Source organism: Salminus brasiliensis, chromosome 22 (genome assembly GCF_030463535.1).
Source record: "Salminus brasiliensis chromosome 22, fSalBra1.hap2, whole genome shotgun sequence".
Lineage (NCBI taxonomy): Eukaryota > Metazoa > Chordata > Actinopteri > Characiformes > Bryconidae > Salminus > Salminus brasiliensis.
Window position 1 is genome coordinate 12,247,664 of NC_132899.1, and position 288,358 is coordinate 12,536,021.

The 288,358-nt window shown below is 41.5% G+C and overlaps 1 protein-coding gene across 19 annotated transcripts; it reads right to left on the reverse strand.

The window, feature by feature from the left end:
* Window positions 1-28,810: 28,810 nt before the first annotated feature.
* On the reverse strand, window positions 28,811-221,411 carry nrxn1a (neurexin 1a). 19 transcript variants are annotated; one of them, XM_072667159.1, is made up of 22 exons: window positions 220,904-221,410; window positions 218,130-219,472; window positions 211,648-211,662; window positions 210,121-210,150; window positions 142,094-142,395; window positions 141,055-141,078; window positions 139,567-139,728; window positions 132,588-133,032; window positions 126,081-126,464; window positions 115,927-116,130; window positions 112,519-112,545; window positions 101,164-101,286; window positions 100,323-100,704; window positions 99,499-99,689; window positions 99,144-99,317; window positions 96,047-96,166; window positions 72,428-72,609; window positions 58,325-58,496; window positions 52,316-52,405; window positions 50,726-51,045; window positions 33,712-33,793; window positions 28,811-30,800 (listed from the first exon to the last, which is right to left on the reverse strand). In XM_072667159.1, exons 2-22 carry the CDS (start codon window positions 218,839-218,841, stop codon window positions 30,496-30,498), a joined length of 4,446 nt encoding a protein of 1,481 aa, XP_072523260.1. In that variant the 5' UTR covers window positions 218,842-219,472; window positions 220,904-221,410; the 3' UTR covers window positions 28,811-30,495. The 19 variants fall into 19 exon arrangements, with proteins under 19 accessions (XP_072523260.1, XP_072523261.1, XP_072523259.1 ...); XM_072667160.1 differs by having other exon boundaries at window positions 33,721-33,793; window positions 211,648-211,665; XM_072667158.1 differs by having other exon boundaries at window positions 211,648-211,665.
* Between the last annotated feature and the right edge of the window lie 66,947 nt (window positions 221,412-288,358).

Consider the following 288,358-nt stretch of genomic DNA (forward strand, 5'->3'; position numbering starts at 1 on the left):
TTAGCTGTTTTTTCTACTCACACACCCCAATGCTATAAATCCCATCTTTGCATCGGTAGTTTTCTTCTCAACTCAGCACTCTCCACTGCATCCATGAATCCAGGTGTGTTTCCTGTTGTATGTAGATTAAAATAAGGTTAAGGAGCTGATTATTTGTTATTGAGCCCTGTATTGTTTAAATTTGCACCGTTGTTCCTCTTCCATGCCGCTCTTCCCCCACAGGACTGAAGGGATGTGTTTTTCTGTGATGCATCAGCAAATCTGGCTGTTATTTTGTGCAATCTTACAAGACCTGTACATTCGGCCGGACTAGATGTTCATAAACTCCCCTGACGGCTATTTATGCCTGAGGTGTTTGAGTTGTCACAATGACTTTGGGAAGGTTTCTTGCTGAATTTATGGTCTGTCATGTCAGACTCTTACTCTGAATTTCCCCCTTGGAGTTTTATTAAAGGTTCGGTTCTTTTCTCATTTTTTCTCCCCAAGTAAACTTATTTTCTCTTGTTGTTGCTTTGCCTGCTGACGCTATTCTCTGAAACATCAGGAGGATGCGTAGATGCATCAAAACATAGATCACAATACAGAAGTTTGAGTTTAGTCCAAGTTGAATTTGAAAAGGAATAAATAGCTTTGCTGATCAGTTATTTATCTACTACTACTCTACTAAAGCATGAGTTGACTGCTAAACTGATCGGCACAGTGATTTATCCGTCTATTCATGTTTTAGCAGAGCTCAGTAACACTGAGATAAATAACTGTTCAGCACAGTGATTTATCAGTCTACTCAGGCTTTAGTAGAGCTCAGTTACACTGAAATAAATAACTGATCAGCACAGTGATTTATCAGTCTACTCAGGCTTTAGTAGAGCTCAGTAACACTGAGATAAATAACTGATCAGCACAGTGATTTATCAGTCTACTCATGCTTTAGTAAAGCTCAGTAACACTGAGATAAATAACTGATCAGCACAGTGATTTGTCAGTCTACTCAGGCTTTAGTAAAGCTCAGTAACACTGAGATAAATAACTGATCAGCACAGTGATTTATCAGTCTACTCATGCTTTAGTAAAGTGCAGTAACACACTGAGATTAATAACGGATCAGCAAAGTGATTTATCAGTCTACTTATGCTTTAGTAAAGTGCAGTAACACACAGATTAATAACTGATCAGCACAGTGATTTATCAGTCTACTCAGGCTGAGTTCAGTAACACTGAGATAATCGTAAAAGTTTTCTCAGTGTTATTGAAGATACTAAAGCAAGGAAACAGCTGATAACTAACTGGCAGCTCATTCATACATTATTACGACATTGTTTCTACATTACAAAACAGAGAAGTACCCCCTTAACATAACATTAAACAGCACATATTACATATTCAGTGAACGATGCTGGAGGAGATCATTTAATACACACTTTTTGAGCCAATTGGCAGAACAAAGCATATACAAAGCACAAATTAAAGGACTCTGGAAAATACTTATTTCACACTAGTTACCGCTTAATACTATAGTCATTAGCAGCCAGTTAATTACCAACCACAGGCCAGTCTTTTTAAAACAGAATGGAGAAATTGCAAGAGCTTTATTTTATAGAAGTGGCCAAGGCAAGGTTAAGACTGAAACTGAATTGTGGAGTTTCGTTGATAATTTTGTTTCGAACCAGGGGGATGCAAAACAAGAAGCTTTTGAATGTGAACTGCTCTTTGTTTTCTGCAGGTTAACCCAGTTGTTTGTGGAACTGCTCATTTGTTCCTTGGCCCTGAGGGAGAAAATGAAGTCCTCAGATCTCCCGGGCAGGTAGGCACTGAAATATGTGTTTATTTTCCCAATGACCTTGTTACCACCAGCTGGGCCAAATGACCCAGAGATAACCAGACACAGCCAAACAAGGTGTGATATGGCTGTAAATGAGAATTACACAATGTTGAATGTCTGATTAAATGGTAACAAAATAGCCATATCTACACAGTCAGGGCTGATTTCCCAAATGTGCTGCAGAATAAAGCATTGAATAGACTCCATTGAAGTATAAAGCACTGAATAGCTAACAGTCACAAGTGATCTTAACACTAAAAAAAACCTTTGGGGGAAATTCAGTCGAGATAAGTAAAATCGATCAGGCTAGAATAGATTATCTACAGAAAATCACTGAAAGCATGTATCTCTCAGGATTAAATAAAGGCACTGGAGATATGGCTCAGAGAATTCAGCAGCGTAGAACAAATGAAGGAGAGATTCTGTCTCTTCCCTCCAGCTTTAAGGGTGTTTAGAGACTGTGCAGTGTTTGATAAGGACTAAATCTTTCCTGACAGCTGTCCATGCTCAGAGCAGCAGGAGAATCTCCAACTCTTCACACGTTACAGGTGCTAATTCATTCTCTCACACAAATCTCTGCTTTCACCCACCTCTTTTTGCCCCTTCTGCCCTTCATCCTGTCCTTTTTCTTTACACTATAGACACGTTCATCTTTTTTTTGCTGGTGTAACTTATGTTTTGTTCAGGGAGCTTATTTAAATGTAGATGATAGCACTCAGGTCATCCTAAGAGAGCTTTTTAAAATGTAAATATGAAGAACTTTCTGAGCTGTTTCTATTTCACATTAGTGAGAATACTTGTCAGGGATGAATGTTAGTCATTCCAGATCATACATGATATGGGGGAAAAGGTTCTTTAAATAGACCTGCGTATTGTACTTATTCATGCATGAGTGAAAACATTTCATATCCTCAAATATAAAACTGCACGGATGTGTAAGTGGAGATGTGCAGAATTATAATGCCATACGTTTTCTTTCATTTATAATCAGTGCATCAGAATATATATGTACGGGTTTGCAAGCCTAGGGGAGGAGAATATATACTTGTTAGCTGAAGTGCAATACTGTACCTAGCTCTGTCTTCACTGAGCTTTTCTTCCAGTGTTCCTTGTACATTTCAGACTCGAGGCAGTTTTATCCCAACAAACAACTTCAGAACAACCCCGAGGAGACACCCTCCCTCCACAAAAGTGTAAGGGACTTCAAAGCACCTCTGCCAGCCACCAGATTCAAAGTACCTTACCTCACTAAATGATTCATTCTTTTACCCTAATCTACATGAGCTTTGACTTCTCAATGGACTATTAGTAGAATTGTACTGTGCCACTATGAGAAGTCCAGCCCTCAACTCTTTAGGCTGACTTTTCTTCAGTTAATTGCAATACGTCGCTGGGTATGGATAGCCGAGCTAGATGGAAAAAGTGTGCAATTGATTGAATTGTTAGTACTTATTGGGTAAACTTAGTTCAGGTCTACACAAGTGGAATCTGTTTTGTGATATACAGAACTATTTTGCTAAATAAGCAATCAGAAAATCCCTTTAACCAGCCACTGAATTAGGTAAGCATTCAGTTCTTTAATTTGCCATGGTTCAATATAGAGTGTAAGTTTAGAGATTTATTATTCAAAGTAAAATCTAGTCCATGATTAGGCTGAAACACTTAATACTTAATGTGAATTTCCCCACTGCGGGACTAATAAAGGACTATCTTATCTTATCTTACTCCAATTACACGCCTATTACACACTAAGGTGTATTATTCAGTAACTACGGGTACTTCTGTACAAACTGGTGGGGCTATTCTTTGGTAATAAGTTTAGTTTTTTAGGGGTTAATCTTTTCTTTAATAGTATTTTTTTTTTCATTTCAGTTACATTTTTTATATTATAGTATTTCTTTTTCATATTTTAGACTTTTTATTATAAATAAAATGAAATTAAATAAAATACAGAATATAGAAATATAACAAAAAATATTTATTTAAGCAAAACAAGGAATATAAGTCGCTTGCATTTCATTGTTACTGGGCAATAATAAAAGCTTGTTGATTCACGTTGCGTTCTGAATAAGCTCACACGCTAACAGGAGAAAAAACATGTATCCCTACTCCCTCATTTAGTATAGTGCCATGTAGGGAGGAACTATTAGTTTACTAAGCAGTGGTAGAAACACAAGTGAATTTGGGCTCTTCCTCATCATCAACATACGTCAGTACCGGTCACATAAACAAACTCGTGAGTGGCTGAGTTGTGTTTAAAGCTCCGTACACACACACTTGAACTGAATTATGAATCAGTAAAAGCATTGCACTGTTCATGAAGTAATATTTAACCGTTATGTTGCTTAGCAATGAGAAGTAAGAAATTGGGAAAATATGTGAAGTTCATGGTGTGCAGTTGCTTGTAACTTCTCACTAATGTTTGCAAACATCGTCGGCTCCCGTTTGTTCTGCTGTCTGTTGCTTAGTAACAAGAGACATGCAATGCATTTTGGTCCACATTTAACTAATGTAGTGAGCTATACTGTTCACTAAAATTATGAGCTCACAGTGGGAGATTATAGTGCCCGCGAATACACATTCAAATTCCCCTTCACGATTCAGACACACAAAGAAAAATGGCTGAGCAAAAGATATGGATCATTTTGGAATGACAACTAGGCACATTTAATCTGGTGTCAATGACGTAAACATGCATTTAGACGGTTCTTTGAGATCACATGGTTCTGTATAGATTGTAAAAATGGGGATTTTCCATTTAAAAGGAAAATATAGTCCATGACTAAGCTTTCTTATTGTCTGGTAAACTAGACTAAAATGACTTACCTAATAGTTTTTTAGATTTTTTATATTTCAATTCTATTTTTATTTGTTTTATTATTATATATTTTTTACAATCTCAATAAAAAATATTAAAAATGACTTTACTACATTTTAAAGTTATTCCCTGCCATTCTCCTGAAAGGATACCATTCTGGGGACTGCACTCTGTTCTCATAGCCATGATTTATATCACTATGCGTTGCTGTCTTACTGTGCTGACACTATTTGTAATTGAAGAGAGCCTAATAAACTCTGACCTGTCCAGGTCATAAATACATAGGAAGACGCTCAATATCTCACTGCAGCCTATGTGGTGCACATATACTGTACATAAACACCTGTCACTAGTTGTCTTCTGCTTCCACTACTTCTGTCCTTGTGCGTGTGTCACACTTGTAGCTGGCATGAGGTAGGCGGGGCTGCAGTGATTGATGGGACGAGGATAATGCATGATTGGCTTTGTGACTAATGATCACGGAGAGTGAGAGTGACACAGCGGGAGAAACATGGAGTCAGGATGTGATTATGGCAGGCAAAAACAAATGACAGCTGCTCTGACATCTCTCCCAGTGCCCGGCGACATGAGACAGAGTGATGAGTAGAGCCACTGAGGTAAAGTCTCGCTGCCAGAATGAGCTATGTGGTCCTTACTCAGGCCTTTTCACAACCAGCACATGATAGCATTACAGATAAGTTTAAAATGTCTCACTCTGTATGTACACAAATAAAGGTTCCTAAATGGTTCTTGGCATTGACATACAGTTAAGGGTTAAAGCTTTAACTTGACACTTTTCAGCCTCATTTAGTCCAGTTATGATTGTGTCATCTTATTAAACAGACTTGTGTTTTTCCTGTGCCATTAAGACTGATATATATGAACGTCCACTGTTCTGATTGGCTGGCTGCATTGTGCTTCATTAAGAAAACAGACCAATCTGAAACACTCCTTATAACTTTAGTGTGAATGGGTGAGTTTAACTGCTGTAGGCTGAATGGGTAGATTTACAGTGGAGGCCATCAGCCTGGGACCAAGCAAATTTTTTTTCATTCAAAACAAAAAATAAACAGAATTTTTTATATTCTTGACAAAAAATGAGTGGAAACAGAATATAGAAATTTTGAAAAAAGTTTAAAGTTTCTTTAAAATAAAGAAAATGTAAAAAAGTATTTCCACATAAATCAAATGAAGTAAAAATAGGCATAGAAATGATCATTATTCTGTCGGGAAAACAATAATAACACTTACCAATCAAAACTGCTTTCTGAATAAGCTTGTAAACTCACTTGAAAGTGAATCCAACAAGAACAAATACCTTTTATTACTGTATCTTTGATACAGTAATAAAAACAAGCTAGCACACAGAGAGCGCAACTTTTACAGGCTAATCTATGTCACTTATTGGGCAGCAGATTGAAATTTGCAAAAATATATAAAAATAAGCCATTTCATTTTCATTTTGCTGGTGGAAAGACAACTAGGGGGTCTAAGGAAAGAGGTTACATTACGAAATTGCATGAAAATAATTTCCTCTAGTGGTTTTAGGTGCCCCGCTGTAGATAAGTGCATTGGTTTTTGTGACATCAAAAGAACACTAAATACACATAAATCATTTTGAAGCAATAATGTACATTTAAGAAGCACATGTGAATTTATCACTACACAATATAACAGTGTTTACACACTACATAACTTTTCTCACAATAATTAGTTTTAATGGGCCCTTTATTAAGGGTGTGTTGCTTCAGATATAATGCATGGAGGGTTATGCTGGACATTCCTGCATCATTCCTACATACTTTATGCACCGCTACACCTGTCCGTCCACAATAATTATTGCCAAATACTTTCATGGACAGTGGCATGCACTGATCAAAAGGTCTACAGCTGATGTGAAGGCCAATTTATTCTGTGACGTTTGCTGAAAGACACCCTTGACTTCTCATCTGTCAAGCTGTTTTCAAAATGTCAGTCTAGTTCTTCAATCACCGCCAACAGGAAAGGTGTCTCACGCGCCAGACTGGCAGGCATGCTTTGTGAATAAGAACGGCTTGGTGGCTGTTTGACTCAGTAACCTCTCACTGCCTGATGGGAGAGCGCTTATTGAAATCTAGCACAGAGATATGCATTGTGTGCAGAACTGAGTGGAGGACATGATGGCTGCTTCAGATATTTGACAGATTTGGCACCTCTCCTGGATCCACTCCCAGAGATCTGTAGCGTAACACACATTCAGAATACAATCAAACGCTGAGGCATTTTCCTCAGCCAATAGTCTCACACGTTCAGAGCTTTAATTTTCCTCCCGTGTATTTCCATTTCGCAACTGATTTCCATTTTCTGTGTGATAACAGATTTTGACTTTCTGCTGCACGCTACCACACGACTCCTCATCTGTTCTGAAGTGTGCGGCTATTATCAGACACGACAGCTTCTCCAGATCCTGCATTCATATTCCGTCCAGGGAAATGTCACAGGGTGGCAGAGTCCATTGGGGTTAGCACACAGGTGGACAGATGGCCCAGGGACCTCAGCTGGGTCAGCAGTGCCGGAAATAGGAGTGGTCATGCAGTGACCTCTGGGGTGATATTCAGAAAAGAAATCAATAAATGTCATTATTTTGAAATGGCATCTACACAAGGGGATCGCAAATCTTTAAATGTTTTCTTCTTTTCTAGGGGCATTATTGGAGGAAAATAATAGTTATATAATGATGTTGCTGACCTGTGTGAAATTCGTGGAAGAAGTTTAAAATGTGAAATGTGATAAAAGGTTGGGTTATAAAATGCTTCATTACTTCCTGTTAGTTCAAAACGGGTTAGTATGTTAATGTTTAGTATACTCATTTGTTAAACCCACACTGTTAAGTTTAGTATATAGTCTATACATTTTAGTATTAGTGGGGGATGCAGCCAGTGGGGGGATACAGTGGCTTCTGGACATGTTATGACAGCAAGTGAAAAGTCACTTCTTGGAGGTGTTAAAAGCAGGAAAAATGGACAAGCATAAGAATCTAAACCACAAAAATGACAAAAATGGTCCAAAGAAATGAATCCAGAGAACTGGTGACAGGGTCACAGGTGCCCAGGGGTCACTGAAGCGTGCCTGGATGGGTCAGAGCTGTATTGTCTGAAACCTATACAATATATAATTATATATGTCAACTGTGTAACCTTTTCATTTGAATGTTGAACTGCTGTGTGTTAAACATTTTGTACACTGAAATGTACTATATAAAATTTAATCATTTCAATAATTTCAGGGTCTTCTGAGTGGAATCACTGTCTAAACATCAGCTGGAGATCCTGAGTTGTAACCTTAGTGGTGCCATCACCGTCAACAACTCAGCCCAAAAGAGGTAAGAAACGTGTACTCGCCATTTCTCCTTGAGCCTTACTACAAATGTCTAGAAGATTGTCTATAAATTGATAAGAAGAATGTTAAATGAAGCGAGTCCTTACCTTCAAATCCTCCTGCTGTGGTAGCTCAAAAAAGTTGTGAAATATAGTATAATAAAGTGCTATTATATAGTATATAGTTTTATTTACAGTAGGCCTACATGGATTGTATTTATGTATTCAGCATTGTACTTGTGTTTAAAATTATATCTGAATAATCATAAAAATATTCATTGCTAAAAACATAATAAGGGACATAATAAGGTTCTAAAATGGAAATATGTATGATATATAGAATATGCTGAACATCATTTTACACCATATTACTTTCACCAGAGAAACCACATATATACATCCATACCTTGCATGAGCTACGAGTAGACAGCGTCTGAGGCAATATTCCCCCGTTTTCCTACATAGACAGTAGGAGACATGGGGAGATAAAAGGAGTATATTGGATATAAAACAGCAGCTAATGACAAAGATGGAACGCAAACGAGGGAGAAAGAGGCAGGCAATAAGAAGAAGATGGAATTGTGTGCTTGTGTGCCAGTGCAATGAGCTCTTTCATGCACATACAGTAGAAGCTTCCCAATAACCAACTTTTTCTTACCCTGCAGATAAAAGAAGAGAAAGAAATGTCTGTTTTCTGAAACACAGGCACCTCTGAGATTTCTGTTTGCAATTAGAAGCGTAGAATGGCACAGTGGCGCTGCTGGATCATTAACGTGTTATAACACTGAAACCAATGAAGATTTATTGTTAAATTATGTATATCTGCGAGCGCACCATTGGCTGTGATTGTTTTGCTGTAAATGCTTTTACTGCAAGGATAAGTATTTTGTATACCAGTAATTATAGCACTACACTCACAATACACTTTAACCACCGCCTCATCTGCTCACAGCTGGATGCCTGTTCACATTTTCCACAACAAAATGTTATGAAACATTGGTTTTTATAAAAGTACATGTCATTCTCTCACACAGTTTGGTATTGTGTCCACTCTCAGTTCAGAATGGCGTATTTGCACAGGGAGCAATGTCACTGAAATGAAACAACAGCAGATCTCCTGCTGAAAACCGATCAAATCGCAGTGCACTCAGTGCCTTTATTTTAGACCCAGTTCTGATGTGTCCATCTTAACCTGCTTTAGAGATGGAGATTCATATACAGACAGAAATGGACATCCTGCAGGGTCTGCTGATTGTATTGGCACTCCTAACATATAAAGACCATTCAGGATGAAACTGGTAACTAACATTTGAAATTGAATAGCTTACTTTATATCTGTTTCCATTAGAAAACATAAAAATAATAACTCTATACTATATATATATATACACACACACTATTTGTTGAAATGTTTGTGGACACCCCCTCTTATTAAGCTGTATTAAGTACATATACAGCTGGTCTAGTCTCTGGAGATAAATACTGCCATTACAATAGGGGCAGTGAGGTCCTATGATGGTACTCCATCCAGTACTTTTGGGATGTAGGGATGAGCGATGGTGGTTATCCTGACCTCACTAAGACTCTTCTTACTCATCAAATCATCACAGCAATGCTCCAAAATGTAGTGAAAGCCTCTCAAGGACAGTTACTCCAACAAAATCCAGGATAAGCTCTTAATAGAAGAAAGAAAAAGAAAGATGTCTTTAAATACAACACACATACACACACACATATATGTCAAATGTATTTGTATAACGCTTTTTACAACTGTTGTCTCAAAGCAGCTTTACAATCAGTAATTAGTTAAAGACAGAAAAAAAAGAAGAAAAAAACATGCAGGTCTGATGCAGGTAGAGGGGACCCCAGTGGGCAGTCTTCCAGCAGGTCGGCCTGGGTTACCATTTACTCTGAGAAGGTAAAGAGACAGAGTTAGTTCTGAATGGATTTATAGAGAGCAGAGAATGTTGAGGAGTGTCAGAGTGTGTCTGACGACTCCGGCAGGTCTGACTAAAACAGCCTAATTAAAAGGAGAGAGCCAGAAGGTAACACAGACACGGGAGCATCCTGAAACGCTGGCGTCCATCTGCTCCACCGTCCACAAACCTGAGCGATCATGTGCAAGCAGCGAGACGACAGCTCCAGCATCTCAGTGTATTACAATTCCCTGTGTCCTGGACCTACATCCTTTATCTAAGGGGAAACATTAATTGCCAAAAGGTAAACTAAACAGATGAGTTTTCAGCCTAGATTTAAAGATCCAGAGTCCCAAACATTATCTAGAAGGTTATTTCAGAGTTGGGGGGCTTCAAGAAAAGGCTCCTCCCCCTGCTGAGTTTTTTTTAAATTTGGGAACATTTGTTGTATTTTGTGTGTATTTATGTGTGTGTTAAACATTTATAGCATCTTGACAAACACAGCGCAATCTTAAATACATACAGGCCCCTTTTGGGGGAGCTTGGAGTTCTGTATGCTGCATTATCTAAAAACTGATTTGGGTCTGCAAAACACACATATTGTAGTGTTAATTAACCTTTTCTTAATGGGTATGTTTGTTGTCTTTGTTCTTGCTGGCCACAGCAACAGCAACTTCTCCCTGCTGAGGGGTAGCAGAGCTAACCCAATGTGCTACAGTAACTGAACTGAAATGTAATTTACGTTACTGCTAGATTATGGAACAGTCCACAAGCTAACAAACCAAAGCTACTTATCCTTCCAAAGTAGAATCAGCAGCAGGGTTTGTGGATAGTGATCCAGCAGCTGGATATCAGTAGCTGAAGGAATAGGGGGGCATTGTCTTCAATGTCACTGAGACTGAACTAGTCACTTGCAACCTAAAAATTTTTTTTTCAAGCCTTTAATTCATCTTCTCATTAATAGCCATTTCAGTTGAAGATCATCTTCTGTAATGCCCTGCAAAAGTTTCTCCAGTCAGTTCTACCATTTTAGAATAAGAGATATACCACTGAGACCAGAGCTTTCAAAATCAAGGCCAATGGTGGGAATGGAAAATGGACTAGTAATTTCACTCTCAATCTGTATGATCTAGTATTCAGATTGTAAGCAGTAAAGCACACTGCTGTTTAGTTTACTACTTTAGTTCATCAACAGTTACATGCATAACTGGAGCAGAGAGCTCCCACTAATAATTGTGAGAACAAATGCTTATAAATAACAAATAGAGCAAATATGTAATTACATGTGGTGGTTTATGTTATTACAGCTTCACAGTTTTGTGTGTGATGTTCAAATATTGCTTAATGAATTCATTATTTATTAATTACACTTAATTGGGGACCACTTTTGATTCCCTGACAAATCTTTTTTGTTAAAGAAATGTGAGTGTAAAGAGTCTTTAAACTGGAAAATAACCTTTACATCATCTGTTCAACCTAAAAAAACAAAGAATTCATGTGTTTACAAATATTTTGCCAAATTTTCCTCCCCGGCCCACTCGTTAAAACAGTAATGCTTTCGATACTGGGAGGGTGTGTACTGACATGTCTCCTCACACACATACGCAACCAGCCACCACCTTTTTCTGAACTGTCGCCAATGGACACTGGGCAACCAACTGGGTTGCATCACACCATGTGATGTGGGGGGCAAGACAGCCATCTACCCACTTGGAAAGAGTGAGGGAGGCCAATTGTGCTCCCTCTGGCTCCGGCTGCTGATGGCTTTGAACCAGTGATCCTCAGGTCATAGTGGCAGTGCCTTAGTCTGCTTCTTTTATGGCAACACTCAAACCTTTCGTAGCACCTTTATTTTTGTGTGTACACTGACTGCAACACCGTAAGGAAAGAAAATAAAGGTGCTTTAAATGGTTCTTTGAGTGACGCCGTAGGAAAGCTCATAGAACCACCTTATTACAATTTTTGAAAACGTAGTTATGTAAGACAAAGAGTTTATCATCTTATTTATGATACACAAATTCTTACACATTCATGGTAAAAGCATAATCCCAGCTAGAATGTTTCTATTTATTTATATAGTTAATTTTTTACGTTTTCATATTTGTTTATTTTTACAACAATGGAATTTGAGCTTTTTACATTCGATAAGCCTGTTTCAAGTAAACTATTCAATTCTGTGTTTAAATGAATGCTTCAGTTCTTACATTTGAGATAGTACAGATGTTTCCATAATGTGTATAATTAGTGTTTGTCTAAAGGGAATGTTGTTCTGATAACATGTTGATGAAAACCATCCCTGGAACATCATCTCTGTAACCTAACAAGCTAATCTTCCTAGAACGTTTTCAAAACATTGAAAAAAGTTCACTGATTAGATATCTCTTGTCTGTTAAAGATTCTGATCATTAAATGGTATGATATCACACCATTGCATAGACGATTTGCATTGTCTACAAAACATGTTGTGTTCTCAATATCAGCCTGGAAAGTGCATTTGGAAGATGGACTCACATTCAGGTTTTCCTGCATAAAGAGATCCATCCCATCAGACCAATATATTGTTATCTTTAGGCAGTTTTGGAAAGGGTCAGTGTTATCTGACTGATTTCTCGCTATGGGAATTCTAAAGTAGGTCTGTGCACAGCTGGTCCTCATGAGTAATTTTAGCAATGTTTCTAAAGTAAGGAAGCTGACAGCTTGCAGGGGCACTAACCACTTTCCAATTACTCTCAGACTTGCAGCCACAGAAGGAATAAGATTTTTTTAAAGAAGGACATTTTATGTGCATATTATTTTCCCTTTTTCTGCACTCTAGTCAAGGACATAAAAGCGGCGGAATTTAGACATTACAAGGCAACACGCTTCATGCAATTATCATTGTGTGAAAAACACACTTGTGAAGGTGCAGAAAAAGGCCTTGGGCTGTGTGCACGGATGAGAGGCAAGCCCAAACAGAAAATGTATTAGCATGGCCTTCTGCAGCTGAGAAGCTGGAGGAGAACAGGAAGGACTGTTCTTCTGCCGGTGCTGTTGATATGCAGGTTCTGCAAGAGAATCGAAACGTCTTATGTCCTCTGTCGAAGACCCGTAGTCACGGTTCCAGTCAATGGAGCCACTCAGATAAGGACGTCAACTCCACTCAAGTGCGTCCGCTTGCAGCCATGTCTGAAATATGACTCTGCAGCCTGTAATAACACAATACAGAGAGCATTCAATTACAACACTGCCTTTGCCAAGGTCCTTCTCCAGGGGGCAGGGGTGCAGTATATACAGCATGCTGCCTATATCTGTTCCTCCTGGGGTGAGTTATGGCCCCCCACCCAGAACACTGCAGCACAGATGAGCTTTGTGCTTGTTCTTGCGCACCCCCTCAACCACCCACCCCCTCCAGTGTACACAACTGCAGTGGCCGTGCCCAAATGCACAGATAGCGGCCATCTCACATTTAATTAAAAATACACAATTATTTCATAATGATTTATAGAGCTGTCATCAAGCAGGGGAAGATATAGAGGGAAGGAAGAAAACTTCTCATTCACCCCCCCTGTTGTTTTGACAGGTAAGGCAAAGCCAAAGTCAATTGTTTTTTTTTCTCCAGCCCCTCCTTGTAATCTGCAAAGGCTCTTGAAGACTTCAACAAAGTGGTGCACCACATCACTACACGACCTGTTATTTGCAGTCATTGAGTTATAGAAGGGGGAAAAAAAGCTTTCCGTGCTCAGAGCTGGGGAGGAGAGATAAGACAAGCTTGTCAGAGTGCCCCTGAGCAGATGGCAAGTCAAAGAACATAATTATACAGAAACAGGAGTTAGTGCAGTTAATTAGAGTCAGCGCTCTGTGTGGAAAAATGTTTGTATGGGTGCTCGGCTACATTCAGCACTCAGGCTTGCCTGACTGCTCATTTCATTCTCACTCCAATGGTATCCGCTGACAGATGTGATGTGTTGGCCCAGGGACTTGGAGGATTGGAGCTGAACGTGGGTATTCAGGACTTTGTGCCCAAGGCCTTCATGAATGATCGCCTTGACAATAAACCCTCTCCCCTGCCTGTCCCTCAGCATGAGCAGCAATGACTCAGAGACTGAAACACCTGTAAGTAGTAGAAATATGGGTGTAGTAGTGCAAATGGAAAAGCGGGAGGTTTATGGATGCAGCTGACTAAGAGGTGTGACATGTGGCTGTGATGTGTGTGCACTACATATTCACACACACACACATCAACAGTAACCCATTCCTCAATGTATTTGACATGACTGCGTTTTATATATCAGTTCTTTGACTTTAGGGCCTTATAACTCACTTGGAATTACATGTCGCCGCTGTCACAGAAAAACCTTGCGTCGCCATTTTTGTTGCTTTTCACTTTTTGACATATACTAAATCTGCCAGTTGTTGTTTTTTTTATTTCATAATGAATGGGCCAATATAAATGCTCCATTATAACTTGGAATACAATCTTTTTACATTTACATTTACATGGCCAAGCAGACTTTAACCCAGTTAAGCAGCTTTTTACTCACTAAAGACCAAATTAAAGACCTGCCAAAGCATCTCAAGGGAGGAAACTTGGAATCTAGAAACTGTCCTTGCATCCAAGTATTAAATATACTCCTTGTATTTAGAATTATAGTAGTTTGTCCAGTTACTTTTGAGCCTGTGCAAATGCAGTGGGGCAGTGGAATGTGAAATGGGACTGCACTATGTGAGCAAAAGTATTGGGACACCTGATCATTCATTGTTTGTTTTGAAATCAATGGTATTTAAATAAAAAAGCTGTCTCTACTGTCCATGAAATGCTTTCTACTAGATTTCATTGCATTCTAGAGGATTTCATTGCAATTCAGTGACAAGAGCCTTAGTGAGGTAAGGGTGTTGGATGATCACCAATCCACTTCATCTCCAACTCCCCAACTCATTCTACTAAAAGTATTGGATGATGCACCATCAGTCCAGAGAACACAAGTCCACTGCTCCACAGCTCAATGCTGGATGACTTTATACCTCAATATCCCATGCCTGGCATTAGGCATGATGCCAACAGGTTCTTGTTTATCTGCTTCAGAGAGTCCTATTCTATTGACAGTTCTTTTCTACAAGCACAGTATGAGCTGTGTGTGTGTTTGTGTGTGCATTTGAAAAGCAATGGGTGCAACTTAAAGTAGCTGAATGCAATTATCAGAAGGGGGTGTCCACAAACATGTGGACATATAATGTATGTCAAAAAAGATATAAACCCTTTTAATTAATGTCTACACTTCAATCCCATCTTCAAACCTATTGTATCTCATGCTTCATTAATGAACTCATTAATTAAACTCATTAATGTGATGTACACAGGCAAAAATACAAACATTTTGTCACTGTCCAAATACTTATGGACATAACTGTATTTTGCATATTTTAGTTTTTAGGGTGCAATTTTACAAAGTGAATCACAATTGATCTTGATGACAATTGTTTTACTTTCGCATCTTTCAGTAATTAGCATTCGTTTAGGTATGAATGAATGTCCGTTTACAAAAGACTTTATGACAATTTATATAAAATGTGGAGACAGTTTTTAAGTAATTAATAAATTACATTCAATAACTAATTAGTACTTTTTTTCATTTACATATAGTGTGCACATGAAACATTATTTAACTGTAACATGTTTACCCTCTTGGTGGTGAGAAATGCAAGCTGATTCTTTTGCTTAATTTGAATGAAACATTCTTCAGTTAACTCCCATGACATTTTCCACTGAGTTACTGAAAGCTGTATTTTCAGAAATGTGAATTGATAACTGCAGTAACTGGGTAACTGGCAGGGGATGGTGAAGTGTTGGAGTGTGAAGACTCCAACACTTTTCTGCAGGAACAGGAAGGCAGAGATAGAAACATATAGGCTGGTAGATTCTCTTTCACTCTTTGTAGAAGTTAAGCTCTGTATGTGGAGTGTTGGTTCCTACCATCTTTGTTTCCAATGAGAAAAAAACAGACTAAATTCAGTTTTCTGAAAGTCAGTTCACACACATGCATTAGCTAAAGATCCATACATTTCCTAGTTTACTATGGACGAAACAGTGACCACTTTGACTATTTTCTTTCAATAAGCTGGTTCACATTTACCCTCTATGGCATAAAAAAATATTTTACCCCACTTTTTAGGAGCTCAAACCTGATTCTGGGGTTCACTCTTCCTCACTGTCACTCCAATCAAGTTCACTGTCCTCACTGTCAGAAGGAATGACCATAACTGCACGACCACATTCCTTCTTTCCATAAAACGTCGTCATAATTATACATCCTATCACTCACTGCTCTTAAAATCTTTAAATCCTGGTCCCAGGGACCCTCATATCTGCTTTAACACACCTATATCACATGTAAAAGACTAACTTGTTATCAAGCAGCTGCAGCAGTTAAAACACAGTTGATCATGTGATTAACTGTGTTTTAACTGCGGCAGTTGCTTGATAACAAGTTGATCTTTAACATTCCAATGGTATTGAAGCAGGGAAGCAACTAAAACATTCAGCTCAAGAGGTTCTTAGCATGGCACATGCATACCATGTGGCTTTGGTTGTCGAAAGAATTGCTCCAACCCCCAATTAAATGTCCACCCCACTTTTACCTCCTCATTTTATTGTACAGAGACATGTCTAATAACCTTGTGTAATAACCTTGTGTAATAACCAAAAAAGTTTCTTCTGGACATTTTTACAATGTAGGGGTGGAACCAAGGGCAATGTGACCAGGGGCGCCATTGCATGTATGAGGATCTCAAAAATGTCTGTGTGTAACAAATATGCTAAAACAGGAAATCAGGAAGGGGCTATACTTTTTCACAGCACTCTGTGTATTAAAAATTATGTCTTATGTCATGAGAAAGAAATCCAGATAAACATCTCCGGGTTTGCTGCCTGGGTGCTGGTGATTCTGTGCTTCAGACTGACTATTTCTACAACAGAGACTGTAAACAGTTATCTGTGCTGGCATCTAGCATTGCTGTTGTCCCACAGCAGATGCAGAATTTGATAAATGGAGGTCAGATTCAGTGTAGAGCTTATCAAAATGTATGAGCAAGATCAAATCAGGTTATCATCCTCAAAACTGTAGTCGGCATACTGTTTTACACATGAAAGAGAAAAAAGGTTACACAGCTTTCTGTGAAAAGGTTTATTATGACTACACCTTTTTATCAGCTGCTACAACTGCCTCAGTGCGCAGTCATCAGCACTGCCGCCATTACTGAGTCCTTTTGTTCTTGGATCATTTTTAAACATGTAAAAACAGTCCTATTTGTCAAATCAGCTCATTTTTAAATTCCCAGATGAGTCTGGGAAGGGGATGGAAAAAGATTTAAGAACAATTGGAATTGAATCATTTACAAATTGAAACAACTGCCAACATAGCCATATCAGACCACAAGATGCGTAAAGAAGACGTTTCCAACAATCCTAGAAAGTCATTACTGGATCTACAAGTAGCTCATGCCACAGTTTATGTCAAAGTACAGCATCTACCATCAGAAATAAACTGCACAAGTTTGATTTTTTTTTAAGATGTTCTCTGGCAAACGTTAGTTTCTCTGATGTTTATTTGTTTAGTTTTATTAAATCTATCTCTTAATATTGTCCAAATGAAGTTCAAATGTCTTTATGTTTAAATATGTTAAAAAGGGTGTCCTACTTTTTCACATGACTGCAGATACTTATTTGCAGATACTACAGATACGTATTTCTCCTTACACAAGAGGATGTCTTTTATGGTAGTGCATACAGGATAAGCGTAGTTTAGACTCTTTTGTATTCAAACCATGGCAGCTTTCTCTACCCAGAAACAACAGTGTGAGGAAAAAAGGGGGAATAATCAGTACTGCTGCTTTGTGAACACCTGAGTGCAGTGTGTAGACAGCCTTTCTCCTCTGAACAGACAGCAACCTCCAGATAACCCAGGTTTGTAGTTCTCTTTTGCTGTATGATATTTGTTTAGTCCATCTGGTATGTTCTAGGTCCCCCACTGGCTTAACTGATGCTTCAGTGATTCAACAAGGCTTTGCAGTTTCTTGTTGGTATTCACAGACAGACCTCTTCCACATCTAGAGTCTTTCAATTGTTTACAATGTTCATTTTTGTCTTTTTAAATGTTTTTATAAACATGGTTTTATACTAAATACAGTTCATTAATACTAAATCTGTCTCACATTCAGCAGTTGACCCCCTTAGGTGGGTTAGAATTAGCCCTGCTAAATTTATCATGCAGGTCCATTTGATGTTCTTCCTGACCCAGTAATACAGATTATGCACAGATCTATTCATAGATTTGTAAACAGATAACAACTGTTCTGGACTTTCTAGCACTCTGAATTCACCCCTCACAGGGTCGTTTAGAAAGTGTTCAACTGTAGAGACTGACTCCAATATATACTCTAGTGATATTTCCAGCTATGAAGTTATGTTTCCAGTAATACCAAAGCATTCATGTGAAGAAATGTGCATAAACTGTAAACCTTATGTTATTTAGGGCTTAGACTTATACTCTTAACTTAAAAGCTTCCTTTTTTAGTAAAACCTGCACACCAACCTATCCATGCGATTATCTAATCAGCCAATCATGTGGCAGTAGTGCAATGCATTAAATCATGCAGAATCGGGCCTGCAGCTCCATATAATGTTCACATCACCATCAGAATGGGGAATAAATGTGATCTCAGTGATTGTGGAGTATGGCATGATTGTTGGTGTCAAATGGGCTTAACTATTTCTATAACTGCTGATCTCCTGGGATTGTCATGCAAAATAGCCTCTAGTTTACCCAGAATGGTGTAATAACAAAACATTGAGTGAGTGGCAGTTCTGTGGACAGAAACACCTTGTTAAGGTCACCAGAAAAGCACCTCAGAATGCACAAGGCGGATGGGCTACAACTGCAACAATGGCTCCCCTCCTGGCCTCAGCGGGTACTGCACAGGGAAAGGCCATTTGCTTTGGTTAAGCCCCACCCCACACCTGTATTCACTCATCAGCCTCAGCTGAGACTTATGAGGACTTCAGCAATTCAGTTGTGCTACGCTGTGTGTAGTGTGTCTGTGGTTTATGCTGTGAGTACTACATTTCTGTGTTATAACCTTTGCTTTGTTTCCTGGAATTTAAGTATGGAGCTGTCTGTGATTTATCTGCCCACTATTTTTTTATTACCTGTCCTGACTGTAAGTTTGGTAAAACCGTTAACAGATCCATTCTGCCTGTGCAGCGTGTATCTACCCCTTTGTTACAACAACAGTGGAAGACCACGCCGGGTTTCCCTTCTATCAGCCAAGAACAGAAAGCTGAAGATGCAGGTTTACATAGTCCAGATTAGACTGTAAACAAGTGTGTGTATTTAGTAGTTGGGTGACAAAGAGCTGGAAAGGTGTTTCTGATTGGTGGGCAAGTGACCTTTGACCTTGATGTCAGACAGCAGAGGATTATGGGAGTAGTGATTGGACTCGCTGGAGGCAGAAAGAGGGCATGGAAGCAAGCCGATGATGATGATGATGATAATACAGTGGGGAAAAAAAGTATTTAGTCAGTCACCAATTGTGCAAGTTCTCCCACTTAAAAAGATGAGAGATTTCTGTAATTGACATCATAGGTAGACCTCAACTATGAGAGACAAAATAAGAAAAAAAAATCAGAAAATCACAGTCTGATTTTTAAAGAATTTATTTGCAAATAATGGTGGAAAATAAGTATTTGGTCAATAACAAAAGTTCATCTCAATACTTTGTTATATGTCCGTTGTTGGCAATGACAGAAGTCAGTTTTCTGTAAGTCTTCACACGGTTGGCACACACCGTTGCTGGTATTGTTGGCCCATTCCTCCATGCAGATCTCCTCTAGAGCAGTGATGTTTTGCGGCTGTCGGCGGGCAACACAGGCTTTCAAGTCCCTCAAGGTTTTCTATAGGGTTGAGATCTGGAGACTGGCTAGGCCACTCAAGGACCTTGAAATGCTTCTTACGAAGCCACTCCTTTGTTGCCCTGGCAGTGTGCTTGGGATCATTGTCATGCTGAAAGACCCAGCCACTTTTCATCTTCAATGCCCTTGCTGATGGAAGGAGGATTGCACTCAAAATTTTACAATACATGGCCCCATTCATTCTTTCATGTACACGGACCAGTCGTCCTAGTCCCTTTGCAGAAAAACAGCCCCAAAGCATGATGTTGCCACCCCCATAGTTGGTATGGTGTTCTTTGGATGCAACTCAGCATTCACTCTCCTCCAAACACAACGAGTTGTGTTTGTACCAAACACCAAGTTCTACTTTGGTTTCATCTGACCATAAGACATTCTCCCAATACTCTTCCGGAACATCCAAATGCTCTCTAGCAAACTTCAGACGCACCCGGATATGTACTGGCTTAAGCAGGGGAACACGTCTGGCACTGCAAGATCTGAGTCCCTGGCGGCGTAGTGTGTTACTGACGGTAGCCTTTGTAACGTTGGTCCCAGCTTTCTGCAGGTCATTCACTAGGTCCCCACATGTGGTTCTGGGATTTTTGCTCACCGTTCTTGTGATCATTTTGACCCCACGGGCTGAGATCTTGCGTGGAGCCCCTGATCGAGGGATATTAGCAGTGGTCTTGTAGGTCTCCCATTTTCTGATTATTGCTCCCACAGTAGATTTCTTCACACCAAGCTGCTTGCCTATTGCAGATTCAGTCTTCCCAGCCTGGTGCAGGTCTACAATTTTGTGTCTGGTGTCCTTCGACAGCTCTTTGGTCTTCACCATAGTGGAGTTTGGAGTGTGACTGTTTGAGGTTGTGGGCAGGTGTCTTTTATACTGTTAACGAGTTCAAACAGGTGCCATTAATACAGGTAATGAGTGGAGGACAGCGAAGCCTCTTAAAGAAGTTACAGGTCTGTGACAGCCAGAAATCTTGTTTGTTTGTAGGTGACCAAATACTTATTTTCCACCATTATTTGTAAACAAATTCTTTAAAAATCAGACAATGTGATTTTCAGATTTTTTTTCTCATTTTGTCTCTCATAGTTGAGGTCTACCAATGATGTCAATTACAGGCCTCTCTCATTTTTTAATGACTAAATACTTTTTTCCCCACTGTAGATGGAATGAAGTTTGTTGGTTTTCAGTATTCAGTTGACATTATGTGGTGACTTCTGAGCTTTACAGAAGAACAGACTCTGAATGATTACCTTTATTGCTTTCAAAAGTTACATTTCCTTAGTTTAACTAAGACTATACTACTGATAAATAAGTTATTATAATGAATAAATAATAGTTTTAGGTCATATACAATTTTGTTTTATTCTACGGACAAGATGAGATATGATTAAAAAAATCATGCTAAAAGTCTTGTTTTTTACTAGTAGCCTTGACTACAGCGCTAATTGTTGCTGACCATATTCATCTGTTAATGGCCACAATTTAGTAGCCAATGTTTACTTCCAGCATGATACTGGTCACAAAGAAAGTCATCCCAATCTGGTCTCATGAACATGACAGTGAGTTCAGTGTTCTTTGAAGCAAAATCTGATTTGGAAGCCATTCCATGAGGAATTAATGCTGTTTTGAGAGCAAAGGAAGGCCTTTCCCAGTTCCTCATAAAGTGCTCGCTAGGTGCATGTACTGTATGTATTTAATTTTTAGAGTTAGAACAGCTGCATGTGTGCTTTCAGTGTGATCACAGTGCTAAAATTTGTACACAGTGCCATATTTAGACTTTGTTCCAAGCATTCAGACAGAATGTGAATAACCCTAAATGGCCTTTGATCCCACTGGGGTTTGTGCTGTCACTATTCCCACTGCTTTGAGTCATGTTTAGCTTTAGGCACTCTTACATCATTGACCTGCTAATTGAAATCTCATCAAATTAGAAAGTTGCAGAAAGTATTTTTCTGTTCTTTATTCTCTGGGTATTGTCTGGGTTGTTCTCACGAACTATATAAATATACAGTAGATTACAGAACATCAGAGTTCCTTCCTCTTTAAGTGTCTTCTGATTTATTGATTCATTTGATACTGCTGGGCTGCTCAAATTTCATGTGGAACATTTGCTTATTTATTTATCTATTATTTATCAGTGGTTCTGAGCAAGGGAATGTGGTCCATCCCTAAAGGTTTGGCTGCCAGGGTAACCAAAGCCTATAATCTTTTTTTCTGGTAGTCTTGTACTCTTCCATCTGCCCTGTGGAAAAACTCCACTCAGTATACTCTACAGAAATGAACGCTGCCTAAATGGTATAAAGGTTGTGCATAAATTGTTTGCTGTTATTCTTTGTTACGGTTATAGCTTAGATATTCCATTTAGCTTAATTCTGAGCTAAATATTAAAGCAAACGTTGCTTATTACTGCAGGGTTGACTAAGGAGCTAGATTATGTTTTTGGTGCTACTGCTATTATTATTATTATTATTGCTACTATCAATTGCCTGTGGACATGGATGGGAAGGCAGGATTCCTTTATAAATGTATTGTTACGGGTTACTACCTGTTCAAAAATGTAATTGTAACATAATAAAGTATTGCTATATTAAAGTAACTGAATTACTTTTTGGATTATTTCTGTTTTAAAATCCACATATTCAAATAAAGACATGAGGAAAAACGTAAGAAGTAACTATGTGTAAATTGACATGAAACCATCCTGTGTCATCATGAACCCAAATCCACTAAATGATATAGGTTATTGCTGCTGGAACAAAACCTTATCTCCAACATAGAAACTTCACAAGGAAAATGTGAAAATCTTATCTTTTCCAAGTTCATGTAAAAAGTGAATTGATCATTACATTATTAAACATCTGGCTGAATCAGATTGGACTAGCATGAATTCTATGTTCATCTAAAATGGTTTATGCTGGGCAGTGTAAAGAGCTGCTGTTTTCTTTTAAGATTATGTAAGACTCTAATAGTCAAATTGATTATTTGAGTTTCATGTCAGCAAGTATTTATAAGGTCTAGCTACTAATACTATTATTACTAAAATATTACACAAACACACCTGCACACTCGATTAGCAACAAAAAGAGGTCCAGCAGTCAGCTAATCCTACAGCAGTGCTAACTGGTCTACCTGGATTCAATGGCGATTTTCTTACCTTCAAATATTTCTCTAGAGTATTTATTGCTTAAAGGCAGAATTTACATTGAGCAGTGATGTTCTTTTTTTTTTTTTACAGTGATGTTTCTTTTTTTTACTTAAAAAAAGCTTACTTTCAAGCACACCAGAGAACGCAAGCTCAACATTTTCCACAGGGGGGCAAAAAAACAATTAACAATGAAAAGCAGCATGTTACAAACACTCGCTCACTGGATTAGAATCAGACATGGTAGGAGCAACTGTCTCTTTAAATACACCTGTAATCTAATTAATTAATTACTTTTTTAATGTAACTTTTTTTGCATCCTGATTCTGTAATGTTGTTACATGTATTCTGCTACTGCTCGACCTTGGCTGTACATACCATACATGTCCTTATGTTGTATTGTAAAACATATGGTAATAAAAAGTACGGTAGCATCTGGGCATAATTAGGAACATGAAAAAAAAAATCTAAAATACTAGCTATTAGGACATAGGGTGCCCTAACTTTGTTTACTCAAATTGCATTTCTATTTATGACATTTTGCAAATGATTTTAAAATACATTTCTTCAGTTTCTTGGTTTAGTTATAGTCCTCTTCTTGAGAGTATTGAAATTAAAATCAAATGTTGTTATGTTTAAATATATTTAAAAAGACAATGGTTTTTATGGGGTGTCCTAACTTTTTCACATGACTGCATGCTAATCATTGCTCAAGCATTAGTTTTAAAGAATTCAGATAAAGTGTTACCATAGTCACATTTCTTAAAATACCTAAACATCATTTGTTAGGCTAATTAAAGCTGAAGGTTCCTGCTGTTAATACTGTTTGCAGAGCTGAATTATAATCGCAACCCAACCAGCCAGTTCTAAATATATGGATACATGTAGATTTTCTTTGTATTTTGGAGTCTGATTAAGTCATTAATGTTATGCAATAAAGCTTCCCCACCCTTTTTTCTGTTGTTGGTTTAAGTAAGTAAGGCTGTGTTCCACTGGCACAGCAACGGTGCAGTCAGATACTCTGTGTAAGTAAGATATATTAGAAGCATGTAAGCCTAACTTCTTGTTTAAGGATTATTGTTCATTGTTTTAATACCCTAATATTATAATCCTGTCTGAGAATAGATGTATGGAAATCCCCAGTTATCCTGTATTAACACTGGGAGAGCAATTTATAAACAGAATAGCAGGACATTATTTGGGACTGGAAACAGAGGAGTGAATTGATGTATTTATGCTGATTCTGAGATGATGCCAGCCGTGTGGGTGGGTTTGGACTGGGAGACTGAAAATGTGATGTAATTGGCATTTGTGTCACATGTCCATTACACTGCCTTCAGTCTGCTTCTGAAATGGTCCTCATCAATGTTCTTGGTTGTCATAAATTCTGTGGTACAGTAAAGCAGTATTGCAATCACTTTAAACTACTACAGATATGTATTGTGGCATATGGATTTGTCTGTGCACAGATATTTTTGGTGCTGCAGAAAATCCACATTAAAACATTCAGTGCTATCTTTATTTTGTCCTAAAGAAAGTAGCAGCTATTTTGTAAGATGACAGAGTGCTACTCTCTTTTTCCCCCTAAATGTGTGGAGAAATGGAGAAATGTCTATTATATAAAGCCATTATCTGCCCTGTTAAATATAGATGTGTGTGTTCTGCCCTGCAGCTCTTTGCCTGTGGAAATGAAACTACCTTAAGAAGCTCTTTTTTCCCCCTTTTGTCTTTAATTCTGAGACCCATGAGGCATTTTCTTTTGCGACTGCAATTTATTGTTCTTTAAACAGTTTTTCTCACTCTGACAAACATGTTATTGCTCCACACAATACAAAATGTCCTCTTCTAGCCCAAACATGTCAAAATGCTGAGCATGCCCATGTTACAGAATCAAGCTAAATTGACTAAATCATCTCATTTTGTAATGCAGACTGAGTCATTCTCAGGCAGATTTACAAAATGAGATGATTTAGTCGTAATGTGGAGAGCACTAGACCTGCTGATGTTAATACATTTTGGCCAGCATCTTTTGTTATCACTGCATGTGCAAGACTGAAGATGACACCACAGTACATTAGATAAAGGCTATTAAAATTCACTTCAGTCTGATGGTCATTCGCATTTCATCATTTCAATGTAACTTGCCAATTATTAAAGAAGAAAGGAAATCTAACAATTTACAACCTTGTACAGGTTAATCTCACTTGAGGAACTTCAACCTTGAATAAAATAAAGAGCACATTAAATTTTAATGTTCCCATGAATAAAAGGAAGGGTGTGTAGTGAGTAATTCCTTTTATCACAGGATGCTAGCCTTCAGGAACAAAGTGGAAATGAGACAATCCCCGCCCTGCTCATTAAAGACGAATATTACAAAGGATTTATTCAGCACTTTTTATTTATTTGACATCTTCATGGTAACTCACTACACACTATTTTTTGCCATTTTTTAAGTTGGTTAGGATTAAGTGTCTTTGATGATACTGTGGGCCTGATAAAAGTTCCATGCACTGTGATAATTAAACTAGACTAAAGTTCTTTAAGCAATGCCGTAGGAAAACCACTGGTTTCCTGAGGAACCGTGTTTGTAAGAGAGTTCATGCGTTGATGCTAATCTGCTAATGAACTGCAAAATAAAGTACTGTTAATGAAGCAGGTAAGGTGGTCTGAATCCATTGTTTTTGTTTCTACATCTTTTTGATGTATCTTACATCTTACAATTTGTCTGAACAGTTTATGCTCCTAAACTGAGGTGCATGCGCAAAAGAGCTCCAGAGTTCCAGAGTTCCAGTGGCTTATTACCGAGAATGTGTCCATGATTGCTATAAAAAGGTCTATATGACCATGGCCATTTCTTTAGTTTGCATCCTTGCAATATAAACTTTGCTTTCAAGCTTTTTTTTTTTTTTGATGCTACAGCTGCATCCTCCTGTGGTGATGTCCAGTCATTTCTTTAGAAATGTCTTTAGCGGTTGTAATATTTATTTCAAAATATTACTAAAAAATCATAGACAGTGGAAGTTTTGCTGCACCAATAAATAGATTTAAAAAAAACATGAAGTGTATTTTTCAAACCACACACATTTTCCAACTGATCTTTAGAGTTTATTTGTTAAAATCAAATAAATCACACATGAAGATAGAGCCTTATGAACAGTCTGCTGAAGCATTGCACATACAAATAAATGGGAAAAATCACCTTGCATTTTTACTCCAAATTTAAATAAATGACATAAGGCTAAAGCATTACCTTCATGCATGGTTTTAGACTGTTTTGAAATCCTTGATTTTGACAAATAAACTCTGAAATCAATTGGAAAATGTCTCTAAATGGTTTAGTTATGTTGTGATTTTAGTTGAAAATTTAATTTATTGGTGTAGCAAAAATTCCACTGTGTATGATTTTTTAACAATATTTCTTAATTTACAATTTTATTTTCATTCATTTTACTGTAAACTTTCATGGAACAGTCTGCTGAAGCATTGTACATACAAATAAATGGGAAAAATCACCTTGCATTTTTACTCAAAATTTCAAAAATACATAAGGCTATAGCATTACCTTAATGTGTGATTTTGGACTGTTTTTTGAATTCCTTGATTTTGACATATAAACCCTTAAAGACTTTTGAAATTGTGTCCACATGGGTTAAAAAAAGAAATGTGTTGCAATTGTTGATAGAAATTGAATTTTATTGGTGCAGAAAAACATCCACTGTCTATTATTTTTGAACAATATTTCTTAATTTACAGTTTTATTTTCATTCATTTCACTGGAAACTGTCATGGAACAGTCTGCTGAAGCATTGTACATACAAATAAATGGGAAAAATCACCTTGCATTTTTACTAAAAATTTCAAAAATACATAAGGCTATAGCATTACCTAAATGTACGATTTTGGACTGTTTTTTTAATTCTTTGATTTTGACAAATAAACTCTGAAATCAATTGGAAAATGTCTCTAAATGGGTTAGAAACTGAGTTATGTTGTGATCTTAGTTGAGAATTCAATTTATTGGTAGCAAAATTTCCACTGTGTATGATTTTTGAACAATATTTCTTAATTCACAGTTTAATATTCATTCATTTCATGGTAAAAAGTCATGGAACAGTCTGGAACTGTTTGCAAAATTCCTGGAAAATGGAATGTGTTGCAATTTTTGTTGGAATTTGAATTTTATTGTTGTGGCCATATCATTACTTTCATGACTTAAGACTTTTTAAATTAACTTTTGCTGGTCCCTACACTATAAGTACATTACACCAATCTGGAAGCAGCAGGTGATGAAAACAGTATATTACAAAAAATAAATAAAAAATACATAACCTTTTAGTTTATTTGCCACTATTCATTCAAAAATGCACTAAATTGCATGAATTCTTTTTTTCACTGCCATCTGTTTCTAAAAAACACCCAACATATAAATGTCTACCCTTGACCCTTCACCCAAGAAAAAAATATAAGCAAGTAAGCTCTCTCTTACTCTTCTTAACAAAATAAAAATAAAAAATAGGAAAGAAGTAATATTATTATTTTAAATTGTAAAATATAACCATTGAATCATAGATACCTGCTAGCAGGTATCACGTATAACAATGTTTGAAATTGCTTCTACTGTGATTTGCAGTGTTATTTTGCTGCCAAACTAACATTGTTACTCTACACACTGGATTAAACTTAATTAAATAGAGGCGTTAAATTACGTTTTTGAGATTTTTAATCTAAAACCTATCTATCCAACTGCTTTTCAATGGTAATATGTTTCCGAAATGGATTGTAACACTAGCATATCTGAACGTGACCTTCAGTCACACACTGCAAATTATAATTCCTCCATTTACAGAAAGTCACTGGAAAATACAGTTGATTAACCTTTATTGGGAATTTGAACCAAATGCTCTATGTGGCAGCAAGTTTCCCCAAAAGGCTATCTTGAGACCCTCATTGCCCACGCACCTGCATCACCATCTCTCCCTCGGCAAAGTGTGCTGAAATGAGGCCTGACGAACAGTCTATGGCTGGTGTGAATAATTCATGATCCATAAATCGCCAAGCATTCCTCCCTAAAGGGGTAGTTATTTTACGCCAGTTGTTCCCAGGCCTCCTCCTGTGCGGAAAATGAAAGACCTGCAGGTCCAGCATCGTGACCACATGCCCAGACCAGCCACTACTCAGAGAGAGAGAGCACCACTGCTCTCGTTCATCCACGTATGGGGTATGTGTGATGTTCATTATCGTTCAGGATCAATGGCCTCCTCCAGTATGAAGACACAGTATGAGTGGTGCAGCCTGAAAGGACTTTCAATACACAACGAGACTCTAAAGTATTTTGTGCTTTGAATAACAAACTAATTCATATTCAGTCTGGAACATTTTCTCATGTCACTTTCTATCTTTGACTCCACACACCAAAAAAAATGTGTATTCAAACAAATGTACATGAGTCTACATGCTGAGCTAGACTGTTGAAAAACACATTGTCACAGTCACTGCAAAACCTTGAATCTCCAAACAAACAATTTTACAGGAAAAGGAAAAAACATTTGACACAATGTGAATCTGTCGTTCTTTACATTGTTTTGTAATTAAATGATGAATTAACTAATAGAAATGTTACAAATGACTTGGAATTAACTAATTGTATCTTGACTTGCATTTAAAGTATGGATAAAATTAGTTTTAATTACATTTAATTTTGAGACAATGTAAAGAACGACAGATTCATGTTGTCAAAAAGGGCATGCCGCATGACCGCAACAATTTATTGGCATGCTTTTGGACCACACACTGTTACTATGAAAAATAAAGAACAAATACCTTCAAGTAGTATTAATATTTTATTTAGTCATTTGATTTTTCAAAACTATTTTTTTTTCATAATAAATCTTCACTTTGAGGTCATCAAAGAATTTTCACAATAAAAACAAAAGAATCATAGAAAAATTGTACACAAATAAAAAACACAAAAAACAAAAAACAAACCTTTTATTCTGAAGTTTTTGTATTTCATACCTCTTGTACATTCAGTGTAGTACAAGATAGTAAAGAGCAGTGTGTTCACAAACAATATGTTCTCAATTTCAGGTGTCTTTGAGATTGGCGTTTTCCAGTCGTGATGTTTCAATACACATATTTTGGGATCCAGTTCATTGTCTTTTTTTATTTATTTATTTTTTTTAATCTCTTTTTTTGTGGGTTTTATGGTGTCATTGTTTATTAGAGCCTTGTCCTAATGACCATGCATAATTAGTTTGGTCACTGAGAAGAGCAAAAGGATATTGCTTCAACAATTCATGAACAATTCATATAATTTCACCTCCCACGTGGTGGTTTGCTTTCCCAAACCCAAACTTTTGATCTTGTTCTTGTATTCGTATGTCGACACACAAGGAAGAATCGCTAAAAAAACAAAGTACAATGGGAAAAATAAAATAGACACTGAAGATGCACATAAAAGGAGGAAAATTAAAAATACAGGAACCCAAATGTTCATAGCTAATGGCAGAAACGGTTCTATCGCTATAGCAACACATTAACATTTATTTTTTTCTGTTTTTAGTTGTTTTCCCGTTGGATTTTACTAGAAAATGTTTGAAGAGCAGGTATACTGTAGTTGGCATCATCTATATAACAGGCTATAAAACACCACTTCAGCCACAGTCCAGAGAGCACACATAGATAGTCTTTGCACCGTATATAAACATATGTAATAAGATACTTCACGTGCATGGAGTTTTTCTCAAACTATCCCAAACGGCCCCGGTACGCTTTACCATTCTTTACCGTTCTTAAGCATCACCGCTGTTGTCGTCAGCTTGTGACAAACATACAGACAAAAGAAAACGACCGTAGATTTACACTTGAATTGTTAATAAGGCCTCCATAGTCCTCTTTGACACCAAGGCATTGGTCCTCCATATTTTCTTATGTTTGGATCCTTCATTGTTCCCTCATCATCTTCACCTTGTATATGTCTCCAACTGGCCAACACTGCCATTAGAAAAGGGGTGGTGGGGAAGGGGGGGGGCGCGAATACTTTGGCTGATTTAACAATCATACAGTAGGTAGCTTCTCATAGTGATAAGTCTCTTGTTCCTTTTCATCTCTTTTAGTTGAATGTCTTTGTACTTTTCCAGATGTTCATGAGTTTTTCTGGATGAAGAGGACATGTCCAGCAACACATACACAGGCAACATAATATGAAACACAATAGAAGCTCAGTTCTGAGCAGTGGCCTTGTCTTTGAGTGCTTCACCCTAACGTATGGGGTTTTACTGGCTCCTGCCTTTTTCCCAAGGATTAACTCTGAGGGTTCCCTCCATTCGGCTTTTGTATAGTTCTTGTGTGCTTGAGTATAAAGTATATTTTCTTATTGTTAGTAACAGTATATTTCGTCTCAGTTCAAACTAAGACTGTGTTTTTTTTCTCTTAATTACTATACACAGGTTGGCATCTCCTCCCCCTTGTCCCGCAAGTGTCTGAACACAGGGAGGGAGAATGTCTGTGGGATCAGACATAGTACTCTTTGTCCTTGTTCTTTTTATTCTTGCTGGAGATCTTGGCCACGCCGATGGGTTTCTCTTTGACGGCAGCTCCATTGGGCTGCGTGGCGGAGTTGCTGATGTAGTTGCGACTCTCGTCTACGTGGTATGAGCCCTCGTCGCGGTTGCGGTATTTGTACATGGCGTAGAGGAGGATGAGGATGCAGAGGGCGGCGGCTGCTACGATGCCTACCACCATACCTGTGGTGCTGCTGGACTCCCGGATCACCTCTGGGCTCGGGTAGCCCTTCGCCTCGGTCAGGGGTGGGTGTGCTGTAGTGTGACCGAAAGAGAGAGGCAAAAAGAGAGGGAAAGAAAGAGAGAGACATGCTTCATTAAAGCCATAATTCCAGCTGCAGTCTATCTAGCAAAGCAACCTCTAAAGCACGGCTGTAATCTATCTCATTGATTAGTTCGGCATGTTTCCCAGCTCGCTAATGAGTAATTAGGTCATATTTACTGTGCGCAGTGTTGTGCTTATGGTCAAGGGCTTATTACAACCTTAATTAGTTCACCTTAATTAATTTACATACAGTATCTATAGTACTTGTAGTCAGGGGTCTATTGCATCCTGTGTGTGTGTACTTTAATGAACATACAGTGAGTTTAATTTAATATAACTGTACCAAATGTACTTATTTATGTATTTATTTATATACTTGCTTGCTTAATCCTTTCACAAGTACAGTCGCACCCATGGGATCCGAACATTCTGGTTTAATTTTACTGGTTCATCAAATCCATCCCCTGATTAATCTTCCAACAACATACAGCGCATCTCTAAAAATGCAGGACCTTTCCATTCCACCTTAAATGTTACATAACTGCAGCAGCGCTCATGCTATAAGAACTCACTCTGAAAGTACCGGTACAGTTCGCCAGAACTTACAGATGTAAACACTTGCGAAAGTGTTAAAACACACAGAAACTGCTGAACAGACTGAAAAACGAGGCTGAGCATAGGGAAAATCGATATTCCCTCAGGAAATGGATTTGACTGCTCATAGCAGTTTGACTTTAGATTGATAACTCCCTACGTAGCAGCTCAGGAAATCCATGATAACAGCAACCCATCACATCTGTTACACTTAATGTACCTGCGAGGCCCTGGCCTCTGGGCAACTTGCAGCCTCCATTTTGCAGCCTTAATAATATCTACTCATCATATTGAATCTAGCTGGGCATAAAGTGCATGCTTTTATTGGCTGATAGACTCAACACAGAGTGATCAAATTGGACACGCCACAACATTTTTTTTTATCCGCTGTGACCAGTGGGTGAACTTCATTTAGGAGCTGCTTATTTCCGAGTTGAGAGATTCCGAGTTATCTGCTCGCTGATTTATGCTGCTTTAAGTCTCAGTTAGAGAAGAGGAGTAGCTCAGCTTCTGCATGGCCGCGGGCAGGACATAAAACCCGGGGTGAAATGACACCTGAAACAAGCAATTTAAAGCCCCTTCACTGACGCAGAGTCAACTGTAGCCCGCAGGTGCGGAAAATGAGATGATGATAAATGCGGCTAAAGAACAGAGCAGGCTTTCAGCCCACACGTTGGTTAATAGAGCGATCTCATTGCAGAGCAGGGAAAAAATGGCACTCAATAATACTGTTCCTGCCAACATTATTGGTTATTGCATTATAATAGCCTCTTTTTGGGCTTATTCACATTATTCTGTAGTCTAGTCTGCAGTTATGTTTTGGAATTGGCCATTCTCCTAAAATCAGTGATTAAAATCTGAAAATGCTTCTTGCCTTAGGAGGAGATTTTCATTATTTCGCAGGCGTGCTTACAAAGCCGGTGTAAATGGGTCCATTGCATGGGTCACTTGCAGCCTGCAAGGAGCTGGCTAGGGAAAGCTGGTCTCGGTTAACCTTTGTTTTTTTAATTCCTTGTCGAAAGCGGTTTGTGCAGTTGAGTGTGTGAGCATGTGGCTATGCCGCTGGGAGATATGGGAAAAGGTGCTCGTACCAGGCAGTCGTGCTCACTGGCCTTTTCCACATCTTTATTCTCCACATCAAAAACAATCAGCCTCACCTCACAGCACACTCACATGTACATTGTGTACACAAACATATATATATATATATATTTGTGAGTTTACATATTAGGCCTGTGTATTGCAAGAACCTGGTGATATATGTGTATAAGGGGTTACGAATTCAATATATCATAATATATTGTGATACTGTAAGCAAGGCCATATATTAGAGCACATTTTAGGAAAAATGTCATAGTATAAAAAAAGATATGCATTATATCTCAATAAAGGAAAGTTTGACTTTCATCCAAACTGAACAATGGGATCTAAAGCCACGATACAACACTGCTATCTAGCTGTCTGCTACGAATCTATGATGAGGTGTTGCGCAATACAATTGATACAATACAATTGATACAGTATTGCACAACATATTACGATACTTAGATATATCAGTATTGTCTTACACCCCTTTTATTTATAAATACATGTATATACATACATCATACTAAATCTGGTCAAACAAAATCTTAGTGGAAACTGCCTGGGAAATTTAAATCAAACTGAATGAAGAAAAAGAAACATTTAACATTAAAGCTGGCTGTACAAAATCTGCACAGACGTTTAAGCAAGCAAGCAAACAACCAATCTATCAAAACAAAACCATGACTTTCAGCCATAACAGAATGTGTCACTGGGTTAAATAACATATAACATGCCTGGCCGCCCCTTTCACTATCAAATGCATATTCCTTTTGTCCTATAATCATTATCTAGTAAATGTAATGTGGTCTGACTGTGTGGCTCGTCTCCACTGAAACTGAACAGGTCAAGCGTGTTAAATAAGGGCTTTTAAATGGCAGCTTTAGTGAAAGTGGTTATTTCTTTCTGAAAGTGCTCTTTATTTATCAGCCTGTCTCTCTGCTCACACCCAGGCCTTAGTAAGACCATTTAGCAGTCAAAACGCTTGACTAATTCATGAGTCAAACACACTTACTCAAATGTCAAATCATTTCATCACATTGCCAAAAGGAGTCTGCAATCAAATGATTGATGATTAAGCACTTTCGACAACTCTTTTTCTGTCAAAATAACGCTGTTAGAGTGTTCAAAAACAACAGGATAAACCTGTATAAACAAAAAACATGAGCGGGAGTAAAATAAAGGCACATGGACAGCAGTAATAAAAAAAGAAAGATGACTAACCTAACCCACCTGAGGTTGGGTCACATGGGTCAATGTCCTCATCATCACTGGGGCATTCAGCAGAGGCTACCAACAGATCATCCTGCAGCAGAGAGAGAGAGAGAGAAAGAGAAAGAGAGAGAAAGAGAGAGAGAGAGAGAGAGAGAGAGAGAGAGAGAAATAGAAAGAAAGACAATAGGAATATTAGGATCACTGAACAATTCATTAAATTCCATTATGAAACATTTGTGAGGCTGCCGTCTCATCAGAGGCCTCCTGTTCTGTGTGAGAGAGACATATACACACACAAAGAGAGAGAAAAATATAGATAGAGATTCAGACTATGTTAGCTATTTAAGGAGAATTCAGATAAAGCACAGAAAAGAGAAACAGAGCTGTTGTGTATTCTCTGTCCATCCTCATGGGCCTGTGCCTAAGACAGTGCCTCACAGGTTCACACACACATCAGCCTCAGAGGCGAAAACGCTTAACAATGACCACCAAGTAGCTTGTCCCCTTTTTTTATTGCTAAAGACCAGAGCTCCTCTAGCTAATGCTAATTCCACTGGATGGATATTGATCCACCTCAGTACCTCAGTAAAACATGAAAAGAACAGCACATTAAGGCTGTACCACATCTGAACAGGCAGACAGACAAAAATACACACATCACATCACACACACTTCCCTCCCGGACTGAAAAGCATTCAAGGAACATCAAATCCCATCGTCTGTTCCTGAACAAGCCTCATCAAAAGAGGCTTTTTAATCTGGAAGTAGACCATGTACAACAAATCCTCAGAGACACTCACTCTCTCTCTCGCTCTCTTACAAAAACAGCATCGCGAACAAACACACACAGTGACAAAAACACACTCCGAGAAAGCTTGCCTCTGTTCCAGTAATAGTTCCAAAAGGGAAGAACGCCATGCTGCGATTTCTCTCTGCCTAAACTTAAAGCACGGAATCCAACGGTGGATTAGCAGCACGAGGAGAAAGCGAAAAAAAGGATCAACTTTGATGATCTCTCCTCATTGGAGCCCTCGGTCCGCCGTGTGTGTGTGTGTGTGTGTGAAGAATGCCAGCGCTACGTTCTTCTCAGCTCTCCGGCGAGAATCTGACGATGCAAAGTGGTGGCATCCATTCTGCGCCAGCGTTCACACTTCCCAGCCTCTGATTAGCTGTGTGTATTTGAACGCCAGTTGGCGGGTTGCGTGCGTGGTGTGTCGTCAGAAAGGCAGGGCTGGGTGTGTGTGTGTGTGTCAGCGGGGGGGGGGGGAAGAGACATCGATTTGCCTCTGTGTGCTCTCTCGCTCTCTCTCACTCACACAAACACACTGCCCACGGGCATCAGGGCAGTGCCCACGCTGAATCAGGACGTTTAACCGGCATCAGTGACTGACTTCCTCCACACACCAACAGCAGGCATAGAATGAGAAAGACAGAGAGGGAGCAGGTGAGAGAGAGAGAGAGAGAGAGAGAGAGAGAGAGAGAGAGTGGGAGTGGGAGGGCTCTCTGCACAGGCGTGTCATAAGCACGCGCCTGCCATTTCCCTCGCAGCCGTATCTTTTGGACTCTCAACTCTCAAACGCCCTGCAAGTAGGTCAGCATGGGTGAATAATTTAGGTCCCTGGTGCTGGAGTGAGCACTGGGCTGGGGGAGAGGGAGAGAGACAAGAAGACAGGAGGAGGGAGAGAGAGAGAGAGGCCAAAGCTGCACTACAGAGCAAAAACTGCAGGCAAACTGGCCAGTCTATCTGGCCTCCTGAGAGAGAGGGAGGGGGAGAGAGACAAAGAGAACTTGAGAAATAGTGGGGAAGAGGGTACCACCGAGATAGCTATAGAGAAAGAGATATAGGGGCATAGGTAAGCAGAGAGAGAGAGAGAGGGAGAGAGAGAGAGAGAGAGCGCGAGACAGACAGATGAAGAAAGGAAGAATCAGAGAGTGAGAGAGTGCGTGAGAGAGAGATAGGTAGCAGAAAGAGAAACAGAGTGAAGACAAAGGAAGAGAGAGAGAGAAAGTGCGTGACAGGGAGTGTGTGTGAGAGCGAGGTAAACAGTAGACAGACAAAAGAAGGAAAGAGTGTAAGAGACAAGTGAAGAGAAAGCGAGAGGGAGAGAGAGGGGGAGATATGTAGGTAGTACAGAGACAAAGGAAGAAGATAGAAAATTAGTTAGGTTAGAGAAGAGGAGAAGAGACAGAAAGACCAAAGCTGCACTACTGAGCAAAACTAAGTGCTCCTGTAAGAATGAGAGAGTGAAAGAGTGAAAGAGTGAGAGAGAGAGAAAGCGAGAAAGAGTACAAAAGACAACCGAGAGACAGAGCTAAAGGGAAAGAGATATAGAGGGAGAGAAAGAGTTAGAGTAGGACGAAGGGAATAGAATGAAAAAGACGAATGAGGAAAGGAATATATATATTTATATATGAATATGAGAGAGAGAGAGAGAGAGAGAGATACGTAGGGGGTAGTAAAGAGACAACTGAAGAGAAAGAGTGGGGGGGTAGGTAGTGGAAAGAAACACAAGTAAAAGTGAAAATACAGAGAGTGAGAGACACAACGGAAAAAAGAAAGCGAGAGAGAAAAAGAGACAATTTAAGAGAGAAAGACAGATGTAGGAAGAGATCCTGGGGTCACTCAGTGAAGTCAGCCATGCCACTCCAACTTTCATTTGAGTTCTTTGCACACAGCTGCATTCTACTGTGTGTCTGTCTGTGTGTCTGAGTGGAGTGTCAGGAACTGAAATGAAAGTCCTGAGATGTGGTGTTACACAAGCAGTGAGCATGAGGCTGTTCTCTGCATCCATAAAAGTCAGATATATGACTAAGACGGCGCTCTCTCAGCCTCCATCTGCCGCAGTTCTCTACTCTCCTCTGCCTACTCAACAGCTGTGCCGAGATGGACATGGGGACAGGGAGGCAGGAAATAGGCTAAAGAGGGGGCAGAGAAAAGAGTTTACTCCAACTGAGTAACTGAAGAACTACAGCAGACCTCAATACCACTGGGTCTCTGCTGACAGACAATCATCTGTGGAGGATCAGATCCACTCCCTCCCTCTCTCTCGGTTTTTCACTCTCTCTCTCTCTCTCTGTTTCACTTGTTCTTAATTATTGTGCTGCCAGCAGGCACGATGAGGGCCTGACATTCTGCCAAATGAGTGGGAAAACGAGCCATAGGAGAGAGAGAGAGAGAGACTGAATATGATAAACAGCAAAAGCTCAGCTCACCTATGAGCGTACCAGAGAAACCAGCTGTGCGCTAATGAGAGAGGAGTAAGATAGCAGTTATATTATCCCAACACACACAAACACACACAAACACAACCCCCCCCCCAGCACACTTACAAAGCTCCACCTCTGTTCAACCCCCTCCAATTAGCCTACAGCTGCCACAGAGCCCCACAGTTAAAAAGACTGAGTGCAGATCCAGCTTGAGCCTCCTGCTCACACAGCTGAGGGGAACAAGGCTGACACCAGTTCAGCGAGTTCATGCACCAATATTCCCCTCAGAGTCTAGGATGCTGCTACATTGCTAATCAGGTAATCTATGTAATTAATTATATGAATACCATGACAATGAATAATTAATTGAGTATGATCAGAGTGTTGAAAAATGCCAAATGAAAAGCCATTCACAGCCTTTTATTGATTCCAAAACATTTCTATGGAGTCTGGAGCTCCTTTTAAAAACACCAGCTTCTTCTTTACAGTGTGTGAACATGACATGATGAATGAATCAACAGAAATGCTCCAAAAGTTCTTGTAAAATCATATCTTTACACTAAATGCAGAAGATTTCTCCTCAGCAAGGATTTGGATTCCTATCTTTTCTGTTAGCTGATTACACGCCTCCTGTTAGATAAGGCTTATCCAGTCTCTTCAGAGTCTATTTAGTTCCTGTCTATTTTAGTCTAGTCTTCAATGAACTTGGTGCACAATTCAGTTAGAGTTTGTGTGCAGGTGCCTACTTTAGCATTTAGCATTTTTTACCTTCTGTACCAGACTGAGAATTGAGACTGAGATGTGGAGGGCCTGCTGGTCAGTCAAAGTATGCCAGTGATAGTGCTGGGCGATATGACTTCAAATCAACATCATGATAATAGAGGATCATATAAGCTGCTCAGTTGGGGTGGAGTCATGTGACTACACATGAGGTAGTATGTTTTAAAGGGGACAATACATGAACACAGTGGGGAAAGTACTAACATTTTTTTTTCAACTATAAATAATTTCTATGGGCAAGATAAAGTCAACATGAGGTCTGAATGTTGATTTTTGTATTATTTTCAATGAATTGTCCAGCCCTACCCAGTGATACCAGCATGTCTGCTGAACGGATTTGGACCTTCAGTTGTCATTCTTGAATATAGGAGAGTCAGTGTTGCGTTCTGCTTAGACATGAGCCACAGAGTGAGTGGAGCAGTATATCCACATCGTATTACTCATGTATAACCATAAGAGAGACTATGCTGTTACAGCTACTGAGATACACTTATGAAATTACAGGAGTCAAAAGGTGATACACATGCAATTATGTAAGCTCTACTACTATAATCCAATTGTAACAGTGAAGATCACCAGTACTTGCACTGTTTCTGCCTGGATTATTAATGTGTAACTTCACAGTTATTAGAGAGGACTAATATAAAGAGACACCAGTTATTAGAGTTTTTTTTGGACAGTGGTGACATGTAATGACGTTAACTTTTCAAGTCAATATCAAAGTTCATGAACTTCTAAGACAGTGTATGTGCTGAACCAAGTATTGTCGGTTTGAATCCCAGGTCATGCTGCACAATTGCCTTTCTCTCTCTCTATGGTGGGTAGATGACTTGTTGGGTAGCCGTTTTTTTTTTTTTTCTTTACTCCAAGAACTTTGGTTGTATGTGACACTGCATTACCGGCAGTTCAAAGAGGGGCAGTGGCTGGTTTCACTATAGATTTTGTCAATTTCTATTCTTTTTGTTCAATTATTTGTTGTGCTATTCAGTGTTGTCCAGAAGAGGATGAGTTCCCCTTTTGGTTCCTCTCAATCTGAGGAAGGGATCTCAAAAGAGGCTTAGAGACGGATCTCTTTATAACTCCTTTCTGACAACATTTGTTGTGACAAGCGCCATATAAATAAAATTGAACTGAACTGAATTGGTTGCGCATGTGTCAGAGGAGGTATGTTTGAGGGAAGATTTCTTTAGACCTTTAAAAGGTTCTTCACACACACACACATCTCCATTGCAAACATGGTTCTTTATGGAATCGAAAGTGGGTCTTCTATGGTTTCGTCTATTTGAAGCACCTTTATTTTTAAGAGCATACATCCCATCCCTTTAACTCTAACATTCACTGCCTACCCAACCAGCCAAAAAGAGCACTAATGTGACCCATCCCCATCCATTTGCGGCTAACAGACATCACACCTTCATGTCTTTTTTCATACACTCTGTTTCTGCTCCATAATAATCCCAACTCCAAAAGCCAATCTATATTTTACAGCCTGCTCATGTGAGTAGCTCATATTCAGAGCTCATCCTTGACTGTCTCTCTCTCTCTCGCTCTCTCTCTCTCTCTCGCTCTCTCTCTCTTTTTCCCTCCTCAGGAGCCTAACGTTCTAATGTTCCACCTCCGATATGCGCTACCTTCACACACACAACCGTCTGTTTCTGTTGCCATGGAGACGCAGAAATTCAGGCCATTACAAATGGTGGAAAATAAGAAAAAACAGTCTGTGGCGCTCAGCTTCGGCTCAGTTGGGACCTGCAAAAGCAAAGCATTGATTTCTGTCTCTCTTTGCTTACTGCTGGGGTTCAACAGCAAGACAAAAAGAGAAAGATATACTATACTGACAAAAGTATTGGGACATCTGCTCATTCATTGCTTTTTCTGAAATAAATGGCATTAAAATATTTTATCCTGCTTTTGTTGGAGTAACTGTCTATACTCTTCAGGGAAGGCTTTCTACCAGATTGTGGACCATTGCTCCAAGGATTTGATTTCATTCAGTGACAAGAGCATTAGTGAGGCCAGGATTCTGGATGATCACCACCCCACCTTGTCCCCAACTTATCCCAAAAGTATTGGATGGAGCACCATCATTCCACTGAACACTGGAGGGAGAGGCTTTATGCTCTTCCAGCATATACCTAGGCTCCAGAGAGTCCTATTCTATTGGCAGTAGTTCTCTACAGGGACTAGACAAGCTCTGTGTGTGCACATTTACACATTTGTGTCAGCCATGGGTGCTTAAACTTAAAGTGTCTGAAGGCAATCATAAGAAGGGGTGTCTACAATCATATGGACATATAGTGTAGAGAAAGAGAGAGCTAGAGAGAGAAACAGGAAGAACATCAAAGTCCTTTGCTAAGCTCCATACTAATGACACGTGAATATTCATGTGGCGGCCCCGGTGCTAAATGCAGCCGGGCGCTGCTCTCAGCGCAGAGAGCTAGCGGCGTGTGTTTAAAAATACTGAAAAGCTCACACACATTGAATAAGAAATATGCTCTGAGGCACTGCAGTGTTTCTTCCTCTTCTGTCTCACTCCAGCCTGTTTCTCATATAGAAAAGACAACAGAGGAGAGGAGAGCTTCTACGATATCAGCAAAGACAACGCACATGTAAAGAAAGCCCCCGCAGACATCGCTAGGCACTCTCTCCGCTTTGAATTATGAAGGAGCCGGAGAGCTCAAGAACAGCGAGAGATGGAAACTCAGCTTCAAGAGGGGAGCTGACGTCTTCATACTAAAAACAAGAGGGATGAAAACAGAGGATGTGTTGACTTTGTTTTGGGCCTCTCCTTCTCCCCCTCCAGGCAAGATGGGATTCAGAACTTCAGTAATGGAGGATCTGGACCTCTTGCTAAGCAGTAAGAGTCAAGATGGCTGCCAGAGAGAGGAGATGGAGCAGCGAGTTCGCGCATGCTCACAGCCGCTGGTGTACACATAGCCAATGATAAGTGAGTAGTTACACACATTCCCACCCCCTCACTTTATAAATAATACACATGCTGACTATTGATGATGTTCTTTGCAGGTTGTTAGAGTGATGCGGTCAAGACCAAACTGATTTATTTGTGTTCAAATGTAAAGTACAAAGCCATTAGTGAGGATGTTCAACAAAATATTTTAACTGACCTGAGATCAGTGCAAGTAACACACCCTGGCATACCCTTTTCACCTTTTGAGACTCCCAAGTGGTATTACTCAGTAAATACAAGCAGAACAATGCTGACTGGTTGAGTCATTCTGTAGCTATTACAGTGAGGAATGCAAGTCTGGTACCACTGGCAGTTCCATGGGGTTTATGGAAGAGATTATGTAAGAGAGACACTCTAATGGACACATACATTAATAAAGAACATACTCTATTAAAAATAAAGGGGTTCTTCAGAGTGATGTAATAGAAGAATAGCTAAGTAAAGAACTATGTTTTATGTTTTTAAACATATCTTGGCTCTGCGCTGTTTAAAAAACGATACACAGGTTCTAAATATAAGTAAATCTAAAGTAAATACACTACCCTTTAAAGGTACAACATGGTCTTTAAAGTCTTTAATGTGCTTTGTGAAGGTACACTACATGAACTTTCTCAGGAGAAAATGAAAACTCCAGTGCAAACTGCTGCAATGGAACGGGATGGAATATGGTACAGTTATGCTCCCTAACTAAAGGTACTGGAGATGTTGACCCTCAAGGGTATCACCTTAGTGATATGAGAGGTCCCACTCTAGTGTGAGTTTGGTACCTTTTTTCTTAGAGTCTAACGCACTCTTCTTGGCATCTTTGTTTTTAAGAGTGTAACTGGAGAAACCTCAGAGCCTCCACCCTGCACCAAAAGCTCACAATGCTTCTCTCCTTAACTCAAGCTTTGCTTCTTTGACAAAAGCGGCGAGCTGCAGCTGGAGGAGAAGTTGGAATTCATGAGTGCAGGATGTGCAGGCACGTCCACACTGAATCCCGACGGGACAAACTCCTGTTGCCATGAGGACAGCGCCAAGCTCCTTGCCAAGCGTACTTTGCATGAGCGTATAGAGTGTACAAAGACGGCTCTAAGCTGCACAAACGGGCGCTTTAGCGTAGCGATACAGCTGTCTGGAGCAGAATGGGGGAGCTTTTTTTTTTTCAAAAGGAAGGAGTGGTGGATTGGACTGCAGGCGGTGGCATGCGGTGGAAGAAGCTGGATGTAGTGCACAGCGGTGGGCAGAGAGCAACACAAGCTTTCAGGAGGAGCAACACCAGCACGGATGCGGTTTGGAAATAAAAAAAATGAGAGATCGACGACTGTTCACTTTCAAAGCACTGCAACTTTTTCCCCTCTCTCTCTCTCTCTCTCTCTCTCTCTCTCTCTCTCTCTCGGCACAGTGCAAACAAAAGGTGCATGACTTTTTTTTCTACTGCATGAACATGAGAATAAGAAAGCCTCTGCATGCGAAGACGGCTAGATGGTGAAGGACTGTGAGAAAGAGAAACTACCTGGGACGAGGAACAATGCCATCTTGCATCCATGGCAGCCTGGCTACTCTGCCTGCTTCCTGTACACAGCTGGTGTCTTTGTTTTTGGTTTCTTTTTCCTTTTTTGTCTCTTTAGGTGAGTTTTTTTTTTTTTTTTTTTTTTTTTGCTGTTTCCCCCCCTTTCTCTTTCCCTCTCTTTCTGTCTCTTCCTCCTCTGCCCCTGCTCCTAAAGCAACACCAGTAAATTCAGTCCGCTCTGTGAGATCAATAGTGATGACTGGAGAAGTCCTACTCTGGTAGGGAGATGAGGAAGATAAATTGTCTGCGCATCAGGAGAGCCTATCAGTGCCTTCTACAGAAAGAGAGAGAGAGCAGGAGAGAGAGGGAGAGTGCCAGAGCGAGCGTGAGCAAGAGGGGGAAGTGGAGCAAGAGCGAAAACGAGAAAGAGAGTGATACACAGCGCGCGTGAGAGAGAGAGAGAGAGAGAGGCAGAAAGAGAGAGAGAGAGAGAGACGGGAAAAAGATGGTGAGACCGTGAGCAGACTGACTGAATCACCTGACTAGATTTGGCCAATCATGAACCCCGCTGAGCCTGAGGTTGCTAAGGGTTTGCTCGGTTGGAGACAGTATTTTATTAATATTTGTCTCCCCCCAACCCACCACCACCCCTCTTCGCAGAAGGAAGTGTGTACGCGAGGGGCGGCACAATTACTGCCCTGCCATCACACACCACAGGGACGCAGCCCTCCACAACCTGAGCATACACAGTCCAAATGTATGTTTTCCCAACAAAGGAATCAGCCTGGAAGGAATATTACACAACACAGTGAAGTACAGCAGAGCAACACGGTTGAACGAGGATGGGTTACTGCAGTTAAAACACTCTCTCTCTTGCTATCTCGCGCTTTCCCTTACTTTCTCTGTTGCTTCATCGGGAGTTCTTCCACTGGGACTTTTTATATCCCTCTGCAGCATTAGCTATCATAAAACAGAATGTGTTGCCTTTACCTGAGATTTCTCACACTATCAGGGGAATGTTCACACACACACACAGCTTTCCCTTTATCTGTGTTATTTTTCACCATGGCTAGCCTCGTGGGACGCAATTTGTCTGCTGCAACTGCAGAATCCACACATGGTGACAGACCGCGGCCATAAATTATGAATGTGAAAGAATTGATAAAAAGGAATAAAAGACCAAGCCCTGGTGCCATCTAGACAGCTAATGTAGGAAGGATGGGGGTACGCTGTAGGAGACATGACAAATGGGCCAATAAAAAAAAGAACAGAATTTAATTACATGATGTAACAGTGAGGAAGCATTTCAGTAGGCAACATGAAATAATTCTGCACAAAGAGGAACAAGCTGGATGACACTGCCCAGGAGGATGCAGTTCCAAATAGATGGAGACCATCACACTAATACACACCGAGAGGGAGAGGGAGAGAAAGATGTGCTCTCATAACCCATTTCATTAACCCACTTCCTGCCAGTTCAAACACTGGTATTGATTGTCTGATTTAAGCAATCGTTGAAAACCCAGCCTGTGACAGCACATTCAGGGAAATAAAAACAGGCTCCATTAAATGGACAAAACCCAAAGATGTGCTGGAGCCAGGGCCATTTAGCCAGCCCTGTTAAAGCAGTTATGCATAGGGTTGCGTTATTCTTGGCTCTCTTCTCATGATGCAATGTCAGGAAACTGTCTGGACTCATTGTGAGAGAAGGCGTGGAAATCTTGTAGCGCTAAACTGGCGTTAAATCCGGGGCCTGACGAGAGGCTGGCACACACAAACAACCAACATAAAGTCACAAAGTCTTGCACAAAGTCTTAAAAATAAAGGTGCTACATTCTTTAAACAATGCCACAGAAGAATCCATTCTGGTTCCATGAAAAACATTTTTGTAAAAGAGTGTGAAGAGTCTTATAATTAGTAAACCTTTATTTTTGTATTATTCTAATATTTTTGGAACTAAAAGTGGTTCTTCTATGGCATTGCTCATAGAAGAGCTTAAAATTGCATTATACACATGGAGACACAAAATCCTGCCATCCTCTTTCCTGCATTTTACTAATGACAATTGTGGTTTTTATTCACCAATAACAGTCATAACATTTATTTTGTGGCAATTTCCCAAACTTTTAAGATGAACAATGAAACTGCCAATGAACAATGAAACTGCCCCTGACCGCTAGATAGCAGTGTTGTTCTCTGACTTCAGATCTCACAGGTTTTGATTGGACAAAAAAAAAAAAATCATTTAGATTTTATGCTTATGATGGTGCCTTTCTATACTTTATAAAGTACTTTATAAATTTCCTATTTTATTTATTTATTTTTAAAATATACCCTTACTTAGAACAGTATATCACAATCTAGTGATTCGTAACCCCTGTAATGTGATACATATATTGTATCACTAGCTTCTTGCTAATACACAGCCCTAATGAGCCCATGTCTGATTGGTTGCTCTGTGCCTCATTCTAAAAGCAGTCTGGGCCGTGTGAATAGTGACCTAGCCTGCGCAAGGCTGAATAGGTGTTTGTATGGTAAAGTGTTTATTTTTGTAAGATCACATATTGAATATTTTTTTTTACATTTTAATCTAATGTCCAGGTTCATTCAAGAAAGTATATATCTGCTAGTGTGGACCAAGCCCTGAGATGGCATGGGAGGGTGGACTTTTTTAGTATAGTTTTGGCCTGGAATCGAAGTTTGGGAACAGAACAGATCTTCATCATCATAATCATCTCAATCTTAATACTTTTATTCCAGAACTGAAGTAAAATGACATACACATCTCCATAACACGTTCCCGCTTTTCCACAACACAGTCACAACATTCTATAAATAAATGAAAGCACACTGATTATATGCATACAGCAAGGATAAAAACAGCCTGCTTAGCATGCAGCGGAATAAACCCCACGTCTCTGCATCCCTGAGTGTGTATAGACGTGAGTGTCTCACGAGGCATGCGCCTACGCATCCATTTCTCTGGCAGAGCAGCAGCCATTCAACCACTTTCTGTCCATCTCTCAGATCTAAAACATATCCTGGTGTGTCTAATGACACGTATAGCTTGCACAAAGCGAGTTAATTCATTATTTAAAGCTTAGCACACAGCCCTGTGCCCCTCAAACAGCACGCAGTCCCATTAGATCAGAATAAACACACATCCTCAGTCTGCTAATTCCGACTGCACTGAAATCCACAGCCACAGCCTCAGAAACACCAGCAGCTCACGCTGAAAGAGAATGTGGGAGCCATAGCCATGAAGAAGATCATCCATTCGAATTGCAGGGGAGGGAGAGAGCAAGAGACAGGGTGTGTGTGTGTGTGTGTGTGTGAGAGAGAGTGAGAGAGAAAGAGAGAGATATTACAGTATAAAGGCAATAAGAAGCGTGAAGACAAAGGGGAAGAAATAGAAAAGACAACCATGATAAAGCGCAGCTGCCAACTTCCAAATCCCAGTTGCCCTCAGCTTTCCTCACAAAGGGAATCATCTTCTGATAGAAATATTCAACACATCATCTGCCACTCAAATGCAAACTCAGAGTCTGTGACTTTCTCTTTTTTTTTTATCTCTACAAGTGTTTTCTTCCTTTGAGAAACACTTCAGAGTTGTTTGTAGCTTTTCAAAAGGAGAGCAAAATACACCTTGACATTCCATGTCTTATGGAATTTCTTTCCATACTGCTTACAAAAAAACAACCAAACTCTTGGAAACTGAATCTAGCTCAAGCTAATCCAAATTACACTAACTGGAAGAGAGTGGGTGCTCAAAAGGTAGTCTGAATAAAGAGAAAAGCTTTCACATCATACTATTGCATCAATTTTAATGTTCTCCCTGAACAAGTTTCACTGTCAGCAAGAGGCTTTTAAACCGAAACCCATCACTGTATCTTATATTTAATATATTACTATGAAATATTATACATTCTCTTATTATATTTGGCTCAAGCTTTGAAGATTAGTGGTGATGAGTGGACTCCAATACCCAGAAGATGCCCTTCTGCATTCACATCAGCATTAACAGTGAACAACACAGAAGTTCTTTGGCAGTTAATGACTATTGTTCTAAACTCTACAATTTTGCCATGTTTGGATGGGAATTAAATGGGAATTCCAGGCAATGAAAGATGTAAAGAAAAACACATTCAGAGTAGTTTGAAGGGAAATGCTCCATTCAGGAAAAATTTAAAGAGCCTGAATTGTTCACAGTAGTGATGAATGGAACAAGGCGGCTAGGAAAGAGGAGTTAACTTAAATATATTAATAATCGTTTAACCCCCTGATTTTAGAAATTCTTCATATTTCTTGTGAAAACGTACCTTTACTCATGTGGATGCGTAACAGGTGGTCAGTCTTAGCTTCACAAATGTAGTGGAATGTATACAAGAGGCAGTAGACAAGTTTCTGATGTCCATTGGTCAGTTTCACACAAAACCATAGACAGACGCACAAATCCACCAGTTAGACACGTCGAGAGGCAGAAGCAAGTATCTCAACCCATCTTCATAGCCTCGTAACTTCAGATAGGAGTCACATACAATCTGGCCATGGGGATGTAACTGAAAGGGTGGAAATGTTTGAACTGCGTGTCTGCGCTGTATTATCGGAAAGGTATTAATAGAAACATTGAGAAATGAATTTGACTTCACAAGGCTAAATTGTGTCCCTGAGACACGGTGAAGAGATGGTGTTGAGATACATTTTGTACTTAATATTTTCGCTAAGAAATTCATTCATAGTGAATTAAGGTGTTATTCATAGTACAGTTAAAGTGTTATAAGGCAAATTAGTCTTTTTTTTAATGTACACATTTGAATGCATGCTAAAAAGCACTAATTCAGATCACAGATAAAACTAAAGAAATTAAGATTAAGATAAAAAGTACTCTGAACAATAAAATGCATAAGCAGATACTATTTATAGGCCCACTGATTTTTATGCTCATATACTATAATAAAGACAAAAAACTGGGTCTTCAGCCACTCCAGCTGATTTAAGTGCGTTTAATTCTGCCTGACAGCGACATCTCGCCGGCCGTGTGCTAAAGGGCTAAGAAGGGACAGAGGAGCGAGAGGAAGAGCTATTAGTAGTGATTACTGAGAGCTCTCTTACCTAATGGAAACTTCACACATGTGTAATCAACGCCTATCCACGAACACTCTGCTCACACATCACTCCCTCTCTACACACTCTCCACACTGATTAAACATTAAAGCACAATTACTGCATTCGATATTTCATAAATGAAGTGGTTGCTTTAGGACAGAGCAAGCAGCTGGGCAGAGAGAGAGAGAGACAGAAGAGAGTAGAGAGTAAAGATGGGGCGAGAGCTGAAAGCAGAGACACTGCAGCGTTAAGAAGAGGGGAGTCGCACATTTCCATGGCAACATTTCCCACCATCACATTCCTTTTTCTTTTCTTTTTTTTCTCTTTTTTTCTGCACAGCCCACCATTTTGTAGCACGGTCCGCACAGATGAGGCTACGATAAGCCAACGTTCGGGCTCGGCCTAACAATATCCTCCTTGATGTAACCGATGCTTCGTATGATGCGCTCTGGGGTGCCCTTGAGCGGAGAGGTAATTTAATACGCAGCCCCTGAATTAGTTTTAACCATATCAAATTATGATTTCATTGTCGTGGAAGCTGGATCACAGTGCGTGGCGTCACGCATGAGGACACAAGCCCATCAGCACGGGACTGGCCTCAGCAGGCCTGTCAATCAGCGCTCTCAGCCCCGCAGCACTGACATGTAATTACAGCGCTGCAATTAGAGTTCGCTGTCAGAGCCTGAGCGATGCCTCGTACACCACCCACTGCACTGCAGACGGAGACAGAGAAAAAGAGAGCAATAGAGAGGGGAGGAAAGCCAGCCAATGCAATACAGACAGGCAGCAGGTGAGATTGGAGAGACCGATTTGGCACTTATTTCTCTAAGAGTGCTAAAGAGAAAAGGCTTGTCCACCGCACAGCGTTCACCCCTGAACTGACAGCTCCCTCTTTGGAACCAGTTCCCATTTCCCTTTAACTTCTCTTTGATCACACATTCAGCGTCTGAACTCCTGCTGGCCCGAGCGTGCTCTGTGCCTTGGCGGAGGTGGCTGAACAGGAGAATCAAATCCAGTCACTCTACAGACAGGAGTGGGGGAGATCAGCTGGAGCTCAGCCGGAGCTCAGCCGTCCACTTGTTCCCCGACACATAATCTCGCTACAGCTTTTCAGTGTGGCGTGGTCTTAGTTTGGTCTGAAGACCCCTCCTGTTGGAGAGAGTGTTTTAAACTGGCCCTGCTGATGTCAGAATCAGAATCAGAATCTCTTTATTTCACCAAGTATGTTACACATACAAGGAATTTGTCTTGGTAAGAGCAACACGTATGACAAGTAACAATAATATTTATCATACAGATAAATATGTACATATGTATACATATATATATATATATATATATATATATATATATATACGTATATATATATATATATATATATATATATACACACACACACACACACACACACACACTATTTCATCTGTGTATATATATTTGTATTTTTTTTTTTTTGCTTATATTTCTATATTTCTATATTATCATATTTTTATATTTTATTTTTAACTTAAATGTAACTTATTCTATTTTTATTTTTTTTTTCTTTTGCACTTTTGCACTTTACTTCATTAAGTTAAGGTTTAGTTAAGTTTAAATGTAGATCTTTATTGTATAGCTTTGATGTGGGCAGACTGTCATAAAAGCATTTCACTGCAAGTTATACTGTGTATGACTATGTATGTGACAAATAAAATGATGAAAAATGAAATAAAAATGAAAATTGATTTGATTTGATTTGAAAAAACACAGAACACAGTCTTAAACTAAAGGAAAAAGACACTAAACAATAAATAGGGTAGGGGATAAATTAAAAAAGTCTGTCTGAGGCACTGATTAAGACCTCCAGAGGGAGGGAGAGAGAGAGAGAGAGAGTCTGCAATTATAAAGGGATCTGAGGCAATTCTTACTGTCCCACTCCACACCACAACAGGTAGTGCATAAATGAACAATGTACTCGATAATGCAATAGAACAATGTTTTATGCAATAGAATTTGACTACTGTTGCAGAGTGAAGAGGAATCTCATGCAACATTAAGCAGACAAAATCATTTACTTCAGCCACAAGTTCTGTCCCCTACAACAATGTTCTATACTATGGGTAACAACACTGCCCCTCCTCGTGGCAGACAATTCCCCAGATGGGCAAGCACACCACACTACAACAATGGGCAAGACTTCCAACAGTACATTCACCTACCTGTGCAGCACGGAAATATTTTTACTCTTCTACAGCCTCAAGACTGTGCCACGCTTATTCCACACTATCCAACAGATGCATCAATCTAATGTTTGAAGTGGACTTTATAGTGTTCCAGAACCAAAACTGACAAACCAAATGAGCCTGTATGAATAGCGAGAACCTTCTAGAACAGTATAAATGGAGAGAAGACCAGTGTGGACATGGGTGGGGTGCTAAAGAATAATGTAAATAAGCAGAGAACATTTAAGACCAATGTGATTGAAAGGAGAAAATTAAATAATATAGATGGGAAATAACATTCTAGATCAGTGTGAATAAGGGCATTCTAGATCAGTGTGAATGAGGACATTCTAGATCAGCATGAATGAACAGAGGACATCTTAGATCAGTGTGAATGAGGACATTCTAGATCAGCGTGAATGAACAGAGGACATCTTAGATCAGTGAATGAGGACATCTTGGATCAGCGTGAATGAGGACTCTCTAGATCAGCGTGAATGAGGACACTCTGGATCAGCGTGAGTGAACAGTGGACTCTCTAGATCAGCGTGAGTGAACAGAGGACTCTAGATCAGCGTGAGTGAACAGAGGACTCTCTAGATCAGCGTGAGTGAACAGAGGACTCTCTAGATCAGCGTGAATAAACAGAGGACTAGATCAGCGTGAATAAACAGAGGACATTCTAGATCAGTGTGAGTGAACAGAAGACATTCTAGATCGGCGTGAATGAACAGAAGACATTCTAGATCAGTGTGAGTTAACAGAGGACACTCTAAATCAGTGTGAATAAGGAGAGGACATTCTAGATCAGTGTGAATGAACAGAAGACATTCTAGATCAGTGTGAATAAGGAGAGGACATTCGAGATCAGTGTAAATGAACAGAAGACATTCTAGATCAGTGTGAATAAGGAGAGGACATTCGAGATCAGTGTGAATGAACAGAGGACATTCGAGATCAGTGTGAATAAGGAGAGGACATTCGAGATCAGTGTTGAATAAACAGAGGACACTAGATTAGTGGGAATTGGAAAATATATTAGAACAGTATGAAAAAAAATGGGGAGCACACACCCAAAAATCACAACCAAAGGTGTGTTGGTGAGCGGTCAGTTAAATAACCTAAAGCAGAAAATAAAGGCAGCTAATAACACCTTTCTACCTCTCAATCACCCACACAGAAAGCCTGCATAATCACTACCATGCCGTGCCGCGCCACTGACTGCACATCGACCCAAGAAAGCTCTAAAGTAAGGGAGTGACTACTGACCTGTGACGTCGTGGTCTGCTTGCCCTGACGATTGGATGCCGTAGTGGTAGTGATGTCGGTGAGCGAGGGGGACGTTTCGGAGCGGTTGCCCGTGGCCGAAGCACTGGAATGTGGGGTGATGGAGGAGGAGGAGGGCAGATCACCCACTAGCCGGGCGCTGCCCTCCACACGCACGTTGGGGTCGCCTTCGGCGGCCATGTTGAGAACTTTGAGGCCATTGTAGTAGAGGCCAGACAGCTGCCCCTGAAACGACCGGCTGCCCCGCTCCCATCCGCCAATCTTTATAGTAGTCTGGCTGTTGAAGATGGTGAGCTGTCGACCTGCCAATGGACAACGTTACACAGATACGAGAGTATTCAACAGCCCCGCTTACTCTGTGCACTCTCCCACACACACATACTCACAGTCGAGCAACACTCTCGCGCACACACACACACACACACACATGCACACAGAGGAATGATGGCGGTTCTGATGGTGAAAACACACAACAAAGTGTCCTTATTCTCCCTGAAGATCATGGAAGCAATAAATTACTCTAATGCAAACTGCAACACCAGTAATTTATCGGCTTTGATTTAATGTCTGCTGCTGACGATGCAAACAAATGAAGAGGATGGAGAAACTGGCTCCTGACTAATAAATGGAGCTTTGCTAAAAGGACAATCATACGTTTGGATCTGTAGGCTGCTAAAGCTTCTCACTCTCTCGGCCTGTGGAGGTGAGAGTCGGAAGCAGAAGAACTGCAGATGGCAGTGATCTTTAACACTTTGGTCATCAGTAAAACTTGTTTAGTTGCTGATGAGATTGCCTTTCAGCAAGGGCAGTGGCAATTGAAATTAATTCGACTGAAATAAGGCTTACGTGAGAGGATGGTTTTACAACTACATGACACATAAATCATTCATGATAAGAACTTCATTAAAACAAAAGGAGAACAAAACAGAAAGAACAAGCAAAGTTCAAAACCAATCACTCTGAACGTTTCAAGTTATTACATACATTACAGCATGCACTCAGAAGTCTTTTCCCTTCTCATGTGTTTAATCTGCTTGTTAAAGGGACTTCATATCTGATGCCAATAATCATTGAAGCTATTTAAGAGACATTTGCTTTGATGTTTAATCTGTGCACTTTAGCAGTTTCCAAAAGCAATATGTTTAGCATTAAAAGGTAAACATACATATATGCATTAAGCATCATTGTCTATGAATTGACAATAGGAAACAAATACTTTAATTAAATCATTTAGATGTTTACAGTTGTGACCATTATTTAAGTATTTTAATGACATATGCATACACATACTGTATATGTACATATATTTTAATGATTGAACTAACATTGAGATTTATCAGTATATTACCAGTCCCTTTAACCTGTGATCGTCAGGTAAAACTGATTACATATGCAGTAGAACAACACATTATTATACTGTACAATGCAAATATTACAAACTACATTTGTTTAAAGTTTTAAAATTTGTTATACAGGGGATTTATGTTTTAGATGGTTTAATCGTTTGTGCAGTAATATCACTTGCTTATGATCAAATTATCTTTTATTTAAAGTTTTAATCAATGTTTTTACCTTTGTCGAGTAGCCATTCGTCAACTACTCGACCAAGCCGATATGGGATTCGCTGTCTAGCAATCGCCAGGCGTTCGTTATCAATGTTGCCTTTAAAGTTTAAAGAGACATTTCATTGTTAAAATCTGAAAGGTCAAAGATTAAAACCTACAGTGACAAATCTGCCTCAGCTCTCTGATTTTTTTCCGAGTGTTTAAAAATTAGGTACAACCAAGATTACATACATAGCATCGAGAAAGCTTTTCAATCAGTCAGTTAACTTTTATTATTTAAGCCAACAAATTATCCCTATATTATGATGAAAATACCGTGATGCGTTAAATCTTCAGCTGCTCTCTTAAGGTTATGAGAAACAAACCAAAATCAAAGGTTTAAATACAAGCCACTCATTTACAAAATACATTTACAAAATGATAATCCTTTTAAATCTTTTTAGCAGATTTTTCATCTAGTTATATATATAAATATATATATAAAGAGAAAGATATATAGATATAAATATGTGTATATATATAAATAAATATATATATACTGCTCATTTTAACCTAAATATTGTCATTGCAGTACATTCAAGCTTTTGACAAGCCAATTTGATTTTAGCAACACAACTACTATCTAACTGAACAAGTTTTCATTCATTTATGTTAATCTACAATCTCACACTAATTATAAAAAAACAATACATTTAAAAAGACATCAAAAGATCAGCAAAACACTCAGTTCAGAATATAGGCAACAAGGAAGTAATCAGTTAAAAACAATAAAACATGTTAAATCAGTCAGTTAGCAGAACATAACATTTGCCCCATGCAAATTTAAGAAGGTGCTGACAAAAGCTTTGTCCTTAGAGATTCACTGTAGGAATAAATACCTATATTAACATTAACATTAACATTTATTTCTTCTTTCAATCCAATACGCTCTGACAATAGAGAGGATTGGCTGATTGGGAGCTGGGAGCAAGCTGCTCCACATGTGTAAATCTGTATTGCAACACCAAGCTGGGAGATTGGCACTTTGGCTCTTTCATATACAACAGGGCATTATCCACTGGCCAGCGTTTTGCTCTCTTGAATTCAGTGCAGTTGCAAACATTTACTCCACTTCCATTACAGCCTACGCATAATTGCTACTCCTATCTTCAGTCGGAAATGAAAGGTGAACCTGTCCAGCTGCGATTTCTAGAAAGTATAATTACGCCACACAGTTTTTACCCCCAGAGTCATTAACTTGTTATTTGTCAATCAACCCAACGTCTCCGCATGTGTTTCTCCTACTTCATGCAATTAATGTATGATTACAATAGAAGCTGTAAGAAATAATAATTCCTCGGTTTGACGACCAGAGAAATGGGAGAGTGGTGAAGAGAAGGGCTGTACAAGAAAATGCTTTCTGCTCATTTTCCCACACGTACATATTTGATTTTCAACACTCCCTCACAGCATCTGAGCACCAAACATGAGGCATGAATCATCCATCTCGTGGCGGTGCAATTTAAGCTAAACCTTACATTCTCCGACATAAGCATGTCTGCCTCCCCTTCTGGTGCGGTGCTCAGAATTCTATATCCGGCACTGAAATGCGAAGCATGACTTGCTGCTCAGACGTGGCTCAATAGCACGTTAGAGACGTGATTTAAGTGTGACGCCCTCCTACAGGGCAGAGGAACCAGGCATGGCTCATTGGCTAGGAGGAAACAGGAGGAGTGAGAAAAGAGAATTGAAAGACCAGGTTCTGTTAGACGGAGCGTAAGTGGATGGCTGAAACGTGAACTAAAGCCCCAGTATTACCATGGTTTCCTTCTTTTAACTTGTCCGTCAGTGGATTGGTGCTGGACCTGCTCATGCATTTCAATCCTGCAGTAATCATCCCATAAAAAGGGCAATTTCTACCAAATCATAGCTTTAAAAAAGGTCATTGGAGCTGTTAGAGCGGTAAAGAACTACTAGACTATTGATTGTGAATTGTACACACCAGCGGTGAAGCCGGAAATTTATTTCAAGGCACGCTCATTGCCGCACGCTTAAGCTTTCAAAAATGACTTGTGTGCACAAGTTGCTAGATCTATTGTTTATCATAATTATATCTGAGGTAGGCATAGCACGAGTCCTGGCCAATGGAAGCTGGATGATGGTCATTATTAATCTCATACTGGTCATAGTCCAAATATTATTTGACCATGAATCTTAATCTGATTCTCAGTTATCTTACTGTAACTTATCCATAAGCACACTATTGTGATTTTTTGGGTGATGTAACAGAGTTAGCATATCTTGTAGAGTCCAACACAGGTTCTATTTTAGGGCCTATTAAATTGATGTTAATTATGGAAATAATGCAGTTATGAAAGTGAACAAATGTTCTCATAGCAACCATTTGAAAAGGTTGGAAAAGCTCTACAATACTTTGGCCAAAAGCCCATTTAACATACCCTCACACAAAGGTGCTGCAACATTTTTTGTAAAAGAGCTCTATGTCTGAAGAACCTTTTGATGGTTTTAGACAATGTAGTGATTCTTAATTATTTAAAGGTTCTTTACACTCATAGCATTTCTACAGAAATGGTTCTTTAAGTAACCAAAACAGGTTCTCTATGGTATCACTCAGAGAACCCTTTGTCGAACCTGAGTACTGAGAAACTGTAGCACGTTTTCAAACTATAGAGCCTTTAACTCCAACATATCTCCAATTCAATGGATTTTTTGCCACTTCTGTAAATCATCAACAACAGCTTTGATTCAGCACATCTATTTGTGTGCAGAGCATGGAGCGGTCAATTACATGACTGAAATGTCAGTTAACACATGTAGCAGATCAGAATGATCCACTTTAATCGAGAATGATAAGCACTACAAAACTCTCCAGGACACTTCAGGGGTGATTGGCTACACTGGCTCACTCCCTCAGGCTATGTCCCTGCTACGCTCGGCTACACAAGAAGACATGTAGACATACACCTTCACACACTCACATGGAAATACACACACATATGCCGAGCCCACAAGTGCTCTGAAGAGGGAGCTAGCCTTGGGGCTTAATAATGAAAGCTGAGGTAGCTTGCTAACTCTCTCACTTTCTTTTTTTTTTTCTTTATGTTCTTTCATGTTCCACTTAAGTCAGCTAATAAAACATGATTAGTCTTAAATAAAAACTATAGCAGGTTAGACACTTAACGGCTACATGTTACATTGTGTGATAGGACAGTTTTGGTGCCTTGAAGGTATGCTAACATAAGGTTCATGTTAGGCTATTACTTCCCCAAAAGTATTGAATCAGCGAAAGGCAGCACATGATCGATACAGCAATCTAGTTGTTATTTAGGTCATCATTTATTTGGAGAATGAATAGAGGTGGTCTGGTCGGGGTAAAGTGAATTGAATGGAGCGCAGGCGGTCAGTAAACGTCTTGGTCTGCTGTGGCAGCTTACTGAACAATACAGTGCTATCAATAGATGCGACAGCAGAGCGGGCCAATCAATTCTTCCCTCTGGCTTCAAATAAGCGGTAAGTGTGTAACATGTCGGAATAAATGAGAGCACACAAATGCTGCGTCAGATAAAGACCTAATAGCAGACTGAGGAGGAAACTAATAGCGGACTGAGGGAAAAGCTGTCATTATCGGAATTGTAATTCAAATTCTGTTTGGTTTATCATCCCCTTTTCTGTAAAGCAGAGTCAATCAAGTTCTGATTAAATGGAATAGTCGTGTGCAATCTCTTTTTTTTCTAGTTTTGCTGGCTGAAGAAAGTTTCTCTCACGCCGTCTCAGACACTGCGTTAATTAGCATTCAGACACTGATTCATGGAGGCTAATTTTCGTTCTCCAGATCCGCCGACACAAATGGAGCTGTGCCACGGAGGGGAACCATCATGTTAGAATAGATGCATCTGAACGAGCGCTTGAGCGAGGAGAGACACGTCATGTCTGAACAGATCCATACCAGCACCGACCCATTGTTTTCTGCTCTGACTGACAGCTGCTCGGGGCATTTGCTTCGTGTAGTTCTATTAAAACAATGAGAAGATCCAGTAGAAACAAAAATAAAACCATCTCTGTCTTTTTTTTGTTTGCTTCTCTTCTACACTCGGCCTCCTCCTCCTCCTCTTTTTTGTACATTGCAGCGAGTGCTTTTCTGTGCAAGTCACTGACAAGTTCAGGTCTTAACAAAAGCGAACCTGCGCCAGTACACCACACACTGGATGATGTAAACAAGAGAAAACATGAGAAAACTCCTCTAGTTAGTGCGCCTGAGCCGCTGCAAATACAAAATGTCCGACCACGGATTAGAGTAATCCTGTTAGGTTCCTTTCATATGGACAACACTGAATCTCAGAATGGATTTCGGTGCTACCCCCTGACTAATGTGCGGAATGTGGATATAATGAGTGTGTGATTTATCTCTGGAGCCGCATTCAAAGAAGATGCCGTAGGATATGAAACGCTGACGGTCTGATTTCATGATAAGCTCTGTGGATTAAAATGTGGGATCATGCTGCCTTTAATCATTTTGCAGGTCTGATCTTCTGGGCTGCTTAAAAGTAAAGAGCAGAATTACTCTAGAACTATGTAAAAATAATAAAAAGTCAGGGCAATAACATGTTTACATGTTTATGGCATTTGGTTGAAGCACTTATCCAGAGTCACTTACCCAAGGACTTGCCTAAGGACTGTACCTGGGGAACTCTATCTAGCATGCATAGCACCAAATGGAAATTTGCCGTCGGAAAGGCGTTGGATGGAATTTCAGTTGAAAATTTTAAATCAGGGTGATATCAAAGCCCAAAGTTAGATCACACTCCATCATTGTACAGACCCTGACTTTTGGTTGGAAATTACAGTTAGATATCCATCAAAAAACAACATTGGGTTGAAAAGCACCAACACTGAATTTTGGTAACTTCACACCATAACAAAACCAACAACATTAGCTGAACATTAAGATGATGAGATTCAGCAGATGTTAGACTTTGTCTCATTGTCTCAAGACTAAATGTAAGTATTTTACGCTAATAAGTCACTGGCATGAGATGTTTAGAAGATGGGGTTTTGTTACCCAACACCACATTTTAAAACCAAGAAAATATCATCATATGTCTATGATGTTACAATATCACGTCAAGTAGATACTAAACTTATGACGTTTAACAGATGTTGGGTGTTGGTCACTATACCTCATGTCGAAATGTTGGTATTTCATGTCAATATGTAGTTGGCAAGTGATGCCCGGAAAATGCTGGATTTTGGTTACTTTAAAACCAACTATCAACGTCAGCTATCGTCACTATTCCACATCAAATTGACGTTGGCAGTAGAGTCACAACCTACTTTCACCCAAATAACAATGTCTATCAATGTTGGAGTTTAGTCGGGAGGTCTGCCACAGAGCAGGCAGTGATTGTAATCCACTACTCTACACCATCCGTTTGAAACAGGGCAATAACACTAAAAAGACTTTAGGCAAACAAGATTTCCTTCACCTCCAGTTCAGTTCTCCAACCCACACACAGAACACTTACAATATTTTACCAATACTCCCCTCTCCCTGGTCCTTACAAGAGACAGAAATAATTAAGGATGTGCTTGAAGCTGTGTTCCAATAATCTCTATAATGGAAGTGCTTGTTATAAACTGCGACTGAAAACAAATAGCTCCTCCTTTATCATTGTGATTGACAAACGAGAGCAATAGGATTATTCCTCATCTCTGATCTCTAGTCAAGCTTTTGTCAGGGCTTTTTCAGGCAGCTGTGAGGCTGTTGAATTGGATAACCCGTTCTTTGACATTTACAGCCTTATAAACCCTCCTGAGCCATCATCACTGCTGACATTTGAAAAGGATAGCAGGGTTACCTTTTTAGAACGGGGCACAAGCACAATCACAGACAAAAGGCATTTTTGGCTGTAACCCTGCGACTGAAACTCTGTTCCAGAGCTCCGCCAGCCTTTATAGTTACTGCTATTGTGCGCGCCTAACGCAAGGGTACAGTCGCAGGCGGAGGAGGGGGTCTTACCTGTGGGGTATCGCTCTATGACTGGCAGATCGTCCACCTGCAAGGTGGCATTACCGCCACTCCGTGTAAAGCGAACTATGTGGTACTTTCCATCATTTACAAACTTTGAGGTCTCTTCAATGTTTATGTCGTCGGTGCCCACATTGAACACCACTCTGATATTGCCTTTTTCCTGCAGAGAGTGAGAGAAAAAGAAGGAGGGATAGGGAGAGGGTGAGCGAAAGAGAGAAGAGAGTTGTGAAAAATGCATCACATTTCAAGCATTTCAGACTCTCACTCTGGTTTATTTAAGCCTGTAAATTGACTGTATATTAACACAAACGAGTATTAATGTCTTTTCAGATGACAGTTTTTGATGATTTCTTTCCTTCAACAGACCTCATAAACAACAAACATATACAACACCACTTCAACTCGGCATGCAAATACTCCCAAATGCACTACATTTATTCACTGAGGCCCAAACAAGGCAATATTTTATTGGCCGGTGTATAATTTTCTGACTATGCAATGCATCAGAAAGATCTACCACCGCTCTAATGGACTGGCAACATTCATATTTCATGAGTTAATATCTATCATTTCTATTTTAATGAGGCTATTACGCCAAAGAAATACATGACAACTGGGAAATTAACATGCATTTTTCTCAGTTTCATGAACACTTTGGGAAAATGCGTCCATTTGGTATTTGGTGCGAAACAGACAGTAGATGTAGGCGCATCATTTCCTAATTAAATAAGCATTTCACTTGAACAGGACAACACAGGACAGACATATGTGGTCTGTAAGCATTAAATTATGAATCATCTTAAAATGCACTCTAAGCACAGCATTCATTGGCTGCTGCTGTAGACGCCTGTAAAAGTAGAAAAGTGTTTAATAACTGAATGACGAGATGCTGAAGAAACCGTTTCTTAGTGTTCTGCTTTAGGTTTGCCGTACCGCTGCTGATCAACAAGTCAAGTCAAATTTATTTGTATAGCACTTTTTACAACCTGATGGTGTCACAAGGTAGAATTATGAAATATCAAAATGGGGAGGAGGAACATGTCTGAAGCCCCTCCTCCCAAACTAACAACCTGTAAATACCATCTCTACCTTTTTTACATGATTTTGACAACTCACAATTCTCCACCCCCTTACCCCCCTTTTGGCTCTGTCATCTCTCATTCCTGGCTCTACTTTCTAGAGAGGGGGGCGGGCTTCCCTCCACAAGCAGAAGCCGCTTGAACTCCACACTTTTTTCTCCTTCCAGATCATCATATCCTGATGGTATGGTCGGAACTAGTTAATCAGCTTTTATGAAAAAACTGAAATAGGATATAACCCCAACCCCGGAGCTCCCTCAAAGCTGGAGGAAACCTTAGGAGGAACTAAGACTCAGAGAGGGAACTCATCCTCCGCAGGTCAAAATCACTTCTAAACTACTAATAAATGGTATAAAATCACGTAAGTCATGTATGGCTGTTCTTATAAGCACTGACATGCTAAGTAGTAATAATAGTAATAATAGTAATAATGAAAGTAATGATAATCCTAATAATAAACACAATTTGAAGATTAATAGGTAAAGGAGTGATAAATGAGTGAGCACAAATGCACACAAACAAATCATTTGAAGCCAAAAATATAATATAAATATACAAGCCAGAAATGTCATATAAGTAAATCTCTGACAGCAGCGTGATCCCACAGAGTAATGCAAAGCTGTGTTAACTCGCGTAAAATATGATCTCCATCCTGATTGGCAGGTTGTCACTTTCTGTGCAGATTCCCATCAGTGCATTTTCCTACTGAAGTGAAATGGCAGCACTGACAGATCATGGCATGCAATACCCATGCACGCCACTAGATGGCCTCCAACTTTAATTATTGTTTTGTTAAACAGTGACAACGCAGTAGGTGGAATTTATTTCAATCACATATTACATGGAAGGGGGTAGAGCGACAAAGTGAGGGAGAGAGATAAAAAAAAAAATACATGTTTCTAATTACTTCACTTCAAGCACTAGGCTACATAATCCCCCACAGCCATCACACCTCAGGAGAGATGTGAGCATGCACAAACATGTTCACATACACAGAGCCACCCTCTTCACATAATTGCTCTATTTGCATGTGCATTGGACACTGTTTGTTTTCATAAATAAAGTGGCAGAAAGCATTTTTTTCCTGACCCCACTCAGAGCCCACATAGCGGACACGCACTTACCACAAACTACCACAACACAGAGAAAACATACTGGTTAGGACTGCATTGACATCACTGAACATTTTATTGATAGATGGAGGTAACAGAACTAACATAACTAAATACTTTAAACTAAAGAAATGTCTTTACAAATAATCTGTAAAATATAAATAACAGGAATGTGAGGAAAAGACTTAGGAAACCCCACATTTATTACTACTTAAAATGCCTAAAGTTAGTATCAGATGCAGCAAATCAGTTGACGATGACTAGATGATCATTAGAGAGGGTTTTGAAAGAGCCTGTCGTATTTAAACCTCACACATTTAAGCTGTGTACAAAACTGAGTCCATTCACCTACATCAATCACCTACATGTAAAAATCCAGATCACTGTATAAAGCACTATTATAGGACACAGAACTGGACAAGGTCATGAAGGATTTTGGACGTTAGGAAAGTCTCCAACAATCCAAAAATGAAGCATCTACCATCAGAAAGACTGAACAAGAGTGAAATTGATGGGAGGTGTGCAAGGAGGAAAGCATTGCAGTCAAATACTCTATAGTTCACTACTTTGGGGTTCTGCCATTTTGTAGTGGGGTCTGAAAACATTCAGTTTACTGTAACAGAATTTTCAGTTTACTGTAACGATCACATAATGCACGTAATATGTAGTGTCCAAATGATGTACACAAAATGGATGTGAAATACCCACAATCCTTTACATTGTTTGGTTTGAAGATCTGAATGCAGCTTCTCTTAGGAAGACTGACCATCAGACTGTCGCACAGCAGTGAGCTCACACCACACACACACACACACACACACACACACACACACACACACACACACACACACCGGAATTGTTCACTAACTTGCAGAATTATGTTCCTTATAGTAGTGCTCTATATATTATGATCTGGATTTTCCCCAAGTAGGGGACAGTGAATAGGGCACAGTCTTGGATACAGTTCTGGACCTCTGGACATACGTCTTGCCTGATATTTTTTCTGTCTCTAATTCTATAACGAACATGTAATGTAATGGTTACAATTATAAAAAATAAAAAAAAGCATAAAAATCTGAATCTGTTTCTGAATGAATGAAACAAACAGAACGTAGTAATGTATTCGAGGTGCCTACAGCACATTATCCTCAATACTTCCTGAGCAACGAAGAGTGTGAAAACCATCTGTGGAGTGAGTAAATAATCTGACGAGATGTGAGTGAAGGTGATGAGAGGAAATCCCTGCGTGAATACTACTCATTCACACCTTTTCTACAGGAGGAGCAAAGCCTGACCGTACTTCATTACCCTCCCCCAATAGAATTGGCTCGTCTGCCTGTCCTTGGCCGGATCCTCAGCATCTCCCAGCCAGAGCAGCGGCGCGCTCCAGCTGGGCCAGAGCAAGATGTTCCTGCAGCTTCTCACACCCCATAATGAAGACAGACAATGCCTGTTAGCCATATCCTCTGCCTATGACCAGGAACAATGAGACAATGTCTGTGCTTCGCCCTCTAACAACCTTTCCCCCTGGCCAATTTCTGTCTCCTTGCTCGTCTTTTTCTTTCTCTTTTTCAAATTTTTGGGCTGTGAAGTGAAGTGAGGTGGGCGAGAGGCCACACTCTGATGAGCCGTGACATGCCACGCCCTCTTCTAAATGAGAAACTGACCTCTCCCTCACCCTGCAGTTCTGACAGCCCAGTTCTGACAGTTGTCCTCAGCCCAGATGCTGGCAGCAGGGCCTGGTGTCACAACATAGGGTATGTATAGGAGGAAGGCGGGGCAGTCTTAAAAAAATAAAACTGCCAGAAAAAGGTTCTTCATAATGTCATGTAAGAAAAAATTTGGTTCCCTAAAGTATCAATGGATGTCATGAGAGTGCAGGATCAGCTGATTTACGTAACTTTTAAGCAGCCTTATTGTTTTCTAGCATAGTGCTTAGAACTAACACTAAGCAATTACGCTACTACCTAAAACTTGAGATATTAAAAAGGTACGCTTAACAGACCTTTACAATTGTGCAAGTTCTCATCTGACTAATATATAATACATATTATAATATATAACTTTTTCAACTTAGTCTTCAAAATTTGTTCATTCTTGTAGTGTTTTTACTATGGTTTCATGTGATTTCTGACATGTACATTCTCTGCTGTATGCAGAGTTAGATTTCACAGCAGGTAAGGCACCGTGCTTCTGCAGTACCATAATTTACTGTACATTTAAGGTTTAATGGGGAAACTGGAATTAGTCTTTAGTCAAGCCTTGAGTCACAGACTGACTAGAAAAGTGCTAGGACTCCCTGTCCAGTTGTCCAGTTACAACTGTGTTTTATATAAATGCATTTAGACTGCAAATGGAGAACTTTGAGGTAAAAATTAAATTTATATCTTTAAAAAGTCAATAAGCTCATAAACAGTGGCCAAGAAATCAGTAATTAGTGATTTTGGCTGTTAACATGCTGATGAGCCTTGACATACCACGCCCTCTTCTAAATGAGGCGCTGACCTTTCTCTCACCCTGCTGTCCAGACTACCCTGCTGACGAGATGTCCTCAGCCCAATTGCTGACTGCAGGACTTGGTGACACACACCGGTTCCACATAATTTCATAAAAGAAATGCTTTTGGGTCCCTAAAGTAACTTTTAGTAGATGGTTGCAGGTGTGCATGATTCAAACCTGGCAGAATGTGAATCAGCTGATTTATGTAACAATTTAACATAATCTACTGGACATTTAAGGTGGAATGGAGAATTCAAATTAGAAGCCAATGTCAGTCTTGTGTCAACAACTGACTACATGATTGGTCAGTTAGGTATGTGTTTCAGATCAGTGTGTTCATCTAGTCTGCAAAACAAGCTTGCTTGTTACAAAAAAGACAAAGCTAATAAAAATTGTCCCACAAAATGGCAAAAATGGCATTTTGGCTGTTAGGAAATTGAAATCAACCATAAGAAATAATAATCAGAGTATTATTATAAAGTTCTCTAAAAAATTCTTTTTAAAATAATATGAAATTAAAATACAATGTCCAGCAAGCGTACCTCCACCACACATTACAGCACTGGTTCACTGCCTCTCACACCACTTCGGCTTTCCGAGAGAATGATCAAATAGAGGCCCTGGACCATAACAGTGGACAGAACACAAGACTAATTGACTTCAAAGTGGATTTAATCACTGCAAACTTGTAAGAGGCCATAGTTTAAAAGGCACAAGCGCCACCAAGGTAATGAATGCCTGTCCTACATTCTGTCCCATGCGTGATGGAGACCCAGATTAGCTGACTCTCCACAAAAAAAAAAGCTCCAACATTATTACCTCAGGGCCAAAATATGCAAGAAAATGAGCCATAACACCAGACCCCAAATTACCATGACACAACAAATGCTTGGGGTTGAATGCTTAGCTACTTGGTGTAAAGGCATCCCTCAGGTAAATAACAAAATGAGCATCTTAACATGGATCCATCCCGGAGGCTTTCGGTCCTCACTACTGCCAACTCCCACCCCCCACCCCCCACCACACACACAAACACACACAGGCGTCCTCATCAGTCTTCCACAGCAGTGCTAAATATAAAAAAACTAACACAATGGCTTCTCACTGGATGTCATGGAGGTTGTTATATAGCACTGTAGCCTCCAGAGTTTTCTCTTTTCTTGTAGGCAATTAGGCGACAACCACAGTGCCGCCCTGATTGACAGAGAGCGTTTCAAGCGAATGGGAACAGCAACAATCTTCTCTTGCCAAGTACAAAATGAGCCAATTGTTCTCACCATGAAAATACAGAGATTAAAAAATGAGGCGGGTGAAAAACGAGGACGATAACATGGCTGCCTGCGAAACACTGCGCCATCCATTGTATCATTATTCCATGGCTGAATAGTGCATTTCGTGACATAATTGTGATGAGTGGATCATTCCTTTGGTAGTAGTATTTATACATTATTGGGATTATTATATCAGTATTACAGCCCAGACAGCAGCTACTGTCACCGTTAAGTGCAAACGTTTGGCATGTTCTCAGTGATGAGAGAGATTCTGTGGAGAGGGGAGGGAGAGAAGGGGGCATTCTTGAAAATAATGATACCATAAAAGAAACTTTTAGTTCTCTATATTTTTTTTCCAGTGGATGGTATAATTGGAATTGGGCAGAATCTGTCTTGCCTGATTATCTAACAATTTACTTATTGCTCATTTCAGCCAAACATTCCAATTATTAAAAGTATTTCATTTAGAAATACTTTTTAAAGGAATATTATACAAGAATTGGAATTTCTTGTATAATATTACAAGAATTGGAGATCTCCTGACATCTCCTACAGTCAAGAAGTGTAATTCAAGCTTTGAGTCATACTTAAAGGATAAGCTTTACACATGCATTTCAGGACATGATAAAAGATACAGAACTGTCACTGAAGGTGGAAGAAGCATGTGGACTGACACAGTAGAGTAATTTTACAGGACTGAAAACAAAAATAACTTTGGATTACGCAGTACACAACTGTTACACAGTTTTTACAAGCATTGCTCATTGCGAGCATTCTGCTCACTTTACCAGAGTTACATGGTGCAGAAACTGATATGCCAAGCCTGGAGTAGCAACGATAGAGACGTTTTTCTCACTGTTTTCTTGAGCAGCCTTTTTGCTCCCTGGCATAATGCTAAAATCTGGTAGCACTAATGATTTACACTCTGTTTATTATTAACTATAAAAGTTTTGGTATTTGAGGTGTGTAAAGATGTAAAAAAGCATTTAAAACTAATTAAAACTTCATTAAAACAGATTTTAGGGATCTGTTAGCTTCCAAACATCTTCCAAAATCTGAACGTTCATTCTTGCTGTACGTTTTTAATGGTTTATACATGCACTCTCTGCTTTACACTCAGCAAACAGACAAAACATTTAGACCTTATTGGAACTACAATATCAGTATTTCAGCACCGGACAGCAACTGCAGTCATTGTTAAATGCAAACGTTTGGCATGTTCTCAGTGTCAGGAGCACAGTGACCGTTGACTGATGAAAGTGATGCCAGGAGAGATTACACACATACGCACACACACACAGCTGCCACATCCTGAAGGGCTGTTATAGTGTTGGTTCTGGAGCCACTAATGATGTGTCTCATTTAGGAAAGGTGCAGGCTGTGGTTGCTGGAATGTGTCAGTGTTCGTGTGTGTGTGTGTGTGTTTTGCAGCAGACCTGCTGAAACACAGTGGCATTCATCCCAAATGAGCCAGTGTGCAACTGTGAAACCTCAGCCATTTTACATAAAGAGCCTCCCTGCAACACTCAGGCTAATGCCGGGGGGACGCACTTAATTGGACCGAACACAAAGACAAGCAATACATGCTTTCATAAACAAATAGTGGTTGATAGTAGAATAACACATTCATTTCTGACATGCTCCATAATGCATGTGCCATAACATATGGCCTCTGCAACTTTTAGGGGAGGTGATAAATGCACACTGTGCTCCTGTGTGTATGTGTTTATGTGTTTGTGTTGAATTTCTGCTATGTCAAGCAGAAATGGTTCACAGCACCCACTCAAACACACACACACACACACACACACACACACACACACACACACACACACACACACAAAAAGGTCTCTCTCACTCCTGTGAGGGCCAGATCTGGCGAGACCATGAATCTTTTTGGCAGTGTAAGGTTTCTGTTTCAGGTCTTCTGAGAATAGCTCTCTGCCCCAGTTCCTCTCGACCCCCAAAACCACATTTACTCCACAGACAGCGTCTCCGGAACCCATCCAGACGTGTTCTCATTGTTTCTCTCCCGCAGTGCTCAGCCCTCGCTGCTGAGAGGGAAGAAGCAGCAGCAGGGCTAAATGGAGATGAAATCTCGCCAAGACAAAGCGCCTTCATATTAGTCTCTGCCACAAATCCGCAGCCGGATTCAAAAGTGCTAGCGCAGCCTGCTATTTTTACCATTATCCCACTCAACCTGTCATTAGGCTTCAGTAGTGAGATCAGGTTGATGCATTACCTCTAATCTGACAACTTGTTAAATAACACAGTGCATACTGACATTTCCATCACAAAGCAAGGGGGAGAGTGGGCTTATTTCACCTTTTGTTTGCCTTCAAGTGAGATTTCCAGCAGCAGCAACAGCACAATGCTGCAAATGTTGAGCTTTTCCACAAACAGTAGTTAAAAGAACACCTGCCTCTTTTATTATGGTTGGATCTTCATGCTTGCTCCATTTTCACCCTCCTCACTCTGCTTATGGCTCAGCTATTAAAACTATAGTGAAGTTGTGGAGCTGTCCAATCTGGCCTGCAGTCCATCAAGACAAATTCATTCTTCACTTAAGTCATTTTATGCAGAAAAAATAACTTACAAGCTAATTCATCTTTACACTGAAAAAGACGATTACTTAATTCCTTGTCCAAAAATAAGTGAAAACATCTTGAGAAACATTACATACGTTGACTCCACTTTTTACTTAGACCATTTTACTTACCCATTAAACACAGGATGAGCTGGGTATAAATAGCTCAGCAGCCATATGGCCCTCGTCACCACTGCCCTTCCATTTGTGCAAATCTTAAGGCCAGCATGTGTGGACTGTCCTCTAGCTTCTGCTGAATTCAAAGACAGCCATAACAGTTGGCTGTTTAGACATTTCAGCTGCTAGATTTTATTGGCCAACAGTAATATGGGCGCCTGTGTAGTTTTTATATGAACACAAAACAACCATCAAAGAATCCATCAAAACAACCAACACCTGCCATGGTTAGTTCTTAACACCATTTGCTCACAGGGCAGGCAGTTATTTGAGACTGTACGCTGTGTAGTCTCAATAAATGGGTGTCCTTTTCTGGTTCCACATTAAAATAATGTGTCACATCAACATAAACTATGTAAATATGTATTATATGTATTAATTGAGTTCATATTTGTTTTTATTCATATATGTATAACTTATAAATGATATATGTATAATTTAACTTTCCATTTTTCCATCTCATATCCTACATTCATCATGTATTTATATCACAAACATCATTCATTTTACATGACCATTTCCCAACCTCTCTATATTCACTAGAACATTGGTTCCCAACCCTGGTCTTGGAGGATCCCCTGCTCTGCACATTTTAGCATTGCTCCTTCCTGAGAAAGAGAGCTGTAAACATCTTAAATGTGCAGGGCAGGGGGTGCTCCAGGATTGGGAGTTGGGAACCACTGCCTTAAAATGGAAAAAAAGTGGTGTTATAATTGTATCTTTAACACTTTTATATGTAAATGAGCTTGGCTCTGACTGGCTATGCTGTATTGTGCCTCTTTAAAATAATATCTAGCCTGAAACACTCCGCATAACTTGCATTTATGAATGGGCTGGGCAGAATATGTGACTATGAGTAAATGTGTTGGTTTTTGTGACATCACAAAATGAATTCCTTTAAAACTGCCTAAATGATCTGTGAGGACTGTGGGGAGTGAACAGAGTTTACATTTGACATAAACTGGGGGAACTGGAGATATCAAATTACAAAAAAAGAGCAAATTACAAAACTGAAGGCCCGAGGCCATTCACAGCTTGGCGACCTTTTGTTTGTTCGTTCTTTTTGTTTCGCCTCTTCAATTTCTCTTCATCCTTCATCTCTGCTTCTGTTTCTCATTTTTGTTCTCTGTTTTTCTTTTCCATCCATCCTCTTGCTAAGCTATTGTTTAAGTGCCACCAGTCCTCAGGCATACAGATGTGTCATTAAGTAGGGGGGGCTGTTTTCCTTCTCTACATGCAGCCTAAGTGTCACTCAGTCCTCCTCCTGTCTCACGGCTCTTGGTACAGTCCAGCGCAGTGGCACAGCTATCATAGTGGAGCTCAGAGACCATGGGGCTTTTGGCTATGGGTCAGAGAGGCTGGCTGGACTGGGTTTGGCAGGAGAGCCACACTTAATAGACCATTACCCTCACTGTCAACCCCAGGATATGTGACAAGTGTGTGTGTATGTGTGTGTGTGAGAGAGAAATAGAGAGAGAGAGACTGACTTTCTGCTTGCTTCTCGTATCACCCCACTGTGGATCATTTTACAAGTCACTCCATTTCTATGAATCTGTTTTCTTTCAAAATTGTTTTGTTGCGTCTCTATTCTTGGTCACTCTTCTTATACCTCACTTCTTCTTTATGTTTTAATATTTAATTTCAACATTCTCTTTTCATCCCTCTCTCTCTATCTCTTACTTCTCTTTCTCTCTGGGCCAGAGCAAAGAGATAAATGATTGGAAGTGAAGGATGACTAATGATAATGCCCCAGTGATGGTGATATGATGAGATTAAATTAACTCAATCACAAGCGTTTAGGGTCATGCACATCGCTGAACACGGGGTGACACTGTCTATTTGAAAAATCAGGACATCAGGGCCCCCTCGTTAACATGGTCAATGATCCTAGGTTAATTCACTTTCAGAGAGGCGCTCGGCGGATAATGATATCCTCCGTGCCTTCAGACAGGTTTATCAAAGCATCCAGCTACATTACCGCTGAGCCCTGCCATAAATGTCAATACTGACAGCCTTAATCTAGCCTGTGTCTAAACACAATTAATGGGAAGGGAGGGGAGAGTATTTTTCAGTTAATTACAGTAAAAAATGACACTGGTTGTTTGCGGTGATGTCAATAATAATGCAGGCCCACTTAATGATGCAGGTACAGCTAATTTCCCCTCCTACGCTTTGGTGATTCATTTAGCAAATGCCTTTATGATGGGTTAGCAGTCACCAACACAACCCTTTTATATATATATTAAAAAAAACAACATAACTCTACAGTATTCTCCACCCTTGACTGTGTATTACGGTTAGTACACTACTGCCTTTTTTACAGTATATTTGCTGTTCATCATGTTGATACCAGGAAGAAAATCGCTGATTAGCCATCATGCCAATCAGAGAAGGAGAGCTAAATCACAGTTACTTGCATTATATAAACTCTTACATATTTGAGTGTTATGTAAACCTGCACAGTATGTTCATTCTCCAAATTGCAAGCGCTTCCAATGGCATTAAATGCTTCTCCTCCTTGCATTTCAAAGTGAACAGCTAAAGTAGTCAAGAGACCAAATGGGGTCAGAAAAGCTTCATGCTCCTACAAGAAGACAGAAAAACCACTGCTATCTTCTAAACATGTCTTACATCACACCAACACGCTGGCCTCCTGTTATTTAATCGATCAATAACGCACGCACAAGCCGTGGAGCTGCCCTGAACATTTACATAGGGCAGCGGAACAGAATGGGGCGGTGAAGCAGCGTGGCCAACAAGCTTCTGGCAGGAAGATCTATTTGAATTGCATGTGTCTGAGAATAAGTACAGCTGGGAACTGAATACAAATACATAGCTTGGAGTAAACTAGTAAGAGTACAGTCTATACATATGAATAAAAATATAAAGAATATTCTTTAAGCAGGAAACAGAATATACCTTGCACTTGTTTAATCAAATGAATAAAAATGTAGAGGTTATAGGCTACATACACATAGCTAAATTCTCCACTCTGGGTCGAATACTTTTTGAATAGTGTTTAAAAAAACTTTGTGAACAATGCACAGTTTCTCAACGTTTATATTAATATTTATTAATATATGAATAAACTTTTCCTCTGTAGAGCCCACCATTTCAATTGCATCTCATTGCCAGAACAAACGTAACTCACACCCGGGGTTACAAGGCTGTGAAGACAAGGTGAGATACACATCTCGGACTCCTGCCGTGTCTAACGGGTGGATTTGTGTGTCCGTCGTCTGCCTCTCACCTGTAATTGGTGGATTTGTGTGTCTGTCAATGTTGTGTGAAACTGACCAATGGACACTTAGAAACTTGTCTTCTGCCCCTCGTTGTGTCTAACTGGTGGATTTGTGTCAGTCATTTGCCTCTTATCTGTAATTGGTAAATTCATGCGTCCGTCAATCGGTTTAGGTGAAAACGACCAATGGACACTCAGAAATTCTTCTGTCCTGTTTTTAGAAACTCTTCTCTTGTGTCTTCTGGTGATGTAAAAGAGAGAGAGCCATCTGGCCACCCAGAGAAAGCAAGGCCAATTGTGCTCTCTCTGGCTGCTAATGACCCGAGAATCCAACCAGCGAGTCTCTGGGCTATTTTTGCAGAACTATTCCTTTAATGTCTTAACTTATTCCATATAATTATGGAGCATTTCTATTGGTCCTTTCAAAATGTTGAAATGTTGACACAATGTAAAGAACATCTGCTGGATCCATATTATGTCAAAACGTGACAGAATGTGTACCTTAAACGCCGCACTATATTTCCACTCTCAGGACAGTGGCAATATTTTGCGGCATTTAATGTATTTGTTCTTTGTTTATATAGTATTACAAACTTTACCCCAGACCCAGATACAGACAGAGGTGTTGTGTTACACCCCTGGAACACAGTGGATCAAACAGGGATTTCTGACGCTGGGGTGTTGTACAGCCACCAGCGGCCAGCTACACACTCCAGCAGGCACAGGGGCTCAGCTGGAGAAATCATTACACTGCCAGCGTGTAGAGTGCAGTTACAGCAGCAACGACAGAGTGATGTCACCCCTGAGAGAGCGCGCTGATTGTGCTGAGGAGCGGGAGCGCGGTTTGTGATTACAGCAAGGGTGGGCTCCAAAAAAAAAAAAAAAAAAAAAAAAGAATGTAACAACCCACGCTTTAAACCTCCACACCAGCGCCACCTCTCCTCTCCCTCCTCCTCTTCCACCCGTCCTCTCATCCTCCTCTCATCATGATGCTGGCTTGGAGATGGAGAGGGGGAGCGGAATAAACGAGTGCGGCCCGGCGTCCCAGAGGAAGTACGCGGGCCTCCATCAATCCGTCGTGTGAAGGCGAGAGAAGCGAGCACCCTCTGTACTGCGCTGGATGCCATCATGTTTATTCATGCTAGCAGCACAAAGCTCCAGAGCTTTCTCACTCAGAGCCTCTCTCAGCGTGTAGGAGGAGACCAGGAACATCACCATTATCCTAACGACCAGCTGCAGACCTTTCTCATTGTCTGCCTGAAGAGTTTTCTGTATATATGTGTGTGTGTGTGTGTGTGTGTGTGTGTGTGCATGTTTGCATAGCGTGGCTTGTTTGAAATAAGGTTGCAAGACATCTTTCATAGCGCAAGCTTTTGGACATCCTAGTAAAGGCATTTACAACTATATAACAAGACAAATTTTACAACACAAGCCTTTTCCTGGAGAGACATCCTTCAGGTTTTAACTTCTACCCAAAACTGACATCCCATTCAGCCAATCAGGGCTTGGGAAGGCAGTAATTAGTTGGATCAGGTTGGGCAGATGAAGGTTAAAAGTCTGCAGGAATGGTAGATCTCCAAGAGCAGGGTGGAAGACCAGTCCTCTATACACTGATTGTTCTTGTTCAAAGGTTTTCTACAATTGGTCTAAATATTATGTAGTGATTTAGTGGTCTAGAGGTAGCATTAGGATTTATGAAAGAGACAATACACTGTTTTTCACTGAAGTGCTGTGTAGTAGAAACAGGGTCACATTTTTGCAGTTTCCACTTTTTGACATAAAATATGGAAATATTTTCATTTGTGTTGTAATCATATCTAAGGAAATTATAAGGACAATAAAAAATTACCTACTGCCAACCACTAAAACATCCTTCTTTCAGTAAATAAATAAGTAGTTTTTTGTATAAAGGACATGTAAAGCACTTTTAGGTTAGTAGCTTCCATAATAATTACCGTTATGGCACATGAAGACTGAATGTTATAATTTGATGCTGTCAAAAATGTTAATATATATATATATATATATATATATATATATATATATATATATATATATATATATATATTTTTTTTTTTTTTTTTTTTTTTTTTTTTGTGTGTGTTTGTATACATCCAGGACTCACTATCTGCAGTTGCAGGTAGTCTCCGAGGCCAGAGGAGCTGTCCACTCTGACTAGTACTGCATCCTTCTGCTGGGTGCTGAAGCCAACGGCCAGTCGGTCCGCCCGTGTGCTTGGCCTGTCGTTGGGAGGCCAGGTATACACGATCAGCCCGCCGTCACGGCCGAAGATGTACGTAGTTCCCGCTGTGGAGAGAGCAAGAGAAAGAGAAAGAGAGAGAGAGGAGTAATATATAAAGTATATACCTGAAGTAAAAAGGTTGTTGGCAAGTGTTCTTGATCTGTGCAACGAAGTGCATGAAATTCTAATGCGGTTACACTAAATGGACAAAAGTATTGGGACACCTGCTTATTCACTCATTCAGTAGCTGTCACTACTATATGTCAAATTTACATGGGATTTAGACTCACATAGAATTTTGGTCAATCAAATGTCACAAGCTGTTTAGACATTGGAGGCCAGCTAGGCTACATTAGATGAACATAGTTAGATAAAATTGATTGACAAGAATCTCCAGGTTCAAAAAAGTTAAGTTATCAAAAGTGTATAAGGGACACCACCAAGTCCTTATATTATATAAAAGGAAATCTGTATGTGTGTGTGTATGCCTCTGTGTGTGAGAGAGCACACATTTGCGTTTTTCAGCCCATTACGCACAGTGTGGGAGTATCTTGATGAATCCATCAGTGGGTCAGACAGCCCCTGCTGTCTCCTGATTGGTTTAATTACAGCCCTTGTGTGACCCTCACAGAGCTGATGTCGCTGAGAGCACCTGCATGTGCTAAACGACTGGAGCCGAGACAAGGGGGTGTTCCTGGCCCCCTCCTCCAATACACACACACACACACACACACACACCACCTGCATTACTGAGCTGATTGAACCTCTATGATTCTAATTACAGCCGCCCTCTGCACCCACCAACATGCTGGACAATCAATCCAGCCCGTGGCCCTGCTGTGGTCCAGTGCACAGCTTTAACATGCATTTTTGTCCGGGAGAGGTGAGGAAACACGCATTCTCCGATCAGGCAGCTATTTCTGCACGGTAAGAGGCAAGCTAATGGCCTGATGGAGTTAATTACAGTGTCACAGGTAGGCCGGCTAGAGAGAGAGAGAGAGAGAGAGAGAGAGAGAGAGAGAGAGAGAGAGCAAGCAAGCAAGCAAGCAAACAAACAACATGGATAGATAGCTGGACAGACTGACAGATAGCTAGATGGAGAAGAGACAGGAAGTCAGCTCATGAAAGAGAGGCAAAGAAAAAAAAAAAAAAGAGTACAGCAATGTAAGCATATGAGAGAGAGAGAGAGAAGGCTGTGCGTTGGAGAGTGATGTGTATTGGTGTTAATGGAGCTGATCTCATTAATTCACTGCCTGTGCAGATCTTTTTATCCAGCGTGACTCTCATAGTAAGTGTGTGTAGAAATCCTGCGGTCATGCCAGGTGCTGCGGGGAATGTACACACAGTAAACTGCTCATCAGGCCGCAGACACAGCAGTAGAGGATGTGAGGTGCATTCCAACACTGCTCTACTCTGCAGCACCGAGGAACCGCTGTGCAGCTCCACATCTACGCTGCCTGTCAAAAGTTTAGGAACGCCCACTGCCTGCTCATTGAATATGGACTTTCTCTCTGTTAGGTTTCAGTTAAGGAGCGGCAGAAAGGTTTTTCTAAGGTTTTATTACTATTTATGCATATACTTTTAGACACACAGGTTTATACTGTTCCCGCTGTCTCGCTATAAATATGGTTTGCCGGTTTTATTTCCCAAACTAGCTGAAACTATCACACGATTTACGGGTGTTGTTGGACAAATTTTCTTAACTGTGGTTCATCATTATAACACTCAGCATCCCATGGCTTATTGCTTTAGAACAGAACACCTTATGACTGAGAGCCATTTCAAATGGTTGTATATAGCACCAAAACGGTGTTCTGCTATTGTTAAAAACTAAAGAACCTTATAAATTTGACGACTATGTAAATAGTTGAATACATTATTAGTTATAATATTTAATTCTGATGAGCAATGTGGTTTGTTATCAGCAGGCTATGGTTGCCAAGCAACTTAATCAAAGTCAAAGACTATTCCATGCAGCGAACAGTACATTTTTAACAACTTGTCACCTCAATACAGAATTTACACCACGTTTTAATGCGGCTCAGCCAATCAGATTGTAGAGCCAGAACCATTAAAAACATTCCACCAAATCAAGGTGTTCCCATACTTGTGACGGGCAGTGCTATTTGTGAAAGCCAGAAGCTTCTGGAGCTCTCTAGGGACCCTGCAGTAGAGCGATTGTAGCAGATTTTAGGGCATTTAGATGGCATTATGTCCTGATGCGATTCTCTATTTGCTGATCCGCTCTCACCAGCTCCATCTCTGTTTGTTTTCAAAGGGCACCCTCAGCCCGCTGGAGTGTATCTCAATGAGACCCTTTCACACTGCGTCAGCATTCAGCCCATATCCCTGAGACAAAAACACCCTCAGGGCCTCTCTCGTGCGCAAAAAACACACTCGCGCACACATACACACAGAGCTGCATCTGCACAGTAGACCCCCAGAAAAAAAAGCTCTTAGATGCATTTATAAGAGGAACTAAGCTCTGCTCATTAAGCGTGGCTCAGATGTCAGATGCTCTCTCTCTCTCGCTCTCACACACATTTTGTATGTGAGGGAGAGTTGTGCAGATGTTTCTCAGAAGTTCTACCACTTTTTCAGAAGCTCATCCTAAGGTCTCACTGCAGCTATAGAGCCATAAGATGCTGGCAAAGCAATACGAGCCCCCAAGCTCAAGTATGTGGATCAAACAATAACGGGTGTATCGTTACTTATCCTACAGAAAAGTGGCAAGACATCAGTCTTGCAAAATGAAGATCACGTGTTTGAGCAGTTGGTATAGCAATATGGGTATCGGGTTAACACAGCAGAACACAGGGGTTCGATGCCTTGTCCAGGCAAGAACACCTGCTAGTGCTTGCTATTCAATCATGCAGTTGCTCAGGATCACTACACTAAATGTCCAAATGTTTGTGGACACCCCTTCTAATGAATGCATTCAGCTACTTTAAGTTGCACATATTGCTGACACAGGTATGCAAATGCACACACAGCTTGTCTAGTTCCTGTGGAGAAGCACTGCCAACAGAATAGGAATCTCTGGACCAGATAGATATGAACCTGATGCCACCATGCCTAATGCCAGGCATGGGTTACAGGGGAATAGAGCCAGTGGAACAGTCTTCTCTGGAATGATGGTGCTCCACCCAATACCTTTGGAATAAGTTGGGGATGAGGTAGGGTGATGATCATCAAACATCCTGACCTTGCAAACGCTCTTGTCACTGAATACAATCAAATCCTCACAGCAATGCTTTAAAACCTAAAAAAAGCCTTCCCTGCACAGTAGAGACAGTTTCATCCAATGAAAGCAGGATAAAGATAAGCTCTTTTTAATACCCTTGATTTCAGAAGAAACAATGAATGGGCAGGTGTCCCAACACTTTTGTCATATAGTGTACATTATGGAACTATTCATTATAAAAATGTTCAGACAATGAAAAGGACAGCTGGTCCTTAAATGGTGGATAAATAATAAAAAACATAATACAAATATAAAGAAAAAAAAAGTTTTTAGGTTTGTGAGGTCTTATAAATATGAGTAAATCAGGTGATGTGCATCTCTGTAATGAGAAGGGGTGTGGTCTAATGACATCAACACCCTATATACGGTGTGCTTAATTATTAGGCAACTTTCTTTCCTTTGGCAAAATTGGGTCAGAAGAGAGATTTGACGGACTCTGAAAAGTCAAAAATTGTGAGATGTCTTGCAGAGGGATGCAGCCGTCTTGAAACTGGCAAACTTTTGAAGCATGATCACCGAACAATCAAGCGTTTCATGGCAAATAGCCAACAGGGTCGCAAGAACAAAAAAAGGCGCAAAATAACTGCCCATGAATTGAGGAAAATCAAGCGTGAAGCTGCCAAGATGCCATTTGCCACCAGTTTTGCCATATTTCAGAGCTGCAACATTACTGGAGTATCAAAAAGCACAAGGTGTGCGATACTCAGGGACATGGCCAAGGTAAGGAAGGCTGAAAAACGACCACCTTTGAACAAGAAACATAAGATAAAACGTCAAGACTGGGCCAAGAAATATCTTAATTCTGATTTTTCTAAGGTTTTATGGACTGATGAAATGCGAGTGACTCTTGATGGGCCAGATGGATGGGCCCGAGGCTGGATCAGTAAAGGGCAGAGAGCTCCACTCCGACTCAGACGCCAGCAAGGTGGAGGTGGGGTACTGGTATGGGCTGGTATCATCAAAGATGAACTTGTAGGACCTTTTTGGGTTGAGGATGGAGTGAAGCTCAACTCCCAGACCTACTGCCAGTTTCTGGAAGACACCTTCAAGCAGTGGTACAGAAAGAAGTCCGTTCAAGAAAAAACATGATTTTCATGCAGGACAATGCTCCATCACATGCATCCAAATACTCCACAGCGTGGCTGGCCAGTAAGGGTCTAAAAGAAGAAAAAATGATGACATGGCCCCCTTGTTCACCTGATCTGAACCCCATAGAGAACCTGTGGCCCCTCATAAAATGTGAGATCTACAGAGAGGGAAAACAGTACACCTCTCTGAACAGTGTCCGGGAGGCTGTGGTGTCTGCTGCATGTAATGTTGATCGTAAACAGATCAAGCAACTAACAGAATCTATGGATGGAAGGCTTTTGAGTGTCATCGTAAAGAAAGGTGGCTATATTGGTCACTGATTTGTTTTTGGTTTTGTTTTTGAATGTCAGAAATGTTTATTTCTAAATTTTGTGTTATATTGGTTTACCTGATAAACCAATATAACACAAATTAGCCAAATAAAAAAAAAAAACACTCCAACTTCCAAAAATATTAAGCTTTGATATTTATGAATCTTTTGGGTTGATTGAGAACATAGTTGTTGTTCAATAATAAAAAGAATCCTCTCAAATACAACTTGCCTAATAATTCTGCACACTATTCTGCAATGTATTTTAATACATTTTTACACACATGAGGATGTGAACATGAACACCTTCAATGTACATCAGGTTTATTAATTGATTGATTGATTAAAGTATATACATACAGCTACAACAAATATCTGATCCAGCCAATCTTTCATTAATCTTTCATACTAATTTGCTATTGTATTTATGTGTTCACAGTCACTGTGTGTGTTTCACTGGTGTGTATGTGTGTGTGTTGTATGGATGTACGGATGGAATAAGCCAAATTCCATCTGTGTCCAACACAAAATGCTGAATATGGTTGTCTTCTATATCATCTACTATATAGTGCTTTTACAAGCAAACATTCCTGAGGTGATAAATAGTCTCAATATAGTTTGTAAGGGGGCATTCAGATGATATCTTTACAGGATCTATCAAAGGCCCCATTTTTTAAATGTACTCTATGGAGCAATGTCTCGATGCGTCAATCAATGGCCTTTAACCCGTCCCCTAAAATGCACATTCCATTTCTTTTTAAGCATAAGACATGCCTTTCGTCTGTGAAAAGGGGTCATCTGAATGTGCCCCTAAGACTTTTGCCCTCCATCGTGTGATATTCTAATATTCTTAATAGCTAGACCACTATACAGTCCAGCTTGAGCTTCAGAAAAAAGATTGCCGTGCACTGCATGGCCTGACAGATCAAATCCAAATAAAAGCTGAAGTCAGGCTTGTCCGGTCATTCCATCTGACAGGCCTAAGTATTTGTTTCTCTATAAATGTAATTTCCCCCGTCTCCATCTTCACCTTCTCCACCTCAGAGCAAACCCCCATCATGCTGTTTTTTTTTTAGCTCTCTCTTTCTCTCCTCCTCTCTGTTGTTTTCGCTCCTATCCTTGATGCAGTTAAGAAGCTTGCCGTCCTCCCTCTATTGGGGTTAAACCTCTTCTCTAAAGTCTATTTTCTGATTCCGTTAAATGAAGCATGCGCTCTGCGCAAGCCAGACCATTAGCCCCTTAAATATATCCCATCATCTCAGCTGGCTGGGCGGTTGGGACTAAGGCTTAAAGAAGACCCCCGTTCGTGGGTGAGAGTACCAGAATTTCTACCCTGCTGCCTCGGTAAGGTCAATTGGCACAATTGACGAAAGGAGCAGGAAGGTGTGGGGAAGGGGAAAGAAAGAAAGAAAGAAAGAAGGGAGCGAGAGATAGAAAGGGTAACAATGTGAGAGTGCCTCGGGGCCCCCCTCTAATGAGACAGATATTACCTGGCCCTCTGGAATCCCATCATAAGCCTAATCTTTTTTTATGTGTGAAAAAATTAAATTACGAAGCCTCTTTTTCTCCCCCCCACTGCCAGAGGCTTGGAAGCTTAACCACAGGGTCTGGAAAAGCTTGGGGCCCGCTCTCTATCCAGAACCCATCTCTATGGCGAAGGGCAGGAGTTAAATGTGCCAGAATGACCCAGAACTGCATTCTAGCGCCCTCTAGGAAGAAACACAATTCTACCATCTATCTTGTCTTGTCTTCCTGGTTTCTCCTGGAGCATGACTGTTTCATCATCCATATCTGCTGCTGTTACGTCACAGAAAAAAATGCATATTTTATCAAATGAAAAATTAGCAAAAGCTCGTAGAAGTTGTTTTTTGGTATATACATCACACAGCCATAGGTATTGGAACACACCTAATCATTGTATTCAAGTGGTTCATTCAATCTCATTGTCACAGGTGTATAAAATCAAGCACCTAGCCATGCAGTCTGCCTTTATACACAACAGTGAAAGAGTGGGTGGTTCTAAAGAGTTCACTGAATTCCAGCGTGGTTCTGTAAAAGGGTGCCACCATTGCAACAAGTCAGTTGGTAAAATTTCTTCCCTTCTAGCTACCAATTAGCTGTGAGTGGTATTATTAAAAAGTGGAAGCATTAAGGAACCATAGCAACTCAGCCATGAAGTGGTAGACCACGTAAAGTAACAGAGCATAAAAAAGCAAACAGAGGCTCATAGTGTATAGAAGTCACCAACGCTCTGCTGACTCAATAACTGCAAAGCTCCAAACCTGCTGTTAGATCTGTGAAGAGGAGATCAACGCCATATTAATGCCTATGGATTCCGTATGGAATGTCATAAAAGACTCTGTAGGTGTAATGTGTAGATGTCCCAATATTTTTGTCCATACAGTGCATCAATAATAGTTATTAATAAACTGTCAGTTTTAGGGCAAGTATAGAATGTCCCTATTCACATGGTTCTAGAATTAGATCTCCATTGTTATTGTTCTTTGATGTTTCTTTATAAGACTGTTCCAACATAATTCCTATTCACATGTTCTAGAATGTTATCCCCATTTACGCAGTTCTAGAACGCAATCCCCATTTATGCTGTTCTAGAATTTATCTTTTATCTTATTTTGTTAAGATAGTTCTAAGATCAAGCATTCCTCAAAGTGTTACTGGCTTAATAACAAAAAGGAATTTGTGATTTAACTGCACTCCCAGTGTTTTCCCCACTCTAACACTCCTACTTTCACTCAGAAAAGATCTGTTAATGAGCCGATTAGTTTGATTAGGTGTGCTGGGAGAAGAGAAAATGCTATACTGTGGAGGGAAGGAGGTGCTCCAGGGCCAGGGGTTGGGAACCACTGTTCTAGTGTATTGTCATGAGCACAAAATCCTGTCAGTGGGTGACGGAAATCACTTTGGCTAAATCTGAAGAAACATGAGCACACTCCACTACAGCACACCACCATGAGGAGCATCTAATCCAGCTGGCAAGCGATGAAAAGCAAATTGGTGATTACTGCACTACAGTCTGTTTGTGTGTGTGTGTGTGTGTGTGTGTGTGTAGTTGGGTGCAGCATTTTCCACGTGTTTTGTTTTTGTATGTGAACCAATTATATTGTTTATATGAAATATGAGTCTGTGACATGTATTTGTTTATTAAACATTCGCCACACAATGTGCAGCAACTACAAAACTGAGGCTTCTGCCATAATAAACAGGCAATTAAAAAGAGAATTACTGCAGCTCCAATTACCGCACTGACACCAGAGAGCTCTGAACCAACTGGGTAATTACAGACAGCAGCTCAAGCGGAACACCGGCCAACCTAGGCTTGTGTGTATGCATGCACGTGTGAGTGGACGGGTGTGTATGTCTCTGTGTGCAGCGTTGGGGTGTGTGTGTGTGGGGGGGTGTTGTTGGCCGTTATCATCAGCAGAAAAAGTTAGCTAGGTGCTCGTAAATCTGACCCCTGTCTCCTGCCGCCTGGCTGTACATCGACTCTAGGCTGAGGTTTTAAATGAGCCATCATGTTTACGGCGGGCGAGCACACAGCACACAGGCTTTTTCTTCCCCTTGCTGCAGGAATTCTGAACACAGACTGACAGAGACTCAATGCAAGCTGCTGACTCCAGCCTGCAGACGTTCTGCAGGCTTCTGTACACTGGCTTAGAAGTGGCCCAATGAAGCCCTAATTGAGGTGCCTATAAACCCTTTTATGACTATAGATTTAAACATTTATGAACAGTCCAAATTAGCCCAAATGACTCGTTTGCTTCTATACTCGCTTTCATTTGTTCTGTTACAAGCTAATAAGATGAGACAGATTCACTTATTGTTCAGGCATATTTAAATTTGCCCAAACCTTATAAAAACTTTCTTTTTGAATTTTTTTTGAAAATATTAAAACACATGGATATTTGATCTTGAAACACTATTGAAATATGCATAAATATGAAAACATTGAGCTACAATTAAATATCTGATTTTTACCTCAATTTGCCATTTACCTAAACCATACAGGGAAAGTAAATGCCGACACATGCCTCGTCCTACACGTGCACAGCCAGTCAGCACCGTTTCCGAACTGCTGTCAATCCAACGTCACCAGGCAACCAACACGTTCTGAGAAAAGCACTGTGTACCAGTCTCTGATACATCAGCCAGCAGAAGTCAGTGCCGGCCAGCATTGCACTGGAGTGATGTGGGAAGAAAGTGCCATTTACCCACTCTGGAGGGAGCAAAGCCAATTGTGCTCTCTTGGGGCCCCGGCTGCATCAACCATGTCTTCTGTTACTGAGCCCAAACAGCTCATCCTTGGAGTCATATTTCCAAAGCTGATTGTTTCCAGAAGTCCTAGTCTTTAGACTTATTGGTTTTTTTTTTTTTGACAGCAACGGTTTCCTCCTTGCACATCCCCCATGAAAATTTGTGCAGCCTCTTTCTGATGGTAGATGCTGCACTTTGACGTCACCCGCTGTAAGATCGACCTGCAGGTGCTGTGATGATATTTTAGGACTGTTGCAGACTTCTTTACACATCTTGTGGTCTGCTCTTGGACTGAACTTGCTAGGGTGACATTACCTGGTCATGTTGGATGATGTCTAATTGTTCTGAGATATTTGCCAGACTCATATGCATCTACAATCTTCTTTCTGAAAACCTCAGAGAGCTCTTTGGATCTTAGCCAGGGAGATCCTCACTTCAACAATCAAGAGCAAACCAGACTAAATGTTGGGGTTTTAAATACGACAGGCTCCTCCAAAATCCTGTCTAATGTTCTAAGCTGATTCTAATTTTAGACACTTTAAGAAGTAATACATGTGGGGTTGTCCTCACTTCCTCCTTTTTGCATTTCTAATAATTACATTGGACAGGTAATTTAAAAAGACATTACTTTAGATGTATGTGTTCACTAAAAAGACAAACATTTTCATGGGGTGTTCTGATTTTACACAACTGAAACTAGACTTGTTTGTTAGAATCAAGACCAGTGGACCCACAGTCTGATCATTACACCACCCAGAGTCTCACAGCACCACTGTATACACTGATACATTACACATCTCCAGGCTTATCTATAGACACAGGCAGGGCTCTGCCCCTGCAGTGGGCCTAATGCTTCACATGGGATGAAAGGAGCATTTCCCCAGTCTACACCTCCTCAGCAGTTAAGGCAGCCTGGGGGTGGGGGTTTGTGGTCAGGAGCCCTGCTCCGCTCTGTCTCTCTCTCCAGCTGACCTTTCTGGGGCCAATTAGGCCAGAGCTGTTAGCCAGCGTGTTATTCCAGGCTGCCTGATGCAGGGTCTGCAGTGACACTTTATAAAGGCTCCTGTTTTGCTTGCTTTGTGCTTTTTTTTTTTTTTTTTTTTTAAACAAGCCCTCAGATCTGGCAATCCTCACAGGGGCTCTGTAAAGACTGATGGAGGACTCTGGGCATGTGTGTGAAAAGAATGAAAGAAATAAAGAGCAGAAGAAAGAAGGAAAGGAAGGAGGAAAAAAGAGAAGGAAAGTGTATGGCTGGCTGTATGTGGAGAGCTGTAAGCTCGGAGCTCTGAGTGTGAGTTTCAGTGACAGGATGAGAAATCTCTCTGGGGTTTTGGCCTGGCTGAGTTTACATTACACACCACACACACACAGCTCCTCACAGCTAAAGATCTCGCTCACTTACACACTCTCTCTCTCTCTCTCTCTCTCTCAATCACACACACTTTTTCATTTTTCCACTCCCTCGCTCCTTCTGGGTCTGAGTACAGTGTTTAGGAGTCACCACCAGATCTTGGGTACACATCATGTGTCCCTCACACCCTCATTGCAAGGGTCCCACACACTCATACATACCCCATTGATATATTTGGCAAACAGACCATAAGATATAATGTAACCAACCTACCTATCTGCTAACATACTTATTAGCTATCTACCTATTCAACTACCCATCTACATAACTACCTACTTTCTACCTAAATACGCACATATATATCTACTTATAAACCTACTGACTTGCCTTCTTTCTTTCTGTGGGAGTTTACCTTTCACCAGACCACCCTCAAGTCCCCTCATTACTGGAGAGAGAGAGAGAGAGAGAGAGCGCGAGAGCAAGAGAGCGAGCTGACTCAACTCAGGCAGGGTTGAAGAAGAACTCTTCTACTCAAACTCTGCTCAGATCTGTGCGCTTTGGGGGAGAACAGAAAGCAATTCACCAGTACGCGCACACACACACACACACACACTACTCATTAAGAGGTGCAAAGGCCTGCACAAGCACATCCACTGTAACCTTTCATGAACAAATGATCCACAGCTTTGCAGAAAAAGGTGGGCTGTGGCTTCAGAAGGAGGATCTTACAGTCCTACTGCTTTTGTATGTGTGCGTTCTGAAAGCATGCTTTTGCAAAAAAGGTAATCTAATAATGCAGGGCGTAGAGGAATTGTGCAAAACTCTATATTGTCTCTGTGCATAGGGGACGTTTAATTGAGCGTCTGTATTATAAATAAAATGGGAATAATACAGAGGGAACAGCACCAAGGGCCAGCTCATTTGGGAGCAGTGAAGAGACAAAGGGAGCAAGAGGGAGGGAGAGAAAGAGAGAGAGAGAAAGAGAGAGAGAGAAAGAGAACAAGAAACGACCTCAACATCAAAACCCTGTGTTGGAGCTAACGGCTGATAATTTGTCTCGCTTTCTGCCTTCACATTCACTTTGCATCTAATCACTTCAGAGAGGGAGAGAGAGAGAGAGAGAGAGAGAGGCACACTTCCTGGCACACATAGAGGACTTTTTATGCACATGCACACGCGCACACACACACACTCAAAATCTTCCATGCTGCGCTCAACATCCAAGTAATAGCTTTTACGAGATCTGAGATCTCTTACCACACTTGCGTTCCTCATTACACTGTGTGACAGAGTGAGGAAGAAAAAACAACACACTCGCGACCGTGCTAAACTGAAAATATCCACCATTTAAACATCCCATCTTTATGTGAGATTGTGTGTGATTTGGTTTATATGGGATAGTCAGTGTGTGGAATCTGTTGCTGCTAGAAAAAGCCCTTAATTAGTGTAACCTTTATGTTATATGAAACCTGAAGAGTTCTGTTGGAAGAGTTCCTGTTTTATTTTTGTTGCTCTAAAGAACTTTAACCCATTTATTACAGGAAATCTGATCATGTGGCATTTGGCGGGGGTGGTGGTCCCAGGGTTGTGGTATATTTGGTGCTATAGGGTACTAACAAAGGGGCTCTTTAAAGATTGTTTAGTAATGGCAATTCTAATCATGTTTAAATGGTTTTCTGGTTGGTTAAAAATAAAATGGTTCTTCTCTATGATGTAATCTGTTTTATATATGCCAAGCATGTTTAAATGGTTCTTGGCCTGGTTAAATGGTTATTTTCTATGATGCACTCTTTACCAAAGAAGCTGCTCAAGAGTTTCAAAGAAAACATTTTTGGTTCTTTACAGACCATAACAATCATGTTTAAATGGTTCTTCTTTATTATGCACTCTTTAAAAAAGTGGTTCCTTAAGGATTCCTCAGAACAAGCGATGGTTCTATATAGAATCATGTTTTAATGGTTCTTTGCCTGGTTAAATGGTTCTCATCAGCGATACAGAACTTCTCGTATATGGTTCTTACATAGAGGTTCATACATCATCTGTAAAAAGGGCTGTATATATATATATATATATCATCATAAAGGGTTCCATTTCCACATCAAAGGAACCTCTGACAGTATTATACAGAACCCTGTTTTGCCAAGTGTAGAAGCTGCAGTGTGTGTTACTGTCTGGTTAGTACATTAAGGACAAAGAGGTGAGGAAGGCTCTCATGGGTGTGTTAGAGATATCTGACAGCAGCAGGCTGGAGTGTGTCCTGTGTGTTTAAATGTGTGTGTGAGTGTGTGATGTAATTGGTATTATATAGAGGGGGTACAGGCACTTGTGTGTGTGTGTGTAGTGGGTTTTTCGGGGTTGGGAGGTTGCATGTGTGTGTGTGCGCTGCCTCGCTGCCTGGGGTGATGCACATGAGCAGAGAGGCTCAGTGATCTCAGCACGCTGAACCATTAGAGACGCCAGCTGTGTCTCACACATATGCAGAATGGGCGAGAGAGAGAGAGCATTAAAGAAAGTGGAAGAGCTCTCTCTCTCTCTCTTTCTCAGAAAGTATGATAAATGACTCCTTTCACATCACAAAACTTCCACTCCCTCGCCTCTCTCCTGCCCGCTTTCAATTGTGTTTCTCTTTTTATCAGAGCGCAATCTGTGAAGATAATGGTGAGCGGCAGCCAGGTCCCGTTATATAAGCCCAGAGCATCGTACACATGCTGACAGCTACGGCTCCTCTGCACACAGCAGCGTGGAAATCGGCCTGATAGTCTTAAAGCGCAAGTCGCTACGAGACTCTCCGCGGCAGGCTGCAGGGGGGAGAGCCGGAGGGATGGTTGGGAAGGTGTTCATTTTGCACCGTGTGCACGGCAGCTCCTGTGAGGGCCAGCAAATGGGAAATAATAGCAATATGTAGGTAATGAGTTTCAAAGGAGAAGGGGAATAGCAGGCGTAGTGTAGAAATCAGTGCCAGGCCCTGGGGTCTAATGGCCTCTTAAAAGCCTGTCCTCCTTCCCTCATGAACCCAGTACATTCAATTTGGCCTGCTCACTGCATTACATAGTGAGGTATACACATAAACAGCCACACAGACACACACATTCTTTGTGAGTACTCCCACTGACTCGTTTAATATTGTCAATTTAATAATGCTATCCTTATATCTCAAAGCCTATACCTAAACCAGTCACAGTTTAATGTAGGGAACCATTCATAAAGCATAACTCTTTCATGACAAATATCTAAAAAGCTACAAACAACTACATACAGACCCTGTTTACACCTTGTTGTGTGACTAGTATCTGGATTGTATCCTAATAGGATTTTAACCACATGCATTTACACTGGGTAGTCAAATGCATCTCTGGTTAGTCAGACTGAAATCCGTTTGCTACGATGGACGGAATATGCAAATTTCAACACAAAGTATTTTGAGCTATCCGATTTGCATCTGGTTTACCTGAGTCTTCGGTGCACTTTTATATGGCTTGGCCCTATCCAGACATTATCCCGATAATCGACACACATGAAGTGACCAGGTGTAAATGAGGCTTATTCAAGGAAGTGTCCACGGTCATAAAGGCTGCTTCTGTCAGTTATTAGGTCACTGCACTACATTCCACACAGTTTTATGAGAACTGACGCTTGTTGGAATAAGCCTTTTAAATGTCAGTCATGAACGTCTTATACAATATTAGATACGCGCTTAAAGATAAAGGTGCTTCAAATGGTTCTTTGAGTGAACCACTTCTGGATCCAAAAACAATAATGCTTGGAATAGATAATAGAGATGTGTTGAGGGACCTTTTGAAGGTCCAAAGAACCACTGCTTGATGTGAAGGTTCTTTATCAATGGAAAGGTTTTTCACACTGCCTCACACGGCCATTATCTATTACTAACAGGTTCTGGTCTGATTCTTTATGGATCAAGAAGGGGTTCTTCTATGGAATTGCTCAAATAACCACTTGAGTGTTGCCTTTTGAATGGTGCCCTAGAGTCAAGTGTTACTCCTAACCCTAATTTCAGGAACCAAAATGTTGACTTATGCCTTTTTTTATATCTGTATTTCTATTAAACATGTTTTTATGACCACCTGCCAAAATGTCATGTGTTCCCTTCATGCTGTTCAGAAAAGGCTAAATACATACCCACACATCCCTCATTCTGCATGTGTGTGCACACTGCATGCTGACAACAGAGCAGACAGTAATTTGAATGTAATCTCATTAAATCACAGGTCAGCAGGTGTCACCTCGCAAGGATGACTCTTGACAAATGTTCAGGTCAAGGCCGGAACAAAAGGCCCCCCTTGCACAAACACAGTTGCCTCAATGGCCAGCTAGAAATCAAACAAGGCTGTTAAAGCAGGCAAGCGCATCCATGCAAAGCTAGCATCAGGGGCTCATGACAGAACATTTCACTTCCATCCCTACCGAACCATCACACACAGGCAGCCGGCGCTGCCAGCCTCTACCCATTCAGACCCAATCTGCATAATGTTCACCAACACCTCTTAAGCAGCTCATTTGCATCTCCACTTCATAATCATGGAGGCATCCTCTCTTCACTCTCAGTAAGCAGCACAACTATTGCAACAGGCAAGGGCTTGCTTTTTTCCCCTCCCAGCTCTCCTGGCTGATTTTCCCCTCTCTCAACCCTGCTCTCCCCCTCTCTTTGTCTCTCTGTGTCTCTATCTCCCTCCTCAACACAGCACATACTCTCTCGCCCCCTCTCTGTTTGACAGGTAATGGAATGAGACAGCATTAAGGCGGGTGAATATGGTGGGTGAACAGAGGAGGCTGTACGCACCATGGCCTGCCCGCAGGGAGGCGTGGGCTCTCTGGACGGCGGAGGAAGGCACGGGGTGAAGCGGCGTGTGGACGACTGTTGGATGGTCCCCAGAGCAGAGGACCGCCGAGGGCCCCCTGAGGACCAGGCACAGGGTGAGGGGGAGCAGGGTGGAGCCCAGCCGGAGAGGGGTGCCAGCGGAGGGCCGTAAACGCACCGCTCTACCGGGCATTCTTCCAGAGGATATGTACAGAGCTAGATCAGGGGGAAGGGGGGATTTCCTTAGAGGACCTGGCAACCCATGTCCTCTCTTGCACTTGCACTTCTCACCGTGTAAACAGCCAATCGTCAAAGAAACACAAGCTGTACAAACCGAATCCACTTCAGAAACTTCAAAATCCACTCCTGGAACTTCTGCAGACTTCTCAGAGATTATTTAAGTGTCGAAAGACTTTGTAAAATTTGCAGATCACATCACAAGAAGCTTAATGAAGGCAGAAGAGCTCTACATTCTCCAGAAAACAGGAAATCCATGAGAGAAAAAAAACCTGGTAAAAAGCCAGAATCCACAGCAATACTCCAGTAAAGCGAGGGATAGTAGGCGCATCAGCTGGAAGAACAGTAAGGGGAGTCTTCGTTAGAGCCTTTCTGATAGTCCTTGAGTTTACAGGCGTTTTCTAAAGCCTCGATCCGTATCCCATAGAGCCGAGGCTGCATCCCCCCAAGCCCCAGGGAGACAGTGGGACCGAGAGACTAGCAGAAGGGACGGCACACGCAAGACGAGCTCATTGCTGCAGCGTTTAACTCTATCCACACGCACATACACACACGCTCACACACACACCTCCACACACATGCTGGCTGCGAGTCTGACGCCTCTCAGCGGAAACATTAAGCTGACACGTCACAAAAAGAGCATGGAACAAGAGGAAAAGATACAGTTGTGTGGAGGACAAAACACAGCGAGGCGGTCTGACGGTCTTCGGAAAAGTAGGCTGTGCGGAAAGAGTGGTCCGCTAGCATGTGCATGCGCCAGTGTGTGAGCGTGAATGTGCGAGCAAGAAGGAAAAGGCAAGAAGCAGAGTGGCGATAAGAGGTATTGAACAAAAAAATCCTCCTCTCTCCTTGTCTCTTCTTATCTCTCCTTCAGTCTCTTCAGAGGAGAGCAGCCCCTTCGGTGCCGAGCCAAGCGGACCCCGCTGAATGAGTGGAGTGAAGAGAGAGAGAGAAAGGAGCGAAAGAGAACGGTGGAGCCTGGTTGGGTTTCTCTCCCCCTCCTCCTTCTCTCTCCCTCGCTCTCCCTCTCTATCCCTCCCCCTCTATCCTGAAAGAGTGCATGACTGTGTAAGGGTGCCTCTCTTCTTGTCCATCCTCCCTCCTCTCTCTCTCTCCCTCATTCTCTCCTGCCCTCCGATGGGTGAGCGAGGTGAGAGAAGGAGGTGGTTCAGGCAGGTGCAGTTCAGCTGAGACTCAGAGAGAAAAAGAGAGAGAGAGAGAGAGAGAGAGAGAGAGAGAGAGAGAGAGAGAGAGAGAAGGAGCAATCGCCTCTTTATTTAAGCTTACTAAACAATCAAAACCTACAAAATTGTTTCCTCCCACTTTCTTCAGATTTTAGTGGACAAATTGGGTGACTGTCCCTTCCAAGCCCTATCTATGCCCTTTAAGTCCCCTTCATGTCCTTTCTGAGTCATTTATGAGTCTTCTTTGTGTCTTTACAGTTTTAGCAATGCTTTTGCAACAGCGTAACTAAATATGGTCAACATCAATAAAACTTATATGCTAAAAGTAGAGAGAGAGAGAGAGAGAGACATTCCTCTGCCCAACATGCATGAGTCCCCATGCCGGGAGCACAGTCACTGGGGTGAACTTCAGCACCATGGACAGTGCCAAGCCAAAGTCAGTGAGGTGGAAATGGTGGCCTTGCCTTAGGGAGGGCTGCACAGGTACACAGGAAAGCACTGAATAAACAAGACGCAAGATGACACTACACTCCTCCACATGGAATTCAAAGGTGCCTTTCAATTATTTATCACACAATCACCAAAGTCCCAAGGCTTATCGTCATTTGCAGCCTGGGTCTGGGAAGACAGCTGGGATTATGATAGTGCCAACATATGTGATGACAAAACCCTGATGAGAGTGTGGCATAGGTTGGCATATGTGAGTGCTTGTGTGTATGAGCAAATGATTCTACAGGTATACAACTCAACAGTAAAGAGCGGTGGCTCATATTATTAACATAGAAAAGCTGAAAGTGTATCTCATGCCATTTCCTCCTGCACGTGGCACAATCCCGCTTAGCACTTAGGATCGTTAGCACTGCATAATTGTAGCTGACAAAGCCAAGCTATCAGATCCGCCGCGCCAGGGGCTCGAGAAACCACACTCAAACTTCAGAGGGGAATCGCACTACTTCGACTGGAAGACTGTGTTTGTCTTTGGGATTGCAGCAACCCACAAAACACGCAACATTTCAGCACTAGCGGTGTAAGGATTAGGAATCGACGTGGGAGCCAATCTGGTGCCTTCATAAACTAATTTCCCTCCTGTGAAAGAGTGCCATTTCAGGACGAGAAAAAAAAAATGACATAGATTTTGTACAGCTTACAAGGGCTCCACCTAGTGGTGGCATGCTACATCACATCCCAGCGTATACTGGATCTATTTGGAAGCACAGTCACATGTTCAAGTCATTCCATTCCAGCTGACCTCAAAAGCTGATTCAAAGGAAGTAGAGCATGTTTGAACATAAGCACTCGCATGCTGCATTCTGAACCAATTTCAACAGCAGGGGAACTGTATAGGTGGATACCTCGCTCTCTGCTGGTACTGCACATTGTATTGCATTTAATAACTGTTTAGATGCAGCTGGATGTTTGTGCTAGGTCTTCTCAAAGAAGGTAAAATGAGCTAGTCTTAAGAATAGAGGTGTTTCGAATGGTTCTTTGAGCAATTCCATACAAGAACCCTTTGGTTCCATAAAAAGATACACATAGATGTGTGAGAGTGAAAAATCATTTAAAGGTCTAAAGAACCTAGACTTAATGTAAAGGTTCTTCTCTATTACCAAAGAATTCTATTTTTAAGAATTTGAGGGCGAAAGATCTCCTATTCTCTTGAAGTCATGGCTCTGTCTCTTTTGCCCTCCTTCTTCGATTTCAGTAAAAAGTGCTATGGTACCAAAAAGGACCTTCCCCCGCCAACCCAATCCAACCCCCCGGCTAACTGGGGAATATTGACTTCTTTTTTTTTTTTTTTATTAAAACTGAGATTGCAGATAGCACAGAGCTAATTAAAAATGATGCATGGGCTTTGTAGAAACGATGTTCCATTTGAGAGTGGGACAGGGGGCTGTGTTTTTGTCGATGAATAGCATAAACATATCAGATTTAATTTCTCATACCGGGAGTGTGTTATCTGTTCATATTTCCATGTCAACGTGTCCATTTTTTTTAATCACACAACATATTACTCCCTTATCTACGGTCTCCCTCTTTAATTGTACACACACACACACACACACACACACACACACACACACACACACACACTCACACACTCACACACACACACAGCTAATCAGTTTCCAGTCGGCTCCTTGGCCTGTCCTCATCACTCCTCCCCCATTTGTTACAAAATTCAGTTCAGTGTTCTGTGATAACCCGCACAAATCACTCTCTGAACTCGCTGCGATGCGAGGGTGTGCGCGCAAGAATGAGTGAGAGTGTGTTGATGGAAAGCGATAAGGACCAGATTGACAATTTCAGATTTGGGAAAATTTACACATCAATCATGAGCAGTTTGGGTGCGGAGGTGTGTGCGTGTGTATATGGGCACATAACTCCCTCCTATAATCATAGTCATATATCATAAGATGCTTGCACTCAAAATATACTAGATGGACAAAAGTATTGGGACACACTCATTTATTGTTTCTTCCAAAAATAGAGTTCATCCTGCTTCTGTTGGAGTAAGCGCCTCAACTGTCCATGGAAGACTTGGCTACTAGCTTTCGGAGCATCTGCTTGTAAGGATTTGACACAGGGACTACACAAGTTGTGTGTGTGCATTTGCACATCTGTGTCAGCAATGGGTGCCACTTAAAGTAGCTGAATGATTTCATTCCCTTCAGCTGAAATTCATTTTTCCCTTTAAAGTCATACTATGCGAGAATTGGTATTTCTTGCTCCTGGGCTCCCCCTACAGTCGGAAAGGGAATTTGTGCTTTGAAACACAAAGAACAGATATGGTTTATACAGGCATTTTATAAGCTGAGAGATACAGAACCGTCACTGAAAGTAAAAGAAGCATGTGGACTGAGGTGGTAGAGTAATATTACAGGCCCACTTTACCAAAATTACGTGCAGTTTTTGGCATGTCAAGCTTGGAGTAGCAAGGATAACAGCACTACTCTCCCTATTACAGGTCAGTAGAGCTGCATAGCACTAGTAGAATGCTGCATAATGCTGCTTTAAATGTAGTTAATATCTCATATTTCTCTGTGTTTATGTGTTGTTGCCAGTAGCTTAAAATATTTTGAAATTACAGATTTGACAGCAATCTCATAATGAGAAATGTTGCATACGTAGTTACATTGCCTACACTGTTGATACTTTAATTTGCAGGGGTGTGCATGAATCAGCCATGCTTAAGACATGCAGCACGGCCCCCAGGCACAAACAGAGCCTAACACACTCCACTTAAAGCAGAGTGATGCATTATAAGAGAGGGGAGAGAAGACATTACTTCCATCTGACAGACAGATGTGCATGTGTGTGTGTATGTGTGTGTGTGTATATATATATGTGTGTGCATGTGTGCATATGGCTGCCACACACTCAGGATTCACTCTCTGTCATTGCGCTCAGGCCATGCCTCCTTCACTCAGCCGTGCTTTTACAGGCCACAGGTCACTGGGTAGGACGGATGCATCCATACATCTGAATGAGCGTATATATGCGTGCTCTGTGTGTGTGCGCATGTGTGTACGCATTAGTGTCTGTGTGCGTGGGCGAGTCTATGACACAGATCAGCGTTTTTATTTGTTTGTGCCAATCTCTCTCAGCGCATGAAGCTCATGTAGTGGCATGCACAGTAGATAATCCACATGACAGTTTAACAGAAGGCTGACACACACACACACACACACACACACACACACACACACACACACACACACACACACACAATGTGAAGCCAATAGCAGAGTAGGAGAGACCGAGTGAGTCACACACTTCTCTACGCTTCAATGACAAATCCTTGGGCTTATGGCTATGAATGACTGCCTAATATGTCTTCTGTTCAAATATGTGAATGTGACAGTAGGTGTGAGAGGAAAGAATGAAGAATTTGGCAAGTTAACAAAAAATGAGTGAGTGTGTGTGTGTGTGTGTGTGTGTGTGTGTGTGTATGTGACTCATCTGCTCTATTACATTGTGCTGGGTCCTTGCATTAACAACATGTAAGTACGGCTTGTCAATATTAGCTGCACAGTAATACTGGCCGATAGTGAATTCTGTCGTGTTGGAAGTTTTTTTATTATATATAATTATTAGTATAAATTTACTGATGTCATGCTATACATGTTATAGAGTGTGGTTTATAAGCTTAGCAAAACCTCAAATCTATTTTTGCCATTTTAACCAATAGAAATGCTCCAAAACGACTTGGAACACTGACATTCTACACTGACTTCTACAGAAAGATACACTACATGTCCAAATAAAGTGTTTGTGGACACCCTTCTAATGAATGCATTCAGCTACTTTAAGCTACACACATTGCTAACACAGATGTGCAAATGCATGCACACACACTCAGCTTGTCTAGTCCCTGTAGAGAAGTACTATCAATAGAATAGGACTCTTTGGAGCAGATAAACATAAATCTGTTGGCACCATGCCTAATGCCAGACATGGGCTAGAGGGGTACACAGCCCCCCAGCATTGAGCTGTGGAGCAGTGGAAGTAAAAGCAATACTTTTGGGATTAGTTGGTAATTGGGGATGAGGTGAGGTGCCGATCATCCAATGTCCTGACCTCACTAATGCTCTTGTCGCTAAGTGCAATCAAAACCCTCACAGAAATGTTCCAAAATGTAGAGGAATGCCTTCCCTGGACAGTAAAGACAGTTCATCCAACAAAAGCAGGATTGTTTTTAGAAGAAACAATTAATGAGCATGAATCTAAATACTTTTGTTCATATAGTGTAAGAAAGTGTTTTCCTAAAACTGTAAAGTGTAGCCACTGCCTTGCCTGTGAGTCTGCCTTGTCTTTATGTTTATGTTTATCATGTGTCAGAGGTGTGTTAAAGCAGGGAAACCACTAAAATGTGCAGAGGGGTTGATCACAGGGTTGTAGGTTCAATACCCGGCTCTGCTAAGCTGTCACGGTTTGGCCCTTGAGCAAGGCACTTAACCCTCTCTGCTCCAGGGGATGAAATGAAATTCACTGTACTGCACAGTGACAATGACAGCAAAGGTGCTTACATTAATGCATGGCTTACTGCTTTAGAACAAGACATCCAGAAAGCCTGGAGGCTCGGTTAAGCCACAAGGTGGTTCAGAAACTGACGGATATTATCCGTAGTTACTGCCAAATGTGTGCCAAAAAACAAACAGAACACACCCAAACAGTTGGCCTAAAAGCTGACAAACATTTGGTTTGATGCCAAACTAGTCAGTGTGAATGCTAACCTAATTACAGGTAGTATTAAAATAAAACAATGTGTTGGTGTGGCGCAACAGATAACGTTGGTGTGGCGCAACAGATAACACCACCACCTACCATTGCGTTACAACAACACCATGTGGGAGACCAGGGTTCGATTCCCGGTCTGGGTGACTGTGCTGCGCTACACCAATAAGAGTCCTTGGGCAAGACTCCTAACACTACATTGGCCCACCTCTGTAATACGAGTAACCTTGTAAGTCGCTCTGGATAAGAGCGTCTGTTAAATGCCATAAATGTAAATGTTACTTTCTGCTTTGGTATTAAGCATTATGACGGCTTACATACACAAAACCTCTTATTTTATAAGGAAAAATAAAGGCTATTTAACAAATCTCAAACAATTTTTCAAAGAATGCTGGGAAGCTCTGCAGCTACCGACTTCATATTATTGAAGATATTGAGAGGTTGTCATGTGACAAAAGTGTCAGTCATATTTACTGCAGTCTGAATCATTTGGGACTATATTCAATAATATCTGTCTTTAAATAATCAATATAATATAATCAGAATGTTGGCTTGCAGTAACTGCATTTGTTACACCGACCAGGTGCAAGCGTGCAAGTCCAGGCCTTAAAAACAGGAGGAGGAGACGGAGCAGTGCGGCAGCTGAGAGCGGAAAGAGTGGAGTAGAAGAAAGAACGATGGAGAGATGGAGGGAGGTTAGCTGAACCCTCTGAGTGAGATCCTCTCATCTCCATTGCAGGCAGGGGCACGGGGGACGCAAGGCGAGCTGTCTGTGTGGTTTCCCAGAACAAAGGCATGCTCTTATCAGGTTGGCAAAGCCCACAGTGTGGATTAGCTGTGCTGGGTCTCAGCCTGTAACAGATCCGCTCCTTATAAACCAGCTCAAGGACTCTGGGCCTCCTTCAGTTTTCTGGCACTCAGCACTTTCACAACACACAAGCACTCCCCAGCTCTCAAGCCAATTTGCATGCAAGAGTCTATTCTGCCTGTCTATTTTGTGAAGACAGTATTGTGCAGTATCACAAACATTTGCACACACATACACACACATTGAGAAACACACACCACTCTAAAATGAGTAATATAATTCATACCAGTGAGAAACTGTCTCATTATAAAGTCATTCTCCACTGCAGTGGAGTGAGACATATGACTCCATAAACTAATGTCACTCGCTGAGCTGCTGCATCAACAATGGTCCAATCATGCCCCCTAGTGGTGTAGCAGTGGGACGCCTCGAATGATGCGAGAATCGTATGAATAATATTTGATGTACGGACAGCCTGCAGTGAACAGAGGCTGTGTGATGGCTGCACGGAAAGGCAACAAGACATTTCCCTTTCAAAGAGAAGTAATCACAGCAGAATGGCCGCCTGAAGGGAGGATTTGCATGACTTCGCAAATGAGCTTTCCTCGGAGGGACGGCATGAAGACGTGGCCCCTTCCCCAATTCTTTTCTCCAAGAACAGCTGAATCAGTGTCATACCTACTGAGTGTGTGGGCCTATGTACTTACAAACAATGCTTATGACTGCATGTGGGCAGATTTGTTGGTACGTGTACGCATTTGTGAATTCAGAGACGGATTTGCAAAGTGTAAACCTCTTTCACAGACAAAGCTACTGTTGGTTGACCTGTTTAGAACAGAATCCTGCACAATTTTAAAACATCAAGAAGATTCTGGCTGTTTGATCTTAAAATGATGGTCAACCCATCGGAGTATCAGAGAACATGCTCACGTAGGGAAGAACACAGGAGCACTCACCATCATTGCAGAGTGGCCCTCCAAACGATGTCATGCTACAGTCACAAGTAAAGCCCTCCCACTGCTGCAGACACACACCCTGATTAGAGCACGAGTCTTCCTGACAGGTAGTGCTTGGACCTACATGGAGGGATGATAGACAGAGAGTGGGAGAGAGACAAACAGAAAGAAAAGAGGGTCATTTAAACATCTGATTAGTCTGAGTACACGGTCACTACTGTTATATATTTATATAAAAAAAACCCACAAAAACAAAACTCCTACACTCTTAAAAATAAAGGTTCCTTAACAGTTCCAGGCTTGGATCAAGGATCAAAAGTGGTTCTTCTATGGCAGTGGCTCCCAAACCAGGTCCTGGAAGACTCTCTTTACATGCCAGTGGTTTCCTGCTCTAACACATTGGATGTGTGCATAAGCTTTTGCTACTGCTTCTGTCCTCCCCCTCCTTTCCTACTGCTCCTCTCCAAAACAGAAGAACGCAGAGGAATCAAGAAGAGGAAAAGAGCAGGAGGAACAGGGAGAATGAGCAGTAACTGGGGAAATAGGACAGCGTATCCCTTTCAAATATGATGCTGACTACTGATGAACTGAGCCTATCACAACGTTTGCTTCTATCACACCCCTAATACAGCAAGCATGTGTATGGCAATTCCAGCCCTTTCACAGCATTCTTTGTGGATGTTTACACACCATTTACACCACATTGCAAAGATACAGTGGACAGTAGAATCTGACTATACTTCTAGCATATGTTTTAAAAGCAATTCATGCCATCACATACTCTCTGGGCATGCATGTTGTGATGTCACTCCAAAATCATTATGAAAAAGCAGTAAGGTTTAGGGTTTCTGGACGTACTGACTCCCTCAGCTCAGGAAGGGCTTGTTAATGAGCTGAATACCTGAATCATTTCCGAAAATAATGTGCAGATGACCAGAGTTGGGAACCACTGTTATATGGCATGGCTTCAAAGAACCCTTTGTGGCAACTTTATTGTTTTAAGAGTGTACAAGTAAGCTCTTACAAGTAAGTTCCACTCAGGTCAAGGCCTGAAGATCTGCATTCAACTGTTTATGTTTGCTGTTATGTGAGCCATTCTCTGCTTTCTTGGGATTGTAGTGGGAGTAAAGCTGAGTCCAGTAAGGTATGATAGACTATATGATATAGTGAATGATTTAAAATGACTCGGAAGACGTACAAAGGAAAAACATCAGTGTTAGGACTCTAACATTCGGGTTATTATTTTTAACATAAATCAACTTAAATGTAATAAAATAAAAGAAACCAGTTTTTTTCAGAGATCATATTTAGTGCTGTAAATTAACTAAAAGAAATGGGCGAGGACTGCTTTATTAAAAGGCCACTCATTAGCATGTGCTTTCCATTTGCATATTATTACCATGACCCTTGTTAAATAAGGATGGAGGTGCCATAAGTTCAGAATAAATTTATTGCTGCACTGTTTTATATATTGTGTAATGATCACATGGGTGTCTGCATTCTAAATTGTGATCCAGAAACCTATTAGTCGCCGCGTTGGAAACAGTCGTGAAGGCAATTTTAGTATTAGCGACAGCTTGGCTTCAGTGGCTGGGGTAATAATAACGGGCCTCTTTTGTGATAATGAAGTCTGCTCCCAATATTGTTGAGGTGGATCTAAAAAAGCACCGCTGCCCGGGGAAATGAAGCCCTAAGATAAATGGGGCTGTCTGGAATGGGGCTCATTTTCTGCTGGGGCGTCTAGTGGCGGAGCAGCGAGGCAATGGGCCGGGCGTATTTCAGCCTGCAGAAGCACTTCTGTTCCCATTACTCTTGCTACTCCAGAAGCCGTGTAAAGCAGGCTGTCGTCGCATAGACCCCCTCTGGTCTCCATCGCCCAGCTGCATGGCCAATCGGCTGTGCAGGCCGGCTGACAGAAAGAAAGGGGTGTGAAAGGAGCGCTGAGAATTCAGCTAATCTCATCCACATCATCTGACTTTTCCGTGTCTCTCCTCTCATCTGCGTGAGTGGAGACTACTTAAAGCTTTCATGCGCGAGAGCTACGGTACAACAAGGTGGCTTCTGAGGCAGAGCGCACGTAGGGCTATCTCAAGTGGATTCTTATCTGCCTACAAGTAATCTGGATTTGCATTCTTATGACTGGAGAGAGATCCATAACCGCATGGGGAAGCCCATCTCATTTTCATAAGATGGAGATGCTGGACTGCTTCCATCTCACTTCTATTAGAGGGGTCTAGACTACATGCAGTGGGTGGGAAGGGATCAAATTCAGGAAGGAAAAGGGTTAGAGCCAAACACATGCCTTCATTAACAACAGAACATAACAGATGTGAGCATCTAAGATTAAAAAAAAAAATTAAAAAAAAAATAAAAGAAAGAAAAAAAGAAAAACCAGTAGAGACGGGTAAGTGAAGGAAACCGACACAGGACACTTTTAAGACTCTGGGGCTGTAAATACAAGATATGCCTTTTTTTCGGTGCTTGTATTTACTGTGATGGATTAACTCCACTGGCAGCTAGGCAAAGAAGTGATCTACAACATTAGACTTTCACACTGGAAGGAAGGGTAGAGGGAGGCACTCGGTTTAAACACACATATATCTATCTACCTTGCAAGTCAGCTTTCATCAATGCAACTTTTGTCAGCCAAACAAAAAAGAAAAGCAAAATATATAAGATGTTAGTAAAGGCACTGAAAATGCTGTTTTTTTAGTGATTATAGAAAATTAATAGGCAAATGTGAGAGCAGGAAAGGGGGAAAAGGGAAAGAGAAAAAAGACTCGCGCAAATGATGCTCCGGAGAGATAGTGGGTAGAGTTAGAGCTAAGAACTGCAAAAAGAAAAGCCAGACAAGGTCCAGACATAGTGCTAAAATAGACACACACACAGTCTACAGTCAGTATAAAACAAAGCACAAGTAGACCATAGACTGGTAGTAAATGCTAAAAACACTGTCTGAGAATGAGAAAAGGTAGAAGTGCACAAGATGTGTATGTGAAATAGGTGTAGACTAAGCACAAGGCCTCAGTGTGTTGAGGACAGGTGACCCAGAACCCCCACTTGACCCCACTCAATCTTCCCATTCTCCTCTGCCCACCTTCACAGCCCCTGTCCACCTGGCCTATGGTGGTCAGCGCATCAGACAGCAGGTCGGGCAAACGGCCATTCAGGTCCACAGATGCCAGGCAGCCCTGGAAGCCCTCTTTAGAATGCACCAGCTTAGGCAGGTCCTTATACATTTCCTTAGACACCCCTCCAACAAACAGGTCACCTACAGAGAGAAATGAACAGCTGTTCATGTTGATGTAGCAAAAGTGAAATGATAAAAATGGAGGTGCTGCCCTCTGGTGGGCGTGAACAATACTGCACAAATATGCCTGTAAGCTGAAGTACCAAAAGTTCATTATTTCACTAGAGATCACTGAAAACAGTTCAATGGTTTCTATGTGTACCTTTCAGATCCAGATTCTTAGCGCCCATGGTGGTTTGGGTGGTGATCTTGGTGTCTATCTTGACTGTGTGGAGGTTGTTGGTGTCCCGTGAGATCATGACATTGTGCCAGTGGTTGTCATTGAGAGGCGTGTTGGAGTTGCCTTTGATTAGATGAGCACCGTTCCCCAGGTCTGACACATAGTGCAGGTAACTGTGGTACAAAGAGGAGTAGAACATCACTAAAGATTTTGGCTCACTAATATTACAGGCTTAATAAAATCAAAGGCATAATTATTTTCTGTATGATTATTTACAGAGGCCATATTCTGCAATTATATTGCATTGTTTTTGCCCCCTTAATCCATTCACACTATATGTCCAAATGTTTGTGGACACCCCTTTTAAAGAAAGCATTCAGCTACTTTAAGTTGCACCCATTGCTGACACAGATCCACAGATACACACAGCCTGTAGAGACATATTGCCAATAGATTAGGCCTCTCTGGAGCAAAGTGTATGTTGGATTATCATCCCACCTCATCCCAAACCTAAAAGTACTGGATGGACCACCATAATTCCAGAGAACACAGTTCTACTGCTCCACAGCTCAATGCTAGGGATCTTATACCCCTCTAGACAACACCTAGCAATAGGTATAGGGTGCAAATAGGTTCATGTGTATCTGCTCCAGAAAGTCCTATTCTATTGGCATTACTTCTTTACATGGACTAGACAAGCTGTGTGTGCACATTCATACATCTGTGTGTTGCACACGTATAGCTCCTGCTTTCCAACATATGGCCCCTCAAACACTACAATCATCAGTAGAGGAGATGGCTCTTACCCTTTGACCAGCTCCACCACTATGAAGTCATTGCCGTCTCCTCGGTTGTAGAGGATCAGTCCATCAGGCGAAGTGGTCTTAAACTGGAGGAACAGGTGCATGGAGTAGTAGGCCTGCAGAGTGGGCAGGGTCACGTAACTGGAGCGAGACTTGAAGGTCACGGGGTCTGCCACTATGCTCTTGTAGCCAATCATAGCATTCAGCTCGCAGTAGTCGATGTCCCCATTCTTGCACAGGTCGATGTAGGACATGCCATTGAAGGACAGACCCTGCAGGTGCCCGATGAAGTTGGACGGCACGGCGGGCATGTAGAGCTTCTCCGTGACGATGCCTGTCTCAATGTTATGGAACTCTAGCTGCGTGTGGTCACCTGTGATTTGACCTTCAGAAGGAGACCAATCAGATGAGACACTTAGAAAAGCTCAGCATATCAAGGGGTGTTACGTGATACACCGCTTTGCCTGAAGCTGCCTCCCTCAGACTCACACCTGGTGCACTCCACCATCATGTTACAACTATTTCAAAGAATGTGAACAACTGAAAGTTGCTTGATCTTTTTTTAAGATCAGTGGGAACGTAGGGAAAAGAAAACCTTTAACATTCTAAAGACGTCTTTTAAAGTCTCCCAGGAGGGACTGTTCTCACTCAGTTCAGGGAGGTTACGGGAGTATAGAGTATTCCCAGAGTTTCAGCTTTCAACGTGTATCAAAAACCTTCCACTCACATAGCAGTGCAATTAAACCAAACAGCAAAACAGCATTGGAACGCATGTAAAACAGTCACTTTCCAGATAGCGACTTGTCTGAGAAGCATGTCTGAGAAGTAAGGATGTCAGATGTACCTTCTGATGGCTGCAGGTCATCCACCATTAACTTCAGGCTTTTCCCTCTCCTGACCACACGGACTGTGTGCCATTCATTATCATTCAGGTTCTGGCCCGCAAAGATGGTCTCTGGGCCTTTACCTACAACATAGTCCCATACATCCGTTACCACAGGGCAGAGAAGGAGAGGTGGAGGGATGAGGGTAATGTAGGCAAAGGAGATATAAATTATGAGGGAGAAGAGATAGAGAGAAATAGAGAGAGAGAGAGAGAGAGAGAGAGAGAGAGAGAGAGAGAGAGAGAAAGAGTGAGAGATAGAGAGAGAGAGAGAGAGAAAGAAAAAAAGAGGCCCCACATTGTGGGTACAGAAGAAAGAAGACAGCGCAGAGTAAAAAATCTGACCACTTCATCGGACCACTCCTCAACTCTCTCCACCACATTCACACACTGCATCTTACCTCACGCAGTACGGCGAAATCTCAACTCCCTCAGCTCATCAGACATTTCCTGCTTGCTTTTTTTAATAAAACTGATCTAGTTTAGCTAGAATACCTTTGGGGGAACCCTGATTGTTGAGACATACCTATTATACTGTATATTTACAGTATGACTACAATATGCTGGAGGAACCAAGCAAAGTACTTTATTTGTTATAAATTAGAAACAAACAAAAAAAAACTTAAACGAAGTACCAGTCAAATGTTTAGATACAGCTGGTTGAATGCGTCCTGCGGTGGGTACCCATGTGTCCCCAGTCCTCTTTTTTGAAAAGAAAAATACAGTCATCCTAGTATCAAACGTTTAAGATAATGATCAGCACACATTCGACCAGGTGTGTCGACTTTTGACTGTTAGTGTAGATCATTTAGCCTTACCAGTACAACCACACAACGTAAACAGCAGTCTTCCCCATAACAGAAACCTGACACCAAACCAGAACACACCACTTCCACCAAACCTAACACTGTCCACCAGAGCCTCTTCTACTTCCGGCTTCAGCCACTAGATGGAGACACTCAACAATCCTTCTCCTCTGCTCTCCCAGAGGGAGCTGTCCAGTGCTGCTGGAGTCGAGAGATGCCATGCTGCATATTCGTCTCACGTCCTTTCAATCCCCGAGTGTTTTAGGAAGCATATTCAAAACCCACGGACTGTAAACTCCATTCGAGAAAGCAATTTCTCGCTTGTAGATTCTCCACCCTATCCCATGCACTTGTGCAGAGGCGGGTGTGTGGTATGGTATGGTGAGGTCGGGGGGTGTAGCACCTTGGTGCTCTGCTCTCAGGTTTCCGGGGGCTATCAGCGAGCGAGGTGCAGGGGCCCTGCAGGCTCTGTGATTTTCAGACGCTCACTCTTTGACATGTCGTCGTCTCCGCTCATCACTCGGCCGGCCGCTAAAAGGGCAGGGTGTCATTGTCAGAGCCGCCCGAAGCACGTCTCACTCGATAACAGGTAAAAAAGAGGCACCATTAAAGAACTGCCAGCCTCGCTATCGATTTCCCATCCCTCTCTGCTCTCAATTACTATGAATCCAGATCAGGCAACCATGAGTCAGCTGAGAACAGAGAAAGAGCGTGCTCGAGAGAGCGAGAGCGAGAAGACACAGGACGTGAGGCTGTATGACGCCTCGCAGCTCCCCCTAAAGGAGTCTTTGTGCTCTACATTACACCTCTCTAGGCAAAGGAAGAACGCAACACCATAGCAGGGTGTGCACAGAACAAGAAGTGGGCTAATGGCCTACTGTTTAAAGAGTCATTCAAATTTCTGTTTGTACATAATAAGCTCATATATGTCTGAGTCAGTGAGAAATACTGTTCAGCCCCCTATATCTCAAGCCAAAGAAACACATTGAGAGCTGATGTTAGTATTTTTGCCAATAGTACAGACCCACAGTGCACTTAGCAAGTATATTCAAGTTCATACCAATTCAGATAAGCTATACTAGACGGCTGTTTATTTTAAAAATGCTACTGTAAAATTGCTTCATTTTTTTACAGTGTACACAAAAGGTCTTTCTGGCTATTTGTTTTAATGACTGTTTGGTCACACTGTGCTGAAGGGCAGGGTTGAAAAGGCTATGTGACCCCTACTATTATTGTTTATAAATGTTTATTCCAACAAAAATATCAGTTGTCATAACATATTTTTGAGCTGAACTGACACATTTTGGCTTTTTCGTGACTAGTGACACACGTATGAAGGCTTCTGTAAGCATCCTGGAGTGTCACAACTACGGCTCTTTAGTATAGTGGTAAAGACTGGTTTATCCTGTGTTTAAAATTGATCCACTTGTTGTGCTACACAAAAAATGCTGTGTGTTGCAATTGGTTCTGTAAGTAATGCCATACAAGGACCATATTTCTTTATGGTCTTTATTCCATAAAGAACCAAGGTTGTAATAGAGATGTGTGAGTGTGAAGAAAATGAGGTGAAGGTTCTTCAGACCTTTAAAAGGTCACATCTTTAATACAAATATGGTTCTGTTTGGAACCAAAAGTGGTTCTTCTATGGCATCGTTCAAGGAACTACATGGTTTGGCAAGAAAATCCTTTCATTTTTTGTTTATGTCTGATCATTTGCTTTTTTGGACCATTTCTGTGAACTAACAAATTATTTGGTAGTGTTGTGATTTCAAATTGCTCTATGATATGGTTTTGGCAATGTATCCTTTCTCTGTTTAAAATGTACAACAGGCTGTAGATAATATCTCTGCCAAAATATACATTATAGGCCAATATATAAGAAATCATCAGGCTTAATATAGCCAGTTAAATAAAACAGGCTCTGATCTGATATGGGAATTTCTAACATTACAGATTTAAACTTTAAGGAAAAATATAATTTACCACTGCTGAACACTGTTAAAAGTATCAGAACCTTGAGGAACCTTTGGAGGTTCTTCAGAAACTGTGGATGAACCTTCAAGGAATCTTTTTCTTTTAAAAACCTTTTCTTCAGGGTCTTCCACATTTTCAAACTGAAAAACCTCCAAAAGTTGTGTAGTGTAGTGAGCACAATGCTAGGTCTCTTGGGCCTCCAATTGCTGGGTCTCTAAAGCTTTCCCCTATCCCACCCTCTTATGGGTAGTCATATGGGGGTATGAAATCACTAAATAATGGGGTATTTGTAGAATTAAGAGTTAAATCAATCTACATAATAAAACTATTATATATCAACAGTAAAACAAATTGTCAAAAAGCCTTTTAGGTTTAGATGTGCAGACAGCAACCAAACCAGCGCTAGTAAAAATTAAGAGTGGTCATGGAAGAAGTCTAACAGACAATAAACTATAATAAAAGACATCTATTTCAACTGAAAAAATGGTAGGATTGTGGGTCGTTATGGTCATTGCTGTTGTCCACACAGGGCAGCACAGACAGCTGGACCCAGTGGGATCCTCAAAGGGGTCTTTGGCCACATCGCCATCATTAGTGATTTATGTGCAGACATGCAGCAGAGACCAAAAGCTTCTTCTCTGTCTGAAAGAGCACCTCGTTGCCATGGAAGTGGGGCAGATGGCCATGTGTGTCCGGTCACTTTTAGTCCCATCTCCCTGGTTGGAGGAGGAGGGCAAAGTTAAATAAGCGAGAGAGGCTGGCACAAGCTGGCTGGAACATTCTGACAGGCCAGGGCCAGCGGGAGAGCGTGGAGCGGACACGCAGGCAGACACACACACACACACACAAATGTATATATACCAAAGTGCACAAGGTCTCAGGCAAGAGAAAGGAGCCTGCCTCATTTAAGAACAACCACACAGAGCAGGTAGGGTGGCCATTTTAAGTGAGGACATGATTCCACATCCAGCATAAAGGATGCAGTGACTCAGCACTACCACAACTCATTAGCCACATCTATTTAAGAGAGATTTGCACAGGTGGGGATTTGTGTCATTAAAAGGAGATTAACGCCTCTGATTTACAGCGAGTTCAGTGTTTTTTTTTCTCTACTGAGACTCAGCTTGGCTTGATGTCGTAAAGTAATAAATAACCAAACCATTAAATAAACTACAACCATAAACTAATAAAAAAAACAGCACTGCATTCAATCCTATTAAACAGACTTTAACAGAGATGAATTAAAAAAGCTGTGTAATAAACAAGACCTACCAGTTTTTCTGCCTCTACAGTAAATCTGGTAAATTCACTAAAAAAAAGACATTGGAAACTGGGAAACTGGGGAATGGGTGCCTGACATGGTAAGTATGTTGGGACTGGAGGGGATCAAGCAGCCCCAAATTGTTAGACCATGGCAGTGTGTGTGTGAGGGTGGGAGGAGGCAAATACATTTAAAAATCATTTAATCAGTTAATGAACACTATTTTAATGAATATGAATACATAAACATTTACTCATTTACCAAATCTAATAAACAGCCTTAATATCCTATATGGCCAAACATATCCTATTATTTAATTCATATGTATTACCAGTAAAATTAATAAAAGACAATAAATAAATACTGAGTTATTTATTGACATTTGAGTTCCGGCGTTTCTCTGGGAAGCAAATTGACCAATGGTTGATCTAGACGCAGGTACATGTAGACCAATAGTGATGGTGAGGAGGTGGGACTTAAACAGACGTGCTTAAAGCTGTAAAATGTGTGGCAACTGTAGAAACAAATGCTGATGTGAAATCATCGCAAAATCCTGGTAATTTTACACAATTTAGAAATCCAGGCTGAATGCATTTTTTGGATCTCAACACAAAGACATGTCTTGGAAAAAGAGAACGTATGGTCACCCTATATAAATACAGGCCCGATTCAGCTGAGAGCATGAAGTGACCCCAACAGTTTCTAAATATATAACTTTCATCCTTCTGTCACTCAGCACACATTAACAACCTATGAGCTGATGTGACAGCACTCTCTTAGTGCAACACACTGTCACCCTGGGGGGAGCCACAGCCCCTAATTGGCATCGGATTGCTCTACATGTCAGTAGAAGAATGGCACTCGTAAACACACACACACACACACACACACACACACACACACACACACACACACACACACACACACCCGCATACCCACGCGACTGAGTAGAGCTACGGCAGGCAGAGAAATTAATGAGGATACAAAAACGAAGCGAAGGGCCGCACAATAGCAGGCTGTTAAAACATGCAAAGCCTCTGCTTCTTTTCCTCCGAGGGACCTTAAATAAAGCATCCCCTTTTGCTCAGCACCAGAACTTCCCGAGCTTCACCTTTCCGACAGAGTGTCTGAAAAAGTTAAGCCTTGTCTGTGCAAATCTGGACATTCCTCAACGAACAAATAAGGGGGGAACAGTTATTTTAAAATGATCAGAAACGGCAAAATGGCTGCCGCTCCAGTGGAGCACTTCAAAATGGAGGGAACGGAAGTCACACTTTCCAGGGCAAAAAAGGCGAGCAGCAAATTACAAAAACCTTCCGCAACTCAACCAAATCATTCCAGACGATCCGCTTCCTGCATGACTTGCTAATGGGAACAGCCAAGAGTAAACAAGAAGCATGTGCTAGTGTCGACCTCTTTCTCGCGTGTGATGTTAAAAGGTAAAGCCTCAGCAGGGGGCGCATCAGCCAGAGCCTTTCCCATCACTGACGTGTTTATTAGATGGAGGCCTCATACCCAGTCTAGCGACAGGTGTGAACGCACTTGACGCGAGTGCTTGTGCTTCCCTACCTAGCGGCTGTTTTGCGGTATGAGAGTGTTCCCTGCAGTTCTCCTGAATGCTTGTGCAACCCCCCCCCCGCCGCTTCCCCATCCAGCCCCCTACTTCGACATCTCTCTCTCTTCACACACTGCACTCTTGTACAGTCCCGTGTAATTATCTCCCAAGGTGCTGTGCTTTGCAGGTGGGTGTCTGTGTGCAAGGGAGACGCAGAGGACCCTGACAACTCTCCCGTGGTTCTGCGTTTCACGCGTGCCTTGCGGCAGGAGCCTGGGACGTTCTGCAAAAGCTCAGACCCCCCAACGCTGCTCAATTCTCAGCTCCATGCTGTAGTATGGGCTCGCGGGCTAGCTGCCTTGCTCAACAATCCCTTGTACCCTACCAGAACTTTCCATGGGACAGCGGACCGGAGGACATGTTAGTAGTTCGGGAATTTAACGGACAGTCCCTAAGGCTAATATTTTGCAATGCGATATGATGTCACGCGAACATGGCTGCAAGTGGAGAGAAGCACACAGTCAATGGTAGAGGCTGACTCAAAGCTCTGTTGAATGAAACGATAACATAGGCTGTTTGCACTGACAGCTGTGTAAGGTGTGATACCACAGTGTTATTTCTATAGGATACCTTTATCTCTCGATATCTGGATTAAGCTTTGTTTGAAATGAAAGTGCACTACTTCCTTCCAAAATCCCTTTTTAATGATCCTAGGAAAATGGGTTTGGACAACTAACTTTTATAGATTTTCATACAGGCTAAAACATATGGGATTACATACTACATTAACTCTAATCAAGTCAAACTACCCAATTTGTTGCTTATCACAAATTCATATTTTGCTTTGCTACATTCCAAAAGAGCAATAATTCTGTTCTGGCCCACATCTACTGCTTTCATACGAATCGCAAACTGCTGTACAATGATGGCAATGACTTTGTCTGAAACTGGGTTCTTGAACACACCTGGCTACAATTGCCAAAAAAACAGAAATGCTGCACTCACTCATCACAGGATGGGTTGTATGTGGGGTAGAAATGTCTTGAAAAACCTTAAATGTGGTAGAGCTACAGCTGGGCTAGCATAGGCTAAAAAAGATAAGATAAGATAAGATGATCCTTTATTAGTCCCACAGTGGGGAAATTCTCGGTGTCACAGCAGAAAAGGGATAGCCAGACACTCAGATGCAAAAAGATAGATAATTTACCACTATATAAGTAATAGAGGTAAAAAAAAAAAAAGCAATAAAATTACTTACAGATTATTTACAGATAACTGACTTAATTGCACAAATAATTACTTACATCACTGTGCTGTAATGTGGCCATGTCAGGTCCAGAATCGTCTGCTATCTGATCTTTTGGCAGTTCATTATTATTTATAAGTAGTGATTAATAATTATAATTCTTTGTAGAATTCTCTAGAAATGTTATGCTTCTACAGTGTTATTGGAAAGGTTCTAGTTCTTAATAATAAAGAGGAAAAGGTTGAGGGTACTTCCAGACGTCTATGAATTTGTATTTTTGAGCATTCTGATTCTGAAAAGATGTGAAGCACCTCATGGACCAGGCCTGTATCCCACTCACATACACGCTGACAAATATTTAGCAGGCTTGTTCTCAAAACATAGCTTTTGGGGCTTCACGTCAATGACACGGTGTGCCTTTGTCACCACAAGCCTGTGGTGAAGAGCTATCCCTAGAGCCAAGAGCTATTCTAAGAGCTAACCAACCAAGAGATACACTTTAGCTTTTTAGATAACCACATATGATCATTTAGTCTGGAATAAGCTGATTCAGAGTGCCTTAAAATTAAAGTATAACCAGCTAATATCAACTAATTTTAGCGTACCTTATAATGACAGCAGAAAATTTCCCAAAGTCTGAAATACACATAATTTTAAAGGAAGTTTCCCATTTAAAAAGAGAAAGTCAGAAAACCCAGTTTTGCAACTTAGCAAAAATCTTCAAATCTCTAGGTCTTCAAATGTCATACACTTCCTTTAATAAACAGGCACTTGAGCGTGGAGGGAAGTCAATGAGAAAAAGACGAAGGCGAATCTGTGCCCCTTGCACACTTGTCAGTTTCTGAGACTCAGACTGTCCAAAATCTGCAGACTACGGCTGACCAGCACAAACTTCCCCAAACAAACTGTGAGTCATGGTTATACTTGGGGTAGAACTGGTGTAATACAGCCTTGTCTTAAGAAGCAGAGAGATTTAGACGCGAGAAGCCACACTGCGGATATCCTATTATAGGTGGAGCATCCTGTGAGCCCTCTGCATGGCTAGGTTGAAAGACAAACTAAGTCTTTGATTGGAAGGCAGGAGATCCGCTGAAGTGGCAGTGACTGGCAAGGGAGGTTTAGGGTTCAGTGCACAGTCGAGTGGTACATGAACAAAGTTAGCTATTCTGCCCAGAACTGAGCATCACTGAGACAAATTGGGTTAATGCCACGGTGATGGAGCAGCATCCTGTTGAGGGGACATAATTATATGACCATCTGTTCAAGCACTCCGAGATTAGGCCGGTCAGAGACTAGGAGCTGCGCTCGTGATATGTACCCTTCTAAATGGCCTTTTAATGCTTTCCTCCGAGGATCTGACGGTGAAATAAGCGCAATAACACCCTACATACAAATCAGCAAACACACACACACAGGAACATGTAAAGTGTGCTGGAACATGTAAAGCATGCAGAGACTCATTCACACACTCACACACACACACACACACACACACACACACACACACACACACACACACAAAGAACATATGAGACAAAATGGCCGTGGTTTCCGCCCGTTCCCCTGCGTGTGACTTGCTAGTCCTGTGAGTGCCAGCGCTCTCTCTCCTCTGTCCTCTGCACTATTTGCATTACAAATGAAACACAAGCGTCGCCGCTGCATATTTATGAGCGCGGCCATTCCGGTAAGTGGCAATGCTGCTGCATATTTATAGAGGAGGTTGTTTCGGCGAAATGAGGTTCTTTTGAATTCACATGAATCTCTCGTTTCAGGGGAAGGATGCTCCAAACACATCTAAATGTCTTCCACTTGTCAACTGTAAATGTGTCTCCATGAAGATTGAGCACAAGGTGTTATTAAATCAACAGCCGTGGCTTCGTTCAATAAGAGCTTCTCCTGTGTGTGTGTGTGTGTGTGTGTGTGTGAGTGATTGTGAACGTGTCTGCGTTTGTGTGTGCATGTTCTGTCCTTTATTTGCCAGTATTCCACATCGACAGCAGGAGCACATAAAAATGATAATAAAAAGAAAATTTGGTAGATTCAGATGAGTAAAAGATGAGCCCCCATTTGTTCAAAATCTGGCTTTATTTAAGCAAAAAATACCCAGAATGTTTCCTCCTGGATTTCTGAGGCTAATGTTAATGTGTTGTGAATAGAGAGACGCAGAAAAAATAACACTGAACTAAAGTAATACACTGTTCATCCTCATAATATCAGTGTTAGAAGACCATTGGTGGGCATATGTGTGGTTGGTATAGGTCTATTTTGTCAATGGCCTCTTTTCCACTGGAGGGCCGAATGGTTCTGAGCATGGCGACCATTGTCCAAGTTGACCAAGTCAACTTTTTAAGTGCACTGTGGCATAAAGTTTAGCATATCTGAGTCGGCTATGGACCTTGTGCAATATCTCTTTCATGGCATTAGCATGCCGGCTACGGGCCCTGTTGAACATAGTTACCACTGCGTTAGCATGCTGGCTATGGGCCTCGTCCAACATTGCCATCACAGCATTCGCATGATGAATTCCGCGATGTTAGCATGCCAGCTAGAGGCCTCATCCAGCAATGCTCCTGCTGCATTAACACGCAACTGAATGCCCAAGCCATCACACATCTGCGTCAAACCTCTCAGACTTCGTTTCAAACTTGTTTAAGTGGATTCCAACATTCGTAAACTTGAGACAGATCGACACAGTGCAGCCTTCGTAGCCATTTGGCCCTGCAGTCTATTAAACTGTGGGCATTTTTGTCATACACATGTGGGTATAAGATCTTTAGTTGCTTGTCACCTTAGATGCAAATGGATCTATCTAGAGCTTAAAGAAACATTAGATACTTACATGGCCTTTTCCAGGTGAAATGGCACTCTCCATCAAGAGAACCCTGCTATATATAGTTCTTTAAAAGAACCTTTAAAATGGTTCAATATAGCACCAAAAAGACAGACATCAATGAACCCTGTTTTAGTACAATATAGGGCCCTGTTTGCTAAGAGTGCAGTAGTAAACCTAAGCCCAGTGAAAGCATCTGTGAATATGTGTGTGTGTGTGTGTGTGTGTGTGTGTGTGTGTGTATGTGTGTGTGTATGTTCTCTCTCCCCTGCACAGGGAGGGAAGAGAAGGACACAGGCAGCCCCCTGAGAAAGCTCAGCTGCGCTCCTGTCTTGGGTATTCTCGTCAGGTTAACGCGGTTCACTGAATTATTGTCAAATTAGCCAATGCTCTTCGTCAGCGTGGGGTCACTAGCGCACTACTGAAATTACAGCGAAGCGAAACCCCTACCACATGCCTGCATGTGCTACATGATAGAACCCACGAGCAAAGAAAAGAAGCCTAATCAGAAAAGGTGATTTGGTAAAAAGGTTGAGTCCTTGAAACCCATGGAGGCTTCTGATTGGTAGAGAGAGACAAGCTTTGCCTATTAGAAAGAATAAATGAGAATGCGGTTGTTACTATGCAACACTGACAAGGAACATTTTTTTGAAGGCCGCATTCAGCTGGGGGAGTCACGGCTGTTGGTAAAGGAGGAGGGCAATCGCTTCTTTCACTTTGAATGTGAATGAGCTGCAGTAGTCTGAGTCACTCAAAGACAGGGACATGAAGCAACGTACAAGCGTGCGTCTTTAGTGAGAGACTTGTGAGGCGTCCACTAATTACCCAAAGGCCTTAAGAGAACGGACGCCAGCCTAAGCTACGCTGCGGCTTAGGAAACTTAAAAGCAGGGAAAAAACAGAGATGGTGTGCACCTGTCTCTCGCCTCACGTTCTTCATTCGCTCTCTCTTACTCAGTCTCTCTCTTCCCCTCAATCTCGCCTTGCAATCTCTCAGCCTGACATGTCCCTCTCTGCTGTGAGTTTAATGAGAAAACAAACAAGAAAACAACTCGCCGCAGCTTCTCCGCTTTGAAAGAGGGAGGGAAAAAAAGCCCCCTGTCCTCATCCCTATGAACGAGCGCAGTGGGAGAGAGTGGAGGAACAAAAAACAAAAAAAACAAAAAAAAAAAACAAAGCGAGGATAGAGCGTGAGAGAGAGAAAGGGTGGCTGCCTGGAAGCTGGAGGCTGACAGAAGGGATTTGAGAGAAGGCTCTCTGAGGAAATGATCAGCGCCGGGGTAGGATGGAAGCAGCGGGCCAGGCTGGAGTGTGATCTGTGAGGGAAAAACCTAATCACCATAGCTGGAGTCAGCTGCGTTTCTCTCCTCTGCTACTTTAAAATGGCTGCCGGAGAGGCTGCAGGCTCTGGCAAGCCTGCGGGGCTAAAAGCGAGGCGCACTACCTGGCCGCTCTGGTGGACGAAACAGCTATAGCACTGAGCTAGCTCCTGCAAATGCAGCAATAAGGCTTCCTGGACACTTCCTGTGGACATGCTCTCGCGCACACACACGCACACACACACACTTGCATCCACACCCGCATTCGTTCAGCATTACAGAGGCGGCTATTGGACAGAGGTAGAAGGTTGAAGAGGTGCACTTACTGGTAGTACAGTTAATCCTGATACAGTCTAGATGGGGGAGAACAGACAAGATGTAAATTCAGCCTTCAAGGTTAAGACTGCAGACATCCATTCAAAATCACACTGTCCACAAACTGGGGACGGACACACAAATGGCATGGACCGGCGAGGCTCTGTTACACTGATCAAGACACACGCTCGGTCTCTCTCTCTCTGTCGCTCTCGCGCTCATCTGCTCTACCTCCTGTGAGGAGGTAATGAAATCCAGGTGGAGGGAACACATTCTCGCATGCCGTCTCGCACGCCGGGCTCATGAATATTCATGCCTTCACTCGGCCTGTAATATATTTAGAATTAGGGAAATTTGGCGAGTATAGAAATGTGATTATAGCCCGATCCATATGAGCCTCAGCACTGCTTGAATATTCAGAGGTAATTGATTAATTTCTTTTCTGGGTTAGCTCAGCAAATGGCAACGGCAGAGGAATGAGAGAGCAAGAGCAAACGAGAGAGCGAGCGAGAGAGAGAGAGAGTATCTAGCCAGCGGAACAGCGTGTCCTCGCCACCGGCGCTTCTGCTGCTCCAGTATGCTCATTTTTTTCTTCTTCTTAAAGCCTTCCCTTTTAATGAGAAGAAATAGATGAATTAAAGAACGAGTGGAAACATTTCTCAAGACTTTAAGGCCTGGAATAAATGGTTGCTAAGATGAGGCAACGGAGAGGGAACTCTTTTGCACGCCAAGGCACACTGCAGCAGAGCGCCGGAGCATGTCCACTGTAAAGCTGGAGCCTCTTGGGAGCAGAGCTGAATTCGGAATGCTTTTTCTGGGTGAAAAAAAAGGGTGAAAAGAAAACACTCGCAAAACCCTTCAGTCCATGACTAGCAGACTGCCTCCCCCCGGTTACCTGTGAGGAGCACACCATGCTCCACGCATAAATATAATCAGATGTTGCACTGGAATGGAGTTGGCTCTCACAGTGCTGCGTGGGGGGCAGGATGACTGGCTGTTGTTTCTGGGACTGGACGCTTAGAGGCTCGCATGCATCTTTTTTTTTTTAACCCTTTCAGCTCTGAGGACCTCTTATTTCTTTCTGTTTAACACTGTTCTACTCTTAGCACTGTCCTATTTGGAGATTGTTTGTGATTTGATGAATTTATAAAAAACTAAGATTATCTCCAGTCCAATTCAACTATGTAGATGTAAACCTGAGCATATAGAATAAAGATCATATATAAATGAAATTCATTACATAACTATATAAGCAATTATGTAATATGTATTCAAACTCTACAATTCCAAGACCCCCCACAGATTTCACTGCGACCACTGTTAATGTTGCAGCGCTTTCTAATACAGCTGCCCCACCCATCTGAATTAGCCCTAGAAACCTAAACCTCCCATTCAAGGATAAAAGCGCTCCTGTAAGTATCACACTTTCATTACAAGTACTGTAATGAATAGCACCACTGAAACTCAGAGCAATATAGCTGCCTGCGTCCCAGCTACTGTAATGAATAATACCGCTCATTTTGGTTTGCACTGCAGAGCAGAAGGTACTTTTATTACTGTCTTTTGCAAAAGTGTATCTCTGGAATGTTGGGGAGACGGGGGGATCGATATTTTTTATGCAGCTGCTCTGTGGGCGTATGTGTTCTATGATGGAGTGGAGGGCTGCGAGAAATACCAGAGCAAATCACAAATCCAGCTCTTCTCTTTCTCTCCCATGAGGCTGCAGCCCATTGCGTGTCGTCAACCGCAGCAAAAATGTGGTCGCAAACAGCCAGAGAGCAATGTGTGCCCACCCTAACAGGGAGTGCAGTCCCCTCTGGGCTAGAGTGTTGTGTGTGTGTGTCTGTCTGTCAGCGGATATCTGCGTCTATGAATTCGCGCACACACCTCTACGTGTGTATGTGTGTGTGAGAGTATTAGGAGAATGTAGGAGTTGGAGGAGCCCTTGGAATCAGGGCCAGACAGACATGCTCTATCTAAGTGGACAGGTATAATGGCATGTCAGGAAGCCTGATGGCTATGCGTGACGATAGTAGGTACACGCACCTTGGTGTTTCTGCCTGCACACTAGGCTGTCACACCGGGCTCTAAAGCTTACATAACGCAGCACGACAGCATCACACTAAGCAATTTACTCTTATTTACTTCATAGAAACAACAAGTAGATATAATTGGACTACTACAGAGAATACTACAGCTCTTTGTGTAGGGGTCTGCAAATGGCAAACAAAGATAACCGAACTAGCCATGCTCCACCCATAGCTGTTGCAAGTTTGGACAAGCTTAACAGAGGGTTGAAAAACATCCTATTTAGCCTATTGAATTTATACTAGTGATTAGATTTGCTACACAACCTTGTGTTTCTTATTTAAATGCTACACTATGGTGCTATGGGCTACCGAGTGGTGCGACTGTCTAAATGTTGGGCCTATCATCAGGAGACTGCAGGTTTGATCCTTATCTATGCCACATCTGTCCATGGTTGGGAGTCTAGGAGAGAATGTTCAGATATTCTCCAAGGGCACTGTGCTCCCCAATGAACTTGCATTAGCGGCAGTTAGACAAACTGCAGCGGTGCTTAACATGACCTTCATCCTCCCAGCTTGGTAGTACATTGTGATGAGGGAGATGGTGATGGCTACAAAAGCTATACTACAGTGTTGAGCTTAGCATTGACAGAATGCTAGTCTGATCCCCTTATATGGTTGGGAATCAAACAGAACACAGTTGTATAACACCACTTATTAATTGATGTTTTAATAGCTTTATGTAAAGGTTTTATACTGTAGGCAAAAATGGGGAGTACAGCAAGTTTAAGAGCCTGTTTATATGTGTTTGTAACGGACTTCACAACTAAACAACGGACACAGATACAATGTGTGTAATAGCATGCTCCTTGTAGTAAGGTGGCATAACAGAATTGGATAGTTAGTGATCTCCTCCAAGCGTGTTGAGCTGTCTAATAGTGTGGCATCGGAATAGCACCCACTGGGTTCATTGTACTTCTAAAACTAATAAGAAAAGACAAATAGTAAGGCAGTAAATGTGCACTCCCTGGTGGGGCAGCTACAGCATGCTCATCTGGAAGTGTGCGCAGGGCCGCAGACTCTGGCCATTGAAGGGTGTACACCTTCCTTTCTCTTCACACAGAGACAGGAACAGCATATTCAGAATGTGTGAGTGTGCATAATTGTGAGAATAGCTGAATGAATAGGGTGGTAAAGGAAACATCATTCATTAAAAAGTAAACTGTGCATGTTTAATAGAAGACTAAAAAAGCCTTAATTTTCATGTACAATAATATGTGTGAAGTTCAGCGTGACTTGGGAACGCAAACATTAAGACAAATCAGATTGGAGTAAGTTCTGCATATAACTGCGTCTGTGGAGTGAAAAGCGTGATTTGACAGGCTGAGGTACCTAGATTGACAGTGAGTCGGACCCGCCCTCCATCCAGCTCCAGTCGGAGAGTGTCTGCGGAGTTCCGGGAGGTGGTTGCCATGAGAACACCATAGGCACGCTGGGAGCGGAATCGGAGAGACACGTCCTCTGCCTCGGTGTGCATCACCACTGGTAATTTGATCTTCATGAACTTACTGCCATCATAACTGAGGATGGTGGCATCTGAGAGAGGGAGAGAGAAAGAGAAAGAGTTAGAGTTAGATTAGGGGTCTGGTAGGAGTTTTCAAGGATTTTTAGGGAGCGTTTCAGGGATTTCAAGAGGGTTAATGGTTTCTATTGCACATGTTAACGTGTCAAAGATTCCTTTAAACAGACCAACAAACCAAACCCCAACAAAGTGAGGTCAGTATGTTTGTTTTGTGGTGCAACTGATTTTTCACATTATGAAAAGAAAATGGGCCCAGTCAAGGCCATGTTTTGCTTTATGGTTAAAAAAACCCTAAGGCTTACTGTACACACACACACAGACACAGACACACACACACACACACACACACACACACACACACACACACACACAATCCTTCGTACACTGTGGCTAAGAAAAAGAGCTCCAAGAGAATGGCTATCCATGGGATTGTGTGATCTCACAAAGAGACAGGCCTATTACAGCATAAAAATCACTGTAATACCTGGGCTTTCGTGGCTTTATCTTGATGAAAGGGTGATGCGAGGCATGCTGCGATGCAGAGTTAAACCCCTACTGCACTGCCTCAAGTGGTGACTGCTTTCATAAAACAGCGATAAACAATATAATACACAGTATGATGAAACACAATAACAAAAACAATGTGTTTTTAATAGATTTTTCAGTAGATTATTGGTGCTGCTGGAGTTTTACACTCATCAAGCCCTTAATTAGGATATTGATACTGGGTAGGACATCACTTTGCCTCAATTGTTTGTAGTATGAATTACACAAGATGTTGGAAACAATCTTTTAAGATTCTAGTCTATGTTGACAGGAATTACAGAATGTGTTTAGGAGCACTTCCATGCAGAGAAATCTGCCCTTCTAGCATAGCCCAAAAGTGTTCAAATCTGATGACTGGCAATGCCACTAAAGAACACATAAACTAACTGTGATGTTCATGAAATTGAGCAGTATGATGCTGGAAGTAGCCATTAGAAGATGGGTAAACTGGTGTCGTGAGTGGATACACATGGTGGTCAGCAACAATACTCAAAAAGGCTTTGACATTCAAGCAATGATTGGTATGAATAGGCCCAAAGTGTGCCAAGCAAATGGTCAAGGTTAATCAGACCAGGTGAACTGATCAACTGTGTCTGATGAAGTCCTCCTTTATAGTGCAGTAGTTTCATAAACCAGCTGATGCGCTATAAAACTACTACAAGGTAGTAGTACTTTTACCCCAGAGGGAAAAGACAGTTACCATCTAATCCCACCTCCTGAGGTCACACAGCCAGAGCAGCAGCACTATTGGTTGTGATGCAAATTTGTGTTTCAAAGTTCAGAAAGTATAGGGAGCAAAATGTATTTGCCTGGAAGTCGTGAACAGGAAATTCAGAGAAAATCTCGCAATGAGAAAATTCAAGGACAAAAGCCCAGTGTGACTGAGGCTGAATGCAGCCTCAGGTTTCTGTTCTTGATTACCAGAGGTGGATATTATGATGTAGGAGGAGTTTTAGGTTAAGGCTTACTTCTGAATGTGGCATATTTATATATAAAATGAAATGATTTTATGAGTTATTTGTGAACATCATTTGTTAATGCTTTAGAAAAATTTTTATTTCCTGTCTCAGATATCTCAGAAATATCTCAAATTTATACAAATCTGAACGACTGAGGCCAGTTTGAAGCTGTAAACTACTATAGATGTACTCACATATGACTGAACTAACTGCATTAATGCATTCAGTTGTTTAAATCCACAGCTCTGTTCATGGCATAAATCTGTCTTTTCTTTTGCTTGGAACCGCTGCATACTGCTAATGAAAAACATTGCTTGGTGGAGCACATGACGTGGCCTTAAATGTCCGTTGTGTGTGCTGCAGAGTTAGATGGTACAATAAACTGTTGTGAAGGGGAAATAAAGCTGAAGGCAGTGTGAGGGTTGAATGTGGGGACGGCAGCATTTTGCTGTTCATCGTAAACTGCAAGGTTCATGGAGACAGATGAATGACAGGTTACTACAGTCTTTTACAACCAGACACAGTGGTTCTCCACTGTACTGCACAACCACACACACACACACACACACACACACACACACACACACGACAGCGTGAGTTCCATTAGTTCCCGTCCATATGAAGCGTAATTTATGAACTCAATCACTGATAATGCATTCCAGCTGCTGCGTGGCAGGGCTTGGCTTTAGAGCCGCAGTTTACAGCCGCAGCCCGGCTCTATTTCTCTAATCTGTTTCTTCGTGTGGCAATCACTTTATTGGGCAATTCAATTTGGCGTCTGGATCTTAAGCCCCTGCGCTTCCTATGGAAGATAGTGGAGCGCTCAAAAGTGGCAGTCATAATCTTACTGGCCGACTGATAGAGAGCCATGGAGCACACAGAAAAGGCGAGGAAATGATACAGTGAGCTAAAGCCGTATCAGTGTACAGCCACATTCAAGAGAGCGACAGAGTCTGCAGGGGCCTAAGAAGCAAATCTGCACTCTTCACAAATCCACTGAACCCAATGGTTTTAGTGCATCTGTCCCAGTGCAGGCACTGGCCAGTGAGAACAGCTCAACGTCTGGCCCCAGAAAGACTATAAAGCTATTCTTCTCCAGTGGAGGAGTTCCAGTGGCTGCAGGCAAGCAGTAATTAGACTGTGCTTATTTAAACACACACAAACACAGCTCCTCAGCTACCATGATTCCTGTGACTGTCTCGTCTCGCCATCTCTGCTTCCTGTTAGGACGTAGCCAAGTCTGAGAGTAAATGAAAGGGAAGGTGGGGGTGAGGGGAGGATGGACGGCCTAGCCAGCGGAAAACAAGAGGAATACAGGAGAACAAGCATGGAGGCATGCATACTAATCAGCACAGAAGAGAGCATTCAGTCCCCGAGGAGAAGAGCGTTTACAGGGGTGTGCATGCATTTGTATGCATGTCCTTACCTGAGGCTCATATTATGCTAGACTTTCATGGCTTACTATGAACTGACTTGTTTGACAATCTCTGTGTTACAGCAGCAGGTACTTAGATTTTATTAAAGACAAATATCATGCATGCAATATAGCATACATGCATGTGTGTGAGTGTGTCCTCAATGTCTTACTTGACCTTATATGGCAACTCCGCAGGTTCCTGAAGATTTTTCTGAAGAGTGTGTGTTGTGCATGTGCATGTGCATTTGACAGTCCTGTATCTGTAAGAAGTAACGAGCGGTCATTCGTTTCACCACAGGGAAGCATAAATTAACATACGCTGTAAGACTGGTGTTAGGTGGCTAAAATATTCAACAGCACACTGAGGAATAAATGTGAAAGCATGTTCTATTATTTAAAGATAGCCGAGGGAAGTTTCATGTTGGATGAGAAACGGAGACTGCCTCGTCAGATGACTAATGAACTGACTTTTTTTTTGTCAGTGGACGACATGTCAAATTGGTTTGACCAGGTTTTGATCCTGGATAACATCAACTTGATTATCTACCCTAGGCAGCCAAAAAAAGCAACACCAGAGCCAGCCTACTACCTAAAGCTGTGCCAGCACCTAAATAGTGCTTTCAGGGTTTTGGATGCATGGTGTATATTGGATTAATTTTGAATGCTGTCAGCTTCTCGTGTCACAAAAAGACTGCTACTCCTAAAACAATAGATTACCATTACATGGTATTAAAATTGAAATAAAATAAAAACATAAATGCAATAGTGGTAGACGACTACAGTTTTAAAAAAAGAAGCTCAGATTCTCTTATGAGTAATGTTCTCAGTGCTGTTGTGGTCAGTGATGTTGCGGTCAGCGGTGATTGCGGCTTTTCTGACACTATTCAACACGTTTTTAGACCTGAATCATGTATTAACCTTCCAACTCTGTTTGCCAATGTTGGAATGACCCACATGCGCAGCTCACTTTGCATATCCGGCGTCTCACACTGTTACTCACTCCATCTGCGAGAATGTGACCTAAAATCCGCCTGAATGTGGGACTGCTTTGTCTGTCACAGGAGCTGCTATGTTGCCATGTTGTGTATGCGAGGGAACACAGTTCTGCTCTAGATCGCTCCCTCGTTTCAACCCCCACAGCGAGTTCCCTCTCCTCCGTCACACCTGAGCTTCCATGATGAAGAGAGTCAGAGCGCCGAGCCCCTGCTGCGTCCTTTAACCCCAAAAACCCAATCTCCAGCCCTCCCCACCAGGCATCGTTGTGGGACAGCCAAGCCCCGAAAAACACTGACAGCTTGACAAACGAGCCCCCCCCTCTCATCTACAGAAGAGTGGTCTCATGCCAGGAGAGGGGATAATGAAAGGAGTGAGATGGCCAGTGGTTCGAATAGACCCTCATTACATCCCCTCCCCTACCCTGCAACCCAAACTGCAGTGTGTGTGTAGTCACGCAGCAGGGTTGCGTAGTGCAGCGGCTCCTGAGCTGCCTGACAGCCAGCACATTACATCCAATCATGGCATGATGGAGCGGCAGCAGTCTGCACTACAGAGAGGCTACAGAGGGCTAGAATGAGACGAAACACTTGGAAAACAGAGCACGGAGACTGAGGGGGGAGTTTGTTGGTTGGTGAAGAAGTGGGATGTGTGATTTGGGAATTAGCACAGGCTCCGATTTGAACCTAGGCACTGACGCAAGTTTAATTTTCAGTTAAAAAAACAAAAACAAAACCGCCTTTACTAAATTAGAGACCGGTCTCGTCACAGTTACATCAAGTCCCGGGAAGAAAAATGAGAAGAAAGGAGAGAAGAAAAAAGGCTGGGAAACAGACGCTGTCCTAGTTGCTAACCCTTGAAAAAGAGAAGGAGCGACAGAAATGGAGGGCTGCAGGTAGAAAGGAGTGTACATAGCTGATCACTCTCTCCATCTGCCCCTCCATCTGTTCTTACTTTCATTTACCACTCGCTCTTGTCCAAGACTCCTCCTCTGAAAAGAAGGATCAACCACCCAACACATGCAATGGAGGCACACACACACATACACTCACAGACTTCCTCTCTGCTCTACTTCTTTCTCTCGCGCACACCTACATCTGAGATGGCGGTACTCAAGACTCTCAGAAAGGCTTTCATGGCACTTAGCATGGCTGCAAAGCGGTGTACGTGAGTGTGTGCGCGTGTGTATGTGTGGATGGTGACGCCACACACTGTCGCTACACTCCCCCACCCCTGCTGAGCCCAGCACAATCCACCAGCACACTGCAGCACTGAGCTGCGCTCGCCACGGGGATTAGGGAAATGTATGTTCAACAATCATGATAAACAGGATGAGTTAGCTCTGAGGCATCATACATAATTCAACTAACGCTCATGGTGCGTTCCACACATTCCACTGGAACCTTTTGCCGTAAATTAGTATTATGGTTCTTTTTTTTTTCTCCCCAGCACGCAATGCGATACCTTGTGAAGGCTAAGAGCGAGGCGACGAGAGTGATGAAACAAACACTGACTTGTGAATCAACACGAACGACCTGCCAATGGTGCACTCAACCAGGTGTTGCGGAAAGAAATAAAAGGAGCTCCTATTACTGCCTGGCTGCCTGACATCCCACCGTCAACTGACTGAGCGCGCTGGCTGCTCTAGGGGACATTTCTGCTAACTAGCACACACACTGAACAGAAACGAAGAGGGACGCAACAGCAGAGTTTGCTCATTTAACACTTATCAGTTACTGCGCTTAAAGCAGATTTTACAGGTCCTGTAAATTAGTAAACAGAGTTGCTCTGTTTAAGGGAACATAGGCTTCTACTACACTGCATTTCTTCCTCCAGAATACTGTGTAAGAGTATGGGAAAGTATAATATACGCACAAGATATTTTACAGATGTGCAGTTGAGACTTTTGTAAAGAGTTTCAAAGAAGTATTATGAGAGAATCACCATTTCTTGCTCCCGAGCTCCCTCAACAGTCAGAAAGTGTAATTCATGCTTTGAACAAGCACTAAAGGATGCATTTTACACATGCATTTTACAAGCTGAGAGATACAGAACCATCACTGTTAGTAAAAGAAGCATGTGGACTGAGGGGGTAGAATAAAACGACAGGATTATACACAAATATGACTGGTTTCGCAGTGTCTTGCAGTTCTCGTGAGTGTTGCCCCACCTACTTCACCAGAGTTACATTTTGAGTGCATTTAGCTGTGTGCTGAGCTCAGAGTAGCAGCGATAGTGACACTATTTCCATCACAGTTCAGTGGAGCAGCAATATCATTTTGAAGTTGCTATTTTAAATTATACTGCAAAATGCAACATAATACTGCTTTGAAGAGTCAATATCTTATACTTTCTTCTAGGTTAAATATTTCTCTCCTAGTTAAAATAAACCGTATTTGGACTATAAATAAAAAGTATTTGGACTGTTGACCAAGAACAGACCACAGTCAACCCATCTTTACATTTTTCCACAATTAAACAGCATGGTGTTTTTGTAACTGTGTCTTTAAGACTCATAGGGTAGGTCAATAAAGGTCTGATCTGACTGGCTGCCCTAAATTATACCAACTCTTAAAGCAGTCCATCGGACTCAGCGAAGTTTAGCGGTTTAATGCCACAATGGCACAGGGGTCCCAAATTTAAATCCTGAGCCATGCTGCTTTGCTATCAGCGGGTTGACTCAGAGAGCACAGCTAGCTGTTCTCTCTCCAGGTGGGTAGATGGCGCTCCCTCCCCTCATCACTCTTAAAGTGATGTTAGCCGGCACAGGCGTCTGTCAGCTGGTGTGGTGCTGGCGTGTGTCGGCTGTCCAGCCATGCCGCATTGGCAGCAGTTTGAAAAGATGCGGTGGCAGGCTTTACTTGTATCGGGGAGAAATATGTTAAGTCCTTAGCTACGAACTAGTGTGTTAGTCAGCAGTACCAAATTTTGGCGAAAAAAAGTTACAAAAATTCGGCACCAAAAAATAAAAATGAATTGTCCATGCTGAAACACTCCTTACTTCAGTGTAAATGGGTGGGCCTTCAGAAATACCACGTTTGATGTTGATCTATACAGTTCTGCTTATTCAGTCTATATTACTTAAGTCAGTGTAACAGTAAATAATTCTGCAGTCAAGTCTAGTAAAATTTCCCTGCCACTTTTATTCCAGTAGTTTTCCATTACGGCACGTCAACTTGGGCTTGTGTAAAGGTGCTCAGTGTTTTTACCGCAGCTGCCACATTGGGTGATTTTTTTTGTAAGGCTGATGAATCCCTCTCTCATCCACCCCCACTCATCCTCTTTCACTCCCTCTATTCGGCCAGAAACAAACAGCTCCATTTTGGCAGTCGAGCAGCAGCAGTGGTGTGTGCATGTGTGGAAGGAGCTGGCAGTACTCGCGGGAGCGACACCTCACCATCTCTTAACCCAACACCATCTCTCAAACCCACACCATCCAGCCCATTAAAGCCCATCTTCGTGCCATTGGCGGCAAAGCCACTGATCTTTGTGGAGCTAATTGGCCAGATCATTTCCATAATTCCTGTGTGTAGCTCCAACAATGCGAGCATAATTGATCGTGTTTTCCTGAAGCGGCCGAGGCTTTGCTGCAGGGGGATTACTGCGTCCAGACTACTGCCACATGCTTAAAGAAAACACACACCCATTAAACAATTAGCCGGAGTCCAAGCACTTGACAGACGTGGCTCTGATGGACGGCGGCGATATTTAGCTCTACACATGGAGAGATTGACAACAATGTTTCTTGACTCCTTCTTTTTCACTCTCCTTCTCTCTGTCTATATTTCTCACTCTGTGCTGTTTTGCATGGAGCACTGGCCAGGCAACAGTGGCTGCTGTCATTCATCTGGAAAAACAACGGCATTCAAATTCTTCCATGGAAAAAAAGACAAAGCATATAACGCACGCTCGAGTGCTTCTCTGTGAAGATAACATGGACTGGGAAGAAACACAATTACCGCAGTAGTAACGTCAGCTGTGCTGGCTGCCTCACTCACTGTCAAGGCCAGGATGACAGTGGAGAGGTTTGGCAGTGCTGGAACACTATTGAAAAACGCAAAAATTGAATAGAGACCCGCACCCTCCCTTCACACACTAGTCACCGTCCTTAGACATTCTCAAGTCTGGCCAATCACAGCGCGTCCCAACATTATCGTCACACATTTGAAGCTCCATGCAGCAGCTGTCCTCATACACCCAGCGAAGAGTCAGCACATGGATTGTAGCTGGAGAAATGATGGACTTCTTATCCAGAGTGTCCTTCATGCTGAATAAATCAAGATAATAGACAAAGTCATTTCCTGAATGAATAAAATGTCTTTGTCCACCAGGAGTTGCACGGAGGAGTGAGACTGACGGCTCATCGTTCACAAATCCGAAATAGCATCACTAGCTATGAGGCAGAAATCGCATTTGGAGATCATTTTGAAGATCAGACGTCACAATGGCTCATTTGTGTGGCAACTGGGTTTGAGGTCAGAAACTCAATTCTGGGATGTTTCGTGGCTTTATTGGTTTCTGATTGAATAAAGTCTCAGATGTCAGACTGTATCACCGTTCTAAAATTCAAACAATAAATGTCGGTTATGACACCAACATCCAAGAAATGTCCGTCTCTACCTTCTGTTTCCTGCAGTGAAGTTTTCATACCCAATCACCTTCCCATTCCTCCGTTCTACCTCTGTTCATCAAAAAGAGGACTTTGCTGTAATACTTAGGTTAATGTTATGTGTCATAGCCTACTGGAGTAAAAAAAAAAAAAAAAAAAAAAAAGCACAGTCACTTTCATACCAAGCTCTCGGGCCTAGGTCAACATTTGCTACTTTTGGAAGAAAGATGCTTTTAGCAACTAGCTAGTTGTCCTTTGGACGCCCTAAAGCTTCACTTTGTATATCTCCTTCCTTATCCATCCTCATCCCCTCCTCTTTTTCATAGACAGAATGAATAACTCAAAGATGCACACATGCGCACACACACAAACCAGCAGTAAAATTAGCATCACATGCCTAATACTGAGTCAGTCCCCTTTGTGCTGTTATAACACATGTGACCATTCAAGGCACGGACTCCACCAAGACACTGGCAGCAGATCCTTTATGTTTTGTAAGTTGTGAGGTACCCAATACACTGTAAGCAGTTCACAAGTCGTCCTTTCATGGACCACTTTAAGTAAGCACTGACGACTACAAGAACTGCCTGATGTTTTGGAGATGTTCTGACCCAGTCGTCTAGCCATCACAATTTGTCCCTTGTCAAAGTGACCCTTATGCTCGTACGCTTGCCCATTTATCCTGCCAAGAACTGACTGTTCACTTGCTGCCTAACATGTAGATCCCACCCCTTGACAGATGCCACTGTGGATGAAGATAAGCAATGTTTTTCACTTGTGTGTAAACTTATATAAGGTTTGATGATCTTTAGAATAATTACACCAAAATAACTGCTAATTGGTCTCATATTAAGCGTCTGTTTATACAGACATTAGTTGTGTTTATATGACCTGCTGCTTTTCTTGTTACATCTGTTGAGACAAAGCAAGTTGACACACATGTTTTGGCATAAGCTGTGCTACTATAATCCATCTGTAACAGTGAGTACAGTGGGTACATCACCAGTATTTACACTGTAATTACATTGGTAGTATCACCAACAGTTATATTGTTATTACATGGATTGATAATGTGTAATTACATAGCTTTAGAGATGCTTTCTAAAGTGGGACCAACTAATCTGCAGATCAATTATGCTCGCATTGTTGGAGCTACACACAGGAAAGAGAAAAAAGCCTTCTTAACCTTCAACAGAAAAAGTTATTTTGACAATTTCTATTGGTTGATAAATCATACATTTTCAAATTCTATTTATAAAAATCATAACATGTATTTTTGCATCATAGCAACAACATACTACGTGATATATGGAGCACATACATATATTGCATATACATATACATGTAACCAAAAAGGCTGAAACCTTCCTCTTTCCAGTGAGGTATAAAACTCAAGGTCTGCTGAGGAGATAATCAACATTTGAGCTGGTGGTGACTGACCTCTTTCACACGATCGTCCGAGGTAGCCTGTCCCAGAGCAGTCGCACACATATCGATTCCAGCCCTCTCTGCAGGAGCCGCTGTTCAGGCAGGGATTGCTCAGACACTGTTTGGGTTGCTCTTTGGAGCAGGAAGGCTTGACACCCACGGCCCTCTGCGCCTCAGCGATGCGGCGGATGTCTTTACTCTGGCCATCCATGAACAGGTCCCGCACACAGCCCACATAGCCATAATTCAGCAGAGCTGTCCACACCTCTGTGGGGAAGACCAGGCCAGCACGGTCCTCAGGCAGACCACCCAGGTAGAGAGTGTCATCCAGGTCCAGAATCTCACTCTCTCCAGGAGCATTATAGGGTGTGCGAACAGAGTTGACTGAGATGGTACCTGAAAGGAGATATGAACACCAGAGGGTATGAGTATTGCATGTAGGGAATGTCGTAGAAAGCATTATTTCTCATTTAAAGCTCATTAAAACTATGAGATTTTAAACAAAAGCTAATTTTATGTGTACAGTCTGCTGTGAAGATGCTTTAGTCAATTTTTGACATAAAAAGTCAGAAGTGAAAAAAGTCAGAAACCTAACCTGTTGATGCAGAATGCAAACTGAATGTAAATCTAATGTAAGTTAAATTGAACTTGCTATAATGATTTACCCAATTACATTTGAATGGTACAGCAAAATTGCAATAATCACTTTATTGCACTTCCATGCAATACTAAATTACTAAAATTTCATATGACATCTATTTGTGTCTGATTCAGCTTGGCCTACAAATACTCTTATAAAAATAAAGGTGCTTCAATATAGTCTCTGAGTGATGCCATAGAAGAAACACTTTTGACACCATGAAGATCCATGTCTATTCTATTGGTTCTTTATTGAGTGGATCCTCTATTGCACTGCTCAAAGAACTTTCTGAAACCTTTATTTACTTACAGTCACAGAACTCTTGGAAAATGTCCTGGAATTATTCCTGAGGCCACTGAGATTGTATGGCTTTTTGATTACGAGAACCACTCTATAAAGAACCATGGTTGTAACAGATATATTAATGTGTGAAGAACATTTACATCAGTAAATAATCTTTACATTATGTGAAGTTCTTTAGATGTTTGAAAAGTTACACCCTCACTACACCCTGACACATCTCTATTACAAACATGTTTCTTCATTCTTCACAACCAAAAGTGGTTCTTCTTTGGCATTTTTTATTTTTTAGGAGTACATCCTCCAGCCCTCCCTACTGTTCTGCTCTGCAGGTTGGCTTCAATTTCAGCTCGACACTTTAGTTTTTAAGACAACAGAGGTTAATACAACTGATTACAATCTGCCTTCAAGGAAGCGCCCTCCATTGACTCTAATGATATTTAAAGACTTTCATGGGCTCCAAATCAGCCTCATTGTTTTCTAGAAGACACCCCACAAACAACTGTTTAACTCCACAGAGCAATTCTGCATTTTCCCCTCTCATTTTCCTCCATTACATGCTGCCATTATTCACGCCTTTAAGGCAGTGACAAAGGAAAAGCTATTAGTCGCGTGATGAGACCACGCAGTCAGGGAGTGAGACACAAAGAGCCAGCCCACACTGAATCCTGTTTATTAGTGTCCGACAGCCCCAAACCCAATAAAAACACAATTCTAATCTAAAAGATGAGTGATATTGGCCGTTCGCAGCAGGGGTGCCTTGCTCTGCAGGCGGAGAGCAGCCTCCTTAACTGAGGCCAAATTAGTGTGGCAGTAAGCAAACGAGAAGCAGGCAGCAGGAGGGGAGGAGAGGAGAAACTGTTTTATCACTGTGTTTGTTGTGCGACATGCTAAGTCACATCTGAGAACAGTAATCCAAGCTTTACTGTTGGACCTGACATGCGGGGAAGACTTTAAATCTTTCCTCTCCGTTTACCCTAAGATTTATGCTTTTAATTTGATATAAATTCTGCGAGTCGAACACAATAAAAAGCAACAGACGGAAGAGGCTGATAAAATTGGCAGAGCTATCAAGAGAGTGTGTGTGTCTTTTTAGTGTGTGTTTGTGAGGCAAGGTCCAGTGGGTGATGGATTTGTGCATGGATCTGGGGTTTATTTTCGGCATCAATGGCCATAGCGGGCAATTAATGAATGGCCAGAGTTCGAGACCGTCACGTCCTCAAGCCTGTAGAGCAGGGCTCTGAGGTCTCCCTTAGCTTTTTAGCTTACATACACCACCAGCACTGAAAACCCTCTCCTGCAGATTAAATATGATTCCACAGGCTCATTAGGGCCATGCCGAGGGGAGTCATTATTCATAGCGCTCACACAGAAAGAGAGCAACACATCTGAACATCTGAACAGTCATACACGATAGCACAGAAAGTAGTAATTATACTCAAGGTAATTCAGGGTCTGTCAGCTGTCCCAACTTTTAGGAGAAGAAAAAAATGCAGAATAAAATGATTCTTAGCTGAACTTGGCTGGTTTAGATGAAACTCTCCAGACATGAATACATTTATGAGTCCAAAAGTTTCCAGACATCCCTCCTTTCAAGGGCATTTTCATGAAAATTAACACTACACGCTGTTTGCAAAATCTCCAGAGGAAAGCACTGCTAATAGAAGAGGATACTGGAGCTGCATGAGTCTAAGGTCACCATGTCAAATGCCAAGCTTCTGCCTGTTAACACTGGTTGCCAGTGGAGCAGTAGAACTGTGTTCTCTGGAATGATGGAGCTCCATCTGATGCCCTTGAGATGACCTGAAGTGGCATTTGTGATCCAGAATGACTTATTTAATATCAATATCTGACTTCACTGATATTGTGGCTATTCTTGTGGCTAAACACAATCAAATCCTCACAGCAAATTATCCAAAATCTAGTGTAAAGCCTTTCCAGAATAATAGAGGCTGGCTATGCAGCAAAAGGGGACGCATGTTTTATTAATACTCTTGGTTTTGGAAGAAAAAAAGAGATAAGCAGGTGTCTACAAACGTTTGGACATATAATTTAGATGTTTAGTAGTAACATGAGTTTAAAAGATGTTCAGCTGAATGTTGAAAACTAGTTTTGCATACACCGTCCAGCCATAACATTAGCACCACTAACATGAATATGAAATAAATAACATTGTTTATCTGGCACCGATCAAGGGGTAGGATCTAGTAGGGCTGGGGGCAGCAAAATCAATTGTCAGTTCTGACAAGAGCCAAATTGTAATGGCTGGAGAACTGGATTAGAACATCTCCAAAACATCAGGTAGGATTGTAGGGTGTTCCTGGTATGCAGTGGTTAGTATCTACCAAGAGTAAATATATTGAGCAGGTGGTATTAAAGTTATGGCTGATTGGTGTATGATATGTTTTAATAGCTTTGTTGACAAAATAATAACATTATTTTTCTGTATTTCTTATTGTTATAGACTTTTAGATAATTTTATTTGCTGAAGTATCTTACTTCATTGAAAAAAAATTAGCTTTTCTCCAGATATATCCTGGTCACCTGCCAACGGAAAAATGACTTAAAAAGTAAACAAGGTGTAAAAATTACACCTTTAATTAATGCTGCCTTCAAGTCATGTCAGAAGTATCGTAATTAAGCGATAGGCACACTTGAACACCACAACAAGGTCGTATTTACTGCTGAGAAACTCCAATGAGCCCAGACTTTCTGGGCGGAAAACAAATTATTTGAGATCGTTTTATTAAGCAGCAGCACCTGAACACTGCTTACTCTTATTTAAGTGTGGAAAAAAGGATAAATGCATGCCACAGATGCTTCATACTGGAAAACAACCAGTGCTAATGTAATACTCATACTCCTGATTTGTTTTGTTGCAGTAGTGCTAAATAAAAAAAGTGCTTTGGTTTCTGACCAAAACCACTTGAACAGAAATCAAGTCGTCCATACCAGCTCCAAAATTGTGAGTAGAGGCTTCCGAGGAGGATTTAAAGCCAGCATAATCTTTTAACATTCTGACAATAATCTCACAAGAGGACTTACTAGATATTTTGACAAAGAATAAGATGATATTTGTGAATATTTCGTTCTTTGTGCTGCAGACAGGGATACATTACGGGTTCTATTGGATCTATTGGTCCAATCATCATGAACTGCTAAAAAAAAACAAAAAAAAACAATATGAACAGTTCCTGATTGAGCAGCTGAGAAATCTCAGAATTTCAGAATCTCAGAGGCCTTACTGATGAAGTCAGCAATTTCCTTTTTTTTGCTTAATTAAAGCCGCCACACCTTATCTCTCTCCATCGCTTTCTCTCTGATGCGCACACAAGTGCCTACCATCTTGTCCGGTGTGCTGGACTTGGCGACTGTAGCCCTAAACAGCAGCCAAACACCTCCCCCGGGTCATCAGTAACGAGCAATGCTCCATCATCCTGCCGCCCATTCTCAGTGCTCACTGATTACACAGCACGCCACTACCTTATGGTGGGCCTGCCTCTATACTCCCTCTCCCTCTCTCTCTCTTTTCCTCACACACACATATGTGTATATGTACACACACACACACACACACACACACACACACACACACACACACACTATATGCCCATGTTTGTGAACACCACTACTAATTAATGCAACTACTTTACAGTTGGACCCATTGCTGACACAGATGTGCAAATGCACACACACAGCTTATGTAGTCCCTGTACAGATATATTGCCAGAACAACAGGGCTCTCTGGATCAGATAAACACAAACCTATTGGCACCATGCCTAATGCCAGGCATGGGCTAGAGAGAAATACAGCACCCCACCCCCACCCCCCGGAGCAGTGTTTCCTGGAATGATGGTGCTCCATCCAGTACTTTTGGGATGAGTCAGTGAGTTAAGGATAAGGCCTCACAACACTGCTCACAGAATGCACCCAAAATCTAGTAGTAAGCCTTCTGTGGACAGTAAAGCAGGATAAACTCTTTTTATTAGCCCTGACTTCAGAAGGAACAATGAAGAAGCAGATGTCCCAATACTTTTGTCCATATAACCAAGCCTACCCACCCCAGCACAAACACGTCACACAACATCCACACTGACATATTTCACAGATCACATCAACACCTAAACTGTACATGCCCACACCTTTACAAATGTTTCCATGCTGTCCCACACACACATACACAGGCTATAAGACCTCACACCCACACACACACACATATATATATGTACACTTACATGCTCACTCCCATGTGCATGTATGACCAAAACGGTCTCTGTGCATGTGTAGGCAGCCAGTTCACACAGGCTGCAGAGTGACGCATCACAGCTCATTCTGTTTGGCACTGAGGGAAGGTCCCATCTGTCAGTGGTGTTTCAGATTCCCTCGGCCTGCCAATATCACAACCGCTTTTTCCCTCTCGCTCTCTCCTCAGCCTCAGATTGTGTCCAAACTCACCATGGCAGCAATGCAACACTGTATTAGGGAGCTTATGGTAATCTCGTTTTAAAGATGTGCTAGAACAGGGCTTCGTAGATTGCATCTATGCAGCAGGCGCTGGAGGAAAAAATTCCATTTGAAACCATAGAGGGGAAAAAAAACTCTCTCGACCGAAGCGTATTAAATCCCAGTTGAATACTGCATTACAGCGAAACCAAAATACCACTCTTGCTTTAGAAATCTGATTTCATAATTGCTCTGTGAGCCATTTAATTTTCTCCACATAATTCTCCCTCGCTGTGCATGTCAGAGCTAATGTAGGTGACCTGCATTTCTATTTCCGGAGAAAAGGAAAGAGAGAGGGAAAGAGGAGAGTTTTGCACTGAGGCAATAACCACAGATCAATAGACACTTTTTTTTTGCTCTCTTCCAAACTTTGGCAGAAGGATGGAAAGAGCAGAGGCCACTCTCCAGACTCTCCAGACTTTAGGCGAAGCACCGCTGGTGGAGAGATGTGGAGGGAGAATTGGGGAGGGGGGGAGAGAGGAGTGAGGGATGAAATGTCTTTACTGGGCAGCACTGATCACTAACTCGCTCGCTCCTCTGGGAAACCGACTTCTGGTTTCCATGGCAACTCTGGCAGAGAAGACAGTGGAAGAAAGGAGGAGGAAGACAGGAAGGACTGGGGGCCCGTTCATATTTAAATCTCAACCTGACAGCGCACCCCTTTAGGCACAGTTATGACTGTGTTCAGGCAGGCGTAAAAGAACAGCACAGTCTATTTTATGTCAACATTACTGCAAACGTTAAATAGCACCCAAAAACCCAAGCGCTAAGCCACTAAATATGTATTTAAGGCAACAACTTGCAGCATTTTCCAATTTATTGTAGAGAAATGAATATTGCATAGCTATGAAATATTACGTGGAAATGGGAAATGAAGGCTGGGAGCCATCCAAGAGCTAGGAAAATGCCTCTCTTTCTTTTTCTTTTTTTTATTATTTTTTTTTTACAGTGTTCAGGCTCATGGTAATAGCACAGCCAAGCCACGTGACTACAATACATATTAGTTCATGTGTCTCCTATAAATGATCACTGAGACCTGAAACAATAGGAATAAGAAGAAAGCTCATTATTTTACCTGATCTTCCATCTCTCTGGAAATCCACATGGTACCATTCTCCGTCATTCACCTTCTTGTTGACAGCCCTGGTCTTGGTGGTGCCAGAGCCCATGTCCAGCAGGAGAAAGAGGTGGCCGTCCAGCATCTCAATGGCAAAGAAGTCCACCTTCATTGTCTTGGGGCTCTTGGGGTCTTTCTGCTGCTGCTGCTTGGGCTTGCCATGGCTAAAGAGAAGCAGCCCATTTGGCTCGGTGGTGCGGAAGTCGAAAGAGATGGAACCGGCTTTCTTTGCCGTCCACTTGCTGAGCGTGACAAAAGACTCAGGGGTCTCGAAGGTGACTGGGTCTAAGGTAGCCACGTTCTCACACTTGAAAGCCACCATTCCACTAACTTTCATCTTGGGGTCACCCTGTTTGGCCAGGCGAGACAGCTCCAGCCTCACATCGTTGTTCTTGTACACAACCTTGAGGTGCAGGAAGAAAACAAAGACATTCCAGATCAATGAGGACCCAGGAGAGGCCATAAAAGGCCATCAGCCTCTGACATCTAATATCAACCTGATGCTAGATGGATGGAGAATGACTGACTTGGTTGAAACCAAACTGTGTGATATCCACAGTTAGTATCCAAATTTAGTAGATGTCCCTGTATACGCATAATGTCTGTATTGATGATGTGCTGTGTTGTGCGTGACTGCATGAAAGCTGCTCTGCATGTTTTTATCTACCATTCATTTCAAAAAGACTCCACCCAGCAGTCACGCAGCGTTTTTGTCCAGCTTCTTGGCTATGGAACACTGAGCTGTTTTTTTTCCCCCGGACCTCCTCCACATGGCCGAAACGCTGTGATTTAGACCGGGCAACAGACTGTGAAGTGTTCAATATCACCCTCTTTTAATTCAGTTTCGATTTCATTTGAGCACTTGCCAGGAAAGAGATAATGGAATGCGGATGCAATAAAAGGATATTGATGATGCTTCAGAAATGCCAATCACACGGCCAGGCACTAGAGCTGTTCCAGCAATTAACGAGCCGCGGGAGTTTTTTTTTTTTCTCTCCCCCTCTCCCACCTGTTCACTTAGTTTGCTTCATAAACTCATGTGTGGAAAAACACAACCTATCTGTAATAAAGCACAGCGCGACATGGCCTCCAGAACACAGTGTATTACAGGCGAGGGATCAGGGCAGGGACAGCAGGTGGAGGACGCAGCATCTGTCTGTTTGACGTGGACCAGGTTATCAGCGCACTGGAATACGCTGACCAAAGGCCCCGAGGACAGGCAGATTAAAACAAACTCTCTAATGATAGATGAGCTTCTCATGAACTCTGCTCTAAATGCTTAAATTAATCAACTGTGGGCTAAATAGCAACACAGACACGTAAACACCTCTAATATGGTCCAAAAATACACCTGGTATGGAGTGCAACCCTGCTGAATGCTCAGCTTTAGAATACTGCACTCAGAGGCATGAATCAATTCATTTGGATTTGATTCAATTCACAATTAGAGGCTCACAATTAAAAAAACTAAATCACTATATTTTGAACAAATGTTAAATTAAATAAATGGTGACCTGAAAGCATAGGTGGAACTGCCCAATGTGTCCAAGGGATATTTAATAGTGTAGGCAGTAGTGCTGCAAGAACTCTGAAAGAACACATTTGGCAGCAAGGCAAGTCAGACCTGAGCCTGCATCAAACATGTTTCATTCACGCGGGGCCACAATCTTCACTGGCTCTGACCTTAGTGTACTTTATGACGGTGGGCAATTTGGTGGGGGGCCGGGGGGATGATGATATCACAACATAAAGTATATATTTGTATGATCTGTATAGATCACTAAACAGTGAATCAACATTTTTTTCCAAGGACGAATTTAAATACAACACGGATACAGTAGTGTGATTATCTGTGTTGCTGTATAATCTGCTAATGAGGAGTTTGCTCTGTTGAAGTAGGCTACTGATTGGTCAGATTTCATAATAAATAAAGCATTTTATATTTCCATGATGCACACTGTAGTGGCTACCAGTGGCTAATTTGACCAAAATTAATCATATTGTTGCTGTAGCAGCAAAACCTTTTATCTCCAAAACAGCAACTTTACAGGACAAGGAAAAAAGCTCCTTAACTAGCAGGAGAAGTCAATTTTTTTTTAACTATTTCTGGGGCACTTATACTGGTCAAGTCATCAAGTCATTTGGACACAATGTAAATAACAATTGTCAGATTCAGATTAGGTCATAAATAAATGAAAAACTTGGTTTGTTGGAGATTGTTGGAGAAGGTTCTTGTGTGTTGATAACCTGCTCAGGGGTCCTTTGTGGAGAGAGTGCATATGTGCTAGCCTACGGTCATTAGCAACACATTACATTAGTGCTAGGAGAAGTGCTAGTTGTGCTTCCACTAAAAATGTTCTGTGCTTTTTTGATGCATACTGGTCTTGCGGTCATTAAGAAACCCAGAAACTTAGGATGCATTTGAATACAACAACATGAATACAGTTACCATAGTAATGTGGCTGTGTCCATGGTGTTGTTTAATCTGCTAATGAGGCTAGAGCTAGAAGATGGGAGAAGTTTGGCATATCACATGATCGGTTCGATTTTTTGAATTCTCCACAATATAAACTTTTACACATTAGCTCTTCAATATCAGAAGTTTAAAAGATACCCATCCACCCCTAGCACCACAGAAACAAGAACACAATAGCCTTGAGAGAGACGAATCTGTTGTGGTCATGCTCATCACAATATTGATGTGATGTGAATAAGTAGAAAAGAGGATGAATTTAGGATCTTCTTAGTATGGCTTATTGGCAGAGCACACAGGATTAACATGTGCTTGTTTTCACAGGTCTAAGACCTTGGGTAGAGCTCGTAATCTGTGGAATTGATAGCATTACAGCCTGGCCAAGGGTAGGGATTACATATGAAGGTGGAGAAAAAGGGCTAGCCACCACCAGGGCACCAGACAATTGCTGGCACACGGACTGCACTTTCATGCTCTGACAAACAAACTGATTGATTTCTTGTGCGCTGCGTTTGAGATGAAGGCTTTAGCTTCAAAGAGCTTTTAGCAGGCCTGCGTCACCCAACGAAGAACACCTCAGCTCTGTCAATATGATGATACACAGCAGAGTTGTATCAAAAGCCACATGTTTGATCTCTGCAATGAGCCAACGAATGAACGTGGCTTGTTACATTCTGAAACCCTGAACACGTATGTATTTTCGTTCTCTTTTCCTTTCGGTTCTCCCTTTCAACTTGTTTCACATATTTAGAACCATTCAGCAATTCAACAAGGGATTATGTTCAACCCTCAGTCAATGTGACCATTTTGTCATTCAGTATTTTGTCACAATACAACTGTAGTAACTGTACAGGAAAAAGTAAAACATTATTAACTTTAAATGCGAGTTCATGTAAACAGTAATTTTCAATAGAGATGCACCGATCTGATATTAGGATTGGATATCGGTCCAGATATTAACAAAATTAGCTAGATCACTTTCATTTGTAGGTGTGAGACTACGCTAAAGATTTAGATGTTTGCAATTTTTGATTGCTGCTTCTATGTTTGACCAAGTTACTTATTTATTCTCAGGTTCAGCTGCTAGATTTAATTTTGAATTATGCTAACAATTTTAAAATAAGATTGATTACTGTTTGTGTGTTTGACAAAGTAAAGCTACTTATTAAAAAAAATAGTAATAGTTATAGTTTTGGCTGATATACTTTATGTATTTTAATATTTTTTAGGTATAATAATAATTAAAAGATATTTTAGGTTTGACTCCTTTTTATTTAGAATTTAAAAGCTGTGTCAATGTCCTGCATACGTGCACCTTTGCATAATTGTTTATTTTATTGACAAAGAAATAGCAATTTAGTACATTTATATCTGTGTGTTCATTTGTTATATTTTATTTCACAAAGTTAGTAAAGTAATGTTTACGTCAGTCCTGATGCCCTAAGTCTCTCCCACATGGTGAGATATACTTTTCATTATTTCAACAATGGTATCGGATCAGTATTGGGTATTGACTGATATGCAAAGTATATGTATCCATCGGTATCAGAACTTTTGAATGCCTTATCCAGCATAAAATGTTACTTAAGGCAATGTCATGTAGCAATTTTCCCCTTAAAAAAACAGTTTCAGCATCATTTGGAGGCTTCACTTGACCATGATCAGAAGCATCTCTAGTTCACTCATTCACTATATAGCATTTGCTACATAGTAAACAGACTACAGAACAACCAAAAGAGTTTTCGGACACTACATTTAGAAATACTGCTTTATGAAACTTTGTGTGATACGTTCATAATCTGTCACATAAACAAATCAAATGTGATTAGTATATGAACTGATAAACGGTAGCTAGGTTACTGATTTCGGAAAATGCATGCTGTAATTAGGATGTTTACACACATTGAGTTGTGCATATTGTGCATTATTTAACTGATGACTGAATTGTGTCTTTTATGGGGTAATAAGTAGGCACTGTGTAAAGCCAAAGCAAATTACACTTCACACCTGCATGGGGAGCCCAGGAGCAAAACAAAAAAACCCCCAAATTTCACATATTGCTTCTTTAATCTTAACAGATGCCGCGTTCGAAGAATGTAGAATGATTTTGGTTTTGGACAATATTTGAATCACATTGTTTAAACATTTATATATAGAACATTTTCTTTTAACCTCCTAGAAATGAATCCAGATGGATTTAGTCTGACTTTATACATTTAAAATTTGTTTTTAGATCAAAGCTTGTAACTTCCTGCCTCTATCACTCACTTTCTCACATTTACCACTACTAAAGGCTCCACAAGGAGGTGTTTTAAACAATTGAAAATCTTTCTGTGTTCATCAGTGACACTGTGGAAAAATATGAAAAATATCAGCCATATCTGTGCATGCTTACAATAATCAGCTTCTGTCTCCAAGTAAGATAGTGTTTGTTTTATAGTTAATGGCCTACAACCAGAAGAAGGTTATAACTGGTTGAACTTACTCCGTTACACACAATTAAGTACAATTTTTGAAAGGATAACACTTTCACCTCCACTCACGTCTGCATGTGAGGAAAGCAATATGTTTTTACTCCACTTTGGCCATTCACACACAGTTCTTTAATTCTCTTTTTGTGACTGGTTCAGCAGTTTGATTGCTTTGCTGTTTCCTAAAACGGTTCTTCTGAGGTTCTTGAAGAGAGTGTATTTTTTTTGACCCAATACTTTCTTACTTGTTTGTTTGTTTATGGACATGGATTCAGGTCACTCTGTTCACCCATGTCTATTATTTGAGTTCAACCATGTCCAGACTTGACTTAAAAGCTCTGCTATTAACAAACCACTTCAGTCATACAGAAACTGTAACTCTGAGGACTGACCGAGCCACTGGCTCTGATTAAGATGCTGGAAATGTTTGGTCGATTACTATAACAAGTAGAGTAGTCTTTTTCTATTTACAGGAAATGAAAATGGCTACGATCCCATTTGGAACGGAGCAGAATGTCCGTCTGTGTTGTTACTCTTCAGTTTGTGGAAAGCACAGCCCAGAGAGATTTTACCGCATAACATCAAACCCCCTTTGGATTCAGAACGAACAGCATTTAGGCACTCAGTAGAATGTCTAACAAAGCAGTCGGAAGGTTGTACTTTTTAAGACTGAGAGTACCAGATTGCTGCCTCCTAAGGGACCTAAAAGTAGCAAGAAATGAGAGAGAAATCGTGCATCTTCCCATCACAGGCCTAGCACAAAACCATGAGTGTTTTTCTCTTGCGAAACAGACCACAATCAAGCCAAGCCAGCAGCAACGGGTGTCTTCCCAAAGTGGATGCTTTTCCACTAATAGAAAGCTTATTTACCCTATTAGTCAGACCTTTCGCTTTCTCATAGTCTGAAAGGTTATTTATCCTATTTGTCATGCTCTTGTTTATTTGTTATTGCTGCTGCTGTTGACGATCTGTGACCTATTTTCAAATTAACAGTCTTCAGAAGTGAGGCAACCTCATCAGCAATATTAATTAGGGAACGCATTTCAGCTGTGCCGTGTGTCTGTTAGAGGCAGCTCGTGGGCCCGTGCTGAAAAAGCAACGCAGACTGATAAATAATTCTCTCAGTTGTTGATGCATGTGCTCTGAGTTTCACAGGCCAGAGAAAGCCACGTAACGACAATGTGTGCAGGGACACCTCCTGTGGGACACAGCTCAGAAGAAACAGCACAATGCTGATATAAGCCGAAGTATAAAAAGAATCGACAATACGAGGGACTCGACCAAAAACAGCAGCACACAAGTGTGAATCTCTTTTTATCTCTGCATCTGCGTTCGTAATGTGAAGGAGTTGGTTATAAGGAACCACATGCGTGATTAGCTGCACATTTAACGCCCCAATGTTTATCCAAGGTGATACAGACTACAAATTCCTGGCTTGTTTTTTTCGGATGATATTTGCAACTGCAAGGCTGACATTATCATTGTATCATGTATTGTATCATAAAAAAAAAAAATCAACAGAATCTATTAAAATCTAAGTTGCTTACCAGGAGATTTCAGGTCACCAAGGTTTATTTTTTAGACCCAAGTTAAAACATATCGTTACTGTGATGAAAACTTTGCATCTCCAAAAAGGCAACTTTACAAGAGATGGAAAAAAACTTCTTAACTTACAATGGAAGTCAATGTAAAAAGTTAATTTCAAGTCATGTTGAAGCATTTCTATTGGTCCATTAATCATGAAATCCTGAAACAATGTAAAGAACAACTTCCAGATTTTAAGTATGCCAAAAAGTGAAAAACAAATATGGAGATACAAGGTTTCTGCATGACAGTAATGATATGTGCAACATAACCTTTTGCAGATTCTCTGTAATTATAATAAGGCTGATAAAGTATTGGAATTTTGTTTTTTGTGTCCTTTGTTTTCCTGCGTAATGCTGGTCCATATACGCGTACAAAGGAAATGTGTAAGAAAGGCAGTTGTGTTTACCTCCTTCAGGCAGCCCATAAAGTTGTTGCTAACGGGGGATCCGGGCAGATCTGCAGTGCTGGGACTGCCCCCGACATAGAAAAAGTCATCAGAGCCTAGCATGGTGTAGTCCTCTTGTGTATATCCAGTGGTGGTGAGAATTCCATCCACGGATATTGTAACCTAGACAACAAAGCACAGGGAAAGGACACGCTATACTCACACATAACTCAAATGCTGATATAGGGCTTTGGTCCCCCTCGTAAGGATTTGGATACTCTGTTGTTTTGCATTATGCTTTGGAATATTTTGTAATATTAAGTGCTCTGTTTTCTGTTTTTGTTTTTTTTTGTCTTTTGTTTTTATTGATTTAGTATGAACCCATTTTCATGTCTGTTTCAGGATGTAGTTATTATGCTTTGTTTTGTCTTTTAGATTATGTCCGTTTTGGTGTTAGGTTCTAGTCTGCCAGACCCACAGTATGGGTTAGGTTAGTTCAGAGAGTGAGCGGCACAGAGGCCCACACTCGGTGTTAGTAAGTTGCCAGTACTGGAACACAGAGGTTAATCAGCAGACACAAAAATGGTGTTAGTAGAAATGTGTGTGCTTAGAGTTAGTACTGATTAGGTACAGTGCATGTGACTAGGTTGTTTTTTTTCCATGTCCTTATGTTTCCATAGGATGTAAAACAAAGAACACGGCATGCCACAGGGTTAGGGATGGAAGCACAGGCAATTAAAGCCCCACACATCTCACACAAATCCGGCTAAATGGACGCATGCTTCATGATCTCTCCCTCCTCGCATGCACAACAATGGAAGAGAAAAAGAACAATTATTTTTCTGGCAATAAATTGCACGGGAACAGAAAAAGAAAAGGAGTGAGGGAGAGAGAGAGAGGTCCACAAGCAAACGCAGCTAACGAAACCAATCACAGCAGAGAAAGTGTGTGAGTGCATGCAGGAGCTCGTTCACTGAGAAAGAGAGAACAAAAATCAAAACAAAAAAGGAAAAAAAAAAAAAGAAGAGAGAACAAAAGAAAGGGAAAGCGGCCACCCCGGTTAGTCTCGAATGGCCTGATGCAGCGGGGTGATGTTAGTAGAGGGGTGGCCACTACCCACGCCATGCTGAGTGAAGGCCCTCAGCGCTGGCTGGACCAATGAGACATACACACAGAGCCAGCCAGCCAGCCGAGACTGGCCAGTGAATCACGTTATAATGCGAGATAACAGAACAAAGGAAGGGAAAGCGCAAGAGGGGTTACAGTACTTTCAAATGTGGACGGGACATAAACAGCTGTGGAAATCAAAATGGATGAGAAGATAAAGAAAAAGGAGACTTGGGCAGGGAGGGGGAAGTAAGCGTAAAAGAGTACCAACCGCAGTTTCCCCCTTATTTTTTTTTGTTTAGTATTGATGTCTACGGTTCAAAAAAAGGAAAATAGACACACGGCAAACCCAAACTAAGAAACAATTAGAATGATATCTACCGAACAATGTAGTTTGTTTACCATAGCGTGTCCAATGCCTGAGTGCTTTGTGGAAAAGGGGGGAGAAAGGAAATTAAAAAACTGTGAACAGAACACCGTTCCTCAATCAAAAAAGATGGTCTCTTGCCAAGGTTAGTACATCAGCGTTGCACGTTAGTAAGAGGTAATCGGTTAGTAAATGACACATTCCATGGATGAGAGGTTAGTTTCTTTCCCCAAAAGCATGTTAGTAACATTTAAAAAGGGCAAAGGAAGAGAAAGAGAAGAGAAGCAGACTAGAGATTTGCACCAAAGTGCCCGCCAGGGCCAGATCTTCTGGAATTCAACCAGCCTACCCTGCTTTAGCCATTCTCGTGGCTAACGTTAGCTAGCACTGCTGATGACTGACAGACAGCTGGGCTTTTTTATGTTCTCTGCCTCTTAATTTAACTTCATGTCGTTTATGGAGCTTCACTAATACTTTACAGTCTTCAGAGCTATGCTTTGACACAACCAAGGTCTGACTGTAATGTCTGTGCTTATGTCCTACCTTGATATTGTGTTGTAATGTGGTGAGGATTAATGCTAGATATTGTGTCACACAAAATTGTAGCACATAACGCTATGCTCTCTATCCTCCGTAATAGCAGGACCAACAATAGTTTGTAGTACCTTCCAGGTTAGAAGCACACTCACTTGCCCAAACTGGTAAAACCTCAATATCACACTCATAATACACATCTCCTTAATGTTAGATGGCTTTTCTGGTAATAAGAGAGATCCTTTACAACCCCGTTAACATCATTACACTGTATTAGATTTAAATCTTCTTTTGCCAGGATAATACACTCCAAGAAGTCATTGAAAGCTTTAGGATTTAGAGTTTTAGTGAAAGTTAATGCAATGGATAATAAGGAAAAAATTATTTAAGTAAGAGAGGAGTTACAGTTAGAGAAGTTAGAGAAGAGCATTTGCTGTTAACAATATGGCGAGAGGTAACTTGCTGCTGGATTTTTAAATGGTAATCTGAGTGTTATGGAGTAATCCAATCTCGACCACCGCCTTTTGTGTTAGCGGTTACCTGACGGAGATTCCTGGTAACCTTCACATCATGCCAGGCATTGTCATTAAATTTCCCATTGACAGGCTCCACCAGGGCCTCGAAGGCCCCGGAGCCCAGGTTGATGACCAGAGAGACGGCGCCATTCTTCAGCGCCAGGTTGACATAGTCGGCAGATTTGCCCGTGTGGAGCATGAGGCCGTTGCGCTGCAGGGTCTTGAAGGAGAGCGTGATCTCATCGCTGCTGCTCTGGATAGGGTTCGGGGACAGGTCGTAGCAAAAGTACTCAGAGCCCTTGAAGGTCGCCACATACTCCTCCCTCACTGAAAGAAAAAAACAAAGGGGAGGGGGAGAATGGGACGGATTACATGAACTGAACTGCTATTATAGAGATTCATCTTCAAAACATAGCATGATTACTCCTCAGATGAAGAGGTACAGTGTCTATACATTAACATTCACCTATTTCTAAATAGATCACAAGCCACTCATCCAAAAGCAGTACAACAGAGACAACTTACTCTCATTGGCGGACACCTCTTTCGGTCAAGAGACTTTCTCAGCCAAAAATAAATGAATGGGATGCACAGCAACTTACCTTTTGTACTCCTGTAAGTGAAAGTCAGCCTTCAACAACACACACACACTCACCCATGAAGCAGAGGTCAGAGCCATCCTATTCTTAAAGATCCGCAGTGCTTGATAATGGTGATTATAAATGAGGCAAGAACATATACTATGCCAACCAGAGGCAACGCTACAGGGCAAGAAAACCAAATATTTGCTCGAACATCCTTCTGTAATGGTTCTCAGACTGAAAGGTCTGTCCATGAGTCACAGCCAGTGAATAAAGTAATGGGTTTATGGAGTACCTGCTATTTTTGAATGAACATCAAATATCATATCGTCATTGCTTGAACAGAACCTTGTAACTTTTTTCTTTGTTTTGTCAGATATGCTATTTTAACAGAAACAGTCCAAAATTGAAATCAACATGAAACTGTTACATTAACTTGTGTTAAACCTTGGTGTTTTTGCAGATGTCAGATTTTGCTCCAACAGCGACAAAATGGCCTTTTCTGATACTTCTGGCAGAAGAGCTGGTAATTGCACATTGCACACTGTATTACAATACTGTATGAACTTGAAAATAATAGAAAATAATAGAATAATAGAATAAAGTGAATATTTTAAATGTATGCAAAGCAAACCTGTAGACTGATGCTAATATATATATATATATATATATATATATATATATATATATATATATATATATATATATATATATATATATATATGTGTGTGTGTGTGTGTGTGTGTGGATGTGTGATTAAAAAAAGCTCATTTACAGAAATCAACAAGCACATCTCTAGCACCAGAAAAATGGCTGGCTGGCCAAGTCAAATAATTTCCTTACATACAAATGCATAGAATTGTTCAAAAATACTGATTAACAGCACAATGAGTCAGAAGGAAACAAAACATTACACCACCTGTACATGACTCCACTGCTGTAGGCTATTTCCCTCTGTCAGAGTGCCCAATAGGGTTTTTCACTTAGCATCTCTGAACATTCAGAATCACCACTGGCACCACTATTACCAAACCAATCACTGAGATCTATTAGCACAAACTGACCAAGATATACCCAGTTCCAAACGTGTACACACATACTATTTATTGTGTGAATGACTCTTCCCCTTAGAGGCCATTTTGACCCATTTACTTTGAAATGAACTCAATAGGACAACCATTATAACATTAGCATTAGATCTACGTCTCCACTAGTCGCTGTACACCAGTAAATACAATTACTGAGTTACAGTGCACTCAGCGCCTCCTTCATGTCAAGAATTTTAATGAGATGGGCTCATCTCTTTAATGGCCAATTCACAACAAGATTGAACCAAATTACCATAAATCCTGGAATTTACAACGCAGTTAGGTCAGCATAGAGGCTAATTTACAGCAGGATTATCTAGAAAACTCTCAAGTGGGGAATACTGAGGGGTATCATCAACAGCACAGGCTCTGCAGCCTCGAGAGACAGAGGGCTGAAGGGCGGGGCTTCTTCTGGCACTTCTCCACCTCCTCTCCATAAGAGCTGACTCGGCTGGAATGTGACACAGTGCAGGAAGCTGCCCACAGAGTCACACCAGCAGACAGGCACACGTGCAAGAGTGTGTGTATGTGTGGCTGACACGTACATACATACTCAAACATGTAGATCAACACCTCTTAACTGTAACTACAGTTACACTGTTTGACAGTGCCAGCTGTCTCAAATAAATGGACCAATACAAAAGGCCCAATGCTGGTGTGTTATGTTGCCATGTATAACTACGGTATAACAGTTTCTCCAAATGGGGGCAGTATTTCAAGACAAAAAGCTCATTTCCCTATGTGCACTAAGAGGGTCTTCGGGGGGGGGCAGCCCCAGTTAGTCCATAAGAAATGGAGAGCAAGCAAACCTGGATGTACCAACAGCTGCAGCCAGAGATGGAAACCCATCTAAAAATGAAGCACCTGCTATTCCTGCATGGATAGTACAGACGTGTTGTGCTCATTAAACTAGCACTAGTGCAGTGTGCCACGGGTCAGCAATGACCAGAACATGTTCAATATCAGTTGTTATGTTACTCATAACACTCCAACAGCTGACTTTATTCAACGTTGCACTCTCAGATATAAGGTTTAGGGAGTTTTATGGTCAATTAGCTGGAACATCTTCAAATGTGGGAATTAGACTGCTAGCTAACTTAGCTGGCCGGCTATAAGCCTAAGAACAACATTAAACTATAACATTATACCATTATACTCTAATAATAGTTTTTATGGTCAACAACTGTGTCAGAATAGCAGATATTCAGCAGACTAGTTAAGCTAAGGATAGATTCGACGACAGGCTACAGATACATCAAAAAAAAAACCCTAAACTTAAATTCTAGCTTTCTGTCCTTCCATCAAGTCTCTCTATCTGAGTCATTATTCATATCTCCTGATATGCAGCAGTTCAACATTTGTAATTGCTGTCGGACTGATGGTTTATTGAAATTGTGCTCAGTGTACAACTGAACGTTGTATTTGATCGTTTTCCAGTTTTGAACTGATGCAGGATAGATTGCATGAAAGGCACATAAACGTAGAACCACCTGCGCTACTTCTGCTACTTACACTGCTCCCCACCCCCGTAAAGCGGTATACTGCAGTAATATTCGAAGATGGTATGATGGTGTGAAAAAATAGGATACCGCCTAACCCTAATACAAGCACTGATGTACAGATACCCGAGGTATGTTCGTTTAGTTTGCGAAGGTGCAGCTGCTCCACAGTGTCAAATGCCTCACTCTAACGCCAAGTGTGGCGCAGCCATCTCGAGCGCTCTATCTGTGCTCCATCTGGATGTTCTCCAATGTGATTTCTTCACTATCCAATCTCTCATCTCTCCACTCCGTGCTTAAATCAGATTCCTCTCCACTCCACACACACTCAGGAAATCCAATCTCGCGTTCACGTGACACTCGTGGCAGCGGGCCCATTTACTCTGGGAACAGGCTCCTCATCAAACGACTCCATTTCGCATGTGACATTTTGACAAGAAAAATGGAGTGCAAATAACCAAGAGTGTGCGTCAGTCGAAGACAACATCAAACTGCATTTGTTACGTAATGCTAAACTCCCCAAACCCCCCTCTCTTGCTCCTCCTATCTCTCTGCTGGGACTGCATTCTGTCATATGGAGCCATGCTGACAACTTGTGCTTTCGCTTAAATAAAACGACTTCCACAGTAGTGGCTGGATGGCAAATCTCCCGAACGAACACAAAGCGTGGATCGCTTACCAAGCGAAGACTGTGCAATTACCTGTTAATCAAACCCAATTAGGGTGTGGAAACGCTGGGCCTGGCTTTTTCCAGCACCGCCCCAGCTCTCTTTAGTGCTTCGATGCTAGAGGCGACAGTTTCATCCCTCAGGACATGGAACAAGGAGAGAGTGCAGCATTGTGGACTCCCTCCCTACAGGGAGACAAGCTGTTCTAGCTCTTTTGGGCAATGCTGTATTTAAGCGTTTTCAGCACACATCCAGCTGCTGGGGTGATGTGAAGTGAATGTAAGCTCTTCCCGTCTCATCATGAAACTAAAAAAAAATGAGCGATACGCAAGCTGTTAGTCAACACCCCCTGGTAAGGCTGAGTAAAGATAGAGGGGGGTGGGGGGGGGAACATAATTACGTGTTAAAAAAAAATAACCTCACCAATGGTGTCACCATTAATTGACTGAACCATGGAGCATCTCACAAATGCAATATGACAGAATTTGTCTCATTAGCATGGCTGCAGGGGAGACTTGACAATTATTAATTCATTTATTCTTTATTCCCCACACTCTTATCTACATATATGCATGTGCTTACACACTGCTCTGTTTTAGATATAGACCACACACCCACACCCACACACACACACCACAGAACAATACTGTCCTGAACAAGAAAAAGAAGACCTGGTGATTGATTTCCATTCCTGAAATAAAAGTTGTTGATTGATGAGCCGCTTCATTTATTGAGAATTTTAATTCTGCAAACCAACACCTTTACCCATTACTTTACGTTTGGCTTAATCCGACACAGTGAAGGCAAGAAAGGCTTACAAATAGCCCCTGTTAATTCTGAATGCAAAAATGAGCCTCATTACATTTGAAATTTTAAATTATGCAGACAAAACTGTAATACTCACGACTGCGTTGTCAAGCAGTTCCAATGGGGAATCAAAATCAAAAGTGGTTGTAAACAGGACAGATTCTTACTACCACACACACATGATGATATGCAGATGATGCTAACTAACATGCTGCTATTATGACATTACAAGGCCTATGATCTACATCAATAGATAAGCACTCATTTACAAGTGCTGATGTTTTGTTGTAACTGATAACTGATAACCCTTACTAACGGCAAACAACAACAACAAAAGCATGCCATTTTATATAAATATATAAATATTCATCCGGACAGGGTCACAGTGGATTGGAAACCTAACCGGAATCATTAGGGCAAAGCAGGAATACCCCCTGGACAGGGTACACCACACACAAACACACATACACATGTCTAGGGTCAATATAGCGTAGCCAATTCTCCTGCAATGTGTGTTTTGGGGAGGTGGGATAGAGCACCTGGAGGAAACCCACACAAAGACAAGGAAAACATACCAAATCCTCACTGACAGTGACCATAGCAGTCGGATCAAACCTGCGGTACCACCATGCCACCTATAACATTATATGAATTCCATTTGATCACTTTAATAATAATTATTGTTATTATTATATAATTGTATCTCACTGAAAACGATCGGTTTGTACTTAATCTGCGAGAAGCCCATTCTTGCTACATCTTCACTACAAGTTAGCAGTTTCCAAGATGATACCACCCTTCGACCTGTACGCTATTATCATCCCCCTTTGGACATCAGTCAAATCGCAACCTTTGCACACGACAATCAATTTGCACTCTGCTACAATGGACTGCTGTGCTCGCGTATTTATATGTGCAAAAGAATCCTGTCACATGGCCTCTATGATGTCCCGGGCAGAGTTCATTCCAAACCAGGGGTGGTCATAATATTCTGATATGACTGCACAGTAGGTAAAGGGAGGTAGCATCTCAGAAACTGCAAATTACATGGGATGTTCTAGAGCCACTCTAGTGAAGGTGTATCGAGAAAGTACTTCACGCACACTGAGTGCAAACCAACGGCATAACAGTGGTGCCCCACGGCCATTAATGCCAGAAGGGAATGATGACTCCAACTGACACAGAGCAATTGACATGCCATAGTGGACCACATTAACAGCCCACAAAACGTACTGTTAACGTACTCCTTCACTGAACCAACTCTGAAGGCAGTGGAATTACTGTATTGTAAAAGAAGCACCTTGGCGTCTAAGGGTAAAGATACCCTTATGTTACAAACGGTGCATCCTTCAATGGTGTGCAGTCTTTAGGAAGGCTAGTACTTTGCTTTTTGTCACATTCTATATATCAGTGTTAAAGTGGCTGATGCTTGTGGTGTTAGTTCTTCTAGCCCCCAGTCCCTTATAGGCTCCTATAGTGATGTGTGGCATGAGTTTACTGTCAGTGAGCTCTGCTGGTGGAGCGAGTTTGGTGTGGGAGGGGTGAGATAAACGGTTGATGGGCTGCGGGCTAGCCCATAGCACAGGCCCCAGATAAATCTGGAGGGAGACTGCACACCCCCTGGCTACACCACAGGACAAAAATCACTTACCAGCCCATTCAAGTAGTAGATGTGCGCCTCCTATTTCATCCCTGCTTAAGAAAGAAGTATCAGCCCTCTATGCTGCCTTTTTGCAGCCCGTGATTGTCCTTTTATTTCACAGCACAGTCTCATAGGACCACAGCGGCTTGCTGTAGGAGCATGTCTTCTCCACACCGCATCAGAGGAGCAAATGGGCGAATGGGTGATTAAGTGGATAAAGAGAGAAATAAATAAAGATGGAGTGGCTCATGCTGTGTAAATCTCCATCTAGGAGAGAGTACAGAGAGAGACGTGGACATGCTTTAGTGAACAGGATTTCTCTCTCTCTCCTGAGTAAAGAGGATTGCTCCAGTTGTCAGTCACTTCATCACTAGCAGGTATGGATTTATAAAAGACATGTTCTGACCTACATGAAGAAGACATAAGAGCCCTTGTAAAAAGACCTTCCCTCAGATCTAAGTCTCTGATTCAGCTGCTCTTTTCGATACAGCAGGCCTTTCTTAAACAATTCTCTGTCCCATTTTGAAGTGAAAACCTTTCGTTCTGGTAGCCTGGCATTTTTTCCCCTGACATCATGCTGGCACACAACACTGGCATATACAGACGGGAAGCGAAAAGGCCATAAAACATGACGTGTAGAAGAACAGGAATAAGTTAGTCGTGGTTATATCCATTTGTGTTCACACTTCTCTCTCCTCCACAGCACACCCACCCTTCTCCACCATTTTCTCACCATCACTCTGCATCTCTGCAGTTTTCACACCTCCATCCCCGACACCTTCAGCCTAAAAATGTAGGCAAAACATTGTCCTCCATACAAATCGGTCACGAGCTGAGCAGATCCCCAAACAATTTGCACTCAATAAGCGCTCGTGTATATGAGTGCGGGAGAGCTATGCATGTGCGTGTGTGCGCGTTAATTGTGCGCAGATAGTCACCTCGCCTCCACATATTTAAATATAATCCTACTCTGACGGAGGCTGTATGAACATCGTGCCATGGGCTGTGTAGTACATATTTACATGTGCACACATTCAAGGGTCTGGAAAGAAAACGTGATTACATTGCTTGCGCACGATTAGCTTCTTTACAGTTTTCAGAAGATGAGTAAGCAGTAAGAGGACAGCACAAGTGTCCAAAAACTTTATAAAGTTGAACGGAAATTTTGAATAAGAATAGACAGGTGAATGAAAAAGCACCCAGCTTCACCCTCTTTTTTCACAATTGTCTGTGAAAAATATTATTTATTGTTTTTTTCGTTCCTAATATTGAAGAACCTTAGTTTCACTCATTGCAGGACTGGGAGAAATGGATTCTAGCTAGTCAAAGAACTGGCTCCCAACTTGGGAGGCCTGACTAGCATAAACCTGCTTATTCTTATACACTGTACAGACAAAAGTATTGGGACATCTGCTCGTTCATTTTTTTCCCCCGAAATCAAGGACATTTAAAACAATAGCATTAGTGAAGTCAGACTGTTGAATGATCACTGCTCCACCTCATCCCCAAATCCTGAAATCCTGAAATATAAGGCTAGATTGCTACAGGGTCTAAGCTGTGCTGTGACATTTGGTTTTGCTTTTCTACCAGTTGTTTGTGGTGGGGGAGAGTTAAACAACGCATCGACATAAGTTAGAGAATGCAATTATGAAGCTGAGGTGGAGAAAGTAATTCAGCACCTAGTCAAGCAATCTATACAGCAAGCTCTATATCTTACTGAAAGTTAAGGCTTTTTCCTTCTCCTGTAAAATTGCCATTTTAGAGATGCAAGGTTTTTTCTCAACAGTTATGATATATACATCATGTGTGGAGTTGGGAGAAGGTAGCAGTGGTAAGCCGTAACGGTTCACAGAGTACACCGCACCAGCTCTGCCTGCCTGTTTGTTGCTGGAGATGAGAGTACAGTGGTTAATGAGAGTTGCTCTGGACTTACAGCAGAGTCCCAATCTAACGACAGCAAGAAAAACAACAGGAGTGACAACAACAGCAGATAATAACACTGCAATTATCCAAGCTAAATATATACCAGAGGCTATGGACCACTGACAGCAACAACAATGCTATTAAACAGAGTGCGGACTGCTGAGCTGGTCATGCTGACACTAAGCTTATACAACTGTTAACGAGGCCCTCGTGTACTTAAAGTAAGACTTAATAAATGCTATGCAGCTCTAAATAAGAAAGAAATTAACATATAGGCATAGTTTCCGCTGGATGCAAAGGCATTTTTAGTTGATTACTGAGAATTCTGCATTATACATGAGACTATATTGTAGCTATTGTTTATTTCCAGTGCATTTTCATTAGACAGATTAGGGTAGTTTTAGTAATGCAATGCAATGATTTGAGAACATGCACGGCAAACAAGTTTTCTTTCAAATGTTGGCAATATGTCTAATATTTCTTATTATTGAAGCTAAAATTACATGATTCATACCAATAAAATGGCATTACTTTGCTTCATAATACTGATTAGGCCAATTGCCCAGACAGAAGTTTAGCCTTGTCCTAGACTACACAACATTTTGGAACATTTAGTCCAATATTAGCCTTAATACCTGTTCGGAAACTAACTCCATATATTCAAAAGTAGCCATGCCAGGTTTCTATTAAAATCAAGGGTATTAACAGGACATCTGTCTGCCCTCTACTGCAGTAACAGCCTGTACTCTTCTCTAGTAAAAGGCTTTACACTAGATGTTGGAATAGTGCTGTGATGATTTGATTGTATTTAACCCGAACAGCATTATAGTAAGGTCAGTTGGCCGATTAGTTCTCCTAACTCGTCCCACATCTATTGAATGCAGCACCATCACTCCAGAGAACACAGTTCCACTGCTTCACAGCCTAATGCTGGGGTTTTTATATCCATTTAGCTGACAACGCTGGGCATCAGGCATGTGGACATTGTCTCAGCAGCAACTTCACTTTAAACGTGTCATTATTGTCACATTGGCCTATATTTGTACAGTACAGGGAATTTCTTTCCTACTGCATATTCTAGCATAGAAGCCTGGGGTCAGAACAAAGGGTCAGCCATGCAACACCGCCAGAGGAGCAGATATGGTTATGGGCCTTGTTCAATGGCCCAACAGTGGCAGCTTTGTTGCCTCAAGTTTCTAACCTACAACCTTATGATCAATACCCCAGAGCTCCAATCACTCATCATAGCTAAAATCACCAGTTGAAAGTAAAAATATCCACTAATTGACACTTTTGGACGTATGGTACAAGTTAAAATGTCTAGAACCTTTTAGAATTTTATTTTAAAAAAAACATAACGGGAAGTTCAAAATATTACAACGGTGTGGTGTCACACATGACTGGCCACTGATCCACATTGTTCGATATTGATTTGTCAGTTAATTGATCATTCCCTACTTCATAAATCAATCTCCGAACAAGAGAGCAACACCGAAGACTGAAAAGAACAAAACACAGCCTGGCTCATTAATTCAGGGAGCATGACTAGCACATTAGAAAGAAGTCTAATTAATAGCACAGCGTATGGCAGGTATTGTCGCTTTTACAGAATGAATATCATCTAGACTTATTTCATTATTCATACAAGACGTTGACAAAAGGCAAACATGAGACAAAAAAGTGGCTTTCACACCACAGTTGTCATTATATGTGAGCCAATCAATGAGAAACTTTTAAGGAGCTTTTTCACACAGATATCAGCTGCTGCTGTGCACTTCGCTCCAGGTACTTTTAACACACTGCAGCAGACTGCTCAACACTGCACTGCCTTTAAAGATGAACATAGATGGGGAAAAAACCTGACAAGGACTGACATACATTCAGGACAGAGAAACGTCAGACGTACTAAACTGAAGAACTTAAAAAGATAAGCTGCTTTCCTTCTGGATTCTGGGCAAACAAGACCCCCATGTCGATCGGAAAACCGTAATGGCTTGTTTCATCATTTCCTGTAGCATCTTTGATACATCTACAAATGAAGCCAACAAATAGAGTGTATGGCGCTCAGGGGCCGTTTTAAAGCCATTGCGTTTGTAGTTATGGATTCATGGATGTGAACTTAAATATTAGCTAACGGCTTCGAACACACGCTCTAAACATTAGCAATAGCTGAAGGCTCTAAACACACATCTCTGGCAAGGCAGAAGTACAGAGATAAGCTGCTTTCTATCTGGATTCTGGGATGCATACAGATGTCTGTAGTTAAAAGACACCAGTGTTGATTGGGAAGCTATGAAGGTTCATGGTCTTATGTCTTGTAGCATCTTTGATACATCCACCACTGAGGGGTACAAACAACTGCTAGTGTGTGTGAGAGGCTAAGAGGCTGTTTTAATCCTTTCAGTTTGTGGTTATGGATCCATGGCTTTGACTTGAAGAGAAGGCTTCGGTAAATATATTCATGTCCACCCCTGTGACCTGGAAATATTAGCTAAAGGCTCTAAACACAAACACACATACACGCACATCTCTTGCATAGCAGAACTACAAAGATAAATGGTTGTCTGCCTGGATCCAGGGCATGCATACAGATATCTGTACAGACTCCAGTGTTCTGTAATCTGTAATGGTTCATGCTATTGTCTTTTGAAGCATCTCACCAGCTTTGCTTTGGCACTTTAAACACTACCCGTTACTGGAATACCTTTTTCTTCCATTTGCTGTTCTCACATATAGTGTTTAACTCTTTAAAAGCAGTGTTGGCTCAGTGGTTAGAGAACTGGGCTACTGATAACAGTGTTGTGGGTTCGACGCGCTGCCACTGTTGGGCCCTTGAGAATGGCCCCTGAACCCTCTTCGCTCCCCAGGCACCATAGCGATTGCTGCCCACCGCTCTGGGCATGTGTGCTAACTGTTCACTCATGTTTGTGTGTGTGTTCACTGCATGGATGGGTGGAGGCCAAATTCCAACACAAATGGTAAATATGGGTGTCTTTATCCTAGGATTTTACTTGTAATAATAGCACTGATGACATCAGTATGCTTAGAAATATATATAGATAACAGTCTATTGTTTATCATGATGATAATACAATATTATATTGCCCATCTCTAACTTTTTTCTCTCGCAGAACAAAAACTGAAAAACACTGGAAACCCTAAAAAGGGGTTTGCTGTGTCGCTTTTGTACAAAAAAGGGGACTAATGTGTGCAAGGTACATTTTTACTGCTTTTCTCTAGAACAAGGTAGAAAACAGTCCCAATGGGGTTTTCCCACCAAATTCAACAAAACAACTAAAAAAAAAACAGCCTTGCAGAAATAACTCTCTATTTTGGCGTTTGGAGTTATTCTACTCTAAAGTCTTCATGACACTGGAGTTTGTTTTTGTCCTATTTGTTATTGGACTATTTTCAATACAATGAGAAAGTAAGGTATCATCCATTGCTAGTGTCATTCTGACCTATTGGACCAAAATATAAATACAGATATAACAGGCAACAGTAGATTGCACACAGACAACAGAGCAAAGTAGGTAAGCCTAATAAACTGTCTGGAGGAATCTGGGTTAATTTATTAGATCATATTTCAGTGTACATTTACATTTACATTTAGCTGACACTCTTATCCAGAGCGACTTACAAGGTGACTTGTATTACACAGGTGGGCCAATGTTGTGTTAGGAGTCTTGCCCAGGGACTCTTATTGGTGTAGCGCAGCATACGGTCACCCAGACTGGGAATCGAACCCTGGTCTCCCACATGGTGTAATAGCTCACTGGCAGCTAGTGGTTTTATCTGTTGCGCCACACCAACCACCAGTGGGGATCCAGTTAGAACATTAGAACATTCCAAACTCTTGTTGAGACATAAACTTTATAACTTAGCTTACAACAACAGTTGAATTCAATCATAAAACAGTAACACTATGGATGCCTTGTTGATAGTCAGCTTATCCTTGACCAACACACACTTAAATATTTAATACAACTGAATTCTGAAACTAAAGATAATATATAATCTATTAACTCTAAACCTAATCCTAACCTTAGCTTCAACTCAAATTTCAAACTCTAAAAATCCCTGAACCCTAAACATCAGCTGCATTTTAACAACATACACTATATGTCCCAATGTTTGAGGACACTCCTTCTAATGAATGCTTCCAGCTACTTTAAGTTGAACTCATTACTGAGACAGATGTTCAAGGGCACATACACAGCTTGTCTAGTCTCTGTAGAGAAGTATTGGCAGTAGAATAGGACTCTCTGGCGCAGATAAACATTAAACTGTTGGCATTATGCCTAATGCCAGGCGTGGGCTAGAGGGGTATAAAGCCCCCTGGCATTGAGCTGTGGAGCAGTGGAACTGTGGAATGATGGTGCTCTATCCAAAACTACTGGGAAGAGTTGGGGATGGGGCGGTTTGGGGATAATCAAACATTCTGACTTCACTAACACTCTTGTTGCTAAATTATATCAAATTCTCATCAAATTGAAGGAGCAATACTCCTTCAAAACCTAGTAGAAAGTCTACCCTGGACAGCAGACACAGTTACGCCAACAAAAGCAGGATATACTTTTTTAAATACTTTTTTAAAAAGCTTGCAACAACTTTAGCATCTTGGTAATTGCCCAGGAACTGTACTCATCTGTCTAATTGAGATAAGCTGCTGTCTTAGCTTTACTTGGATTCTGACTCCAGCTCACATTCACCACCACCTACCATATAATCACCAGTAAATGCCCAGGTCAAAGTGCATGTGTAAACAGGGCTTTTGATGCCTCCACCACTATCAAAGGCCTACAGACAACTGCCAATATGTTCAGAGCTCAGGGGCCATTTGAAAGCTGTTCTCTTTGTGGTTATGGATCCATGGCTTGGAGTTGAAGAAAAGGCTCCATTAAATGTATTCATATCCACCCCTGTGACCTGGGAATATTCACTAAAGGCTCCACACACACAAACATCTTGTGTCCCCCAGTACTGCACAGTGCAGAACATAAAGCAGCGTGATGAGGCGCGCACACAGCCACAGCTGACTTCAAACCTTTCCATCCACCTCCTCACTCCCTCATTACAGCCTTTTTCATGCAAATACGAAGAGACAAACCAGCGTGTCGGCGCACACACACACACACACACACACACACACACACACACACACACACACAGACTCACACTACCTGCTGAACCGCAGGCATCTCCGTCTCGCTCTCCCATTCAACTCAACTTTTGAACCCACTTTACGGTGTGTTGGTTCGGTGTTTAATATGGCTCTGTACTGGCAAGAACCTGCAATATGATATGTTTACTGGTGTGACGTGTTGCGATACTGTAGGCAGGGGAATGTAATTTTTAAATAAAATTTTAGGAAAACTCAAATTTATGATGTGTTTTTTATTAAAATGAACACGCAGAAAATCTGACCCGTGGGATCTGAAGTACAACACTGCTCAGATGTATCCATATTTCTTTCACCTCTAGTGTTGAAACCTCTATGCCTTTTTTCATGTGAGCTTAGAAAACTCCTGCATAAATGTTCAGGAGCAGCAGAAAAATCTCCAGGCCTCATCTTACAATCTGGGAGAAGATTTAGCACAGCCTGGCTCTGGCATCCAGCCGAGGAGACGGGAGACGGGAGCGGGAGGGAAAAAAAGTCTATTTTTTGCCAACGTTATTTATTTCAAATCATTTTTTACTTCTTTTTCGAACGCCTTGCCTTGTTGCTTTTTTTGGAACGTCCTCCTTCACGCACAGGGCTGTCAGAGCGAGCTACCTCTCCAGAGCATCAAACCAGCAGCCTCCCCTCACACCCCTCACACACACAGGCCCTGCCATATGTCCCCATGTGTTCTGCCAACACTTCCCCTCCCTGCAGACACACACACACTGTAGACCTCACAGCATCTCCTGAGCAAGAGAGAGCGAAAGAGAGCGAGAGAGAGCGGGGGGGGGGCTAGAGGGCTGAGAGGGTGAGAGCGAGATAGATGGGGAGGTGATCGTGAGAAAGATTGATTGGGACAAACTAAGAGGAAGGAAGAGAGAGAGAAAAAAGAGCAGAGAGAGGGAGAAAGAGGGAGAGGGAAAAAGAGGGAGGGAGAGGGTGGGGCCTAGAGGGCTGAGAGAGTGAGAACGAGATAGATGGGGGTGTGGGGGGGTGAGATTCGAGAGAGAGACGGATTGGGACAAACTAAGAGAAAGGAAGAGAGAGAGAGAAAGAAAAGAGCAGAGAGAGGAAGAAAGAGGCAGAGGGAGAGAGAAAGAGATAGAAAGGGGGGCCAGCAGAGAGAGAGAGTCATGGAAGAGAAAGTCAGGAGAGCAGAAGGGCAACACCGGCGAGGAGAGAGAGAGATAGATAGAGAGAGAGAGAGAGAGATAGATAGATAGATGGGAAGAGACTGCGACAGGCAGAGCGAGAGCAGAGCTTTGTAAACTCAGCGCGAGAGCTGTGCTGGCTGAGTGTAATTTGATGTAATGGTCAGGCTGTGAATGTGGATACACGGCTCAGTATTGATACTGAATAACAAGAGAGGAGTGTTCAGCTTTGCTGCCATAGCACTAACACGCTGCCGGGGCAATCGAGCATGTGAGCAATATGCCACAAGTCAGTGTCGGTCTGGTCATCTCTAAACTGATCGCTTATAAACACACTGCTTACACACACGCACACACACACAGCAGAAACAGTCCAGTTCAAACAGTTCAAAGCAACTCCAGGCACACAGAGAGCTTTGACAGAGTGTAGGCTCACACAGTACAGGCTGTAAGTATTTGGACAGGATATCTTTGTTGTTTGTACTAGAAACTGACCCTGTATTGTCCAGATGGATCTGTGTAAGGAATGTGATTTCTTTGAATCACTGTCTAATGCAGTGGTTCTCAACCCTGGTCTTGGAGTAATCCCTTTCCTACACACCTTACTGCTCCTGACTAGGGATGTGCTGACCTGATATTCAGTAACCAAGAAAAGTCTAAAACTGGCCAAGCTCACTGGATCAGATATCAGAAGAACGAAAATGTATAATCCATTATGCTATCTAACCATGTTTTTATAGTCTTTACATGCAACAACTCCAGGTGAAGGCATGGAGTGAATTCATGACCACAATGTGATCAAATCTGTACAAATATCTAAATGTATTTAATACTGACATCTCAAATTCAGACATATTTAAGTAGCCTAGAATCTCCTGAAAATAAAGTGGTATGTGTGACTGCCTCTAAAACATAGAGTAACATGAAACTACCAAAGAAATCATGCAACATTGGCCTATGGGTCGAAGGGTTAAGAGAGGTAAAAAGATCATCAGTATCAACAGACACTCAAGGCTGCAGTATTAGTCTCTGTATCAAACATGAAAAAAAGTGATATCGTACCCAGCCCTGCTGGGGAGCAGGGAAAAACACTAAATGTACAGGGTGGGGGGCCCTCCAGGAATAGGGCTGTTTTGGCCTGGCAATACGATACATATCTTGATACAGGTTATGATTTAATATTTTATGATAAACTGCAATATTGCAAGACGATATATTCATTTTTTTATCTAATTCAAATCAATTTCAGGAAAACACAAGATCATATGCATAAAACCTGAACAAACAAAAGTTAATTTTTACCCAATCAGAACAGTGGGATCTGAAGACAGTACAACACTGCGTTCGGGTTTAAACAACACAAAATTATCCACCGTCTCACCAATCTATACATGTAAAATATTTATTAAAAACTGAGAATCACTAAAGTACTGCAAAGCATAATACTGCGATACTCAAGTATATCAAGTGTATTTGGGGAGTTGGGATTCCAGACCCAGGATTGGGAACCACTGATCTAATGAACAGATAGCATGAGCAACTGATTATTTAATGAACGATTTTAAATTTAGCAAAAAAGCAACTTGGTACATTTTACACATATGCACACAACCACACACATCCACACGTATCCACACACTGTGCAAAGTGTGTCTGTAAGATTACAATCACCTAAAAATTAATGAATTACCTAGTACCACTTTCCACAGTATAGTGCTGTAATCCTGTGCAGAAACACAGAATATTACTGTATTTGTTATTGACAGAAGTTTAATATACTACTGCAGTATTTGTCATATACAGAGCTGCTGTGCATCACTGTACTCCTTCCTAGTTCCAGAGCAATGCTGACATTACATAACGCAGTAGGCTACTGCAGATACCTTGCTGTGGCCAAACGTTTCAGAGAAACAGGGCTGTCAACCTGGCTCAGGAATTCAGTTTGAGGTTTCCCCCTGTAGGTCACATATTCGGATATATCTGAGACGAGACCATCCTGAATCCATGGGTGGGCGCTCTTAAATATCAAGCACAGCCAAAAGTGCACAATGTTACAGACCAGTTGTCCCCAGGCTGGAGGCATGAGAGGCTTGTCTAAAAAAAAAAAAAGCTAGAGAGACTTGACTTTAATACATTTTTTTGAAGTTACTTTAAAATAAAACCCCCAGGTCAGTGATCTCACACACCAGTCTGAATGTGTGTATACAACAGAAAAGGTTCTTTAATAGAAGTAATAGTTCTATATAGAGCCATGACAATGCAAAGAACCATTTAAAAGCTTAACTGGTTATTTGCCTGTTCAAAGGATTCTTGATTACTGGTGGAAAAGACCTTTAAAATGGTTCTACAGAGATGCAAGTGAAGAACCTTTTAAAGGCTTACAGAACCTTTTTTTTATGTATAGGTTCGTTACCAATTTAAAGGTCATACATTGCTATTACAAACATGGTTTTTATTAAACCAAAAGTGGTTCTTCTATGGTAAAGACCCTTTTGTAGCAAGAGTGTAGCAAGTCCCAAAATGACAAATACAGCATTAAAAATGCCATTTGCAGTACTACATACAGCCTTTCCTGTGTAGAGTATGCTTATTAAGCTTACTGCTCTACACAATGCTGCTTTTAAATGAATTGGCTTGTAAATTATGCTGCAGAACAGTCAAATTTAGAATTAAAAATGTGTATTTTTTCATTGAATTCAGTAAATATTACAATTGTAAAAGTTTTATTTTGATGGGCCTACAGAGAAAATTGTGTTGAGTTTCATAAAAATACAGCAATTTAAAAGCACCTGTAAAAGCATTTAATGAACTCCAACCGTAAACACAAGACACTGCAGCAGATTTATGCACTTATATTTATAATGTGGCTGGTGTACCAGTGAGCTACCACATCATGTAGGAGACTGGGGTACAATTCCTGGTCTGGGTGACTGTACTGTTAACATGGAAGGAACTGCAATGTAAGAATTTCATTGTACAGTGTAACTGCTCGTTTCTGCTCTGCACATGACAAACTCTTGAATCTTGAATCTGTGCTGCACTATTACCAATAACAGTCCTTGAGCAAGACTCCTAACCACTACACTGACCTACTTTTGTAATATAAGTAACCTTGTAAGTCACTCTGGATAAGCACTAAATGCATGCACACAATGGCACTGCAACTGTACTGTGAATAAGTAATGATGGTACGCTCCTCATCCATTATTACAATATTCAGAGACGCACTGCTCAAGACTCCACATAACGCTACTAACCTTCCCAATATGCTCTTTAAATAACAGCAAATTACTGTAAAATCCAGCACTTTAACTTACTGAATCTTGACCAGTATCTCCCAGAATGCATCATTCTTTACAGTGACCTGCTATGATTATGGAATATGGTAGATTACTGTGGAATTTTTACTGTAAATGTCCAACGCACAGAGCCAGAAAGCAAGGCCAGCACCTAAACGACATCCGCAAGCTCTAAGGTGTCTTCTTAGCAACAGTATTTTTAGTACCTTTAAATATGATAATATAATGCACCCCCCCACCCCACACCCCTCCTCCACTGTGTGTGTGTGTGTGTGTCTCTTTGTCTTTGCCTGTGTGTCTCTTTCATCATTCAGCGGCAGGATATTGAACCACTATCTACACTCCCGTAAAGATATCTCTCTGTCTGGAAACCTCTAATGGAGAGGCCAAACGCCACACTATCTCTCTCAGCTGTGGTCATCACCTTCCTCCTGCTGTTTTCAGTCTGCGGCAGGACCATTTCCCCACAGCCACACTGGCGTCCTGACAGCAGTCTAACAGCAGCATCTTTTCTCGTTTTCTCTCTCTCTCTCTCTCTCTCTCTCTCTCTCTCTCTCTCTCTCTCTCTCTCTCTCTCTCTCTCTCTCTCTCTCTCTCTCTCTCTCTCTCTCTCTCTCTCTCTCTCTCTCTCTCTCTCTCTCTCTCTCTCTCTCTCTCTCTCTCCCTCTCCCCCTCCCTCCCTCCCTCCCTCCCTCCCTCCCTCCCTCCCTCCATGTCTATGTCTACCGCTCTCTCTACTTCTGTTTCTTTATCTCTCCGCAATTCTCTCTCTCTCTCGTAAGGCTCTGTCCTGCGCTTCTCTCTCCTCCTCAGGCCGTTGACTGACTCACTAACTGCAGCTTCACACTGGCAGCCATTTTACAACTCAAGATGGAAGACAGGAAGTTGAACGCTACACCTCTACACACAGGGAGCCACACACACACACACACACACACACACACACACACACACATGCTCAGCTCAGACGTACACTCTGTTAGAGGAACAGTGAAGTGGTGTGGAAGTCATTTTGAGGTGTTTACTTTTGACTCATTGACAAATCCTTCAGTGGTGTTCCCCAGTCCGTTCACTACATAGTAAATACTAGGTTAATAGGTTAGCAAGTCAACCAGTTCATTCACAGCACTTTATCATATTCAGGTGTTTTCCTTAATACCTGTTCTTTGAGACCCACGGCCTGCATGGATTCCACACGGTTGAGGGTTGGGGACGTCACGTAAGTTGTGGAAGTAAAAAGGTGCACGTATTTGTCACTGTACAGTGTGCACTGTACAGCGAAATGTGTCCTCCGCATTTAACCCATCTGGTAGTGAACACACACTCACACACACACACATGTGTTAGGGGCAGTGAGTACACACACACACCCAGAGCGGTGGGCAGCCAACTCCAGCGCCCGGGGAGCAGAGAGGGTAAAGGGCCTTGCTCAAGGACCCAACAGTGGCAGCTTGCCGAGCCTGGGAATCGAACCCACAACCCTGTTATCGATATCCCGGCACTCTAACCGCTGAGCCACCACTGCCCCTAGCATATATGTAGTAGCATATATGGTTCTACTGGACATGGCTTCCATGCCATCTCATGCTGCCTTATTTTAAAACCAATTAAATACAATGGTCACTTTGTTCACAGGGTGAAAAAACTCAGTCAAAATCACAATTAAAAAAAAAAAAAATCTATCTTTCAACAAATGTTAAACCAGTCTGACAGTGAAATGTTTAACGGCTCTGAATCAGGTGGAAGAAGCTGGTTGCCTTAGCTCAGTTAGCAGGATAATCTGCTCACCACAGAGCAAACTCAAGTCTGGCTGACTGATAATTCACCACTCACGTATAAATGCTTACACAAGAATGACAACAGATCGGGCAAAGGCTAGCCTGGCGAGTGGGCTACAGATGCAAAACTTGAAGTCAAGATTCCTGTCCACCACCAGTCCCTTGATATTTTGACATTCTCAGATAAAAACGCCTAATTGGCCTTGCTCTCGCTCTGGCTGGGTAGGATGGCCGTCCTTCTCCACTAGCCTGGGTATCGAACACACAACCCTGTCATCAACAGCCCAGAGCTCTAACCGCTGAGCCACCACTGCCCCTGTAATCACATAATTCAGAGTAAATGTGTTAGTCTAACTAGTGGTGACTAGAGGTCTTACCTAGTGCAGAAAATTGGTGAAAAAAAGAGAAGAGAATAAATATTTAAAAATGGTAATATACAGTATAATTGTGCAGTGATGTCCAGTAATGTCATTATCATTATTGTAGCATTAAAGCATTAAAGCATTGTAGCAGGTGAATCTAATGCTACTCTACTGTAGTCTAGACTGTATACTGATTTGCTCCCTAGTTGAGAAATAGTGAACTATATGTGCTGGCCATTTGATCATTTTAAATGTTTACTGTCTGTGGTTCTCAATAGAGCATTCTCTGGCTGCACAAAGTTCATGCATCCCAATTAATTCACTATTTATGAGAATATTTAGTGAAAAGTCAGATGAGTTAACCCTTTTTCGCTTTTTTGAAACCCAAGTCTTGCTGTAAATATAAACTTATAGAAGACTTAACTGGTGTTGAGGCTTGTATTCTAGCTGCTGTTTACAGCCAAACCTTTTGTTATTTTGGAAAATGAATGGCAGATAAATCACAATACAAAATATTCACTGTGTTCAAATGCTTTTTTAATATCCCATATTGATATCACAAAAACATGTTAGTTCACTGCTAAACTGTGCTGAGTAGATATGGAGTTCCGACTTGTTTTCTAGAAAGTCATAGATCTCTGCAGATGTAAAATGTAAAATGCAGTAGAAACCATGTCTCTTTACCAAACAATTCCAAAGTTAATAAACAATATGCTTTTTTTTTTGCCATGGTAGCCTCCAGAAGGTTAATTGGGTGCATTCAGATTCGCTCTCTATTAAAAAATACTGAACTACAGTGATTATAATGGAGGAAAAACTAAGTGTTAGCAAGTGAACACAGTGCTATTCCATGCTTTTTTCTTTTAGTTTATTCTAGTCTAATCAGCTTGAGAAATGGTATGCTATGAGGAGCTTTGAGGATTTTATAACAATCGTGTTCTCAAACTATACTAGTTCATTCTGTTCAATTTTAAACTCTTCTAGCCTAGTCTACTCTAAGCTACATCTAGAGCCATTCCCTACTATAGACTAAACAGTGTGTCAGCCATGCTACTATTGTTTAAATTCTCAGCAGGTTGATTCCACGGTCAGTTTACTATGTGACCGCAGCATGTGAACAGTGAACCGAGTTGGTGAGTGAACCATGCCAAACACAATAACAGCTTTCACCATCTGATTACCATATCAGATCGCACACAAACACACACTCCATCCTCCGAGACTTTCAGGTACAAGGCTAGACTAGAGAGAGTGGTCGGTGTTGGCAAGCAGCGGTGGTAATTGTGGGTATGGGGGAAAACATGAGTGGGCTGAGACTGCTGTGAGCGAGACGCAACCGCTCATTTCTCGCGGACGAGAACTGCGCCCATCCCTGCCTCTTCGATCAAAGAGCGCAGTTTAATAGAGCGCCCCCGGAGTGCGCTGACAGCAAATGCAGCGGCAGGACACAGCAAAGCACAGGACTGGCTCCGCCGAACACAGCTCGCGCCGCAACAGCACAGCGCTCCCCCAGCCAAAACTCATCATCAAAGTGCTGCTGCATATTACACTGAATCCAAACCACTTTGCAACGGCGTCTTGTTTATTCTTTCTCCTGCTTTCATGCCTCAACTTCCAGCTGAGACGCAGAACAAAAAGATTACTGTCAGGGCTGGATCCTGCTTAGTAACCCCCAACGCACTCCATCACCATCACAACCTTGTTAGAACAGAAAGACAGAGAAAAGGAGAGCAAGAAAGGGGGAAGGATGAAGAAAGGAGGAAGAAAGCGTGTCTATCGGAATGGTAATGGAAGTGTGTGGGTTGGCGAAAGGACAAAAAGGACGATGCAGTGAAAGCAATCCCCTCCCCAGGTGTATGTGCTCGTGTGTGTGCGCGTCTGCTGGGAGGCTAGGCGGAGGAGGCTGAGGCCAGCATAAGCTGGCCTCAGCCTCCTCTGCCTAGCCTCCCAGCAGACGCGCACACAACACAGTACCTTAGGTTGAGCTTTATGAATAACCCTTGATCCATTAAAACACATACACTGACGCACACACTCGTACGCACACACACACCCACCCCAAGACGAGCCGAGGGAAAAGACCTGCCGCTTACTGATAAGCCCCCCACACTCCTCTTCAATTAATCTACATAATTCTGTGTCTTTCAAATATCAAATTATCCATTTCATGCCTCAACTGTTTACTTTACTTTGCCAAAGTTCAAGCGCAGAGGCTGAGGAGCCTCTCTCTCCACCTCTTTTTCCTCCTTTTGCTCTCCGCTTTCCTCCATTACAGTTACCTCGCGCCCAAACATGTCTGCTAGCATCTTCTCAAGGAAGGCGATTGGAAATCCATGACAAATATCTTCATTGCCATATCAAAATTTCATAACTCCGGTACGAAAACAGCTTCACAGTTTCATTCAAGATAAAAGCATCAATGGAAACATTTAAAAATGACTCCGAAAAGAAATCATGTTACATTGACCGTGTTATGGCATAGCTCTGCAGTGAGCGTCCCAGTGTTCGGTCCTTAAAACACTCCAAAACACACATATACACACACACACGCACCCAAACCCATTTTAGAGGTGACTACCAAGTGTGACAACACATGCTCCACTGCTTACCGTACACACACACACACACACACAAGTACGGCCCTGTCACTTATCTCCTCTCGCTTGGCTGCTCCACCAACAAAACGCTTCATTCTCTCCTTTCTGAAGCTCCATATCTCATCCCTTACAAAAAACGCTGAGAAAAGTCATGCATTTACTGAGAGAAAAGGGCCAGAAGACATCAGTGGGCCGTGATTGGGTAGAGATGTGATCTCTCCGAGTTAGCGAAAAAGCAGTCAAAGTCTGACATTCATCTCAACCGAATTCTGCTTGTCTTCTCCGCACAGAGACTGGTTTCTGATGTCGGGGGAAAAGTTATTTCTCTCAGCATGGCTCAAACAGTATCAAATAAGAGAGAAATGTAATTCGCCCTTTCGTGGTGGGAGTGTGTCCGTCTCAGAAATATTGGTGTATTTGTAATGGAAAAGCCATTATCTCGACTCGAGGCCCGAGGCTAGTCTTTACTACACATGCGGCGCGAGAAAGGCCGTTCTAATGACATCCACCATGAGTAACACTCGCCGTGGAAATCACAACAGATGTCATTCCCTCGACAGCAGTAATCACAGCCATGTGAACTGTGCCGGGTGGAGTGTGACACTGTATCAGGCTTTCAGTCAAATATCACTGGTAAATAACTTAATGTAAGGACAGATATGGGACAAACTATTTGCACTGTCCTCACTCATCCTTGGTAAGGGTACAGAGCGAGACAGCAAATAAAATCTTGTATCCCGAAAAAAGAAACTTCATATGAGAAAGAAGAAACTTTTGTAACTTTTTAAAGGAAGTTAATGCAACAGGATTTAGTTTCAGCTGATTCCTGTAAATCTGATTGTCATTAGTCTTTAAACATATTTAAACTAAACTAAACATCGGTTCCATATATTCATTCCTGAAAGCAAGCTTTTTTTTTTATTACTTATAACATAACCCTGCGATTGACTGGCGCCCTGACCAGGGGGTATTCCTGCCTTGTGCCCAATGGTTCAGAGTCCCCAAACAGGAAGATGTGGATAAGAAGGTCCAAAAAAACTTCTGACTGAGAATCTATCATATCATATTAAACATGTCCAAGCATCCCTCGCTGACCCTGATAGCTGCTGTGATATGCCAGTAAATATTTTAGAGAGACAATGGTGTGTTGCTATATTGTCAAAAGGTGACTCATGTCTCTTCCAGACCACCAAAGCCTTCTAACTAAGTATTAAGGTAGTATAACATAACTGACCACTCCTCTGTTCGGTCAGAAACTGCTTCCTGCTTTACCAGTGTGTGAGAAGAAATGAAGCAATTCTGGGATAACCCTCTTCTTCAATCTAACTTGAATATGAAGGACAGGGAGGGGATTGGGCTCTGCAGCCCATTAATCATGGAGGAGGGCAACCTCCTAACAGGAGGGCAACCCTCTCCTCAGCTAGCTTTCTCTTCCTTTACAGCCTCCATGTACCAAAAGATCTAAAGGTCCTCAGCTCCAGCAATCAAGGAACTCAATGCTACCTTGCACTTGACTGCCCACTTGGAGTTACTTGAGGAGATGGCCAAACATTTGGGGGGGGGCTGGCTGCATTTTTGTGCAGCCAGCATCTCATTCAGCTTCTCATCTGCAGCCCGGACCTTCGCTGCTTTAGAGAGAGTTTTACCAGTGGTTTAGGACGACAAAGCCAAAAACTTCTGAGCATGTAACCAACCCTCTCTCTAAGGCACCCAGCCATGGGGCAAGCAGTCGTTCACCATGCTCACAGCTGCTCAACATCCCCAGTAGCAAAAAGAGGCATGGATCCTAGGGGTCATTCCATTTCACTGAATGAAGTCAACCAGCATTTAAAGCTACTTAATCTGTCTGCTCCTTAGTCCAGCACACCTCACTCTCCTGCCAAGAGGAGAAGGTGGCATGCCTCAAAAACCTTTCACTGTGATTCAGCCACCACTGCTTCCCCAGTACACCAATGTTCAAACAGTTTTGCCAAACCCTTCTCGATGTTCAGCGGCCTGATGCATATTTTTAGTGCATCCCTTGGTATTTTTCACAGTAACCAAGGGATACAGACTGCAATTTGCTGTGAAATCCCCCATTATCAATGGGGTCATAGCTTCAGAGGCAAATGGGAAGTCAGTCCTTAGAGACAGTAATATCTTCCCTCTAAAGCAAGGGACAGAGGGACAGTGGTCCCAGTGGGAAAAAAGTCAGCATGTGCCTTACACTCGCTACCGTCTTGTTCCCAAAGGGGGGGGGTCTTATCCTAGATTTACATGTTCTTAACAAAGACCTAAGGAAATACTCAAATGCTGACACCCAAGGTTTTGTGTTAAATTTGACCTGGACACTAAACTCAATGAGGTTCACCAAACTCAATCTACAGGGTGGTTATTTGGCATTGGTTTATAGGGCATAATCTATGAATTTCTTAAAAGCCCCTATTGGACTGGACTACCTACCTAGACCTAGAACATGCCTTTGTTTGTTAGTTCTCATGGCTTTCACCTTAACAGTGGTCCCATGAGGCCTGAGGGGAATAATAGACTTTCAGCTGTGTCCCCTTTTCCATCTACGCCACATTATAGTGGTGATGGTGCTTGCAAACTGATTGTGTGGGGTAGTGCAAAATCAGCTTGACATTCCCCTCACATGTGGGCTTAATAAATGGAGAAGTGAATTGTCTCTCCAGGTGAAATCCACTGTATGGAGAACGGATGCCTCGCCCTCAGGAAAAACTATGGCAGGGCTGCAAAACGGGTGTCTTTTGGCTAAACATGTTTCTTTATGCGTTCCCACCTCTGAGCCTCATTGTCAAGGCAAAATGATCAGGAAAACTTTGGTTAGCAAACATGATTTAGTTCCCATTAGGGATGCCCTGGCCCCCTCCGATGTGCTGGGACATGGTGTCCCCACCCGGATTGATTGGCTCTCTGGGTTTGTTCCATAACAAGAAAGAATCTGGTGCAATGGACCTTCCTCGTAACATTACATAAGGCTATTGTGCTAAGTGATAAGGGTCCTTCTACATCCTCACTGTATGACAGCAAATGGCACACATTTGAGAGGTGGCATGAGTAGAAAAGGATAATTTTCTTTCAGGGCTTGTTGGACAAAAGAGAAGCATTCTACACCATTAAGGTGTATCTAGCTACCATCATGGCATGTCATGTAGAGTTCAACAGGTTTTCTGATGGTCAGCACCCTTTATTTGTGGCTTTATGAGGGGTGCACAGTTTCTATGCTGGCTTCTAAGACTTCGGTCACATCCAGGGATCTATCCATGGTCCTGAATACACACGCACAGCCACCTTTTGAACCTTTAGAGAGCACACATATTAAAAGTTCTTTCACAGAAGAGTGTTTTGCTACGTACTCTGGAATCTAGTAATTGAGTGGGTGAGTTCTGCACATTCGGTTCAACTCTCCTGTATGCACTTTACCACAAAACACACAGTGTTGCTTTGCTGCCCAAAGTCAGTGCCTCTTTCTATAATTGCACTGCACTGGAGTTAAGAGCATTCCATTCTTCTCCTTTCTCCTCCAAAGAGGAGCAGAAATTACATTGCCCGTGCCTAGTTTGTGCTTTACACAGACAGGACAACGGCTTTCAGAAAATACAGAAAAATACAAATCAGCTTTTGTTCCCTGGCACATGATGTCCTTGGCACTGTTGGCACATTGGTGAGACAGTAGCGATATCACTAATATATATATATATATATATATATATATATATATATTTTAAGATCTTTCAAGCTTTCATTCGACTGTCTGTCTGGTCAGTATGGCTTTAGAAAGCATGCAATTAAGAGCTGCACACTTCCCTTTGTGCATTAGGCATGGGGATGAGAATGCTAACGAATGTCAGAATAGGGAACCAAAATGAGCTATATAGGGGAGGCAGAGCTTTAGACAGACATAGTGCTTGCATGATCAGTCCTGTTTGAGGCATTTCCCTTAGTGAGATACCTCATGTTTTTATCAGACAACTGGGGATTCAGAAGTAACCAAACATTTTGTTCTGACAGCAATGTTTTGATGTTTATACACGAATAATACAATGCTAGTATTCCGCTACTTCGAACAATTCAGAAGAAGCTATATATATTAAATTAATTACTGTTTTTTAGTTCTTTCCCCCAAAACATGTGATTTTAAATCAAGCATCTAGTTTCTATTTAAAATGACTAGAGAGTTCTTTCTTAATCTTAGTTTGTCTTTGTAAAAAGCACTTTGCTGTGCTGTTCTATTTGGTCTTATATTGTTATTCATCTTCTGACCATTCATCACACAAGAACCACTGTATCTAGATTTTCCCCCTGACAAAACGCCCTGATCTAGCCCCATTCAGAAGCTGAGTTGTCATATCCATTAATCAATGCCAGCAAAAGCAGGTAACAAAGCAAAAACATTTAAATGTCCTCCAAAAGTGACCAGACGATATTTGTCATATCACCTGTCACAGTTTTCAAGAGTGATCTGTCAAAACTGATATATACTGCCTTTCAAGGCTGAAAATCCAGTCTAGGGGATTGTGGGATTTCTGGGATCATTCCAGCTTTAGTTCCAGAGTGAAAAATCCACACAACCATACGATGTTTACATGTGTGTTTTGTTATCAGCCTGCTTAATATTCTATATAGTATTCTAAAAGCCACAGCTTTTTTCACACATACAAATGAGGAGCAAATATATCTGTACAAATTATCCCTTTAAAGTGTGACCGACTTCAGCCTCTAGGGGCAAAACCATGAAAATTGAAAGTATTCTTTGGTCCTCTGAAAGTTCACTCTGAACTATATTACTTGTTATTGAGGAACAATAGCGACTCAACCTAGAGGACACATCTAGATTCTACTGTAGGCATTTTCTTATGTTTCGTGTGTATGGATTAATGAAGCAATGACACACAGATGACCAAGGAAAAACTGAATAGCCTACTGTCCCATTAAAATATGGAAGGTAGCTCATAGTCATTGTTTTGTTTCTGTGCTGCAAGAGACACTGGTCTCAGTAAAAACTTAATAGGAAAAGGAAAACACCTTTTTTAATGGACACCCATGTTAACATATATTCTTCCATGGATTTTGGAGCATTTATACTGGTCAATTCATCATGAAGTATGGACAGAGTGAAAAGAACAGCTGGTAGATTCACATAATGCCAAAAGGTGAAAAACGACAAGGTTTTTGAATGACTGCGAAAATATATGTAAATTCAACAGGAAATCATACGGATTACTATAAATGTGTGTTTTAGTGTCATTGCAGTTTTTTATAATAAAGAACAGCTACATATCAAATCTACGCATGAATTCTAGTAATAATTGTACCTCTAATTTTACCTAGGCAAAAAAAACTCTAGTTTTTCCATGGGAGGGACAGCAAAAAAATTAGCAACCCGAGAGGTGGCTTGGATGAGAGGACTAACAACATGACACCATCAAGAGAGCGAGAGAAAGAGAGAGAGTGACGGTGTCTGGACACTTGATGAGGAAGGAGAAGGTAATGATGGCCACACAGCAGGTCCACAGACAGTGATGTGACGGACACACTTCCTCCATTATCGAGCTCCGCAGGCTCCGATCCACAGCCCTGCTCCGGCGAGCATGAGTCACCCAGCCCCACGGCCCAAATTGGCAGTCTTTTTGAAAGGGATGAGAGGAGGGTGCTGAGCCATTCTCATGGAGGAATGGAAAAGAGATTATATTTTACCCACCTACTGAAGAGCTCAGCTCTGAGTGAGGAGACAATTTATAGGAATTCAAACACTTTCTTCCATCTCATCACGTCATGAGTAATGACACACTCATCTCTTCTACTGACTATCATTTCTGAATTTAGATATGCACACACATGTTAGCCTGCAAACACACAGATAAAACACCCTGGTACTGCATCTTGAATCTACAGTAGACCAAAAAAATACAGCGAAAAACATCAGGATGTATAAAAAAGGAGAAAAGTGCTGACGAATGTGTGCCATGCACTGGAATATTACAGCAGACCTTTAAAAATATATAATATAATAAATAATACATTAGAATAAAATGTTAAATATTTTTTTTTTTTTTACATGTTTTCAAACTAGACATAATGTATTAAAATAAACTCATTTTAACACACAGACACAGGTAGCGCCACTGTGTTATACTCTGACTTCAAACAGAAACCTACTTTATCTGTCAGGGCACGTTACCGTAAACCTGGTGACAGAAAGTAGGCGTAAAGATTGGCCAACAGCAGCTGAGCCAAGTGAACGTTACCCGTCCTGCAGCCGCATCAAGCATGGCTGCATCCCTCCATGCTGGTAATTTACAGGCATGTCATTAGATCAGACTGCTGGACATAAAGCATCACTGAATCAATCTCACCGAGCTGTCGCCAGGCTGGTAAACACTGCGGACGGTGGCGGACGCACCCTATTATGCCGGGGATTAATGGTGTTGACAGAGTATTAACTCACACTGAAAGGTAAACAGGAACACTATGGAGAAATGCAGGGGCTGACACTGAGCCAGAGCCCACTGAGGATAAATCCTCTCCCTGATCTGGCAGGGCACGAAGAGAGGAGAGAGTGAGAGAGAGAGGAGCAGAGTGTCTGACTTTGAAGAGGGATAAAAGTGTAACACTACGTAAGGCCCTATGGGCAGTCTGGGAAATGATGCTGAGAGGTGAGAGGTATAAAGCACCAGTAGACACAATGAAGGATGAAGATAACATTCTCGAACGAGGCAGAGGGTGAAATTGATCAACCCTTAGAAGCCTACAATCATTGCAATCACATTGATGTACTATTTAAAAGTCATTAATAGGTCATTTCACAATGGATTAGTTTTTTTAATAATTCTATAAAAGGGGTGCCATGTTGCAGTTCTCAACATTTTAATCAAGAGCAATCATGTTTAAAAAAACAAACAAACAAAAAAAACAACAACATGCAAGATATGTTTATCCTCCAAGAAACACTTTCTCACCCCAGGCACAAAATTCCTTTTTAATATTGTAACCATTGGAACCATATTCACTATAAACATGACTGGGTGATTAATTTCATCTTAAAATGGCCACAGTTCCTCATGTGGTTAGATAAATTCCTAAACTCATAGAATGACTCAATTTTAACAGGTTGAGGGCTGCACTTCTCACATCTGTGTATTTTAGTGTTGTTTCATGTTTTATTTTATTCAAATGGAAAGGTTTAGAATGGTTAACATTTGACAGTTTCTCTAGCTCCTAGCGTCTTCTTGATGAAAAACAAAAGCAGTATTTTGAGGCCTGTACACCATGGGAGATCTAGAACAGCTGAGGAAACAGGAAATCAACTAAGAAAAGCAGAAATACACAGTTTTCTATTTGTTTAGTATGGCAGGCCCATGCCTCTATCCCCAGCGACCTCTTTGGCCATGGCCAAGGTCACCAGGCCTGCTCTGCATGCGGACTCAGCCCAACATCCCCACAGCTCTCTCCAGCTTGCTGTCCAGCTGTCAGTGCTTTTAAGGGGGAGCGCTGCCCCAAAGGTCACTTAGACCCCACATCCCTCCGCCACTCGCACTGTACGTGCACACACACACACACAAACACTGCTCCAAAGCATGGGTCAACGTCCAGCGTGACTGGCAGGTCAGGGCAGAGAACACACCAGGGATGGCAAGTCAATGTACGATCCGACATCCACAGCCTTACTTCCGCTAGTCCTCAGTGCTGTAGAGACACTCACCCCGTCCATTCTGCAGCCTTTCTTTCTGAACAGACGGTCCTTCCTTTCCTAATGACATGTTCACACAGAAACCACATTGTTCCATGTGCACTGAATAAAATTAAGCCTTATTATCCATGTTTGGCCCACAAATGCACATTTTTTCTTAGCCAATTTTACAGAATGTTGGCAAAGGTCCTCTTCAAACCTATGAGAAATTATAGAGACCTTTGTGTAGTCGCCACATAATGTTCAGTTTCCAGTATATACCACACTACTGATCTGCACTTCTTTTATATCTAATCAAAAGAAGCCAGGTTGCAAGAAACATGAATGTGGTGGAAAACCCAGCAATGCTAATGTGAATGCATGGCGACACAGTAAATAGCAACTTATTCTGTATGTGAATTCAATCAAAAAGACCAAAAGAAACATTTATTAAAACACCCAAAATGGATAGATTTGAAATAGGTCTAAAATAAAGGTTAAATGGGATTTTTGCTAATGTTTTGTAAAGCTGGTCCAACAGACTTTTGTAAATATATCAGATGATCTTACTAGCTTATAGATCCACACAGCTACCAGATCAGACAGCTTTAAGTTTTATTGAAGTATTCAGTGGTTTGATCCAGTAGCCTGGTCTAAACACTTGCCTTACTTCTATTCTACTGTCCTATTCAAATTGACCTTAATACACACACACACACACACACACACACACACACACACACTTATAATACTTACAATAAGTTGCTATGGTTCCTAAATGCTTCCACTTCCACACTTCAATAATACCACTCACAGTTGATCTTAGAATATCTAAGAGGGAAGACATTTCACAAACCGGAATTCTGTGAGCTCTATGGCTCATGGCTGTGATTGATGATTAAGAGGTGTGTCCCAAGACTTTTTTTTCCATATATGGTAAATTTGAATATTTAGCAAAATGCCTCTTACTTCAATATACTAGTTATGCAGACACAGAGTGTATTTAGGAACACTATGTTTTTTGTACTTTTGGACTTAGTCTATTCCCATTAGCTAAATAGACTGTGAAGCACTACTGCATATCACTGCATATCAGAGACAGAAGCAGATATAGAGAATGCGGTTGTGTTGCACCTTTTAAACAGTGTATATGTGTGTATTTGTGTGTCTGTGAGGGTGGATGATCATTCCCCTGCAGCAATAATCAATAGGTTAGCTATTCAGGCAGATCAGGAGGATCAGGGTTTTCGAAGAATTTTCAAGTGCCTGGTGTGTTCATCTGCGAAACAAGGTCTGACCCTTAAAAAGCATAAACACTCTTCTGAGGTCACAGCGTCAGTCTGATTCCTCCACACAGGCTGAGTCACTGCTCACCTTGCTGAGGAGCGCACAATGATGAGTGTGCGCTGTCTCCAGCTCAGTTGCCGTGGAACATAATGAGGTAAGGAGCTAGACGACCAAACAACTGGAATGTTCCGCGGGTCGGCCGAAGCATCCCATAATGACCCTAAACCCTCTGGGGGCGAACTCTGGCATATTCTAGAGAACACAAAACACACACGGGAGATCCACTACACGACCAGAAGAAGAGGAAAGGAGAAAAAAAAAAAAAAAAAAAGAAAGAATAACTGAAATCACGGCCTTGCCTAGCAGGAGGTAAACAATCTCCGGCTAATGAAGTGGTTAGCGCCAAAGCGGAGCATTACACAAGCAGCTTTCAGAGTGATGACACGTATATAAACGCGCCCTGCCCCACTTTGTTGCACTCGCCCCTGGGTATACCTCAACAGCCCTCCAATCCCTTTTCTCTCCCTAACAAGTGAGTCAACATGCACTGGAGCCACTGATGCTGCAAGTGGTTCCCCAAAAAAAAAAAAGACCAGCCCAAGTGATAATGACACTTTGTTGCCAGAGAGGAAAAATACAACAGCAAATGCAGTCACCAGCGGGCCACATAAACTAATTAGAAAGTGTTGCCTTGGGCTTATCGTGTTCAAGGGAAAGTGTTTGAATCTAATGAGAGGTTTAATATCAGTAAACAGCGCACAGCACAGGAAAGGATCATAGGCTTTGCTTTAGACTTAAAACCATACTGCCTGAATTTATCTCCATTCCCCCCTCGCGTGGTCTCTCTCGCTCTCAAACTTGCTGGTTAAAAGTGTATGTTTTTGATGTCTGTGTTTTTCTAAGGTATGGACTTGCGTATGATGCGGCATTCAAGAAATCACTTCCATTTAAATTTTCTGCACCACAGAAAATTCTCCCGTAGACCAGCACCAAGTCGGCCTTTGGTGAATTAGGATAACTACGCTTTTGTGCTTGAATATGTTTGTTCGCTGCCCGTGCACTTGCAGCGTAAACACACACACACACACACACACACATATATATATCAAAGTAGCGAGGGGGCCTGTTCAGCGCATGGCGTGGCTCAGATAAAGGGTTTAACACTTGCGGAAAGTTCCACCGGGGATAGAAGCGCTTTCCTGTCTCGTCACGTTTGGGTCACATTCACGCTCGGTGAGGACTTTATCTTTGTTTGCTCACCTTCCTCTCCAGTGTATAAGCATCTGTCTGTCTTTCTCTCTTTACACACATATACATACACGCACACATACATACGCATTGTTAATAGACCCGCAGGGTTCTGCACAGTCTGGCCTGAGACTTGGGCGAGCCAATACAAAGAGCAGATTACCATCTCCACAGTTCGTTTGTACTAGCCACAAAGATTTCATTAACTGCAGTATGATGGGCCTTAAACTGTATGCCAACTGTGTGCGTATGGGAGCAGATGGACGCAGGGAAGAGGCCAGTCAGAGAATGTGTCAGAAATACACCCAGGGAGGAATCCAGCACCTAATTATTTCTTGGTCGGATGGCAACGTCCCGCTTCCCCCCCAACCTGAAGGCGGAAAGAATCTTCCCGTGCGCTAATTGACTCATTCGATTTCCCTCACCCTGGCTTTGAGTGAGCGTGACATTCTTCAGAATGTGACAAGCCACTGACATGTCCAGATCAATGTCAGCAACTCATTCTTGAGATGGGCTGTTCTATTATTACCCAAATCAACAAGAGGAGCAAGCTTTATCCTAATAAAACCAGCCTCATAAAAGCAGACACAACACTCTTTTCAGTTCTTCTTAGTCTCTGGCAGCTGGATTTAAATGTCAGTCTTGTGGTTCAGTCCTCTCGTCCCTGTGACAGACGTCTTGAATAGGCTTCTGCCAGCCAGTCAATGCTTCAAACGGCTCTGGGGATGGAGAGTGTGTTTATGCCTAATCCCTGCAGTATTCTCTAGTGTGATTAGCGAGCGCCATACTCCAGCTAGCCGCTTCCTAAGCGGTTCTTGGCTCGAACTTGTTGGTGGAATCTTTAGATTTTGGCAAGAAGGTTGAATCAGAATTTCACTTTTTATACATATGGTGCTTTGATACTATGACACTTTCATAAAACAAAACAAAATATAGTGCCTTGCTTAGAGTATCATAATATCTCACAATATACTGAACTGTAACCCATGTATTGTAATCTGAATCGTATGGCCAGGTTCATGCCAATAACAAAGCCCTAGAAATAATTATGGACACAACATGATTTTTTTTCTATACATTTGATTTGCTTGTTTCAACTGAACCTCGACGGTACGCTGTATTCAACCACAAAGCAGTTCTGACCTCCTGCAACACCTCAAGCACCAAAATCAAGAGGTTTTTCTCTTCCAAATGTCACTGCATTCTTGAAATCAAATGTTTGTTAATGAGTGCGCTTGAACACCATTACATAACACTAGCTCCCTAGAATTACATTACTACTGCCAAAGAAACATAACAGAAATCATTTGGTAGATTTTGTTTGAGGGGTTTTTTACTGAGGTTGCCAGGTTGCATTTAGCAAATAAAAAAAAAATCATTACATAAACAATAAAACATATCAGGTTTGGGACACTCCTATTTTCCACAAGGCACAGTTCATTTCTGTCAAACAGAAATCTAGTTGGGATCTGGGGGTTCCTAATATGAGAATGACCTGCACTGCAGAATAACACACAAATTGACTCGGTTGGTACAGGAGGAACCAGAGGAGACCATCTTCTGAATGAAGATGTTGAAGTAGGAGGTAGACCACACTTTGAGCCACATTAAGCCTGTAAATGCAGCTATGAAAGGAAGTAATAATGGTGCCAATGATTAAACAACATTAATATTGGTGGATAATGTCCTAATGTCAGAATGGTGTATGTAAATTTCCAGAAGCCATTTAGAAGTGGATAAAACATCATTTTACTGTGATCAAGGATCACACAGAAAACTGAATTCTGTCTTTTGAATGACATAACCCCATGGATCGTGCTTAATATAACCGAGAATAAGGACTAACATTCTGATTTCAGATTGACTTTGAAAGCTTAGGGGACCAAAAGGGGGCTCCCTTTGAACCCACTTTGCTATCTTTATTATTTAAAGTGTAGGCTCACATGAACGTTCAGGTTTTGTCATGTCTGTTGATGTCATCATCACCCTGTACTGACCTTTGGTGGCAGTGTGAGCGCTCTGACAGTCTAATCTCTACCTTCACACACTGTCTCAATGCCTTCCATTCAGGCTGAAATGATGTCACTTTGTTCTTGCAGCTCTCTTTGTGCTCTTTTGCTTTCTTCTTCTCTCCTTGCTTTCTGTCAACAATCCATCAGCCACCGGAGTCCCTTTCTAGCTTTCTGCTCCACTCCTTTCATCCCCCACCCCTCCCCATCCTTCCTAGTTCCTGTCCTTTTTCATTTGCATGCTCTTCCTCTAACCCCCTCCCCCCCCCCCTCCCCACACCTCTTTCCTCTGGCTCTCCCAGGTGGGAAGTAGTCCACACTTGGCTGCTAGAAAACTAATTTGGGTCATCTTCGAAAGCACCAGCGGTTTCTATAGCAACCCCATGCTAAGGGGCTCCATCAGTCAGTCGGTCGGCGGTGGGGAAATCGACCAGTGTCTGTACACATCTGACCGTGTGAGGTTGTGAACGGCTGCCTGTAACTGTACGTTCTCTCATATCTGCCATTTCATGGGTGACTTTGGCTGAGCCTCCATGAGAAAGCCTGACACATATAAAGACACTTAACTCACACTGCACCTCCGAATTGCACTGCCTGCGTGTGTGTGTGTACGTGCAGACAGAAAAGCGCGTCAGCATGCATGCCTAAGCACGTATCTGTGTAGACAGCTCTACTGAATCAAAATGGAGGACGGAGGAAATGCAGCACGCTGCTTTATCTGTGCAGTCTGGCACTCGTCCTGCCTAGACTCAGCAATACATCATTTAGTGATAGTCCCACAAGAGACGGACATGAAGCGAGAGGAGATAGATAAATAGATAGTGAAAGGGAGAGAGAGAGAGAGAGAGAGAGAGAGCGTGTACAAGAGAAAAGGAGACGAAACTGAGGAACCAAACAAGGAATAGATAGGAAGATGTAAAAAAGCAGCAAGACAAGGAGGTAGACTGGGGATAAAAATGAAGCAAGAGGGCCTGAAAATACATCAATATGAATTTAAACTGCACCGCAGCTTAAGCCAGCAGTGTGTGCATAGGCCAAATCTACATTTCATTGAACAGAAATGTCGGGAATGACGTTTATCCAACGATTGTATTATTTGAAGCAACATTATGCAGCATTTTGACCTTAAAATAGCAGCTTTAGAATCATTGTGATGCTCCACTGACGTAATAGATAGAACAGTGTCTTTAGTGTTGGCTAGCGTAGCGGTACAACTGCATACTGTCATATTTAAAAATGAGGATGGAACATAATTAAATTACTACAATATGATGCGTCACATTTTTGTTCTGAGTGTATCCAGTACACGGCCAAATAAGATCATTACCCCAAGTGCATTTGAGAGAGCCACTGGATGACAACACTGGTTGGTAATGTTGCAAGTTTAGTGACAGAGAAGCTGGATGAACCTGGATGAACCAGTCTACTAAATGTGCCTGAAAACAGTCAAAAACACTCTTAAGACCATTCAGTCATCTCTGTGCTCCCAGATACGAGGCTTTATCTTCTAAACAAGTGTGATTTGAGCCTCAGTTAGCTGGGACATGGTCTGTGCTGTTGTGTTTCGCCTGCTAGCAAACAACTAAGCCTAGATAGCCGGCTAGAAGTCCAAACATGGCAGGTACTGTAATTAAAAAAACGTAGCCTCCATCATTCTTACACCTGGCTCGGCACGCTGCTAACTGCACTATGTAACTTTGGCTTAGCGGGCAGGACAGTACTTGCGAGAACTGCGTAATGCTGCATAATATCACAGGACTTTACAGTTCTTATATTACTGTAAAGTCCTGTAATATTACTCTACTGCCTCAGTCCACAAGCTGGTTCTGTATCTCTCAGCTTAACCAGAAATGCATGTAAAAAGCATGTGCTTTGTGCAAATCTCACTGCTTTAACCAAGACAGGCGAAGAGAGAGCGAGAGAGAGACAGAGAGACAGACCGACATTCTGAGCTTCAGTACACAAGCGTACACAGAATATGAAGTGACGCTTCTCTCATTCTTGGCCATCATGACTAATTGATGCATGTCTTGAATACACAATTCAGTTCAATGCACTTGCATCTCATCTGGGCTTATTTTTAGAGGTGGCAGAGCAGGGCTACATTAGCTGAGATGGATATGGCATCTGATATTCTAGCTGACATGCACTTGAAGAAGCCACTAGAAAGAGAAAGCCGTTTTGAAACCAAAGTCTGTCCAAACATGTTCTCTTCACTGAGATGCATCAGCAGTGTTGATTTCTTTACTGAGGTTCTACCAGTCCACTGAGTTAATCAACATGTTTTATACCCAGGATAAGTAGAGTCCAAATGTTTCATTCTTTCAGAAAAATTCAGTGGTTGGGATGTAAGGAACATAATTCAGTCATCTAGTCAGAACTGTTTGCTGTGAGATGACCCATGTGAGGTGGTGAAACTTACTGATTGATTGATTTCTTTACCGTGGTGACCGGAATCACATACAATAGCATATATAATAACCCAGCCATTTTATTTATTTACTATCCAAGCCACCAGTGAACTTCTACATGTCTATTTATATGTTGAGAATCGGGTGGTAATCAGATAATGTATTTGTAACTATTTTGTATACTAATATTCAGTCAGATACTGAATTTCACAGCAAACCACTCAGAATGTCTTTGTTTTCATCTTAAGTAATTAATCATAACATAAAAAAAATAATAATTACCCTCATCCAACACATCCTTAAAATTATTTGAAAATGAGACTTTAGATTGTATTTAAATGTTAATGCATGTTTATATATAATAAATATATATTTGTTTTTTTAAAAAAAAGCAACTGTAGTCTGAATTCAACCATTTCTGAATGTAATGGACTTAATACAGACCCTTCATTGATGTATCCTGATATGTGTTCCCAGTATTCATATTCCATTACATCTCTACCCTGACCATCAATCAAATAAAAACACTAATGGATGAGGCATTGCCCAGGAATATGTGCCACACATATATACACGTGTTTGATTTTAAAAGACTCCGAACACATGCAGACAGAGAGCTGTCAGCGAGTGTGTGGCAGTAATGCACTTAAATCTCATTGGCCATGATGGTGCGGACACAGTATAAACAGATAACAGGATTAGGATCAAAAGCAACCGCTGTCTGTCTGTCAAGGAGCAGAAATCGATTAACTTTGGAATAGAGAGAGAGAGAGAGAGAGAGAGAGAGAAAGAGAGAGAGAGAGGGGTCTGGAAAGAGGGGGGTGTGGTGGTGGAGAGAGAGAGTGTAAGAAGATGTAAAGCAGTGAAAGGGAAAGGAAAGAGGGAGGGATAAAGGGAGAGGTGGAAGGAAGGAGGGAGGGAAGGAGGAAGAGAAAGTAGGGAGAGCTGTGGAGGGACAGCTGCTGACATCTTCACATGCCCACGTTCTATCTAAACCCAAAGGGGGAAAAAAAGACACTTCAATCATGGCAGGCCCGTCACCATGCCGATTGCTGCTGCCTGAGGAGACCATGCGCGTGCGCGCACACACACACACACACCATCACAGAGCTGTTTTTTTTTTTTTTTTTTTTTTTTTTTTGAGAATTCATTTCCGCCCACGTTGCATTTCTCATATCTCAGCTCATTTCAGCCTCTCACATCTTACTCCCGCAGCCAGCTTAAGAAATCCGACACAGGCAGGTACAGCATTTCCACGTCTGCTTACGAAACCAGGGGCAAATCACCACACTACAAAAACACACTAGGACCCAAAATGCTGAAAAAACACAGTGAAACAAAACAAAACATTCAGGCTTACATTCAAACGGTGCCATTCAAACAACTCTCCCCATTAAACCGCTCTTTCAGTTCTTATTACATTCCTGAAAGAGAAAAACGGTCAGATCAAGCATGAAGCGTGAGCCATGCGACTTGCCACAATGTGCCATGCCAGCGCCTCTGCTTATAGACTCTTCAAATGCATATTTAATAAGCACCCGAATGGTGTTTCTTACGAATATTACACAGACCTCCTACTCGCATCTTCGCTGCTCTATGAAACCCACTCGCTCTGTACAACGCCAGGCCGCAGCTGCCAGCCCATCTCAGCTCAAAGCGTCATCTGATAACGATGCTCTTGTGCATTTTCAATGAATGCCTCTCCAAACACAAAGTCACTTACACACACGCATACATACATACATACATACACACAGTCTCATATGAATACAGAGTGCATGCCTGGGTAGACACTAGCAGAATATTACACATGGCGGCTGTGTTGTGGCATGCTTTTGTTTGTTTGCGAGTTCATAAGTGTATCTATCATTTGTTTTGCACTGCCTCATTCAATGCACAGATAAAATATGGATAAAAGCATAAAGCATGCTCTAGATGCCTCTGCCCTGTTGGTCTGCAAGCTGTATTATACCTTATTATGAAGATGAAGAGAACATGAATGTGATTGCAATAATGGGCATAAAGGAATGAGATTTTTTTCTCCTATGAGAAAAAGGTGACCAGATCGTAACATCAGAAATATAGCATCACAATAAGTACAATTTTTGATTTTGTATGAAGCAACCAATAAGTTTTAATGTGGCTGTTACACAAAACATCATATATACAACATTAAATGGAAGTCAATGTATAAACATGTTAAGGCATTTCTATTGGTCCATTTATCAGAAGATCTTTATACAATATAAATTAATCTGACAGTTGTTCTTTGTGCCAAAAAAACAGTGATAACACTAGTATCAACTACATGTTGGTATGCAATGTATGCTATTATTATATGATGTTTGTTATTGTTTACATGCAGTCTCTTGGTTCATTCAATGATGCATTCAGTTATTCACTGTTCTAGAAGTACTGACTATACTAATAAAATACAAAACCCTCTTGTGATATAACTTGTCATGATAACCATGATATACCATACCACCTTACTGCCCACCCTATCCAAATGATACTTCATAATCTTGTCCGTGTCGATTATTTTGTATTATAACTATTATTTGTTATTAGTACTTCCCCCACTGTGTGTGTTCATGTACTGTCCCTTTAAAAACTGACTACTGTGTGTATAGTCATGTGACTTTGCCCTGTGCAGCCTGTGACATGGAAGCAACATGCAGAACTCAAACATCGAGCCAACTGAGCAACTCCAGCAGCTTATATAATCCTTCATTAACCATAGGCAAAGTAAAACATGGATACACGCTGACTTGTTTGTGTAATGTAATTCTGGAAAAACTACCAAAAACCTCACGAGCAGCTTCTCAGCACAGGGACTGCACACAGCCATAAGCGCGCACTTCAAAGGGGGCTGAAGAAGTTGGAATATGTCCACAACACAGTGCTAGGTGCTTCTCACACATTAAGTCCCTGCATGGTCTGGCACCTTATTACCTTTCTGCTCTTTTTTAATACATATTCACCTTCACGCTCTCTCTGGTCTTTTGACACCCACCATGCAGACTACAAACTTTTGGAGACGGGGCGTTTAGCATTACAGGCCTAAAACTTTGGAACTCTGACCCTTTACATCTCTGTGCTTGTACCTTAACTCTCTCGCCTCTTTCATTGCTCTACAAAACAGGATAGTTAATAAAGATATCCAAGAATGGAAAATATAGTTCTTAAATATTGTATCACTACATACTGCATGTTTAAATTTTTAGCTCTGCTCCTTATTCATCTCTGTGTTCTATTTCTTAACGTTTATCCTGTATTTTCTTTGATATTGCTCTGGGTTCTGGGTCTGCCTTATTTTACTCATCATATTTATTCTCTTGCTTTTTTCATGTACTGAAATTGAGCTGTATCCATGTGCTTTTGTCCTTGTACAGTATCGTCTGCACCTCATGCGCTTATAAATAAAACAGATTGTATTTACAGAGTGGGTTGTTACATTGGGTAGTACACCATCTTCTACTCAGAGGGATGAATAGGTGTACATGTGGTGCAGAAAGTGTGATGGGTACAGAGAACAGGAGTACATACAGCGAATGACAGATGAAGTATTAGTCAGTTAATCAACCTGTTTGCATGAATTCTGCGTTATCTGCATATCTGCATGCAAGTACTCAATCAAATGAATGTGTATCTGTCTCATCTCCCACTCTCTTTCCCGTTCGCTTTCTCCTACTCTCTCGCCCCCTCCTTCTCTGTCACCAGTCATCTCTATATCAGTCCACATCTCTTTCTCTCTCTCTCCATTTCCCTGCCAGTCGCCTGCATTGACTTCTTCCCTCCCTCTGTTTTAATATGATTTATTTATACCCTTTCAATTCCCAGGAGAGGAGGCTGTTATTTCTTCTCTCCCCATCAGTAAATGCAATCTTATGGCTCTATCAGGCACAGAGATTCGTCATTATTTAAGCCCCACATTTGCCAACACTCCCCGCCCCACTGGATCCTGCCTGCCTCCCACCCTGAACGCGGCCCCACCTCAACCACATTTCAATAGCTCATTAGTCCCATTCACTGGCCGGGGTTAAAATAATAGCTGCACAAATGAACAAATAAGATGGGAATGCTCTGTTTCTCCCCACCATATTTCAGTCTAATTTATCTTAATTACATAATACCAATCTCATCAGGGGAGGGAGGGAAAAAAAGGTTAGCCTGAGAAGGAAAAAAATAACAATAGCTCTGTAGCTCAACCGAAGATGGACTTGATTGAAGTTTTTAATTAAATACTCTCTCAAATCACTCGTGACTGACTATCTAGCCTTCCCTTCCCACCATCCTCGCCACCCACAACACCCCCCCCCCAGCACCACCCCCACCATGTGCTGTGGTACAAAGCTGTGTAGTTAGTGAGTGTAAAACCTCCCCACACACTCATTTCACCTCCTGAGCTTCTTTTTCCCCATCCAATTACCACAGAGGGCCTCTCTCCTCCATGCCCCATGCCCTTTCCACATTCACTGCTCTCTCTCCACTTCTACCCTTCTGCTCATGGCCGCTCGCCCATTCAATAGACAACTTGATGAATGAAGTTGGGCCAGAAGCATGAAACACTATATTCCGCTGCAGCAAATGCTCCTCTCTCACGCTCCCGCATTCTATCTCTCCCTCCCTCTCAATTTTTCTTCCATCCTTCCTCTCTTACTATCTCTGCTTCCCTCCTCTTCTCTCTAGTTCTTGCTCTCCATGCTTCTATATCTCTCACTTGTTCTCCCTCTCCTCCCTCTGGTCCTTCTTATCTGCATCTCTCTTTCATTCTCTCAATCACTCAGTCCCTCCTCTTCTCTGTCATTACCCCTCACCCTCTCATTCACTCTCCTACTGTCCTTCTCTCTTTCTCTCTCCTTCACTTTTACTCCATCTCCCTCCCTCTGTATCTCACTCTTATTCACACTCTCTCCTTTCTCTTCCACCCTCTCGCTCTCACTCATTTATTCTCTGCCTCTCATTCATTCACTATGTGCCTCTCCCCTCTCTCCCTCCCATACACGCTCACTGTCTCTCTCTCTTTCTCTCTCTCTCTCGTTCACCATTACTGTATCCCTCTCTCTCTTTCTCTTCCTCTCCCTACCATTCACTCTCACCGTGCCCCCCCATCTCTTCCTCTCTCTCACACTCTCCCTCTCGACATCTTCTGCTCCCTCATTTGCTCTCCATGTCCGTCTCTCTCTCTCTCTCTCTCTCTCTCTCTCATTCATTTTCACTCTGCCCCTCTATCTCTCTCTCTTTCTCGGTCTTTCTCTCCCCTCTCACTCACTCAGTCTGACCTTGCAACCTGATTACAGTGTAATCCTCTCCCCCCTGTGACATGTCCTGGGCTATTTCAGTGGGTTGCCAGGCGACAGGGACTGCCTGGGACCCCCGCTGGAGGCAGTGGAGGGCGGCGTGACCGCATACTCCGCGCGCACACACAAAAACACAGAGTGCACTCACGGAGACCACTATCCTCCATCTTGGCAAACTCTAGTACCCCATACTGCTGTCAGTCAGCCACTCGCTCACTCCCTCACATACACACATGCTGCAACATCCCTTACCACGCAGAGTTCCCTCCCTCACTCCATCTCACTGTCACTCGTTCACTCACTCTCTCAACAGCATCCATCTTAGCATCCTCCACAGCCTGCTGTAATTAATTCACACACTTCCTGATTCATTCACACACTCCCTCGCTGACATAAGCACCCTAGTGCATCGTGCCTGCTCTCCTACTCAGTCCCACCCCACTGTCGCTCACTAAGAGCAGCATCCATCTTCACATCCTCCACAGCAACACCAGGCTCGCTCTTCATCTCCATCCCACTGTGTAATTAACTCATACACCTACTGATTCATTCATACGCTCCAGCTCTGACACCAGCATCCATCTCAGCACCACAGATACAGCATCACACACTCTGTCCACTGCCACACACTCACTAAGTGACTCACTAAGGGTCACTAAGTCAATATTCTAAGCCATGTGTGGTATAAAAAGCATATCTGAAAGTTAGGATTAAAGTGACTTTGTTCCTTGAATGTTGAGATTCAGCATTATGCATTGTATTTTGAGCATGCAGCGCCACTCCACATTAGTACCATTATTTTTCGCTCATAATTTAAGAATTGGACATAATTAATGGTTGAAATCAGCTCAGCTCACTCTGAAAGCAGTGGCATATAATCAAGCAATGTTATTTTCATAGGAGAAGCAGAAAGGATTGCTGAATTGTAATGCACATTCTATTCCAAGTCATTTTGGACAATTTCTTGGTTCGTTTATCATGAAACGAACACAATTAAAATGGCAGCTGGTATTTCCAAATAGTGTAAAATCTGTAGGATGGGAATGCTTATCTGAACTATTCTTAGGCTGTTATGAATATGGTAATATTTACATATCGTTGCAGCCATTTTTAACTTTTTGTAATAATGTAAATCCGGCAGTTTTTATTTTGGGTCAATTTATGATGAGCGGACCAAAAGAAATGTTCTAAAATTTTAATTTTTCTGGTTAGGTGCAAGAGAAGTTAGATTTATTTTTATTTTATTTTATAAGAGAAGAAGAGTTATTTATTAAATCCATGTGTTCCATGTGAACAAAGTGTGTTATTAGGTGTTGGGTGCAAGAAATGTCTGCTTTGTGCACATATTAAAAAAACAAAAAAACAAACAAATAATCCTTTTTATCTTAAGGCTCCACCGGCTCTCAGTCATAGCCTAAAGCCTTGGGTACACTACATGACTTGTGTCATGACTTATAGGAGTCATAAGAGATCCTAAAATACTGGGTATGTCTGACTTCCCAGATGAAAAGAAAAAAGGAAAAAAACTACAGGTGAGTATGTTCTTATTTGCTTAGTTAGTTAAAATTGTTAATGAAAGCATGTGTGGAAATATTTTTTGGCCAGAAATAAAAATGTTACTTATAATCCAAACTTGAACCACTACACATTAAATTCTAATTGCACTTTTTCTTTTTCTTCACATTAGTTCTCCTCCCACTGGCTGTAAAATTTCTAAGTTGCACCAAACAGCTCATCAGTGAATTAACAAAGGGGCTATTTAAAGCTTGATTGTCGCATATACACTGATCAGTCATATCAGTAACAACAGGTGAAGTAAAAAACATTATTTCACATTATTTTATATTATCTTCATCTACAGTGGCATCGGTCAATGGGTGGATATATTAGGTAGCAAGTGAACGGTCAGTTCGTGGTGGTGATATAGTGGTGGTGATATATAAAAATATAAGAATCTGAGAAGACAAGCATAAGAATCTGAGCCTGTGACAAGGGCCAAACTGTGATGGCTAGTCGACTGGGTCAATCCATCTCCAAACCATCAGGCAGGTCTTTCTGGTATAAATTCAGCCATATCACTCCACTGCTGCGTTCTCTTCACTGACTTCCTGTAGCTGCCTGCATCAGATTTAAAACCCTGACTTTGGCCTACAAAGCAAAGAACGAACCAGCCCCTTCGTACTTGATAGCAATGGTCAAAAGCCGATCCGCACTAAGAGCCCTTCGAGCTTCAAGTATGGCTCGGCTCGACCAGACATCCCTTAAAATCCATGGAAGACAAGCGTCCAGGCTTTTTTCTGTTCTGGCACGAGCTTCCCCTGGGTGTCCAAATGGCAGAGTCGCTCGCTGTCTTCAAACCCAGACTGAAGACCCTCCTCTTCAGAGAATACTTGGGTGAATAGCAGAGTGGTCACCTTACTGACAAACTAGCTGAGGTTTTTCTTGGGTAAATAGCGAAGCACTTTTGTAAGTCGCTCTGGATAAGAGCGTCAGCTAAATGCCTTAAATGTAAATGTATGCAGTGGTCAGTATCTACTAAAAGCAGTTAAAGAATGGACAAGCCGTGAACCAGTGACAGAGTTGCAGGCACGGACACCGAAGGCTCACTGATGCCATCCATGGAGGCCCCACCTCACAGGACTTAAAGGATCTGCTGCTAATGTCTAGGTGCCAGATACCACAGGATGCCTTCAGAGGTCATGTGCAGTCCATGCCTCAAAGGGTCAGATGTGTTGTAGATTTTGCATGGATATTTTAGTGTTGTAGTATTAAGAGCTTTGTGAATCCAGTTAATGCTAAAAAGTCTTTTACCTCGCCACTACTCTTCAGATCAGGATTTCCATGAACTGATAACAGATCAGTTTCACTGTACTATGCACATATAATTGTTGCTGCCCAGTATCTTTCAAATGGTAAATTTGCAGAAGGAAGCAAAGTTCATTTAGATAATTCTTCACAAGACTTCATGCTGGTCCAGTAATTATGTAATGTCTCACTGTAAAGACAGATTTACACACAGATGTGGTCATCAAATTATGTAAAAAATTAAAACCTTTTTGGCGGACTACAGTTTGTGATAACACCGACTTACCAGGTTATTTAAAGTTTGATATGCCAACAAAGTTTGTAGATGCACAATACACCAATACCAGCTGTACACCAACTAACATGCCTCTACTATGCTGCTATCACGGCTGTGCTGAGAACGGTCTGCCAAATAATAATCCGAGGGACGTCCCATTCCATTGATGCATAGGACCTAGCGTACCTATGTGGTAGGAGTTTTGTATGACAAGGGGCAATAAGTGTAGCTGTTAATCAACACTCATCACCCATTATTTTACCTCCCCACCACACCTAATCATGCACAATCGCTTGTCCCCTGTACAACACATGCCAACGAGCGTACACGCTTGCTCATTCATACATTCATGTGATCGACCGCTCATGAGGTCATTTGTTTGAACAAGCCAATTCACTGGTCTCATTGGTTCCTCCTCACTTAGTCATTCTCACACACCAGCACCACCCTCTCTCTCGAGCCCAGAGCACACACAGATGGATGGTCTGCTGCAGTCAATGGATGCAAATGCATTCAAATGTACGCACGCTCAAGATATTAACCTTCAGCCCAATACGGCCTTGTGGCCAAGTTCAACATAATAGCCCCTCTCCACGATTTAGGCGCTTATGACGTTTTTATTTCGGTTCCCTCCTAAAACCGATGAGGCAATACACATACGCTTAAAAGGGATAAAGTCCCCTGACTCACATTCAGTTCAGTGCATTGCTGTAATGTGATATGTTGCCAGCGTTTCTGGAATTGATCCACGGTGGCACACAAGGCATTGTGCAAATGATAACATTCACAAAAGAAACAGATGCACAAACAATGGTGGAGGAACTAATCTGAACAAATAGCACAGAGACCATTTTCAGCTGCATCCCCTCCTTATTCAGAGTAATCACTGAAGAGGAAAAGCTAAGTGTTATGATAATTAATGCCTCTGAAGACCGGCTACGCAGAGCAGAGAAACCTTCAGAAACCTTCAGATGTGAACAGAAATGCTGTCCAATGTGAAACCCGAATAATACGCCAGCTTTCTCCAGCGTGAATTCATATCCCTAAGCAAATGCACTGAGGCTCTTGATGCCTGAAATAGTGTTAATCTCCGGTTTCTTAATACACATCCAAGCTAATACCAGTCAACAAGACGAAAATTCTGAGTAGCATTTTACAGAGAATTTCCATTTTAGTGCTTCATAAGAGCACTTGACTGTATCCCAGTGCTGTAAAAAACTGAATTGCTGTAACACACAGTAGCACCAGAATATTTTACTCAGTGTCGTTCTATTTGGACAGTACACAGCAGAACCCTATAGATCATCTACAGACTTTTAAACTCTACAGGAGGGGTTAGCCCTTCTCCACCAGCACCTGGCCCCCCAGCACCCCGGGGCCTGGTGGAGGTGGGATGACCAGAGAGCTGGTCGAGCCTGATGGCGAGCGCTAGGAGTTCGTCCAGCTCAAGTGCCTCACCTCGGCACGCCAACTCTTGCTGCAAACGGGGGGCCAGCCCGTTGTGGAACACGGCGACCAGCGCGGCGTGACTCCACCCACTACGAGCACAACTCCAGCGCATAATGGGCTACCGACCTGTCACCCTGCTCCAGCCACAGCAGCAGGTTGTCCGACGTGAGCCCCCCTCGGGGACGCTGAAACACTGCCTTAAAGTGCTTCACGCTAAGCTCCTCCCAGGTGGTGCTGGCCAAATCCAGAGCTTCTCCAGCGAGACGGGATACGAAAAAGGCAACACTCGCCTGGTCAGTGCTGGATCCATGACAACTTAAATACACCGAGCACTGAAACACAAACCCCTCTCAAAGCTCCGGATCGCCAGAATACGTATCCGGAATGTCCATCGGATACGGACTAGGGATGTGGCAAGGGAAAAGAAAAGAATGAAAAATGCATTTGCTGAGATTTTGGGTGGAAGACCGTTGTAATGACATGTACAGACTGCAGAGGGAGTTGGTGGCGAGTAGCACAGCACATATTGAAGGCTACCCTACATACGAGGCAGATGTTGGTTTCTTATACGACTTTCCATTCCACCTTGAATGGTGCTGCAGTAGGGAACATGTACTAGCACCAGAAAGTAGATGTTGCATTGTTTAAAGTAGAAGGTACTTTAGACCTCAAGGACTGCAATAAATGTCCAGTGATTTACAGAAATAATCACTTGTCAAGTCATGACCAAACAAATGCAGAAACCTGCACTGGTTAGTTGGCTGGACTTAACAGCAGCCTAACCCCCTTATCTGCTTGTTGACGCTTGTTTGATCTTTTACCATGCTTCAACATAGGCTGCGACTGTTACATAAGCTGGAACTGCTGTGGGTAAACAGCTTTTTCACAGTTAAAAGACATTGGTTATTTTCTCTACAATATTGGCTGTGGAGACTATGAATAAATAAAATAGCTGAAATAAAGAGAATTTCATTAACTGGTGAACATATCTTTAAAAATACAGCTTATGGACCAGAATATTTAGAAGCTTTTTTGGTTCTGCTCATGTCTTTTAAAAATATAATCATCTTTGGCTTTGGTTACTGGAAATCTTTTCTATTCCTTGATTGTGAAACTCACCTAGATGTTGTCTCTCTTTTCCAACGCTCTTGAGAGGGAGCTTAGTGCTCTCCACCCAGACTGGAACAGAGGGCCAGATACACTGTCAACATGGACAAGATGCTGCCATCTCCACATTTCAACAGGCCAGGCAATTAATCATCGCTCTGCCTGGCATCCAGCAGACTGTTTCTTCTCAAATTACAGCAATAAGTGATCCATTGAAATTAATGTGCAAAACAATACTTCCTCTGACCATGTGTAGAGATTTATACCTCCTCCAGGGAGAAGTGGGCTCGATGATATAATTGCTGTCTCCACTCATCCTCTCCATTGTTCGCCGGTGTGGTCACCGTGTGGCGAGTGAGCAGACACTGGCATCATAGCTGTGCTAATTAGTCTCATTGACAAGCACCATTTCACATTGTAAAGTCTGATGGACTGTTCCATTAGATAGGTACAAATACTCTTGCGGCGTACGCACCACATTACGCCTAAACGGAGGCTGAATAACCAATAGAATGTAAATTCTTGCTTAAGTGGCTCCTTTTTGCAGAAACATCTACTGTTCCTGAGAAAAGCAGTAAATGTGTTACTGGGAGGCTTAATTTTAATGACGAGCTATAAAAGCAGGAAATTAAAGCTAATTACCAGGTCTGCGAGAGGGGCTGCCAATGAAAGGTATCAGGAAAGGGCCTCCTCCAGCACAGCGTGACATATTTACGGAGGTTATATTTATGGAGGTCAATCACCAGTTACACAATGCTGCCCCAGTGCTTACTGGGGACAATTATCCAAACCAGGGGATAAGGTGTAGGGTTGTTCGGTTCTACGTTATTTATTGATTGTTAGACAAAATGCGAACAGACATGATCTAATTGAGCTGCCAAAACACCAAACGCAGTTCTAAGCATAGTCAGAATGGTTCGCAGTCTGCCTGCATGCCGGGCCACTAAATGCCTTTGCTTAATTGCACACCTTCAAGGACAATCCCCGAGCCTGGTATTATCAAACAGAGCCGCATGCTCTCTTCACTTTGCCACGCGATGATTGCAAAAATGGGCTCCCTTCAGAGAGGTAGTGCCTATGGCACCTCTACCAGCATCCAGTCTAATTTCGCGTCAATCTGGCAGATCATCTGTCTTTCCCGCAGGCCCTGCATGCAGAAGAGTCTACCCACCAGGCTGCCCAGTGCACCAGTCCATCTCTCGCTCTCTCCCCTGACCTCCTCTCTCAGCGCTCATGGTCCTTGGGTGCCGCTAAAGGCAGGGGGACATTAATAACAGGCGAAGCTCTTCGTTACGCCTCCCTGTCGCCCCGGCAACAAATTAATTCCACTTATTTATCTCTCTCGCCAAGGTCGGCGCGGCTGGAACAACTGTTTATGGAGCGAAAAGGACGAGGAGTTATGGGTGATGTGCGTTGGCTGACAGCACCGTTTGTTTTCTCCGCCGCACTGCGAGTGAGATAAAGCTTATAATGATCAATTTGATAACAAAAACTCTGCAGCCCTGCTTTCCTCCCCCCTCTCCACGATTCTCTATTCTTTTTGATGAACAGTTGGGTTTTTTTTCCCCTTCTTTCTCAAGAGCACTGACTGCATAAAATGAGGAAATAGTCCAAGGTAAGGCGGAATGATAAAGAGGCAGCCATTTTGAGAGAATTTATCATGATCATCATCATTTTCTCGCCAGAATATTCCTGTCAGGCACTTTTGTCTCGACAACAAAAGCAGGGAGCCAGGGACTTCTAGCCAACTCCATTCCCCACATTTCTGTGAGCACAGAGAGGCGGAGAGTGCTCCCTCGCGCTGACATGACCAGTCAGCTCATGAAAAATAATACAAACAGTCTCTATGCATCACAGCGCACCATGCTCATGATTCACCTCCAGAGTGAAAAGGACAGGAAGGATCTTCAAAACAAGAAAATCTTGGTGAGTCAGGATTTTCTACTGCTCGTCGGCGGAAGGAGGAGGGAGTGAATGAGTACAATGAGTACAATATCCCTGTAAAGTTAGAGTTAGATTAAAGGCTAAGGTTTGGGATTGGTAAGCAGAGAAAGAGGAGGGGTCAGAAAGCACTAGAGCTTGTTCTTCTGCAGGCAGCTGTACCAGATGTGCTACCTGGGGTATATATATATAGCAGCTGACATTTTCTACAGATTTGTATCTGTGGAAGCTGTCTCGGAGAGAGACGATGACAGGAAGAGGCAGCGGCGACACTCCAAGGTGAATTATTTACTAACCCTTCATAATAGCCGCGTCCGTATTTCACTAGAGCCCTCCTTAATACCGCCATAAGCACACAGCCCAAAATGGCAGGAGTGGCCGAAATGGAGACAGGCAATGAAACGAAGAACCTCTGCTCTGCTTTTTACTGAGCAGCTTTCACCAATCATTATCTTTATTGATTTTTTTTTCTCTGCAACTTGGTTTGAGCAATACAAGTCCTCCATTATTAATGGATCCGACAGGCCCCTCAGTCAGGCCTGCAACCCTGCCACTTACAAAAAAGCCATTTGAGCCTGGAAATGAGCTCCCAGCTCTACACTAATACAAGAAAAAAGAGGCCAGCAAAGACTGCAAAAGCAAGACAACAGCCAAAAGCTTTAGATTACCTCCATGGCTGTTAAAGAAAAGCACTGGAGAGGTCAGCGCCCCCTGACTCATCCATTCCAGTGCACCTAGTGTCCCGAGGTGAAGGTAAGTCAATTACAGGACCATTAAATATTTAGCCATTGTGTCCATGGCCACTATAGCGAACAGCCATCCTGGAAGACACACACACACTCGCATGCACACACACTGTTTTGGCTGCTGGCTGTGTATGGGTGTAGTGTTCTCTCCCCTAGGCTCAGCGGTTGCCCAAGTCCCTAATGGCCCAGAACGCTAGCATCTTCTGCGCTCCATCCAGTAGCTCCCGCAGCCACGGTGGCAGTGAGAAATGACTGCAATATCCCAGTTCCGCAGCCAGAGTCTGTCAGCAGTCCAACAGTGGCACCTTCTTAACAGATTTCCCCTTCTTCCTCCCTCGCTCTCATCCTCTCCACGCCTCCGCCATCCCTCTCCCTGCTTTCAATTTAGTTAAAGCACCGTCAAACTAAATCCATTTGGGAAGACAAATTAACCCCACTACCCCAATGAAGTATCCTCTATGTGGGCAATGTGGAAACTGTACCAGCGCTCGTTTTGCACGCTGAGCAGAGCAGGATTAAAGTGCCGCACCTAAGATGCGAGCACGGGGCCCTGGCGTATTTGCAATTCCACAGCATCAGCACAGCAGCCAGAGCATCTTTGACAAGCTGGAAGGGTATGTTTTCCCTGCTCTACATCCAGCACAAACTCCATTCACGACTGCTGACGTCTGTAATTGCATTAATGAGTAAAGTGCAGGATTATGACAGCCTGGAACCGTCTGAGATTTAAAAGCTTTGACAAGCGTTGCAGTTTTGACAGATGTTTACAGTCCCTCACTTTCAATGACTGAGGAGAAGAGAGCACTCTGAAGTGGAGCTCAGTTTTCAGGAGCATTGAGCTGAACCGCAATTATATATATATATATATATGTGTGTGTGTGTGTGTGTGTGTGTGTGTGTGTGTTTTTTATAGATTTTATATTTTATATATACACAAAAAACCCAACATTTTAGAGCACAGAGTACAGCATGAACCTTGTCAGCGCTGCACTTGTCACATTAGGGAAAAAGCCTGCTCCATTTTAGCCCAAACTGCAGAGTGGAGCGGCTTTGCTGGCTTCAGCTCCATTTCTTTCTTTGCTCTCCGTTTTGCCTGTTTTCAGCCTGGCTCCTTCTGACATCTCACCACTTGCCAGGCTGCTTTTAATTGGCTAGCCTGGTTAAATGAAAGTCAATTAAATAAATTAATAGATAAATAATTACATTTAGAGATGTGAACAAGCTGCCCTTTGAGTCTATTAATGAATACTGCATGCTAAACATTTCTTAAAACCAAATAAATGAATAGCAAATGCCACATTATACGCTGCCTGGGAGCTGTGCCTGTTTCCTTTACGATGTTTCCCAAGACTCTAAAACTGGAACTTGGCACGTCATTTCCAAAACCTCCAACTTCTGGATCACATCTAGACAACAAGTCTGCACATTTCTGGGCACACAGTTTGCCTTCCACTTAATCTGCAATTGTACTCCTTTGGTGGAACCCAGCACATGGTTATCTACATCTGGCAACAAACAGCATTCATATTCAAGCCTCTCATAGAATGCAGCAGCACTGTCGAATGAGTGAGGCACAATTACCAGCTGACCATATTCAATTTTCTCAAGAGCAAACACTAACTGTGTAATTGTCCAATTTGGCAATCAGACATCTGTAAAAGCCCACATCCCATTTTCCATTGGCTAAAAAGGTGGAAGCAAACCTTGTAGATATGAAGGAGCAGCGAGAAAAGATGATGAGCGAGAATAAAACATAGGGTCCTGAAGTAAGTTCATATAGATTTTTTGATGTTGAAGAAAATAAAAACAAATGCATTGACCATGTGATGAAGCCAACTGAATTTGTCTTAGATTCCTCTATATGTACAGTTCATATAATGCTTGTATGTTTGCAGTAAGCATTTTTTTTTTTTTTAAACTGAGGCCACGTCCACATGAAAACACATTTTAGTTGTTTTAGTTGTTTTCGTGTGGATGGGTAAAACATCCTTTGAAACAAGCTTTGAAGTTATGAGTTGTGGAGACCTGCTGTTTGAGCACAGTGACAGCTGTTCTCAAACGTGCTACAGCTTCACATTGTATTTAGGTCCATTTTGGGCGGCATGCTTGCTGCTTTGATAAACGAAACATCAAAGTTTGCGAGATATTAGCACCCCCTGCTGGCCTAGCATAATGAGTGTTCTTGTGTGGTTGAAGACATTTTTAGAAATTTTCAGAAAATTATGTTTTCAAAAATATCCAGGGCCTGTGATCTCAGAAAACGTGTGATAGAGGGGGTTGTACCAATCCGCCCTGTAATAGCTGTTACTACACACCTGTAATGATTTCTAGTTATTTACAAATTACAGGGGACATAATGGTAAACGGTTAAGTTAAAAGCATCTTCAATCAACAGTCTTCACTGAATGTTTATAAAATCACTTTTTTGTTTGTTTGGAAACCGAGTCAATCTCAGTAAACGTGATAGCTTATTGAATCCTGATCTAAATGCATACATCTAGAGCCTGGTGTGCAATGAAAATCAAGACTCTTTCTCCAGCCTTGGCACTGGCATGAACTGAATAATTGCTTTCAACAAACATGCTCAACCCATCAAATATCATCCTTATTATTAAATTGCGCAGGATTCAATAAGCTGTCACATTTCCATATTTCCAATTTGACAAGTTGTACTTGTGGTGGGAATCTGAATTTATTCCAGAGCCTATTCTCCACTCAAGCGCAGCATTGCTCACACTTATCATGAAGAGGGAAGGAGAGGCAGCGACTGAGAGAGAGAGGCAGCGACTGAGAGAGAGAGGCAGCGACTGAAAGAGAGAGAGAGCGAGAGAGAGAGAGATAGCAAGCAAGCTCATTTCCACCCAAGCTAAAGAGCCAACATTTCATCACTCCAATTCATTAACATACACCAAGGACATGAATATGGATTATTGGAAATCTTGTGAAAGAAAACAGCTTCACTTATCCAATCTTTGGCCTAAATTTTAAAAGGCGTTAATCTGCAATAGAAATTCAAAAAAAAGGGGGGGGGGGCATAATTAAAAAGTTGTTAGAAGTCTCAAAGGGCAGACAGACTTCCTCATACATCCTACTCATCACACCTCTCAACAATATCATCAATCTATTAGCAGAGATCACAATTAGAGTTCACACAGATATAATCTGTTCTATAAGCTCTCAGCTTTCAGTTGTATCCACCATTACTGGTAGTGTTGTATCCACTATTATTAGATGTAATGCACTGCACTCAGTATATAGAGGATGATGAAGCAATCAAAAAGAACTTTTCATTTGCAAATATCGGGCCATTTGTATCAGAATGGTGCTTCCCTCTCAACAAGCAACTAAACAGCCATTGTGCCTCAGCATTGCCAAGCAACCTCTTTGTCAGTGACGCCAGAGTCTGATCTCTTCAAGTTATCTTATTATTTAAAACCCATGGTAACCACGACAACTCTGCTCCCTGAAAAACAAAATCTTTTGCCTTTGACTCAAGGGAATATTAAAGCATGGATGAGGTCTAAAATGGAACCTTTTATAAGGCTTTTCATGGCGCATGCACAGAGTGCCACAACCCACATCACTCTTTGTGTATTTTCATCACGTCCCCTCCGTAGCTACTCTGATTTAAAAAAAAACAAAAAAAAAACACACTGAACAAAATGATGTTAAAAAGGGGAGATTACAGAATGGGTTTTAACTGCATTGAAAATCTGCTCAAATCAATTTGAGAAAATTAAATGCATGGTGTCAAAAAAAACAAACAAACAGAATCTACAATACTAAGCCTGTGTTGTAGTGTTGTGAAAATTGTGAGAAAATGTGCAAAGCAACAGAGGATTCATTTTTGTTAAAGAAAACAGGTAACAATTACCACAGGTGTATTTCTGGGATTTTTGTACTGTCTGAACCCACCATGTCAGTCACCTTTACATGTTTCCATGTCAATCAAGATTCTGGCATTTTTACCTTCTATAAAACAAGCTGTAAAAACAACCATGCTGTATTAATCCCATGTGAATTACGGCATGTTTGGTAAATAATTCCAGCAACAACCAGTGGATAAAGAGTTTATTGCTGGTTTTCTCCAGTGCAGAGGCGCTCCATCAGGCACTTATTTGTGTAGTCATGTAGGCAAAGTGTATCCGTAGCAAAGAGAAAGCCAGTAAGACCCGGAACATTGGGCACAAATCAAACAGGTTGTACAAGTTAAGTGGCAAATGTGGAAAAGCAAGAGCTGTACACCGTTAAAAGAATAGGATCCTTGAGGAACTTTGAGATTCTGTGGTGTGAAGGAAGCTTAAGGTGTTTTGATGAACCTTCAAGAAACCTTTTTCCTTCTAAGGAAATATATTTTCTTTAAGGTTCCTCAAAGCACCAAGAGGTTCCGCCAGTTTCAAATGAACCTTCAAAAGTTACTCAAGGATCTTATACTTAACAGTGAGGACTCAATACTGAAGATTTTCCAGATTATCTCACAGAGGTTAGGCTTCTGGCAGTGCAGTGTATAATTCCCCTACATTAGTGTAGTCCCAAACATGCTCAGCAAAAGGGTACTGAATGGTCCCTTGTAATAAGAACAACACTGAATGAGTTGTAATAAGAAGAGCTTCACCATCAGCCTTAATCCACATGCTTCTTTCTCTTTCACTGAATTTTCTGTATATCTCAGCTCAAAAAATATTACCCTTCTCAACTATAGGGGAAAACCAGGAGTAAGAAATACCAATTCTCACATAATGCTGCTTTAAACTGATGTAAGGTTGATACTGACCGATATGTGTATTATCCCCTCAAAGCTGTCAGGTTTCAAAATTGAGACTAGACTGATACTAGATTATGGTCACTGGAAATAACTTGATGGAGGGAGATGCTATTGTGCTTGAAAGTGTGTCTGATAGGTGACTAAGGCTAACTGCATCAAATGATTAATCCCTAACCCCAGTTACTCGTTACTAGAACATGTATATTTAGCCTGTTTTATTTTTTATGCAGTTTTTGTATATGCCTTAATATATCTAAAAAATATATATGTTAGATAGATATAGATATCATATCCAAGTTGAAAATTTCAGTATCGTGACTGCACTAGTTTACTGTAAGCACTGTCAGCACTGACACAAGTGCAGTGGTATAAAGGGCAAAAGGACAGAGAGGCAGCATCTGGCATTAGGCAGAGAGTGGAAGGTTCAAGGTGAACACCAGTGAGAGGAGGAGGGAGGGAGGGAGAGGGAGAGCAAGAGAGAAAAACAGAAGGAGAGAGTGTTATACTGCCAATGGCATTTCATCATCACATTCAGCTCTACAACCTTTGAATGGATAAATATAGAAGCGAGCTGACTGTGTTTGCTTTCATTTATCAGAGAAACTGCACATCCTTGGGAGGCCACAGATTCACATGGCAAGGTACACACACATGCTTCACACCAACTAGATTTCAACTAGATTTTTTTTGTAATTCACTGTATAAAAAGCCATTTTAACTCTGCACCCATGCCTATTATACGCCACCGTACCCTCACCCAATATTATTAAAAGCTCCAAACATGCTAAAGCTCCCTAAGGTCAAAATATAGTACAACCTGACAAGAGGTATAAATAGATAACAGCACAAAGGAATATCCTGCTTCATTTTTTTTCCCCAAATAACACTGTTTGTTTTTCAGGGAAAACTGCCAGCTGCTTAAGCCAGAGAGCTCATTTAACACACCACTGTGATTCTGTTCCCAGCCAAAACTCAGGCTGCTGGTTTTATGTTTGCTATTCTTTTATGTTTGTATCTGTCTTTGCCTGTGATTTATGGCCTAATGATCTCCGGCCCAGTTTCTCCAGAACAGAATGAGCACAAATTATCCCCGTCCACACCATCTCAGTGCTAGTCAGCTTGATTTAGTGCCCCCCTCCCTCTCCACGCTAGACGAATGAGCAGACCTGAAGACACTGTGGCAGTCAGCCCATCCACTGCTTGATATTAAAGAGGCGATTGGCTATACATTCTGAGACAGACAGCTAATCCGAGAGGTCTTGCCATACACTCAACCAATAAGGGCCTAAAGTAATTGGTTAGAGAGCAGCACACGGTCTCTTCCGCGGGAGCTGCGGTTTAAAGAAGGCTGTACTTTATTGTAGTTTAGTTTGTAAGTAGCAGAGCTTCTGTGGGAGCAGTGCACCCATGATCTTCTGTAAAGACAAGCCTAAAGAATATTACTATTATTTGTAATACAGTAGCAAGTATTTTGACTTTTAATAACAGTCCTTATTTGATTTTTAATAATAGTCTTTACAATTTCTGTCAAATTGCTCTTTGAACAAAAGGACCATCTCCTCGTTTTTTAGATTTGTGAATAGGTCTGTTTCCATGGAATCATGCAGCTCCAATCAGAACACATCACAGACACAGAAAAACCTTGTTCTGACAGTTGTTCTTTATATTGTCTCAGTGGTAATCCTGATATTGAAAATACATGCTATAACTAGTTAGCTTTAAAAAAGGCAAAAAAAGAAGAAACCCTGCATGGTTATGGCTGACCAGTGACTAAAGAAATGAAATTTATTTAAAAAGGGTAAATGCAGACATAATTGTCATGTAAGAATTGGAAGTAATGTAATGAAATATTAAATGGATGGAATATTTGTCTATTCTAATAGTATTATTTGGATGGGCCGCATATCTCTTATGATTACTTAGTACTTATGCCAAAATACTTAATTAATACTTTAGGTCCCCTTTAGGGCCCCTGTCAGTTTTGGTCCTTAGAATCATCCTAACTTTCCCTCCAATAGTACACCCATTTTAAATCTGATCAAACTGTGCTGGGCATTCATGACCTTCCAGGATCAGATTTGATCATTTCCCTGATGAAATATAACTACTTCAACTCATTGGCTAAATGCCAGGTTTGGTTGGTGTGTTTAGATCGGGAAATCATCAAACTGTCCTGGATACCAGTCCTAAAGAACCTGTGGGCTGCTCTCCAATTTCTGAGCCTGCTGTAGGCTCTCTGCAATTTCTGTAGCTTTCATCCAAATACCACCCCTGGTCATGCATGTTAGGGTATGAACATTATTCACATTTATGGAATTTGTCTGACATTTTTATCCAGAATGATGTCTGAATTGTGTTACACAATTGTATGTAGTAGAAGGTTTGCCCAAGGTCTCGATTGCCTAACCAGGGAATCAAAATTAGTAAAGTCTAACACCAACTGCTTTTGTTCTGTTAGCCATCTCTAGTTTCCTCTCCATTAAATGCTTACACTATCAGAGGCAGGAGGACTTGTAGGTTGCGGTGCTTCTGACTGAATTCATTCTTTGACTTAGGTGATTAATTGGGGCAGCAGACATTGGGCAAAGCATGCTGATAAACAGCCCTGGAGCACCAGGAACAGGCCAGACCTGGTGCAGAGCAATTCACAAACACCTTTCTACAAGCTGTTGACTTACTGCTGAGGCAAAGGCTTAATTACGAGGGCAGGATTTAATGACAAGAGGCCTCCATTTTAATAAGGGGTTAACAGCAGCCAATCCGCGTCCGGAAATCAATTACATCTCAATACGTATTGGACGACGTGCACTGATTTAAATTCTGAGAGCTGAACAGAATGTCAGCTCTAAAATGATGACAGCATATTTTCAAGAGTTGACATATGGAGTGGCAACCATTATGTTATTACAGAATAATTAGCTAACCAATTATGTAAATGGTGAGGAATATCAGCAAAGGCAAAGCACATGCACGTTTGTTTGTTGTTTTCTGAAAACATACAATTGGGAATACACAAATAGTCTTTATATGAGGTCAAGCATTAAACACTACCAGTAGTGTTGTTGATGGAACTTTGTTAACTAATAAAAATAATCATAATTAAGAGGAAGCAACTGAAAGTAAAGGAAACAGTGGGTAAGTAATCTCTAAAGATACTCTTATGACTACAGAGAAAGAGGCAGGTCTAAGTGTCTGCTTGAATAAATACGTGTATGAAGGTCAAGAGACACTAATGACCCCATAAATGTCAAAAGGAGAGAACACATCATCGTCCAGTGTCTACTATTAAACAATTACTCTGTTCCCTTTGGGACAGCAGGCTGGAGATTAATGAGTACCCAAGCACCCCCAGGGGTACAGATTGGAGCTGACCGCTACACATTTGGCAGGTCAGGAGGAATGGGGAAATGACAGAGTTCAACTTCCCACAGGGGTGCTCCCCCATCGTTTTTTTTTTTTTTTTGTGAGACAAATGTCAGTATCATCAAAAGCAGCTAAGAGTGATTTAAAATGTGAACTCGTTCACCATTTCTGTGCTGTGTTAAATAAGGTTTCTGCAAATTGCTAAAAAAAACAAATGTATTTGCACCAGGTAGAAAGAAAACCTGCCCCTACCATTCTGACTCAATCCAGCCGCCTCAACGTTCTGTATTTCTTATTTCTTATTTTTTTGTTGAAATCTTAGCCCTTCAGAGGGGCAACTAACCTCAAGGTTCTGCTTGTTTGGTTTATTTTCTCATTCAGGCTGGATCTGAAGCTCACATATGACCCTCAAAAGAAACACCTATAAATGAATAGCTTCATGACTCATGAGATATGAGTCACATTTTTCTTCCTCAATCCACTGACCGTGAAGACGAAAATGCTTAGCAGCCTTTCTCATGCATATTTACACATTTCAATACACAAGCTGTCAGCACTCATCACTTCAGAGGTTATTAAAAAGATTTTATATAGATTGTGTGTGTGTATGTGTGTGTGGGGGGGTACTTGGGTATGGTTTGAATCTAATCCTTTTAAAGGTCAAAGTCGCAACAGTAATTCATCTTGAATGAAATTCTAATACTGATACATTCTGCATTTATCCAGCCACTCTATTCACTGTAGCAATAATGGATCACAGTACAGCACCTTTTTATTGCTATAGAATAATATTTTATATTCTATATACACAAATAAAATAGTTGTTTGACAATTTGACTGATAAACGATACTCTGCAAAGATAAGCGACAAGTCAGGGAAAGAGATACTGCCTCCTGTACTCAAGGGAGATTTATGCTGATCTAGAATAACCAAGGTCGGACTTACTCGTTCTGAAATTGAAACAGACATACAAGCTGAGCTAAGGTGTTGATGCCGGCCCCCTTCCCCTCCCCCCAAAACCCCTTTCACCCCCCGTCTGTAGGACCATTCCCTCACCCTGCTCCCTGCTGCCTCAGATCCACTTCTCCATCACCACAGCGCACTATCCTCCATCGACTGCAGCGCATCGATTCGACTTCTATTCTCCATCCGTCTCACCTGTGGAGCTGCTGTGTCCGTTTTTCGAGGGCTGTACTGACTTTCAATTCAAATGTTTAACAAAGAGCTCAAAACCGCCGGCTCAATTCTCCTTCTTGTCACTGGGTGTAAGCGGGCGACTCGGACAACTCAGCCGATGGATCTTATTTGGGACTGCGAGCGCACTTAAAGCCTGCCTGAGAGATGAAGTAAATCTGTTAGCCATGTGCTGCAGGGAGGCTCCGAGCTACCCGTAGCTTCCGAGTGCGAGCAATAGTGTTCAACAAATTAGCCGATCACAGGAAGAAGCTGCAAGCTATAAATTGAGCACAAGTGACACAGTTCAACCAGTTAAGGAACCACAGGTGTGATATCCTAAATCTCCTCCTGAAGCTAATACCAGCCCTCAGCCCTCTACTATTATTCATGTGAGAGCGAACATGCAGAGCAGTGGCCAAGGATAGAGCCCACCTGCCAACACTGGTAATGACATTCTGGCAGTCACACTACAACACCCAATCCAAGCACACTCAAGCCTGGAGGGTGTTTCAAGATAGCCTGACCTGATGGCAAGAATGCTGCCAGCAAAGACTTTCACTCCAGCCAATTAGGCCTTCCATTTTCAATGGCCTACATAAGACAATGAAAGTACAGCCTTAGTTGGGTAGCATGTTTCTCTACTTCTAATGAAGTGTTTTCTCTCGAAGGCTGCTTAATGATATGTTGGCGATTTTTCTCCAGTTTAATGTGACTGGCGAATGTTGTTACTTAAGAGATTGTGAAGGAAAACAAAGAATTATAATTTAGATCTACCTGAAAAGTAGTTGGCCTAAATGAAGTTTCAGTTAAATCTAATCCCAAATGAAATAGAAACCATATTCAGTAATCCAGTTCTAATAGATCTGTAGTTAAAAAAAATCCACTCTGTACATTATTAGATGAGAAATTATGCAGCACAAATGTCAATTGCTTCGACTTTTTCTAGAAAGTCGGTAAAAATCTATCCATATTGAATAACAAGACAGTTTGTGTTTAAATGAAAAACAACCACATTGGACAGCTGTTACCACACTACTCCATATGAGAGGGAACTGAGCTGGAGATGAGCAGAGCAGATCCAGTTCTCACAGATGCTCACTTCATACCCAACAGAAAACATATTTCTATCTAAGACATCATTTTTCCTTAAATGTTACAGTACCAAATCTGGTTCAGGGTTTACTCCCTATTAAATGATCTATTATTAACAGATACCAGCAATCAAAATAGCACTGTACTGTCACGTTGGCAATTTTTCAAAAAAGGGGCTGCTGATGTCAGCGTTCGATTCAAATCCATTTATGAGTGGCCTATAATACATTTAGAATTGGGCTGGCATAATGGCATTTGAGACCAAAGTGTCCCACGGCGGCCAGTCTGACCTATCAGGAAATCATTACATCTACTGAAATGAGAACCCCAATCCAAAAACCTCGGAATGACATCTGCTGATTACTTTTTAATTTGATTATGGGGATTTAATGAGAAAATCATTTCATTAACAATGATCAGGCTTACATAAAGGGTGACAGTGAAGCCATTTCAGCTCTGCTGCTGCCTGGCTCTTCTAAGACCTTTAGTGGACACACAGGCCTGTCTGGCTGCTGCTTTGATGGGGTCACCCATAGCAATGAACCCAGCAAAATGAGACCTGTCCTGAATTACGCATTGCTCTAACCGAGGAAACGATGGAAAATAATCACTGCCGCAAGCTATTCATCGTTTGGTGTACGATCCTGTCTTTGGACAGTATAAAAAAAGTGGTGGGCTATACCATTTCACTATTATTTTAGTTCCATGAAATCGGGTCTGTCTTCAGAGCCTGAAGGGTTCTGCAGGAGAGTGCACTTGAACAGTTCCTCGGTAATGGTCAAGACGCACTGACCTCTAAACCACATAAATACCTGCTAATCTGCTCCCAGCAATAGAGCCTGTTGAGAAGAACAGCATCAGGCAAAGCTGACTTTAGTTACAAAAGGCTGGCTCTGAAACCACTTGACACTAATGTCAATCTTTCTTTCCTACTTACTTAATATACTTCTATATTTCAAGTGAAATGTGATTCAGATTGCTTCAAGCTGGAAATGTATGTGTGTGTGTGTGTAATTGAAAATGGTAACCAATCCGAGATAAGGATTAGTACTGGACTGGCGTCTTAGAGATATGAAGACTGTTCCAGAGGTGGTAATAAATGGCACCATACACTCCAGATTTAAAAATAATAAATAAATAATAATATTGTCTTCTTTTTTGGCTCACCAAGAAAGCCTCCTTAAGCTAAGCAACAAGACTGCCTTTTGGCAGCAGGCTTTTAACATTGCCCCTCTCCCTTTAGAACGTCTTTGAACTTCATTGTGAATGAGTGGTGAATAATGAGGGCAGAGCGAGGTGCTAGATGTGTGATTGATGAACAGCTGTGAGGAGACTGCAGAAAGTGCTCTAGAACTGGAATCTGTGCCCTTGCGCTACTTATGCTACAATTAGATAAGAAAGTGGTTCAGTCAGCACTTTTTCTAAAACGATATAAAGGGTTCAAATTACAGGTCTCACAGAGGTCACACCAAGGTGGAGTGCAAACCAGCCCTTGCATTTGCAACTACAGTACTAATGTAGTACAGCATTTTAAATTGTATACAGCTGTTCTTATTTGCACTTCCTGTCCACCGCCTCTTGCAGACATTTGTCCTGTCCATTCAGTGTAATGCACAAATGTGCACATTTGAATGGATCTGCCACTGAAAAGTCAGCAAAGACTTGGTGTTGCAGTAATTTAAGGGGCCGTTTCCCCTCACATCGCCTCTGTAATTACATTAACAAGGCATCCGTGGTGCAACGGCGGACATAATGGGATTTTAAATACATATTGATCAACATGTCTAACTAGGCTTTCTTCGTTCCCCCTCCACAGTCAGGTCCATTTGGGTTGCCGGCACAAGTTAGCGGTGGTGTCTGGAGAGCTAGTCTCTCAGATTAGAGTCTCCAATGCACAGACTGAAGATCTAAGATGAGATATGGTACCATTTCTGGGCCTAATTCTAACTGATGTTAACACCCATCCATTTATCTATTCCAGGGATCCAATCGCAAGTGGTCAACAAGACGTGAAGCAGTCTATCTTCAATGTGTCTCTGGTGACCACTAGGGTTTGGATTCTGTGTGTGTGTGTGTGTTTCGGGGGGGGGGGGGGGGGGGGGGGTGGCTACCTACCAAACGAGAAAGCAGCCGTAGAGAGAAGATACTGCTGTGATGACACAGCTGATCAGACCGTCTTTTGTTGCTGAATTAAGTCACAATGTTATGTGGTTTGAGTCCCTCAGGATATACTGCATGTTCAGGTCATATGTGAACAGGTGCATATTTATGTGGTTGTCTCTACTGTCATTGACAACTAAATGTCAGTTCAACTTTATATTTAATCTACCAAATTCCTAAGATAAACTTTGGAATCCTAACCACACACTAAAAATGCTGGCGTGTAAAAATGTTTCGTAAAATGAGTGGTTAATGAGTTAAAAAAGGGTCTTTGTTGACCCCTCCCCTAAAACAGTGCCATTCAACTGAACTCAATTCTAAGTCAGATACACAGCATGTCTATCACACCTGAAAAACGTATTTCTATCTTCACCATGTTCCATGTCGTTATCTGTTAAATTTGCAAGAACAACAAGAACACAGCTGTGAATAGTTACGCAATAAAAACAACCATGAATCTGAAGTAGACCTTTTAAGAACAAATTCAAGACAACATTGGTAAATTCTATTCTTCCTCATTAACCTTAAAAACAACTCAGCATTACCATGTTTTGGGAAACTCACCCCTGGTTGGTAACTTGAGCAGTTGTACAAAAGCTAGCAAGACAATCAAATATACAGCAAGGTAGTCACAATACTGTGGAAGCTATTTATGATTGAAGTGTTCAAGAACTGAAAGACTCTTCAATGAGCAATCCTCATCCAGACAGATACGAAAGGTGCAGTCCTGAAAATATGCAAATATCAATCCAAAACCTGTTGCCATCTCTTACTGCAACTATGTCAATTAGGCTTAAGGAATTCTGCAGAGGAGACAGCGTTGTGTCACCTGCGAACGCTGCTTTACAGCGCCTTGAGCGACATTTCAGGGTTGGGAGCCAGTTCATCAGCAATGGCAGCAATTAGAGCCATCGACGCTCAGCATGGCACCCGTATTACAGCACATCTTTTATCCTCCCCATAGCAACTTAGCATAAGAGTAGTGGAAATACAGGTGCGGCGGGGTGTGCAGACAAACGCAATCTCTCAGACACTTGCTTCATCTGTGCTGCTCTGCGCATATTTTAACACATATTTGCACTTGTCTCCCGCTCGCCCAACGTTGCATAAAAATAAAGGTTTATGAGTTCCTAAGGCCAAGGGGCAGACACTTAAGCAGATAAGTCTGTTGAAGGTGACCTGGTCCGACAACTGTTTGAGCAGTCCTCTGGCTAAAAGCAAGGGCACAGAGGAAAGTAGACCAGGTGACCCCTGCAGGTCTGCGAGAGCATGCTCCTCACTCCGAACTGGCTCTGAAGTGCAGCAGCAGTAAATCATACTTACACACTGAGCTCCAAAAATGTCCTCCCTAAGATCTGCACTCACTCACTGCAGTGCTAAGATTTGTGTTGCCGCAAAAAACAAAAAAAAACAAACAAAAAAAAACTTGTGCCTGAATCTGGGGGCGTAGCGGTCTTTGAACTTCAAATCTTTCGGGACTCATTGTCAAAACAGGCTTAAGCCAGCCAAAACTTTCATTCTGAATGCTAAGAGGACAGGCATGTGAAATTGGAAGGATTCGGGAGCAGACATGAGCATTTCCAATTTTGCCGCTTAAGAATTTTATCATGACTTTTTAAATACTCCTTTCAGAGAAACAGAACGGATGGTACTAAACCTCCTTTTCATGTCTTCTGTTGTCATACGTTTACATCCTAATTAAAATTAAACAAACAAAAAAAAACTTTTACAATTGAAACAGAAACACACTAATGAATTGTTTAGTTTTGTAGATGCTTGGAATTTAAGGCAGAGCTAATAATAGAAAAAAACAATCAGGAATACGCACACTGCATCATTCTACATCCATTTTTGAATGAAGGTAGGTGTTCAGCAAGCTTGTGGTGCACAAATGATCAAGGTTGAGACCAGGATGCACAGGATATGCTGACAGAACCGCTGATTACATTATGTATTCACTTGTAGTCAATTACAGTCAAATTATTGGCAATTCTGTGATATAATTGCAGGAATTGAATTACAGGGGCTTTCAGTGTGTACATGATAGAACATATGCAATTAAGCAGATGCTTTCTTTCCAATAAACAGTTTAAAGCAATAAATAAATAAAATAAAGGGGTACATAAATCAATCTTTTCCCTCTAATGTAGCCCTATCAAACACTCATCATACACAAACTCGCATATACCCACAGAGAAACAAACAACGAAATGCAAAATTCATTTGACGCCTGTGTGACCCAGCCAGCAGGGTCAGTTCCAACACGCACCATTTCGTTCAATTTTACAGACAGATGAGAACCAGTCTCCTATTGAAAATGGAATGAGCAAAACCATGAACGCCTCCAAAATACATTCAGACGCTTCAAGTGAAGCCTTATTTTTAGGCCCTCCATCACCCATGGGCAAGAGCACACTAAGGACAGACCAGAGGCCAGAACATGGAGTTTAAAAGAGAATGACCCTTTCAGTGGCCAGCCAGCCAAAAGAAAGCAGCAGCGAAGCCCAGAGAAAAGATTTAAAGCGCACCTACCTGCTCCACCCATCGCGGCCTTTTACCCTCACACACCCATAGAAATGACATGTTGAAACCTTGCCACGTGTAAGGATGTGTGTGCAAGTGTGTTGAGCCCTACTGTGCAGTAGTAAAAGGCAGTGTGATCCAGCATGCAGTGGCTGTGAGGAGGACACACACAGTGAGTGACTGCAAGCTGGAACAGGGTAGGTGCTGGGGACTTACCTGAGCAGCATCTCAGCAGGCTCTTCAAGACGGCAGTTCATTGACACACATACAGCAAAGCTGACACCACTAAATGAACTTTGGCTTCATGTAAAACTATTGGCAGGGTAATGTGGATGTGGAACTGGTAGTTCGATAAAAGCAAATAGACAATACTATGAGAATTGCATGTGGTGTGAAGCCCTTACCTGTTCACGAGAGGGGATTTTTTTTGAGAACAGAATCAGTGATGCTAAACGCTAAAAGCACAGCTGGCCTTATTGGTGTGAAATGCTTTGCTTGGGAATGTTTATTCCACTCTTAACCATTTGAAAAAACATAAAACTCCCAACCGATACAAAAATCTTTCAATCTGAGGAGCATCAATTGTAAGACAGTTTAAACATCAGTGTTAATTATTGCTACCATTCATCTATTGTTACCATAAGAGTTGAGTTTGAATTCAGCACAACAGTTATAATTATGCAGTTGCAGTATCTCATTCCAGTATTTCAACAGAATTGTGGTATATACACGCTAGAAAATAAGGTACTTATGGGATCTTTAAGCAATGCCATAGTAGAACCACTTCTGGTTCCATAAATAACCATTTTTGAATAGATGAGTGTGAAGAACTTTACATCAACATTCTTCGCACTCTTTACATCTCTAACAAACATGGGTCTTCATAAAAACAAAGGTTTTTTTCTACAACATCATTTTAAGCACCTATTTTTAAGAGTGCATATCTTCTCTATGGTGTGTGGCGTGTGTGTGGAATTTTCACCGTGTAAACACACTCCTGTACTGTTCTGTCTGTATTCTACCCAACAACAACCGGGCAACTCTCACCCTACCCAGAGCTGACCAAATCCCCATTTTGCATTTGCTCGTGCATTCAGCCAGAAACATTTCCACAGCAATACACACCTACCTTCCAGCCCAGTGGGCACACTTTCAGGACATCACACATCACACACCAAATCGGTGTGGCTTTGGATACCCAGAAGCACGCAAAAAAAGGGTGTAGATGCATGTATAAAACCACAGACAACGGAATATACATGAGCAGCTTACAGCGAGAGCTAGTTATAGGCTATATCGTGTGTAACATCATATCATGGGGAAACGAACGAACGAAAAAAGACATTATGTACCTTTACTTTTACCTATGACATGGATATAATGGGTTCCGTGAAGAGAAATTCCAGAGAGATACAGGAGGGATACAAAGGAAGAGGAAAGAGGCAACAGTAAGAGTCATGAACTTATGTAAGATCCAGAGAAAGGAAATGAAAGGTTAACATCTGAACTACCTCCATGCATTAAGAGCACAGTTAGACGAGGCAGGCAGAGGGGGGGGGGGGTGGGGGTGGTGGATGGAGGCTTCCTGTCGAAGAACATGCCAAGACACGACGGCGCGGGAGATGCATGAATATTGAACAGAGAGCTAATGCTTTCCTGTTTTCGCGTCCTGAGAATACAGACTAGCACATTTACAAAAGAATGAACAAACCCCTGAGAGATGTCCTTCAATCTCCAGCCCATCCAATTGGTTCAAAGCATATTTTTTTGTCTTCTCTATATGAAAATGAGGTTGGCAAGCAACAATGGAATAACAATCAGTTGTGGATGACTGACACGGGAAAATAAATAAATAAATAAACAAACTGAAAGGAATCGCACGATGGACTGAAGCACAGTCGAGGATTTCAAAGAAGAGACAAGAAAGCAGTGGAATAAATAACTAAATAAATAAATGGGAAAAAGACCAAACCATCCATTGACTCAGCGCCAAGCCGGAAAGAAAGCAGCCCCGAGTAAATCCCTACCAGCAGTGACGGGATGTGAGGAGGATTCAGCACGAGGAGCGCGCGAGAGAGAGAGGCAGAGGAGGGATGGAGGGAGGACGGGAGTGGAGGGTAATGGAGGCAAAAAAGGGGTGAGAAAGGAATAAAACCCATACCTTGGTCGCCCATCATCAGGTGCGCAAGACCTTAAGGGAAGACAAGAGCACAGTCAGCACAGAGAACGGGATCATGGGAAGGATTTTGTCACATTGACACGCAGGCATCATCTGAATGCAGGATGCCTGTGGTGTGGGTGAGAGGGGCAAGGAGGGGAGGGAGGTGTTACACTAGGGAGGGAAAAAGAGAGGGGAAAGGAGGTGAGGAAAAGAGTGGGTGTGTGTGTGTGGGTGTGTGTGTGTGTGAGGGAGGTGGAGGGGTGGTGAGGGGAGTTAAAAAGCATTTCCTCAACCCAGTGGTTGCAATGCTTTATCTGTCACACTTATCTGTCACACTTGAAAGAGACAAATCTATAAAGAAATCATTTTGCTGTTGTCATAGATCAAACATGTCCTCCATCTGGTCAACTGTTCCCAGGAATAAGACAATGGTAATTTGGACACATAGCACCGTTGTGACAATGGGACACCAGAAAACAGTCATGAATATGCAAACTGACTAAATGCACCTATTAGGTAGTGTACACGCATGTACACACTCGTCAAATAGAACTCAACTATGATTTCTTTTCATGACAAGTATTTCAATAAGATGAAAGAAAAGAAACCACTCAACAGATGTCTACATCTACTAGGATGGAGCTGAGAAAAAAAAAGAGCATTACCCATTCTTTAGGTGATATCTTTTCCGAGATATCACCTGCAAGCTACTTTTAGCTAGGCTCTCTCCTACATACATAAAAGATACAATACCTCAAAAGGAATGAATTACAATGGAGTGCGTATTTTACCTGCCTAGACTCTAACCTGCATATTTGAACCATCAGTGGGGAATATAAAATCTGATTTGTCCACGGTACTTACCCTCTGTCCCTGAGGCACACAACGCAATTTTAGGAAAATTGACAGCATTTTGCTACCTCTGAATTTTCCTGTGTGCGGATTTTCAATTGCATGCATTAGCATGTGAGTGTGCGTCTGTGTGTGAATGTGTGAGAGTGGGCGCGAGAGAGAGAGTGTGCGAGAGAGAAAGAGAGAGTGAGCGAGAGAGTGAGAGAGTGGCAGGCGGGCAGGCAGGCAGGGAGCTGCCTTCACCGTAAGAGGTTGGAATTTGATATTGTAATGTTCAAAGCAGGGACTTCTCATTCTCCCAGCTCTTATCACTGCTCCAAATGTACCCAACAAACTTCGGATGCCAAACCCTGAGTCTCCTGATTGAGCAGCTTTAAGGAATGGATGTGAGCTAACAGCTAAGCACTGGAAGAAAGGATTTTACCTTTTACCTGTGTGGTACACCTTGTAAATACCCTTAAGATGGTTCCAGTCCCAGGCAAACTCTGAATCCACTTACCGTCTTTGTGGTCCCGATTTGAAAAACCAAAAAATAAAATAAATAAAATAAAATAAGAATACGGTTGGGACACTGTACAGTTGGAAATAGTTGGAAAGAGAGGGAGAAGTACATGACCAAGAGGGGAAAGAATGGATGAAAGGAGAACAGAAGGGTGCAGGTAAAAGTGTACCCACCTCCAACGTAGGTCTCTACTGGAAGGATCGGCCGAGGCGTGGAGAGAAAGAGGAAGACATTGATTAAGAGGCATGCAGTCTGGAAGGTGGTCCAACCTTGAGGACTACCACGGTTACATGCGTCTCATCACCCCGTGCAAATGCCTAAGCCAAAACAAACTGCCATGAACTAGACGGTTTCACTGTCCGTTGGTCTCCTACGTCTTTCTAGCTTTGACTGAGGTCCAGACTCTAATTTGTCCACTAGTGTATGGAACGTTATTGGGTTCAACCAGGGAGGCTTAGTTTTTTTTTCTTGCTTCTTACCCAATTTCATCTTGTCTGCATGCGTTTTTCACTTCTTCTACATACAGGAAGCTCCAACAGATGGAACAATATAGTGGACCACCATTGACTGTGTGCGTAATATATTACACACACACACACACACACACACACCCTACATGTTGGCAAGTCTTCCTGGTTGAACTTATTTTCCTTAAGATTCTAATTAATGAGTGATTCTAATGCGGATAAAAGCCTTGGATAAAACAGTTTCAAAAAGCATGCAGAAACATGCAGGCAGTTCATTTACTAGAAGCAAATAAATGGAAGACGGTGAGAAATGACTGATTATTACCTATGTATATTTCTGTTTTTACACAAAATGCTTTTCTTCTTTTAATTAAAACACAAACATACATATAAGGATTCTTTGTTGTTGTGTGACGTAACTTATGTCTAATATTCAACATCAAAAACTATTTTGATGGATTAAATTATAAGCTTGACTGTAGGTTCAAAGGCAATATCTTTTCTAAATGATTTCTGCAGCTTCTAGCACAGAGACAACTAATAGGGGTGTAGAAGTGAGTCATGCAGGTGTTTTTTAATAAAGAAAAACGGGTGACGCAGCATTAAGCCAGTGAGTCAGTTCAGTTATAATAAAATGTACAGTACCTGAGTGTGTGTGTGTATATGTGTGTATGTGTGTGTATATATATATATATATATATATATATATATATGCATGTGATGAATTACCCCATATACTCATTATCAAAATCAATGACCATGTTCTCATTTTACTGAATGTGCTGTTTTCCTTCTCTAAAGAAAGAGTACATTACCTTGAGGAATGAGCCTTTCATGCTTTCGTTCAACACACACACACCTCTCTTTCCTTGGGCCAGCTTGTTTCTGGGCGGCCCCTGACACCCCAAGTCTTGCTAATAATATTTTCGTTTATCTTAAAGTGTTAAAGCATCCAGTCCTACCTCTGTCGTTTTGCACCTCAAGGTGGGGGAAAATGACCCAGGACTTACCGCTGCAGTCTGCTCCTCTGGACCAAATACAAATTGCATGCACCAATTGCACTGCCACTAGAACGAAAATGCTGATGAATGAATGAAGAAACAAAAAATAAGAAGAATAAGAATAAGAACAGAAAAAAAGAACATGCCATGGCAGAAATAATGGCAAAACAACGTTATGCGGTTAGTGTTGCAGTGCATGATGGCATTATGTATCGCAAGCCTACTCCTACTATGTCCTCTCTCGGGCAGATTATGGAATAACGGGCAATACCTTTGTACACTGCCAATTGAATAATCTCTTTACAATGAATGGAACACAAAGATTTAGGACAAAACACTGCTAAATATGAGGGCTGGCAAGCAATTAGGCTGACAACACTGAGAAACATCCAACAGCCATTTCTAATAGTGTGCTGCTACAGCATTCGGGAAGAGCATAGCCTTCAGTATTGATTTTATGTTCACAATCACCCACGGCCTTTAGCACTGGTACCTAAGTGATGCCATTATCTGTCTTACTGTATAGGCCAGTACACTACTAATCCTATTTGGACCTGTGTACGTATGCATGTGTGTGTGAGTGTGAGAGAGTGTGAGTGTGAGAGAGCGAGAGAGAGGGAGAAAAGAGAGAGAGAGAGAGAGAAAAAACGAGAGAGAGAGAGAAAAAACGAGAGAGAGAGAGAGAGAGAGAGAGAGAGAAAGAGGCGTAAGCAGGTATTGGGAGGGATGCTCGCAGGCATGGAAGCCAGGTTCTCTCGAAGCCCGTCTGGCGGGGCTGCAGTTGTATTAACACCAGCCTGACTGACAGATCAGGATCGTGTAGCCTCTCTCTAAAGCTGCAGAGTCCACACAGAGCCGGGGACATGTAGGCTCTCAAGTTGACGGCTTGTTTTGAGCGCTGGCCATGCACAGTGCCCTGCTTTTGGTGGAGAATCAAGTGCTAGCAGTAGAGGACAATGTACTCTCTCTCTCTCTCTCTCTCTCTCTCTCACACAAACACACACCCACACCAGTATTGGCCTGAACGGGCATGGGCCAAACGCAATGTGACGCATGCTCTCACACAGCCCTGTGCGACCAGGGCCGGAGCTCCAGCTGCTCGTTTATAGCAGTTTTTCAGTTCGTCGGAGTGTGTTATTCTCAAACACACACACAGCATAGAGCCTCTGAGGGGGACCACTCTGTGTACGCTCTGATGTACAAGGCCTACTGCTATGGCAAAGTCACTAAAGATGTCACTGTCAACAAGGATTTAGTCAAATTTCCTTGAAAATGCTTCTGAAAATGACTCTAGTTTCTGGACAAAAACAACATTCTAGCTAGAAACCACCTCCTATATATATATATATATATCTATAAATATATATATATATATATATATATATATATATATATATATATATATATATATATAGGACTACGTACAATATAATATATTGAATTATGGAGAATAATACATAAAGTTTAAATTATACATCCCATTCAGTTACAATTTGAAGATTATTTGACGTATATTGATGCAGAATTTCTAGTACACAAGAATATCAGAAACTGTGGTAATTCAACTGTCTATCAAGACTAATCAGTAAAAGGTTATGCCACTGCAGTACTTGACTGAGGAGAACGCTCATCCATCATCTGGTCTAATCCAATATATCCTTCACATGAAGCTACATACAGTGTTTTCTGTAATAGACTAATCTGTATCAGCAGGAGATTAGAGGGCTTAGTCCATCTGGAAGTACTTTATACGACATGATATCGTAGATCTCTATGCAGTAAAGCCATCTGATGTACCACTCCTCACCAAAGACAAAAGAGGGCAGAGACTGAAAGGTCTAAGAGGGTAAAGATTGAACGTATACATGTGAAATGTACATAGTCATCAGTAGAAAGAAGCAAATTAATGATAGATTAGTGTGTATGTGTGCTTATCTCTCTTAAGTACAGTGAATAAGCCTATGCAGTAGTATACACTATATGAACAAAAGTATTGGGACACCTGCTCATTCATTGTTTCTTCTTGTTTTGTTGGAGTAACTGTAAAATGTTCTGCTAAATTTTGAAGCATGGCTATGAGGATTTTGATTGAATTCGGCAACGAGAGTGTTAGTAAGGTCAGGATATGGAATGATCACCACCCCACCGAACTCCCCAACTCATCCCAAAAGTACTGGATGAAGTACCATTATTCAGAGAACACAGTTCCACTGCTCTACAGCTCATCGCTGAAGGGATTTATACCCCTCTAGCCCACTCCTGGTATCAGGCATGGTGCTAATAGGTTCATGTTTATCTACTCCAGAGTCCAATTCTACTGCCAATACAGGGACTAGACAAGATGCATGTTTGTGTGCATTTGGACATCTGTGTCAGCAATGGTTGCAGCAACTTAAAGTAGCTGAATGCATTCCCTAGAAGGGGTGTCTGCAAACATTTGGACATATAGGGCATATCCACTTGTGTTCTTAATGCAGATCTAGAACTTTGATTTGTAGTGGTGTACACTATATTAAGGGTTACCAACCCTCTTCCAGGACATCTACTGCCCTTGGATATCCCTATTCTCTGTGTTTTTGGCATTTCTTTGATCTCCCCATTCAAGACCTAGCTAGAGTCAGAACAGCTTTAGTTTTATAGGCACATTAAAGTAATGCTAATATTGTGCTGCTCTCCTTCCACTGCACAGGTCCCACTGCGAGGGTTGAACAGACACCCCTCCGTCATCAAAGTAGCACAAAAGGCTTACCCAAAGAACTAGAGCATATGCAGCCTCAAATGTGACATAATACCTCCGTAAACCCCTTCTATCTGTAAAACCAACAAGACTATTCAAACACGGCTGCATGATCAATGCACTGGTCTACGCAAATAAGCACTGCAAACCAATATGACTCTTCAGCCAAACTCTCTAATCTAAGCACACCAATGCTGCGGCCTTCTAACAGCCATCTTGAAATAACATAAAGCAAGGGCTTTACATATTATTTCTCTCATTAAACCTCACAGGGATAAGGTATGCTGTAGATGAGTGGCAGTTGATGTAAAACAATCCTTAGTGGCTCTTAAACATAATAACACCTAGTGAATGCCTTTCTCCTACCATTGCCAGCAGTGTAAAAGTATCTCATTACGTGTAGCACTGCTATTCTCTGCAGTGCGGCCTCCCTCTCCCACTGCGTTCACCACACCTGCTTCACTAAAGAATGTCATTACCGCAACTGCCTGTCGAGAGAGTGACGGAGCGCTCGCGCGTTCGGAACGGACACATTAAACCCACACGCCACCCTTTCCTCCCTGAAGTGTACATAGCTGGTCAATCAAGACGGCGGCCTCTGACGGATCACTCCACTCATGAGGTTGACAGGAAATGCTGCTTCCACACAATGGAAAGAAGATGCAGGAATGTGTCACGGCGCGCCGTTCCTACCCCAACTCAAAGCCCGCTTTCTGCATGTGCATTTATAACCAAAGGAAGGACAGAATCAGGCTGAGAGAGGAACCAAAGGCCATGGAGTGGTTTTAAACGTGTGCTATATGCTGGCATCTAATTCACGTGAGGCATTCAATTTTAATGTCTTTCTGTCCTCTTCACTGCCATTAAGAGTATGCTAATAACAACAGCGCTAAACGGCACAGCGAAAGGTCATTCTCTCCCTATCTCCTGCTGGAAGAAAGAAAAGACACACCATTGTAGTCCTACTATTATTAAAACTCTTTGCATAAAAGAGGAGACATCCAGCAAGCCAGTCCTCCCCTCTGCAACGAGGTATGACATTAATATGCAGACAGTGCTGGGTGTGCTATTAACTAAAGCATCTGCAATCTGCATAGTTGCTTTAAAACATAGCTTAGTAAAAAATAACAACTCTAAAACAGTGATCCACTCATTTTTGCCCAAACATGGCCATAGGTTTTATAACAAACCCTAAACACTGTGCATGATAGAGTCCAAAATCAGTTTAACAGGGTTGTGCAATTAGATACACAGTCAGTCACAGTGTTTCACACAGTCAGCACCTTAATCTCCACTGTGAATCTGAAAATAATCAATAAGCTAATAACTCCCAGCTACTTATGTTGTGGCCAGCACATGCTAAGAGTCATCCTTCAGTATGGGATAGAGCACTGAGGGCATGACAGGTATGTTTTACCTTATGCTCCAGTGGTAAAATGTCTTGTATTTAAATATGATGAAACCAGTCCAAAAAAAAAAAAACCTTACAATAACACCAACCCCGGCTCTAGTTTTCACAGGACAGTAGTCTGTCCATATACGATCTCCATTCTGCTTTACTGGGGCAAAATGTACTATGTGGGTATGCAGTTTCCTTGGCAACATTGTATCTCATAAGCCTGAGACCTAACCAACAAGAAATTCTTCAACACCCAGTTGAAATCAGTCTGCAGAGAGGATCGCCAAAAAAGAAGAAAAAAAACTGAAAAGATGGAATCAACTTAAAAACAGTGAAATCTGACACCAAATGGGAGAGTTAAAGTGGAAACCAATCAGAACAGTTACACACTGAAGAGACACCGACAAGAACTGAAAGCTTTAGGTCTGAGTAACTGATCTAATCATCCGACAAGCTGATCACAATATTAGTGCCATTCAATTAGACACATCTGCTTTGTATTTTTGCCATTTTCTTGCACTTGCAGCAGTCCTCCGGATTTCTGCACAATATGAGTTACAGCACTGACAGTTGGTTGTGATACTGATGTGTTCTCCACCAAACACATTTCACATTTTACTCTACACAAAACAGCTGCCTAATCGCCGAGTTTGATGATGCATGGCCTGCAGTTCTGAATGAGTACAGTGAATATGCTGTAGTCATCTAAAAGCACCAGAGCTTTGTGGTGATATTATCTTTTAAGGAATGTGATTATGGTCTTTTGTGGGTGCTCTGGAAGGGCTGGCTAAAACGTAGCAATAAAACATCTTATTTCCCTTGTGCTGTTGCCTTTTTGCTGTGAACAACAGCCTGCGCTGCTAATCTAATCAGGTGATGTAACATGGCCCATAGCCACGGTGGAGGCCTGAAACAGACATGATGTAGCATGCACTTCTTTCGGAGGTACTAGTGCAAATGTTCAAAACTGAGAACAAAAAGGAAAGGGCTATGTTTCAGGAAAATAAGAGACATTTCTAAACAACAGGGTCGACGAATCCAGGCCTCTTACCTTCACTGCAGTCTTTCCCCTGGAAGCCAGTCTCGGAGCAGTCGCAGATGGGCTCGTCATTGACGATGCTGCACACTCCTCCGTTCAGGCAAACATGGTCGGCTTCACAAATGTTGCTGTTGATCCCCTCGCTACCAATTAGCACTGGCTCAGAGCCATTCACCTTCAAATCAGTTATCCATCCTTTGTACGGGACTTGGTCTTTGATGGAGGCGGACGTTAGGCGCAGGGCTACAGAGCGCAGTTCTGGGGGTATCCCCCCTAAGAACATAGGACTAAAAACCGTCATGTCCCTCCTTTTAGACTTCACTTCTACCCACTTGATCTCGTCGCCCACAACTAGTGTAGTGTTTTTGAAATTCCTGCGCACGGTTACCGCATGCCAGTGGCTATCGTTGACCGCGGTGTCAGACAGCACCGTGGCGGGCTCGGCGCAGAAGATCGAGAAGCGCAAGCTGATTCTACCGTTGTGGATGAGCAGTTCCAAGAAGTCACAGAATCCCTCGTCGTCAAAGTACACTAAGAGTCCGTGAGAGCTTTTCGTTTTCATGTTGAAGCTCATTTCGCTCTCGCAGCAGGCGTTCCACATGGGGAACCTTGCCCACTGGCCTTCAGCGCCAGTGAACTCCATGCTAGCCCCTATGTCAACCAAGCAGCAAACCAGCAGGCCTATCCAAATCAAGTGTGCACCGTTACGCATGGAGAAGCTCATGGTGAATTCAAAAGGTTAAGAGTTAAACTAAGCTAAAAAAAATATATATAGGATATAATTAATTAATCTTAGAGTTCCAGTCCTAAAACAGAAGCGGGTTCCCTGTGAAAGACGGGTCTGCAGAACATCTGGGCTAATTTTTCTTTATTCATTGTTCTACGCATAAGGAACTGGAAGGCCTGTACTACGGCCTAATCATATTTAGTACAGACAAGTATACACATATATATATTTAAATATATATATATTTAAAAAAATACTAGTAAGCAAATAATGGCACAGACGTAATTTGGCTTGGGATGTAAAAGAACCTAGAAACTACCAGAATATTAGGCAGGATTTAAACCCCTTCAGTGGAATCTAAATGGGCTACAGTGGGGCATTTTCCTCAAGGTATCCATCACATGAAGTGACATATTTACAGGACACTTCTGAGTACATCAGGCCACCATGGGTCATGAGTTTAGCTTAATTCATAGTCATTGCGTTGGCCGAAGTGTCAGGTGGATAGAAAAAAAAGGAGGACCAAAACAGAACCTTCTCAGAGTGGGGTTAATGTGCAGGCCCGCGTAGGGCCTTCAGTGCTCACAAACCTTCTAATCACATCCACTTTGACATATTGATCCGCAATCTGCAAAGAATAAGAAACAAGGGTCTTAAATTCTGATAGAGGAAAGGTTTTCAGGCACACATCACACACAGAACAGAACAGCAAGCTTAGAGTAGGCCAAGAGCATGTTAATGCTCTAACTCTTTGAACAATAAAGGCCTGTACATGGGCCCATACTTCAGTTCCTTACCCCCAAACAGCATAGTTAGTTTCAGAATTTACAGTATTTACTGTATAATATGTCTCTAAATTAATACACACACACAATTTAGTTCGATTGGTTTGATTGTTTTGTTGATAGCATGGCTTTGAAAATGAAAGAAAGGGAAAGGTTAACCTTATCTTCTAGAGGAGTCACAACATGGCAAATCCCAAATGCGTCACTGTAACGTACTCTCTCTCACTCACTCACTCACTCTCTCTCTAAACAGCAACCCATGCATACGACCTGCACAGACTGCACTTTTATCTCACCATTCCTCATACATTTTTTTGCCTTATGTGCGGATCTTTTTAGCTCAAGCCCTCGGGAAAGAATCTTGCTCTTTGACAACACGTGGGAATGAGGGAGTGAGAGAAATCCTCCTCTTTCTCCACACATCTCTTTCTCCCTCTCTGCTCAAGTCCTGCACCCCTGGTGGTGTTGGGGGGGGGGGGGGGGGGGGGTGTCAGTATTAGTGTCCTGCTGCTGTGGAGCCCCCAGGCTGTCTGTCAGCAGAGCCTAACCAATCACTCCAGCCTGTAAGCCCTGTTTGCACATATCCCAGTTGGACTGGTCTAATAAAATACAGGGATGTGCCATTACGCACGGGGTGGTACACGATCTAGAACAATAAACGGCGGTGGAACAGTAACGGTAGAACAATAACGACAGTGCAGCGGCATATTTAATGACACCCGAGCTGAATTACAACAGGAACGGTGAAATGCCCCCCTCCTCCCAACCACCACCACCACCACCACCACCACATCCACCGTGAACCGACGCTGAACTGCACCATGGGAAAAATAATACAGCAAACTATTGACGATGGAGGCAACTCATTTCTCCCATCATCTGTTCAGTCTGCAAGCGCCTTAAGGAAGAACATCGAAATGTAAACGGCTTCCCTTTGATCAGTGCAGTAGATGGATGAGTCAGATGCGCAGAGCTTAGCCAATTATCAGCCATCTCCTCCTGAGAGTGAGAGAGGAGCCCAGAGCACAGCACGCCTCTATCGGTGAGCTGCTGTAGGCTACGGCGCGACCAGGACACAAAAAAATACCACAAACTGAACCCAACCAGGGGACCTGCCCAGTCCTTAGTACGAATCCCCCTCAGTATGAACGTCATACAAGACTACAGCCCAGTCCAGACGGAGTCTCACCTGAGTGGGACTGAATACATTTTCAATGATTTCAATCGTGCGCAAAAGCCGAGACAGAGTCAAATGGAAACGGGTTGTTCTTTACCTTAAAAGAAATACCATCGTGTGTTCCCCCTTGATCGACCAGCCTCACTGAAGAAGCTCGGTGATGGCTTCCGCATCGACTTAGTTTTGGAGGGTCTCTTTGTTTCACAAAATCAAAAAAAAAAAATCACTGCATCGGTGTGGAGAGCAAAAAACAGGGAGAAAGGGGAAAAAAAAAAATCAGCAATCGCCTATACAGATCCCCCCAAACTCCCAATGAATCAACGATTCAGAGAAGGATGCAGCAGCCTTCAGTCAAGCTGAGCACGAAGCGAGTCCCTCTACCGCAGAAACTACAGCAAGTAGCTTTTCACGTCGACGTGCTGGAAAAAAAGAGAGGGGGAGGAAGGAAGGACGTCGCTGCCCGTTTGGTGCGAGAAAAAAGGTGCGATGTGTTTGTGAGCTGAGCTCTGCCAGGGACCGTCAGCCCCGGAGACATGGCGTCACGTGGCCTCCCCCGTTAGCCGGAGACGGGCGGGGCGGGGCGGGACTGCAGCAGCCCGGGCAGCGCGGAGCTCTCCAAGGTGCTGAAGAGGCACAGCGCGGCCAGCCAACGCTTCTGTTACCTTTTCCTTCTCGTGATCACAGGCTGGCAAAGACCAGGAGAAAGGAGGCGTCAGGGTTTCCAAACTGGTTTCCAAAAGACTGGTAGTGCTAAAGTCTGAGTAGCAGAGGCAGCTAATTACCAATGACGAGTAAATTAAGTACATATTTTACTGACTGTTTGAACTATTGTATATTATATATGTATCTCATGCCTATAATATAAAACCTTTCTGACTCCATGGTGCATTGGTTTCGCATTCCGTTTCTCGATTACTGTCTGGTGTGAGAAAGGTCTGAAAGGAATGACAATGATCGGCAAAAAGATTTACAGGCAGATTTTCTCCCTTTCTTTCTAGTTTTAGACTCTTAGCAGAAAAGGGTATGGAAAACTGTACTGTATGGAACAAAAATGGCTCTTCTGTGGCACTGCTCATTTTACAGTACCTTTGGTAGCACTTTTGTGTTTAAGTGTATATAAATCAAGTTTGATTAGTTGACTGATGGGTTGATTCATTCTTTTATTCATTAATAAGCACCTAATAAAAAATGGCCAATGATCATTTTCACTCCCAAACGCATAGCCAGCTAGTATTATGTTGAAGCCAAAAGCTAAGGGTTGGCTGCACAGACCAGCACAAACTGCTACATCAGGACAGAAGAGGTGAGTGGATAATGGTTTTTTTTCCCCCAATTGTCCAACCCACTCATTAGAACTCTCCCCTCATCACCTACAATGCTCCCAGCACTGAGAAGGTGCAGATTAGCACATGCTTTCTACTTGCCATCAGCCACCACCTCTTTTCAAACTACATCAACCCTGGGCAGCCAACACACTTAGAAGTAAAACTCTGGTACAACAGCTCTGATACAGCCAGTGCCACACTGGGAGTGATGTGGGGAGAGTGCACCATCTACCCATTTCCCCTTGGCCAGTTGTGCTCTCTCAGGCTCCAGCTGCTGATGACAAGCGATTCTAGCAATTGCTTTGCACTGAGCTTATGCCACAGTTTTATGCTCTTCTGTAGCTTGGTTCTGTTTACCAGTTTTGCATTTGGCTCTGTTGAGTTTTAGGACTATACTAGATTCTCCAGCCTTAGCTTAGCATGACTGTGTGTGCTAGCATTAGCTTCAAGTTGACTCATCCTCACCTGACTGTAGTAGAATGGAGCTGTAGTTCATGGACTTGCTCAGCCCCTGTTCTGGCAGTATGATAAGTATTCTTGTTGCTTATGGTTCATCATGGTTATAGATTTGTGAAAACCCATAAGAAAAACTTGTCTATAGTACCAACCATGTACAGTTCTCACTGGCCCAAAAACAAAACAGTATTTTAATGGAATACACTTTTTAAAATGCTTATAAGATATTTATTTGCTTTTAATCCATGGTGTGGCACAGATCTATGGGTGTTGGGGGGGGGGGGGGGGAGTTGAGTAGTGGCTCATTATCACAGAAACCGGCCCTTCTGAACAGAGCTGTTTAGGCAGGGTGAAAAGGGGGCTTTTGGTGTTTGATCTTTATGGTATTTTGACCAAAGCATGTTACATGCCTTTTATTAATACCCCAAGAAACTGTGTTAATCTGTAAAAACGTTACGTTGAAGCATTTCTGGAAGAAGGAAAATAAACATCTGCAACTAACTGTAATGTGCATCTCTTTCTGCAGTGACCGATGACATGCTGGTTTTCTAAAGCATTTCTCAGTCGACATGTTGTACATGGAAAGGTATGAAGGCAGAAAGTAAATGCAACGTTTGAAGGCAGCTACTGAACATCACACAGCACAACACAGTGTGTCTCTGGCCTTACAGCGTAAACAATCTCAAGGTTTTAATGTTCTCTCACTCTCATCATTACACGTTCCTCAGGGTTTGCCTAGCTTAACAAAGGTAAAAAATGGACTAACTGGTTTACAGAAGGCTGGTGGTGGGCTTGCTCTCATGTGTATGAGAAAAATGGTTTTCCAAAAGGTTGATGCTGATTGAGGTTGGACAACAGTTGAAGGATATTGAACAATACAGATGTAATGCAGAACCTCTTTATTGCTCTATGATGTGGGAGGTGTGTGTGTGTGTCTATTGGCTGTAATCACAAGCTACGGTTATTTAACATCTCTCACTGAAAGTCATGAAGGAGGAAATTGCATTTCAAAAGGTTGGTGACGTTTGACATTGACCTGAAAAACTCAGGTCTGCAAAACATTTAAAAGCAGCTTCTATGCAAAGAGAAAAAAAGACTACATCCCTCAATCTGGTCTTACTATGGCTGGAATTATTGTTTACTAAATGCTCCTCAAAGAAATGTTCAGCAAAAGAAACGGAAGGCGATAGAGATCAGTGTCAGTAGCATGCAGTCCTAGTACAGAAAGAGGAGTGCAAATATGGTGTGAATGACGGTCAATAACTACACAGAGCTGCTTTTTATTTGGTAACTTGCCTCTGTCTTTTAACTGGAAAAGTGTACCAACGTCTCCCTCGGGAATGACGGGCTGTGCTGAAGAGTGGAGCACTTCAGTGACTCGTCCCTCCACATGTCAAAACACGCTTTCTAACAGGTCCTCGCACGTTACCTGTGAAAGCCAATGTGTTTTAGTGCTTTAGTTCCTCTGGTCCTGGTATAAGATGGCAAGCTTCAATTTGTAGAAGCCAATGAGTGGCACAGGGACAGCACTGAGGAGGGTCATTCCTTCTAGCATTCCTGGAACTACTACATTCTGTAATTAATTCCTGAAATTAATTTAATTTCTACATTTTAATTTTATATTTAAAAAATAATATTAATTTATTAATGTTCGTGTGACAACTGATGCGTCTTATTTATATTTTAATATTTTTCACCCCGATGTTTCTTAGATGTATCAATTGTTCTTCTCTTCAACAATCAGGACAACCACCCCCCTCAAATTTGTTTACATGTTGACATGTTGATATATTACATATATCTGTTTAATCAAACCCAGCGCAGTAAGTCCTTTGGTTCTCTCTACAAAGTCCATGATGTGTACGGACAATAAGCTAAAGAAGGAGCGCATTTTATTCATTGAATGGTCCAACATGTTTTTATACACTATGTCCAAATGTTGGTGTACACCCCTTCTAATGAATGCATTCAGGTATTTCAGATTGCACAAACTGCTGACAGATATGTTCAAGTGCACATACACAGCTTGTCTGGTTCCTGTAGAGAAGTCTTGCCAATAAAACACGGCTGTCTGAGACTAAATAAACATGAACACAGTGGCACCATGCCTAAAGCCAGGCATGGACTTGAGGGGTATAAAGCCCCTTTTGGGATGAGTTGGAGATGAGGGGGTAGAGTGATCATCCAACATCCGGACCTCACTAATAGTCTTGCTGCTGAATGCAAGTAAATCTTCACAGCAATGCTCCAACATCTAGTAGAAAGCCTCCCCTGGACAGTAGAAAAAAAGCAGGATAAACTCTCTTTAATACTCTTGATTTTTAAAGAAACAATAATTGAGCAGGTATCAAAATACATTTGTCCATGAAGAGTATATCACCCCCCCTCCCCCCTTTTCAAAATAGTCATAAAGAGCTGTTTTTTTTCAAATGAGGTCCAGTGCAGGGCAGACAGTCAGAACAGCAGTCATTTACATATGCCAGCCTCAAAGGCACACCGTCTGTTTAAGGGATACATTGAGGTAGAAAAATGCTCATGAAATATGACATACATTATATGAGACATACATTAAGAAAAAATGAAGATATTTCTCATCTAACATATTAGATTCGGTATGGTAGCACTGCTGTGACTAAAAATCATAAACGTAGTATGAAAATGCCACATAATAAAGTCAAATGAGTACTCCTAAATGATCATACGAGGTATAACCAAGCAAGTTCATTACTTCAGCCCAATCTGAACAGGTCCTGTGCCTTTTTACTATATATTGGTTTAATGTTGACATACTTTCTATTTGTAAGTCAAACAAGCCCCTTGGTTTATTTTTCATTAAGCGTAGAGAACCAGACCGTCATCCTCGGAGAAGGACTAGAGTGAGCCAGTGTCAATGTCTTAGTGACTGCCAGAAAGACAACTTACTATAGTTCATATCAGGACATAAAACAGTCCGTGATTTTAATTTTCATCAGTGTAGGGTATAATTCTAAATTATATGCTTCTGCATGGAGCACTGTACGGTTGATGTTACCCATTAATTCTGATGAGCTTAATTTGACTTCTTGTTCATTGTGTTCCTCGTCTCCATTATTTCATCAGAATAAGCATTTCCTTGTCATTTCAGGACATCCAAATATGGCAATCTTTTTTTTTCAAACAAGGAAGTTTGAAGACAGTAATTAAGAAGAGAATTTAATGTCTCTGCTTTACGTGTCATGGGATGACGTTTTGTTGCCTAGTTTATGTGTCAGATGTTCAGTGGAAACGGCCCTGCAATAAAAACACCAGTATATCGTCACAGATGTGCAGTTCGACCAAGTTTCACTTTCCTTCCATTACTCTGATAAAGCCTTGTGGTGTGTTTACTCCTGAGCTCTGCATGGTACTTGAAAGATTTCATGAAAGAGTGAATGTTGAACTCAAACAGATACAATCAAAAGGTGACTAGTGAGACATACCCACGAGAGTGGGCCTAAACCCCTGCTGTTCAAGTGCCTCGGAACAGAGGTTTCATTCCAAAACATGGCCTTGTGTTTCTTATTCAAAACTTTGATAATTTATAGGATTTATTTAAGTCTTACCAATGTTGTGTGCATGGACTCTGACTCCATGTCTGCCCTGAAAGATGATTAAGCACAAGTCAATTAATCAGTCATTTAATGGAGCCTATGTAATAGAGACACCGCATATCCTTCTATTAAAAGCACCTCCAGATCTGACCTTTATAATTAATACCAAGAAAAAGAGGCAGCTCTGCAGCAATTATAGCAAATATTTGGCAAGAAAGACATTTTCTAAGCATTCCTAAGCAGACACCAACTCTGAATGCTTCGAACATCAAATCACTTCAGTCTTTTTTGGAAATATATTAAATTTCCACTCACTCCTGAGGGGCTTTCATGTGACTCATTCTTTTCTCCTGTGAAAAAAATACACATTCAATAACTGGCCTTACTGTGCCTGCAAAGGTCTCCGTTCTTTCCCCAAACAACAATGCGCTGTTCTGGCTCTTTAAACTAAGGTATAGGCAATTCTGAACAGGTCAACTATTTTCTATAGAGCTTCAGACAGTGGTTATTGAAATGGCTTCTTTTTTTATCTCACAATTGTTCGTAGCTATATCTTTTTAATAACGTTCTTGCTATTACACCTCTCACATCTAATAACCAGTTTCAGACTCAGAGGCTCTAACCAGGACTTTCACTGGAAAGGGGGGTTTAGAGGCTTAACACTATTACTGGATATATTGGTACAAGAATTTCATCATGCTCCAGGAGCCAAAGCCAGCAATTGCTCTCGAATCGAGCCTTTAGGAACCAGCAATAAAACAAATTGAAAAATAAAAAGCTTGGACAGTCTTGTAATAGGAAAATCCACAAACATTTGAACTACAGTATCTGTGGAGCCTCCCTATGCAACGCAATGGAGCCAATGGTACATGGCCATGAGTCCTAGGGGGATATGGCCTTTGTTGTACAGTGCATTAGAGCTTGATTGTTATGTAGACCTTTGTCTTCTTTTCATCAGATAAGCAGGATTGAAATCTCCCCTGCTCTTTCCGATTGTGTACCCTGCATGTACTTAGGGGGCGGTGGAGAGGGAAGGACACATTTACATTCTTGTGGAACTGCCTTCAAATATGCTGAAATAGCTAAGCAGGGCCTTATCTGGCACTGGTATTGTTTACTTCCACAGAGGAGTGGCAGGCTGACGCTCTGACTGGCAGAGATCTCTCAGCCACTGCAATAGGGGAGATGCAGCCTGCTTTTCTTCTGTAGGACTGGCCCTCATACTGCCCATAGAGCACTATCTGAAGATGCTGGACAGATTACAAGGGTCTAAAGGGTTTTCACAGCAGATATGCAGCCGATGAGAAAAAGTTTACAAAGTGGTAAGCGAGCGATCTGAAAGTAAAGCTGTAGAAACTTCAGTGTCAAACAACTTCTGGTGTACGATAATCTAAAGACTTTTGGGAATTTTACCCCCCCCCCACACACACACTGGGACAATGGCTTGGGACAGGCAAAACATACAAGGGATGTCTTTGGAGTTCATGTAAATGTTGAGTGAAAAAGACACATTTTACTCTTTTTATCTAATGTATTAGCATTCTATCTGAAAACCAGTACACTATTTTCTTTGTATGATGTGTCTTACCCTGTTATTTATTTTCTGTCGGGGTGCTTGAGTGTTAATTTTATATATTAATTATCACTGCTTTCCATTGGCAGAGCAGAGGAGGCAGGATATAGGGTGTGGCACATAGAGCACTATATACATGAAGAGACATCTACAGTGGCAAGAAAAAGATTGTGTCATAAAATATGATCTGATCCTCATCCAAGTTAAGTGTATTAGCCCAAATAATGTGCCTAACACAATGCAATGCCTAACATTCATGTCTTCATTTAAAACAACCTTAAAACATTACAGTGCTACTGGAATTAGAATGTGAACCCTTTAGTTAATGATTTAAAAAAAAGCTAACTGGAGTCCTCAAGTCTTCTTTAGAAAATCAGTGTTTGGAGGTGTGGACTAGAGCTACTTTTTACTGATAAAAAAACACTTGAGTTAAAAAACCTTTTGAGTTTGCTCCACACAAGCAGGATACGTGCATGTGAGCCATGCCTCGCCAAACAGAGCTTTCAGAGGATCTATGATCAACAACTGTTAATTTACAGGAAGCTGGAAAGGGTGACAAACAAAGTGATTTCAAAGACATCAGAAATCGACCAGTCTACAGTAAGGCAAACAATCTACAAATGGAGACAATTTGAAACTGTGACTACCCTGTCAAGAAGTGGGCGTCCACTCACAATTACCCAAGAGCACAACGGGGACTCATCAATGAGGTAAAGAAAAAAAAACAAGTGACAGCCAAAGATTTGAAGGCATCATTGAAACAAGCTATCACGTGTTCACGAGTCTACATATAAAACAAACACATATAAAGTGTGTGTGTGTGTGTATATATATATATATATATATATATATATATATATATATATATATATATATATATATATATATATATATATAAATAGACAGAGAGAGAGAGAGATATGAGGGATAAAGCATCACTGCTAAGTCCATTTCCATGCTTATGTGAATGGAAACCCATTTTTAGCCGCAAGTGGAGCATGGGTGAATGTGTTCTGTTAATATACTCTACTATACTGCAAGTTGCACTGAAGGACAGTGGAGTGGATTGATTCCGCTCTTAGTCTGGGTTGCTTGCCCTGTTGAATGCTGGCTGGCCCTGTACAGGGAACGTGTCCCTTCAGGGGACGGTGTGTGTAGCAGTCTAGTTGAAGGCTGCGCATGTGTGTGAGAAAGAGATGGGGCAGGCTGGTTGCACACAGGGTGTTTAGCAAGCAGTGTGTGTCCGGTGCGCTGTGTGTTGTGTGCTGGGCTGGCGCGCGTTCCCTGTGAGGATAAAAAGGGAGGGTTTTGTCAGCGGTGAAGGCCATGGAGGAGCGCTGCTGTCAGTGATTAATGGCTGGCAGGGTTTACTGTTCTCTGGGTTATGGATTTCCTGTCTCCCTCTCTCTGCGGTGGCTGCCTCTCATTAAACACCGCAATCAAAGGAGCCCCGGCAAGACCTGCGGCCGGAGAAGAGGAGGCGAAAGAGGTGGAAGGTGCAGGAAGGCTCACACACATGGGGTATGGGTGAGAAAGAAGTGGAGGAGACAGACTGGAGAAGTGAAATGACCAGAAGAGAAGAGAAGAATGAGTTAACAGGTGTCATACATCAAACCCAGCGCACCTCATTCAGATGATCCATGTGTTTAGAGGTAGAGAGATGGAGCCCAGCGCATTAGAGGATGGCTGTATCTTAGCAAGGACCAAAGACATGAGGAAATGACCCTCCATCCCACCAATCCCGGCATGTCCGTATGGTGTTTTGACTGAGCGAGCATGCCCAAATCTAATGAAGTCATCAGAGACTGAAGAGGAAAACCAAGCCATGGAGAGAGGAAATGACTCACTAACACATTTGAGTGACAGATAGTGTCCCGCGACAGCCAAAGGCCCACACTTCATAGACTTGTCAACATTAGACAGCAAATGAAGGATGCTTCTTGTGTACACCCTGGCTGAATGTGATAGAAACAAGATCCATTATCAAGCTACCAAATGTTCAAGGTCACATATTTGTGAATATCACAGAAAAACTAATTTTGAAAATGTGTGTCCAAAAATGCCATCATGGCATGTGAAATATCTCAGATCTAATCAGCATACACTATAAGAACAAAAAGGGACACCTGCTCATTCACTGTTTCTTTCAAAATTAAGAGCATTAAATAATGAGTTTATCTGAGTTTTGTTGGAGTAATTGTCTCTACTGTTCAGGGAAGGCTTTGGAGCATTACTGTGAGGATTTGATTTGCATTCAAAGACAAGAGCACTAGTGAGGTCAGGATGTTGGATGATTTCCACACCATCTCATCCCAAAATGATTGGATGGAGTAGAGAGTATCATTCTAGCCCACGACTGTCATTGGGAACAATGCCAAAAGGTCTGTGTTAATCAGCTCTGGAGAGTCCTATTCTATCATCAATACTTTCACAACTGTGTCAGCATTGGGTGCAACTTACAGTGGTTGAATGCATTCATTAGAAGGGGTGTCCACAAACATTTGGACATATAGAGGGCCTAAACTGTAGAAATATGGAAACTAAGAAGCAAAGCACATTGTTTTCAATCCAGTGTCATTATCACAGAAACAAACAAACCAATGAGTTTATTTTAATGATACATAAAACCACATACACCTCATTAGAGCGCCTGCAAATAAACAGGGTAATTCACTACATGTAAAGGTAAATTGTTGTTTGCAATTCAGGTAAATTGGAATAAATAAATAAATAAATAAATAAGATCTGTTTCTTGTGGTACTCATAGGTCTCCAACAGAATCCTAATTTGTAAGAACAAGCTTAATCTCATCAAAAACTGAAAAGAGAGCGCACATCAACCACTTCCTCTGCCATAAACATGATAGCTAAGTAATCTGTAGAAGCATTTAATCCAGAAAAAAAAAACACGAAAACAAACTGTGCTAAATAAAGAGTGTGCCTAACCTAGCCCAAACACCAACCCTAAACCCAAACCTATCTATAGTAGGATATGAAATTCTTACTGTTTCTGCAGAGGTTTCCATCTATGCAGTCCTTTTTAGAAGCTCCACAAAGGAGAAAAGCAGCATGGTTTTCTCAACGCTTCTTTGTGCACATTGCAATCTGGGAGTGCATTGTGAGTGCATTGGGCAAAACAGCACCACCAGTGGATGGGAGCTGTAGCGTGAATAATACCATACGTACGAATACATGCAAAATAGCGCCACTAGTGGATGGGAGCTGCGGTGTGAATAGTACAATACATACAATATATGCAAAATAGCGCCACCAGGAGCTGTAGCGTGAATAGTACAATACAGAGAAATATCTGCATAATAGCGCCACCAGTGGACGGGAGCTGTAGTGTGAAAAGTACAATACGTAGAAATATTTGCAAAATAGCGCCACCAGTGGACGGGAGCTGCGGTGTGAATAGTACAATACATACAAATATATGCAAAATAGCGCCACTAGTGGACGGGAGCTGCAGTGTGAATAGTACAATACATACAATATATGCAAAATAGCACCACCAGTGGACGGGAGCTGCGGTGTGAATAGTACAATACATACAATATATGCAAAATAGCGCCACCAGTGGACGGGAGCTGCGGTGTGAATAGTACAATACATACGAAAATATGCAAAATAGAGCCACCAGTGGACGGGAGCTGCGGTGTGAATAGAACAACACGTATGAATATGTGTAAAATAGTGCTAGCAGTGGGTGGGAGCTGCGGTGTGAATAGAACTATACATACGAATATATGCAAAACAGCGCCACCAGTGGACGGGAGCTGTAGCGTGAATAGTACAATACAGAGAAATATCTGCAAAATAGCGCCACCAGTGGACGGGAGCTGTAGTGTGAATAGTACAATACATAGAAATATTTGCAAAATTGCACCACCAGTGGACGGGAGCTGTAGTGTGAATAGTACAATACATACGAATATATGAAAAATAGCGCCACCGGTGGATGGGAGCTGCGGTGTGAATAGTACAATACATACGAAAATATGCAAAATAGTGCTAGCAGTGGGTGGGAGCTCTTTTTGTGAATCGTAAAACACTTTTATTATATATGTACAAATTTGATGAGATCTTGTTGTTCATATAGCTAAATGAATCATTTTCATCAGCATAACTGAGTGTCTTGTTCAGTACAAGCAAAAGATAGTGACATGCTTTTAATGTTGGCTTATGTATGCTTACTGTGATCCACTCTGCACTGCCGGCTGCTGAGTTTCTCTTTCTTTCCATGATTGGGCCAGGAGTGCTAGATATAGGCTAAATAATGCTGAGGTTGGGGGAAAAAAAGACCAGCCCTCACATGACCGGCTCTCTGGGAACATTCTTGAACTTTTCAACGGCCAGTCTGCACCTGGGCTCCTGTCTGGGAAGGTCTTCCTCTGAGAAGTATGAGATGGGGAGGAGGCAGAATGATATAATTGATGACTCTGCATCAAAGATAGCAAGAAAGGTCAGGTTTTAGAGAGCAGATGTGCAAATATTTGATGTGTTTCTTGTCTGAATGGCAACGGTGTTAGGATTAGATTCTCTTCTTTATGAGTATGTTTTACTTTTTGTGTAAAATTAGTATAGTTTAAACAGTTTGTATTTGTGCCGAATATCTTAACAAAAAATAAAGTAGGCTGAAGGGGGAGTTTGCCAGAGGAGGATGCCACTGCGCTATTCAAGAAATGTACTTGCATTTCATGGAGCAGATTTTTTTGGCTACTTTAAATATACATATCTTTTACCATGGCAGAATATACTTTATCTCACACTATCAACAGCCATCTACCTAAGGAAAAACTCAACCTTTAGCAAGACAGCAGGTTCCAGTATTGACATGCTCTGCACACTGACAACTCCACTTGTAACCTAGCACTCTCGCACATGTCTCAGCATTTTCTAAAAAAAAATCTTCAGTTGTTCATCCTCATTCAATGGTCACTACTTAGTACTGTCATTTATTACATCACTGTCTAAAATAGTTACAGCATCTTCACATTATTAGTAAATGAGTGTGTGTCTACTGAACATTCATAGTGATGAGGATCTACAGCTACTACTGTGTTCTGAGATCAGAGCTTCCTCTAGAACATACACGCATGAAAGTATAGAGACTCTTTATATACTAGATGTGCGCAGCACTGCATATCATAGAGGTGGTAAATGAGAACATTTGAAAGTACATCCAAGTGTGCCACTTGCAAGTCAAACAAAATAACATCCTTGACATTTTAACGAAGCTGTTTAGATGACAGTGAATTCATACATCAGTAAGCACAGATATATTAGACGTATTCCCACGTTGCTGTGCTGTCTGGCAGATTTAATTGCTAATAAAAATGTAAGCAGTAAATAAAACATCCCAGTTAAACATGCAAGATGTCTGTCTATTATCTAAATAGCCATCGGTCATACTTTTTTATTTATCCCCTAGAATGTGAAACAGTGGCATCTTAAAGTGTCACCTCAGACTGTCTAAACAATGACTTGAGGATAAACGCAATGTTTGTTGTGTCATTCATGTGTAAAACTACATTTTAGGGGCTAAAGAAAATATCCTTTGGCAAATATGAGATTAATAATCCTCTTTCCGAGTGGCTATTATCCATCGTCTTCGCTGTCCATAACAGGACGGTTTTGTGCCGTAAATGGAGAGGCAAGTCAATGATTGACCGTGGGCTGTGAGTCAACATGCGTAGGCAATTTTGAATGAAAAGCAAAGCCAGTTCAGGGTCTTAAGAAAGAGATAAGCTGAAAGTTAAAGGGGGAAAAAGGGATGAAAAACACAAATATAAGTCAAGTTGTATAATTGTATAACCCTACGGCAATTCCGTAACTAGGCATATGATATGTGGAGTGGCAAAGCTGTTTTCTGTGTAGCCTCCTCATTTTTTCTCCCATTTATCCTTGTCTTTTCTGAGTGTGCATTGATTATTGAGCATGCCTGCAGGCTCTGGAGCGGCTCTGCTATCTCTTCAAGCAGCAGAGTCTCAGGGACACATTGCTGACTCGCTCCAGTCTCCCCCACCTTCTCTACCAGTCAATGGCTATAGCTCTCTGAAACACAGCAAGACAGAAACCACAATTCATGCTCCGCCCACAAGTGTGTCCATGTGTAGGAACTGTTGCCAAGTTGAACTTTACAGAACATTGAACATAAATCCCTCTCAACCTAATGAGAATTTGTAGCACACTTTCTTTAGAGGCGCTGCATAACTGCATACTGTCTCAACACCAAAATACCACACCACCGAGCTGTTCTATATTGTTCTAGCTAATAGAAATCAAAATGATGCCAGTAAGTTTGATTATAAGCCACATTATCTTGATTGCATAAAAAAAAATCTGACCTTTTCAAACAGTGAGAGCATTTCAATGCACTGGGACTACAGCATAAATTAGGAAAACACAGCACACACTAAATAGGCTGTTATAGTTAATACATTTTGAGGTAACTTAGCACAGAAATATGTGATTATGTGCATGTTACATGCTTGGATTACACAACACTTTATGAATTTTAAATGCTGCACACAATAAAAACCTAAATGTGGAACATAATTAGAGATTCACTGGCTGAGGTTTGGCTCATCCATATATACATTAAGATTCATTTTTTGGGGTGGTCACTGCATCACATAAAAAGGAAGTATTCTTTAAAGACACTTTTAAACATACAGAATCAGCCCATTTTGCCCTGTATCTTACTTTTGCTATTCCCAGGGCAAGCTGCCTGCCATCAGCAGCCAGAGCCCTAGAGAGCACAATTGGCCTGACTCTCTCTCCCCACATCGCCTCAGTGTGATGCAGGCCATCATGGGCTTCTGCTAGCCAATGCATCAGAGCTGGGTACCTAGTAAGTAAGGCTGGGTAAGAAGGCTTTTTCTCTCAGAAGGGTGAATTACTTCTCATTTGGCTGAGGCAGATTTTTGCGAATGTTCTGTAAAGCTTGTTTAACCTAGCAACATTTGTGTTTGTGGGCGGAGCAGAGGTTTCAACGTGTTGACTCCCGTGACCTTCCTGAAGAGTACAGAAAAAAAATTAAAAAAAATTTAGTTTAAAGCATAAAGTTTACAGTGTCACTTTTCTGCATAGTTTTTTGACAAAAGAAAGTAAATCTCCTGGTCAAATCAGAGCTGTTACAAATGGAAACATGATTGCATTTTGTGGGGAATAAAGGAAGGCCTTGCTGCAGAGTTGGGCTTTGCAGATGGGGAAGCATTGAGGAGCCAGGTTGTTGGCACCTGAGAGGATGAATGGGCTTTCATTCATGTAGGTAAATCAGCCACACGAACAAAGAGAGCAAATATGCCACCGCTTTTGTGCCGCTTCTGTTGGGCCCATTAAAAGCTCATAGCACCCTGGCCTCTCTTTTTCTAATGAGACTGAATGTCTCACAAAGCATGAGGACATGAAGACATCAGCAGTGAGTAATATTTCTATGACCTCTTAGAACAATGGGTTAGACTTGTCACTGGTTTCTGTCACTGTAATGAGTGGTTACAGAAAAAATGGCACAAACCAGTTTATGGCCATGACACACCAGTCACAATCGGTACAGATAGTCGCTGATGGTGTGTGTCAGGTCGTGTCACATGGTAGAGTTGCTGCAAACAGTTATGTGACCATGTCTGCTTCTGCATGGTTAATGTCATGGATCAAAGCATGCATAATCCAACTATCCATTAACGATGAACATGAAAACAGCAAGATGCATGGCAGCATAACTGTAATGTTCCAGGGCATAAAAATCATATATATGTACAGCGGTGTCTCCTCTTGTGAGTGCAGCACTGTTGATGGTGTTCAAATACGTTTATTAATGTAGGACAAAGCATTCACCTGCCATCACCAGCTTTTCATTATTTGGGCTTAACCTTAACACGTGTACATTTATGGTTCTCTAAAAGAACAATATAAATTTAACATTGCTACATGCCAGTAAGTGGACCAGCGTGACTCCGGTTTCTTTAATGCTGTTATAGCTCTTGTCAAATATGTCCAACAGTTTTAAATAACCTTTCCACCATTTGAATTATAGTGGAGCCAGCAGGAGCCTAACTCCCCTGAAAGCGACTTGAGCTGCCTTAAAAACAATAAAATCTGACATTTGGGGGTCGCAGACACTGATAGCCTAATTTATTTACAATTCCATTCTTTATAGCAATATATTTTTACTCTTGCAGGTGGTTTGTGGGAAAAATAAAAGTGAAATCAAATAAAACCAGCTTAATAAAAGGTAAGAAGATGTGTGGGTGGGTTTGTGTGGGTGTGTTAATGTTGAGTCACCAGTCACCAGAACACCTACTAGGCACTGTCTTAGGAATATACAGCCATAACATTAAAATCACCTGCCCAATATTATGCAGGTCTCCCTCGTGTCACCAAAACAGATCTGACCTGTCGACTCCACAAGACGCTGACGGTGTCCTGCAGTATCTAGCAGCAAGATGTTAGCCTGTTTTTTAGCTTGTCCTATAAATACAAGTACTATGGATAAGTAGCAATGTGGGGCCTCAATGAACTGCATCAGTGAGTCTTGGGTGCCAATGACCCTGTCGACAGTTCACCTGTTATTCTTCCTTGGGCCACTTTTGGTAGGTGCTGACCACTGCATGTCAGGAACACTCCACAAGACCTGATGTTTTGGAGCTAATGTCATCCAGCCATCACAATTTGGTTCATTTCAAAGTGTCTCAGAAACTTAAACTCACCCTTTTTATTTGCTTCCAACACACCAACACATATCGAGAACTAATTGTTCCCTAATATTTCCCACCTCTGACAGGTACCATTAGAACAAGATAATCAATGTTATTCACTTGACCTGGTTTTAATATTATGGCTGATCAGATTCTAATTTTAAATCTTGGTTGTGTGTGTTTTTTACTTTGTATGCTGTTTATTTTATGGTTACGCCTGCTGTGTATGCTGGGTTTACTTTTTTTTTGGCAACGCTCCATAAAATCCTTTTAGCATCAGTTCATTTATGAATGTAGCAACAGAGCTTCAAATCCTGGCTAGAAACTGACAATGTACCAACACAATTCATTCCTCAGCCACAGCATTCCATACATACAACAAAATAATGATTCATAATATTGTTAATGTTTGGCACAGTAGTCATGTAAATGTCTCAGAAGCTTATTATGTATTTTTCCAGCCAGTTGATCACACAAAGGGCTCAGTGAGGGGTGTGATGTGAGACAGAGTGGTGGCACCGCTAGAAGACATGATACATGGTTCACTGGGCGAACCCTTCAATATGCCAAAACACCAGCTGCTCATGCTGCCAATTATAATGTCATCAGACAAGTCACGCAAAAAAATCACTGAGATGCTTTATAAGTGCTGGTATGGATGAGATCTGGGAGCAGCATAGCCCACATATAGTCAGCAGTTTGGTCCTTTAAGGAAACCAGAGGTAAAATCTTTATTATGAACTACTGGAAGTGTAGAGAAACACTTACAGTTCTGACTGTCACACCCACCGCTAGTTCTAACAGATCTGATGTTAGATGGCTTTTTATTGCAGTCAACTGAGAGTCCCTGGAACACTTCAGAGACATATTTGAGATTTTAACCCCTCTGGGGTTGGTCAACCAGGATCTGTCAAACCTTCGCATATGCTGTTTTACACACCATTCTACTCGACTATGGTGTTGTGAACTACAACCACGACCAGTCAGTATTGACCAGTGTGTAATCAGATGATTGTTGGGCTACCAACTCCCTTTTCAGGGAGGGTTGATCTAGATGAGCTGAGGAAGTATCTCTAGAACATAAAGACAAAACAGAGCCTAACCTTAATGGAAAAGTGGGTGGGCGGATATGCCGTAGACAGGTTCAACTCAAAGTTTGCTGTTACTGCAGTTCAACACTACATAATATACAGTGACATACAGTTGTATTCGTGGAACGGCTCCTGTAATACATCTTCATATGGAATCAAAATCTGGATCATTTGTTTGTGATGTGTTTTAGGTATTTAGGTCTCTGTTAAGGTAATATGTGTGGGGTTTCATGTTCTGTCATCCAAGTTTTAGAAAGCAGGTTGATTAACCTGGGGCTGATACTGAGGCATGCTTTAAGGGCCATATGTGCATTGTTTTCAATCCTGAAAGAATTGTACCTTCTGCTAGTGTTAAAATAAAAGCCTCAGAGTTGTTCTGGCTTCCTCCGAACATGCTCCAAACTACATTACAATAAACTGAAAGACTCAGGTGGACCATCCTAGACAATCTTATGATTCACATTTGCCTGTTATCTACTTTTTGGAAAAAAACATTGTTAAGTTAAAACACAGCACAGCTGGTTTTCTGAAGACTTTGGAAGGCATCTGTCTGAATATTGAGTACCTGCTAAAGCAGTTGTCAACAAATTGCAGACTAAGTCATCGATTGTGGAAAAGTTGTAGGGAAATCAGAGAAAAGCTTGTGAATCAGGTGTCTGAACAGTTTGTTGCCAGCGTGATTGATTATTGGGAAGGTGGCTCAAGGACTGTCAGCGGTGTGTAGGACAAAATGGGAAATGTTTGCGGAGTTCAGAGTCTGTCCAATTTGTTGGGTACAGTTATGGACAACTGGATAGATACCTTTAGTATGTGAAGGTAATGACAGTTGAAACTAATAAGCATTGTCAAAATTGTCTCAGTTTTGTATTGGCTCTGCTGAACTAAAACATGTAACTAAGTGCAAAATTCTGCCGTTTGCAAGATTCGGCCATCTGGTTTACCTTGAGTGGAGCTAAACTACACAACACAAACATTATGACAGCACACGTTTACAAGACACTACTTTTCACATACCACCCCAGCATCTTTCCTTTGAACACTTTCTGTATCAATGAAGTCAGGCTGTACACCAACTGATCTCAATATGGAACTAGCAGTGGGTGGACATGGATATACACGTGTACTTAACAGCATCCATATAAAACATAAAAAAATCTGTCTAACAGTAAGTCAACCACAGAGCAATCAGAGCAAAACTAAACTTGCATAATTAATTCTTTAAATTAAGCACTAGGCGATTTAGTACCTGTTATTATGTGGTCTGATTTGGTTACATTTTGAACAACAATTAGAAAGTTTTAAGATTAGCTTAATTAGTATTCAGGTTTTATCATCAGAAAAGTGTAGTTTGCTAAAAAAAAAAAAGTTAGATAATTAGATATCAAAATTTAGATATCAATATTTCATTATTTACTTTTTTTTTTACAATAGTTTGGCTATATCTCATAAGCAACTGCTATGTTAAGTCAACTACTATGTTATCTCATTTTAAAAAGCATTGTGTGTTTATTAACTTCTCAATTTGCAAAACTATAATTTGTAGTTAAAATACACTGATTATTCACAACATTACATAACATTACCATAACATTAACACCACTGACAGGTGAAGAGAAAAACATTGATTATTTTTATCTACAACTGCATCTGTCAAGACGTGGGATATGGGCAGCAAGGGAACAGTCAGCTCTTGAAGCTGATGTGTTAACAGCAGGAAAAATAGGCAAGTGTAGAAATCTAAACCTCTTTGACAAGCATACAATTATGATGGCAAGACGACTGGGTCAGAACATCTCCAAAACAGTGTTGAGTCATCGTTTACCTGTGAATTCTTTCTTGTCTGAAGCAAGTGAAGCTTGATTTTCTTCTCTCTCTCAAAGATGAAAGCTTCAAGTGCTATTTATCTGATGGGGTAGTTTTTACGGTCTACTTGGTCTTGGTCCCATTTTCCCTGTATCCTTTAATCATTTTTTTAACTGTAGTCTCGAATACTCTTGTTTTTCCTTTAAGTGTTCCTAGCCTTTTGCAAATGTGATCTTCCATTTTTCTCTCCTCGGACATATCTCCTGAAAAAAAAAAAGAATATCACATACTTAATGACTGGAAATGAAATAAATGCAGTCATGCACTGCTAGTTTAACATGAAGTCATGAACTGAAAAGGGCTGTCTGCCTTTCATCAACAGTTCATATCAGGCCAGCCAACCACTTTAGTGCTCTATGAATCCTTAACAACACATTGCTTACATTTTTGATTGTTCTTTAATCTGCTTTCTGCCACTTGTTCCCTGAAGCACAGAGCTCTGGTCATTTTTAAAAAGATGCCAGACTACCTCCTTTTTTTGGTTACTATGTGATAATGTCAAAGAGTAATTAAATTTTTTTGTGTATTTTCCATCTTCTTATCCGATTCTGGGTTCAGAGCCTACCCGGAATCATTGGGTGCATCTTTATAATTCTATGATGTTTGGGTTTTTGGAGTAGGTTAAACAACGCACTTCCCACAACCCTACCTCCGCTACACTCCTGAATGTGCTCATAAGAGTCAATATCAGTGCCAGTGTACAGAGAATGTAAACATATAAATATATTATATATAGTCAAGTCAAGTCAGATTTATTCGTATAGCGCTTTTTACAACTGACGTCATCACAAAGCAGCTTTACATAAATAGTGATTAATAAAAGACAGAGACAAAGAAGAAAGAAGAAAATAACATAAGACATGATGGATCAAAGACCCCCAGTGAGCAAGCCAACGGCGACAGTGGCAAAGAAAAAACTCCCTCAGAGCTGGAGGAAGAAACCTTGGGAGGAACCAAGACTCACAAGGGGGACCCATCCTCCTCTGGTCAGAACTATTTAAACATTAATGATAAAAATGACCAAACCAGGTATAACAGATAGTTAAAAATGGTTTTAACATGGTCACTAAACAGGTAGCAGTGGTAGGCGGGTGAGCTGCTGGTCTGCCATGGGTGGTGGTGGGTGGGGGGCCTGCTGGTTAGACCGATAGGTGGCAGCTGGTTTAACGAAGGTAGAGGTGACCTCAGCGGGCAATCTTCCAGCAGGTCGGGCCAGGTGGCCATTTACTCAGAGAAGGTAAAAAGAGAGGGTTAGTTCTGAGAGGAATTTTATGGAGAGCAGAGAATGTTGGGCAGTATCAGATTGTGTCTGACGACTCAGGCAGGTCTGACTATATATAAAAATACATTTTTGGATGATTTACCTTACCAACTCCTCAAATGGCCAGCTGATCTACCAGCTAGTTCAGCCAGCTATTATACACTTCTATATACTCTATACTCTATATACTTCTATATACTCTATATACTCTATACTCTCAAAATGTTTGTGGACACCCCTTCTAATGAATGCATTCAACTACTGTAGGCTTCACCCACTGCTGACACAAATGCACACACATACAGCATGCCTGGCCCCTGTAGAAAATTAGTGCCAATAGAATAGGACTCACTGGAGCAAATAAACATAAACCTAGTGGCAGCATGCCTAATGCCAGGCGTGGGCTAGAAGGGTATAAAGTCCCCAGCATTGAGCTGTGGAGCAGTGGAACTGTGTTCTCTGGAATAATGGGGCTCTATCAAATACTGAGGAGTTGGGGATGAGTTGGGGAGTTGGGGATGAGGTGGTGATCATCTAAAGCTCCTGTCACTCAATACAATAAAACACTCAAAGCAATGCTTGGAAAACTAATAAAAAGCCTTCCTTGGACAGTAGAGACAGTTACTCCAACAAAAACAGGATCAATTCTTTTTTAATACCCTTCATTTTGGAATAAACAATGAATGAGCGATTAGATTAAACTTTTTGTCATTGTGCAGAGTACAGGTACAAAGCCAATGAAATGCAGTTAGCATCAAACCATAAGGGCAAAATATAGTATTATTTACATAAAGTGCAAAATAGAAACAACTGCAACAATTATGGGTTATTGTACATGTGGTGGAATATAATAAAAACATATATAGAATGTATGTATACACAGAATGGGAGATATGGGGTTGGTATATAATATACAATATAAATTAATATATATACATTAAAAATAAAGGTGCTAAAGTGATGCCATTGAAAAAAAGGTTTGGTTCCCTAAATAATTGAAAACTAAAATGAGGAATTTTCACTTAATGCAACCCTTGTAACATTTAGATTGATGTGTAGAAATAGGAATGGCTTCAGATCCAGCCCAGTAATTGACCAAGTCTCATATTTGCTGCATTCCAAATATACCACCATTAAATATTCTGATTATTCCTTAATATTCATAATTGAAATGAAGCTTATTATGTATTTTTTCAGCTAGCTGATGACACAAAGGGCTCGGTGAGGGGTGTGATGTGAGGCTGAGTGGTGGCACAGCTAGAAGACATGATACATGCTTCACTGGACGAAACCCTTTAACACCAGGCCGGCTGCAGAGGCTCATCATCTTTATCACACTTGTACATACGATCACATTCACATACACATAAATGCAAATTCTCATTGCCAGCCAAAGTCCTCTCTGAAATGCAATTTATGGAATAAGAGCAGTGACAGTTTTGAGAGATGCCAGGTGGCTGTGTTTTTGGCCTGGGGTGATCATCCACTGCTATTTTAACAAGAAGTCATGAACTGAAAAGTGCAGCCTGCTTTCCATCAACAGTTCAAATCAGGCCAGCAAACCACTTTAGTGGCCCATGAATCGTTAACAACACATTGCTTACATCTTTGATTACACTTTAATCTACTTTCTGCTCCTTGTTCCCTCAAGCGTGCTGCATTGGTCATCTTTGAAAAGAAGCTTGGGTAATACTTTATTTTATAAAACACACATTGGTCGTGTTCACTAAAGCCTAAATTATACATTTCTAAATGGTTCATTTCTTATGCTGTCAACTTTATTAGGATTTGTATTAGTAGAGGACTGATATGTGAAAATACTAATTGCATTATTATGCAATATTACCAAAGTGTTTACAATGTTTAGCAACGTCTGATATCTGTTGTTGTTTGTCGACTACTGATAAATAATATATTGAAATAACTGTTTTATAGTGGGTGAATGTGTTTCTATAGCGTGTGTGTATTATCATTTGCGTGAGCCTCCACTCATTTGGTAAAGTGCTGGTAAAACAGGGCATTTCAGCGATAGTTCCACACTGCAGACTCAAACTATTTAAGGTTTCATTTACCTTCTCAGAATGTCCTTACTGCTGCCGGCTGGGAATAGGAATCGTGTCCATTATGGCTTGCTGAGCACGGTGGTTAAAATAAAGACTCAGAATTGAATCCAGATAAAAATAGCTGATACCCAATCCAATATGCCTGAATCTGCCCGATTAATTGGATCGGATGGGGACATCCGTATTTGGAAGTGCTGTCTATATCAAAAATCAATTTAAGAGATTAAAGATGTGGAGATTACTTTGGCTGCTGTTTAGGCAGGAGTGATTTTACAACCCAAAGTAAACCCAAAGCCTTTATTCACCTCACATTTAGCTTGTAACTTGTAATGTGGTTGCACATGATCATTAGCATCAAAATACATAATGCTAGTTAATGCTTAAGCAGATCATATCATAACCACATATATATGAATACATTTCATGCATTAGAAAGTTTTTTTTAATGACCAATTCAAACATATCCTTCCATGCACCAACACTTTCTCACACTAGTACTTGGCATCCATTATTGTTTATTCAATATTTATTTGGAATGAAAATGACAGGACCCTTAATATAATATTTTGTTGCACAAGCTTTAGAGTCAATCACTCCACACAAGACTTTTGTTTTTAGATAGTTTGACACCCTCATCCAGCAAACTGGTCCAGCTGTCTCCAGACTGCATGTTTAGTTCTATGGAAAGGATTTAGATCTCATAGAAAAGCCACAGAAAGTCCAATGTTTTGTTCTAAGCTGTTGCTGTGTGCTGTGTGTTGTGGTCATTATCCTGTTGGAGGACCCATGACCTGCGACTGAGAAAGAGCTTTTTGAAACCGGGCAGTACATGTTCATCCAAAAAGCCTTGTCAGCCTTGAGATTTCATTGTGCCCTGCACAGATTCAAGGTCCCCTGTACAAGACACTGCAAAGCAGTCCCAAAACATAACCAAGCTATCTCCATGTTTCATAGAAGATATTGTGTTCTTTTCTCTGAAAGCTTCATTTTGTCATCTGTAAACATAGAGCTGATGTGTCTTGCCATAAAGATCCAGTTGTGTTTCCAAATGACATTTTCTCCCAAAAGCATTGTTGCTTGCAAATATTTATTTTAGCAAATTCCAGTCTGGCTTTTGTATGTTTTTCTTTCAACAGTGGAGTCCTCCTGGGTCCACTCAAAAAGCGACGGATGGTGTGATCAGACACTGCTGTACCATGACCTTGGAGTTCAGCTTGTATTTCTTTAGAATTATTCCTTGGCTCTTTGTCCTCCATTCACACAATCTTTCGAAAATCTGTTGATTTTATTCTTGCGGCAGATGCTATGTTAGAATATTCACATATAGCAAGCAATAACTGTTTTAAATTTCATCACCTTTCAGGAGAAAAATCATAAGCATTGTTTCAATGAAATGTCTGGGTACCAACAAATGTTTTTACATCGTACGGTACAAAAATAGCTGAACATGAAATTGGTAACTGAATTTACTTACAAGCCTAATGTGCCCTATTTTGTTACATGATCAGTCTCCGTGTGATTCCATGTATTTTCTTCATATATATATATATATATATATATATATATATATATATATATATATATATATCAAACTTTGCTTTGAAACCAGATGGACTACAGTTTGTAGTTATAGAACAAAGTGAACAAAGTGTTCTATATGGTATGTGGTAAGTGCAGCTAATGTAATATATATGTATACTATCTTCTTCTGTCAAAGCAGGTAAAATGAAGGTTAAATGAGCACGCATAAGGATCTGAGCCACTATGACAAAGGCCAAATTGTAATGTCTAATCTCCTAAACCAGGCGGGTCTGTGAAACACAGAAAGCATGTTTAGTGCATTTTAACATCTAATTAATGAACACTCAGTTCAGTTCAGAACAAACCTATAATAGCTAAATGCTGCCAATGTATACACAAATATTGCAAGAATAATTAGGCTATAATTTATGCTTAATACTTTAGAGAACAAGACCTTTACCAATACAGTGGGATGAAGGAGCATGACAGCACATTTCACACTCATGCATACAATCACATTCACATGCACATGAATGCAAAGTCTCAGTGCCAGGAGTACGGAGTAAGCACAATGCCGATTTTGATAGATGCCAAGTGGCTGTGGTTTTAGCCTGGGGTGATCATCCACTGCTCCTTTAACATAAACCCATGAACTGAAAAGTGCAGCCTGCTTTCCATCAACAGTTCATATCAGGCCAGCAAACCACTTTAGTGGCCCATGAATCGTTAACAACACATTGCTTACATCTCTGATTGTGCTTTAATCTACTTTCTGCTCCTTGTTCCCTCAAGCGTGCTGCATTGGTCATCTTTGAAAAGAAGCCAGATTACCTCCTTTCATGCAGGCACATACAAGCACACACACAAACAGATGAGCACCCATGCACAAACAGGAAGACTCATAAGCGTCCCTCTCGTACTCATAATGCGATCTGGAAAAAAGGCGATTATAATTCTTGCACTATCCTTCTGGACGGCTATCATTAAGCTGGGAGGTTTCTAATTGCCTGGTTTGGCTCTGAGAGTGTATGATGCTCAGCGGTAATTAATCTTACACAGAGTCAGAAGGAGCAGAGGAATCAGATCAGGGGCTTCGGCACTCTCCCAAACCCTGATGATGTGCATTTCTCTTTTTTATAGCACGTCTGATCAGTGTCACTCCATCCCTCTATCCTTCACTAATAACATTACTGTAAACAGGAGAACATAGAGCCTGAAAGCCAACCCAGATCATTTAGTGTTGGGCCTCAAAGGAAGCGCAGCAGTCGATAAGCGCAGTAAGGTTCGTTGCTGCCACCTCTGACAAGGATGAGGAACTGCTTTAGTTCAGGAACCTAATGACAAAAGAACCACTGCAAATCACCTTTCCTTCTACTTCTTAAGTGAATAATGTAGGCTAAATGACCCCGGTTCCCTCCTAACTGCCTCCAGTTGCCCATTACTTTGACAAATGGTTCGGCCTTCTCATACATTTCAGTTCATTATACTTGATAATTATTCTACCAGTGCATAAGAACGGGGTGTGTTTTCTGTGAAGGTATTTCTAAAGGGAGTTGTGCTGAGTAGCTATGGCTTATTGATCCCCACTATTCACATATTCCTGCCATTATATATAAAAAGCTCCCAGACATCATGTGACTGAATGGTGGAGCACGTTTCCCACTGTGGCAGATATATGCAAAAGCAGAACTGACAGATTTATCACCATTCCTAAGAATATGATTGGTGTGTCTCATAATAGCAGCGTGCACCGCATGCGAATAAATCTATCAAATCATTCTGCAGGTCCGCCGCAAATCAAGCAGCAGTCGGGCGTAGAGCGACAGCAGCAATTTTCTACCAGTTTCACCATGAAGAAGCCTCACCCCGGAGCATTTTGAAGAGTCAGCAAAGAGGAGTCTTACCGCCCATGTGAGGCACCCAAAACACACACACTCACAGACACACACACCACACGCTCTCTCCCATCACCCTAAAGAGGAAGAAAATATTCCAAGTCAGGCTGTTTGGGTGGTCGGCTGAAAGCAGGGAGGCGATAATACAGCCGGAGCAATTAGCCCAAACATGGAGAGCAGCTGGAGCACGGGGGGGATTTACAGCCTGCAGGTCAGCCCTTATCGGCCTGGGGCTTTTTCTGACGCAGGATTAATGTGGAAATGGCTTTTACATGCATCACTGGCTCCCTGAATTAAGTCAATGATGTCTTATAAAAAGGACATATTAACAGAAAACACAGATTGAACTACCTTCATATTCAACGGTGACATACAGTTGGAGGAGGCGCCAAACAGGAGGCTGGCGACTTATTTTTTCCAGTCTTTCCTTTTTCTTTTCCTTTTCTTCCCTTTCCTTTCCTTTCCTTTCCTTTCCTTTTTACCCTCAAGTACCCTAATGATGGATTTTTGCTTCTGAGTGAAAGGTGTAGGCAATGTGGCTGTGGTTAAATCTTATTGCAACAAGCTTCTTGGCATGACCATTACTGAGTTTTGATTCCCGCATTGCAAATGAGAATGCAGTATTACAATCTTTCCCTCAAGCACTGTGCATTATACAATGTGCCGGTGAAAAATTCATCTTGTGACAGATCTCACAAATTACATCTCATTTTCCCCCAGTTTTTATTTATCTCCGCATGTCTGCTGCTGCCTGTCCCTCATTTCTCAGTATATGGTGACGGCAGAAGCAGGGATAAGACTTCTTTAAAGGGGTCCTGGGCTGGGTCTTATTCGAAAGGTTAATGATATTTTGATCTTCCAAAGTCATTTTTCATGGCCCATGCCATTAATACGACCTTTGATCTTTTGCAGCGCGAAGGGGAAAAATCCATACACCTATTTTAATCACAATATAAATAGCTGTGCAATTTCACTCCAAGGCAGAGAAATGTCATTTTGCTCCTTTGTTATTGCAAATCACAACAAAATATATGGTCCAGTCAACTGCGCCAAATCTCATGAAAGATTCATTTCCATTCGTCATGATTCTTTACAAAGGACCCTTAGGACGTTCCCAGAATACTGCTCCTTAATGCCTCACCGTGTGAGCAGGAAGGCACAATGCACTCAGCCGCAAGCTGAGCCAATCCTCATTTAAACTATTGTTAATCACCAGACTCTGAGCACAATTTGAATCAACGCGGCTGCATTCATCGCTGTCACAGGCATTGGCTGACCTTTATCACAGATGCCAACATTGATGCCAGTCTCACCTCCATGTTAGCTCAGACAGAGATCACACACACGTTCACACACGCACACATGCAGGTGAGGGGCTCAGGATACCAGTGCAGTTGAAATGATCCACATTAACATTTGTTATTGGCCCCTCTGGCCCGTCCAGCTTCTGTAATTAGATCTCCACCACTAGACTTGTTGTCAGGACTGCAGAGAGAGCAAACTTTGAACCCAGCATGTTAATGTCCCCCACCTTCTGATCCGTCTGTGAGCTGTAAAACAGGCAGTGCTTGCAGGAAGACGTGTGCTGCTCTTCTTGGCGTCTGCTGGAGTGATTTAACTGTCTGTTAGAGATGCGGGGCAGTAATTAGGCCATGACAGAGATGAGGGGAGCTATAAAACAAAGACAGAAAAGTCCATCGACCAGAGTCAGTTAGGAGGGTGAGTAAAAGCTTTACATGGTTACATTTACTGGCTAGTAATGCACTACTCCAATGTACTAGATCAGCATTATTGGCGACACAGATTTATTATATGGATTGGATATTGACAGACATATTTGATACCGTTAAAACAATAGAATTAATAATTTGTAAAATCCTGGAAAAGAATGTATGGATGTTAAAAAAAAATTAAAAATAGTAAAGCTCTCACAAGCATGCAATCCTTTACATTGCTATTAATGTATGCATAGCTTAATCAGAGAGAGAAAAATATTACCTACCTTTTAGTTGAGGCACTGTAACAAATACTGGTCCTGATAAAGAAAGTGCACTGCTAGACTTCCCGTGGCATTAGGTGAAAATGGAGCATCATAGTAGCGTATTCGTTCTTTAATAAGCAAATATTACTGCTGTGTTTCACCATCTATATGAAAAAAGTGGCACATTTACACTTTTTGTTAGTGATTTACAAAACAATGATGGTAAAATTCCCACTATGGAGCCAATGTGGATTTAACAATCCTTTATATATTTCTATATATAATTTTGACATGTTTGCTGTAATGGGCAAATCTTGATGCAATACCCACACTTATCTGTTTAATATAATATAATGTATATATGTATATAAATGTATATATATGGTAGAATATCCATATATGATGTGTGTTTCAACTGAAGTAAATTAACCATACCACACACATACACACTTTTACAAAACCCAGTCCCTAAGTACCAAATATCTAATCATAGCTGTAACACATTGTTTATCCTGCTTTTGTTGGAGTAACTATCTCTACTGTCCAGGGAAGGCTTTCTACTAAATTTTGGAGCATTGCTGTAAGGATTTGATTGTCACCCCCAACTCACCCGCAACTCTTCGACTCATTCCAAAAGTATTGGATTGAGCACCATCAGTTGAAATAACACAGTTTCACTGCTCCACAGCACAATGCTGGGGGCTTTATACCCCTCTAGCCCATGCATGGTATTAGGCATAATGCCAATAGGTTCTTGTTTATCTGCTCCAGAGAGTCCTACCCTATTGCCAATACTTCTCTACAGGGACTAGACCGGCTGTGTGTGTGCATTTGCATATCTGCAACATCAGCACTAGGTGCAAGTTAAAGTGCATTCATTAGAAGGGTGTCCACAAACATTTGGACATGTAGTGTATCAATACCACTGCTGTACAGATTGTACTTTCTGGGAGAAGTTGGATGTTGGATTTTTACAGTAATTACTTTAACTGTTTACAGAGCATATTGGGAAAGTGACAAGTAGACTGTGCAAACTTAAAGTCAACCTGATATCAAATTAGATTTTTTTAACCTTGTTAGTTCATGTCCCTGGTAAGGTCACGCACGAGTCATCATATATCACTTAATCCCTTTCTGCAGGAGCCTGACTGATTGCACTTTCTGCTTTTAATATATTTTTCTCATTATTAATGTGACATTTTGTGACATGTGGCATCTTTACATGTTGTGCTACATAATGTAGAGAATCCTAGGACCCTCAAGACAGCCAAGGGTTAATAGTACATATGAGCTATGTACATAGTATAAATACAAGGGGCCAGAAAACTGTACAAATACAGTATAGTAATTTTATAATACAGCATGGGAACTGAAGATAAATGTGATTTGAGAAATTGCTTGGCTGTAAATGGCTGTAATTAACTGTAAAATTGAAAGTGAAAAATGGTATTTGGCATTTCTGTTACTGACCTATGAGAAACATAGAAGGACAGAATATGTTTTTACCAATTGCAAGACAGTAATGACAGTTCAGAAACCAATAAAAGGAAGGAAAAACACACTGCCAGACTGAAAGTACCAATAGTTTAAAATGCAGAATAATTAAATTTTCTCAGGTGAATGACATTTAACTGCATAAAGGTTCAGGCAATGATGCTATCATCAAATGGGCTCTTAACTGGCACAAGTGGCTGAACGAGCTGAATTAAAAACACAGTTAACGAATTTACTCACTTTAAACCATTTAGCCGCACCATAAAAAAAGCCAATTAGATCACAAAGCACTAGGAGCATGACGTTCACCACTCATATTTAAACTGGGAGATGCTTCTGAGGATAAAGAGGATAGAAAACATACCACTGCTAACCATAGGCAAACAGAGACAGCCATTGATTATCCGTACATTTTTCCATTCTTTTTAAAATGGAGCATGAAGCATTAGTGTGCTGTGAGAATTTCTGCCTGTGGTTGTCTGGCAGACTTCAACTCCCCCCCCCCCCCCCCCCCCACTCTGCTCTTCACAGTGGTGGAACATGAAGGGTGGTATTTGGCATATATGCTGAGTCATTGCTAAATCAATTCAAATGAATGCTCTATGAGTGTGAGGTGCACAGCGTAAAACAACAGAAATGGTGCTTGACTGTGGGCCTTTTTCCCAATTTCCTTTTATACTAATAATCTAGAAATCAATAACTGTGGTCAGGATATAGACTCAAAACAGGAGGGTTTTTCGATTTCAGCAGTGTGCAAGACAGCAATGGCAAAAGCAGTCTGAGAGAGAGAGAGAGAGAGAGAGAGAGGATAGCTGTGGTATTCAGAGAGCAGCACTAACCTCACGAACCGGCTCAGGTCCTTTTATTAGCCAATACATCATTTTACTTAGCCAATAACAGAGTCCCTCACACAAAAGATAATGGATGTTTCTGCTGGTTGCCGCGGGATTCGCTGCAGTGGTAATGTAGATTAATTTACTGCAAACAGATTGATTTTTCCTTTTCTGTAGGAGTCATTTGTTTTTTCCTCATCGCAGCGGTCAGCTACTGTAACTGCCCACCTGTGCGAAGTAGCATTGACTTCTCAAGCAAATGAGTAACCGAACACAGTCAAATTTCTGCCCTCTCCCTCTTCTGCTCTACTTACCTCTTTCCCCACAACGATAAGAAACGCTAAGGAATTTATGCAGGATCCTTAGGGATGCATCACAGCTGAGGCTTTCTCACTATGCTGCTATTTGGCCAATAGTACTCGATCCACCAACAACCTTCTAAAGTAGGGTTTGTACCTACAGGATGACAGCTTTTCAACCTGCCCTACTGAAAATTATACATATTTCTAACTGCTAATGTTATATTCTAAAACATAAATAGAATTGTCTTGCAATGCTTTCCTATAGGAATAAATAAGATACAAACATTTGTGTACCCTTCTTATTACACAATAATACAAAAACAGTAAAAGTTATTTCTAACATTATTATTCTCTATTTTATTTTTATTATTATTATTATTATTATTATTATTATTATTATTTCCTGTTTTGTACACACATGCACAATGGATATAACAGTAGAGTGGACTTGGACTTTGACTTTGTCTTCTCTCCATGCCCTTTCATCCTTCTATTCTACATTACTCTTTCTCAATTTTTCATTTATCTGCCACTTTTCTCTCTCTCTCTGGCTCCTCTTCTCCTCTTTCCCTCCCTCCCCCCACTCTCTCTCTCCCCCTCCCAGTGTGACAGCAGCATGGAGGCTGAGGGAGACAGCAGTGACCCATGTCGACCCCACCCTCGCTGTCCACTCAGCACTTCTGAGAGGTCAGGGCTAATGCACTGCTGCCTGCAGAGCTGCACATTAAATATGAGCCCAAATAGAACACTTCAGAATGGCAGCAGAGGAAGGACGAGGAGAGGAGTCCACAAAACGCTAGACATGCTATATGGTTCATCGTGGCCTATGGGGGGGCAGGAGGCTGTGAAAGACTGTGAGATCCAATGTAGAAAATGATCCTGGTTACCTAAAAATAAACATCTGTACATGAGAAAAACACTTTTGAACAGCCTAAGGTGTAGGTATTAGCCAGACAGTCCACAAACCAAAGAACATGCAAGCTTATGCTAATTTCAACCCTTTAGACAACTAATTAGAGCCAAATTGATAGACCAAACCCATCAGTGGACCACAAACTGACAAGTATTTAGACTGCAAGTGCAGTAAGTACCAAGAGAGTGTGGCTAAATTACACTGCAATTGTCAGCTATTAAGCTAGAGATTATTACAATGAAACACCTCATGATCAGATAATTACTTAGAGTAACCAGGTGGTATCTACAACTGTCTCTGTAATGTCATGTAAAAAGTAGCACCAATTCGGACACACCTCCACAAACCTACTGGGGTAAAAAGTATCATGCTATTTAAAATAATGACCTATCATGATAGAGGTTCTACTTCACATACCCATTAATATCTAGAATGCAGAATATTGTAAGTTACTTTAAGGTTCGCCTATCGCTGCCTAATGCCAAGCCTAATTGGCCAGAGGAGTGTGAAGCCCCCCAGGGTGGAAATACAAATTCTTTTACAATCTGTTGAAAATCTAAGTTTATAACCTAACCTTAATCTCCATTTAATTTTTTTTCCTGTAGTGCCACTAAAACAGTACTCCTTCAGGAAGCACTAGAACAGCTAGGATAGCTAGGGTTCATCTTGCAGGTCTATATTCATCATCATCTCAGAGTGAGAACTCTGGTCTAGCATCAGGTCTCATCAGATCATACAAAGGGATTAATCAGTTCATAATGGTCATAATGAGTATGAAGCCCCCTGGCATTGGGCTATGGAGCATTGGAACTGTTTGCTCTGATGTGATGGAGCACCACTGAATACCTCTGGGATGAGCTGTAGTGGCATTCATGGAGCAGAACTAATCATCTCATGTATCTCAGTATCCAATCACACTGTTAGTGGCAGAATGCAAACAAATCCTAACAGCAATGTTTCTACATCTAATTTTAAGCCTTCTCAGAAAGGTGGAAGATGTAAGCAAAACATACATTTCTTATGAATACACTTGATTTTGAGAGAAATAATGGAAATGCTGGCATCTACTTTGGACATAAGCTCTTTCCCCAGTGACTCCTTATAGCTTTGTTTATTGTTATTAAATATTCTATACTCTTATTTATTATGCTTACAATTATGTTTTATTTTACTGTTGTCGATGTCATAATTGTTATTGCTACTGTTGTTACTACTTTAGCAGTTTTGCACCTGGTGCAGTTATCTTAAATAGCAAACAAAGAGAGAGAGATTTCTGCTGACAGGAGTCTGATTTACAGTTTTCTTAGAAGAAGTATGAACGTCAGAGTGGAAGCCTAAATGCCTGGCACATTGTTTCACATAAGCAATTATGTCCACTATCGCCACACACTGACAAGCAGCAATAAAGAACAGAGCAGTAAAGTGAACACATCACTAGAACAAGCTCAGAGAACGACATTCCACAGTCCTGTTATCACCCAGCATGGAGCTGTGTCTGGACTCATTCTGCAGTGCTACCAGTCAAAGCACAATGGACACAAATGGGGTTTACTAAATGGAGACTCTATTTGAGATCTGCCAACAATAAACTCCTGTCAGCTTAATGAATACAGCTGCGCTGTGCGGAGATGTTATATGCTGTAAATTGCCTGAGCAAAGTATGATATGTTTTCAAATATTCAAAGTAACCTATTTCGTAAGTCTAATGAAAGGAGCCATGCCATTTTGCAATGTGCATTTGTGAAAGACATGCACTGGAGTAATATAATAAACTATACATTTGAACAGAGACTCTATTTGAGATAATAAAAAAAAACTAAAAACAGTAAATACTTTACTAACGTGTGAGTATAGAACTGTATACATGATCAAAATTTAGATTCTGACTGGATGTTTGAAGTGTAACATATTTGTGATTTCTGATATTTAGATGCAATTGACGGATTTCTGTGCAACGTCATTACAGAGATGCTTGCGCAACCGGGGACCAAAAAGCAGTCGAAAGCAGCACTCTTCACGCCGGAGAGCAACAATGACAGGGAGTTGTAGTGCAGTACACTGCACCATCCGCAGAGAAGATGTATGGCAAATTTTGAATTTTCCGAGGGGAAAAATGGACAAATAGAAAAAGAAACAGAAGTAATGAACAACAAACACAACAGATCTCAGAAACTCTGAAAGTGCATTTTGTTTCTGAGGCAACAAGACTCCATAGATAGTGCTAAATCTATGTTGATTACAGCAGTTGACTAACCTTACAATCTACTGACTGGCTGAATGTTTCCAAAACACTTTTGCCCCATGGCTGTGCGCACACTCAAACTTCAATGAATTCCCAATGAATGTAGGTTATAATTTATGCTTAACCAATTACATAACAGGGTCTCAACATAAGGCTTATCGGTCATTGTGATTAACGCTTAGTATATTAAATAAATCACAAATGTGTCTAATGTCTATATATAGGTGTACACAGTGCGTGTTTACTGGAGGTAATGCCTGTAGTGCTGTTTGTTTGCCAAATCTTTGCTTGTATGTAATTACTTATTTTGACAGATCTTCGGCAGAAAAAATGAAAATGAATTTCCTCTCTGAGGACAATACAAATCCATCTAATTTGGGCTTTACAGAACAAAGAACAAGACCTTAATAAAGCCCCAGAATGTACCTCTCAAATTCAGTACTTCTAATACGACAGAATTTGTAAGTCTGGTAAAAGAAGCAGTTCCATTATGCAGTGCATATCAGGATTACTATAAGAGATATTGGGTACAGAAAATGTGTGGTGTAAAAAATGGAAAGTGTAGAATTGTCTCATAAGTGAGTGCAGCTCCCTGCATTTATATGTATCTGTAAGATGAAGAAATCCGATTCAGATGAGGCAAGAATATTAAAAATGTGATTATGACAAATGAATGTGTGTGTTGGTGTGCATGTGTGTGTGTGTGTTTGTGTGTGCCCATGTCTTCCATGTCTCTCTGTCTTCTCCAGTCCAGGTGGATCTCCCATGGCTGCTGCATTGTTTATGAGCAGCAGATTGCTATGGTGATAGGGAGATGCCTGCAGCACTCTAATAAGCTTGAGAGAGAGAGAGAGAGAGAGAGAGAGAGAGAGAAAGACAGAGAGAGACAGATAGAGAGATAGAGAGAATGCAAGAGGGAGAGAGCGAGAGAGCAAGCAGTGGAGCCAGTCGAAGGGGCCCCAGAGTCTCGGCCACCGATGAGCACCACTCTGATAAGGTCAATGAAGATGATACATGCCTGTTGATGTTTGCCGAGTGCAATGAGACGCTCTCTTGCTCCTTTTCTCCTCCGCACAGCCCGGCCTGCAGATTACTAATGTATGCGTCTGGGGAGGCAACCTGATCGTCTATGCGCTGTAGTTGAAGGTAGCCTTGAGCTGGAGGACTCTGGACAGGGAGAGAAAAAAATGGCACTTTCCAGGCAAATTAGGGTTGGAAATACTAAATCTGTAAATCCCTGGAACATCTGTACAGAGTTTTCAGCCTGATTTTAATCTCAGTTTAAATTTTTATTTTATTTTTATTTTTTATTCAAGTCCATATTTATGATCTATCTTAGAGTGAGAACACTGGTCTAGTATCAGGGCTCATTAGTTCACGCAATGCACAATACTGGATGTTCCTTAAAGTTCAGGCTGGTCTTTGTTGTGCCAACAGAAACAGAATCACCAAGACATTTCTCTTGGAGCTGAATGTATATTTAAATAAAATACAGCTAAAATGCACAAAATCAAAACCTGTTCTGCTGTTGTGTTAACATTCACATTCATTTGGCCCACAACAATCTTATATACACAAGGCTGCTGTTTTGTGTTCAGTGGCACCTTTGGTGGTAAGAGTTCAAAAGAGAGGGCAGTGGCATACTGATACAGGGATTATGGAATGCAAATATGCAGTAGAGACTTATAGGCTTACCCAGACAACTTTGCCTTTCCAGAGCTTCTGGTTGACCTTCTTATTGACATATTGTATGTTGTGGTAGGTGAGAAGAGGATCATGTGGTACAGACCTACGCAGCAAGATAGTTATTCACTCAGTTGCCAATTATTGGACTACGGTTTCTTTTTAGCTTATTGCCAATTTAACCAATTCACCTAACACGTACAGTACAAGTCAAAGTTGATACACACCTGGTTGAAGTTGTCCTGATTATCATCTTAAAAGCATTTGATCCAAAAGCTAGGGTGAATATATTTTTGTTTTCAAAAAAAGAGGACATGGGGGACACACTGGTATCCACTGTAGTTGGGATGTCATGGCAGGGGGTTCAGGTAGGCCTAATTTGTAAGACTGTGGCAATGTATATGTATGTGGATGGAAATAACCTTCAAACCATGCAACTATGTTATGTAGTATGTTAATGTACATTAATATATACACATTTACCCATTTATTCATTTAGCAAAAAACAGCCTTATTAGCCTATAGACCAAATCATCTCCTTTCAGTTCAATGTACAACTTAGGCCTACTTGAAACCCCTGCACGCCTTGACATCTAACTACCCCAGCTAGCATGTCCATGTAGAGCCTGAATGAATATGCCTTAACTGGGAACCAGAATTTATGCCCAACATAGGGAATGTCCGACAGGGTCAGTGATGAGACCCGGAGGGGGTCTCATCCCATTAAGGTGGGCTGTAACAATGGGCCCAGTGGGGAAAACCAACTGGGTACCAGTAGCAAAGTATGTATAAACTGATTCAGTCCACCTTAAACCCACCTGGAACCCATCTAGCCCACGTTCCTCCCATGTGATCCCCACATGAGCATGTTGGCTGGGAATGGTGAATACTTGTGTGTCCCTAGTGTACTTGGACATGTTGCAAACGTAGTCATGTTGCAAACGTAACTCGGTCCTGCAGATTTCTCCTGTACAACATCCGGAGAATTCGACCCTTCCTCTCTAGAGAGGCCACCCAGGTGCTTGTTCAGTCTCTCGTCACCTCCAGACTTGACTACTGCAACTCTCTTCTGGCTGGTCTTCCTCTGCGCACCATCAGGCCCCTGCAACTCATCCAGAATGCAGCGGCACGGGTCGTCTTCAATGTCCCTAAATTCAGCCATGTCACTCCGCTGCTGCGTTCTCTTCACTGGCTTCCTGTAGCTGCCCGCATCAGATTCAAAACCCTGACGCTGGCCTACAAAGCCAAGAATGGACCAGCCCCTCCGTACTTGATGGCAATGGTCAAAAGCCGATCCACACCAAGAGCCCTTCGAGCTTCAAGTACAGCTCGGCTCAACCCGCCATCCCTCAAAATCCGCGGAAGACAAGCGTCCAGGCTTTTTTCTGTCCTGGCACCAAAGTGGTGGAACGAGCTTCCCCTGGGTGTCCGAACGGCCGAGTCGCTCGGTGTCCTCAAACGCAGACTGAAGACCCACCTCTTCAGAGAGTACTTGGACGAATAGAGTACTATGGTCACCTTATTGTCTTGTATTTAGTAATGTCTAAGCTTAGAGGTATCTTTTGAATTATTAGTCTATTCTAACTAGCTAAGGTTTTTCTTGGGTAAATAGCAAATCACTTTGTAAGTCGCTCTGGATAAGAGCGTCTGCTAAATGCCATAAATGTAAATGTAATGTAAATGGACAGTGACATACTGTTTGTAATGTTGCGCCTGAACCCCACCCTCTAAGGATTTGAAATAAAGTCTGGTGTAGACTGTGTAAGTGTAAGTGTAGGCTTTCAGCTTTAATTTGAGGGGTTTAACAAACATTGTCTTGACAGTTTAAAGGTAAAGGTGCACGTATCTGTCACTGTACTATGTACAGCACCCAGAGTGATGGGCAGTCAACTCCAGCGCCCGGAGAGCAGAGAGGGTGAAGGGCCTTGCTCAAGGGCCCAACAGTGGCAGCTTGCTGAGCCCGGGTATCGAACCCACAGCCCTTTCATCAATAGCCCGGAGCTCTAACCGCTGAGCAACCATTAACATTTAAAATTTGTCATTGTATTATAGTCAATCAAAATCAGAACCCCATTTTAATCCCTCCAATATCTGCATAGTAAATGTCCATACCTATTCTGTGAAGCAACACATGGGCTACAGTCAGTAATTACCTTCAAAGTCAGCGCACCTACAAAGTGCACCTGTAGGGTACTTTCTGAAATGGTAATGAGGTATCTGTGATTGTCTGAGCTGCTATTTGCAGGCATGATGAGCAATACTGCTCGAAGAAATGCTGAGCATCACCATTTGTAATTGTTGGTTCATTAGTGATCATGTAGTACCTCCAGAACTTAATAAACATGTCATTAAACATCTGGGAATTGTACGAGAGATGTGTTTGACTTCTCAGTAACTGCCTTTTAAAAGCATCCATCACAAACTGCTGAAAAGCCCAGTGCTTCACCCAGCGCTGGCTCTGGGTACATATAGCAGATGTGGAATATATAAGAAGGGCAGTGGCAAAAACACCTATTAGATTAAAACCACTAACACCTTTTTTTTTTCTTTTTCTGCGAGAGAGAGGAAACTTTCTTTATACTGAACTCCAGATCTGTTGAAAAGTTAAAAAGGCTGTACAGAGGCACTGGAAAATTGAAAGGTTAAAAATATAATGTGCTTTTAATGAGCTCCAGAGTATCTCAATATTTCATCATTTTCCATGCCAATACAACATGTAGTTCACGCACCAGTCGATTTGAGAAAATAGTCCAGACTTAATGATGTTTTCCATCACTGCACAACCTGATCTGCCATTATTTGAAGGCAAGCATGAACTGTATGGGTCTGTTGGACATCTCTTCACTATTTAACATGCACATTTATAGTACTTACACATCAAGGGGCTATGGTGAAGGTGCATTTGACTGACTGACTTCGCACATGTGAGCATGTTTATGCAAGTGTGTGCATTTATAGACTTCCTTTTTCTAATCTGAGGGTCTCCCTTAAAAACAAATGTAACTCTTTGGTATGTTGACAGAGATGCTAGCCCAGATGTTGCTCTATCTCTCTTTCACACAATCACACACATTTGGTTCTGTTACAATCAAAGTTCTTCATCATCGGGGAACATGTGCAACAAACTAATAATCTAATCTTTCTTCTTCCCCTAGGACTACTAGATCCTAAAATAGAGCTAAATAGGTATTTCAACAAAAATATAATTAGGTATGCAGGTTTCTACAAAGTGAACTTTGGCTATGCCTAAAATGGGCAGATTTTAGAAAGCTGTCTTAGATCTTAAAGGTTTTTTTTTTTGCAAACATGCAAGTGGACATGGGTGCTAGACTAACGTCTTACCTGACAGCCTCGCAAGCATCCGATGCGTCTGCTTCACCAAAGCTTCATAACCGTGTTTCCCCTCCCCAAAATGGTGGAGCAGATGCACTGGCATTTGGGTGGATGTTTTACATTGAGAGCCTTCAACCTTAGCCATAGGTCCTCTTCTTCTTTGGATGCCCCAGGGCACTTTAGTCCTTTTGTTAGCTATGCTCTAAAAAGATTTAAATAATGGTAAATAGCCTGTTGGAATGTTGGGTTAGCACAGTTAGCTGCTTTATGGTCAGTGTCAACAGCCATAGTAGCCTAATTCAGACTGCATTCGCTTTGAAATAATTACCATAAACCATTTGATATGAAATGACTGGAAATTCTAGACAAAGGTGAAATAAGGAGAATAACAGACACTTGCATAGCTAGTATCACAGTATGACTTAGGAAAAAAGTGGGAGGCCAATTTCTCCCATTTTAAAAAGTCTGAAATGAAACAAATCCCGTTGTTTGCTGTTAGTTATCACCAGCAATAACCATGACTTCTAAGCTTTGGGAAAGAAGTATTTTTAAATCATTGTATAAAATCATCAGAAGTGAAAATACAACTAGATCAGGCACAATGGTAAGGCCATACATGACAGGTGGTCATGTATTTACACTGAAATGCACAGCCCTTGCAATAAAAACCTAGATGTTGGTTAAAATGGGGAGATTTAATTTCACCTATCCTTCTCCTTACACCCCAAAGTAAAGATGAACTCTTTCCATTGTAAAATCTTGGTAGTCTTGGTATGTTACAGTAAATCCTCATTATCATTCACATTCTTAAAAGGCTGTGTTAGTCATTCTCTAGGTGTGTAGACAAGTGCTGAGTTGGAGACAAAGCAGCAATGATTGGCCATGCTGATGATGAAGAGAGAGTGTGTTTGATGACGATTCTTGCACTCAGGAGGGGCCAGTCATTATGGCAGAATTGAAAGTGAAGGCGGCAAGTATGATCGTCACTTACCAAAGTGACAACAATAGCACCTAATGTGTCAGGCACTTGGTCACAGTAAACAACAAAGGCGGATACTGAAGTTGCTGCAAAGCCATTGAAAGACCACCCGCATATTACAGCTCCAGAACACTCGATCAGTCTAAAAAATTCACACCATTTCAGTCAAGCCACCCTGTGTGAGAGCTGAGTGAGAAATCCCTGATAGATTTTGATGATGTGTAAAAGATACTGTGTGTATGTGTGTGCTATCAGCAGTCTGGAGGCTGCAGAAAGAAAAGGAGAAAAAAACTTTTTTTTCATTAATGTTAAAAAGAATAATCAGAGGTGGTAGAAAACTTTGGGTGTGAAGAAAAGGGATAAGTCATGATGGGTAACTTTCACATTAACAGCCACCTTATGATAAATCTAAAGTTCTAAGGCTTTAAGAATTGACTGGAAATGTTTCTGGGCTAAATATACGTGTAATGCCATCCAAACATTAGGCCATCTCAGAAAAGTATATGAAAACATAAGTGTTTTTTGTTAGTTTAAAGACAAAAAAACAAATAAATAACACACATAAATAACACACATGTTACATGATGTGTGGGAGTGTGTTTGCTTAACCATTTGCAAAGCTCTATTTAAGGAAGCCCAGGGTTTACAGTTACCATTCAATACCTACATATTAATAACTGAAAACAACACATGCCTCCTTTACAGTAGTCGTGTTTATTTTGATGGATGTGAATGGTGTATAGTGTTTTCGCACCACTCCCCATGCACTTCCCAACTTGCACATGTTATAATTGTTAATCATTTAAAAAAATTACAAAGAAGAAACAAATGTGCATCACATTTGGAAGGGCAAATAAAAAAGGAGATGTACAGCATCTTAACACATGTGAACATCTTGTGATGTGGTATGTAACGAACTATTCTGCATAAAGATAACAATAATTGAATGCCGTTTAATTGCTTGCATCTCTCCAAATAAGCTATTTCTGGTGTCTAATATCTGCTTCTCTGTGGTTTCATGCACACACTACTGTTGTAAAAGATTTTACAGAAGATTATTTTAAAATAATACCACTGATGTGCTGATTTGAAGAAATGCTGACTGTGATCTACCAGTAGAGAACACAGATGACACACAAATCACTATCAGTTCCAACAAACCTCATTGGGTGGCTTTAAAGGTGGTTTTTCGAAGATGTTGAAAGTGGATTCATGTTAAAGCGTTTTAATGTGTACGTACGTACGTGTTTTTTAAGATGGTGATGGCTGCCTTGGTGTCCCTTGTGAAAACAATTTATAGTTTATAATATATATATATATATATATATATATATATATATATATATATATATATATATATATACTTTATACTTAATTTATACCTGCTTAATCTGCATTTCAGAATACTTTGAAAAGAAGTAGATGACTACAGTAAACATGCATGTAAGTGCGCTAAGATTTATATTGACAGTATATATTTTAGTATACTTTTAGTATATACCTTTTTTTGTGAAGCTTATTTACCTGGAACAGGTACTTTTTTCCAAAAACTATTTCTTGTAAGTCCCACAATGAGCGCTCTGGCACTCCTCGACCTGGCAAGGCCATGAATTTCACATTCATCTCCTGTCTTTACCTTTCTCAGATCTGCAATCTCTACACAAGAAAATGGAAGGACTACTTCTGCTCAACAGAACTAGCAAGGACTTTTCAACTTCACCTGCCCTTTGCTTTACAAAGACCTTGCTGTCTGACCTGACCCGACCAGCGCAGTACACCCACCTGGCTTTCAGCTGCACAGAGTGGACAGAGACACTGACCAAACCACAACAGCAACTCCTTTCCTGTCAACTAACACTGGTACAACAATGTCACAGTATTGTTGTCACGTAGACCTTACCAATACAATAACCAAAACATGATAATATTTATCCTGTGCAAGCCGTTCTTCTTTTATTACGGCCAACACTGAAAGAGGAAATCTGGACTCCACTCATCATTCTAGGAGACTTTAATAGTGTCAATCTAACAAAGGAAATGCCCTAATAAAGAAAGCATGTCATCTGTGCCACAAGAGAAGGAAATATTCTGGACCATTGATACACTGCTATTAAAGATACCTATCATGCAGTCACACTAGAAACTCTCAGGCAAAATCTTTGTTCACCTCATCCTGACATATAGGTAGAACCTCAAATCCACAAGCCTGCTGTCACAGGAGTGAAGAGATGGAACAGTGGATACATTGAAAACTTACAAGACTGCATTGAATCCACATATTGGACTGTTTTTGAAGAGGCAACAAACAGAATAGATAAATACATCCAATACTGTGATGTCATACATCAGCTTCCGCGAGTACAGCTGCATTTCAACTAAAGCACAGGTAAAACACAGTAATGACAAGCCATGGTTTTCAGTCGAACTCAGTTTCGTAAGGAAAAAGGAGGCAGCATTCAGACGTGTGGACAGGAGCCAAACACAGGCTGAAGAAAGGGATTACAGCAGCAAAGAGAAAATACTCAGACAAGCTAAAAAAGCCTTCTTGCTGCTAACAACCCCACTTCAGTTTGGAAATGCCTCCAGGAGATTACTAACTACAAGGTAAGAAAAACTCCCACTCTCTTGCTTTTATTAACTACCATAAATTATCTTAGATCTTTTCAACACATCGTTGGAGCTTTGCTCTGTTCCCACAAGTCAACCATCCATCCTAGACCTCAAAAAATACACACCACAGGACCAACTGACTACAGGCCACTTGCCCTGTGGTCAGGAAAATCTTCAAACACCTGAAAACTATTACAGACCTCCTGCTGGACCCCATGCAGTTCACACAGAGAGCAAATAAGTCTGGGGATGATGCAGTAACGATACAGCACCTTCACAGTCCAGGGACCTATGCTAGAGTTCTGTTTGTGGACTTCAGCTAGGCTTTGAACACTATTGTGCCAGAGCTCCTGCAGGTCAAACTCTCTGAGCTGTCAGTGCCAGATCCCATCTGCCAGTGAATCTGGGATTGCCTGACCAACAGGAGGCAGCAGGTGCACCTTGTAAAACACATGTCAGACACCCAGGCCCTCAGTATTGGAGTACCACAGGGCTGTGTACTCTCACCCTGTTCTTCAGTCTCTACACCAACGACTGCATCACGAAGGAGCCATCTGCAAAGATCACAAAGTTTGTGAACGGCGACACTGTTGTCTGCCTCATAACCAATGGTGACGTGTCTGCCTACAGAAAGGAAGTTGAGCAGCCGGTGTCTTGGTGAGCAAACCACCTGCTGCTGAAAACACAAAAGACTATAGAGATGGTGGTGGACATTAGATGCACCTACCCACTCTGCCCCCCTCTTAACATCTATGGCTCTGGAGTCAGCAGTTTTTATCTTGGAGTTATTTAGACAAGACAAAAAGTCTTATTGCTGCTAACACTACAACCTCAGTATGGAAAGTCCTCCAAGAGATTATTAATTATGATACACTAATTACTCAGTGTATTCTACTGTGCCATCATACCTGAAGTGGGAGAGGAAGAGGGTCTTATTCAGGAGAACACAGCATAAGAGTTTTTCCTGAGGCAACAGAGGAAATGTAACCTACCGCAGGCCCTGATGATCCAGATCTACAGACTGATCACAGAGGCAGTCCCCACATCATCCATAACTATGTGGTGTGGGTCATCCACCCTACAAGAACATGCCAAATTCCCAAGCATAAAGCTTCAGGACATTTATATAACATCAGGGTCATAAAGCACACTGGCAAGATTATAGTCGACCCCTCTCACCCTGGACATCACCTCTTCCAACCACCTCCCTCTGGTACAAGACTCAGAACTATCAAAGCCAACACAACAAGACATGCTAACAGCCTTTTCCCCAGAGCCGTGGCCTTTATTAACCACAGTGGACCTATCACGCTTTAAACAGACTTATTAAATAAACTTTATAAACCCCTACTATGGCCCAGAACTCATTAATGCACCGTTGTAGAACTGTAGAAGCAGTAGAAATGTTCATCTCATTCTACTGTGAATATTAATAGATTAGACTGTATGTTTTCTCAAACCCTGTATATGTACATATTCACATATTTTATTTTAGCTCTTTTTAGAGAGGATTATATACAGTCTTATCTAGTACTATTCATTTAACAGTGTGAACAATCTGTATACTTGCCTGTGTCTGTATCTAATGGGATTGGGCAGTATAACGGTAATACTGCATATCACAGTATTTTAAATTTCAAATCAAATCAAATCAAATTTTATTTGTCACATACATAGTCATACACAGTATAACTTGCAGTGAAATGCTTTTTTGACAGTCTGCTCACATCAAGCTATACAATAAAAATCTACATTTAAACTTAACTAAACCTTAACTTAATGAAGTAAAGTGCAAAAGTGCAAAAGAAAAATAAAATAAAAATGAAGAAAATAAAAATAGAATAAGTTACATTTAAGTTAAAGAATAGAATATAAAAATGAAAATATAGAAATATAAGCAAAAAAAAGTACAGAATACAAATATACAAATATATATACAGAGATGAAATAGTGCGTGTCTGTGTGTGTGTGTATATATACATACATATACATATGTACATATTTATCTGTATGTGAGTGTATGTGTGAGTTAAAAGAAATATTTCCATTGTTGTCCGTAGTGTGTTTTCCGTGAGCCATGGTTGTGTATTGTAGTGAGTGAGGGTCCAGTTTGTGTATGTAGATTCTTTGATTTAGTGTCCTAAGTCCCTGTCCCCATTCAAGGCACGGATGGCTTGTGGAAAGAAGCTCCTCCTCATTCTCTCTGTGTTAGCCTTCAGGGTTCTTAAGCGTTTCCCCGAGGGCAACAGAGAGAACAGTCCATTGTTGGGATGACTGGGGTCCTTCACAATCTTCTTGGCCTTGGTCCAACACCGCTTCTTGTAGATGGACTGCAGGTCAGGAAACTCCATCCTAGTGATTCGCTCTGCTGAACGTCTCACTCGTCGTAGCGCTTGCCTGTCCTGCTTGGTGCTGTTCCCAAACCAGACTGTGATGTTCCCCGTGAGGATGCTCTCGATGGTGCAGGAGTAGAAGGATCGTAGTACCTTGGAGGGCAGTCTGAAGTCCCTCAGTCGTCTCAGGTGGTATAGGCGCTGACGAGCCTTCTTCGTTATGGTGTTGATGTGGCAACTCCATGACAGGTCCTGAGAGATGGTCACTCCAAGGTATTTGAAGCTTCCTACCCTATCCACCGCCGTTCCACTGATGTGGACAGGTTGGTAGCTCCTCTGCTGTTTCCTGCTAAAGTCCACAATCAGCTCCTTTGTTTTGCTGGCATTTAGCTGGAGATTATTATCCTGGCACCAGTTCTCCAGGGTTCTAATCTCTTCCAGGTAGGCCTTCTCGTTGTTTCCTGAGATCAGGCCCACCACAACTGTGTCGTCAGCAAACTTAATGATGTTGGTGGAGCTGGAAGTGGCTTTGCAGTCTGAGGTGTACAGCGAGTACAGCAGAGGGCTAAGGACACAGCCCTGAGGGGCTCCGGTACTGAGGGTGAGGGTGGGTGAGACATGCTTGCCTACCCGAACAGCTTGTGGTCTGTTAGTCAGGAAGTTGGAGATCCAGTCACAGATGAATGGGTGGAGACCTAGATCTTCCAGCTTTGTGGTGAGTCTTGAGGGAATAATAGTGTTAAATGCTGAACTGTAGTCCACAAACAGCATTTTAACATAATTACCCCTCCCAGCATCCAGATGTGTCATCGATGTGTGGAGAAGGTGAGCGATGGCATCATCTGTGGAACGGTTTGGACGGTATGCAAACTGAAACGGGTCCAGGGTGTCGGGCAGAGTGGATGTGATGAAGTCTCTCACCAGCTTCTCGAAGCACTTCATCACGACTGATGTGAGGGCGACTGGGCGGTAGTCGTTGAGGCAGGCTGGCTGTGGTTTCTTCGGGACAGGAACGATGATGGACTGTTTGAAGCACGATGGAACAATCCCCTGCGTCAGTGAGAGATTGAAGATGTCCGTGAATACCGGGGCTAGCTGATCTGCACAGGCTTTTAGGACTCGACCACAGATGCCATCGGGTCCCGCAGCCTTCCTGGTATTCACTCTTCTGAACACCCGCCGTACATCTCTCTCTGTGATGGTGAAGGCTCTTTGTTCTCTGACGTGCTCCTCTATATCAGCTGTGCCGGTGTCACTGTAGTTAACGTTGCCGGCTGCAGCATCAAAGCGAGCATAAAAGGTGTTTAGCTCGTTCGCCAGAGACAAGTCTGCACTTCCCAGTCCACAGGGTGGGCTCCTATAGTCCGTTATTGTTCTCAGTCCCTGCCACTCCTAGAGTCGTTTTGCTCTATGATGGTTTATGATGGTGTCTACAAATGAAGATGGTATTTCAAAATTAAGCCATGTATGATGTGTTACATTTTAGTTCTGTGTCCGTTTAGTACACAGCCATAAGAGGCCATTCATTCAAATGCAATTTAAGCATGCATTTAAGATGACCAGAGGAGACACTGTGGGAGTTCACTGATTGGTGATAACAGGTGGGAAAAAGATCTATGGCCCACCATAGTTGTGAGTTTAGTGAAAATAAAAGAGAAAACTAGCAAACTGTGATGAATCAGTCTACTAAATGAGCCAGAAAGCAGTCTATAACACTACTAAGACCATTCACTGTGTTCCCGGATATGAGGCTTTATCCTCTAAATGTGTGTGATAAGAGCTTCAGTTTGCTGGAGCACAGTCTGTGCTGTGCTAGCTAGCAGGTTAAACACTCATCTAGCTAAGCCTAGCTGACTGGCTACAGGTCCAAACACAGCAGAGCCAAGCTCTTTTGGTCTTTCTGTTACTCCTAGTTGCTTGACTTCACTTTCTCAGATATAGTTTTTTAAATACGAGTCAATATTTATGTCAGTCAATAGCAGCTGTTCTAGGCTGTCTGATACTCAGTGGATCTGTAGCCAAGCTAGCTAAGCAAAGATAAATTTGAGAGTGGGCTACAGATCCAAAACCACTGAAAAATTGAGCTTTCTGTCTTTTCAACAACTTTACTTGATCTGAGTCATCTAAATGCTTATAAGTGGGGTTTTAGTCGGCCAGACTAAGAGCAGAATGTTACCTAAGCAAAGCCTAATCAGCTTCACTCTCCTGATTTGCAGCAGTTTAACATTGGTAAAGATCAGACCGATGATTTATTATTTAAGTGTGCTCGGTGTTCATTACTCCTTACCCTGCAAGCAAGCTAAACATTGTATTTGATCATTTTCGTTTTTAAAATAATGCAAAACCTAATGTCTAAAACACTTGATGAAAAGGGATTGTGGTTCTGATGCAAATAAACATCCTCATATTGTACAGGTTCTATACCAATATAGGTATCCAGAACTCCTCTGAGCCAAGAACCACTTAGGAACCACTTTTTGAATGTAGAATAATGAAAGCAGAGTTATGGAGATTATGGAGGCTGAATGTGTAAGAGTGGGGATCAGGGGTGGCTTTCCTGAGGCGGACTTGCATCCTGCAGCAGCCCTGCATGAGCAGAGCAGCTGGGGAAGGTGTTTGTCACGGTGTGCTGGGCTTTGAACAAGCAAAGCCATCTGGAGTTACTCTACTCCACTCACTATCACCAGGCTGCATAGAGGCCAGAAAACAAGAGTGTAATAGCATCAGAGATACTGAGAGACTCCCTCCACGTTCAGAGAAACCACATGAGAAGGATTAGCAGGATTTATCACTAAAGATTGGGGTGCGCATTGAGTGGGTGCTATTTTTAGTTAGGGGAACAAGGGAATATTGTTAAAGGAGCTACATGTAAGATTAAGAGAGTATGAACTTTTGCTTGCAGAGTCTGCCATTGTTGATTCTAGCTACGCTTCTTGTGAGTGGATGTTTGAGTTGGCATGACTCCACTTTCCCATTCCCCTTGATACCCATGACATTTAAAACAAAACATTTCATCACATTCTGACACATTTTCCAGCTCCCATAACACTAATGACACTCACTAAAACATTTGGTTGGCAGCCATTTGATCTATCCATGCTCCTCCCACGAAGATGTTCAGTCATAGCGACTGTAACGAGGTTGAACAAGCACAGTGTTGGAAAAAACCCATTCAACCTAAAGAGAAATTAAGAAAAGAAATAAAAACTAATTTTGAGAATGGGCAACAGAGCCAAATTCTTATTTATTTTGTAATATGAAATATCAAAGTATGACAGTATTGGGGGTAGTATTCTAACATTACCATATAGGAGACCTTCAGTCCATCTGTTCTTGTTTCTCTGCGACCTTTCACCCTGGATCACCACATAGCAGGTATTATTTGGTTGGTGGGTCATTCTCAGCACTGCAGTGACACTGACATGGTGTTGGTGTGTTGGTATGTGTTGCGCTGGTATGAGTGGATCAGACACAGCAGTGCTGCTGGAGTGTTTAAACACCTCAGTGTTACTGCTTGACTGAGAACAGTCTACCAACCAGAAATATCCAGCCAACAGTGTCTTGCAGGCAGCATCTGGAGACAACTGATGAAGGACTAGAGGATGACCAACAAAAACTGTGTAGCAACAGATTAGCTTCTGTCTCTGACATTACATCTACAAGGTGGACCAACAGGTAGAAATGTCCAATTTTAACACTCCAGCAGCACTGCTGTGTCTGTGTGCGGTGGAACCTCCCAAAGGGGTTAAGACCAGCAATCCTGGCTCTCCTGGCTGCTTCCCTTTAGAAATGAAAGGCAGGTACACATATACAGATCTACATTCATATCTTTAAGGCAGGTTCTATATGGTGATGGGGTAGCTCTCCTTTTCCACATCACACCTGTGGAGCTGATAAAACGGACATTGAGAGGTGGGGAGGTGGGATTAATGTTATGGCTGATTGGTGCATACAACTCAAAACAAAGTGTACTGCAAAATCCCATTAGGATAATGGGATGTTTGCCAACATTTGAAATGAGGATCTTATGACAGAGTCTTTTCTTGTTTAGACCATGCTATTCACATGGGATGATTGTGGAGGAGACCAAAGAGGGCAGAGAACTTTGGGCTGCCCCCCCCCGCCTTCTAGAAAGTGGATCAAGAAATAAGAGATGGGGAGACGGGGTGGTGGATGGTTGCAATGACTTTTCAAAGACACTTGAACAAGGTAAAGATGGAATTTCTAGGACGTTAGATTGGGTGGAGGGTCTTTATGCTTTGTTTCTACTGCCAGATTTTTATTTCATAACATCACTTCTGTAAATTTTAAACCTAAAAAGCACAGAGGAAGCCTTCAGAGAATACTCTGCGAGTATTGCAGTAACACTCATATCAATGAGCCTCATTCACCAACCATTCATAAGAAGAAATGTCTTCTTAAAACCCACTTACACAGTTTCACAAGGATTCATCAAGGTTTTCTTCTTTAAGATTTGTTCAATTGATAAGTACAATGGGATCCATCGGTATAAGAGTATAGCTGTATTAAAAACACAGCACTTCTTTTTGTTCTAATTTGCCTTCAGAACAAATTTAAGAAAATTCTTTGACCTATTGTTAGGTTTTGATTGGAATCAGTTGGACCGTTATGCAATCAGTTATGCAATTCATTTTCTTTGTGGTATCTGGGTTGATACAGCTACATGTAATCTCTGATTCTTCAGGCGTTTTTAAGCTGCACTGAAGGACTGACATGTCATAATAAGCAACAGCATGATTAACCACTGTTAGCTCCTCAAAGTCAGATGTATAGGTTTGTGAAGCAGAGTCACCCTAAAAAACCCAGGAGTTACCATCACCTTAGCTACCAGAGAAAGACTCTTTCAACCTTGAGAGGAACGGAGCTGTTACATCACATCTCATTAAAGATCACAAACGCAAGTTCACGAGCATAATGAAACCACGAGCATCCACAGAGCCAACAAACGCTGAGAATGGTGTAGACTACGAAGTGATGAAAACAGCATTCAAACACTGCTCACACTTGCATGCAAATACATTTGCATGCAGGTACTCTGATTCATTGCACCGAGAGCGACAAAAGGCAGGCAGATCTGTGTGATTATGCTGAAAGGTCCTCACCACTCACCAAACCTCGTGCTCATCTCCATCTTGAGTGGACATGTAATTGATTTCTGCTAGTCTTGTCACTGTTGTTCAAGAAGTGATAAATGTTAAATCAGGTGCCCTGTGGTATGTGCACTCTTGAGAGTGTCAGCTCCTCCATATTTCTCTGCTCTGTGTAAGGAGGCTCAAGCAATGAGATTTAATGGCTTCTCCATCTTTGTCCTAGTAAATTACACTCTAGCACCAGAGAAGGGCTCACTCCCCCCCTCAAGCTTTTACTCCCATCACAACGCCCACACGTCCACACACACCCTGATATTTTACAGGCAAGACTAATAAATACAATCCCTAAGGGAAAAGGCATATTGCTTTAAAAGATGTGATTGACAGTTCTTTTCAGTTCACATTACTGTGACGTTTACGCCTTATGAAGAAAATGATGCAATTATAAAAAATTATAAAGAAACAAACCAGTTTTCTGTTGTGCCAGCAATGGCTGACATAGTGTAGTGAGAGACCATGGAGATCCTCCATTCTGGAGATATTTTAATCTCTAGTGCCTACTTCTGTCAGGAGAAGGCTCAGGCACTGATATAAAAAAGACATGGTGATAATGATTTCCACATTTTTAAGCATTAATTACTATTAATTACTATTTAAAACCTACAATATACTAGACTTGTGGGAATTCCCTCTGACCAGATTTGACTGTCAGTCGTAAGTGAAAAAGTCTCTTCACACAAGAACAAAAGCAATGTTTTAAATGGTGCCTGCTTTGGACACAAATGTACCACAGTTTCCAGCAGTAATTATTGATTATTTGATTTCATTCAATAAATTGACACATGAAGCTGATAGGTAGGCCTTGCACGCTGAGATAATGCCCTCTGACAAATTCAATAGTGCGCATTTCTTGACAAAACATACAGGTTAATGATGTGTGACCTGTTGGAAAGGTTATATTGATTCCAAAATAATTGCCTACTTTTGAAATGACCAAATACAGAAAAGCCTTTGCACTAAGCTTAAGCAAACTGGGTCTACAGATAAGTACATTCTTAATGAACATCCCCCTTAAATACACTGTATTACCAAAGAACTACATACAGAAAACATGTTGCAACAAGCAAGTTAAACTTTCCTTTAGGAGCTAATGCACTAAATGCTGTTTTTAAAGAACAAATTCAGAATATAATACCAAAAAATTAAAAATACATAAACAATGCATATAAATATGAAAGCAATTTTCTGCTATAACTGGCATTATACTAGGGGTGCCCAAACACATTTGTTGAGCGTGTCAAACCTTCAGTTTAGTTTAGTTACAGCACACATACTGTAATATTCCGATGAGTTGGGTTAAGCATGTTAGATTAGTAGTGCAACTGAACTCCGGACAGTAGACGTTTACAGGTAGCCATGTTGGGCAGCCATGTATCTAAATAATGCATTACAACACTTATCAATAATTCATGATACATGACTTGTAAATGCACTGTATGCTTTCTAGTCAGTATTGTGTTTCGGTCAAGTTTATTCAATCAGAAAACTGTAAGCATTTAAACACAATAAAATTCTTACACTACAGCAGCCGCAGACAAAATGAAGTTTTTTGGCAGAAGAACAAGCAAATGAGGAAAAAACTGCCAACACAAGAAAGGAGCATGGCAGTGCACTAGTAGATCAGGTCACAAGTAATTAATAGGTACAAGGATGCCCAGACCCATCACAATGCAGTGCAGAAAACTGTATAGGACAAAACCATATACAGAAAACTGTATTTGGTAAAATTGTACAGTATAATAAGTGGAATACTTCACAGCGTTTTTAACTGTAACAAACTGAGGGGCTTGGTGAATGTATGTAAAGTAAGTCAATATAAGCACAATTCATTTAAATGCCTCAACAATTCAAACACAATGATCCCAGAACAAATGTAGCACAATGCTGAGCTTTAATAATGTAAAACTTTGAGAAAAACTATGCAAAACACTGTATTAATAGCCATTTTTATATAGAGTAAGCAATCTTATTTTCTATACACCATGTGAATGCCAGGTAAAGAGAACGCCAGGTTCCAATGGCACCTGTCAAGGACAAATGGGCACACAAGAATCAGAGCCACTTTGACAAGAACCAAACTGTAATGGCTAAACAACTGGGTCAGAACATCTCCAAAACTTGCAGATCTTAAGGTAAAGGTGCACGTATTTGTCACTGTACAGTGTGCACTGTAAATGGGTCCTCCGCATTTAACCCATCTGTGGTAGTGAACACACACTCACACAGTGAGCTAGGGGCAGTGAGTACACACACACACCCACACACCCAGACACCCAGAGCGGTGGGCAGCCAACTCCAGCAGAGAGGGTGGCAACAGTGGCAGCTTGCCAAGCCCGGGAATCGAACCCACAACCCTGGTATCGATAACCCGGTGCTCTAACCGCTGAGCCACCACTGCCCCTACCTCTTGTGGGGTGTTCCTAGTATGCACTGGTCAGGACCTACCAAAAGTTCTCAAAGAAAGGACAACCAGTGAACCGGCAACAGGGTCATGGGTGCCCAAGGCTTGTTGATGCACATGGAGGCCCCAACTCACAGCTTACAGGACTTGAAGGATCTGGTGCTAACATCTTGGTGCCAGACACCTCAGAACACCTTCAGAGGTCTTGTGGTGTCCATGCTTCAATGGGTCAGAGCTGTTTTGGCGGCACGATGGAGAGTTAAATAATAATAGAGAGGCAGTTTTATTGTTGTGGCTGATCGGTGTAGATATTGGAAGTTTTTGAACAGTTGTCCAAATGTGTGTTAATAACTATGCATGCTATGCCTGTCAATCACACTCTGCACTCTTGCTGGAAAAAAACCTCCAAAGCTTCATCATTTTATGCTGGAATCTTCTGTGAAGTGCTAACATTTGAACATTACGAGGCAGAGATAGACACAACAACTGTGCCAGCCGTAGCCCGGTGCTCTCTGCCGCCAGGTTACTTTACCTCAGCTTTATTGTAATGTAGCATTATGTGGCCCGGCATTCAAAGAAGCGTCTCCCTCAGGCAGGAGGTGATGCCGACTCTGTATGACAGCGACTGTTCAGCACTATTTTGTCTGCTGAATGTATTTCACAGCAATTCGCATGCAGCAGTATTCAGAGGTAAAGAGGGAATTCAAACAGCCGCTTTCATATTCAAACAAATCACTAGCATTTCTATTTGTCCCGCATGCAAAATGCAAATATCACTGACTCCTAAAACGAATGAGCTCTTTGAAATTTGATGTGTATAATAGTAATAATAAATATCTCCTTTTTGTCTGTTTAGAGCAACAGAAGAGTTGCAGGAGAATGTGTACGTGTGGGTGCACATGAGTGTGCGTGTGTGTGTTTGTGTGTGTTGGGGTGGGGGGGAGTTGGGGGGAGGGGGAGGGGGCGTGATCAGAGGATTATTTTGCGTATTTCTCTGCAGAGAGAAGCTAATCAGCCGACAGAAACAGACAGTCAAACAAGGCAGCGAGTGTGTGGTGCACGTCTCCAACTGAACGTGTGTGTGCCTGTGTCAGGAATACAAATGAGGAAACAGCATCGTTTAAATCTATACCAGTTAACCACTCACACATTCCTCCCCGTGCCGCAGAGATAGGCGGCATGAAGCACAAATAGCAAAAGACAAACACTTTCAACCGGAACACAGAGGATAATTAATTACACATTCAAATGCTTCACATCCATCATCCCCATTGGATTCTTACTGCACTTCATGTGTTTAGCGATCATTAGTTAAACATCTGCAGATGCAGGGTAACTACGGTTTTATGGGGCTTGTTAGTTTAGCTCAAAGATTACAAACACAGCATGCGTGTAATATCTTTTAAAAGAGGCGAGACAGGACCTTGGTGTACTGAGGAATGAGGGGGAAAAGAAAGAAAGAAATAATAATCACCATACCTTCAAATTACCTTTGAAGTGCATGCGCCTCCCATTTTTTTCTCAGGCAATACCTCTTATTCAAATCATAGCAGCAAATTCTCTCCAGGGTTTTGATCATAATAATGTAATGTTTCATGAGAACAGTCCTAGCCACCAGCAATGACTGCAGCTCTGCAGTTCAACCTATTTTTTATTTATTTTTCAAAACAACAAGGACTGAACACGGCCTTCTTTAATTAACAATGACCGTGTGATGCTGAAATGATGAGAAACAGGAGAAAGAATTAAAAAAGCATGCTACAAGCTACAAGCGAGCAGTGCTGGATATGAACTCCTGCATCCACTATAGAGCACTAAATTCAAGTAACAGCTCCCTTTCTTAATGCAGCCCTGTGTCACCCACATCCATTTCCCCTGTCCGATTTTTCCTTGTGCCCTTAATCTCTGCTGTGCTGTGTGTTCGATAAGAGAAGTGGCTTGGTGTGAAGAGACTGGCTCTGCTAAAAGGAAAGGTTAATAAAGGGGCCATGCCTGCCCATCCATTCAGTGTCAAAGTCCCGCATCTGTGAGGAATGCCCAGCTCAGAGGTTTTAACGTTTTAACACACACACACACAACACACACACACACACACAGTACACACGGTGAGGGAGAGAGAGAGAGAAAGAGAGAGTTACATTAGCTGCTACAAAGAAAGCCTCTTATTAGACACCTCCTCTGGAGCCGTGATGTCTTTATGGGCCAGGTTTTCAGTTCATCAATGCTTGTATAAGATCCCAGAGGGACAGGCTTATCAAAAATACACTGTTTAAAAAAAACACCAACCCTGCCACATATGGCTCTCTGTGCCTCCTAGCAGTGGCCTTGGAGCACTGACTGCCCAAACACACAAAATGTCCACAAATGGGGTCAGAAAAATGGAGAGCCATGCCAAAATGAAAATAGTAATAATAAAGCATAACAGGTGGCTGAGGACAGCAAGTTTAGGCCGACTCAGAGGACGCTGAGCAAAGTCAATAACAATTAACTGAAACCTAATTGCCCTCTTTTTAATTGTTATAGTTTTCGAATTAAAAATTGATTCTGTTTTCTAAGAGAAAAAAAGCCTATCAGTAAAGGATCAAAGGGAATAAGCAAAAAGGGAAGACAAGAGCACTGGCACTCACATGCACATACACTCATGCTAGCACACACACAGACATACACACTCGCACGCACACTAAAAGCATGGCAGCTCATCAGTTAGAAGCACACCTTGCCGCAGGTTGGAAGCCCAGAGGTCTTTATTACAGAGTGTGCTCATCATTACCATAACAACAGCATTACTGGCATAATCCTCTCCAGGCACAGACATGAAGAGCTTTTCATAATCTCCCCGGGTTTGACATATCTACTAGTGCTTCTCCAAACTCCAAGTTTCCCTCTCTCCTAATGAACCTGCCTCTTTTAGAGCAGAAATTAATTGGCTGAATCCATTTTTTGCCTTCTCTCTATTATTGAGGAGTGTTTATTAGTAATTAAAGCATTCCAGAAGGCATGATAATGTGCCATGCAGAGGGGAAGCAGAGCTCTGCGGCTCACTTGGAGCATGTTAACTCTGCGGAAAAGCGGCACAGTGAAGCAACAAGCCAACGCACACGTCTCTCTCTCTCTCTCACACACACACACATATGAACACACATATGGGCTTACAGATCATGAGGCCGTGAACCGAGTGCAGACCCCTGTGCAACCATGGCTAACCTGACCACGGCCTGTATTTTCGTCTAATAAACAAGCGCCTTGCTCGAAGTGTCTGTCTTAATTAGGCATGGAATCAGCTTCCTAAGCTCTTTCAGCAGCAGCCCTCGCACAGGCCCGTGGGGAAGATCAACAAATGAGAAAGTAATGAAAGCGCTAGCTCGTCTCGCTCTCTCCATCTCTCTCTCTCTTTCTCTTTCAGCCCAGGGACAAAAGCACGGGGGCCCTGAAAACACGCGCACCGAGCCGCACCAGGAGCCAGGACGCAACAGTGCGGAGTATTTACTTCAAAAAGCTTAATTAGGTCCAAGCTCAGCCAGCCAGCGCCGCAGAGCCGGCGCCAGGGGAGCTGGACCCACGTCTCTGTGATTTCATTGTGAACTAAAGGACAAGTCCGTGCTCACCGCAGACTAAGAAGTTAGAGGCAGGACATCAGAGGCAAGAACAAGAATGATGATGTGGAGATTCTTATCAGACATTAAACAATAGTTCAGAAAACCATGGAGTTTATGCAGTTTTCCCTTTATCGATTGTGGTCGATCAGCCAAGACACATTTGATGTATAAAGTTTGTTTCTTTTGCTTTACACTGAAGCTACAATGTTGATGCATCTCATTTACTAATGGAAACAACAGAACTGCATGAGCAGCAATAAGCACTGTAGAAACTGCAGGGCTAAATCATCCTGCACTTGCCTGATGAACTTACTTTGTGGTTTCTGACACTGTGGGAAAAGTTGTGATTCTAGCACTGTGTGAATGGAGTAGCCATTAGATGGCCAACACAACACCAGCGTCTTTCCCACATAGCCTACACAGCACAAACTCTGAAAAGCATTGGCCGGTCTAATGAGCATTTGCAAAATATTTGCAACTTTTTTTTTTCAAAACTTAATTCTTGTTTCACTCTGCTGGTGTGTGTCTGCTGGTGTGTGTCTGCGCATTCTATCTCACACTGAACTGCTTTTCTCCAGATGAGTGGGTGGAAGTAATCTAATCAGCCAGTAATGTGAAAGAACGTTTGGGATGGCCAATCAGATTCAGGCTACAGTGCTGTGTTTGTATGAAAACCATTAAGAAAATCATAATAAAGAAAACTCATCATTATGACTTTGTTCTTATGGCTTGTTATTATTATTTATGGCTTCCTGTTTTATGCTAATAACCCACCGTCTCTCTCACACACACACACACACGCACACACACACACACACACATATCTCATATTAATGATGTACTAATGCAGAATTGTGATTTACTATCATAATAATTATGTACTGATGCATAGTTATGACTTATTATCACATAATAATTATGTAATCTTACATAATTATGCATTTCTGGCTAATAATGATGTACTAATACATACTTATGGTTTACTATCTTAAATAAGGATGTACTAATGCATAATTATTTAATAATACTATTAATACCATAATAACCATAATAACCTAATAATACTATTTCATAATTATTGAATAATACCTGTCTCATAACAATTATGTACTAATACATAATCATGCATTTCTGCCTCATAATAATTATGTACAAAATAATTATGTACAATAATGGTTACTTACTATGGTTACTTACTACCTCATAAAAATGACTTTCCATCTCATCTATGACTTAACTCATAATAATGACTTGCAATCACATAGTTATGACTTGCTACTTTGCAATTTAGCTTTCATGGCATATGACACATTCCTAATAACAGGATTCATACTGTACTATGAGATACTCTCAAAATGTACTAAACTGTATATTTGAGGGGAAAAAACAGTGCTGGAACCCTTCCAGGGCACACCTTCAGTACCTTCAGATAGGGATACATTATTGTACCACATTGCAGTACAGTTGCAGGTATTCTTTTTAAGCTTTGGCTCCACATACCCTGTCAAGACTTTAGGCACTCTTTAGTTGAAAGCCTTTCCTCTGGGACAGTGAATATAATGTACTTTTAAAACTCATTTAAGGTACACGATTAGACCTAAAGCACATTGTTTGCAACTTGGATGGCAAAGTTTTTTCTAACAGTGCACTAATTGCGTATTAACTATACCATGTACTCCTGTGGACAAACATCAGCCACCACATTTGGGCTAAGTGGAATTTCATCTGCGCTAAGCTATCAAATTAGGAATGAGAGACACTAAATGAAGTTCTAAGACCATTTAAATGATGCAACATCAAGTCATTTACAGGCAGTGATGATCGAAAGCAGTAAAAGTTGTCAGCTTGAATCACAAGACATCAAAATCATATGACGGGGTGACTCTGAGGACGTTAGGAGAAAAGTAAGTGTACTGCGCTTTGTGTCAATGAAGACAACTTAAGGGCAGAGTCGGCACAGCAGCACCCCACCCCACTCGTCAGCCCCCACCATCCCGAACCGAGGTAACATTCCATTAATCACGTTTAGTTAGATCACTTCCCCAGAGCATCCCCAACGTACAAGCCACTGAGCTCAAGAGCAAAGGTGCAGATCTGCATGAAACCAGAGAGAGAGTAATTATGGTTTAATGATAGCATTTATTCAAAACGGATGATTATTATAACCATCATATTGAATTGAAGCGGATGAAAAAAGCACATCAAAGAGTGAGTATCTTTTTGCTAGTAGCATATTAGAAAACATGTTTTTTTTTCAGTATGATTTAATTTATTGTTATCTTTCTGGGAGTAAATTGTGGTTAAATGCAATGAGGCATCCTGAGACTTGAGAGATATACATATCAGTGTGATTTGCAAGATGAAAGTGAAAATAGAGGGCAGAGAGAATGCTATCTCTCCCCCCACTACACACACACACTCTGTGCTCATACTGCGGATCAGGTGTTTGGCTTCCTCTAGAGGTGCGGATCCATATGGTTCAAAATCTCTCATGTATACACACACAGACACACTCACACTGACTTGTTTTTACATCTTATCGGGATGTGCAGTGCTGGCCATATAAACCATATGCATTGTATGTTGCTATCAAAAGAAAAACAAAAAAAAACAAATGCTAAAATGCTAATGCGTATGTGTGGGGAAGGGGAATAAGTTTAGTACGGGATCAGATTGGATTCTGATTCACCAATCCGACTGAATTTATTCCAATTATAGATTAGGACTTCTTTATTTGTAACTGCAATACTTAACAACCTGATGAAAATCTCTGTTTACATGCACACTACAAGTAAATCTTAGGACTGGCCCTCAAGTCCCTTATATTCCCTACTTCTCAGTTCTACTCCTTGTCGTACAGACGTTGCCCCTACCTCCACCCTGTCTCCCTCCCGTTCCATCTCAGGGCGTGGTCTGCCCAACAAATGATGGCATGTGTAGGGTGCAACTTAGTGTACAAGTTACCATGACAACAAGCATCACGTGAGCAACAGTATGTTACCTATGTTAAGGGGCAAGAGGAAAATATGAAGTGTCTAAATTCTGGATGATACGGCAGTACGGCATCTTTACGCAACTTTATTATTATCTCGCCCTTGCGGAACATACCATAAGAGCATTGCTGGGTGATATAACCTCAAATCAATAACACCATTAATGAAACATCTGATCTTAATTCTAATTAATGAAGGATTACATAAACTGCTGGAGTTGCTCAGTTGGCTTGGTCTTTGGGTTGTCCTCCATGTTGCTTCCATGTCACAGACTGGGCAGGGTGGAATCACATGACCTTTGAAGGGGATAGTTAGAGGTTCTGAATAATGGTTTCAATGAATTTTCTATTAATTGCCCAGCACTGCATAAGAGCCCCTATTCCAATGCATGTTGCTGTTGCTTCGTACAAGCTAATGCACTTGGGCCAAATTATTGGTCTGTTCATTATTAATTTGAACACCAGGTAAAATAACAACTGTCAATGCATATATTAATTATGTTAATATCTAAATAAATATTTGTATATAGGATTTTTTTTACCGCAACGTTGGCAGACCAACAGGGAGATGAATATGAAAGGTACTAAAATGACAAAAATATGACATAAGAAAGGAAATTCAGTGAAGCTAGACTATAAAACTAGCTTTGTAGACTATTTATTTAGATGCATTTAGCATTTAGCTTAGCATTATTTTGTTTACCAAAAGACTGGATGCCTTTCTCTGTGTAAACTTCAAGTGTCATGTGATCTACTGTGGCTTTCCGTGGTCTCCATATGGCTTGAATTTACTGTAATATTGCCAAAATCCTGCGTGGTGCATTGTGGCTCACTGAGAAATTTCAAAGTGCTTTTTGAGAAATTTCAAAGTCATGAAGCACCTGCGTGCATCAAGAGTTTAGGCCTCTAATACAATGCATTTGAATTTATGAACGACGGGCTTTACTTTACATTGGGAATGAATGTTCTTTTCAAGTGTAAAACCTCTAACTTAGTGTTAGCTACTTTAATAGACCTTTCCCTCTTCTCATCCCTTTTCCCTTTCCCTTATCCCTCCCATCCCTTTTTTTGATTACAGAAACGCTCTGTGTACGTGTGTGTGTATATTTATATATATATATATACACACACATGAGACAATTATGATATAATTATGTAATCTAATAGGAATGTTCCAAGCCCAACTCTACACCTAACCCAAACCTAAATCTTATAGTTTGGCACCATTTTGTTGTTTCTGAATTTGACTGTTGGTCCGTTTTTCTCCAATTTTTCTATTTAATCAGGACATTTAAGTCCTGAAAATGTATGAAAACAAGCATGCACATAGGCACGCACACACACGCACCTCAGACACCAGTGGGTGTACAAGAATGCAGAACTTCTTCAAATGTTAACCCAGACCAGATAAACGCATGAATCCAGAAACGCCCACACGTAACATCTCACAAGCACATCCAACAAACAAGCTCAGTGGGCACGACCCGCCATTTGGATTGCTCCTAGTCAGAAAGAGGTTCACACAGAAATGTCAGCATTCTCACTTGTCCCAGATAATACAGCATGCAGAGATAATACACACCTCCCCCCCACCCTTTCCCTCCATCTGAACTGCTGCTACTTTCTCTCAGCTTCAAACAGCAGCATGGCCCCTGAGGAGGATGCGTGTGGCCCCTGCATGTGTGCGCCGCCGAAGCCCTCTGTGCCCTGCTGGCCCGTCTGGCCCCGCTGGCACATGGCTCTGCGCTGCACTGAGCTGTGCTGTCTCAGGAACGCAGCATCAGGAGTGACGCCCAGGCACACCAACACACCAATTACCTAACGGCATGCTACAGCCCCGACCTCAGCAGCAGCAGCAGGATGGAAGGGTTGTTTTTCTCGCCTCCTTTTTCCCCTGTGACTCCACATGACTCCGGCTCCCTCTCTTTTCACTCTGCCTTCGCTCCTTTAGCCCAGCATTGCTTTCGCTTCTTAAAGTGCAACCCCTTATCTGTGCCACCTCATTAGTCTGCTCAATAAAAAATGGTGGACAAAACAAGAACAAACAAGAGGGAACATGGAAGCAAGTCTTATCTTTGACGCTGAGTTGAAATACATTTTGTCAGGTTAAAAACATCATGTTTCTGTGATATTTCTCATCTGAATGATCAGACGCTTTGCTAGCCCAGGCAGTTTTGGCCCATGTTAGTGAAGCCTAGGCCAGGTGAGTTGATCCTATACATGAGTTTTTCTTCGTATCCCCGTTTTCCTGTTATTTATGCTCCACAATCATGGACTGCTGAGAACGGCTGAAAGGAATTTAATTGGGCTAGCACTGCTGCCGTGCAAATTGCCGTGCCAGAAAATGAACACAGGCAGCTATTGGCTTTGGAGATAATTCATCAGAAGATGAAATGCTTAATGCAAAGAGTGCAATTTGTAAAGATAAACGTGCATTTCCTTCTGTGCGCACTTTCACTCAGACCTAATAGAGCTGACGGGGCAAGAAAGAAAGAAAGGAAGAAAGAGCGAGACGGAGGAAGAGGGAAGAGATAAAGGCTCTTTCTCCACCGGCTGCCGTCTTGCTTCGCATGCCCCGTTTCCTCCTCTGTAGAGAGCAGCAGAGTGCCAGGCTTTCACTTGGCACAGAACTCAGCTGCAGTGACAAAGTTAACATGCCAACAGCAAAGGCTAAATTAGCAAGAGACATTCAGCATGACACCACTACAGGCATTCAACACTTTGCTACTCTGGCGCAGGCACTGAATGCCGAGAACTGAAAGATGCTCCAAATATCTTTGGAGGACAGAAAAAGATGAACTGTTGAATGACGAGAGAGGAGAGAGTTTTTATAGGATACAAATCTAAATATACTCCTCAGTTTAAAACTGGCAGAGTAATTCCAATGAAATTGTTTCAGAGCAGCCATTTTGAGAACACCCTCCTTTAGGCAGCCATTGCAGTCCTTTACTTACTTTCTCTCTACCGCTCTCTCCCTCAACTATTCTCTCCATCTCACTCTGTCTCTCTTTCTCTATCCCCCATTCTTCTTCTCTTTCTACCATTCTCTGTCTCTATCTCTTATGCTCTATCTCAATGTATTTCATATCCTCTTCTTTCTCCTTCTCTTTCTCTACTGCTCTCCCCATCCCTCTCTCCCCCATGCTCACTCTCTCTCTTTCCAGTCTGTCTTTCTTCCTCTTTCTCTCTCTCTCCATTCATTTTTTCTGTCTCCCTCCCACAATGTCTTTCCTATACTCTTTTTTTTCTCTCCCTTTCTCTCTATCTACTGTTCTTTCCATATGCTGTCTATCTTTCTCTCTTTCTCTATCCCCATTCTTCTTCTCTTTCTATCATTCTCTGTCTCAAGCTCTTATGCTCTACCTCAATGTATTTCATATCCTCTTCTTTCTCCCTTTATTTCTTTACTGTTATCTTCATCCCTCGCTCCCCCATTCTCACTCTCTCTTCCCAATCGATCTTTCTTTCTTATCCCAATCTTCCTCTCTCTCTCCATTCATTTTCTTTGTCTACCTCTCTGCCATGTTTTCTGTCTCTCTCCCACAATATCTTTCCTAGCCTCTTTTTTCTTTCTATCTACTGTTCCATCCATATGCCGTCTATCTCTCTCTTCCCAATCTTTCTCTCATTCTCTCTCGCCATTCTTATTCTCTCTGTATCTTACTCTGTCTCTTATTCTGTCTACCTCTCTCCTATTCTCTCTGTATCTCTCTCTCCCCATTTTCTCTCTCTCACTCTTTCATATCCTCCTTTCTTCTATCTCTGAGTTCTCTTCTTCACCAATTCCCTTCATCCTTACCAATCTTATGCTGTCTATCTGCCTCTTCCCAATCTGTCTCTCTCTCCCTCTAGTCTTTTTTTCTCTAGTCTGTACTATTTTCTCTCTACCTCTTTCATTTTCTCTTTCTCTCTTCCATTCTTAACCACAAGGTCTTTCCTATCCTTCATTCGTCTCTCTGACAGTCTCTTCCCTACCACTCTCTCTCTTTCATTTTCTCTCCCTCTTTCTTCCCCATCGCACTTTCTTTATAATACTCTCTCTCTTTCTGTCTTTCTGTCTCTTTCTCTGCTTCTCCCTTTCTATCTTCCCATTCTCTCTGTCTTTCCCTCCCTTCCCATTTCTTTCTCTCGCACTCTACCACAATGTCTTTCCTATCCTACCTCTCTCTTCACAATCTGTCTCTCTCCTACTCTCTCCGTTCTTTTTCTCTCTACATAACATTCTCTCTGTCTACCTCTCTTTCATTTTCGCTCACTCTCCCTGGACTACTTCCTCTCTCTCATTCTCTCTCTTTCTCTCCCTCACCCAGTCCCTCTATCTCTGTCTCCTCATGCTGTCCATCTGTCTCTCTCTCTTAATACCATCCTTTTATCTTTTATTTTCTCTCTCTCTCTCTTTCTCACCACACGCGTTCTCTCTTTATACCATTCTCTCACCCTCTCTATCCTCTTCTTCCTTATCTCTCTTTCTCTCACTCTCTCTAGTTTTCTCTCCCTCACCATTTCCGTCCATCTCTCTCTCTCTTCCCATCATTCCTTTTATATTCTTCGCTGTGTCTCTTTTCAGTCTCTCTCTCTCTCTCTCTCTCTCTCTCTACCACATTCCACTACTCTCTATACCATTCTCTTTCTCCCTCTCGCTCCCTCTCATCACGAAAATCGTGCTCTATGATGTTTGCCATCCGCACTGCTGCCGTGGCAACGTCTCAATAGCTCTGTTCTCCCTGATGATCAATGGCGTGTCAGAATGACTAACTGAATTAGCTGAGGAGGTATGCCATGTTAATCCCCATCAAAAGGTCACTTTGGATACGAGCATAATGCGCTCTGGGCGTCACAGAGCAAGGGGGGAACAGACCCAATCTTGGCTCTCTCTCACTCTCTGGCTACTCTTTTAAGCATCTGTTAGCTGAGAGAAGAGAAGAGAGAGCTTTTAAGGGAATCTGTCAAACACAGTCACTGCTAACCTCAGTGGGTTTAATTCTAAAATACTGTATCTACTGGATGCACTAACTGGAGGCACTCTGTTCCACATATCTTAGATGTTCGCTACAGAAATGAATGGTGGTATTTGCATCTGAATCACTAGAGGCCCAAACAAGTATAAATGTCACCAAATCTCAAGGTTATAATTTCAATAAAGCTGCAGTGAGGAGTTATTAAACTAATATAAAAGTTTAGGCAACATTTTAATAAGGATGATAGCATGTTGTATTTCCGCTACTCTGTGGGTATGCTCAGCATGAGGAAGCGTCGTATGTATACTGACTTAAAATTATGGGACACTCATAATCCTTTCATTGTCTCCAATAATGGGATTGCAAAAGCCTCATAGATGTTTTGAAAGACGCTGATGTCTTACTCTAGCCATGCTGAGACTTATCTTGAAACTGTAGCAAAGCACACAGTAAGAAGTGCAACATGCATTGTGTTATTAGCTTTTCCTCTGATACTTCACTAGAGCTGCTTATTTCTCTGTGTACACATTACAAACGGGTATGAGATAACTGCTCCTTGGACAGATTAGATTTGAAATACTGTTCTTATAGATGGTGCGTTATCTGTATTTGTACGAGTGCACGTGTTTGTGTGTGTGCGCAAGTGGATTAAAAAATCATTTTACTGGAGTGAGAAAGAGATCACTTCGAGGTGTTGTGCTAGCAACCTTTGAGCATGTGATCACAAGAAACAGTGGCTAAGGTGTTCTGCATTATATGTGGAGTGTGAAATCTTTGGGGAAAACAATTGGAGTGGAATTCATACCTCTAGTTGTTTTACTCTGGTCCGAATCAGTTAATGAGTTTGTGAACTTGGAGCATTTTCCCCTTGGTCTGGTTTGTTTCACACAGGGAAAAATCTCTCTGCTTATCGGTCAGACCTGTCTGGGGTGAGAGCAAGAAAGCAAATACAGGAAGAAAGTCCTGTGTTCTAGATTACTGCATATGTCTGTGCAATTTAACGTGGTGCAATAGCTAAGATGGCATTTGTTTATAAGCTGTGGTAAGTTAATTATCTGGGCAGTTCCAGGTTAACACCTGGCTATGGGGGGCATACAGTTCAAACTTTCGGTTTTACTCCTGATAGTTGGGATCAAGGTCAGATCATGCTCTCACCACAAATTAACTGTTCCAGAGTTTGTTTGGGACCAGACTGAGACAACTTTTTTCTCAAGTGTTTCAGGCGGTTGTCTTTCTCCGCATCAGAGTGTGATTACTGTATTCACACCTGTCCAAATGATCTGCATCAAGGCTGAAAACAAACCAGTCCAATTTAACTGGATTAAAGAGTGCAGGTGTGCCATTTAAAAAACACCCTAAAAAGGAAAATGATTCATGTTGATAAGGTTGCAAAGTCAACCCACAGTAACAACTGCTGAAACCACATCGGCATTCAACCTGCTTCGACCTGCTTGTGGGTCTACATATGGTTGTGGGCCCCTTGGGCCCTGTTAAAATCTATACAACCAATGGGAGTTTCCCTGTAATTAATGTGTATTAAATTTTACACACACCGGAGCACACACAAACCACATTTCACACCTTAAAACACTCACTTTTGGCGTGGGATTGGCTACTGACTATCTCTGAGCACCACACATCTCCTCTATTACAGCTTACAGTATTAAACACAGGACTGGACCACAAAAAGTCACAATTGGTCCACAAAGGTTTGATTACTTTGATTACAGACAATATCTCTCCCACTTCACCAGCTCTCACTAACCCCACATGAACATGAACGCATAACATGTGCACCTGAGCCTTGCTTACAAACAAAAAGGGGCACCAATATTCTTCTAGTGAACTAGCACCCCTAGTGGTCTGGCAAGACTGAACAATTTCCAATTTTGCCCTGTGCACATATTTAGACAAAATATTAGATTTTATTTTATTTTAAACAAATCCTTTTTCAATGGAGGTGTTATAAGGGGGGGTAATTCCATCACCCCCTTGCCGCTGCCACAGATAAATTCATTAAATGTTATTTTATCTGACAGCCGCCAATCAGCATCAGAGCTGACCTTATTATTAAGTCTGGCCAATCACCAGAGGCCCCTACTTACTCTTGGTGGTATGTATTTGGTATCAGTATAGGTAAAATATTCAGCAGCCATTTATTAATTGAACAAAAAGACTAAATGCCTAGCAACACATTTGACCTTTCTGCTGCAGTGGTCAATTGCTTTTCTGGGAACATTTTAGCAGTTAGAAGAGAAAAAAAACAATGCATTGAATGCTGCACTCTTCACACTTCAGTAAAAGCACAAGATGATACAAGAAAGAAGGGAGAAATCCATGAAGTCTAGAAATGTCATCTCACACCCATCCCCAACACCCAACCCCCATTCTGTGCAAGAGAGAGAGATGCTGCTTGTATTATGCTGTAAATAGTAGGCTGTTGATTGTAATAAGAAATAACATACTATGTTAATTATAGACTAATTGTAATTTTTAATAACCTGCTCTAGGGGGTTTCACACAGAGTCAACATCAACACATTCTCATCACAGTATACACAAAACCTGCAGTAATCTCCTTCCCACTTATAGACATTACATTCACATAAACACACTTTACGTACTGACACAAAAACAAAAAAGGGTTTGTATCCCCACTGTAAAGTTAAAGCTTTTAAATGTACAGTACAAACACATTCCCAGAGGATGTGTGTATATTTACCTTTTTAAAATCTAGTGCTTTAAAATAGAAAAATCTGGAGAGGAAACACACCAATGACAGTTAGTATTGTGTATTCTAGGAGTGCAGAGTGAGTTTATGAACCTGAAACATCAATTTTCTGACCTCATTTAGCCCATAGAATTAAGCATTACTATGCAAAGAATTAAGCAGGTTTTTGTAACTGTGCCTTTACACTGATATAGACTGATATATGCAATGTACACTGGTATATGCCAGTGAGCTAATACAAGCTATAATAATAATAATAATAATAATAATAATAATAATAGTTTCTATGGCAAAAATAAGAAAGTAAACACAGGCTAATTTCCATATATGTGTTGTATAGGCTGGAGAGGAAATGATACACTGGGAAACTTTAGCAGTGTGTTAACCAAAGGCATAGTTTGCGGAACTTGGCAACAAATGGGTAAGTTGAATCAGAAGAAACACAAAACCCTTCAGGATCAGAGTCATCCACCCCTGTTTAACTCACTGCATTACAGTGCTTTATTTAAAAAGGGATAGAAGTGATGAGTTTCTGTGATAGGGCCCTTTAATTGCTAACAATGCTTTTCTTCTACTACGAAGATTCACTTTACTTATAACCGTGACATTATGCAAACAAATGCCGTTTTGGTAATAATAAGAATACAACAGCATCAAATATTGAGGTCATGTGAAACAGTGTGAAGTTTGGAAGGAACTAAATATGAATAAAAATAGAAATAAATAGAATTGCTCTCTTTAAAACTGTGTAAGTAAAACTGTGAAAGTTAAACGGTGCCAATTTCCAATTGGTGGGACAAATTTAGAGAGAAAGATACACATCTGGCAAAGCCAAGGAAAACACAAAAAAGGAAGTTTCATGTAAGCATTCAGATGCAATCTAAACATTGTGGAAGTAATAGGTACATCACTGACTGACTATAAGTAGTCTAACCCATGGGATTCAGTCAGAAATGAAAAAACAGAAAAAACAGCACTTTACTCAGTGTAAAACTGGCACATCCAAGGTCAACTACATGTTAATGTCTGTTACTACTTCAAATATATAAATGAGTCTAGTTCAGTAGTTGAGCATTACCATAGTACGCTGAAGTAAGTAGCTGTAATGCATAAAACTTAGAACTAATTAGAACTCAATTCACTTTTGTGTGGTTTTCTCAGATTAATTGAGCACATATTACATAACCATGTATCTAAGAAGCTACTTAACACAGCTGCGCCAAACCACTTGACATAACATTTCCAAGTAAATTGAATATTTCATTTTATTTTGAGTGGCATTGTACTGCCATACAGATTTCCCTGCTGTCACACAGAGAGCAAGAGAGAGAGAGTGCGATAGAGAGAGAGACTGACTCCTGAGTGCTGACTACAGCAGACTGGCAAATGCAGCATGTTGTGCTGTGTTCTTTTTCATGGTTTTTAATTAACAACCTGGGAATTTCCAAATTCCGGGGGAAAAGAACATGAATAAATGAACAGTTCTGTCAGACAGCTGTTCGGTCATGCTTTGGAATGAACGAAAAAGGGAAAGAAAGCCTTGTAAAAATATCATGGTGACATCAATCAGCATATATTTGTCTTCAGCCACGAGAAAAACAAACCGCTGTTGACATAATCAACCTTAATTTCATTTAATATTCTACAGATGAAGTCCACTCGCCTCTCAGGTCCTTATCACAT

What these genes read in the sequence shown, in the direction of transcription:
- nrxn1a (XM_072667158.1), bottom strand. Translation starts at nt 218,841, where the DNA reads ATGAGCTTCTCCATGCGTAACGGTGCACACTTGATTTGGATAGGCCTG. An exon ending in CCTGATGATGGGCGACCAAG is followed by an intron (nt 142,396 to 210,120) that starts GTATGGGTTTTA and finishes TTTTTCTTTCAG; the next exon opens with TGAGGGAGGAGTATGTGGCG. An exon ending in AGGGCCACTCTGCAATGATG is followed by an intron (nt 72,610 to 96,046) that starts GTGAGTGCTCCT and finishes CTCTCTCCACAG; the next exon opens with CGGGAACTACGTACATCTTC.